Here is a 209786-nt window from a genome sequence, read left to right as displayed (position 1 = left end):
TTAAGTTAATCTAACAATTTAAATTATTTCATGGACCTTAAAAATGCAAAGTGTGTTATTGTTACACTGTGAACTATATAAACTGCTCACCGTGACAAGTAATTGTTGAGCATTTCAGTCATGCTAAGAGCCACTCAACAATAACATACAATAAATCTAAATTTGTATTCTTTAAGTTATGTCACATTTTGAAGTGTGAATAATAGTGTGATTAATTCTTAACAATTTACTGTAGAATATCTTGCTTGAGATATACAATTTGGCATCAACATTATACCTGCCTGTTTACCAGCCATTTTAAGAGTAAATATTGGGCTTTGCCTGCATGCGCAGCATTTCAAATCACAGACAGACGAACGCTTGAACAGACACTATAATTCGCAAAATATATACAATATTGCAGAAACTAACAAATTCATGGTCCTATAGGAAATTTGATGCATAAATGATTTGACTTAATATATTGAAAAAAACATTGTCTCTTTAAAAAAAAAAAAAACACTACAGAATTAACATGCAGAAGTTGTAAGCCTTCAACATTATAACTTTACACGTAGAGGCAAATCAAATATATACAGTCACGTGAAAAAGTTAGGACACCCTATGAAAGCCTGTGTATTTGTGTAACACTCTTGGATATATAGATGTTTAATCTCAATTTCAACAATACTGAGAGATTATAGGAATATAACTAAACAATTAAAACTGAAGAAAAGACTTTTCAAGATCTTTTTTAAATATAATTCTACAAAAAATGCATATTCCAACTGAGGAAAAGTTATGATACACTACTCCCTAATGGCTAGTGTTACCCCCTTTGGCTGAAGTATCTGCAGTGAGACGCTTCTTGTAGCCATCTACCAGTCTCTGACATCGGTTTGAAGAAAGTTTGCCCCACTCCTCAATGCAGAATTCTTTTAGCTGTGAGATGTTTGAGGGGTTTCTTGTATGTCAACCCGTTTCAAGTCACCCCACAGCATTTCAATGGGATTAAGATCTGGGCTTTGACTCGGTCATTCCAGGACTCTCCATTTCTTAGTTTTCAACCAGTCCTTGGTAGATTTACTGGTATGTTTTGGGTCATTGTCGTGTTGCAGGGTCTAGTTCCGTTTCAGCTTTAATTTTCTTACAAACGGACTCACATGTTCTTCAAGCACCCTCTGATACACAGTAGGATGCATGGTGGATTCTATGATTGTGAGCTTTACAGGTCCTGCTACAGCAAAGCAGCCCCAAACCATGACACTTCCACCTCCATGCTTCACAGTTGATATGAAGTTCTTTTCCTGGAATGCTGCACTTGGTTTACGCCAAACATGCCCTATGTTCTGGTGTCCAAATAATTCACATTTGGACTGATCTGTCCAAAGAATATTATTCCAGAAGTCCTAGTCTTTGTCTACATTCTCTGTGGCAAAGATCAGTTTAGCCTTGATGTTTCTTTTAGAGAGCAAAGGTTTCCTCCTTGCACACCTCCCATGCAAGTTACACGTGTGCAGTCTCTTTTTGATTGTAGATGCATGCACCTTCACATCAACAATAGCTAGAGCCTGCTGTAGGTCCCGTGATGACATGTTAGGGTGTTTGGAGACCTCTTTTAGCATCTTGCGGTCTGCTCTCGGGGTTAAATTGCTTGGACGACCAGACCTGGGAATGTTGGCAGTTGTTTTGAAAGCCCTCCACTTGTTGACTATTTTTCGGACAGTGAAATGGCTGATTTCAAAATCTTTTGGGAACTTTTTAAATCCCTTACCAGACTCATAAGCTGCTACAATTTTCTTTCTGAAGGCCTCAGACAGCTGTTTTGCTCTCACTCTCACTTCAACGGTCAGGAGCACACCAAACTAAATGTCTAAGGTTTAAATTGGGCAAGCCTCATTCAAAATGATGAGTAACGATCTTCAAATCATGTGCACCTGGTGTGATACACCTGTGTGTGAGTTGAGCCATTTTAAGTGGGAATAAATGTGGGGGTGTCCTAACTTTTTCCTCAGTTAGAATATGCATTTTTGTAGAATTACATTTACAGAAGATCTTGAAGAGTCTTTTCTTCAGTATTAATTGTTTAGTTATATTCATATAATCTCTCAGTTGTTAAAATTGAGATTAAATATCTATATATCCAAAAGTGTTACAAAAATACACAGGCTTTCATAGGCTGTCCTAATTTTTTCACATGACTGTATATTATCTTATGTTAAGTTGTTAAAATTTCGGTTTGTTCTGACGGATTAAGGTGTTCGACTCCTCAGCTGAGGGTCGCGGGTTCGAATCCCCATCGCGCCAAACATTTTCGCCCTTTCAGTCGTGGAGGCATTATAACGTGACAATCAATCGAACTATTCGTTGGTAAAATAGTAGCCCTAGATTTGGCGGTGGGTGGTGATGACAAGCTGCCTTTCCTCTACTCTTACACTCCTGAATTATGGACGGCTAGCGCAGATAGTCCTCATGTAGCTTTGCGCGAAATTCAAAATCATTTTGTTCTGTATAGTTGCATTATTTAAACACAAAGCCATCTCTGACGCGGAAGCTCGCTTAATTTACTTTTATATGTTTGGCAGAATTGTTTTTGTTTGTTGAGAAGCTCCATGATGATCTACCTGCCACAACGGATATCGAATCTCGTTTTTAAAGACTGTAGGTTAAAGACATGCCGCTGTGCTACTGGAAGGCTAGGATAAGTGAAGAGTTAAATATATGTTTATAAAAAAATTATTAAACTAATTAATTTTTCATGTTATATTTTCTTTACGGTATTACAAGTTTTAAATTTTTATTTTGTAAACGGCGATATAACGTAAATAGTTGTATAAAACCTGGTGTAGCAAATCGTCTGATAAGAGGTTTAATTCATATTCTTAAGCTGAAAACCGCAAGTGAGCAACTGTAAATACACTTACATTGAAAATAGGCTGAAAAAAGATATGTATAACTAAACCTAACCAATACATATAAAAAGAAACTTGTCTATCTATGTGGCCAAAGATTCTCACTGTAATAGAAAGCGGATTTAACAGCCAAACCAGCAAGGAACAAAAACATTTCCAGTCTCCTAGAATAGTGGAAAACACGTTGAAAGAAACAACAATAGAACAATTGAAAAGAAACTGGAGGACGCATTTGGATTTTCAATACAACAGAACACGAAAAGCAACAAGACTCCAAACGCAGACACCGGGAGAAAAATAACAAACATCTAACGGACAAAAACGTTGACAAATTGTTTGTTTGCTTTGGAATTTCGCACAAAGCTACTCGAGGGCTATCTGCGCTAGCCGTCCCTAATTTAGTAGTGTAAGACTAGAGGGAAGGCAGCTAGTCATCATCACCCACCGCCAACTCTTTTACTCTTTTACCAACGAATAGTGGGATTGTCCGTCACATTATAACGCCCCCACGACTGAAAGGGCAAGCATGTTTGGCGCGACGGGGATTCAAACCCGCGACCCACCGATTACGAGTCGAACGCCTTAACCCACCTGGTCATGCAGGGCCGGAATTGGACTTTTAGATTGAGTTATTTATTCTGTAAATAAAACTTTGCTTCCACTTTTGAAAGAATTACAATTTCCAATCTATTTATATTCAAGTTATATATATATATATAAGTATGTAATCCAAAATATTTTTTCAACCACTGAAAGCCCTGCATGGCCAGATGATTGGGGCGCTCGTATTGTAATTCGTGGATTCGCATTTTTCTCACACTAAACATATCCACCTATTCGTTGGTAAAAGTGTAGCCCAAGAGTTGGCGGTGGATAATGATGATTTGCTGCCTTTCCTCTGGTCTTAAACTGTTAAATTATGGAAGGCTAGCAGAGATAGCCCTTATGTTGTTTTGCGCAAAATTAAAAGAAAACAAACAGTTAAACAACCAAACGAATATCATTTAATAAAATCTCACTTTTGCTTGCTTTCACTCAGAATTGAAGGTCTTATATTTATATAAATACATATAAATTATTTTTTTGCCTAAGTCTGTCATATATATATATATATACACATGTACATATATAATTTAAGTTGTAAAGTAATAATGTTATATGTATTTTGTACAGTGGGTCAGTGGTAAGTTCGAACTTACAGCCTTAAACTCCGCAGTTGGATTCCCTGTGGTAAACAGAACATAAAGGCTGCTATTGTGGTATTAAAAATGATGGAAACATATATGACGATGTTGATAAAACAAGTAATTTCTTTTTATAGATGAACTATTAAAAGTTGCCGTTAAAGACAAGTAAAAAAAGATATTTCCAGTAATGTATAAAGGGTACGTTATCGCTTTGAGAATAAAGTGAGATTGAACGTATAAATTCATTTTAATGTCGTTACATTATCCATCAGAACAAAAAACATGATTATACAGAACGATTAGTTTGATTTATCTGTTCTGAAAAAAACCTCTATAAATTAAAATGTTGGTTTTTCTTTTTATTGGGCTACAAATAATGTACAGTGAAAACTGCACAACAAAACTGAAAAATATACTTAGTGTAAAATAAATCCTTACCAACATACTCTAAATTTGAAGAAACTGAAAGTAAGAAATTAGCAAAGAAGATGATTTTGCATATTTTGTTCAATGCTTTTATAAAGTTCTGAAAACAATATATTAAATGTAAAAATAATTTGTAATATATCAAGTATACATTATAAGAGAGAACTCGAACAGTTTTTAACCCAAAGAATTCATCATCAGCTTTATGAATTTAAAAAGATACATTGATTGCTCATAATTTGAAAGGATGGAAAAAATAACTTCAATTACTAAGAAAACACAACAACAAAGAAACTAAAACGCATTACATATGAAGTTTGGAAACATAAGGGTCGAGTGTGGATCATTATTTATTTCCCGAATTGTGAAGTTTGTAACCCATTACTGCAAAATATACTCTTCGAACTTTGGAACTCTGTTACGGTATAAGAGGAAGGTTTAACATGGTTAGACAAAGATAGCTCTAGAAATAGCAACGTGTGCTGTTGAACAGTTGCTTTCCTTTGGTTTATCATGTCAAAATTAGGGATGTTTATGTTCACGTAGCTCTTTGAATCTTGAACAAATCAGTCGAAAATTGTTATATTTTTATATTAAATTCATTTCGTCTTGTTAGAGAGTTGAAACTTTTAGTGCATGTTAATCAGTGAAAGTTATGAGTTTCTAATAATAATAGCCTAAAACAAGTGAAACTTGTGGACCGCCGAATACACTCTTTTCCATGTAAAACATTTTTTTTTATAAATGTTATTAACCATACGTTATACGAGAAAAAATCTCCAACACAGAAAATATTAGTATTTTGAAGAACTGTATTTACGTTCTGTTCTTAGCAGGTCTTGTAGCCACAGGTTTTTCTACACACACTTCTTTCATGAGTGTTTCCCAGATATTCAATAAGTTATTTATTAGCTATTTACTCAAGTTACTTGGCACATCATATTTTAGTTAGAAGTGTGATGATAACGCTATGAGCTATATGCTGCCATGCTATATACAAGTACCGATCAAAATGACAGCGCAAGTTTATTCAACATTCAATATCAAAAGTCATAAAATAAAATTAAATTATCGAAAACGAAAAATGTGAGATCGTGTTTCAGTCTTTTAAGATATACAATGTATTAAAATGTCACTAAATATCTGACGTTTATATGGAGTTCACTATTATGGAAAGAGACAAATTTATCTATAATTTGTCAAAATCGGCTTAATCAAAATGAACCATAATGGATGGACATTATATTTTGAAAAATGTCGTTTTTGTTAATCTGACTTCGGCACTGACTATGAAATACATTACGCTATTTCAACTCTTTTTGTAGTTCACGTAAGACAAGACGTATTTAGAATCGTAATAACGCTTCTATTTCGATAGTTCTATTTCGAGGAGTTCGATTTTCCTCAATGGCTAGAGAATTAGATCCATCAGTTATTTACGTCAAATGGCTATATAGAAAATACACTAATAATCTTATTTGGTGAAAAACACTTTTAGTAAATTTCCATAACAGTTGCCTCAAAATATAACCGCGCAATTGTTTGGATCACTGTTCCTCGGGTGGGACAGTGGTACCTATACAGAGTTACAACGCTAAAGTCCGGGCTCGATCTCACGGTGTACACAGCAGATAAATTAATGTGGTTTTGCTCTAAAATCAACAACATTCACTAAATAAAGTCCATAAAAATACAGTTTTATTCTTACTACTGTCGATAGGCTTAACATTCAGTATAGAAATATAAGGTAATATACACTTAGTGGTCACTATATTGGGTACACCTATCTAGTACTAGGTAGCATCCCCTTTTACCTCCAGAACAGTCTGAATTTTTCTCGGCATGGATTCAACGAGGTGCTAGGAACATTCCTTATGGATCTGGGTCCATGCTGATTCCATAACAGCACGTAGTTCCTGCAAATTTGTCAGCCACATTTTCACGCTGCGAACCTCGCGTTTCACGTCATCCCAAAGGTACTTATTGGATTGAGATCTGAGGACCGTAGAGGCCAGTGGATTACACTGAAGTCGCTGTCACGTTAGTGGAACCAGCTTGAGATGATGCGTGCATTGTGACATAGCGCATCATCTTGCTGGAAGTAGCCATTGGGAAACGGGTAGACTGTGGCCATAAAGGAATGCACATGGTCAGAAACAATGCTCAGGTACGCTGTAGCATTCAACTAATGCACAATTGGTATTAAGGGGCATAATATATGCCAAGAAAACATTCCCCACACCACTATACCATCAGCAGCAGTCTGTAATGTTGATACAAGGCAAGATAGAGCTATGGATGCATGCTGTTTACGTCAAATTCTGACCCTACCATCTGCACGTCGCAGCAGAAATCGAGATTTGTCATACCAGGCGACGTTTTTCCGATTTTTATTCTTAATATTTTCGAAAGACTAGGCTTAACACATTCAATATAGAAATATAATGTAATATATTTATATGTTGATAGCTGGTGAAGTATATATAAAGGTTATTCTTTTGGTCTTACATAAGGGAATGGATTTTAAATTCATTTGTGTGTAAAGTTCCTAAACATTTACTTTGCTGATCTATAAGGAGTGCGTAAGGAGTGCACCGTTGGTTTGTTTTTTGAAGTTCGCGCAATGCTACACGAGGGCTATCTGCGCCAGCTGTCCTTAATTTAGCAGCTTCTCCTCATCACACACGCCAACTCTTGGACTACTATATTACCAATGAATAGTGGGAGTGACTGTCACATAATTGCCCCCAAGGCTGAAAGGGCGAACATGTTTGGTATGGCGAGGGATTCGAACTCGCGGCCTTCAAATTACGAGTCGAGCGTCATAATCAATTTGCCATGCCTGTCCTGTACACTGTTGGGGCGCCACAAATATGTAACAGGATAAAGAATAATATCATTTTAAGTTCTCTGAGTGCCATATTCAGAATATTTAAAATATCTCATAATTAAGACATGAATACTAAACGCTTTTCTCAATTTTTTTTTTAAATACTTAACCAACAAACAGGTCAAATAACCCTCTTCCTGGAAGAGGTGGGTTTGTCAATTAAAACTATTCAAGCATTCATACCATTTATGAGTAGCCTTTTCACTAGCGTAACTGGGGCCAATGAGAGCCAATACTTCTCGAAATTACAATTTTTATGTGGTTTAGTGTAACTGTTAATACCTATTGGAAGCTTGTATCGTTTACTTGCTCATACAATACTTTATTCTCTTGTACTGTTAAGGAGCCATAGAGAAAGTACTTAAATCTCATAAATATCCTTGCCATAGCTAAATGTAAGTTTATTTAAATTAACTTGTCCGTATTGAACGCGATTTATTATATTTTCTATTTCTCAGTTCGTTTATAAAACCGACAATCATAAGAAAAATAATTCTTCCGTTTTCCAATTAAATAAAAAATTGCGGCAAACTTTGAATGTTATTTCAGTCGAGAACTTCACTGTTAGGAGAGCTCATTACCTCAGTGACATCCAAGAAACGGTGGGAAGCTAATTGAAAATAAAATATTCAACACGTACGATAAAGGTGTAACAAATGTATATGTGCCACCTTCAGATAAATTGGCGAAATCGCTTCTTGTACTCTAAAAAAATGTTATAGTGATTGATTTACATGTAGAAACAATGAAAATTTACTATTTTTCATTTTGATTTCGTAACCAAATCATACTGTCTCTGTCAGACTTATTGCTCAGACTATTATGAAGCTATAGAGAATGTCGGATTACCATTGTTGTGTATTTGTTGTTTAGAAAAGGACATTGTTTAAAATAATATTTCAATTGTATTATTTACATTCCTAAATAGACACAATATATGTGTACGCATGTTTAGGTTACTTGATGAAATATCGCTATGATATCGCCCGTTACAAACAAACAAACAAAAATGCTCTTTTTTTCATCAAAAATTTCAGGATTTTTTAAGATTTCAAAGTATAAAGAAATTTGACAGAAAGGAAAACATCTTTGTTTGTTTCAGAATTTCGCGTAAAGCTACAAATGTGCAAATGTGTCTATCTTTAATTAAAACTGACAAATCATGAGAAAAGCAGATATTCAATTGTTCCCAAGGTGAATTCTTGTCACAAACAGAGGAGTTTTACTGTCACTTTTAGAGCGTACCCACAGCCCCACAGGTGTGGTTTGTGTTTTCTTTGAAACAATCTCAGGTATTAAGTTAGTTTGGACGGAACGTTGACTAAAAAATATCATTTTTTTTAAATAATTTTTACCAGTTCAATGTATTTTACGATTTTTATTGTGCTATTATTTCATTTGAGTAAACCTTTAAAATGAAATTATAAAATACTGTTATGATTTATTGTCACACCATGAGTAGAACAGAAGATAAACTAATTTTTCTTCATTTAGAATAATGTACATATATCTACGATAATTTATAGACTTTCCTTATGTATTTATGAGTATATTGTTATTTGGATGTTAAAAATGTCACTAGATAGCACTGTAGTCATTCTACAGATTGTTGTAGCAGTATTGATTCAGACATCTAACATAACTTCTGCATAGGGGGCGTAAGAGACTTTTCTCGTTGATTAGTATTTATTCTGGACATCGCGAATCGGTTTCGTCACAAAGGTGGATTAGGAGGTTCCTTTACCAACCTGCTAGTTTAATATCCCGTCAAACTATGAGTCAGAACGATTGAACTGTTTCTTTTTCTTGCAGTTGAGTATGGAATTTAAAGACAACTGGTATAGCTGGAGAAAACAGAGAGGACTTTTAAGGTAGGATTAAGACACGTGCTTATGATAAACGGTTAAGATCAGTTTTAATCATCTCACACAAAACGTGAAACGTTTCGGACAAACGCATGCGAAAATTTCTTATATAAGTTGTTCGAGGCATGAATAAAATTATAGCGTATAACTTCGTTATATTATTATTCTACAATGTTGTCATTATTAGTACGTTTGTATTCAGTATTTAAATCATAAAGTTTAGGGAGTTACTTGGAAAGATTGTTTCGGAAAGATCCCTCAGAAAACTGACGAGTACAATATAAAATAACTGGAGCATCAGTTAGAACTGATATCATATTACTGCAGCAAATTCTATTGCGTAGCGTGAAATGTAGCTGTGTATAAACTTAAGCATCAAATATTACAAAAGCTTTCACAACTCAATCTGCTCAGGAAACTCACTGTCCTAATCAATTACTGCATATTCTTTCTTGTTAACATTAAAATTTTAATAATATCTACCAAAGTTGCAGTAAAAGTAATAATAGAAACAACTTACTGGGGAAAACAATCACATGTGCATGCATAATTAAAAAATATAAAACTTTTATGAAAAAGTTAGAGAAAAAGACAATCTTATTGAACGAAAAAGAATTTTGGAAGCACACTAGTAGTTTAGGTGTTCCGGCAAAGCCATCATATATGTTTTAAGCAATCTGTAAATGATAAAGCAACTAAACAGTTAACTCCACAGAAATACATATATGTAAAAACGGCTGGTACGGGTTGAGAAAATTTTTTATGTAGAGGAGCGAACAACGTTTCGACCTACTTCGGTCATCGTCAGGTTCACAAAGAAAGAAAGAGGTAACTGACCACATGTTTCAAAGGGGTTGTGTAACTGAGTGTAGGAATGCAGAGGGCGTGCTTAGATGTTGATTATATTTATTAATATAGGTATAAAGGTGTTCCTTTGCATTGGTTTATTTTGGGCTTGAATTGTTATATAAGTAAGGTGTCTTTAATTTTGCGTTTGTTTCTGTTTGTTTCTTTATTTAGAATTCGGGTGTTTTCTATGGTTATGTTGTGTTTATTTGATTTAAAGTGTTCGAAAACGTGTGAAAGAGACTTTTTGTGTTCTTTGAATCTGGTTTCCATTTTTTTATTTATTCTTCCAATATAGAAGTCGTGACAGTTAATACATTGTATTTTATAAATAATGCTGGTGTGGTGTTTGTCAGTTTAGTTAGATTTAGTATTAACAGGAATGTCATATTTTGTTACTAGTTTTTGCCAAATGTTTGTTATTTTTCTGATGTCGGGAATATATGGTATGCAGCAGTATATGGTTTCGTGATTTTTTAATTCGTGGGATATATTTACTTTTGTTAGTTGATTTTTCTTTCTATCTAGGTGTGTGTAATGTTTTCTACAGTTTGTGGAGAAAACTTGTTGATGTCGATGAAGTATTGTCGAATTCGTCGTTAGTTTTATGTGGTGAGCATAGTTTTATGGCTGTGCTTATTTGGTTTCTTAGCATGTTGAGTGTTTTATTTCATGTACTGATTCCTAAGGAATGTATAGTCCAGTATGGGTGAATTTTTCGGTGGGTTTCTGTTTTAAATTGTACATCGGTTCTTGTAATTTTAATATTCCTAATCTTTAGATAAAAATTATCTAACCAATATTTTAACTTTGATATTACTCTACTTTTGATAACACACAATGTTTTTAAATAATATTAGTTTTTGTTGGAAAAATTTGGATTACAGAAGTAATACACTGCACAAAATTACCAAAGGATACTTGGAAATTATAACGGGTTAACTAAGAAATAGCAAGACCACTGTTATAAATAATTTAGCATACATCAGCTCAGGTTTATGCAAATAATGCTTCTGAAGATTTGCCATGTGATCTGAAACGCAGTGATTGGCCATTTGACATACGCACGTAAATTAATATATGGTACAGGTAGATTTGCATTTGTGCAGTTCATGACTTTTAATTCAACAAAGGGTATAATTATAACGAATAGCAAGATTAGCCTGGCATTACTGTTGCATGTTTAAAATCGTAGTTTTTATAAGTTCCTTAAGTGGCTGGAACAGTCAGTTTTCAGAAAAACTAAAGCATTTGTTAGAGCATCTTTAATCTGGAGTTGCGTGGCGGGATGTAACCAGTTTCTTCAGAGAGTCCCACCCATATTGCGGTGGGTTTAGGGCATTATATCCATTAAGCTGAAATAAAGGCCAATTATATCGATATATGGTAGTATAAAGGGTCGTAGGATGTAGTCCCTATAAAATGCGGAGTTAATGGTATTTTTCCACAAGATGTAGACAGAAGCTGTTCGTTCACCAGTACTTATTCCTGGTTACACCATAAATGTGCCATTGCCACGTGTGCTACGTTTCTGTATTGAAAATGAGGTAGGGTTTTTTATTTGAATGCACATAAAAGGCAACTTATGCATAAAAATATATATTTTTGCATGCCAATGGACTACTGAACGTATTCTTGCCAATATTACAAGAAACCTATTTTATGTCTTGTTATGAGCAGACCGTATCTTACTGAGCATCTGTTTTATTATTCTCGGTACAATAACTAAAGGCCACGTGCAGCTACGAACTTCTGCTCCAGCTTTGGACAAGCAATCTATGATCGTGGCGAACTAGAAGAATCAACAGATAGAAGTTATATGTTTGTGTTGTGGATGGAAGTCTAAGTTATTCAGGTATCGAAGCAACTTAACCGTTGGTATGGAAACAGTTTCACATTGCACTTTGAGACCTTGAAAAACTCCACAACATTCTACTGTCATTGCATGAGTTCCATTTGTTGATATTTCATTTATCTGTACGAAACAACAACGTCATATGTCTTGTTTTTTAGACTTAGCCGTGCGTCACGAATAATTAAGAAGACTATATCCTGTGATGAACTTGAAAGAAGAATATTTGGTGAGATCACTATATAAAGTACAACTTAAGTAACAAATAATTTGCATTTCGAATATATATACCTAATTTACATAAAGGAACTAATGGAGGTGAAAATTTTTGACAACATATTATAATTAAACTGCTTTGTTTAAGCTACAATAATTCATATTCTGATTAGTTTTTGCACAGTTTATCATTAAGATTGTCTTAACTTATTATGTCTAAAAAGCAAAACATAAAACTATCTTAAAATTTCGCTGAGTAGGGTATGCCTAAAATTTACATCACCTTTACGAAACCAAAAACTACTAAAAACAACAGGCAAATAGGTGTATTATTAAGGAATTTTCAAGTATAGCACTGAGTTTTAAAGTAGTTGTAAACAGTTCTTAGTAGAAAAATATTATATTTTCTTTTACTGTTATTAAACAAGATTGCATACAGAGATGTTAGTAACAAGTAAAAGAAGTTAACTTTATTTTTGCCCCTCGCTAGTACAGCGATAAGTCTACGGATTTACAACGCTAAAATCAGGGGTTCGATTCTCCTCGGTGGGCTCAACAGATTTTCCATGTGGCTTTACTATAAGAAAAAATACAAATACACCCTTGTGCAAATTAATTGAAACAAGACGGAAAAATACGATTTTTTTCATTTTTTTGCGTTTTATTTCTGAGAATCCAAAAATTACTCACAAATTAATACATAATATGACCGCCTTTATTTTTCAGAAGATCATTAATCCGATTTGGCATCGAGTCCACAAGTTAACTGCAATCTTTACTAATTTTTGGATCGCGGTACTACACCTCAATTATGGCCTCAGTTAGCTTATCTTTCGTAATACAGTCTTTTCCCCGAAGTCTTTCTTTACAAATCGCCCAAAGATTTTCAATAGAATTTAAGTCCGGAAAGTTTCCAGGCCAGTCCAGCACCTTTATTTGCGTTGTAGTCATAAAATTCTTCACAAGTTTCGATGTGTGGCACGGAACCAGATCTTGCTGAAAAATGCCAGATTCATCTGGAAATTTCTTTTTCAATTCTGGAACGACTCTTCTCTGCAAAACTTCGATGTGCTGTGGTCCTCGCATCATACCTTCTACTATATGTAAGCCTCCGACACCGTAATAGCTGAAAAAGCCCCAAAACATCTTCTTCAATGGATGTTTTACGAACTGATTGATGTGAGATTTTTGAAGTTTCTCATCTGGAGATCTGCGAACATGCAGACTTCTTTGACCATGCACTAAGAAATGAGTCTCGTTACTGAATAACACCTTCCTCCGTTGTTCTTGTGTCCAGTTCTTGTATTTCAGACCCCATTGATACCGTTTTTTCTTCATTGAGTTGGTAAGAAGTTGTTTTTTTGACTGGTCTCCTTGCCCTTCTAGCACAATTTCGAATTTCGTAATATTCATCAAAATTTCGTCATATATCCCAAAAATAGATCGATTGTACTGAAAAAACTCAGCTAATGACACCGTCTGTTTGAAAAAAATGACTATTAAAGGAAATCAACGGGTCGAGCGAGCCTACACCGGCCGCCATGCTGAAAATATTGTAAAATGACCATTTGTTTCAATTAATCTGCACAAGGGTGTACAACTTTATAATATTTTTCAGTGGAACACCTAAATATTTTATTACCTACACAAAATATGTAAATAAAAATATGTTTGTTACACATGACCATCTTTAAACAATTGTACGTCTTTGAAAAGCCCGTTTTGTGCGCTACTATTTGTCGGTCGGCAAACAACTACCAAGCGTTTTACAAACCTTTGCTGGTGTTTTGACAGCCTGTGTTTACGAATCAATATTGTTTGATTGTACAAATAACACTGTTTTCACTGGCTAAGTCTAAATATTTGAGAAGACAGCCTTATATATGACCTGAACATTACTGTACATTCATATCTTCAGTACACAATATACATATTTGAATTTATTGGTGTGAATGAGAGTTATTGTTATTCAAACTATTTCTCTTTCTACCACGAGGAGTGCGTGAATAACAAATGTCACATTCGTGTAAATTGCAAAAAAAAAGAAAACTATGTGTCTATTTCAGAAATGCGTGGCACCATTTTGAACATTAAAACTCGTCTACTTTTGTTATTCTGAAAATGTTTTTTTAAATTAATTTTTCTAAATTTTTATCTTTCTATCTACCTTACTGCTCCCCCATGGTGGCTCTTTAGTAAGTCTGAGGGCTTACAATACTAAAGGTTCAGTGTCGAAAGTTATGGTGGGCAGAACACAAATAGCCCGTTGTGCAACTTTGCGCTTAACAACAAATATATGTATCTATCTAATTCTGATCGCTTTTTTACGCTTGTTTGTAATTGAGAACAAAGCTAATTAATGGGCTATTTGTCTACTTCGGATATTGAAACCTTGTTTCAAGCGTTGTAAGCCTACAGACATGATGCTTTGCTACTGGTACCTTCTGATCGCACTTATAACCTATATAATAGAATTATGGTTTTTCACGACGATATATAGGGTGTAAGAGAAGAGTACGACAAAGGAATCGAGGTTTGTAGGTTTTTACTGTGTATGTATTACAGTGAAGTGTCTGGTGCAGTTATATGTTTCGATGACTCATATGTGACATTACATGCTACACTTTGTAACACAATTTTTGTTCCTGGATAGTACGTGCTATTTCTTAGTTGCTTATGTTGTAAAGATACAGAAAATGGCTATTATTCCCTGCAAACTTTGCTTTTGTCACCTGGATAATGAAATTTAGAAATTAACTTATTTTCTATATAAAAACGGGCAAATTTGCACATTTTCATTTACATAAGGTCTAAATACAACAACATATTAATCAAGATTTTCATGTATTTACACTTAAGTTATACAAAAAAGTTTAGAAGTGAGTAGTTTTTCGAGATTGCGACTGTAATGTAAATCACTTTCCCGTATCAGACCCCAAATATAGTCTGCCATCATGTTTTCGTTATACGCTCCTTGGTGGCGGCGTTCAAAGTCCAGTATATATTGGTGGAAGCGCTCGCCTTGCTCCTCTGAGTATACTCCCATGTTCTCCTTGAATTTATGAGATGAACGTCAAGAATATGGAGTTTCAGGGACATCTTGCAGCCCATTTTGCCGTAGTTCTTTACCAGAGTCTCAACCAGTTCCACATAATTTTCGGCCTTGTGATTGCCTAAGAAGCCTTGAATAACTGCGACAAAACTGCCCCAAGCTTTTTTTTTCCCTTCCTACTGAGCTTCTTGGAAATTTTGTGCACTCCAGGATCTTCTTTATTTGTGGTCCAACGAAGATACCAGCTTTGACTTTTGTCTCAGACAGCTTAGGGAAGAAGTCTGGAAGGTACTTGAAGGCTGCAGACTCCTTATCAAGAGCTGTGACAAATTGTTTCATAAGATCCAATTTTATGTGCAATGATGGGAAAAACACCTTCTTAAGGTTCACTAGTGGATCACACTTGACATTGTGCCTCCCCACAGAGAACTCAGTCCGTTGTGGCCAGTGCTTCCTGTTGTAGTGAGCTGCGGTGTCTCTGCTGTCACAAAGGCAAAGATAACAGGGAAAATTGGTAAAGCCTCCTTGGAGACCCATCAGGAATGGCACCGTTTTGAAGTCTCCGATAACCTCCCAGCCCTACTCATCATACGTCAAGGCTTCTAGCAAGGTCTTCAAGCTGTTGTATTTCTCTTTGAGGTGCACCGAAGGATATTTAAATTTTAAAAGGTTTAAAATTTCTATAATATAAAATCTTACTATTCAAGCAAGCAAAAATTTTCCGTCTTACCTTCTGAAGTTTTTTTGCAGTGCTCGCAGGTAAAATGAAGTGCCTTGAGTTTGTCTTGATTCCCGACAGGCATGCCGAAATATGCCTTGTAGGCTTCACACATTTTAGCAGATGCTGTCACAGAGTACTTTTTCGCTCTTGTCTTGATAAATTAGCCACATATATAGCAGAATGCGTCTGGAAAATGCTTGCAGCTTCTTAATGCCATCTCTGATAAAATTAGATAGTTCTATGCATTCACTGGTGAAGTGGTGAGTGGTGAGCCCCTGTATATATACATATTAGTATGGAAAGTTCTAGATAATGATAGAAGGTTCTTGAAAATTCTCATAAGTTATACAACAATCTAGAAAGTTCTTGAAAATTCTTGTAAGTTTGAGAAAATTCTCTATCAGCTACTCTACCTGGAATGTTTAGGAAAATGGATCAATTTGAAAATTTCATTACACGGGTCACAAAAGCAAAGCTTAAAGAGAAAAATAGGTCTTTCCTATTTATTTTAGGCATAAACAATTGGGAAATAACACTTTACGCCGAGGAAGAAGAAAAAGTAAAAAATTTGTTTCATAGTGTTCTTATTATTATTATAATATTTTCATTTTCAGTTTGCTTCTGTTATCGTTGAGGACGACTATTCTTTGATCGAACGCTTGATGTAAAGCTGTTTTTTTGGCTAAATTATTTTTAAGGCTAGTGTACAGGTTACCTTCTGCTGTACTAGCATGTAGCATAGTGTATATTGTTATGGTCATTGTGCCAACTATCGATATAAACTCTGAACAGACTAAACCATTACTTTCTGTCACGTTGATTGACACGTTATCATATGTTAATGAAACCATTATTATTGTTTAATTAAAGTAAGGTTTGGATACTAATTACTTACTGTCTAGGGTACGTGTGGGAGACTATAATGAGTGTTAATCTCACTTTATATGGACGATTTATATTTGCAAGTATACAGTCATGTGAAAAAGTTAGGACACCCTATGAAAGCCTGTGTATTTGTGTAATACTTTTGGATATATAGATATTAATCTCAATTTCAACAATACTGAGATATTATAAGAATATAACTAAACAATTAAAACTGAAGAAAAGACTTTTCAAGATCTTTTTTAAATATAATTCTACAAAAAATGCATATTTTAACTGAGGAAAAGTTATGACACACTACTCCCTAATGGCTAGTGTTACCCCCTTTGGCTGAAATATCTGCAGTGAGACGCTTCTTGTAGCCATTTACCAGTCTCTGACATCGGCTTGTAGAAAGTTTGCCCCACTCCTCAATGCAGAATTCTTTTAGCTGTGAGATGTTTGAGGGTTTTTTTGTATGTCAGCCCGTTTTAAGTCACCTCACAGCATCTCAATGGGATTACGATCTGGGCTTTGACTCGGTCATTCCAGGACTCTCCATTTCATAGTTTTCAGCCAGTCCTTGGTGGATTTACTGGTATGTTTTGGGTCATTGTCGTGTTGCAGGGTCCAGTTCCACTTCAGCTTTAATTTTCTTACAGATGGACTCATATGTTCCTCAAGCACCCTCTGATACACAGTAGGATGCATGGTGGATTCTATGATTGTGAGCTCTCCAGGTCCTGCTACAGCAAAGCAGCCCCAAACCATGACACTTCCATCTCCATGCTGTACAGTTGGTATGAAGTTCTTTTCCTGGAATGCTGTATTTGGTTTATGCCAAACATGTCCTCTGTTTTGGTGCCCAAATAATTCAATTTTGGACATTATTCCAGAAGTCCTGGTCTTTGTCTACATTCTCTCTGGCAAAGATCATTTTAGCCTTGATGTTTCTCTTAGAGAGCAAAGGTTTCCTCCTTGAACACCTCCCATGCAAGTTAAACTTGTGCAGTCTCTTTCTGATTGTAGATGCATGCACTTTTACATCAACAGTAGCCAGAGCCTGCTGAAGGTCCCGTGATGACATGTTAGGGTGTTTGGAGACCTCTTTTAGCATCTTGCGGTATGCTCTCGGGGTGAAATTGCTTGGACGACCAGACCTGGGCATGTTGGCAGTTGCTTGGAAAGCCCTCCACTTGTTGACTATTTTCCGGACAATGGAATGACTGATTTTAAAATCTTTTGGGATCTTTTTAAATCCCTTACCAGACTCATAAGCTGCTACAATTTTCTTTCTGAAGGCCTCAGACAGCTGTTTTGATCTCACCACGGTGCTCACTCTCACTTCAACAGTCAGGAGCACACCAAACTAAATGTCTAAGGTTTAAATTGGGCAAGCCTCATTCAAAATGATGAGTATCGATCTTCAAATCATGTGCACCTGGTGTGATACACCTGTGTGTGAGTTGAGCCATTTTAAGTGGGAATAAATGTGGTGTCCTAACTTTTTCCTCAGTTAGAATATGCATTTTTGTAGAATCACATTTACAGAAGATCTTGAAAAGTCTTTTCTTAAGTTTCGATTATTTAGTAATATCCCTATAATATCTCAGTATTGTTAAAATTTAGATTAAATATCTATATATTTCCAAAAGTGTTACAAAAATACACAGGCTTTCATAAGATGTCTTAACTATTTCACATTACTGCAGATGCATGTCGTCATAGATGCGAGCCATGTCGCTATATACTTTATTCAAAGGCGAATTCCCGTCCATTCACCAGTGCAATGCTGCCAGGGTAGTTATGTCTGGAAAGACTGTTGAAAGCCTTTTCCGGGAAAGAATATTCATACAAAGAGACTGATAAATAAGATATTGCCAAAGGACAGAGCATTTTGAAAAGGTTTTTAATGCTGATAATGGAAACTGAGAAACTTTCATGGTAGAGCACCAATGACAGCAACAGGCTTCGAAACCACAGTCCAAGGCCATTTGGAGTAAAGTATTTATAAAGTAATCATAGCTGCTATAAAAAAGGACATTCTGACTCAAAGTTATTGCTCTGAAGCTGGTTGTATCTTCTGATATCGATAATAGAAATAATGAACAAAGATTTGAGGTTGAAACAAGCCTAAAAGACAAAAATTGGAAAGCTAGCTGTTTTCATGAGAAAGAGGGTTGAAAATTTGGAATCTCACCAGTCAGTCCCATTCAACAACATTCCTGTAAGACGTTCTGTCCCATTCAATCATGTGTAAAACTTGTTGATGCAGCTCCAATATCTATCTACTCAAATACGATCTTGAAGTTGAGATCCAAAGTAGAGTACAAGGTTTATAGAAGGTTTGTCAAGATATAAATGATTTAAGTTCTACTTTGTTTACATTTGTAGAAGTCTGTTTCAAAGAAAATTGTGGTTTTGGGTAATAATGCATTTTTAATAATATTCATTGGATTAATTATTGTTGTTAGATAACAATGCATGCGTAATCATATCCATCGATTGAGCTAGGTTGTTGAGTAACAATGTAAGCATAATCATATCCATCTCACTGAGCACGGTCGTTGGGTAATAATGCATGCGTAATTATATCCATCGGATTGAATACGGCTGTTGGGCAATGATACATGCGTAGTTTGTTTTTTGAATTTCGCGCAAAGCTACTGGAGGGCTATCTGAGCTAGCCATCCCTAATTTAGCAGTGTAAAACCAGAGGGAAGGCAGCTAGTCATCACCACTCACCGCCAACTCTTGGGCTACCATTTTACCAACGAATAGTGGGATTGATTGTAACGTTATAACGCCCCCACGACTGAAGGGGCGAGCATGTTTGGTGGGACGGGGATTCAAACCCGTGACCTTCGGATTACGAGTCGAGTGCCTTATCTACCTGGTCATGCCGGGTCTTAAATGTGTAGTTATAACCACGAATGCAAGCAGATTAATACACGCAACTATTTCAGTTCCTCGATTTTAATTCGTACTGCAGCTTTATACTACGTAAATAAAATCTCCCGCAGAGAAACTTGAAAAAAAAGAGTTTCGCGTGTTTTATCTTACACATTGTACGCCTTCTTTTACTGTTCAAATGTCGACATAAGGCAATCCGTATTACCTATCAATACACACGAAAAAACGTACTGTTTTAGGTTGGATCAAAATCTCTTAATTTTGTCTTTCCAGAAAAACCAAAAACGAAAGAGTATAGCCAAAGAGTGTGGGACTAGTCACCAGTGCTAGATTAAAAATGTCACGAAAGTAATTACTTGCACCTTGCGCAAGGCAGCCAGTCTTTACATTAACTGTCAACAAAACTTCTGCTATTGTGATGTAGTATTCAAATTAACTCTGTGTATGAGGATCCATATATAAATAAAGCAGATATATAATATATTCCGGTAAAGCAATAGAGACCCACACAACATTTTACCTGTAACATTTTGTGCGTATTGCTTTAAAAATATAATTTAATATTACTAACCAGGGTTAAGAAAAAACTGGGAAGCTTAAAAAAAACTATAAAGCTCCTGGACCAGACAAAATTTCCTCAAGGGTATTGAAAAAGGTTAAATACTGGATATGTGAGCCACTTACTACTATTTTTTTTGTCAGTACTTGAATAATGGGCAGGTACCAGAGGATTGAAAGTTAGCTAATGCCACTCCTCATTTCAAGAAGTGTGATAAAAATTGTCCCAGTAATTATAGATCCATTAGTTTTACATCAAATGTGGGAAATGTTTAGGAAATTATTTTGAAAGGTGCTTTGGGAAGTCGTTTAGCAATATTTAGAATTTTATTGGAGGGTCAAGATGGTTTGTCTTTCAAATCTTTTGACATTTTTTGAAAAGGTTTCTGCTTATGTAGATGAGGGCAAGGTTATAGATTTGGTGTATCCGGAGTTTCAGAAAGCATTTGACAAGGTTCCATGTAAAAGGCTTGTAAAACATATTGCCTCTATAGTTGTGGAGTTAGTATATTGTATGGAAGAGTGGTTGGATAGAATAAAGCGGATGGCTGTTACGAATGGAGTTCACTCAAACTGGATTAATGTCACAAATGATGTACCGCAGGGCTTAGTCTTAGGGCCTTTCCTTTTTTTGACTTACATCAACGACAGAGATGAAGTAATAGTCAATAAACTACTTAAGTTTTCAGATGATATTAAGGTCTTGGATTATGCAAGCTGTGAAGAGGATGCTATTGATTCACTAAATTATCTAAATCCTTTTGTAAAACCAATCTGTCATTTATTTGCCCATGATAAATGCAAGATAATGCGTGTGGATTAACATAATTTGGGTTATGAATTGAAATAATCTTAATATTGTCATGCAACAAATAAATATTGATGTAATAGTCGATTAGTCTGTAAAGTCACTGAAGCAGTATGCTGTTGCTAGTGGTAGGGCAAATAGAAATTTAGGTTGTATCTACAGAAATATTGAACACAAGTCTATATATTTTATAATTTCATTGTACATGCCACTGGTTAGGCTACATTTGTAATATTATGTTCACTCTTGTGTTCTTTACGTTAGAAAAGACAGAACTGTTAGAAAAGGTTTATAGAAGGGTTGTAACGTGAAGAGAGGTTGAAATCTCTCAAACTGTTTTCTCTTCGAAAGAGAAAAGTTTGTGCGGATTTGATTGAGGTGTTTCAGATTGTAAAAGGAACTGATGCATTATATATGTATATTTTCATTTTTAACAGTGATAATAGTAGGACTAGGGATGCAAGTATAAATTTTGACAGAGTAAGAATAATCTTCAGTTAAAACATTTTTACTTTTTTTAACAAGTGGTTGGTCTTTGAAGTGAGTTGCTTTCCGATGTTGTAGAGACAGCAAAGTTAAGTGAGTTTAAGAGAAAAGCTTGATAACTACACGAATGATAAGGGCTAGCTTTAAGTTTTTTTTAAGTTAATTTGGTTTAGAGTGTAGAATAGCTAAGATGGACCAGTAAGCCCCATGTTGTCCCAAAGGTTTATGTTATAAAGTCGCTTTGTTTGTAATCTTTCTAACTCGTGCAATTCTCATTAATTTATTTTATATCGCAAACACTTTTGCTTTTATTTGAAATGTTATCTTTGAGTTATATTTTAAATTTTACTTTCACACACTATCACAAGAGCTTCAGTACTGTAAAGTGTTTTGCATATCTCATCTACTCATCTTGATCTTAAAGCGCCTAACTTATTTCAGTTGACATTGTGTTGAATGAGTATATAATCATTGAAAGGATAATCATAACAAACTTACTTTTATTTTGTAGTCGTTTCAGTTTTCATAAACCAGATAGTTAGTCTATCACCAAGCAAACACAATATATTGGAAATGTTAACTAGTCAGCAAGTTGGAAATGTACGAGAAATATGCATACCGCACTTCGGTTGTTTTTGTGTATCGACCAATATTTAATACATAAATTAGAATAAAATAAAAGTTATTTCTTTGTAATTTTGCTTTACATGGATGGATGACTTTAAAATGGCTGTGAAAGTGTTGGAAATTAGAACATTTATAAAGTAACGGGTCTCAGAATTCTTCTGCGTGGTATTAAATTACCTATGAAAGTTTAACTGTAATCATAGGTCGAAAAGTTAATAATTTGACCATTCGGGAAACAAAATTTTTATCATAAGTATATGTATGTATCTATGTTAGAATATTTTCTAAAAAACAAAAATAAAACAATAAAACGCCACACAAATTAAACGTTTTAACGCGGGTGAACACCTTATCGCATATAAACGCTTCTTTAGAGTCTGAAAATTCGGTCACAGCATACAGGGTTGGAGTATACTAGTTAGTTTCGATAACTGGTTAGAACCCTTTATGCACCTTTACACTAGTATAATTTGTATACTGGGCTACTATTTAGTGCCTTAACACTATAATTGGGTCTGGAATTCCAACTTCTGGGGGTAAGTTTATATTATTTACCCCCCAGTAGTAGCACCTTATTATTATTGCTTCTTTTTTTTTTCTTTTTTACTTTGGAGAACAGTTACTTTTCCACAATTTTCTACATGGAATAAGAGGTCATAATAACATTGGACGTTATGGATCTCTCTATCCTAATTTCTATTTCTTTTGATGATTTTATTATTATTATTATTCATGAATGTTTTCATGTGAGACTGGCGAATAGAGGTTAAGACTGACAAACAGTGTATTCCTACTACAATGTGGGTCCTACTTTTTCAGTCACCTCCAAAACATAGGTAACATTTTATATCCCACGTTATATCCAGTACCCTGGGGATCCTTTTCATTTGTGCAGCGTTTCTGATTTTTGTTTAAGTTTGAGTTTGTTTATTAGAATATATTATTAGCCAGATATTTGGATTTGGTGTATTTAACGCAGTACTTCCTATTGATTTTGTTTCATTTAACTGTTGAGTATCAATATTCTCTATATATGGAAGAATATATGTACTTCGAAGGTTTACTGAGCTCGTAAATTGTACTGTATTGTTTCTAGCATGCTTGTAAACTTTTATTGTCGTGTATGCGCCCTTACACTGCTATAAACCAAGTTTCGATACCTGTGGTGGGCGGAGCACAGATAACCCATTGTATAGCTTTGTGCTTAATTCCAAGTAATCAAAAAATGAATAATCAATAGTATACAGGACCATCTTTTGTAGTGTTAAAGATTTTAAGTTATCGGGAACAACAAGGTTGCGCCCTCAGATCAAGCATCAACCACGAGGATTTCATTCTGAATCTGACTCGTGTTTATGTTTTTCATCAACTGCCATGATGTGAAAGCTCGTCCTTAAAGATATTAAGTTACTTTGTATCCAAACCACCATGTTCCATATTTCAGTTACGTGATTTAAATTTGACTTTAATGAAATATATTGTTGTATCTTCATTGTTATACACAACGGTTACATTTTGTAGGCCCGGCATGGCCAAGCGTGTTAAGGCGTGCGACTCGTAATCTGAAGGTCGCGGGTTCGCATCCCCGTCGCGCCAAACATGCTCGCCCTTTCAGCCGTGGGGGCGTTATAATGTGACGGTCAATCCCACTATTTGTTGGCAAAAGAGTAGCCCAAGAGTTGGCGGTGGTGGTGATGACTAGCTGCCTTCCCTCTAATCGTACAATGCTAAATTAGGGACGACTAGCACAGATAGCCCTCGAGTAGCTTTGTGCAAAATTAAAAAAAAACAAACATCTTGACTGGTACTTGAAAGTTACAGCGATGACTTGAAACGTTGTGTCTCTCAGCTTGTTTCTTTTTAGCTGCTATTTTAAGATGTCGAATATCTCAGTTTTGTTTACTGGTTAATAAACAAGTCTTTTTCTGTTTCAAAAGTTCCTTTATGGTACCCTTGAGGCTTATAACACTAAAGTTTGAGGTTCGATCCATTCGGTACGTACACCGAAAATAGCTCATAGTTCAGTTTTGTTCTCAAATAAACAAACAGTTAACAAAAATATTTTCGAATTTACAATTTATAGTTAGCGCGTAAAAGTAGTTTTTAATTGTTAATAATAATAGAAGTGAATTTTCACTCTTTCCAATGTGTAAAAAATCAGTCCTTGTTGTGTAATAATGGGACGAGTGAATTTTCAGTTGTCGCTAATGTTTAATATCATAGCCCTTTTCTCGTGTAATAATTTTAAATAATTTTTTAGTAACAGGGAATAATACTGTGCTTCTCGTGGATTATAAAGAGCATGTCAAACAATCAACATATATAGATGAGTTCAAACATAGTACTTGAAACTAATTTATTGTTTATAGTGAAAAAAATGTATAGAACACACACTCCATGCTACAGTACCAGAGCTAATGTGGGCAACTTGATTAAAAATTAAAATATTAATATAATCAAGTCAATTGAAACGCTTTTTTGTACGAGTTTTTTTCAAATAAATTTGTTTTTTATGATGCCTCATCACATTACATTCTAAAGGCGACAGCCATATTTCAGCAACTCTCATCTCATGTAAGTTTTGTTTGCTTCTCTTATAGCAAAACTACAGCTACACTGCATTATATGTTTTTCCACCGGACAGAAACGAGCTTCGGATTTTAATGTTGTGAGTCAGTAAACATATCGCTGTAATACCGAGAGACCTCATGTGAATACACGCAATGTAATTTTGTTATTAAAGTCGTATGTGTTGGATAATCAAGTTTACCGTCATAAACTCTAGTGTTGGACTTAAATGCTCGAAAATCATACGAGTTTTGACGTTATGGAAAGAGTACATTTTTTTTGACACGACAGAGAAGTACAACATTACCTTTCTCAGTCTCTCACTTTAGTCCTTTCCGTATTTTTAAGACTCCTGGTTTTTATTATAGTTTGTATCATACCTTGTACGTTTGGGATAACTAACATGTATTTGTTATCAGCAAAAAAATGAAGTTTAAAAATTACTTACGAACCATTAATAAAAAGTTAAATAAACCTCTGTTTTGTAGCTAATGTATAAATACATCGTCGAGAAAGTAAATTATGGATTTAAGAGATAATGTCATCGTCAAAGAAGATTAGACAAATGCCTAACAACGACAATTATTAGTGCAGCAACATATCCACTCACACAAGTATAGGGACGAAAGAATGGAAATATTAAAAGGATAAAACTATTGATTAACATTGGCTTTGTTTATACACCATTGTTTAAAATTAATTGTTCGTTACAAATAGATTTATTATAGTAAAGTACTGCATTGTTTTAGGGATAATGCTCTTCACTGAATGGTAATAATTCAAATGATATCAGCCTCTAACTTTTCCTATCAATATAACGCCTATAACAAATTTACTGATATCAAGTATAAATATACCAATGAAATGGTTCCTGCCAGGTCAGCTAGAATAATGATTTTCTTTGAAGTACAATTGTATTATGCCCGGCATAGCCAGATGGTTAAGGCACTTGACTCGTAATTTGCGGGTTCGAATCCCCCGTCACACCAAACATTCTCGCCATTTCAGTCATGGGGGCATTATAATGTAACGGTCAATCCCACTATTCATTGGTAAAAGAGCAGCCCAAGAGTTGGTGGTGGGTGATGATGACTAGATGCCTTCCATCTAGTCTTACGCTGCTAAATTAGGGACGGCTAGCACAGATAGCCCTCGAGTAGCTTTGTGCGAAATTCCCAAACAAGCAAACCGATATAGAATATCTAAAAGTTTTAAAGCTATTTTACAATCTAATAGGTTTATTTTATTGATGTTGATTGTTTTGTTTGCTTTTTAGATTTTGCGCAAACCTACTCGAGGGCTATCTGCGCTAGCCGCCCCTAATTTAGCAGTGTAAGACTAGAGGGAAGGCAGCTAGTCATCATCACCCCAACTTTTGGGCTACTCTTTTACCAACGAATAGTGGGATTGACCGTCACCTTATAACGTCCCCACGACTGAAAAGGTGAGCATGTTTGGTGCAACTGGGATGCGAACCCGCGACTCTCAGGTTACGAGTCGCAAGCCTTAACCCACCTAGCCACGCCGGGCCATATTGATGTTGAAGTGTCTAACAAAACAGCTACTTACTCTCAGATTTGGGGAAAAAAACCCATCGAAAGTTATAGTCGTTTTTATAATATAGAGCAAATGTTAAATGTTGTTAAAATCATTTTATAAAGATGTCTGGAATCGGTACTTAGATCGAGGATGTTAATAGGAAACCTTGAGTGTACACACAGTGCTACATTGCGTTATTTGAAATGTTTAAATGAACACAAAACGAGTGTGTTGAAGGATGAATCTAGTGCTTACGCACAGTGTTACATTGTATTATTCAATATGATTCTTTCGAGAACATATTGAAAACTTTAGCTTATTTTAATCGTTTTGTTGATAGACCTATTTGACTTGAATGTGACTTAGCCCAGAATTTTGGAACTTTCATAACCTTCTGCATATTAGAAACGTTGCTGAGGGGGTAATTTATCATATTTCTGTATTTAATGAAAAGTTCGAAATCTACCGTTTGTACTTTCAAATTTGATAAAAGTAATTTAAGGTAACAAGGTATGAATTCAAAATGTATGTAAAATATTTAATAGGTGTCCATTGTTTCATAAAAAAATCTAAGTTTCTACTTTCTAGAAAATACTTGCATTTTCATATATTATGCGTGGAGAGAGAAAATAAATATAAAGTCCTTTACTAATTCTTGCTGTTATGGAGTCGCAGTTGGTGTGTTTTCAACGCTAATGTATTTAATTTTCATATTTTTCTATTACACTAATAATGAACACAATCAACGTACTTACTTGCGCGTGCATATTTGATGTTGTCTGAAATTACATTAGTTCTAGTTCTAGATAAGCGTGATCTGTCTTTAAGTTTGTTTTATTGTTCATATTTTTTCAAAGTTATGCAATGGTTACATGCGCTAACCGTTTTTAATTTTGAAGTAATACAGTAAAAGGAAAGCAGCTAGGGAAGCTCTCACTACCAATCCTTTTGTTGCTCTAATCGAATAATGGGATTTGATTGACACTCTTTTAACTCACCAATTTCCCATTCGTTCCTCGTACATATAGCGATTAGCTTTACATGCGTAAAGATATGATTCGTAGAACAAGACATGTTTCTTTAAATCTTTCTTTTTCTCCAGTAAAGCATGTTCATGATAAATTTATTAAAATTAAATATAAAATATATAACACCACTGTGCAAAGCGTCTTTCTTGAAAAAAAAAGAAAAACAAAGCATAATTTCCTTAATATGTAAATTTGATCATATACAAATCACTTAAGCAATAAGTTATTTGGATTTATTATGGATCGACAAGTTGTTAAAAATTAAGTACCCACTTTGTAGTAAAAATTATTATGTATATGTTTTATTCAGTATGAACTTAGCCCATTTGAAACATTTATTATAAATTGTAATTAAAGACGCTATTTAAAAGCTTAATTTTTTTAAAAAATGTGATTGTAACCAATAGGCTGCTATGTTCCAATTGTTAATCCGAGGGCTTATAATTCGTGTTCTATTGAGTAAAATAGCGATCCACACGTTGTTGTCATTAAAAGGGTGACTGAAGGTCCAATCCCACTACTTTAGTCCAAAAGTTGGCGGTGAGTGCTGATGGCTATCTGCTTTCTATTTAGCCTATCAGTTCAAAATTAGAGAGCCTTTGTGTAGCTTAGCGTGGAAATTCTAAATACAAATTAGCATATACTATATTCACATCTAAAGTAAACATTATTTGGTTTTAAAATTCCCACGCAAAACTACACAAAGGCTCCCTAATTTTGAACTGATAAGTTAAACAACCGTACCTATCGCAGGTACCTAAACCCGTATCTGATTTTAACACTACGCTGTCAAAATACTTAGAACATTTTTTAGGGCTGTTCTAAATGTGATAAGTACGGTTATCTCACTGTGCAGTTTTGCACAACAACAAATCAATAAACAAAGAAATATTGTTTACCTAAACCTAGTCTCCTGCTAGTACAGCGCTATGCCTACGGTTTGACAACGCTAAAATGAGGGATTCGATTTCCCTCTGTGGGCTAAGCAGATAGCCCGATGTGGCTTAGCTATAAGAAAAAAACACATACATACCTAAACCTACATTACATTTTTAGCGCCCTCTTGACCATTAACACAATTCTTCAAACCTTACCCGAAGAGCTTACAAAACATGTTTCCAGTATTTCATACACCCGGACCAAAATTTTTATTCAAAACAATAGTTTTGTTTTTCTTACTCGCTGCTGTTTCTCAAATATTTAGTTCTCGTTTAAAATTGACCTGATTCATTAATTTAACATTTCTCCAGTCTGTAAAGTGAGATGTTATCGATACATATTCTTCTAAAGCCGATTCATTCACTATACAAATGTTTACATCGTTGCTACTTCTTTGGTATTAAATTTTATGTTTATGCTTTTGTACAATATAAACCAAATCATAGAAACAAAGAATTTCTTTGCAAGTGTCATATATATTAACTTGTTCTCTTTTATCTTTTACACCAGTGAAAATTATTTCCTGACTATTCTAGTCCTGTAAGTAGTGATGTGATTCAATGCGACACTCAATCCCACTATTCGTTGGTAAAGAGTAGCCCAAGAGTTGGTGGTGAGTAATTTTTATTAGCTACCTTCCCTCTAGTCTATCATTTTCAAATTAGGCTAGTGCAGATAGCCAGTCAAGATTTGTACAGAATTCGACAAACAGAGAGAGATAAATATTTAACATGTATCGCGAAAAGTTAGACGTATAACCTACATGAAATACATGTATATTTGTTATTTTACCTATTCTGGTTGAAATACATCGAACATATGACAAGCAAACCATGACTTTAACTTTATCATTTGCTTGTAACCTGTACATAGTGACAAATTTAATTTATTGGTATAGTTATTACATAACCTTTCCCAATTTTTAATAAAGTTAAATTTATGGCGGAACAGTTTAACGTTGTTTGTTTCTTTTAAATGTCTAATGTGCAAACAAGTGACGTTTATTTATTCCATTGTCATTATCTTCCATTATTCACAACTGTATTTTTTTCTTTAATATAAACTAATCCGGTTTCATAATCTCAAGGTCTCAATAAAATTAAGTATATAATGGTTTGTTTGTTTAAGTTTCACACAAAGCTACACGAGGGCTATCTGCTCTACCCATCCCTTATTTTGCAGTGTAAGATTAGAGGAAAGGCAACTAGTCATTACTATCCACCGCCAACTCTTGGGTTATTCTTTTACCAACGAATAGTGGAATTGATCAAACATTATAACGCACTCTCTGCTGAAAGGGGGCGCATGTTTGGTGTGATGGGTATTCGAAGCCGCGACCTTTGGATTACGAATCGAGTGCCTTAACCACCTGACTGTGCTGGACCAAAGTATAGAAAACAAATATTACTAAAGGTAAAAAGTATCAATCCTTCACTTATGTTTGAAACCTTAAATAAGTTCCAAGTGTATAAATGTAAAATAAAAGGAAATCAGACATGATAAAATGAATATATATAACTTGTAAATAATATTAACACCATGAAACACAGACAAGACCATTGCTTTAATACACATGAAAACATTTTCTAATAATTAATAAGCAAAATTAACAACACAAAAATTAATACTTACGAATAGGTGTTTTATCATAAAGTATTACTTATAAAAGCATTTTTTCTCGTATATCTCCTTATAGTTTGCTGTAAACAAATGCACATGGGCAGGTGTTTGTTTGATTGAAGAACACTAACTTTCTCGAGACTCAGTGCTAGATATTAATTATTCATGATTCAATGACACTGAAACTCTGTCAATTGAATATGTTTCTAAAATTAACAAGAATATGAAAATCGTTCAAAAATGGCTTTTTTAAGCTGTTAACACTTTCTAACGTTAGGAAAGTATATGCTTGTAGTATATACTATTTTGAGGATTTCCAATATGATACTTAGCAAAATGTTTTCGTAATCTGAAATTATTAGTTTTGTCAACGTATAGACTTCCACAATCAGTTCATTCAAGAACGTAAGTCACATTATAAATATTATAATTAAAATGACTATCAATATTAAATATAAGTTCACCTCTAGTAATTATAACAGCATTACTATTACACTGACTCTCCGGTGGATCAGCAGTGAGTAAGAATTTATGAAGCTGAAAATCCGGGTTTGATAACCCATTGAGCAGCTTTACGTTTAGCAACAAACTATTTTACAGTAATTAGTATTATACATCGAACAATTTTTCCTATTACAGAGAAATATACCTGTCTATATGATTGCTCTTTATTTCTTGTAATTGTAATTAAATTAGAATTCTTTATAAAGTTGAAAGTTGTCTCCTATCCCAGATTGTTTCAAAAGTTGAAGAAAACAGCTTTTAATGTACTTTAAATAGGATAATAAGGCTGCTAATAAATGTAAATAACGTGTGTTCTAACTAGCGTAATAATATCTTTATTATTTGAATTTTTTTGCGATCTTTGCTCCTTGATTTGCTCATGATAATTGACTATAAATTCTTTAAATTCTTCGAAACATTTATATCTCAATTCAGAGTCTAATACAAAGAAGTATATAAAATGTGAGCTAAACAAAAAGATTACTTAATTTTTCAGGTTTGGGATCATTACCAAAACTATAAATACCTATGTTAACTTGTCGGGTTATAAAATAAGTCATTACAAATTCAAAAGTTACCCTTTCTAATATTTAATAAAGTCAAGAGTTTTCATTGTACTCGATAAATTTAAAACTCTCTCTTATTTTAACTTGAAACATGTGTGCCATAATCACTATTACAAATTTAAAAAGTTAATCAAAGATAGTTTCGTCGAAATGTTTAAATAGTCTACCCATTTACTATTAAATTTAGAGTTTAAACCCACTATTAATGTTGGGAGAAACTAATTCCAAAGACTTTCCAAAACGTTGGTGGTATATTTCATTTTGGGGACTAAAAACTAAAATAGTTAATTACAATATGAGACGAACCGTATAAAATAATTTCATTATTAAATATTTCTATACATACCGATTTTTTTGTTATTGTTATTAAACAATAACCAAATTGAAAACAGAAGTAGACCGATATAATATCAAAATATATATAGTCTCCCGCTGTTACAGCGGTAAGTCTACGGATTTACAATGCTAAATTCAGCGGTTCGATCCCCCTCAGTGGGCTCACTATATAGCCCGATGTGGCTTTACTATAAGAAAACATACACTCACCAAAATATAATAAAGGAAAATTTGTTTTTATATTCTGTGGCAAATGTTGAATAAATTTCGCGTTGGCTCTAATATTATTTACTTCTTTACACACAAAAGATTCAAAGTAGTATCTAAAAGATTAGTTAAAGGTTAAGTGGTTTTATTTATACCAATACTACTAGTTGGCACGAATTTCTAGGATATTTGGAAGACATGGTTACTCAGTTCAATTTCTTTTCAAATAATCATTTAGGTATTTATACTTGTAGCCCGGGTTGGCCAGGTGGGTTAAGGAGTTCGACTCGTAATCTGACGGTCGCGGGTTTGAATCCCCGTCGCCCCAAACATATTAGCCCTTTTAGGCGTGAGGGCGTTATAATGTGACGGTCAATTCTACTATTTGTTGGTAAGAGTAGCTCAAGAGTTGACGGTGGATGTTGATAATTAGTTGCCTTACCTCTAGTATTACACTGCTAAATTAGGGACGGTTAGTGCAGATAGCCTTTGAGTAACTTTGCGCGAAATTCAAAAAACAAACGCTTTATATTTGTGTAACAAGTTTCAAAACAGTTTTGACTTAGACGATATTGTACTTCTTTTTCATTGAAGACATCTATAGAGTGAATTGTGAAAATAATTAGTTTTCCTTTTACTTTATTAATATGACAGTCCTTATCGGCATTAACTATTTTTATTCAATTAGTTTTGCTTAAATCTTTTAAAACTATATTACTGTAATATCCTAATTCATAACAACCATAACATTATATTAATCACTTTTTTGAAATGTTCTGTCATAATTTTTCGATTTTTAGGGCATTTTTCACTTCTCTAGAATTATACTTAACCTTTTATAAATTAAACTTCAGCAGGTACCCCGATGCAATAAGAAAAAACAACAACAACATACACACACATAAATTAAACTTTTGTTAATCATATATGTAAAATTTTATTTTTACTCTATCCGTTCAATACGTTACATTTTGGTGTCAGCAAGTTTTGAACATCAGTTGAAAAATGATTAGATGTTTGCATCACTAAACGTTGGTCTACTGTTAAATGGTCACCCAGTGCCACAGCGGAATGAGTGCGGACTTACAACGGAAGAAACCGTGTTGTGATACACAGATAACTCTTTGTATAGTTTTGTGATTAACTACGATAAAACTATTGTTAAATGATTTAGAGTAAGGCGAATAATTATGGAACCTAGATCTTCGATTAGGAGCCTTCGAAATTTATTTTATTTTGATCTCAATAACACCAAATTGATTAAAACTTTTCTTCCAAATTAAAATAACTAGAAATAACACTGCACAACACTGTTGGGTGTTCCTTATAGATTTTTGGCTTCTGATCACAAAAATCACATCCATATTTGCCCATCACGTACCGTTTCATCGAAATATTCAGTTTTGTTATGTTTTTTCTTATATTTGTGTCCAAAATGTTTCGTTTCTCTAAGAGACCTATGAACAATATTTCGTGCAGTCTGGGCATGTCCAGGCATGAAATCAGGCCAGGTTGGAAGCTGTTCTGTGGAAGTATGCAGCCCGGACATGCCTGGGCAGGCCGGAGCCAGCTTGACACTGTATCAGCAGGTTATAAAAGTGGCTTTCATACACAGATGCTGCTCATTGGATTAATATAAACCTTATAGTGTGTACGTATTGTTTCAGAATATAGCATTGCCTCAGTAGCACTGTAACAAGTAAGTTAGATGTTATAGACGTTTCACAGGACGATTGTTGTGAGTCAATATGTCTCGTCAATGTCGTAACAGCCGCGATATATTCTACTATATTTGTGGCGAGTATACGCTTGTTCATCAGAGACGCTCAATGACTGCTCTTGTGAAGAAAGCATATCATCTGTACTTCGGCTGGAAAATTGGTGATCAAGACCAGGAATGGGGACCTCATATTTGTTGTGCGACATCTGCTGTCTGTCTGAAAGCTTGGCTCAGAGGCACTCGAAAGACAATGCCGTTTGCTGTCCCGATGATATGGCGAGAACAGAAAGACCATGTGACGGATTGTTACTTCTGTTTGACTAATGTGTCTGGTTTGTTTGCCAAAAACAAGAAGTCAATTGAATACCCTAATCTGCCTTCAGCAATGAGACCCGTGCCACATGACGACAGTCTTCCAATTCCGAAACCACCAGAAGAATGAACTTTAGACGAACCAGATGAAGAAACTGCAATGCAAGGAACTAGCAATGACATTGATCCGGATTTTGAACCGTGCTCCTCAGGCGATCCACATCTCATAACACAGTCAGAATTAAACGATCTGGTCAGAGATTTTGGTCTATCAAAAGCAAATGCCGAATTGCTGGGTTCGAGACTGCAGGAATGGTGTTTGCTGTCACCAGGTACGAAAATTTATGTTTTTCGAAGCCGCCAAGATGATATAACCGAATTATTTGCAAAAGTTGACAGTCTCTGTTTTTGTGTTGACATCGAAGGATTGTTCTCTGCCTTGGGTTGTGACCATGACCCGCAAGTGTGGCGTCTCTTTATTGATTCATCAATGTTAAGCCTCAAAACTGTTTTGTTAAACAATGACAACGTTCACCCTTCAATACCTGTCGGCTATGCAGCACACATGAAAGAAACCTACGAGAACATGAAAATGTTGCTGAAGCACATCCAGTACAACAAGTACAGCTAGAATATCTGTGGAGATCTGAAAGTTGTTGCTCTGTTACTGGGACTGCAGCTCGGCTATACAAAGTACTGTTGTTTCATCTGTGAATGGGACAGTCGTGCCAAAGAGTCATATTATTCTAGATAGAGCTGGCCACTCCATAAAAAGTTAGTTCCAGGACAGAAAAATGTGGCACATAAACCGCTTGTCGACCCGGCAAAGATTTCTTTGCCTCCTCTTCACATAAAATTGGGACTTATGAAGAATTTCGTGAAAGCAATGAACAAAGAAGGGAAAGGTTTTTGTTATTTAAGACAAATGTTCCCAAGAATAACTGAGGCCAAGATCAAAGAAGGCATTTTTGTTGGCCCTCAGATCAGACATATTATGAGTGACAAGCAGTTCGAAGATCTGTTAGTTGGGCCGGAAAAGATTGCCTGGAAAGCCTTCAAAGACGTTGTTAACAATTTTCTTGGCAATTACAGAGCTCCACATTACATTCATCTGGTAGACAAACTTCTCAAAGCATACAAAACAATGAAGTGCAACATGTCACTCAAGATTCACTTCCTCCACTCACACTTGGACTTTTTCCTCCGTGAATCTCGGTGCTGTCAGTGACGAACACGGTAAAAGGTTTCACCAGGACGTTGCAACAATTGAAAAACGATATTAGGGCAACTGGAATCCGTCAATGCTTGCTAACTACTGTTGGACACTGGAACATGATGCAACGGACATTGAATACAAACGAAAATCAGGGGCAAAACACTTTTAATTATGTTGAACTTAATAGCGTATTAAAAACATAAACGCAATTAAATACGTTATTGCCGGTAAACAGTTAACTGTCTATTTCTCAGAGTTCCTACGTGATGAAGCAAAACCAAAACTATATTTGTGCATACCCACCATGTACCTGTCACAATAAGCAAAAACTTTTCAGGAAGCAAAACTTTTCATAAAATTGTTGTGCAGTGTAATTTAATGAATGGGTATTTTGGTATTCAAAAGAAAAGTATAAGCAGAATGGTCCTTTGCCTGCAATTCCTACTATCTTATAGATTGAAGTTCATGCTAATTAGCTGGCTTAAGAAGAAATTGTTGAAATTAGCGAATCACAAAATAGAAAAAACAAGCTACTTGAGACAAGTTTACTGTTTTTTTTTAGATTAATTTTTCAAAGATGTTTCTTGAATTATTTAGTTTACATTAGGTATAATCTCGGGACTTCAAAATATATTTACAACCCAGAACAACAAAAAAAGAAAGATGTAGAAAAAGAAGAGAGAAATGTTTTTTGTTGATTAATGTGCGAATTGCACATCAACAAAGCTTTCAAAGTAGTTGGAAAATGGATGTTTCTTTTAAAAACTATTATATTATTACTTACGCAAAAGTAGTGTAATGCGAAGGTTTGGTCGGTTGAAATTTTCTTAGTTTTAATCTCAATGACATTTTGTGATGCTTATTTCATTTTCATTGTATGCAAACGCATTATTTATAAATAAAAAGGAGAGAAGAAAGATTGCTTAAGGTTATAAGAGGCTGTTTTTAAGTATATATAGTGGAATAGTTTTACGTGTGTTTTCTTATAACAAAACCACATCGGGCTATCTGCTGAGTCTACCGAAGGGAACTGAACTCCTGATTTTAGCGTCGTAAATCTGCAAACTTAACGCTGTACCAGCGGGGGACAAGTAGTTATAATAGTAAAACATAATTTATTTGACATTGATGTAAGATTGTCATAAATGTAGGTAAAAATACATTGACCACAAAAAAAAGGAATATGATTTCACTTCATGTTCCATATCATTATACTTTTGAGACATAAATAGATAAGATAAGCGCTTCATTAACACATTTAAGAAATTAATACTTGTATTTTAAGCATCTTCTTAATACCATGCTAAATCTGTTTCTATTGTCATTTTTATTCTTATTGCAGTTGCACTGATCATCTTAAAATAATTACAATATGAAAGATAAATCTTACGTAGTTAATGTTTTTATACTGTGTTTACGTATATATATATATATACACATATTTCTGTGGAAAAGACATTTGTTGAAGGGTTTTCAAACGCGATAACTTAAACATATATAAATATAGAAACTTCATATTATGAAACCTAAAGCAGTTGCACGTAAATCTCCTGAATTTCGCGAAACAATAGGCAAGCTGCATTAAATTAACTCAACAGTTTCAAGTTTAAAATCCAGCAGTTAAAAAGACAGTGACTCGGGTACTTAGTAATTAGAATTAATTACTATTTCTTCTTTTTAAATGCTGTTGTTTTGTTCAGCTTTCTAAGTAAGATATTCAGATAAATTCACTATGGAAGTTGCATTCGGAAGTGTTATTATTACGTGCTGTTAAAGCTGTGCGGCAAATCATATCATTCCCGTGTAATCTCTCTTTCTCTTTCATCCATACAATCATGCTATTTAAATCGATATCGAAGTTTTCTTTCAAAGGAAATGTAATTTTAAACATCCTAAGGAAATACAGTTGAAATTCTTTACATTATACGTAGAGAATGTAAACACAATATATGGTTAAGTCTATAATTATTCCTGAGAAAATAGTAGAATACGTGTTTTTAATGTTGTTCCATATCATTTCCATATTTGTTCGTTGCATAAATAATAAGTGATCAACATTACTTGCATCTGCGTGTGTACTTTACGTTGCTGAAATTACCATTGCTTGTTTTCTCGACTGAATATTATCATGTGTAGATATTTAGTACGTTTTAAATGTATATAAAATAAATATAGAATTTTTTGAAAGAAAAAGAAAATATCTATGTGAAATTCAAATTTATTTCGAACTGCTTTATCGGACATATCTATCACTAGATATGTTTAAATGAGAATGAACAATCGCTATAAAAATAATGTAGATTTACAGCTTGAAAATTCCTTGAGAATCTAAATAAAGCTAATCTGAGTCATTCGAATGAATGTATATCTTATATTATTTCTGCAAACAGCTTGAACGCTTAAAGGACTGACGAAATCATTGATTAAGAGTTAGTTTCAGAATTAGTATTCAAATAGCATTTGATTGGCATATATAGAAAAAAAGGAACTTTTTACTGCAAATTTTAGTTATTGGGGTTAACAAAAAAGAGACCTAGTTTGGTGAAGATTCTGCTGTGTGTAAGAGATATTATTTAAATTAATCATACGAATAACAGTTGCAATCTTGGATAAATTATATGATGGTTTCTAGTTGAAAATACGTGTTATCATAATAATTTCTTCCCTGTTGTGCTCAAATTTCATGTTTTCTCATATTGCAGCACATGCTTCTTTGTACTTCAGAATTACATATCCTATCATTTTGTCTTAATGTTGTCTTTGTTGGAATAAAATGAAATCAAAAGTATCAAAATCCGTTAAATGTAATGAATATGTGTATTCTATAAACTCAAGCATGTTGATTTGCATTATCTATCTTTAGGTATTATTCTTATTTGCATGAAGTTGAAGTGTAATTGTGGGATTACAGCATAGTCAAGTAGTTTTGGCGCTAAACTCGTAATAGGAGAATTGTGGGTTCGAATCCCCCATTACATTAGACATGTTCGTTATTTCAGTTGTGAGACATTATAATGTGACGGTAAAATAACAGCCCAAGAGTTGGCGGTGGGTGGTGATGACTAGTTGCCTTCCATCTAGTCTTACAATTAAGGATGGTATGGCTATTCCAAATAGCCCGCGTGTAGCTTTGAGCAAATTCTAAACAAACTTTTTAACATGTGAAGCAGGGACTTTTTAATTGTCATTGAAAATATATATGTTTTAGTATAGAACAGAGATTCAAGAGACTGAACGTTTATTAGTTATTATACTGTTTTGTATCATCTTTACGTATCACCTTGCTTTTTAGATCTTTGTTTCTACTATTTGTATAAACATAAAGTTTCATAATATAGATCATGTCTGGAAGTATAATAATGATCCAGTATGTCGAATCTCTTTCTGACTCACACGTTAGGACTAACAATGACACTGTGCAGGTAATATGAAGAAATAAAATGTCGTTTTTTAATATAATATGTTTTTCACCCATTTCTCTCTTTTGTTTCGCACACATTTTAATGTTTACAAATCTGTTATGTGTAATACCCGCTAAACAATTATGCTTTAGTGATACAATTTTATAATATTAAACAAACCCAGACGTGTAATGTTGTAAGTCTTTTTTATTTAAATCTGGATCAAAAAATCAAAAGTAATTGACCTGTAAAAAACAACAAAATAAACTTTTATAATACAAACTAAAACACATTAAGAACATACTGAAAAAGTGAAGGCATTCCCCCACAATTATATGATATATCTAAATAAATATGGAGTAAACTGAGGTATAAAAAGACTCATTAATATTAACTTTTGAAGCAATTTTTGAAACATTTATCATTTATGCTGTCAGATACTGACTTTAGGTATCTCCGCAGACAAACTTGAAGTTGACGTTCTAGCAGTATATCGCTATCTTGAATGTTGGTCTGCTTCGACCCAAGAACGCAGATCACGGTTTTTAAAAACGTTGGCTACATCAAGCAGATGTAGCGCCCTCTGGTGATATTTCAGATGATAACAGATTCTAATTTTTCATTGAGTTATTGATAAGTCTTCCAAGATTTAATGCCTTAGGTTAAATAGTAAAATTTCTGTTGTTCGAGCTTGCTAGTTTCATAGTTGGCCAACGGTAAATTCATGAACTTAAAATGCTAAAAATTTGGGCTAGATTTTCTGCGATGGACAGAGGACAGACAATCCACCTGCAACAACAATCGAACACTTTAAGAAACTTTATAAGGACTCTATTATATACAATGATATTTTACTTAAGAAACTTTAATATTATTAACAGGTATATTCTATTGCAACAAATATTAGCGTTGGAGTTCAGCATTTCACTTTTAAAGTAACTTTTCATGTGTCTGCTTTACATGAATGTCACATTAGTAAAACTTTTGGGTATCAGTGATTTGAACACTTATATGTATTATGTGTGTGAACGATACGTATATGAAGAAAGAAAAATCCACTTATTAACGAACCCTTATGTCCCTATAGAGGTAGCAGAAAACAGGAGCGTCATGTCACAGGAGTAGGTACGAGCCTCCTTTACTGATTATTAATACTAAACTTAACGTGTAATTAGCTTTAGTTTGTAGCATTATTTAGCCAGTTAGTGTATACGAGAATATTCATAACTTTGAGACTGTAATATCATCAGAGAAATGAATTAGTTATTCCATCAAATCAAGTCCTGAAGGTCTGGCTGATAACCATTCGATTGGTTTCAGGTACTATCATCATAAGTGTACACCTGGCTTTAACTACTATATACAAAATGACTCACAATTCTTGCTAGCTAATGTTTACCACTGCTTTATAAGATGATCACGCAGTCTATCTGGTTAATATACAGCATACATTAGTTACTCATTATAAGACGACCTATAATAAGCGGATATCTTATAGCTATTATTTAGGTATTTTTCTCTGTTATAAAATACTGTATGAGGATATTTTTCTGTTAAAAACCTGTTCAAACTTTCAAACTATGGATTTGTCTTTATGGAAAATTTTTAGGGAGTTTTGATGTATTTTAATAACATTCATTGGTAAAATATTTCATTTGGTTTCAGAACTAATACTGTAAACATAGCAATATTTAGTTGTTTTTTTAGTATCAAAAACTTTGGTTAGCGCTTACCGCCTCTTTAGTTATTAATATCATAAGGTGCCCTTAAGGTCTACCGACTGAAAATTACTACTACATTAGTTACTATTTTTTTAAAATGATATTACGGTCCACCTTTTGGTGATTACTACTACATTAATTACTAGAATTATAAGGTGACCTCAAAAACCTCACATTCTATTACTGTTGACTTAACCTGCAATTGGCTTCAGTTTGGAGTGTTACGTATTATAATTAATTTTGGACGATTGTTTTTAGTTGGAATTAAGCACGAATCTACACAATGGGCTTTCTGTGCTCTGCCTACCACGGGTATCGAAACCTGGTTTCTAGCGGTGGTAGTCCACAGACATACTGCTGTGCCGCTGGGAGGCTATTTCGGACAAATCTCCGATTTATTATATAACGTACGTTACGTATTACAATATCAAATAACCGGAAATTTGTATTGAATTTAGCAGCTCATTAAATGTTAATAAGTATGTGTGAGTGTTTTTTCTTATAATAAAGTCACATCGGGTTATCTACTGAGTCCACCAATAGGAATCGAACCGCTGATTTTAACGTTGTAAGTCCGTAGACTTACCGCTGTACCAGCGGGGGACGTATTAATAAGTATTAAATGTATGGTATTTTCTAACAAAATTGATACACACAATTTTATGTTTAAACACAAATATATTTTGATATACAAACAAAAAACAAACAAACAATACACTTTATAATAACGGTTATTACTAATAGTTATTACAAATAATGATTTATGTACAAGAGTTTTACAAACTTAAAAAGTATACTGAGTGTTCTATCTGTTCTAAACCTAAATCTCTTATCGACGTTCGCAAAGAGCAAATTAGTTCTTTGTTAATGCACATGTACATTTCTTTTGACAGCTAGCTAGCTAGCTTGGAGCATACGTACACTTTCGTCAACAACAATGTCTAATATCCTCGTAGAAGTACTGACGTCCGAAGTTATTCACTAAAGTTGAACAGTTTATAATATTCGAAATCTATAAACGGTCAGCTGCTATAGTTTTCCGATTAATAAGTGTTAACCACTACTATTGCTTCCAAGATTTATATATGAGGCTTCCAAGAGGCCTCATAATCACATATATTACATACAAAGCAAGTACAAAAATCAAATACACAGTTATATACAATTGAATGCACCTAATACTATCTGTTATTGCTCATATCAAAGGACACACAATAATGTAACATTGTGAACAAGGACGAACAAGTTTAGAATAAAATTGAAAGAAAGAATTGACATCATTACGAATAACATACCTGGAATAATCAAAACTTATTTTCTTTCTTAACTGACCCTTATAAAATGACAAGAGATTTAAATGGATATTTTTGGCTAAACAAATTTTCTTAACAGTTATAATACAATATCTGGCTAATGTAATCAAAAACTTACACTGTAGGCTGTCATCTTTTCTTAACCCTTCTAGGAAGCTCTGTCCAAGAATTCGCCGTTTATGACTCATTGGTACTGATTTTTGAATGATAAAGGAAATAGTGTCGAATACTAATGTCCATAAGGGTTGAACCATTGGATTCAGACAATATACATGTCTCACTGTTTCAGTGTCTTTACCACAAAGTGTACATAAACCAGTATCATGTTTTTGCATCTGAACAAGTTTATTGTTCGTCATTAAAGCATTGTGATAAAATAAATAATCCACATCAGCAAAGATAAAGCCTTTAAATGGGTGATAAGTATATTTATGTATTTTTTTCCAGTTAGTATCTCTTAAAATATCTTTCCATGCAGTAATTTCTTCAGTAAGGGGGATAGAGTTCTGGTATATTAACTTAATCAGTTTTTAAACAGGAAGATAATTCAATTGGATAACATTTTCGCCATATGAATCACACATCTCAAAAATAAATTTTGTCGTACCTGTAACTGGGGGAATATCTCTTTCCAAGATTTATATTATACTGACTGTAGCTAACTAATAATATTTTGTCTCTTGGCTCGTCGGCTTATATAATTCAAGGCGAGTTTCTCGAATGTTCAGGAATATTCGAAAGCACACTAGCGTTTTCGTAAAACAAATATTATTTGATACCTACTCTTAAGAATATTTTATAAGGCGGGACTTGCGCAATACACATCCAACAGTATACGTCATATGCTTCAAACTGAAACACACGTAGGTATTAAAATAAACCTATAACGGTAAACCCGTTATAATATACTGAATGTTTAAGCAGACTTCTAGTTCTTGTTAAATCTTAGGATGTAAGCTACATTTACATATTTCAGTGTTTTATTTATAGGTTAAATACGTACTTAAGTCTTGTAAATGCGACAACAATGATATTTTTAAAATTATAAATTTATCGTAATACAAGCAAAATCCCTGCACTTTCATTATTTTCAATTTTCCATTTGTGACACAATAAAATTTCTAGCGCCAGATCGCCATGGTGACTAAAATTTCATAATGGTGCCTAGTATTTTTTCCCAATTTATTCGTGCGTAGCGCTATGCGAAATATAACTCGAATCTAGAATAGTTGTAGACTATTGGAAGTCCGAAACTACTTTCACGTTCTTTGAGTCCTAAATCAAACTTTGTTTCTACGATTTTAATGCCAGATTCATTCACTTCATGTTTTTCAGGAATATTTATTTGGTTTGAATTTCGCACATCGCTACACGAGGAGCTATCAACCCTAGCCGTCCCTAATTTAGCACGGTGAAGCAGGCAGCTAGTCATCACCATCTAAAGCCAACTCTTGGGCTACTCTTTACCAACAAATAGTGGTAATGAACGTCACATTATAACGCCCTCACGACTGAAAGGGAGAATTTGTTTAGTGTGACGGGGATTCGAACCATCGACCCTTATATTACGAGTCGAGTGCCTTAAGTACCTGGCCATGCAGGGCCTTGTCAGGTAAAGCGCAATTCTTGCGCAACACACCACTAACTTCGTTCCATTTTTTTTTCCTTTTTCTCTCAATTCAACCTAGGCCCGGCATGGCCAAGCGCGTTAAGGCGTGCGACTCGTAATCCGAGGGTCGTGGGTTCGCATCCCCGTCGCGCCAAACATGCTCGCCCTTTCAGCCGTGGGGGCGTTATAATGTGACGGTCAATCCCACTATTCGTTGGTAAAAGAGTAGCCCAAGAGTTGGCGGTGGGTGGTGATGACTAGCTGCCTTCCCTCTAGTCTTACATTGAAAAATTAGGGACGGCTAGCACAGATAGCCCTCGAGTAGCTTTGTGCGAAATTCAAAAACATAAAAAAAACTCAATTCAACCAATCAGTTTAATGTCGGACTAGATCAAAGGCAGTTAGTTCAGACAATGCCATCAAGTGGTTGTTGATACCACTTGTAGTCATGAAAATAAATAAATATGCACTGTGCTTCGATTGTCCCGCACTGGCCCGAAAAAGCAAACAATCGCTAAGAACAGAAACAATGGACAATCGAGACACTAGTGTATCTCACTACTCAGCCCACTGTTTAACGTAAGTAAAAAATTTAAGTTCCTTGTTTTAAATTATGATCTTATTATTACCGTCTGTTTAAATTATCATGAAAAACTATAAAAGTCGTCACAGTCATAACCATAAATAACAGTTGTTAGTCAGCCGGTCACGCTCAATTTCTCTGAATTTTGTTAGATACACGGGTACAATTCCTCCTTTTCTTTTATTATAGTTTCTTTTTTTTACTGCTTATTCCGGTTTTAGTTCGGCACTTTTTCTGTTATGGACATGAAAGAGCATTTGCACCCATCAACGCGTGTCAAAACTAAGTAAAAAAATTACCGCAAGTCTATGTTGGGAATTATTACGAAAAAGCCTTTGTTAAATCAGTCTGAAAATACAAACTGTCTATAGGAAGGCAGTGTGTAACTGGGCGACACCCCACCACAACCTAAACACGCATTTGTGTTTAAAGCACGCCCCCTGGGCAGCATAAAACAGTAGACGAAAAGTGAAGTTAAGTGAAATCTTTAAGAATTCTCAGCGTGTATTGTATATGTTTTGGTATAATATATTTTTAATCACTATTCAATTCATGTTAACCAAACTACAAAATATGTTTATTCCTGTCTTAGCAGGTAAAAATAAGAGGCAAGGCTTGAACCAATAAACTTACAACTTGAATGCACGTGAACATCTCGGATATCACGTAACACTTACTCTTTGCAATCAAAATTTCAATTTGTGAGCGACAGTTTATCTAAAACATGTAAATTATCGTCTACAATACTAATGACACAAATGTATTCAGAAAATGTGGGGAAACGAAAAACCTTGGATAATCAAAGCACTAGTGTAGCCCTCATTTCCCTGTAGACACACCTGAGTTTCTGGGATGGTTCCTTGATCTAAAAACAAAAAAGTTAAAGAAAAAATTTTATAACTGGAGATGTTTGCTTCAGTAAACACGAGTAACTTAAATCCAAAGCAACATTTTTAGGGAAGGCAGCTAGTCATCACCACTCACCGCCAACTCTTGGGCTACTCTTTTGGGGTAAGTGAAATAAGTCATTAATTAACTGTAACAGAATATAATGTTTTTTTTCTGTTAAAATCATTTTAGAAACTGCAAAAAACATCGAAAATAATTTCGAAAACACAAACCTTAATTAACAACTGAGTTATAGAACAGATAAACAAAAATATTGAACAAAAGGAAAGGCAAATTAAAAAAAAAATCAAAGAAATGTCTCTAATGAGCGACTTGAAAGATAGAGGAAAATATTAAAGGTTAGTAATATAATTAAAATGAAAAGGCTGCCAGAAACCGGTCATGGCCTGGTGATTAACATGCTAATATGTGAATGTGAGGCTTTAAACTTTTCTTTTCGTCGCTGTAACATTGTGTCCTGAGCTGTGAGGTTGTCGTTGTGTTACAAGATGGACTTTCAAATCCTATTATTCGATTAGAGTAGCCTAAGAGTTGGAAGTAGATGTTATTGTCTAGCTGCCTTTTCTCATGTCTATTAATTGAAAATCAAAAATAGATATAGGAGACAGCTCTTGTGTAGTTTTACACGAATTTTCGTAATGAATAAAGAAACGAAACCTTCACCACCGTTCCCTGCTGGTACAACGGTAAGTCTACGGATTTATAACGCTAAAATTAGTGGCTCGATTCCCCTCGATGCATTCAGCAGATACTCCCATATGGCTTTGCTATAACAAAACATACACCTTTAACGTTACTGTGACTTAAGACACCATGGGGCTATTTTTTTTTTTAAATCAAGGTGTAATGCATATTCATAGGGTAACAATAATTCGAGAAGATAATATGAGTTCGGACAGAGATTAAAACATTTTGTGTTACATGTGTATGAAGGTTAACATTTTATACCTGTAATAGAAGTTACTGAGATTTAGTGCAGTATTTTTTATTGTACTGGTTTAAATTAAAAATGCCCATTAGTATCGTTAAGTACGGTCAAAATGACACTACTTGGATGTGTTGGTTGATTGGGTATCTATTGAGAACAATAAAATTGCGAAATAGAACAAACACATCACAATAAATTAATATCTAAGTAGCGAACAGGATCAGTTTAACGAATCGACAGATGGTATGACCAACCAGTTTGCCTTCGTGGCAAGACAGCTCAAGTCCGACAATGAGGACATTTAAAACTTACTCATTTGTAATAGTTGTCCAGTTAATGTGATTGTATCAAGTAAAAGAGATATATAAAGGTGAACTTGGAAAAATGGTGATTTTAATAGCTAAGAAACTTTGAATTTATGTTGACATTTTTAACGGTGCATATAACAGTAGAAATACGTTCACATTTTAATTTTGAGACGTAAATCATTATCAGTGTTTTTGTTTATGCATTGTTGTAAAAAAATATCAGAATATGCATTCAAAATAGTCCATAAACTCTGATTAAATATTCATATGAAAAACAACTCATTAAACATCGGAGACGAACAATAATGTTTATTTCTTTAACTCTTAAATTACAAATATTTACATTTAAATGGGAAGTTTGACGTTTCTATGGAAACTGATAATAGGCTTGCATGGTAAATTAATGTGTGATTCTGAAGTCAGTAATTCCCCCGAGATATATATTCATCTTTTGATGACTATTGAAATGAACCAAATAGATGATAACATTTATACAACTATTTATGTTATGGAAGTGGTTGGTATATTTCTTGGTTACAGTGATCCCTATTGTAATGGCTACAAACTTGTATATACGTATCAATAATCTAGGATCAGTTACCTTTGTTATTTTTTGCAAGTTATTAAAGATAATAATGATAATATTGCTTCATGAAATAAACATTCTCATTAAAATATTTATAGGAAAAGTTTGGAGATTTGTTTAGCTTGAAATATAAATTGTTTGTTTTTGTTTTCCTGTAAAGAAGAAAATATGTTTGTCTGTACCATTTCTTTTGTTCATTTCTTCGTCTTCAAAAATTAATAATGTCGCAAAGTTGTATATGGCGTATAATTTTCTTGTGTTAATTGCTAATTGTTTAACATTTCATTTTGGCATTGAAGATTAACATTTATCTAAACTACGTGAGACCAATCAGTCACTAACAATCGACAATCCGTTATAAATATTTCTGTTATGTTTTATAACAAGATAAGGTAGTTAATCGAACATGTTTGATTTCTAAATTGTTGTTTTTGAGATTATCTTTTTATGACTGGTTGAATATAACTCTTTGTATTGAGTTCGATTTTTTGCTTTTATATGTAAAAAAGAGAATTATCTTTTGATTCTACTAGAAAGATTTAATCAAATGAAACGTTAAACAAGAAGAACAAAGATAGAAAATATTCCAGGGTTTAATGGGAAATATATTAACCAACATTCGAAAAACGTTTTCAGACAGTTATAGAATATGATTTTTCCTAGGATAAACGAAGAGCGCTAATGTCTCTTCAATGTATACATTTTTACTTAGTTTTGAGCTAAATTCAGTTTCCAATTGAAACCTAAAACTCGTATTTTAATACAATCCGTTTTTAACGTTCTGTTAAACTTGAAGCGGTAACAAAATGTAACAACAATCCAACGTAGTTCATGGAATGTATTGCGTCTTTTGATTAAATCGACTTTGAATGAATGAAAGTTAAGATGATTTTGAAACCTTTTTGAAAGATGACAATAACAGCATGAAGAAATATTTTCTTTTAGTATATTAAATATCCTCTAAACTAATAATACATTACTCACCTGAAACTACTTTAAACTGACAACAAAACGATGTTTTGTACACTTGAAATACAAATATATGTATAAAAAATATCTTCAGAAGAAAGTCATTTAAAACGTGGTTCACAGAATCAACTATGCGTTCAAAAACAGTATTTTAGATTTAAGGTAAAAAGGGGTTTAGTTGTAGAGAATGGTTTAAGAATTGTAAAACGTGCGTGATGATGAATGAAAATACATTGTAAGTTATATGGAAATGAATCTAGGTATGATTATTAATTAAAATATAAAAAAATAATAATTATTAACCTCTCTCCAATGACTGGGTGGTACACTATAGGATCTTTAAGGTCAAAATTAAATATATTGTTATGTAGCGTTGCACTTATAAAAAAAAACGAAAACACAGAAAAAGAACAAAGGTCTCGCAAAAAGAGTTGTAAGTGTACGTGTAACTTTTCTCATTTTTACTACATACTGATTATATTTTAATAATCTATTTAGTAACTATAATTTTAGTTTCTTTACTGATTTAAATGCATTATTAAAATAACTTAATTTATTGATGTACCTCTGACAATATTAAACTAACAACTACCTAAAGTTATACACATTCTAAAAGCCTGTTGTATTACTAGAGAATAAGGTTTTTAAATGGCAGCTGATTTTGAGATAAATTGGCTATAATTACGCTGAAGTATCTCTTCTCTCTATAACAGACGCAACGACGCAATGTTGTAAAAAAGATTATTTGTTGTATAGTTGTAGCAATACTGCCATCTTACTCTCATTATATTCTGATCTACAAACTTTGTTGGAATAACTCATTATCTTTCAGTGTCCAGTCATGGAAAAGTGTTACTTATTAACCATGAGGCAAAAGTCACGTTGTGGGAAATATACATAGTTTTCTGCTATACAAGTACTGAATTTATACTTAGTTGGAGATTTTATTTTGCACGTAAATGACAAAATATATTATTGATTTTAAATACTGCACATACGCATGAAATACAGATCTGTTAGAGCAGCCCCGTATAAATGATATAAGCACCTCCACGGTAATATATATGTTACAGTGACTCGTGTATAGGTTATAAAGCAACCACTATTTAATCAAATGAAACTGCAAATATGAAGAACAAAGATAGAAAATATCACAATTTTAATAGAAAATATATCAACGAAATGTTTAATATAAAATTCGAAAAAGTTTCAGAGACTCCTAGAAATTGATTTTGCCTGTGGTAAACGACTAAAGGCAATGTATCTTCAACGTGTAAAATTTTACTTAGTTTTAAGCTGAATCCAGTTTTCAACTGAAAGTTAAAACTTTTATTTTTATGTAATCCGTTTCTAATGTTAAACTTCAGCAATAGTAACAGAATGTAACAAAGGGACATATTGCAGTAGCTTACATATATGCATTACCACCATGATAATACAGCTCTGTTATCTGTACAGTAGTCCATGTACATGTTTTAAAGTAACCACTATGGCAGTTGAAGTGTCATCACTCTGTTGTCAGTCTGCTTACGTTACCAACCCAGTTTTAAACTGTTAAAATAAGCTTTGGCATAAAGGTAATTAATAATTTACTCACTGGTGATTTCAGCATCAGCTCTGTAACTAATAAAAGTACAATTTTTAGAGCATTACCTAGCAGTAAACGAGTTAAAGGTCTTTGATTGAACCTTCATACACACAAAATTATTTGTAGTTTAGATAGTTGAACATTTAAATGTCTTGAAACAAATCACACTTAATTACTGTAACAGTCATATTTTCCTATTTTGGTTAAAAAGTGATTAAAACCGTATAATGGGATCAAAGAGTCGTCTGTACTTAATAGGAGAGGTGATTTAAATAAATGAAATCCTCTTGAAACGTTTACAGTAATGCGTTAATCGAACGATATTAATTTAGATATCTCTAAGTTTATCTACTAATAAATGATTTATTCGTTTCTTTGAAAATGTGCAATTCTTTTGAAGGTACAGTATTATAGTAAAACTATATTTATTAAGTTAAAGACGAGTATATGTTATGAAAGCAAACTATTCGTGTGCATATCTTAAATTTCATCATTTCATGTCCTTATGATAAAACCAATGTGCACTTGTTAAGTTTCTTTAGCGGGCCAAACGATTTATTATTTTCATTTACAGACGTATAAAGTCCACTTCTAATTAAGTTGGTGAAAACCCCTCATTTTGTGTGTTCCAATCCTATTTGGTACAGAACATTTTTTTACGTTTAATACCTAGCTTTAAAAATTAATGAGCTAATTTTTTTTCAAATTACTGTGAGCTGATTCGAAGAAAAATTATTTATTTATGCTTGATGTTATAGTAATAACATTGCAAGTGGCAGAAGACTGTCCACCGCTATGGAACTATATCGAACATACTAGTTCATGCATGCGTAGGACACATGAGAAGACAGTCACGAGCTATCTACACGCGATGCGAACGTTTTCTTTACATGGACTGTACAGGAGAGATCCGAATTACACGGGTCGATGCTGATACCAGCTCTACGCTAGGATAACAGTATAGAGGGGTGGGGCTGAAAGGTTGAATTTAAGCGGGTTATCTGCACTATTGGACTCTTGTGAATTTATAGCTGAATAATATAGATATGAATGGATACATAGATACGCTACTACTAGAGATATTTTATCTGTGTTTTATAACCGTCTGTACGTGCTTTTATTTTATGAAATGAGATCTACTTCTAGGGTCATATATGAAAATAATTAATTTTAAAAATTAGTACATTTCTGATTGCTCATTAAACTGGAAACGAAATAAGATATCTATGTATATAAGGTATAAATGTATCTATGCAACTTATGATATTTAATATTAAAATAACAGAATCTACTCACAACGTTAAGAGAAGCAGTATTGCTCTCTTTTATATATGTAAAAACAGCTCGTTTGGGTTGAGAAATATTTTACGTAGAGGAGCGAACAACGTTTCGACCTTCTTCGGCCATCGTCAGGTTCACAAAGAAAGAAAGAGGTAACTGACCGGAAGCTGACCACATGTTTGAAAAGGGCGGTGTTAGATGTTTGAATATATAATTTTATATTATTTATTATATTATTTTTAATATAGGTATAAAGGTGTTCCTATGTATTGGTTTATTTTGGGTTTAAGTTGTTGTATAAGTAAGGCTTCTTTAATTTTGCGTTTGTTTCTTTATTTAGTATTTGAGTGTTTTCTATGGTTATGTTGTGTTTATTTGAAAACGTGTGAAGGTGACTTTTTATGTTCTTTGAATCTGGTTTCCATTTTTCTACATGTTTCTCCAATATAGAAGTCGTGGCAATTATCACATTGTATTTTATAAATAATGTTGGTGTGGTGTTTGTCAGTGTAGTTTTTACGTAGTATATACCTTAGTTTTGTACCTGGTTTTTGAATAAATTTGTTATTAACTGGAATGTCATATTTTGTTACTAGTTTTTGCACAATGTTGGTTATTTTTCTGCTGATGTCGGGAATATATGGTATGCAGCAGTATATGGTTTCGTGATTTTTTGATTCGTGAGGTATATTTACTTTTGTTGGTTGATTTTGCTTTATGTCTTGTTGTATGCGTATAATGTTTTCTACGGTTTGTGGAGGAAACTTATTGATGTTGATAAAGTATTGTTTTATTTTGTCTAATTCATCGTTAATTTTATCTGGTGAGCATAGTTTTACGGCTGTGTTTATTTGGTTTCTCAGTATGTTGAGTTTTTGTTTTGTTTCATGTGCTGAGTCCCAAGGAATGTATTGTCCAGTATGGGTGATTTTTTGGTGGATTTCTGCTTTAAATTGTGTGTCGGTTCTTGTAATTTTGAGGTTAAGAAATGATATTTGATTGCTTTTTTCCTGTTTACATGTGAAGTTAATGTTGGGATGTATAGAGTTAATGTGATTGAAAAAAATAAGTGTGTATTCCGTAGATTTGAATCCCGCAACCGTGTCATCTACATATCTGTACCAGTATAGTGGTGGATGTAATGCTGTGTTAATTGCTTGTGTTTCAACTTGTGTCATAAAAATATTGGCTAGAACTGGTGATACTGGGTTGCCCATGCTTAAGCCATTTGTTTGTATATAGTTGTGGTTGTTGAACATGAAGTTTGTCTTCATCGTGGTGAATTCTATGAGGGTTGCTAATTGATTGCTGGGAATGTCTATAGATGGGTTAGGGTCTCAGATATAGAGTTCGCTCTTCTACGTAAAATATTTTCTCAACCCAAAACGAGCCGTTTTTACATATATATTTTTCTCTGCAAGTTGGTTTTATCGACATCACTGATTGCTCTCTTATGCTGGTTTTTGTTTAGACGAATATAAATAGTTTTTGCCGCATAAATGAAGAAGTAAATATTCCAATTTCATAATATATAATCAACTTATTGGTAATTTTACCAGTATTAGCATCAGACAAGTGTTGGTCTCTCTACCCTTAAGGTTTCATGTGTTACATGTTTCATTAGTAACAACGTTTTCATATGTGGGTTAATGCTTACCGTACGAGGAGCTAGCTTCATCCATGCATGGGCAGCCCAATGACACAAATACGTTTCGTTTATAAGTCTAGTGTGACTTTATTTCTTACTTTTAAAGCTCTTAATTCTAAGAATATTAAGTCTTTTGATATTAAAGTCCTTAAGCTCCAACATTAAATGGTTTGTATATTCCTGTAGAATAAAGTACTCCTAGCGAACATAACAATGTGCTATGTATTGTATCAGTGGCACAACTATACGACATGAAGCCCGTGAAGCAAGATGATGTGGGAAGGATTTTAAGCTCTTAACAAGGACCTATGTACACTTGAACCAGGAATATCGATAACTGTACCCGTGGCCAGGTGGGTTAAGGCGTTCAATTCACAATCCGAGGGTCGCGGGTTTGAATCCCCGTCACTCCAACCATGCTCGCCCTTTCACCCGTAGAGGCGTTGTTTATGTGACGGTTAATCCCACTATTAGAGGGCGGTGGGTGGTGATGACTAGCTTCCTTCCATTTAAACTACTAAATTAGGGACGGCTAGCGTAGATAGCCCTCCTGTAGCGTTGCGCGAAAATTCAAAAAAAAAAAAGAAGCTGTAATCGTGACTGTACGGTACATATTAACAAAATATAACACAATGTACAGTTGAGAGTTCTATCATTATCAGTATAGATTAACAATAACTATGGATTCGAGAGAGCCTGATAACTGTCAAATTAAGTCTGATCCTAAACCAATAAACTTGCGAACTACCCTTTTTCCTTACATTTTAAACCAGTTCAAATTTTAACACTTTCTTTAAACATATTTTAACGGTATATACATCTAAATTCTGTTGTTAAGGAGGAATATATATATATGAAAGAACATCTATATATTTATTAAGATATGGTCGGCTTAACTAATGACGTTCAAGTACAATCCGTGGGAACGATAAAATGAATTTATTTGAATTGTTCTATTTGAACCGGAATAGAGTCAGACTTTTACTTTTTAAATTTTGCACAAAAATTAAAGCACCAGAAATAACAGTAATCCTGATTTTAGCTTTCACTTGAAAATGTGTGGTGTTCTCAGTTGCATTGATTCCTTACAGTTGAGACTAGTGCCACAATAATGAGCGATAGGCAAAAAAAAAAAAAATGTATTACTGAGTACTTTTCAATTCCTGACTTATCTGAATTGTAGGAGAGAACAACTAGAAACAAAGGAAACAGGATGAAAAGTCAGACTTTAAACTCTTCATAATACGTGCACAATTAAGAACAGGGCGATTCCACAAGAACCTCAGACTACTCCCTGAATAGAGAGAATTATTATTAAGACTGAAAGGACTACAACTATATAATTTTATTATTGTGTGTTTGCTTTTTACAAGCCGGCAAAGAATGATTACAATTATTAATTAGTATTAGGCCTACTACGTTTTTAAACAGTATCTTCTTTATGTAGTTGCTTTGGAATTATCATAGCTAGAAGAATATATAATAATAGTATACCATATGCAAATAGTGTTTCAACAACTTCTATGTTTGTTGTATTCCAACTGGTCTGAATTGCTTTGAGTTAAGAAGGTGCGTCACCGACAATGGTTATAACAAATATAGTGTGGTTCACGTATTATTGTTATACAATATTCTAATTTTTGAAAATCCATAAGGGACTAGATAAAGGACGTAGTGCTTGAAACTGTAATAATTCTAATATTAACATCTTATGAGAAGTAAACAGATATATAGCTATACACTTTTAGACTAGGGTTAAAGCTATCAGGATGTACTATGCACTTATCTCACACAACCAGTGCAATAGGATGCTGTTTAACATTGAAAGAAGGAGGGGGAAAAACAGTGTTCTGGTGTGACAAGTTGACTTGTTTGTCAAACTTTTAGCAGTATGCATGCGTTTATGTTATTTGAGCCGAAAATGTGACATTTACGGAACAATACATTCTTGGTAGTCTAAGAAACAAAAAAGCATTTTTCTACCATATTTTTATGTAATTTATCTAAATATAAATGCATCATACCGTCGTACATCTCAGTTTTGAATAAAATCTAATTTTTGAAACAGTGGAAGAGGGGCAAAGTATATTTGTCCTCAAACATTATTGGTGGTTTGTTCATACTTTACTGACGTCAGTTGGTGTTTTTATAAGAAAAAAATTGTGAGGAAGTATCCTTTAGGTGTTTCTAAACCTGTAAATGACCAATGCTGCTAGAGAACACTGTAGTGCAAGACTGCAGGATTATCCAGCAACACCATCCATGACAAAAGTCAATAACATTGTGGGGAATGACATATGGCAATGCGTAACTAAACCGATACACCATACTTCCTTTGATTTTGTGGCAAATGAAGTTTATATCTTTGTATAGTGATTCGATTTCAGCCAAAATCAGAGGTTCATGGATTTAGTATACAGAATGACAGGTGTAGTGACAAAACACTTTATTTTCTGCCTTGTAAAAGGACTGTTGCAGAATGTTGAACATACAAAGTAGATTATTTATTTGGAAATTGATTTAGTTTTGAGTGAAACTAATTGACTAAAGAAAACTGAAAGCTGAAGAAGATAATGAACCAAGAATCTGTTAAGATCCGAAAAACATCTGATCTAAAACCACCAAAATTGTATTCACAACATACACTCTCTCGTTGTAGCTGACAAATAAGAAAAACATGACACCAGGATGTGGAAATATCTCTGCTCCGTGTGACAGTCGCAGTGTATTCCCCAAAGAATGTTCTATAAGAAATATATACTATAAATGAGGCGGATATCTTGTATTTGCACAACACCACTGCATTCTGAACAGCATACTGATGAACTAAAACTGTTCATTTTTTCAAACTAAAAGAAAAGGATGTTGCTTTTCCAAATTCTCCAAGTCTTTGTATGTGTTTTGTAATATATCAAACAGTTTAATTATCTGATGGCCAAGATTGTTTCAAGATTATTATTTTAAATGAAACTTTTCAAATGTTTGAAGCAGCCTAAATTCATTCTTCTTGTATTTACTGCTGGTAATGTTTTGAATAACTCAAAATCATAGTCCAAATATTCGTTTAGCTATTGTATTATCCAGAATAGAATATTTGAGTCTGTTTCTTAACCAGACGAAGGAGATTATTTATTAGGTTATCGAATAAATGAAGCCATATTTCTGAAAAGAAAAGTAAAACGTTTTGTTGTTGATATATTATAGGGATTTCCATTTATGAATACCGGGAACAAAAAAACCTTTGACTGCAACGTTTCATTTGAACTCACAATATTTATCATTCTCCCTGTTACCTAAGTGTAAAATAAAACTGATACATATACTTGTATTTAATTATTTGAATCTAGTACGTTCAGTTATTCTGTACAGAATACGTTGTGAAGTAAAACTGTCGAAAGAAAGGTTTGGAATTATGTTTGTTAGAACAGTAACTATCTATATATAATGGGTTGAGGAATAATTCGTGAGCGTTTTTTCAAGTTAAAAAAATATATTCATAAATGAAACGCTTTCGCAAATTATTTCATGTCATTTGGTAGATAATTTTTTGCTCTAATAGATGGTGTGTTTGATTTTCATATGTCTTTAATTTTTGCTTTCATTTTCAGCTCATTAAATGGAATGTCAAGTGGACAAAATCGAGCATTTTCGACACCATCTGCTTTTCGCATTTAATTTCTTGCAATTTCGTTTAAAACAATGCATACTATATACCTAGGTATTACATGAAATAAAGTATCATAATAAATGTTTTGGGTGTAATGTGTTCATGCATTGAAGTATTGTATAGTCTTGCATGTAATGCTTGAATGAAATTATTTAAAAACGCTCACGAATTATTCCTCAACCTAATATATATGTCTTTCACGAAATAATATTGTTGCTGAAGGGATTTCTTAAATAAACTAAACAAGTTCTTTGGAAATTAACTTGTCCGTAGAGTAATGCTGATACGCGAATCAAAATGTTTTTACTTTAGTTCTTAAATTTACTAAAGCACGTGAATACAGTTTTGATTACTCTGTTACCAGATTTGACATCGATACAGTGGGCAGCTGCCATTTCCAGGTTGAATTGAAACTGTTCCGTAGATTGATAGTTTCTCTGCGGGGAAATGGAAACGAAACACAAAACGCTTTTTTCTGTGTTGTAATGGGATTGTTTCTTTCAGTATTTTTACCGACGATGTTTGTCTAACGTTAAGTATTATGAACGCTCATCCGAAAAGAGTCATTTATCTTAGCTTCACATAGCGAACTGCGTAAAGATGAAATCTATAAAACACTCACTATGTTTTAGTCCATTTTTCTGACAGAGGAAGGAAACGAAGTGCCGTGAGTTCCGGGAATTGGTAAGTGGGACTACGCGTCACACCAATGAGTTTGATGGTTAACAAAAACATAAACTTACAAAACTTAGAGTTTTAAGCATAATTTTCCTTCCGAATATCGTGCGGATCATTGGATCAGATCTATCTTAAGTTTCCTGGACCAATGATCACGAAACTCAAGTAAGTTAATTTCAAGCAGAAAATGGTAAAGATGAAAACATAAAGTGAACGATAATTCATCAGAATTTTTAGAACAAACAGTTCAGATAGTATTATATTAATTTAAATGTAGCTCATTAATTTTTATGGTTTATTATTATTATAATTTCTATGTTATTTATTTATTTAATATTATTTACTGACTAAGTTGCACTCTTTTAATGACAACTGGACATTTGCTGATTCTAAGATAACTAATTGATTCAGTTGTTTAATTAAGAAGAACATTGTTTTTAAAATTGATTTTTTTTATCTTTTGAAATATCTGAATACAAGATGTTGGATATCGTATGTTTTTTAATTAATAAGTTTTTAGAGAAACACCCAACAAACTAATATTAATACAACCAAACACGTACGAGACCAGTTATTGTTCATTTTGTAAAAGTCATCTTATCTTCTCTCCGAAAAGCATGGCCAAGCGTTTATTGTAAAGATTATAGACCCAAGGTTCCATGAAAGGTCCTCTGTTATCGCCGAAAAAATAAACACACTCCGTACTTCGGAACGCGAGTGCGTAGTATTAGTGACACGGAGACAAATCTCATTAATCCATTACTGTTGCCAAGTAGTTGATGATAAGTGATAACAAATTCCAGGTAACCCACTGTGTAGTTGTGTGGTTAAACACGAACAAGCAATGGTCTATCCAATTAATAAACGAGTGAGAATACGCAGCTTATCACATTAATTTTGATTCTGAAATTTACATGTGACAAATGTAAATGAAACGTAGAAGACTAATATAGGTATACTATTTCATGTGGCCAGGAGGATCGGACATGACGTGGTAGTTATAGTTTGTTTTAGAATTTCGCACAAAGCTACTTGAGGGCTATCTGTGCTAGCCGTCCCTAATTTAGCAGTGTAGGGCTAGAGGGAAGGCAGCTAGTCATCACCACCCACCGCCAACTCTTGGGCTACTCTTCTACCAACGAATAGTGGGATTGACTGTCACATTATAACGCCCCCACGGCTGAAAGGGCGAGCATGTTTGGTGATCTAATAGAAGATCTAATGGCGCGACCGGGATGCGAACCCGCGCCCCTCAGATTACGAGTCGCACGCCTTAACACACTTGGCCATGCCGGGCCGGTAGTTATAGAACCAAATTACAAATCTGAGTGTTCATGTCTCGTTATCTCCAAATAGCACGCCACCTTTGCAAGCCCTTGAAGCGTTATGACAGTGACAATTAAGTATCATTAATGATGTTTTCAGTTAGCATTTGCAGTTAAGTTAAAATTGTTTCTACTTGTTTCTTTTTAACAATATATTTCGATCAATTTATTGTTAAATCTTCACCTTAAGACTTATATCAAATTCAAAGTTTTAGAGTTTCCACTAACCACTTGAAATATTCATGTTGTCTTATTGTGTCACTTTTTCTAACTGGATACTAACGTTATAATCTGTTAAGTTTTTGTATTCTTAAGGCCATTTTCCATAAGCTGAATAAATATCTGTACTTTTAAAAAATACGTTCACAATATTCATACTGCAAAATCGAAACAGTACAGAACGGTCTTACGTCCTTCACTCAAATAAGCAAGAAAAGTAATCTTAATATTTCAGTTTTATAGCTAACATTTGGGATACCCAGTGTGGGTATGTTTTAAAATTTTGTCTTAAAATATTAATTTAATAATTCTACTGCCCCTATCTGTTATACAATGCTATCACAGCCAAAATAACAGGCATATAGTGCAACCACACATGAACTAATGCTAAAACTGACTCTGTAGATTTTATGGTTATGTTTTAAAATGTTGTATAATAATTTCTACGCTCAAATTAAATACTGCGCATTATGTTTTTTAATAATTGTATATGCGTATTACTTATGTTCATTTTTACAATACCCAAGTCACGTATGCTACACTCTATATACATAAATGGAACTAACTGTTATGGCGTCCTCGGACGGGAGTGTTTCATGTGCATAAGATAAGGTAGACCTGGTTATTCTACACATTTTACTGTGTCATTTCCTTGCGTTCATTATATTTAATGAGTCATACACACATTTTTTTATTTAACTAAATGAAACGTTTCAGAAGCTATCAACCAACAAAGTAACAAACATATTTTAGTTACAAAGAAGATGAACAATTTCTGCGTATTGATATTATTTAGAAACAATGAAACAAGAGCAAAAAACACAATGTTTACATAGTTTTTATGTTTGTTTATTCTAAGTATAATAAAAAATTCAGGAAGTAAAACTTCTTGTACAATAGTCGTGTACGTTATATCAAAATGACCGTACATATTGGCAATAGCTCTGCAACACAGTCTCCGTTGCAACTGGTTCCTTTGCCCCTCCCCCCCGCGTCGCTAAACGGCATGTCTACGAACTTACAACGCTAAAAACCGGGTTTTGTACGCGTGGTGTGTAGCTTTGTGCTTAATTCAAAATAACGTTGTTACGTTCAAAGCACACCTCTCCGTTCATGCATTTTTTCATAATCCATTTGATGTACTAATACAACAGAAATCCATAGGTACAATGTCCGACGATATCACCGATATCGTTTCTTATGAAATACTATGAATACCTAATTAATTCTCCAGTTGTTTGAGGTAAGTGCCAGTTGACCAGATATATCGTGAAAGGTTGACTTGTGTGTACATGATTTGTGTGCCTTTCTTAGACAGAGCTGTTCGTGTTATGTTAAGTACTGTCGTTTAGGACGCGTGGACAGTTTTTTCTACTAATCCTATTGTTTGTGGATTCTTTGCCTACTGATGCTTGGGTACGACTTGTTTCTACTATCTTTCTGTATCATTCTGATGCTCCAAGTTTTTTCAATATTCCTCTGTTTTGAATGCCTTTCAGTAGAAGGGATATCCTAATCTGAAATATTCTAAATCTTCGATTTATCAAACCTTCATGAATCTAGTGTATAAATATTTTATTTAAAAAAAAAAAAATCCGCTACATACCTTGCTCAATATAATTCAATTTTCAGTGGTATCATACTACTTAGAAAACGTCACACAATGTCAAAATGTAGTTGTTATGCATACCGTTCCTTGGTTTTATTAATTTGACTGTTAATTTATTTTTTCTCACGAAGGTTTTGGTGGAAATTGTTTTGAAATACATTATTTGTATTAAATACAAGCTTACTGTTTGTTGCAAAAGTGATATCTGATTGTAGACATTTTCACATATGTCTTTACTTGTTCATTCGAACGTGCGTAAAAATATATTTTTCTGTCGCCAGTATACTAACCAGAGGAGCCATAATTTCAATACTAGTGCATATTCCTAATTGAAATCTGTAATCGAAACGATAAGATTTTTTTTTTAAACTCCGCAAAGTAACAAGTATTTGTATTTAAAACATTAGGTTTATTTAATTTCAATGCCTTCAGTATTCAAACAACAACCTTAAAAGTTTTATGGGTGCATTCAGGTATTTTTGACTTCTTACCTTAATGTTCATGTATAGTCTCTCCTTGTTACCGTAACGGTTTTACAAGTTCGTTGACAGGTAAAAAGGACAATAATCATTTGTGTTCATGTAATTATTGTTATCATTATCTTATTACTAGATATAATATATTTGGCTGTTGTGTTTTGTGCTTATGGTGAATCTATTTCATCTTAAGTAAACAATAGGAATAAGCAGGATTGTAGTTAGAAACATGAAAGGGTGCTTTACTACCTACTATACATACCCGTTGAAAAAAGCGTGAACTCGTTTATGTTCAAAATGGTCCAAAATGTTTTCATTTGAGGTAAATTTCAGATGTTATTTTTATAAATTAAGAAAATATATATTTTTTTAAAACAATCGCTGTTACATTATCAGATTTTATTTCAGAGGGTATTTCAAACCCCTGCTGACCAATTCTACGTTTTACGTGGCTTTCAAAATTGCGGAAATTAACAAGAAATAATGGTTACTCTTGATAAAATATAAGAAATCACAACTCAGTTTTGATACAAACAACGAACTTGAAGTTCCTCCATTCCAGTCGCTAAATAAGGTATTCCACGAGCAGTGGAAAAGTCACGTTTTACGCTTCTTAGTTACCTCTGATACATTTGAGATATTGGAATAAAAGATCAAGATATTGAAGATATCTTGTTGAAAGAGGTTCAGTGATTATTTATTGATATTGTCTATGAAGTTCTTCTCGTTTTAGTTTTTGAGAACCTACAGCTGCCTTTTGAACAAAAGCTAAGAATAAAGAATATATTTATATATATATTATCAATATACTTGTAACATTTCCCTGTATTGACCCTTTCTCTAGCAATAGCAATGCGTAAAGCTAACCATTCTGTTGAGTGCTAAAATAATAGTACTTACACAGTTTGAACTCCTAAATTTCATTCTATTCTTCTATGGCTTTGCTGTAAGAAAAACACACACACACACTCGCTCTGTTCTTCTAGACCCCGTACCTGTTGTTACGATTACACAGTTTTCAAAGGAAATTTTAAGAGTAATTTTTCAGTCTTTTTCCATTGAAGTCAATTGATGCATATAGGATTTTATGACTGAGCTTTTGTTACTAAAACTGTATAACAACTACAATATTTGAAGGCCAATGTGCTTAACTAAAATATTGTAATTTCGTAGAACTTACATAATGACGTTTTCTTATTAAAAAAAGAAAATATTTGGCTTCTGAGTTGTTACAAGCATAAACAATGATACGCTGATTCTGTTTCTCCAACCTTTTGTTCAATACAATATTTTAACTCTTTGATGATTTTTTAGCGTATGATACTTTTACATCACAAAGCCACATCTGGCTTTCTGCTGTGTTCACTGATGGATATTGAAATCCTGATTTTAGTTTTGTAAATCTGTAGGCTTACCGCTGCCCCAAGGGGATACTTTATTTTTCTGAACTGTTGATAATAGTTTTTCAGCATTTGGTTATTCGAGCATTTGAAAATCTGTTTTCTACTAAAAAATAATAACTTCTCTTTTATAAATAAAATGTCCGCCTATTTGTCTCTTGGACAAATTGGAATTCAATTTGGTAAGCATTGTGGTTCTCAATTTTATAATTATACTTTTGAGAGTGGGTTTATGTTTTATAAAAGTACTCGTACAATATTTCGAAATTTAACAAAATATAAAGATTTGGGGTATTTCATGGAATTCTTATTATTATCGAACCACAGATTATCTAATATTTCACTACTAAGAAATATTCTTTTCAAAAACTGTTTTAACAGTATAAGCCATATCTGGCGATACTAAGACCATGAGCACCTACAACACCTTCAAAAGTTTAAATAAATCATCCAAGTTTTTATATTTGTTAAATAGAACTCAAAAATTGCTAAAAACCGATTTCAATACCCGTGGTGGGCAACGCACAGATAGTCTATTGTGTAACTTCATTTTAAACAAAATATAAAAAATAACATTTTTATTAGAATAAAGCGATATAAACAGCACTCTGAAAATATGTTTTAATATATCATATTAACGCTGAAGGATTACATAGAAATTATGATTTAAAAGTTTTGCTGTAGTGACAGCTTTTTTTAATTTTAACAACACGTTTACACAGAAATTAATATGCATGCGTCCATAATAGTCTATTTTAATAGGCCTAATACCTATACATGTAATTGGTTTTTTGCATATATTTTTTTTATTTCATTTATGTTCATATGTAATGGACGGATATAAATCTATTTTCCCAAATGATATTATTATTCTGGTAGAACGCAGCTAAGTTCGACAAAACGTGTATAGTTGCGATGAGCCACGATATAAAAGTAAGAACTATCGAATTCACACTAAAACAAAACAAAAAAAAACATTTTAAAACGTTCTAACTAATCAAATGACCGTAACCTGGATAAAGCTGTATGAGAAAAAAATTGGCTTAGCAAGTGCAACATCTAACGAATGAACATTATTATTCCTAAATTATGTTATTTTAGAAGTAACAAAGGTACCCGTGTTACGTTCGACATTAAACCTCTTTTATCATTGGAACCGACTTCAGCTCATTTTTACCGATCTCGTCGCTTACATGAGCCCATTCGAGGCATTAAGACAGTAAAATAAAAATATCTATGAAACTTGCTATATTGCCTATCCATTTAAACTCAATGTTTGGGACGGATGACAAATTTCATTGAAAATTGTTGAGCTAGTTCCTCAAAACTTGCGACAGTCAGACTGACAGCTTTAATATATGAAAATATTTTTGTGCGTCCTAGTCTGCCTCTGAAAAAGAAATGTTCACTTTTCAAAAGTTTGTTTATTGATTTTTAAATTTGCGCAAAGCGACACTAGGGCTATCTGCGCTAGCCACCCCTAATTTAGTAGTGTAAGACTAGAAAGAAGGCAGCTAGTCATCACCACCCACCGCCAACTCTTGAACTAGTCATTTACCAAAGAGTAGTGGAACAGTCACGTAATAACGCCAAGACGGCTGAAATGGCGAGCATATTTGGTGTGACAGAACCACCTTTCAAAGCGCTGGGATTATAGGATATTTATTTCATTTCTATTAACTATCTACTCCTCTTACTTCAACTTACTGTAACTTATTTTATTCAAGTTTAATTAAGTGTGAGCTAATTAGAACTTGTCTTCTTGTAGTCACGTTTCAATTGGACACTGTGACTGAAAACAATGCCTATTAAAGTGTCAAAAATGAAGTATACTTTTGGAAATTTGCAAGCGCTCTACTAGCATTGTGAACTGTGTGAATTTTCATATATATACATAGCTGTATCTCATAGGATTCTAACGTTTTGAAAAGCAAAATTTATGTAGTAAGAAAGTAACGTGATTGAGTGTAAGGACAGGTCTGTGACTCGAACGTCTAGAAAAACACATCGTGAGTTTTAGTACATATTTTATATTGCATATTCTGGGTTTAAGTGCCTGTTTTTGTAAGAAATATTTTACACATATCTTGATATTGAAAGTTACATGATGATAAAACTTTTGCATTGCTATATGTTTATGTGTTTTCTTATAGCAAAGCCGCATCGGGCTATATGCTGTGTCCACCGAGGGGAATCGAACCTCCTTATTTTAGCATTGCAACTCTGAAGACTTACCACTGTCCCAGCGGGGGGACATGTTGCTAGAAGAGAAGTATCTATATCACTTATCTGACAAGAATAGGTAAACTTAATCCTTTGTCGTCACATCGAACCTGAACAGTTCCCCGTTGGTACAGCGGTGTGTCTACGGATTGACAACGCTGAAATCAGGGGTTCGATTCCTCTGGGTGGACTCAGCAGATAGCCTGATGTGGCTTTGCTATAAGAAAAACACCCACACAGAACCTGAACAAGCATCGTCAGGTCATAAAATGTAACTTAAAAAGCATCGGCATATCATATACAACATTGAAATTGATAAACATTGGTAGATCATAACAGAAATTAAATTTTGGATTGTTTAATGTAGCTGTTTACGGTTAAAGTGTCTAGTTTTTAAATCTTAAAAGTGAGACCTATTTTTTTTTCATGAAAATTATAAACAAAAATATTTGTATAAATATTAATTACTGTTTAATGATATATTTAATAATATTATTAATTCTTGAGATATCTCTCTCACTGTAGTTATTTTTCGAGCAACTTTTTATTGATCAGAAGTTTGTCATAAGATTCTGAGCAACTGTTATTCGTATTACCTTCAAATTACTATAAATAAATCATTCAAAAACGGAGTCCTGTAGGCGTCCTAAGAGAAACTATTGTTATACCAGGACAACACTCTAAAACTAGCTACCTCTCCTTTAGTCTACCAATCCAACTTTGCGCGAACTACCGCAAAAAATAAAAAAACAGGTAAAGTTTAAAGTTTAGTTTTTGTGTTTTATAGTAAATCCACATTAGGTTATGTGCTGTGCCTACTGAAGAGAATCGAACCCCTTATTCTAGTGTTGTAAATCTGAAGACTTATCGCTGTCTCACCGTGAGACTAAAGTTGAGTGTCACACAGTTTCAGATTGAAAAGATTAATTCGAAAATCTGGGTATAGGGCAGGTAACTGATTGAGGAGCTTTGAATTTAAAGACATGAAAAAACTACATCTAGTTTATAATAATTTGTCTTAATACTGATTTACTAGTTTAATAGTTATAAACAGATAAACGTATTATGTAGCTTTTTTTCCACCAGTGGTGGATATACCACATAATTCAATGTGACTAGGCTCCAGAAACAAACAAACCCTAGTGCATGTCTGTCTTGTATTTGTAACAGGGTGTTGTATCCTGGGAACGAGAGAGCATAGTTTGGGGCGGAAATATACCAGTTGTAACAGACGATTGAAAAACACAGTATATGCAGTCTCAAGTGGTTACACAAATCAACCAACTCTAGGAAATTTACAAGAAAAGCAAGGAATATATTATACTGAGTCGAACTCTATATCAAAACCTGTATGTTTAATTGACTTATAATGAATGAAAATCAATAATATTGATTACATAAAAGTTTACACTTTCAGTAACTTATATTAGTTCAATAATATTTCTAACGCTATCAACAAAATTATATAACTTTATCGATTCTTGTATTATACATCATATTTACATCTGGCAGTATTATTGGCGAAAAGAAAGTACCAATTTTAACTTATATAGAGTTAGTGTAGTACAAGTCTTGCACGTACAGATAAACTGCAATCCTCTGTCCGTATGTCTCAGGAACTTAGCTAAAAGAACCAGAGCAACTGGAAAATCTAAAACCCTCTGAGCAACTTCGAGTCTAGAACACTCTGTTATCAGAAATAGCCAACTACTTATGGTCCATAAAAACATCAGTTTTTATGTGGTGTTGTAACATAATCCATTCTGACTAATGGTGATAAACTTTGAGTTGAGTAGTTCATGAATGTCTTTTTAAGTGATTGGTGCCCAATGACCTTGAACTGGACACCAAATGACGTAAAACGTTATCTGTGTGTACAGTTTCAAATCCTGTCTAGTCTGTCTTGTATGAACATCTTTCCGACCGGACGACATTCGTTGCTACATTGTTGGTACTTTGTAGATACTTTCACATCCAAGAACCAATTCGTTTGACTTACAAAATAGTTTAGGTAGAATCATCTTACGTGAGAATCTTCTTTCTTCTCATTGATATGTAGACTAAGTTTAATACAGTGTGAGGTGTTCTTGACAGGTGTGTTAAACGTTCTCCTTTCGTTAGCATTTCACAACTAATATTTTGCAACACGTCCGCAAGTCTATAACATAGGTAAGTCATAAAAACTGAGTTAAAGCATGTGTTTATTTTAAAGTGGTAGTTTAGCTCGTGAGAAAGCTCAGTTGAAACATTTGTTTAATATTTCGCCATACGAAGGCCCGGCATGGCCAAGCGTGTTAAGGCGTGCGACTCGTAATATGTGGGTCGCGGGTTCGCATCTCCGTCGCGCCAAACATGCTCGCCCTTTCAGCCGTGGGGGCGTTATAATGTGACGGTCAATCCCACTATTCGTTGGTAAAAGAGTAGCCCAAGAGTTGGCTGTGGGTTGTGATGATTAGCTGCCTTCACTCTAGTCTTAAACTGCTAAATTAGGGACGGCTAGCACAGATAGCCCTCGAGTAGCTTTGTGCGAAATTCAAAAACAACCAACTTCGCCACACGGCCATATAAGTCTGTTGTTGGCTCGTGTGAAAGTGTAATTGTGAAACACTTGTTTATTTTAGGCATAATAAACAAGTTATTATGCAACTGCCGTAGTTGTTTTATGGTTTAATATTCAGTATGCAGAGATGACACACTAGTAATTAAAGGAATAAATGATGTAACAATAATAACAAAGTCTGGAAAGATAAAATATAGTTAACTGCAACGAAAAAATTAGACAAAAGAAGAATCAAAATGTCACTATTAATTATGGACGACGACAACACACTTTGTAATGAAACTTTTGTGAAAAATCCAATGAGATGATAACTGAAAATAGGCTCGCCTTAAGTTATTTCAGAGAATTTTGACAACTAAAAATCACCACGACGCATATTTTGTAGACAATTTTTAAGCTGATCGCTAAGGTGTTTCTTAACTAATGTTTGAATAGTCAAAGTAATAATTATTATTTTATTTGAAACACTTCATAATGGAATGTTGTATTCATAAGTCAAAATAGTTTGAAGACAAACTACTCCATATATATAACAAAGGAACATAAAATATATCTAATTGTAGTATTGAATGTCAGTTTTATATGAAATAAGCGGAAGACTGGACTTTCTTTCGATATTAACAAAATAATTAAAACTTGCATTTTGTTTTTTTTTTGTTTATTTTTGAATTTCGTGCAAAGCTACACGGGGGTTGTCTGCGCTATCCGTCCCTAATTTAGCACTGTAAAACTAGAGGGAAGACAGCTAGTCAGCACCACTACCGCCGACTCTTGGACTACTCTTTTACCAACGAATAGTGGGATTGACCGAAAATTATAACGCCCCCACGGCTGAAAAGGCGAGCATGTTTGGTGTGCTTTTCGTTTCTAATTACCATCTTTTAAAGTCCAACACGCCGATGAACAATTGCGTAAAATAATGTAGTATCCAAAAAACTAGAAGAACTGATGTTTCGGGGAAATCCAGACGATTAAAAAAAAAAAAGGTTAAAAGTTACCAATACATTTACTGTGTTGTAGAAAGACTGTACTTCAGGATATACAAGGTTGACATGAAACGATTTAAGTGTACATACTCGGAAGCATGTCATTGAGGATAGTTAAAATGATGAAAAACTAGAGCCATGAAAGTTTAGTGCTCATAACATACTAATGCACTTACCATGTAAACTTAAACGAAATCGCCCAGAATTGCGTGTGCATTTAGGAAAAGATATTGTATTTGCAGTGAAGAATAAATTGACGCTACTTAATTATAGGATAAGTATCTGGAAGTAAATGTACCATTCAATACAACAGTAAGTATAGGATGTGATTTTAACCACCATTAAGTAACTGCTTTTTTTCTTTTGGTGATATCTAGTTGAATAATACTTTTTTTCTTTACGGTTGGTGACAAAGACACGCTGAAATCCTCTCAGTTTCTTTATAAGTTGGTGATTTAGAGTCAAATACACTTCTTTGTGATTCAGTGATTAATAATTAACTTGATAGCTTATATACGCATCAGGCAACTTAAAATTTCTAACAGCTAACATTTTTTTTACATAGAATAGACGAGCGGAAATTAAAAGTATATGTATTTTCTTTACAGAAAAATCTTTCTATTTATACTACTAACATGACCACCGTATTTTATAATTTTTTTAATAACAGTATAGGACGTTGTATACCGAAGAATTAATGAAGCTTATCGGGGCATTATAAGTAATTCACTCTACACATGTCCTCTATGTAATCTTCCTCTGTCATTGTAATAGTTAAAACGACAAGTAATCCATGGCTACTTCCACTACAGTGGAAATTGGTGCGTAGAGAAATAATCGTAAACATTGTTTCCGTGTTTGATGTAGGAACACGTATTAAGTTGAAACTTCGTTTGAAAAACAAATGAGAAGGAGCCTTAATGTAGCTGACAATACATCGTCTTTACACGTTTATCTCTGATATTTTGCTTTGAAACAGTTAAAAACACCGATATTCTGAAGACTATGTTCGAATCCCCGACACATTAAGATTATTCGCGCTTTCAGCCGTGAGTGCATTATAACGTGACGATTAATCCCACTATTCTAAAAAGTAGCCCAAGAGTTAGCGGTGGGTGTTGATGACTAGGTGTCTTATCTCTAGTCTTATACTGAAAAATTGGGGACGGCTAGCGCAGGTAACCCTCATGTAGCTTTCCGTGAAATTCAAAAAAATATTTTTGGTAAAATTATTATTTTTCTTGGAAAATTAGTAATTTATATATTAATAACTCGACTTCACATATAATTATGGTTTGAAAAAATCTTTAATGTATTTCATGTTTTAAGGGCAGAATTCAACAAACATTTGTTTTCTTCTGCTACTTGTGTCAAAGTTGTTATACATGAGAAATAATAACAGTCATTTCTTACAGAGGTATACAGAAAGAACGCGAGCAAAGTGTTGACTTGTTTAAATACATAGCCTTAAAGAACAGAAAGAGACATCTATAGGAATCGAACATGAATTCATAACCAGAACAAAGTAGTTGAAAAACTTTGTGTGAATAGGAATATCACAGAAAAGAACAAAAATAGACGCGAAATGGAAATGTATCTTGTTCATCAAAAATTAACACTTGTTTCCTCACGCAAACACGAATATTTCAACATGTGAAACGACGAGCTATAAGATCCTTTTAGTAAGAAGGATCGTACTCCCGTTACAGTTAAATTCCTATCGATTCTTTAAGTTCAAATAATGATTCAGAAAATAGATTTGGCCTTCTCTCTTCATGACAAGACATTGATCGTTGTTTCTTGAATACATCCAGGACAAGCAACATTCCGGAACCCGTACTCGAGCATGATAAAAGAAGTAGGAATCGCTTAAGTGTAGGCCTGAAAAAACCTTGAACAGACTAACAGAACTGAAAATTTAACGCAAAGTATGAAGGTATCTTCGATATAATAGCATAGCTGACAACTTTGCATGGTTGAGCTTTGTAGTCGACTGCTTGTATGTCGTTTGTTGGATGGAACGATGTTTCGTGCTCTATTCTGAGGTCTTCACGTAATTGTATCACACATTACAGAGAATTTCTGTCGTCAAACTTTTGAGAAGAAGTGAGTTTAGGCATAGAAGGTTTCTTTCAGTCACTGCTAAAATTAATATCATAAACGTTTAAGTTTCTGTTTTTATGAACAAACGATAGTAAGGTATATGTCATAACTTTCAACAGAGAGAAACACTGAATAATACAATATGTAAAACGCCTTTTTTTTAACATATTAATTAAATAACACTGTAATTAAAACTTATAAAAATGCTTTTAGATACTTGTCTTGACAGAATTTGTACCCAAAGCGCAAACGGTCTAAAAAGCTTAATCTTGCCCAAATATTTAATATTTGTTATTAGCTGAAGTTAGATGTACAGAACTGTTGTTATTAGCTGAAGTTAGATGTACAGAACTGTTGTTATTAGCTGAAGTTAGCTGTACACAACTGTTGTTATTAGCTGAAGCTAGATGTACAGAACTATTGTTATTAGTTGAAGTTAGCTGTACATAACTGTTGTTATTAGCTGAAGTTAGCTGTACATAACTGTTGTTATTGGCTGAAGTTAGATGTACAGAACTGTTGTTATTAGCTGAAGTTAGCTGTACATAACTGTTGTTATTAGCTGAAGTTAGCTGTACATAACTGTTGTTATTAGCTGAAGTTAGATGTACAGAACTGTTGTTATTAGCTGAAGTTAGATGTACAGAACTATTGTTATTAGCTGAAGTTAGATGTACAGAACTGTTGTTATTAGCTGAAGTTAGATGTACAGAAATTTGATTGTTTAACAAATATCTGGTAAAGAAAAAAACTCAAATTTTTGCAATTAGGAGTAACGATAAAAGTATGTTTAGAGATCTTGGTTTTTAGAACACAACCTGATGTTTTCAGAACACAAACCTGATGCGGCGAAATTCTTTTATTTCCCAACAAAACAACACTATAGCTTAAAAATCGTGTACGTTGTGATTTCATGATAATCTTTGAAATGTTAATTTTTTGGGGATAATTATCAATTTAAAAATTCTAAATAAAAATATTAACAACGCTACCTTTTTAAAACTTTTTTACATTTATGTTCGTTAAATGTCATGTATATAATGAATCTTGTTAATATTTTAATCGCAAGTGTACTTACTTAATACATTATTTGCATATATATATACACAAGTAAATTGATAAATTTATATTTTATATCTATTAGATTGATGCTACAATTTAATTTCATAATTACGCCAAAATAACATCGTTAAAACATGAAGCGAGGAACATAATCTGGAAACAACTTATTGAACATTTACATAGAATTAATTTCGTGTTTAAGACAAACATTTTATTGAGCAAACAAGCTTGGATTAAAGCATTTGACTATATGTAAAAACTTTACAAGGTGGACCGGCATGGCCAAGCGTGTTAAGGCGCACGACACCTAATCTGAGGGTCGCTGGTTCGCATCCCCGTTGCGCCAAACATGCTCGCCCTTTCAGCCGTGGGAACGTTATAATGTGACGGTCAATCCTACTATTCGTTGGTTATAGAGTAGCCCAAGAGTTGGCGGTGGGTGGTGATGACTAGCTGCCTTCCCTCTAGTCTTACACTGCTAAATGAGGGACGGCTAGCAGAGTTAGCCCGCGAGGAGCTTTGTGCGAAATTCAAAAAAAAAAAAAAAAAAAAATTTACGAGGTAAATTAGTAAAAGATAAATTTAATACTTTGGTGCTCATTAGTTGGATTTATTCTCAACCAACCACCAGAAAACTTCAATTAAAAACTAGTTGATTTGATGTCAGGAACACTACCGTCCACATTCGTCTTTGTACTGTTTAAACGTTTAAAGACTAGATAAAATTACGAAGCAATTAGTTTGAGTTAAAACAAATGACAAAATCTATGAATTTTTATTGTTTATATTAAGCCTAATGGTCTAACTCCGTAAGAATAACGATATCTAATCACGTTATTAGGCCTTACGAACAGTTGCATCGATTCGCTGACAATGATATTTGTCGTTTAAGTACACATAAACAACATAGGAAATAAAGGTATATTATATCGAACCATATTACACGTGTACTTATACGTATGTAGATAAGCAATCATTTATAAACTTGATTTATTGTTGACAGTCAAATAATCTTGTAAGATTATAATTATTGGTACTAAAACTTAATAATGAATATTAACAAAGTAGAATATACATTGAAGCAGCTAACTCAATCTATTGCAAACTCTTGCGTGGACTATTCCTGTCCGATAAAATAGCAGAATTTGCTTGTTATTCTTATAGCATGTCCACGGTCCTAAGTTACTGTGTGCATTTTCAAATACATTTTTACATATATGTATATAAATTTTTAAGATATCTTTTAAATGCATTATGAAAATAATTAAATGTTGATAAGTTTGAAGGAAATATATATAGTTGTGTAATGGATTTACTAATACATATTCATTTTAATATCAGTGTTTGTTTAAATATATATTTAGAAATACATGTAACATATATTGTTGAACGTGTATTGCTAAAGTCCTGCATATTTTCTAAATTGGTAGAAGATTCTCTTGTGTAACAATTGACAATATATGTTTTACGAAACTAGTAGCGTATCATCGAGTATTGTTGCCAATTGAACTTTCAAGAACCTCGCTCTAATGTTTATAAACCGATGCGTCAAGAGACAGTTTTATATCTTTGGTTTCCTACAACTACCATGCTACAAATCTCGGAAGCTATAACTGTTGTAAATGCTTATTAATCGAAAACAACAGATGTTTGACCAGAAAAGTTTATAGATTTCAAACATTACAAATCGTTTAACTTCAGTGCATTAACTTCGAATGTTAGTATTTTTAGAAAGGCATAGCTTAACTTCAGCAGAAAATCTCACGTGTGAAGAGATAGTTAGCTGCCCATCAAATGTACTATGATGACATCACTTGGAAAATAATTCACTCATCGTAAACTGTCAATAAAATATTCAGTTCCAGAACAGATAAAAGACTCAATACTGTTAGTAAGTTTGTGGAACTTTTATATATAAATCGTTATTTGTAAAAACCGTTATCATAAGTTAAATTTTATTATTGTTTGTATATTAAAATATATTTGTGTTAAGAAGAAAACTTCTGTATATCAATCCAGTTGAAAAATATTATAGATTTGTTACACATTGATATTAACTTCTAAATTAAAATGAAAATTTCCAGCAATTTCAAATCATAATATGTAACATAATAAATCGGAGACTTAACCGAGATAAATTATAATACGTTACAGCTGGTATCTACTCCATGGAATCTTATACTTAATTTACTTATCAAAATGTTTACCGAGTTGGAACTTTAAGTAAAAAGGTTTGATCCAAATGTTTCTTTGACGTAAAATGCTTGCCAGGCTTTCTATATGAATTATTATATTCACAGTGTATGGACTTTCTTACTCCATCCGATGGCTTATAACGCTAAAACGCGAGATTAGATTTCTGTAATGACACAAGTATCTATTGTGTTTGTTTGTTTGTTTTTGTTTTTGAATTTTGCACAAAGCTACTCGAGGGCTATCTGTGCTAGCCGTCCCTAATTTAGCAGTGTAAGACTAGAGGGAAGGCAACTAGTCATCACCACCCACCGCCAACTCTTGGGCTGCTCTTTTACCAACGAATAGTGGGATTGACCGTCACATTATAACGCCCCCACGGCTGAAAGGGCGAGCATGTTTAGTGCGACGGGGATGCGAACTCGCGACCCTCAGATTACGAGTCGCACGCCTTAACACGCTTAGCCATACCTGGCCTTAGTATCCATTGTGCATCTTTATAATGAAAAAAAAATACCTTATATAAATAGGAAAGATTAGACAGAGTCTGCTTTTACACCATTTAACAAGTTAGCAAATATAGAGGAAAATGTTCATAGATTAATCAGATATTTAACTTCACCAACCGACAATGTTTCATACCTTTATTCGGTTTTTTGTTCTTGAAAGAGATTTTCATGCCAATTTCACATTTTAATAGAGCTACAAGAACCAAATCTTTATTAATTGCTGTATCACTACATTGTACACATAAAAGCATTAGACACCCTTGATTAATTCAAAGTAATATGACTCTTGTAATCATAAAGTTATTACTTGAAACAATGAGAGCCAAAATATAAATATTCAGTTATTAGTTTCAGATCAATGCTAGTTCTATTTAGAAAGAGACCGGCGGTCGGTAAGTTCGAAAGAAAAAAGTTGTTATAGATCCAAAGAACAGACGTAAGTGGACAAGCATGATTACAATTACATCTTACTTGGTCTAGCAACAAATAACAAGATGATAAGAGTATTAGATATAATTAGTGCTATAACGTTCAACGTTTTCCTGGCTAATGAAGTTCTTGAACGACGTGTCAATTTCATATATGGTTATCAACTACGAACACGAAGAGACATGCGTACTTTTTTCTCCTTCTGAACGTAACCATCACATACTCATCTTACATGTATGTTATTATAATTTGATTACATAGAATTTAATGGATGAAGATAACTCAGAACGTGAGACGATAATGGAAAAGAATTGCATTCTGTCTCGCTCACTTTCATGCTGTGCCATATACTAACTATATAAAACGATGTGTTTATTCATCATACATGGAAAGATAACCCAAAACTTTAGAGGGTTTGCCAATTACAAGCATTTGCAGAGTTAAGCCGATAGAAATAAATTTAAAAAATGGGATTTTTTGAGAAAAATGTGATTTGTTAAAAAATTAGGGTAATATAACTCTTAGATTATTTAATAAGTGAAGGCGCAGGTTAACCCTTTGGTGCCTTGCACCACCAGGTGGTTAGGGCGTTCGATTCGCAACCTGAAGGTCGCGGGCTTGAATTCCAATCTTACCACACATGATCGCTTTTTCAGTCATGGAGGTATGATAATGTGATGCTTAATCTCACTATTCGTTTGTAAAAGAGGAGGTCAAATGTTAACGGTGGGTGATGATGGCTAATTATCTTCCTTCTAGTCTTTCACTGCTAAATGAAGGTCGGCTAGCGCTCATAGCCCTCATGTCGCTTTTCGCGAAACTCTAAACAAACTAACTAAACCTTCTGATTTCGAAGCTGGTGAACTGTGCTCAAAATCATGCGAGATTATAAAATATTATCTGCACTTTAAGCTGTGAGCGCTTTATAAGAATAACAGCAAACTCCTCTATCATAAGTTATGGGTTGTAAAGTGATGTTGTGTAGTTGTTTTTTTTTCTGTTTAGTAACTCAAAATTAGATACGGCCTGAGATACACTTAGCAGTTGAAAACTACAAGAAGAAAAGTATGTAAGTTTGAATAAGGTAAAAGAAATCTGACGTAAGTACACATTATAGCGTACTATTTGTTTCATACACATGTTTCCAAAATATGTTTATTAAGTTTTGGCTCCACACAGATCATTGTAAAAGCAAAGGTTTTTATAAAGGTAACTTAGTTTTACAAACTCCCTGTTAAGCGCGGATCGGACGTTGCTTAATGGTTAATGTACAAACTGTATATCCAAGGTTTGAGGCGTGATATGTAATTAAAGAAACTCTTTATTTCTACGGCACTATATTACAATAATCAATGTTGCTAATTCATTAAAAGCAGTTTCATAGGCTGCGAGCGCTACTCACAGTTTTAAATAAGGGATGGCTAGGTCTGAGGGCCACCTCCAGGGGTTGCTTGTTCCGACTGTGGATTCCAGGTTTTATCATTCATAAAAGCTCTTCGCATTTTGATGTCATTGGGCATAATAGAAAACACGGTCAAATCTCATTATTCAATCATACAAGAGTAGCCCACGAGTTGCCGATGGCTGTTGTTGACTTTTTTCTAGTCCATTAGCTCATAAATAAAGACTGCTATAGGCAGACAGTAACCCTTGTATTTGCTTTTTGCGAAAATTATAAAGTAAACAAATAGACTGTACTTGAACCACAGGGTTCTCTGTTGATCGTTTAATTTATGTGTCACATAAGGTGTCATTTGGGTTCAAAATATCTAAAACCATGTAAAATTAAAAAAAAAAACATCCATAATTTTTAAAACTACAAATCTGCAATCCCATTGTAATTATATTGGAAGAATAAATTGTAAATGATGAGTGTAAATACACATCATTGTAATGCAAATAAGATGTTAGATTTGTATATATATATATACAATTTATCTGCAGGTTTTTGTAGGCGAGTTATGTCAGGTAAGTGGATGTGATCGCAATTGTTATTTAAAGACGATAAAATACTTTTCTGTTCACAATGAATAACAACTATTTAACTGAATAGTCACGATAATATTTAAAGAACAAAATAACATATTTGTTTTGGAATATAAAATAACCTTATTTTCCAAGACATCTGTGAAGTTAGGCGTATGTTAATTTTGAAGAGAACTTCTAAATGAATTATTTTTGTTCAAGGGTAAAGTACGCAACGGGCTATATGAGCTGTGCCATCCAAGGAATCGAACCCCAAATTTTATTGTTAAAGCCTCAAGCATATCGCTGGGCCACGAGGATTTAATGAATAAATAAAAGGTTTGCTACATTAAGACAAGATTATCGCAATTAAAACAACGTAATTAATACATGTCAGGGAGTAGGATTTAACCAAAAATTTAGATATATTCTAGATGGTGATAAAAGTCAGCGTAGGATTTGACAAATCAATAAACATAACTAAATAAAACAATTTTGTGCAACAGATACTAGGAATGGAGATTAATCATTCCACCAGAAAGTTTCGCTTTACGTTTCTTTTAACACAAATAATATGTAGATGTATATTTACTCATGCACGTTTTAAATCTTAAGTACAGAGAATCTTGTTTATTATATTAATACACACTGGAAGCCGGACAATATTTTCCCTGCTTTATTAAGTGATGTAGACAATAAAATGGTAAACGTTTAGCACAAAATATCTTCTAGTCTTCCCTTTTAATAAAAAGAGTATTCTTTACATTCCAGTTATTACTATAATAAATGATGAAACTAACTTGTACTTCCAGCTTTTGTTATTGTTATTAGAGTACCACTTAGAAACATGTAGGTTATGATGGATTTAATAATATATATGTATCCTAATATCTACATATATTTTAGTTTAACATATCTTTAGAAACGCCTGTAACTTATATTGATAAATGTATATTGCGAAAGTCCCGTCTGTTCTCCAAATTTGTAGAAGATTCTCGAGCGTAAAAATCAATTTACATATGTATATGTAAATACTATTATTGTTTGGCCAACTGAACATTCTAGAACTTTGCTTTACGTTTATGAAACACAAAACTTGGGGAGACAGTTCAGTATTGTTGAGTTGTTATAATCGGTATATTATAAGGGTCGGAATCTATAACTGTGACAAATGCTTATTAATCGGAAAACTACAGATATTTGACCAGGAACGTTTATAGATTTTGAACATTATATACTTCAGTGAGTTAACTTCGGACGTTAGTATTTCTACGGGAGCATTAGATGTTTTCGTCGGGGAATAAAAAAACTCACATGTGAAGAATAGACTCAGTTACATTGTTGTCAAGTGAAGTGTATGTGTGTATCAACATAAAAATAAATTGCGCGTCGGGAACCGTCAATAAAGTATTCAGCTCCAGAGCGGATAAAGAACTTAATATTGTTTGTAAGTTTGTAACATTTTGCATATAAGTTGGAAATAATTCGATCTCCATTAAACGTCGATAAAATATTCAGTTCCAGACAAGAGATAAGACTCAATATTTCTTGTAAGTTTTTGTAAAATGTTTGTACATAAATTATCATTCACAATAATCGTTACTATAACCTGTATTGTTGCCTATGTATTAAAATATATTTATGTTAATAAAGAAAATCAGACCTGTTGGCAAATATCATAAATTGAATACATATCGACACTTAATTAATTTCTAAATTAAAATTAAAATTTCTGGCTATTTGAAATTGTAATACGTAACGTGCGTAACATAATAAATGGGAGACTCGTCCGAGAAAAAAATATTATTCGTAACATAATTAATATCTACTTACATTTAGTTCTCATACTTATTAGTTGCACATTTTCAACATCAAGAACTGTGTTTTTATTTTCGACAATGTGCCTACTATTTCATTATTCAAAATCATGAATATTTTAAAAGCTTTATGCGCGTTAAAGGAGAAACACTTTTCTCTCAAACTGTTATAAATTGCTTAACTTTCTCTTCATGTTTACATTTTCTCTTAAATGTTTTTATTTCTGTGCAGAAATATTTGGTTTGTGATTTAAGAACAAAATTTTATTTTTTCAAAGGTCAAAATCACAGTACGTCAGAGAATATCAATCCTATAATTTATAAGAATTGTCTAGAAAGTATCTGCGTTACTTTGGGCACATAGAGAATATTACAAATCAGATATCACTGAATATCACTCATATTTTTCTCACTTATGAACAGTACACGAATATTCCTTTAGTAACCGTGAACTACATACGTAATTGTATGTGTATGTATATGTGTACAGTCTTAACAGAATTCAATACTCGATGTACTGCGTACCTTGCAGCGTCACCTATTTGAGCAATGACATAATATAAATGTACGTGTATTCAAGATATTAAAGAAACACATGGGTTCAATAAGTATTGATAGCAATAGAATGGAAACTCTAATACCCGGGTTATAGGTTTTTTGTTTCATTTATATGTATGTATACATATATATATATACTTTACATGTAGGTTTCTGTAGGTAAGTCATGTCAACTAAGTGGATATCCACTAGATACGTGTGATAATTTATCTTAGATGTAATTACATAGAAATAAATTAGTTCATCTCTATATCGGTTGCAAATATGTCTTCACTAGAAGAGATAAGCTTCCTGTATACTACATATATATTATTTAAAAGCTGTATGTTAGACGTACGATGCTAGATGACGAACTAAAAGACGTTTACCCCGCTTACATCGACCAAGCGTTAAAGAAAGAAAACGTAGAAATAGCAACAAAACCAGCTGTCAATATATATATATGTGTGTGTATATAAAATAACTGATAGTGTTTACACTCATTATGATAAATAAACTAGCTCTGATATTGTTTGCTAGCGAGCAAGCCATGATTGTTCTTACAAACATGCTTCACGGGAATCCATTATTGAGCTCCATATACGTGTAATTACAAATAAATCACTATCGTTGTGTTACAGCCACTAGAAGTTCGGCAATATGTCTGAAAGCTTATAATGCTACAAACCAGGCTTCGATACCCCTGGTGGGTACAGCATAGGTAGTCCATTGTGTAGCTTTGTGCTTAACAACAAACAAAGAAATATTATGCTAGTATTGCAAGATTTTTCATTTCTTTTAGAAGTAAAGCAATGCTCCAGCAGGTCTGATGTTCGAAACATTAAATATTAGTTCTGTTTAGTAGTTCACACTAGAAACAGCAATATATTTTTACCTATTAATAACGCAAACTTTTCGCTTTTAATTGGATTTACAGTATTTGTTTGTTTGTTTGTTTTTAAATTTCTCGCAAAGCTACTCGAGGGCTATCTGCGTTAGCCGTCCCTAATTTTGCAGTGTAACACCAGAAGGAAGGCAGCTAGTCATCACCACCCACGCCAACTCTTGGGTTACTCTTTTACCAACGAATAGTGAGATTGATCGTTATATTATAACGCCCCCACGGCTGAAAGGGCAAGCATGTTTGGTGCGACGAGGATTCGAACCCGCGACTCTCAAATTACGAGTCAGACAGGATTTACAATAATAGATATATAATGGTGAATCTATATCTCATTCTTAAAAGAAATAATTACCTTTTTATCTATAATTGTTAAAACAGCTTTCATATAGTTAAAGTTTCAATGATGTTTTATGTTCTTAACAAGAAGGTTAAATACGTTTTTGTTAGGAAAAAATAAATACAAATACGCAATTCGTAATATATTAGAAAGGCAAAATTAAATTTACACACTAGGAAAACTGAAAAACATTCTTGAAATTGTATCAATTTTTGATAACAATTATACAGTGAATTATCTTAGTAATGCTATCTCACTCTACGTTGTAGTTATTGCAGTTGGGTCACTATAATTTTACAAACATAACATAATACAAATATACATACAATTCTTTTGTTCATTATTTCAAAACGTATATTTTAATTTTTTTTATCCACTACAATGTAAATAATGTTTTGCAAAATTAAATTCCTTCGAAAAATATCTTTGTAATAGCAGCACTTTATAATTTAAAACTTACACTGTAGTGTTAAGATGGTATGGTTTGATTTGAGTTTCGTGGAAACTTACATAAGGGCTATTTCAATAAAGCACTGTAAGACTAGAGGGAAGTAAGCTAATCATCACCCCCAGCCGTCAATGAACAATGGGATTGATTGTATATTATAACACCTCCACCGGTGAAAGGGTGAGCGTGTTTGTTGGGACGGGATTCGAACCCACGGCTCTCAGATTGTAATTCAAGTACCCTAACCACCTGGCCATGTTTTACTAGTTTCGACATTGCGAAGTGAGGACAAAAAGTATCTTTTAAATACCTTGCTTTAAATCAGAATCGCCACAACCATATTTCAAAAATAAAATCATCACTAGAATTTATAAAAAAAAGAATAACTCTAGATTACTTCATAGCCTTCCCTACTTGTTCTTTAGAAAAGATTAAAAAAACCCTCAAAAAACATAAAAATATGTCTCTTTGTTTTGTTGTTATGCTCGGTGCACTACAAGTATTAAAACCACACACATACTACTATGCTCCTGGAGAGCATAAAAATGTTTCATTCAATCTGGAAAAAATAAACAAAAACATGCACTTGTAACAATTGTTTTTAATATAATTTATTTATATTCTAACCCTAATTTCTCCTTCCATCTCGCGACATGTTTACCGATTATTGGTTAAACTTTTCTTCGATATTATGGAGCTATTAATCGCAATAAATATATATATTTACATATTACAGGCAAGATTTAGATGTATATGAAGAGTGGACAAACAGACTTAATCCTACATACCAAACGATCATTTTTCTGTTTTATTTCTGGCTTGTCTGACAAACTTTGTTACACTTTTAGCTTTAACAAATAAAATTCTGAAGTCTTAAAGTGTGCTAAAATTCAATGTGTTCGATTGAATTCTATAACTGATTGTCACGTTTTTACTCTAACAAAACATTTTTCAAATATATTAAATATTATTCAGTTGACAAGAATAATTTTATTAGTGAGTAATCTGTTTTGAGAATTAAGAGTACTTTATAATTTAAAGCTATATTTAGGTTCTGATATGAATCAAAACAGAGAATATCTCTGAATATCTTTTTTTCCTGCCTCGATTTTTCCACTGTTCACTGTTTCTAAAATAATCAGAATTGTTTTTTAAGAAAGTAATTTTATAGTATGCTATTCATGAGTAATAAATAACCAATAATTTGTTTTCCGTTGTCTTTTAACCCACAGTATAGTGGCAAATATGAAGCTGCCAGAAATAATTTTAAAGGGAAATTCTACCTTCTCAATAAAAAAAAATCCTCTAGTATCACCAAGAAAACTTTTTATAAATTAGCTTAAACATGTCAGTTATATATATTTTAACTATCTTTTGGATAAATGTGTTTTAGAACTGTAATAAATCTTTAACAGCTTCAATGGCGTAACCATTTAAACAGTTTTCAACGTCCTAATGAATTAATTCATTGTACAAAAAATAAATTTTAGAAAATTATTATTTTTTAAGTTGTTATGTGCACATAAAAATATATTGAATATATTAAAAACGATATATTTATCCAAAAATAATTTAAACCCGCAAATATTCTTCTGTTTGTAATAAAGCTGATTATATCATACTAATTTAAATTAAAACCTTTTCACTTAATTTGGCAATTTAGTGTCTCAAATTGAAAACTAACATCTATCCATTCTAAAGTTTTGAAAACAACAACAACAAAGTAAGAGTAATAATTTGTAGAATATTGAACGTTTTGTTACCTTTGTATATTAGAATACCCCAAATCTTATTGGATATAGGAAGTAACTGTTTTAGATACTTTTGTGTGTGGGAATACCCAGATCATAATTGATATAGGAAGTAACTGTTGTATAATTATTACAATGAAATGAAGGACGATTTACTTCGCCCCACGCAAGTACAGTGGTATGTCTACGGATTTATACGCTAAAATCACGGGTTTGTATCTCCTCGGTGGGCTCAGTAGATAGCCCGTTAAGGCTTTGCTATAAGAAACCATACACACACGATTTACTTTAATTCTTTAAGAACGCTTATCTTAATGATCGTTCTGCACATAGAATTAGCATTATACTTAAAGTGAAGTTTTTCAAGGCTGAACTTTGCTAATTAATTATAAAAGTCTTGTTATTTATGGACACGTGACGCAACTGTGTAGAAACCTTGGTATATGGAATGGTCTAGTTTTTATGATTCTCAGATGATGATACGCCGAGATATTAAATTTAATTCTACATGTAAAAAAAGATGTTAAAGTGTGGGAGTATGTAGTAATTTATAAAATTTTTAAAGATTTACAGTATTTTAAAAATTAGTCGCAAAAACTGAAGTCACAAGGTAGCTGTGCGCCAGTCGCTATCAGGGAATTTCACAGCTGTTACGCTGCTTATAGTAAGTAACTATAGTAAGTTGTTTGCAATTTGAAAGTGTTTGCTTTCAAGAGTACTTAACTGCTTTAGATAAAGCTAAAAGCTGCCAAGTAAAATCTTGCAAACAAGTTAGAAATCCACTAGTGAACATGCCTTATTTAACTTCTTTAAATTGACAGCCCTAATATAATAACGTTTCATCAAGTATAGAAACGTATCTAATGGCCTTAGTTTATGCAAATGGAAAATGTTTTATGAAATCTTCTGGAAAAATAACTTATAAGGTAAAGAATTTTATGCTACTATGTTATTGTTTTTATAAAACGGTAAATATTAAAAAGATAATACTAGTGCAATTACTTACACAAAGCTATTTAACATATCGTAAATTTCACAATATAATAAAATGAGTTCTTCGGGAATCGTCCATGTAATCATTAAATGTAAGTTTCTTATCCTGAACATTATATAAAAATGATTATTTATGAGCTTAAGCTCCCCGCTAGTACAGCGGTAAGTCTACGGATTTATAACGCTAAAATCAGGGGTTCGATTTCCCTCGGTGGGCTTAGTAGATAGCCTAATGTGGCTTTACTATAAGAAAAATACAAACACTTATGAGCTTAAATATTAGTTTTATGATACTTGTTTGGAAAGTTAACAATGAAAAGTGAAATCAGAAGGTGATTAAACCCCTAAATTAGGGCAATCATTGTTGGTAGTAATCCTCCATTACCGACTAATTACTCTATATCTTCTGCAAGTACTTGCAGTCAAGAAAACACGAGAATTACAAATGAAAAGGACGACCAGACTTTAATTATGAAGCAACATTTCTTTAATTGGAATAAATTATCTTTCTGAATTCAAAGCCAATCCACAATACAACCGTAAAGGAACGAATGATGTCATCCACAACTTGTGGAAGATAAACTTTAATTTTTCTGTATCAGTCTATCTCTTTCTGTTTTCTTTTTGTATAGATAATGAGAATCTGGATTATTTAAATTCATTTATTTTGCAAGATCTTGCCTTTTCATTAATTTTATTTATAGTACTTTGTTACTTGATTTGTCTCTCCGTAGATTAGCTTTACGTTTATGTAATTACAACCCTAAAACCCGTGGATCAGTTCCTTGTGATGGATAGATAGACTGTTGTGTCGTTTTTGTGCTAAAACATCACGAGTTTGATATTTCTTTCCTTATCAAAACGAGTTTGTTTTTGCTACGAATATAGTAATAACAGTCATTGTAAGTGAAAAATTAAAGGAACTTTAGAAATACACAAAAGCTATTGCAGTATGTGTCTGTAGGTAATTTTGTCAGGTGAGCTCTGGTTGTTTTTTCTAACTACGTTAGTTGATTATATATCTGTAATATTGCATCGCAGTAAGACCGATAATAATTTAAGTCACATATTTCTTGACTGACCCACTGGAGGTGTTCAATAAAATAGGGTTATAATAGCATTTTCACTTCACTTTAGTTGAATGGAAAAACCTGAGCGTCAAAAGTGACACGCTATGTATGGTAACTCAAGGGAAACTACTTGAGTGCATGTACAAATCTGGAAAATCTTATGCTTTATAAGTTATACGTCAACAAAGTAATATATATATACAGCGATACATATAGAATAAACACCAGCTATATTTGTATCAGTATAGAATAAACATCAGCTACACTTTTATCAGAGTAAAATAAACATCTGCCATATTTATATCAGTATAAAATAAACATCAGCTACATTTGTATCAGTATAGAATAAACATCGATCATACTGATACATATAAAATAAACATCGATTACACTGATACATGTAGAATAAACATCAACTACACTGATATATATAGAATAAACATCAACTACATTGATACATATAGAATAAAGGTCAGTTAAACTTGTATCGGTATAGATATTCGTTCGATTGCCAGTTTTTGCTTGTTGGTAAACTAATTCTGATAGTATGAGAACATGAAAATTAGATGACGTATGATAGAAGATGGCCGTTGCGCAGATTTTTAATCCTCATCTTGTTGTTATATGCTGCTACCAACAAGGTCTTTCGCTCAAACCATTAGATCCGTTGAATGTAGCTGAAATCCTACAATGTACGTTTTACTGAAAACTTGCATTGTAACAGAAGAGGATGTTATTTTTAAAATTTTAGTTTTTATTGAGGTGTAGCATAAAACATGTATTACCTGTTAAAAGGACTAGACTTAACCAGCTTAGCTTTGTATGCAGTAAAACTACTTTCGTAGAAATTCAACTCCTCAGTTTCAAATATTTTATTGTTCGATACTGGGACAAAGACAAAGGAAGATAGTAATCGAAATGTCTCAAAGTCAATAGCGAGCAAGCTGATTAGTGACTAAAGAAACAGTTAGTGGTGTTTCAAAGTTACGTAATCTCCACATTATTCATAGCGAACCATTTTGTAGCGTCATTTTAGGCAGAAACTGTTTGAATATACCCTGATCATTTTGTCAAATATTATTTAAAAGTTAACTGTAACGCATTTTCAATATAGGTTACTAAAATACTCTTGAAAAAATATTTCTTTGCCAGATTATTGAAACAAGTGTGTGTGTTTGTGTTTGTGTTTTTCTTATAGCAAAGCCACATCGGGCTATCTGCTCAGCCCACCGAGGGGAATCGAACCCCTGATTTTAACGTTGTAATTAATGAAACAAAAATTCAGTTTAAAGTAGGGTATCTCTTTACAATCTAATAAAAAAGATATCAACCTGTAAAAATAAAATAAATGTATGTATGTATATATAAATATAGTAGTTTATAATTTATAATTAGAGGTTGTCTTCTATCAAGCCGAAGTATAAAACTAGAAATAGCTTCGTGAATTAGAATTCAATTTTGTGAAAGAATGATATATTCAGGTAGATATTACACGCGTAGTGTAATTATTAAACCTTTACTGTCAAACGTACAGAGTCTGTAAAATGTAAAATGCGAGCAATGTGTTATGGAGTTTTGACGGATTTGCGTGACATCAGTAGATATGACGTCAGCTGGAAAGTAAAAAAATACTGTTATCAATGTGGAGTTGAAATATTATTAATCCTCACGTGATTTATATACGTATGGATAGGTTAGTTCAAACTGGATGGAAAACAAAGTGTCAGGACAATTCATTAATTGTTAGTTATGGTTTGTTCATACAGCATGAGAGTCAAACAGCGCTTATGACCACCACAGACTTTACACTTATTACATCGTACACTTGTTAATTGAAAAAAACCGACTGTCATAAATTAAGAATTTCTTTTAAAAAGTATTGTATTTCCACGAGCGTGTTCTTACTTTTTGTATATGGACTACTAATAATACTGACAGTAACCTACCCGTTGAGATTGTTTGTTTATATTAGTTTTGCGCAGAGCTACACGAGTGCATAGCGATCCCTAATTTTGAAATGCAGGAATGCAGATAATCATTAGCACCTACCACCAATTAATGTGCTACTTTTTTCTGATCGAATTGTAGGATTTGACCATCATTTTTATAGTGCATCTGTGACACCAATGTGCGGAGTGTGTTTTTACGGCAAATGGTTGCGAAACACGATCCTTCGAATTCAGTCTAAGCACGTTGATCAGTTGGAAACGTCTGGTGAGTTGTGGGTTGTTTGTTTGTTCACCTGCATCATACTTTATGCTTACAAACGTACAAGTCAGACTTCTATTATTCAGGCATAGCCATTTTTAATTTTGATTTACAAACCAGAGGAAAATCAGTTAGTCGACAGTATTCGTTCTGTGAAAAGGCCACTTTTAGAACAGAATAGCAAAATTAAGTAACGTTTTTATAACGGTTACAGAGCGTGTTTGGTAGCGCTACGCTTCACACCCAAGACCTTCGTAATGTAAATCCAATACGCTAATCCTGTTGAGATATTGAAACAAATTTAACAAACGGTTTACTTGTGGTTACTATTGTAAATATATTCGACTTCTATCATACCCTAATACATTATGTACCCATAACGTCCTGTTAACACGTTTCTACTCAACGAAATAAATCTTCAGTAGCATATAGAATTTCTTAAATTGTGGTGCTTAATGTACCATAAAAGAAACATAATAGATTTTTTTGTTGTGATTTAGTAGACACACTTTCCTCAGACACACTGAGGAAAAACGCGTTTTTTTCTACGATAATTGCACTTACAACTTATGCTCATGTAAAAAAATACAAAGTGCTAATTATAAACACATTTGATTTTACATAGATTAAAACAAATGTAGTATTACAGTTAGATATACAAATGGATATATTGTTGATAACTCAGCTTGTAACATAAATTTCAAGTAGAAAGAATCCAAGTAACTAAAAGACAAATTTTGTGTACCAGTTAAACGAACGATTTGATACACGGCTATGAAGGATGAATGCTATAACTCCGACCCTCAAACCATTTTGTAACTCGACTTAAATTAGTTACTGAAAGTTTGTAACTGAATCTAATGAATTGTTCACAGAATACAAAGAAAGCTTTTTTGTTGAAATACAGCATTTCTTAGACAAAGATAAGCACAAAATATTAACAATAGATTTTATAACCAATACCCTACACAAACAATAAAGGACGCTATTTTACATTATGCTGAAGTATCCTCGACAAATCTCACTTACCTTTCGAAGTTTCTTAATTTTGAAGAACACTTGAGAAAGATTTGACATGTCTGAAGATTTAATGGTTTTGCTGCTGTTATTGATTACAGAAAATATCCAGGAATTAGAGATAAGTAACAACTATATTTAATTATATAACTTACGTCTGCAAACGTTTCTTGAGTAATCTTTAATTCATTTATATATTAAGTCATGACCTGATTTGTTTACAGAATCAAAAGAATGTATGTATTGTGTAATGTAAATATCCATAACATCTTCAGCAATAGCAATAAATCTAACGATAATTGATTAATTTCTGGCATAATTGCGGAACCAAAGCATATTTGTTTTGTTTTTGTTTTTTTAATTTCGCACAAAGCTACTCGTGGGCTATCTGTGCTAGCCGTCCCTAATTTAGCAGTGTAAGACTAGAGGGAAGGCTGCTAGTCATCACCACCCATCGCCAACTCTTAAGCTACTCTTTTACCAATGAATAGTGGTATTGACCGTAACTTTATAACGCCCCCATGACTGAAAGGGCGAGCATGTTTGGCGCGACGGGGATGCGAACCCGCGACCCTCAGATTACGAGTCGCACGCCTTAACGCGCTTGGCCATGCCGGGTTCCCCAAAGCATATCTTCACAGAAAAGTTGAAAAGTGTTTCATATTATTTCCGGTAGAAAGCCTTGAGGAATGTACGTAGCCAGTTAAGATAAGTTTGTAATGTATAGCTTTTATTGCTTAGTAATCATGTAATTTCCCAAGCAGAGTTTTTTCTCTTTTTTAATACGACAAATAATCAAGCAGAGAGTAAAGTATTTAGAGTATTTAAAGTAATACACTGTATTTGTCACCCGTTCTGTGGATGTGAATTAACATACTTAATAGTTTTTATATGAAATCTCCACTATCTTTTCTGAATTTAGAAGTGATAACTACAGGGAAGACAGCAGGAAGGTCGAAACGTTGTTTTTTCCTTACCAATAAAAGTGTTAACACCCATATCAGCTGTTCTGAGATACATTTTTATTTCAAGCGGGTTTCTCGTCATCAAGAATAAGATAAGTTAGGTTTATATCCTATATACGCTAGGGTCTGGAAAAGCTTTGTGGTTAAGGGGAACAACTCAGAGTCTGCGGGTTGCGGATTTGAATCTCGTCATCGAAAATGCTCGACCTTTCGGATGTGGAGGCATTATAATGTGAAGACTAATCTAACTTATTATCTGTAAAAAGTAGCCTAATAATTGTTGGTGGGTGGTGCTTTAAATATTCTGAATACTTTACTCTCTGCTTGATTATTTGTCGTATTACAAAAGAGAAAAAACTCTGCTTGGGAAATTACATGATTACTAAGCAATAAAAGCTAGTCGCTCAACGATATTTTAACTTATAGTCGATTGTAAAGAATAACAATAATTAATGTAACATGCATACATTATTGTTGAAATGTGCCCATTCAAGCTTCTATTGGAAATTTCTTAAGCCAAGGTTTCTTTGGTTTATTACCTAGAAATGGTACCATCGTAAATATAAGGTTAAGATAGCAGGAAGTTTTTATCCTTCAGTGAAAACCTATCAAACGGCTTCATAAATGTTTGTAATTTACATCTTCGAACTTCAGTTCGATTGAACATTGATGTCTTCTGCAACTTGAAGAGGATTGGCACAAGGATAATGAGTCGCATTTGTCTGTGTGTGGGTACGTAACAATATTGAAGGTTGTGTATATCATATTAAAATTATTCTCGAACCCTATCATTTTGTTTTAGTGCAGTTCGTCATGTTTTGTAATGCTCTGTTTCATAACCGTACATCTTGTTTATGGATCTATAGTGTTGTTATAATTACTAATGGCTTTGTCGTAATCTCCAAAGCGCATTATTCCTACTTACATGCTTTCCATGCAGTTTACGAGGATGACAGTATCTTAGCGTTCATTTGAACAGTCTGATCGTAAATAAAACTACAGCTATTGTGATCGATAGGTTGATCAGTATATTTCAATATGATATTTTATGAACACTCATTTCATTCTCCAACCATTTGAGGTATACGACGGTTAGACCTGGAGATATGATTGGAAGATTTATCTCGGTGAACTAATATTCTGCTGATTTTGTTTCCGGACGTTAATCCTTCGTGATTATGTTGCATACTGTTGCCTCGGACACATGGACAACTTTTACCACTGGTCTTTGTGTTCGAGGGTTTTCACCCGTTACAAGACAGTACATTTTACGTTCCACATCTAGGATTCGACTAGTTGCAGATATCCTTGTGGATAATCCTGATATTTCCTTTATTTTTAATATCATTAAATGCAAGGGGTATTCTCACCTTGGAAATTCCAAACCATGTTTTAAACACATCCTTATGATCTTATTGCATGATTGCTGGCATTACGTACTGAGATTTCTATCTGCTAAGCCAACCGAGGGGAATCGAACCCCTTATTCTAGCGTTATAAATCTGTAGACTTACCGCTGTACTAGCGGGGACTCTGAGACTTCTTTATCGGCTGTGATTATCACGTTATATTTTAATATAACGCACTAAGCCATGTAGAATAAAAACTTTGTGCTTTTACCCATTGAAAGTGTTTTGTGGTGAATTAGTATTATGTGATATCTTAAACGGTTACTTTTAGTAACTTATAAAACAGGAAAATTATTTTAACTCGTATAGAAAGTAACTCTTGCCCAACAGTCTTATCTTTTAACTTTTTAACTCTCTGAATATGTTTTCTTACTTTCATATGTTAAAAACCGGTTAAAATTCTCGTTACATACATTTCTTGTTTCTAATAATTAAGATTTTATTAAGATACTTATTGTAAGAATAAGTAATCTTCTGCTTCATAGTTTTTGTGTACACCCGCAATATCAGTTTGTGTCCGTCGGCATTTTTATGTTACGAAAAGAAAAATCTGAAATTTATCATTAAGGTGTTAGTTTTTATTTGTCGAGTTAAGAAATACTGAAATGACCAAATAAAGTTTAAAATAACAACAAATTAAAATCACTATTTATTTCTTTAAGTTAAGATATTAATACTATTTTTTATTTCGAAGAATACAAATAAATAACAATAAACTAATGAGCACTCCATTACCTTGCCCCATCTAGTGACAGGAAGTTAGTTAAGCAATACTCAAGACAAACTTTTTTGGGTTAATTAAGAAACAAATACACTACAATTCAAGAAACTTGATAACTCAAATATTTTCGGAAGGAAATCTTCCTTCTTCAAGAGTGGAGTGGGTTGAAGAATGTTACAAATACTGTATGACAATTGTTGATATGATTATAAATTTTGTTTTGTGAAATTTATGACTGTCGTAAAGTTTATCGCTTTATGCAATTTATTGAATTTTACAGCGTTAATGGAGATTTCTTATCGAATGGTGAACGCTACAACAAGGACATAGATTGACGTTCAAGCAGCAACTCTAGCGGAATACCATGTTTTATGTTTAATCAAGAGTCATCAAACCTAACAAACCTGAATTTTTTAAAGAGTTTGTTATTTAATTTATGACTACGGTTAACGCTTTTTTGAGGAGCTCGTACATTGGATAGTACATTGCTTAAGAGTTCTAAGAGTTAACAATCAGGTAAACAATTAGGTCTGTACACAGAATGTTCGAAAGAGGCATCTTATGTGTAGACAGAAAATCGAGATACTGAGTGAAACACAATCAGTAAAAAGCACTTAGCTTCATCAGAAGATTGTACACTCTATATAATACGTTGAATTTCATAAGCAACTGGTACAACTATATAAGCATAATTTTGTTAAACATACAAAAATAGAAGGTTCTTCTCGACCTCCTCGAATTTCTTCTGTGTACGTGGGTAATAATAGGTAATAATATATAGGAAAATAACTATTTACAAGCATAAGTGTGATTGAAGTGCTTATCATATACACAAGTACATACGCATAAGACCACACATAAATACAAGTTATATAAAATCAGAATAATTATGAAACAGCTTTAAAGGTTTTAGAGAACAGAATCTACCTAATATTCTACAGTTGAGTATCTTCACGTTTAATAATATTTTCATCCGTAAAACCAGAAGTACCTCACGAACTTGTGTTAGGTTCAAATTATTACACAAATCGCCAATGACTGTATATTAAAGCTAAAAGTACTGACAGAAACAATGGAAACTACTGGCATCTTAACGTAGAAAAACAAGAAAAGTACTATAGCTTGTGTTGCCAAGCTACAACAGGTTGTTTGGATGGTATCTAAGTGTTTAGAGTCGAGTAAAGTCCAATACAGCTATTTACTTCTGAATTGGACATGGAACTAAAATCTATCTATTTGTTATCTATTTGTAAGTTTATTGAATGTCCCACTAATACAAATCCATCTCTGGAATAAATATGCTATTCATTTCTTGTTATGGTTCAATAAATTATGTGACTGATTATTATTGATTTCTCAATGTAGAAATGGACAAGAGAAAGATGTATGAATGATTACAAAATCTGCGTCAAAACGATGAACACCACACTATATTTTTTCTTAATGAGTAATATGGGTTATCATAATCAAGTTTTATGTTCACAGACGTCCTTAGTAATCTTTCAAAATTTTGATTTAAAGCTTTCCAAGTCATTTCGACTCACCTTTGATTGCACAGAATTATGTACGGAACATTCGTGATGACGAGAGACCCACTTGAAGTTAAAATGTATTCTCAAGACGGCTGGTATGGATATTAAAACTTTAATTAAAATAATGTGCAGAACAACGTTTTGCTCTTTTTAGATCATCTTTGTGTTAACAGTTGAAAATTCTCTTTTGACCTGAAGATGACCTAAGAAGGTCGAAACGTTGTTCTATACTTTATTTTAATGCACTGTCGATGAATTGGTTGGAACCTCATATAAGTGTGTATATTTTTCTTTCATATTGAATAACGTTTGGCACATGTGTCTTCCTAGATTAAATAAAAGCAAAATGTTCAACTTAAAAACTACCTATGACACCCAATTTGGTTTGCTGTGTTACATTTTTTTTTTTCTAATGCTCACCTACATTTTGATACGAATTTATGAAGCCTATAACTACAGTTTTACTACATCATCAGTTACACTTCTAAAATGTCTGAAAATGTGTAGTCATTTTTTAAAAACAATTCTACAGAAAATGTTTTAAACGTGGAGGGATAATTCTTTTTTCGTTTCCTTTATAATGTGTGTGGTTTACATCTTTAAAATAATATTTACTGAATTGTTCATTGACAGTAAACTTTATTTTGTGTGTTTTTCAGATTTTTAAATTTTAAAATCGATTGAATTTACGAATAAAATGTATTGCATTGTAGTTTAGTTGTCAAACTTCCCAAACAGCAGGATATGTATAAACGCTATCTTCATTTGATCCAGAACTTTACATGTTTATACATACTCGTATCCATGTTATTTTAACAATGCGACTACTGAAATAAATCAAATTTTAAAATTCAAAATAAGTCCGTTCTCTTACTAAAGGTAGATTTTTTTTAAAAAAAAGCTCATAAAATTACGTTTAAGTACCGGTTTCTCATAAATTTTAGTCGAAAGAATAAAACTTTTTCTTATGTTCAAAACCGAATATACTATTTGCTCCATAAAAAATTAAAACTCAATCTCTGTATTTTAAAGAATATGATATTAGTTATTTGTTTAATGTTTTCTTAGCTTAAAAGTTTTTCTTTTCTCGGTACTTTACAAATTGAGCCTTCCACGCGTCGGCGACTATAAAAAAAAGTCGCTTTATGTACAGTCGCAGTTCTCTATTATAGCTCTGTCAGAGCATGAAGTTAATATGATTGATGAGTTTTTCCAAGACATTGTGGTTATTACATGATTACACAAACACATGGCCCGTGGCTCATCTGCCAGGATATAATTAGGTACTCTACTCTTAAGATGCTTTTAAGATAAGGTGCACTTACTGTTCTATCTGCAAGTATGGCAGACACGAAGTGAGAGCCTTTAAAATATGAGTTGTTTTCAGGTGAGCGTAGTAAATAATATGACCTTATGAAACGAACCATTCATACTATTCCCTTAAAAAAGTCATTACTTAAAAGGTTCTAAAATACTTCACAAGAAGATCGGCATTTATTTGAAAAAAAAAGAAAAAGTGAAATACTCTATGTATAGCTTGTTAAACCGAATTTAGAAAAGTTTCAACCACTCAGTCATAAATCTCTTCGAACTCCATAAACAAAATATCTGTTATATTTGTTCAATCTACTTCACAAATTTGAACTATATGCTTCCACATAATTTGTTACTCATGTCTATCTATCTATCATCGTGACGCGACAGGTAAACTTTGTTTAATATTTTACGGAATTTTCGTACAGTCGATTTAAAAGTTTGTCTTTCACTTGAGAAGTTTGGCCTAACGTGAGAAATGCAGTGAATAAGTTAGATTTTCTTCAAGACACAGCTTAGAAGTTACCTGATATTTAGTGTAATATAAAGATATATGATAAGGTGAGAACAGTACAATAATCAGTTGTCTGAAACTAATATATTTACTGATTTATCTGTCAGTGATATTTTAAAAAACATAACTAAAAGTGTGTGTGCTTATGTTTTACAGTATTTCTCTTGTTACACTTTTTCATGCAATATAAGACCATTATTCATAAAATAAATGCAACCCTGAGTGTTTACAATTTAAAGTTGGTTGAAATTATTTTCAGGCTTATTTTTTAAATAAGTGAAACGACTGGTATACTACAAATTACAAACATTACTCACATGCTATTTATTGCTGTGTCTGTTAACTACCACAATTTCAAACTATTTAAAGAAACGGTGTGGAAAACGCTGAATTTCTTTTTCCCAAAGTCGGTTTTAAAACCATTATGTAATAATTAATAAAACACGATAACTGCATCAAAAATTCTATTATTCACCGAATACGTTAAATATTAATCCTTGGCCAAATATCATTATTAAAATTTTAAATATCTGGAATTGTGGTGTTAAGACGATGTTATTTTCCGATAAAAACAAGGTGGCAAATAATATTTTCGTAGAGGGCACTGCAAAGGATTTACTGTTATACATTTGTTTTGACATCTGTGTTCTCTAACTTTGTAGAAGATACTCGAGAGTAAGAATCAACAATATATGTTTTACGAAAACATTCGCGTGTCTTCGAATATTGTTGAACTTTCGAGAATTTCGCCTTAAAGTCTATGAATTGACGTGCCAAGAGAGAGTAATAGAATATTATTTAGTCGTTACACTCAGTATAGTACAGGCCTCGAAAGCTATAATTGTGACAAACGCTTATTAATCAGATATTTGACTAGGAACGCTTATAGATTTCAAAAATCACAAAGTTTAGTGAATTAGCTTTGTACTTTAGTATTTCTACGAAAAAATTAGATATTGTTATCCCTGAAAAACTTCCGTTTGCTTCAAGCTAGCTAATTTCCAAGAGAAGCGAACCTAACCTATTTATCAACATAGAATTAATTTGCTTGTTTTGGTTTCGTTTGTTTCGAATTTCGCGCAAAGCTACACGAGAGCTATCTGCGTTAACCGTCCCTAATTTTGCCGTGTGAAACTAGAGGGAAGGCAGCTAGTCCCAACCGCTAACTCTTGGGCTACTCTTTTACCAACGAATAGTGGGATTGACCGTACCATAATGACTCCCGCCACGACTGAAGGGGCGAGCATGTTTGGTGGGACGGGGATTCAAACCCGTGACCCTCGGATTACGAGTCGAGTGCCTTAACTACCTGGTCATGCCGGGCCGCACGTTTTGGACCTGGACCGTTGATAAAATATTCAGTTCCATGCCAGATAGAAGATTCAGTATAGTTTGTAAGCTTGTGACATTCTTGTATATAAAATAATATTTTTAATAGCTATTTGCAATAACCGTTATTATAAATTGTTTTTGTTGTTTGTATAGTAAAATATACTTGTGTTGAGAAAGAAAATTGTGTGTATCAATGTCATTGGCAAATATACTTAATTTGCTACATATTGGGATTGAATTAACGTCTAAATATAAATAAATAATTTCCGTCTGTTTAAAATCTTAACTCGTTATGCATGTAACAAAGTAAATGTCAGGTAATATCGTCACCTAGGCATTCATGAAAATCGCCAAATAAATAATAACACATTTATTTTCATGAAATTCAAAGAGAAAGCTAAATGTATAGAAATAATGTTATAATTTACTTCAAAATGAAAGCTACGTCATTTACAGAGGTAAGCGTAGTGATCTAGTCACAAATATGAATAGATTATTTTAAAATGATGTAGTTTATAAACCAGAGAGGGTGTATATGATAGAGAACGAGGTGGCCAGGGAGGTATGGATGTTGGAGGATAGCCAGATCCAAAGGAGGGTGGCACAGCACATCGGTGTGTCACCAAGCGTCGTCAATCGATTTTGGCGACTCTACCAGGAGATGAACTCTTATGACAGGAGACCAGGTCAAGGCCGTCATCGCTGCACAACAGCCAGAAAGGACCGCTACATCGTAACTACCGCTCTACGGGACAGGTTAGCTACGGCTCGGTCGCTGCAAAATGACCTTCAACATTCCACTAGAACCCGTGTGTCGACCCAAACAGTTCGCAATCGTCTGCACAAAGGACGCCTTAGGGCCAGACGGCCTGCAAGAGACGTTATTCTGATAGCGTGACTTTGCAGCCAGGTTATTTGTCAACACTTGGACTGAGAACTTTGTCAATGGGCCACTGTGTTGTGGACAGACGAGAGCAGGTTCAGTGTCTTGTGACGATAAACGTGCGAGAGTGTGGAGACGCTGAGGAGAGCGATTTTCTTCCTGTAACATTCTGCAAGTCGCCATTTATGGAGGAGGTTCTGTAATGGTCTGGGTAGACGTATGCTTGAGTGGCCGCACGGACTTACTAATACTCAACCGGGGTGCTCTGAATGCACGACGATATAGAGACAAGATTGTGGAACCTATTGTGAGGCCTTTTGCTAGTGCTATCGGCGATGGGTTTATTCTCATGCAGGTTAACGCGCGAGCCCACGTCGCCAAACTGTGTATGGACTTCCTTGACGAGGAAGAAATAGAGACTTCTGAGTGGCCCACCAGATCTACAGATTTAAATCCGATTGAACATTGTTGGGGTGTGTGTTAGTGAACGCCAGCACCCTCCTTAGAATGTACAGGAACTCTGACAAGTCCTGGTAGAGGAATTAGCTGCTATACCTAAAGATAACATTGATAGACTTATTCGAAGTGTGCCAAATTGGTGTCAGAAGTGTGTCACAGGCATTGGAAGTCATATTGAATGTTTCAAAGATTTCTTGAATAAACGCATGTAAACTGTTTAAGGTATTGTTTCATATGGGATACTAGTTTTAGTGATATTGGTCATTTTTTAAAATTTTATTTCTCCATATTTTACCCTTCATCACACATTAAAAAATGAATACAGATTGAACTGAACTGAGGCAAATTATCTAAAAAAATAAAAATATTATCACATTTTCAACACTGAAATAAATTATATAAGAAAACGTACTTGTTCCTTTAATTTTTTTGAGCAGTTAATATTGTTTTTCATCGACCTACCAGAGAACAGTAAAGGTTTTATTCTTTATACAGTCTATAATTTTGAGTATAAATGTCTACATTTTCTTTACTTTATGTTTTCAATACTCATTGTAATAAGTAGAGTTTCTCTTTATTAAGTCTCTTAATTTTAACTGTTATGTGTACATTTTTTTATATTAAGTTTCGAATTTTAGCTGTAATGGGTACATTTTCTTTTATATTAAACCTCCAATTTTGACTGTAATGCTTACAATCTTAGTAGAAGTTTGCATTTACTTTGTCATCTAAAATATTTTGTTTACCTTAAAGTTTCATGCATTAGTTGTAGTTACAATATATATTCAACTTAAACAAATGATATTTGAGGATAACTTGGTGATTTAAGTTATTTAATTTTGGTTTGTTTGTTGGTAAGCGCAAAGAATGGAATACCTGTGCTTTGCCTTCCACGGGTATCGAAATTTGTCTTTTAGCCTTTAAGCTCTCACACTTTCCGTTGAGTCATCAGGGAGCAAGCTAAAGTTATTTAATCTAGCCACAATTTAAATTATAATCACAATCCGACAACATAGTTTTGACAATAGTCAGTGGCATATAAAAATGATTTGGGTTATTTTTAGTTGTCTAGGTATAACACGTGAAAACAAGGGACAATCTGGTCTTTTAAGATATATCCTTCACACCCACCTTTGAGAACAGTTAGAACTTAATCTCGTTCTTCATTTTTGACGAAATTATCGAATCATTTTGAACTCTTGTTTAGAGTTTGCTTTCATTACTGCTACAACAATTCATTCCATAAACGATAACTCTGATGGAAAAAATAAAACTCTTTTAACTGCAGTTTACTCTGTTTCTTTGCTGTTTTTTTTAAATCCAAACCCGTTTTTTCTCGATCTGTTAGCGTTTGAAATGTACCACAAAATAATCAGAAACCTTTATCCTGCCGATCATTCGAATGATCTTTTGAATTCCAATAAGCTCTTTTCTTACTCTTCTTTTTTCCAAAGAAAGTACCTTAGGAGATCATAAGATAACGTTTTCATCTCCCACAACCATCCTAGTAAGCTCTCCTCTGATCCCCTCTCTATTATTCAATATGCTTTAGTAAATAAGGAGACTAAACTTAAAAAAAACAACAATTTCCAGGTAATACCTATCATATAAAGAGATGTTTATCTATATTAGCTTTTAATCATTATGTTCATAAATACACCATAAATTCTATTAGCTCTACCACCAGGAACAAAGCACTGTCTCAATGGCTTCAGTGATTTATCTACCACCATTCCACCTTAACGAGCGTGTTCCTTTCTATATTAAATGTGTGATTCAAATTAAATTCAGATGCACTAATATAATATTTCACTTGCTATAACTAAACTTTATTTGTCAAATATTTGACTAACTAAAAAACTGTTTAAAGTAGTTCTGTAGCACTTCAACATCCTCAACATTTCTAGAAGTGTCCAATAGTTTAATGTCAATCGCAAACTTTACTAAATTAATAATTTAGATTTTATGAATAGTAAGGTACACTCTGTTATTTTTTCTTACCACATTTTTTGAAAGTATTTGTTAGAACTTTAAATATATCACATTTTATTTCTTTTCCATTTTATGTTGAATTTAGTTTTGATCTAAATAGTTAGCTTATTTTGATCTGAAGTTAATACTAACCTCTTGAACTCTTGCAACTACGTCCTAATTGGTGGTGAATAATAAATATAAAATTATATATTCCCTAGGTAGCTCTCTGATCATTTCTAACAGAAAACCATATTGGATCACTTTAAGAAACATTTATTCATTACTACTTGACTCTATGCAATCCCAACATGTGTATCTTAAAATTAAACTATCCCATATTTATTACATCAAATCTTTACTACTGATAGCCTTGATCTCATTATACGATTTTTCTTTGACATCGTTTTTCTGCGAAAGTGCCATTTATATTATTTCTACCAGTGAAACTCCATACAGATTCAACCTTGTGAACCGCTACCTTTCTCGCCATTCAAAATCACTATTAACTAACTTATAACCTGAAATTAAAAAAAAAATTCCTGTAGTCAACGTTCTCCAAATCCACCTAGTTTCAATATTTACCTCGTTATATCACAGTCCTCTATTCGAACTTGGGCCACTAACTCATTTATTTATTCCTGATATGTAGGAGTAATAGCAACTAAGATTAGTTGTAAGTTTGACAGAGTTATGCTTAAGAAATAATTTTTCTCAACCTCCTTGTTGCTTAGCTATCCTACCAAGCTCTTTACTACTCTATGAGTTTTGTTTGAACTGTGTTTATTGAATATCTTTAGAGTTGTCCCGAAAATCTTATTACATAACATATTTAAATGGAGTTTTTCTCTAGCATAACATTCATTTGTACTCTAGAAACTAACTTCACCACATTTTCAGATAAGAATCTTGGAACATACTTAGATTTTTATATATTAGAACTGGGACCACCTTCTTTGCAGTGAAAATTATACTTGACCAGTTTCCCTAATAGTAAGAAATATTCTTAATTAAAAATGATATTTCTACAATAGTGATGCTTCATATTTCTTTCCCATGAGTGAAATTTTCCATGCAGCTTCTTGTTGGTAAGGAAATAAAAATTCTATGCACCTGCCATCCATGTTTATCATTGAATAACTTAAAATAAATTTTTACTACTTCAGAAGCAAACAATAGCTGTAAACAACATGTGCTATTTAAATTCGACTGTCTTTGTTTTGCGTATACACAGTCACGTGCTCAATGAGTGCTTCACTTTGACTTATCCAATAGTGACATTGTATCGTTTTCTGTAATCTGCTTAAAGCTAACTTCAGGAAAAGTTTCAAAGTCTATGCTGAGTTATTCTGAACCTTGTGATAGTTTCTCTACTGAGTTAAGTTAAGCTCAAGTCATTTTAGCCCAAAGCTGCATTTTAGGGTAACTGCACTCTCTACTCCACGGGTAATCAATCTCCTGTAAGTCCATAAACTTAATACTTAGCTTACTGTGGGATATTATTTTCATGGTTAAGCTGTTATGAAGTTAGAGGCAAGGTAACGTTTTAAGAACGTAAGGCTGAGATGAGAAAGCGCATGACATTTAGTCAGTATTTAAGGAATTAGGTTTGTTTGTTTGTTTTGGAATTTCGCACAAAGCTACTCGAGGGCTATCTGTGCTAGCCGTCCCTAATTTAGCAGTGTAAGACTAGAGGGAAGGCAGCTAGTCATCACCACCCACCACCAACTCTTGGGCTACTCTTTTACCAACGAATAGTGGGATTGACCGTCACATTATACACCCCCACGGCTGGGAGGGCGAGCATGTTTAGCGCGACGCGGGCGCGAACCCGCGACCCTCGGATTACGAGTCGCACGCCTTACGCGCTTGGCCATGCCAGGCCGAGGAATTAGGAGATTACAGAACATTAGAAAATTATTTTAATAAGCGGCTGCCTTTCTAAATTCAACAAATTGGAAACTATAATATTCCCTATGGTTATGAAACATCATAATTAGATATACGGGAAGAAGGTGCATAATCAGAAAGAAAGAGGTCGGTTCTGCGTTGGCTTAAGAAATGGATATAAAACACGGGAGTTCAACGAAAAGAAACAAAAGACAGAAAGATGTGAAAAAGAATGAATAAATCGAGAGAAGCGAAAGAAGAAATACTATGCTACCAATAATAAATAACAATTTATTATAATTACATTGGTAGAAGCCAACTCCTGATGGTAATAAGTACAACCTGAATAAAGTTTGTGGGCATAAGACGGAAAAGTGAAAAGTGAATATAGCAAAATTCGTAGCTTAAGCTAAATAGATCTTTACTTAAAATGCTCAATTATTAAGATTTCAAGTAGTCTGAAACCGAGCTAAAATATAATTTAAATTTAGTAGTTAATTAAATATACAGATGTATAAAATTTAGGATGTTTTCTAACAAGATTGATACACTCGGTATTCTTTTTTAATACAATATATTTTAATATAGAAACAATATTGCAACTTATAATAACAGTTATTACAAACAACGATCTATATTCAAAAGTTTTACAAACAAGCAATATTGAGTCTCCTATCCGATTTGGAACTTTGTTGAAAACGTATCAATGGTTCGTGACGAGCGGTTTAATTTCGAGCTGTTGTAGGTACAATTCACTTAATGGGGAGTTAGCTAGCTGCTAAGCTGAGCAGAAGAAAGTTTTCCCCAACAAAAATATATAATGTCTTTGTAGGATTACTAACGTTCGAAATTAATATGATGAAGTTAGACTGTTTGTAATGTTCTAAATCTATAAACGTTTCTAGTCAAATGTCTGTAGTTTCTCAGTTAATAATTGTTAATCACAGTTATAGCTTCCAAGGTTTGTAGTATATTAACTGTAGCAAACCAACAATATGGACTGTCTCTCTTGAGGCTTCGCGTTGGTTACGTTTTATAAGCTTGAGAGGAGAATTTCTAGAAATTTCAGCTAAGAGAACAATACTGATGATACGCCAGTGTTTTTGTAAAAACATATATATTGTTGATGTTTACAATCGAAAATCTTCTACAAACTAAGTGACAAGGCGGAAATTTTGCAATAAACATTTAACAGCACATACTACATGCGTTTCTAATTATAGATCTAACTGAAGCAAAACTTTAATAATAAAACAAATATACAATAGTAAATCGGTCACATAGGATACTACCATTATTATATATTAATAAAAAATTAACACAAATCAGCTAAATAAGAGGAAAATGTATCCTATCCTTACATTTCCATGACCCCTGTACGTTACCTAAACTCTCTCATAATAAACTTTCGTTCGCATGACAGTTTTTTTCATTGAACGCGTTCTTTACCTTCTTAATTGCCCAGTAGTTCAGTTATAAGGCTAAGGATTAGAACTAAAAATCGGGTTCACATACCCGTGATGGGGCAAATAACAGGTAGCACGCTGTGTAGTTTTGTGTTTAACAATAAACTAAACATTTTCTTAATTACCATCTCTATCATTTGTTATATCAACCCTTTCCTATTTTGCCATATTTGTTGTTTTTAGATTCATTTATTTATTTTGTTACAATCTTTATTCATCTTTTTTGTAATTTCCTCACCTATGTATTTTTTTTTATCAGAAGGACTCCTCAGATACTCAAGAATTGATTATATTTAATGCATTTAATATTATGAAAGTCAAGTTTAATACAACTACTCTTTGGAAGTCTAAGCATAAATTATTTTTGATCTTTCTTAACATACATACATATTTATTTTTTAATCGATCTAAATTTAAATTTTAATAGAAAAGCGAATTTTACTGAATATTGTTTGTTTGGTTTTGAAATTCGCGAAAAGCTACACGAGGGCTATCTGCGTTAGCCGTTCCTAATTTAGCTGTGAAGGACCAGAGAAAAGGCAGCTAGTCATCACCATCCACCGCTAACTCTTGGGCCACTCTCTTATCAACAAGTAGTGGAATTGACTGAAACGGTGTAATGCCACCACGGCTGAAAGGGCGAGCATGTTTCGTATAACGGAGACTCAAACCCACGACACTTTGATCACTAGTCGAGTGCCTTAACTACCTGATTATGCCGGGCTTTATTTCAGGAATGAAGACAATAATGTTTTACTTCGTACGATACTCATGAAAAATAATGTTTTATATTTGTTTCCAAACAAACATTTAAAAAAATCCCGGAGCGAGAGTATAATTGATAATACTCATTTAACCTCTCCGCTCTGCAGAGTCAGGTAGTTAAGGCGCTCGAGTTGTAATCTGAGGGTCGTGGATTCGAATCCCCCTCGCATCAAACATGCTCGCCCCTTCAGCCGTGGGGGCGTTATAATGTGACGGTCAACCCCACTATTCAGTGATGTCGAGAAAACCCACGTGTAGAGAAATATATATGTAAAAACGGCTCGTTTGGGTTGAGAAAATATTTTACGTAGAGGAGCGAACAACGTTTCGACCTTCTTCAGTCATCGTCAGGTTCACGTTGTTCGCTCCTCTACGTAAAATATTTTCTCAACCCAAACGAGCCGTTTTTACATATATATAATCCCACTATTCTTTGGTAAAAGAGTAGCCCAAGAGTTGGCGGTGGGTGGTAATGACTAGCTGCCTTCCCTCTAGTCTTACACTGCTAAATTAGGGACGGCTAGCGAAGATAGCTCTCGTGTAACTTTGCGCGAAATTCACAAACAAACATTTATCTTTTCCTTTTCCCCACCATTCTCAGTCACCGTGATTCTGATCTCATTAGCTCCTTGCCCCCCGCTAGTACAGCGGTATTTCTACGGATTTACAACGCTAAAATCTGGGGTTCGATTCCCCTTGGTGGGCTCAGCAGATAGCCCGATGTGGCTTTGCTCTAAGAAAACATACACACACGCTCCTTGGTGAACCATTCACCCAAGTTGAGAAGCACTGCTTTTAGTAATAACAGTACATTTGAGAATTTCTCTAGGAAATATATTTTGGTAAGTTATAAATGGGTGCTTTACCTGGAAGTAGAATTATGGAATTGGAGAAGCAACAACACTAATTTCATGGTTTATTTAAATTGTTACGTGAAGGCACAATTAAACAATTACATAAATGACGTACTTGTAGGTTTATTAAGCAACAAATACAGATTTATTATTCTTAACTTTGTTTCAAGCAAGCTGAAGTTTATTTCGAGACATTTCTATAAACATTATTAACTCAAATATTTTGCTATTACAGCTTCATTAGAAGCTATAGATGTGTTACAAGTTCACTAATCCAGGTAAATCCATCTTGGAACACTGTCATTGGAACATTAATACACGTGTTTAGAATGTACGTATTATATTATAATAATATTCAATATTGTTGAATTTATATTGTTAAGACAAATAAAACACAATGCAAATTAAATATCGTGTAAATCAATTAGTTTGCTATTGAAATTACTGGATTTAAAATAGAACATGTTGTGTATCTAACATATTTATTGATATTTATAATGGTACGTATTTTTCAAACTTAGTACATCAATAGATACATAAAACAATATTTGAACATATATTTCAACCCTTATAACTGTGTATAGAGACTTAGTCAAATTTCAGTGTATTAAAATCTTCATACCATCTTCATTAAGGTCTTCATACCAAAGACTAATTTTTGTATTTGTTCAATTTAGATTTATTTTTCTTGGTTAAAATAGATTCTTTAATTTTTCTTTTCAGAAAATTATGACCTTTAGATAAGTTCTAGACATTCGATAAGAGGTAATCCGCTTGTGGTAGGATATGTTTTGTCCATGATGTTCTGCAATAGCATTGTTAGTATTAGGCATTTGAATGTTACGCACAAGTTCAAATATTATATCACCTCAGGGTCGTCAAGTTTTTACGATGTAAGTACTAGAGCATCTACCACAAATTATTTAATAAACACGTTTTTATCCTAACATCTATCATGTAGTTTATATTTATAAGCTTTACAGTTATATTTCATACATCTTGTTTCTTTCTTGTATGCTGAGCTTGTTATTAATGAGATGCTAGGTTTTTGTATCATTTTAGAGGTATGGAATCACTCAAGTAGCTTGAACTTTAAAAAAAAATTCTTTATTTATACAGATTAAAATATTTTCTTGTCACAATTTTTCTTTTGTTTGTTTGTTCTTGCATTTCGCGCAAAGCTTCACGAGTTCTATCGGCGTTAGCCGTTTCTAATTTAGTAATGTGAGACTAGAGAGAAGGCAGCTAGTCATCAACACCTATCGCCAAATCTTGGGATACCCTTTTACCAACGAATATTCTGAGTAACGGGTAACATTATAACACCCAAAAGGCTGAAAGGGTTAACACGTTTGGCGGAATGGGAATTCGAACCCGTGGTCCTCAGATTACGAATAGAGTGCCCTAAACACCTGGCCATGCCGAGCCTCAAAATTTCTTATCTTGTTTTACCTAAATTCCTGTGGATAGGAATTATTCCTTAAAAAGAGTCATTAGGTTCTTCCAACCTCCTCCCACATTTCTTTGTTATTATAAACTTTATCAATCCTATGGAGATTGCCAATAATTTTAGTTTCTTTTGCAGCATGATGAGAGTAGAAATACAAACAAAGATTTTTGGTTTGTTTGTTCTGAATTTCGCGCAAAGCTAAATGAGGGCTATCTGCGCTAGCCGTCCCTAATTTAGCTGTGTAAGACTAGAGGGAAGTTAGCTAGTCATCACCATCCACTGCCAACTCTTGGGCTACTTTTTTTATCAACAAATAGTGGGATTGACCGTCACATAATGACTCCCCCCACGGCTGAAAGGGCGAGCATATATACATAAAAACGGCTGGTATGGGTTGAGAAAATATTTTATATAGAGGAGTGAAAAACCTTCGATTATCGTCAGGTTCACAAAGAAAGAAAGAGGTAACTAACCGATAGCTGACCACATGTTTGAAGGGGGTTGTGTAATTGAGTGTAGGAATGTAGAGGGCGTGCTTAGACGTTTGATTATATTTATTAATACAGGTATAAAGTTGTTACTTTGTATTGATTTATTTTGGGCTTGAGTTGTTGTTTAAGTAAGGCTTCTTTAATTTTTGCGTGTGTTTATGTTTGTTTCTTTATTTAGTATTTGGGTGTTTTCTATGGTTATATAGTGTTTATTTGATTTTCAGTTTTCGAAAACGTGTGAAAGTGACTTTTTGTGTTCTTTGGATCTGGTTTCCATTTTCTACTTATTTCTGCAACATAGAAGTCGTGGCAGTTATCACATTGTATTTTATAAATAATGTTGGTGTAGTGTGTGTCAGTGTAGTTTTTACATACTATAGACCTTAGTTTTGTGCCTGGTTTTCGTGTATATTTGGTATTAACTGGAATGTCATATTTTGTTACTAGGTTTTGCGAAATGTTGGTTATTTTTCTGTTGATGTCAGGAATATATGGTATGCAGCGTATATGGTTTCGTGACTTTTTTAATTCGTGGGATATATTTACTTTTGTTAGTTGATTTTGCTTTTTGTCTAGGTGTGTGCGTATAATGCTTTCTGCAGTTTGTGGAGGAAACTTGTTGATGTTGGTGAAGTGCTATTTTATTTTGTCTAATTCATCGTTAATTTTATCTGGTGAGCATAGTTTTATGGCTGTGTTTATTTAGTTTTTTAGCATGTTGAGTTTTTATTTTGTTTCATGTGCTGAGTCACAAGGAATGTATTGTGCAGTATGGGTGATTTTTCGGGGAATTTCTGTTTTAACTTTTGTATCGGTTCTTGTAATTTTGAGGTTAAAAATGATATTTGATTGCTTTTTTCTTGTTCACATGTGAAGTTGGTGTTGGGATATATAGAGTTAATGTGATTGAAAAAATTAAGTGTGTGTGCTGTAGATCTGAATCCCACAATTGTGTCGTCTACATATCTGTACCAGTATAGTGGTGAATGTAATGCTGTGTTAATTGCTTTTGTTTCAACTTATGTCATAAAAATATTGGCTAGAACTGGTGATACTGGGTTGCCCATGCATAGGCCATTTGTTTGTTATAGTTGTGGTTCTTGAACATGAAGTTTGTCTTCATCGTGGTGAATTCTATGAGGGTTGCTAACTGGTTACTGGAAATTTCTATAGTTGGGTTAGAGTCTCGGATATAGAGTTCTAAGGCTATCTTGCAGGCTTCAGTGGTTGGAACTTCTGTAAAGAGGGATATAACATCAAAACTAGCCATTAAGGCTTTATGATTAAGTTGATTAAGATTAGACTTGAAATTAAAAGAGTCTTTGATGAGTGTGCTGGCTGATGTTACATATTTGGAGAATGCCCATGCTATGTAGTTACCAATATTGTAATTAAACAATTCATATGTAGACATTATTGGTCGTAATGGACAACCCGGTTTATGAGGTTTGGGGATGCCGTATATTTGTGGTGTGCGTGAGTCGGTTTTGCGCAGGTAGGAATAAAGTGTTTGTGAAATTGTGTTGGCTTTTTTTAATTTTTAGTAGTAATTTGCTTAGTTGCGTTTCGTGTGTCTTTGTTGGATTTGTGTGTATTGGTTTAAATTTGTTTGTGTCTGATAGGATGTTCTTCATTTTTTGGATGTATTCATTCGTGTTCATTATGACTAGCGTTTCCTTTATCTGCTTTTAGAATTTTTATGTTTTTGTCTTATTTTAGGTTTTTAATGGAATTAATGTCTTTTTTTGTAAGTTTGTTTTTTAGCCTTTTGTTTTGTGAAATTATATTGATGGTTTTGTGAGAAAATTCTTTGAAAAAATCGTTTAAGATGTTTTTAGGTGTTTCTGTAAAATATACATTTTTAATTTTTTTCTAGGAAGATTGGCTGTTGGATGTCAATAAAATTTTCGAAATTGTTCTTGTTTTTGTTTTTTGTGGAAAGTATTACAAGTCTCCTGGCTAGGTGTTCTAAAAATGTTTTAATTTCTAAAGTTGAAATGTACCTAGGTGCTATTGCGAGGTTGAGTCCTTTGTTAAGTAGATGTATCTCGTCTGTGTTTAATTGTCGGTCGGATCTGTTAATTATGAGGTTAGTCAGCGGTTTGTCGTGTTGGTGTATTTTCTGTTGTTTGCATTTTAGTTTTTTGTTGTGGCAGATCTTTTTGTCCCTGTCAATCCTAGTATTGATTTAGTTTATGCTTCGTTCTATAAGTCCGTAAATCTCTGGTTTAATGCAGTATGCCACTTGAGGGTCTAGATTCATTTTTGTTTCTGTAAGTCATGTAATTCTTTGTATTTCGTGTTCATCATGGCTTTAAATATTTTTTTCTGTAAATTTTGGATAATGTTTGTGCATTGACTACAATTTTTGATAGTTTTACCGTTACAAAGTTAGGGATTAGATGTTCCTTTCTACTTTGTTGAATGAAACGTCTAAGCACGCCCTCTACATTCCTACACTCAATTACACAACCCCCTTCAAATATGTGTTCAGCTATGGTCAGTTACCTCTTTCTTTCTTTGTGAACCTGACGATGTTCGAAGAAGGTCGAAACGTTGTTCGTTCCTCTACAAAAAATATTTTCCTCAACCCATACTAGCCGTTTTTACATATATATTTTTTCTTTATAAGGGTTTTTCTCGCCATCACGAAAGGTCGAGCATGTTTGTTGCGACAGGGATTCGAACTCGCGACCCTCAGATTACTAGTCGAACGCCTTAATCCACCTCGCCATGTCGGGCCTGCCATCTTTGGTAGATGACTCGCTAAAAATACCAGTAAGAATTTTTTTCCTGATGAGCTCTGCATGGCCAGGTAGATAGGGCGCTTGACTCATGATCTAAGAATCACGGGTTCGAATTCTTGTCACAGAAAACATGCTCGTCCTTACAGTTGTGGGGACGTTACAATGTAACGGTCACATTATAACTTCTCCATATCTGAAAGGAAGTTATAACGTGACAGTTAATCTTACTATTCGTTGGCAGTGGGTGGTGAAGACTAACTGTCTTCCCTTTAGTGTTACATTAGGGACGGCTAGGGTAGATAGCCCTCGCTGCGCGAAATTCAGCAAAGGAACAAATTAACCATTCCTGAAAGCGAATTTAATATTAAAAAAAAGAATTTTTTTACATTGTATGCCAGAAACAAATGTAAATTTTATGAATGGGTAAACGATATTCAAGAACTCATTGAAACTAAAAAGAGGCTCTAAATTAGTGTTCCACACTTCAAAAACATCATCTGTGGATCTGTACAAGATCAATGGGCCAAACTTTCTTCCTGTTTTCTAAGAATTAAATGCTTTCAGTTCAAGTATATGAATAATTGTTATAGCTAAGATTACTGCCACCCTATTACCCATAGCTATTCCTCTCATTTTTATATTCCCTGTTAAATCTTATGTACAAGTTAGTTGACACAAACATTAGAGCTCGTTCTGACCAATCTCGTGAAATATTTAAAATCAGTAACTTATTTCAGTTTTCTCCAATCTTAGTCTATCTCTTTTTCAAGTGGGAGATTAGGGCATAATCGAATAATGTCAATGTTAAACAAAACAGAATTATCATTAAAAAGGTACGAGTCATTACATAATTGTTCAAGAAATTGATGCAGTTTGTTTATATAAACATGGGCTAAGTTCAATAAACGTAAATCAAATCACTTTCTTCGTCACCAGACTGTACCTTTATTAGCTTAATATTTCGTGGGTTTTAGAGAGACTGCTGCACCCGTTATTTGTTCAACATAAAATGTTTCTTATAATGAACAAAGTTAACAATACTAATTTATTTGGGGTGGACCTGCTTCATTCTAACGCATCTATCGTTTTCTTACAGCATTCGTTAAAACATAGTAGGACTAAATCACAGATAGGTTTCCTCCTTAATTCTAGGAGATTAGTTAGTAAATACTCATAAAGTTATATCAATGAAGCTAAACTGGAGGAATGTGAATCTCCCATATAAAGAAATATAATCGTAGAAAATGACATTAGACTGGAATGTGCAACTAAATCATTACTCGAATTAAAATTCCAACTAGGTTAGATGATGATAAAAATTTAATTATTTTATCATCGTTACAGCAAAAGTTTTTTAAATATGACAATGAGAAAAGTAACCCCTACAAAATCAATGGAAGTAGTAGAAATTTACCAGAACAAAAAGAAGAATATTAACCTTCTGTTAACCTACTTTGAAACCCACCGTTTCAGCATTCTAAGACACAAGCAGTGAAAGGACAGAATATAGCAGAAAATGTCATGGTAAAACTGTCAAAAAAGTGCCGATGATATCAGGAAAATTTGATAATCACACAATGAAACTTAATTTATCTTTTCAAGAGACGATTGTTTGTTTGTTTTAAATTTTCGCGCAAAGCTAAACAAGGGCTATCTGAGCTAGCTGTTCCTAATTTAGTATTGTAAAGCTAGAGGAAAGACAGCTGGTTATCATCACCAATCGCCATCTCTTGGGCTACTCTTTTACTAACAAATAGTGGGATTCACCGTAACATTACAACGTTTCGACGAGCATATTTGGTGTGAGAGGGTCAAAACCCACGACCCTCACATTACAAGACGAGCGCCCTAACCACCTGGCCATGTCAGCCCACCAAGAGACGAAAGATTTATATAAACTAAAATGTAATACCGATATTATAGTTAAAAGATCTGATAAAGTAAAGGATTTGTGACTTTAGCGAAGGATAGTTATGAGTGAACGATTTATAGTCATTTATTAAATGAAGATAAATAATTAAAATTAAACAAAAGTCCTACTGAAACACTTGAAAGTAAAAGTAAATTATTTTAAATGAATTAATAAATGATACTCAGTGTAACTTCCCAACTAATGAACAGTCTAAAACCATATAATAGTACATGGATCTACCGTCGTTCTAAATATCATAAGTCTGGTTTACCCCTTAACCCCTAGCACCTGCTAGATAAGGTTTACCCCTTATCTCCAACAAAAAGTATATTGTGGGTTTAAGGTGGACTGCTTTACTTGTTATTGGACTTTGTCCCTGCTCATGTCAACAGTACACACATTTTCTTGAACAGTTACGTAATGACTTACATCTCCTTGATGACAATTCTATTCTGTTTACGATAAACGTCGTTCAATTAGCTCTTAGAATTCCAAATGAAGAAGAGATAGCTTGTGTTATAATTATGATTAGAGAAAACTGAGATAACTTAGTACTTTTAAATATTTCAACAGACTGTTCAGAACGTACTCGGAAGTTTCTGTTAAATAAAGGATACATATGATTTAACAGAGAATATAAACAAATGAGAGAAATAGCTATGGGTAATAAGGTGGCAGTAGTCTTAGCTATAACAATTATGCATATTCTTGAACTGAAAGCATTTACTTCTTGGAAACAGGAAGAAAGTTTGGCTTATCGATGTTGTACAGATTCACAGATGATGTTTTAGAAGTGTGGAACACTAATTTAAGAGCCTCTTTTTAGTTTCAATGAGTTCGTAAATATTGTTCACTCATTCCTAATATTTACACTTATTCCATACCAAGTAGAAATTTACTGTTTCTATATACTACATATCATGTCAGGATTGTAGAAAGTATTTTCAGCAAGTCATCAACTAAAGCTCTTTGTTTGCATTTCCACCCTCACCCTCCTCCTGTTGTAAAAAGGATTTGTAGTTATTGGCTACCTCCATAGGACTGATAAAGTGTTTAATAACAAATAACTGTGGTAGGAGGTTAAGAAAAACCTGATGACTTTAAAAAAATTAAGTCTTTGATAGGCAAAAAGAAAATAGGCATGCTCTTTTGAACTTATAAAAAAAACATGTTTAAAAGTCAGGCTTCTTGGTTGATTCCATACATAAGTGTTAATATCCCAACAGGACTAAAGAAAGTAATTAGAGCATCAAAGTTACCTACTAAATTAATACAAAAACTAGACAACTCCATTAAATCATTAATGTGCATTAATCATGCATCATTATTATTACAAGATCAAATTTAATTTGATCTACCCGAAATACCAGTAATTTTAATCTATCGTCGATCGGTGGAAGAAGTATATAATACAGTCACTGCGATGTATTTTCTAGATAATGATGTCGGCTAAATAAGGAGAATCTACTGCAATTACGATTTAGAATTTTTGTTCGTAAGCACTAGTTTGTTGTTATTAAATGTTTAGCAAATATAGAATTAGCAATTAGTTAAGAGTAACTTAGACGTATATAGGTCTAGTTGCAAAGCTAATAATAAAGAGTTTTAGCTTTATTGTTATCTAAAATTTAATTTCTAAACTGTTAAATGGCATAATTTTATATAATCTAGAAATATTGAGTGACTCAGTTGATAATACTATTAATGAAGACTTAACATTAGCATAACTTTAAGATGGTTAGAAATAGTTGAGAGAAAATTGTTGTGAATTGTGTTGGAGTTCAGGTTCCAGGACAAGGCTATGTTTGAGAAGTAGACAATTTTCAGGTTTGGTTTGGTTTGTTTTGAATTTCGCGCAAAGCTACATGAGAGCTATATGTACTAGCCGTTTCTAATTTAGCAGTGTAAGAAGAGATGGAAGGCAGCTAGTCATCACCACCCACCGCCAACTCTTGAGCAATTTTTTATCAACGAATAGTGGGATTGACCGTCACATTATGACGCTCTCCACGGCTGAAAGGGCGAGCATATATACGTAAAAACGGCTGGTATGGGTTGAGAAAATATTTTATATAGAGGAGTGAACAACGTTTCGACCTTCTTCGATCATCCTAGGGTCGCGGGTTTAAATCCCGATCGCGCCAAACATGCTCGCTCTTTCACGCCGTGGGGGCGTTATTATGTTACGGTCAATCCCACTATTCGTTTGTAAAAGAGTAGTCTAAGAGTTGGCGGTGGGTGATGATGACTAGTTGCCTTACCTCTAGTCTTACACTACAAAATTAGGGGCGGCTAACGCAAATAGCCCTCGAGTAGCTTTGCACGAAATTCAAACAAAACTTGAAGCTAATTTTGAGGTAGTTATTACAGGGTGTAGGGAAATAATAGTTTGTTTGTTTGAAATTTCACGCAAACCTACACGAGAGCTATCTGTGCTCGCTGACCCTAATTTAGCAGTGCAAGACTAAAGGGAAGGCAGCTAGTCATCATCATCCACCGTTACCTCTTGGGCCACTCTTTTATTAACAAATAGGTGGATTCACTGTCATATTGCAACGCCCCCACTGCTGATAGGGCGAGTATGTTTAGTATTATTGAACCTATGACTCTCAGATTACGAGTCGAGCGCCCTATTCACCTGGCCATGCCGGGCTGGAAATAAATGAATAAAACAAAACACTATAAATATCCAGTTAGGATATAGGCTGTATTTTTTTTTTTGAGGGGTGAAAGAGGGGTGATGAGTGACAGATATATAAGACCATGTAAAAGTAAAAAACATTATGGCTATAGAGTCAAGTTAATGTAGCCTTCAGTTGCTAGTTTTTAGAAGTTTGAACCTTTCACTGCATGCAGTGAGGAAGGAAATCAGCAAGAGGTGTACATAGTGGTTGACACTCATTAAATATACTAATAGTTTTTTTCGTAGAAAAAGTAGGAATATAAATTTTTTGTTAGGTGTTGAATTAGAGAAACAACCTGTGAAGTCCATACAGATTCGAATAATGGTGAAAGCTGTAAAGTTGATTACTAAGTATATAGAACTTCAGATCTTCATACATAAACGTAGATGTGGGGTCCTGGGGATAGAAAGTTAGGATTTGCTTAGAGATACACGTGTCCAGATTGTACCTGTAAGATAAGAGAAACTTAGCTGTTTGGACGTGACAGTTACAGCCTTTGAAATGTTATATTAATGTTCCGATAGATCTTTTTAAGTCAACAGACTGCACAGATATTAATACAATATATTTTTATTCAGCACTCTGTGTCTCTGAAAACTGTGAATCAACAGATACAGGCGTTTGTAATATTTGAGGAGTTTTCAGCAGCTTTTACTATTTTTCTTATTGTTGTTATATCGGACAAAATTATTTTGTTTGAAACAAATTCTACGAATACATTTTCTCTCTCACAAAAACTGTAGTAGGGAAAATAATCAATGCCCTAAGGGTTTAAAAATCGAATGCGAATTTTGTTAAGCTGTATCTAATTACATTGCGGCGCTATATAATTAACAATGACTAACTGCGTCCTTTAGTTGCTGTAGGTAAAGTCGAGTTTGAAGTTGGGTTTCTTAAATTAGGTTTTCGAAAACCACTTTAGTCAGATATGTTTATTCGTCATGATTGACTTTGCAATCTAAATTCTTTAAGGTTGTTATCATGGGAAAGAGAATGCAAAACGGCAAGTGCCAAGGTTAATTATCACAAGTAACCATATAGACTATATGATATTGTTTTACAGGAATATTAAATATTTCACTACTGTCTAAAGGTTAGTAAATATCACCGGCTTCTTAGATACTTACTGGGATTTCTTTTAAAATCAGTAGCATCTTTTGCATTTCTTACTTAGTAGAATTCTTTACAATTGGTAATATATATCTTTTTGTGACTTAGCTATTCTGTTGTATTATTTTATACAACCAATGTGGATATTCTTTTACCTGGCTTGAAATACATACTGAGTTAAGACAGTTGTGTACTATAGCTGTCTGTGACATCCTAAACAGTAAAATTTATTATCTCTGTTTATAAACAAATACTATAGTATTAACAATCCATACCGAGACTTTGAGATGTCAATGACAGATTTAGCTATACATTTTACTCGTGTATCTTGTAACTAGAATATATATATTGACCTTGTAGAATTACAAAAAAGTTGTTAATTTTATAAAGCTTATCTTCCAATATATATTATAAATATGAGTTTTTCACAAATTCATTGAAACAACTTTGTTAAATCATAAAACCGTAAGATTCTGTGTATTTTTGTGGTTGTTTTTTTGTTTTACAAAGTTAATATTCATTTTAATTTGCAGAAAATAAAAGCTTTTTCGATTTATAACACTTATAATAAAAATGACTTTTTGTTATTAACACTTAGTGAAGCTGGTATATTATTAATATTTTTAATTTATTCTTTTCAAGACTAACCAGATCTTATGGCGGGTGTACTAGTTACCACTTTTAAAAGTTTCACAGGAAGCAAAATAAAAAATAAAAGTGCAGTCTTCATAAGCTTTGATCGGTGATTATTACTTAGTGCCGATGAATACAAAATTAATAAAATATGATTGTATGGAACAATGATTTAAAATGTAAAAACAATGTTTAATTGCTAAGGGAGTGGATATAAAAAATTAATATAGTAAAAATAAGTTTAGATCATACATTGGTTGAAAATAAGAAGAGTTTTAAGAGAATGAGTCTTCTAGTTTGATTACAGGCTTTCATTTATTCCATTTAGAATTATATAGGTAAGAAATAATTGACTGTTTGTACCTATTACATTATAAACGTACATATGGTAGAATAGGAAATGAAACGTTCCATGTGGTAAATCTATTTTAACCAAGAAATATTTCTAAGATTTCAAATTACATTTGTTTATAATGCTTCGAAAACAAAAACAAGTGATTCAGTTTTAAGATAATAGATATGAGAAAACCTAAAACTGGACATTTTATGAAAAACGGCAATAATAATTATTGTTGTTTTTTCTCACGCTAGATTGCAGTGAAGCCTTAAGTAACTATATCAAATAAAAGGTATACTGTTTGTGAAATGTTAATGAATACGAATAAGTACACGACTTAGCTTATTAGCAATTATTACCAAACGTCAAACAGAATTTCATTAAATCGTAAGCTTTTGGTGCTGTGTCGTTGAACGCTGTCATTGAAGCTGGTTTCCAAATAGTCACTGCTATAAAAGGCTTAATCTCTCTGTAAAACAGAAGGAGAATGACTTGCTAAAAGCGAGCGAACACCGTGTGTGATTACTAGACGTATATGTCATGCAACCTTACGTGCTGTTAAACCATACAAACAGTGAAACTTTCTAAAGCACGTGTGTGGTATACAGTCTGCTATTCCATGATAAATGCCAATATTTAACCCCATAAAGCAGTGGTTGGAAGTGTGTGGCTTTGGCTTTCAGAACAGAAAAAAAGCACGTCTATCACTTGCAGGCACAAGTTTAATATATGTTTTTATGTGCATGCGATGGAACTTCTAAATTGGAAATGTATTTATGGAACTACATTCTCACTACTCGCCTAGCAACTATTATAATTTTACTTGGACGATGTAAAGTGCTTTAGATAATTTTATTTTCCTATAAAGCATTTTCCCTTGTATTTATCTTTTCAGCTATATACACTGCTGGCCAAAATCTTAAAGCCAATGAATATAAAGAAAATATATGCATTTTGCGTTGTTAGACTCAACCACTTATTTAAGTAGAGCTTCGAAAGATGAAAATAAGAAAAGGGAAAATAAAAAAGTAAAAAAAACAAAACAAACTCTTTTAGCATTTAATAGGGAAAATGTGAACATTATGAAATTAGCCTAAATACTAACTGGTCAAAAGTTTAAGATCATACCAAAAAGAGGTCCTAAACAGGGTAGGAAATGTCCAACAAGAGGTCTCAGCAGTAAGTTGCACGGTCGTCATTGCGAATAACTTCAAACATTCGCTTTGGCATGGTCGATATAAGCGTTTGCAGAAAGCTGGCTGGAATGTTATTCCAAATGGTGAAGATGGCTTTACGAATATCATGCACTGTTTGGAATTGACGTCCATTTCTATAAACTTCTCTTGCCATCCATCCCCAAACATTTTCAATGGGGTTCAGTTCGGGCGAGCACGCTGGATGGTCCAAATGTCTCCGGTAAAATATTCTTATCGTGCCAGTAACGTTGGAAGCCATCTGGACCATCCTGGTTAATTTTTTTCTCATCAGAAAACAAAACCTTCGTCGACGTTTCTACGTCCCATGTTTGGTGATTCTCAGCAAAGTTTAACCGAGCTGTTTCGTGGTGTGGAAGGAGGCGTGGCCTTTGAAGACGTTTACGGTTTTTAAAGTCTTTCATTCGCAGATGCCGTCTTATTGTTCTTGAGCTGCATTCTGCGTCCGTAAGGGCCTTAATCTGGTTTGATGATCGGCTGGTATCTTGCCGGTCAATCCATCGAATCCTCCTGCTCAACGCCGGCGAAATTTTCTTGGGCCGACCACTTGAAATTCTCGTTCCGTATCCCTCATGCTCTTTTGAGAAATTTGTAACAGCAGTTTTACTACGCCCAAGCTCACCAGCGATGGCACGTTGAGAGAGACCTTGCTTTTGCAACTCGACAATTCTGCCACGCTTAAACTCTGTCAACTTTTTAGCTCTTGCCATGTTTTTACACAATGTAACACAGGAGATGCCAGTGGGAGATGTTGACAACGCTAATGTTTGAATACAAATGATTAAATTTCGTTACGTGTTTACTGATTAACGCTTCGTTTGATTATGGCCTTAAACTTTTGAGCAGCTAGTATTTAGACTAATTTCATGGTGTTCACATTTTCCCTATTATATGTTAAAAAGTTTTATTTTATTCTATTCTCGCTTTTTTTATCTTTCAAAGCTCTACTCAAATTAGTGGTTGAGTCTAACAATGCAAAATGCATATTTTTTCTTTATGTTCATTAGCCTTAAGGTTTTGGCCAGCAGTGTACATGTCAATTTAAATTGGAAATGAAGAGAACTAAAACCGTTGTTGAAGAGTGCAACCACCTAAGTCAGCTCTTTTGGTGTTTTGAGGTTGTTATCACAGCAGGAATCAAGAGCGCTTTTCATAAAACTATTGTCTTTAAGACTTTTCAAATTGGACTTTAAATAATATGATATGTTTTACTGGAGTTTTTAAACCATCTTTACGATGGTTAAAATTAGGCTTTTGAATGAGGTGGAATTTCATTTTGTGATCCACTTTGATATTCTTCTCAGAAGACTAGGAACGCTAATGGCATGAATCCTCTTGCACACATCTTTCTATATTTGTAACAACAGATGTAATATCAAAAAATAACGATCTTCATTAAAGCATTGTGGATACGAACTTATGTGAAACTTGGCGTTGATAGTTCAGATCTTAGCATAAGCATTTGTTATTCGAGATGCTTACTTGTAAAGTGTACATATACTTTATGCCTCTGCATTTCGATAAGTGTATTTGGAAGATATATTAATAGATTACACAAACATATGTGTATGTATATATATATATAATTTGTTATTTTAACTCAAAAACAAGCTGAAACAAAAACAAAAACGCTGCTTCAACTGAAAAGATACCAGGATACAAGCTAAAATGTGGGATAATAAAATGTACTCAGGGTTTTGGAGGTGACTCAGGTAGTACAACCCACATAGTGGTGGGGATACACCCTCTATCAGTCTTAGCCTCCATTCGTCAGTCTCACGTAAGAAATAAAGAATAGCAATAGATATATACTTAGAAATAGAAGTTAGGAGAGCCAGATGTGGGTGCTCAAGCCCAGAACGTCCCACATCTATATCACCCTTCACTGTGGGAAGGTGACTGCTCTCTCAAATAAATAATTAATTGAAATAAAAGAATAGGTGTTACCTCTTGATGTTACCATTCCAGCCTCCAATATGGTAGAAAGGCACCAATTGACAGTACAGCAAATAAATTATACTTGATTTGTTTTTGAGTTAAAATAACAAATTATATAATTAGTCAGAGGTTTCCATTTGCTGTTTTTAACGCAGTTCTTCCTTATGAGTTTACTTATTTAACTTCATTAAAATGTCATTATTTTCACTAATATATATATATATATAATATGAAATTTAATAAATGCTTATCATTTGCAAACAGAAATGTATCAGAAATTAAAACTTATTAATTTTTTGAATAGTGCTACGTGTTCAAAGTTATTCCTCATTGCTTTCAGACCTATGAATTTATTTTTAATTGGAGCTACGTTTTAAAATGAGGTTAGCTTACATTTAATATTCACCATATAAGTTTTTAAATAGTTTTGTATTCTCACTAGGTGAAGATAATCTGTTTGAAAGTTTATTCCCATTCTCATTCGCTGATGATAAAAAAATTCGTCACATAGAAGCGGCACGCCTACTCACCAGGCTCACTTGGAATTTCCGGCATGGAACTTTGGAGGTGGTTTAACATTAGGAATCGATTCGCCACTTCGCTGGAGTATACTTTCATTATAACGTTATTAATGAGTGGTTAGTATTTAATAAAATGTTTGTTTATATGGTATTATATACTTTAAAATAAACATAAGTACGGGAATTAGTTTCTTCACATATTCATCCAAAATATTAACCCTGAATTTTTTGAAGAAAGTATCAATTTTACTTGAAATGGATTGAATGACATCAGTGAACAAATATTTGTGTCGCCATCTATTGGTGTAATAAGACAATCATGAACAAGTTATAAAATATTCCATTGTAAGGTTTATGTGTAGACTCAAAGAACTCTAGTTCAGGACTTCCATAAGCATTGAATTGTTTTCGAGGTCTTTAAGATTTCAGACTTTACTGTTAATTTAATAATATTTATACAACATAATTACATTTGTGTAAAAGCATTTAGAGTGACTTGGTAAATGACATGTTTATAGAAATATATATTTTAATATAAATTAATAAAATCGTAATTTCCAGTGTGGAAATGAGATATCATTTTAAATGTTTGAGGAAGTATCTTATTCACGAAAAACATATTATAACTCACCATAGTTCTTTGAATAATAAACGTAGCATTTTTGTTAAATCCACTACAAAAATAAAATTCTCTTATAAAGTTTCCTTAAGCCCCCGCGTCCATCGAGTCAGTAGCATGTCTGCGGATTATACTGCTATAAACCGGCTTTCGATACTCATGGTGGGCACAGCACAGATAGCCCGTTGTTTAGCTTTGTGTTTAACTACAAATAAACAACTTTTGGGACAAATGTTACATGTTTTGTTGTGATAGATACACAATTACATTTGTTTGTTTGTTAAATTTTATGGAAAGCTATACAAGGTATATCAATGTTATCCGTCCATAAGTATGAAGTTATAGACTAGAGGAAAGGCAGCTAGTCAACACCAGCTACTTTTAACTGTGGAACTACTCTTTCACCAACGAATAATGTTATTGACTATCCCATTACAACGCTCCTGCAGCTTTAAGGACGAGCATGATCGAGTATTGGACTCCAATCGAGATTCATAGGTCACTAGTCTAGTGCCCTAATAACCAGGTCATTCAAGGCCCTATAATTATGATACTAGATCGCGAGATTTAAGATAAAAAACATTGACGTCAGACCATGATAATAACGTATATATTGATAATGTATGTTATGTTTAGTGCCGTTAATATTAACAATTATTCATGGTATATTTAAAACTATTTGTAGTTGCGTTTTATGTTTCTATATTTTACACGCCTGGTAAAACATAAGAATGATATCAGCGATTTTGATTTATGCAACTCCACTAACTCTGATAGGACTGATATATTTTTTATTTGAAGTTTGTGTATGGCAAGAGATAAGGTATTGCATTAGCCAGATGTTCTGCATGATACACACATACCAAAGCTTAAAAAGTAAAATATTTATAGCTTAAAAAGAACCATCCTTCCAACTACCCAATTTCTGAGGTAAAATCATAATCAGTGTAGTTTAAAACTCGTAAAAATTTTACTCTATCAGATGAAGGTAGGTATTCTTGAAACTATAATATTAATGTCACCTGCCCTATTACAGAGCGGGTGATAAAAACCTTTTATTAGATAACTTTACGAGCTAACTCCCACTTTGTAGTCAAATCGACGCAACATATTAAGTTTATGAGTTGGATTAGTTTAGGTAGGTTTATATGTTCTTATTACTTAATGTTTGGTGTATACAGAATTAGTCTTGGTAATTAATTTCTGTAACAAACAAATTACATGGATACTGTTTACCTAAACTCTTCATAATGATAAATATTACTTGATTCATCACATAGATACCTTAACCTTTCAGAAATATTACCAAAAAAAACACAAAACATTTGATACTGGAAATGCAAGAGATATTTTTTTAGCTTTGATTACTAATTAATGAATGTTTATTGAATGTATTGAGTCTGATTTCTTGTTATATATTGTAAAGTTAAGGCTAGATATAATCCATAGCATCCATAACAGCTGTACTAAATAATATTGAGTAGCCACCATACTGGCTGTTATAAATCTCATCTTTTAATAATTTTTATAATGTTATTTGTGCCGCCAAACTGCCAATAGATGATTTTATGGTTTTACATTTATCATTAATTTTTTAATAAGGAAGTTGAGTTGGTAAAAACATTCCATCAGAAATATAATTTTGCATCTAATAGGTACGACGTAATTGGCATAACATTTATTATCGGGCGCAGGTGTAGTGAACCCAACTTAGTTCCATGCAATGCCACAAAATATTTCTCGCATTTTAAGTTGTAGTTGCGTTACAGGAGTTATCTTAGTGGTAGCGTTAAAGTGCTACTGAGTGGCTGTCTGCCCTGTGGTCAGTAGTTCAAAATTAGAAGTAGTGGCAGACAGTGTCATTTAGCGTTGTCATAAATACAAAACAAAAATTCAGCATTTATGAAATTGAACTTTTATTTGAAGTGCAACATTGTTTTTGTAAAGACGGACATAAAACATTGCGCTATTTATTTTTTTATAATTGGTTTTTGACTTGCTTTCTACGTATTGTGCTGAAATAACTGTAAGCAATAAAAAACCAAACAAGAAAATTGGGAAATTCAACATTTAATAAACCTAAAATGATAAAGTCAGCCGATATAATAAAAAAATTAGAGGCAACAGGAAACAACAATACTCACAAAACAACATGTCATGAGACATTGGCGTCAGCGCACGAAACTAAACTAAAAAACAAAGGTAAAGTATACTTTGTGAGAATAAGATAAAATACAAGGGTGACTTTACCACCCAGTCAAGGTTAGATTTTCTCTATCTTTCATGCAAGGGCTTTGATATGGCAATAAAATATTTTACTATTTGTAGAATAAATCAGATTGAAAGGACAGGCCTATCGGTTTATTAATTAATAATTGTTTAATAAATTTTCCATAAATGTCAAATTAGTGTATAAGTATTTTAATATTGGAATAAGTGAAGCAATGCAGCAGTGTATAAATTAAACACTATTTTTTTTTAATTTTCGTAAAAAAAATGTCAAGAGTTCTCCTTTATCTTAGGTTTGGTAGTTTAATAATATCACAATGTGTTAGTTAACTTATATGTTTAAACCACGTCTATCTAAGAGCATGTTAATGTATCTCAAAACGGCTGGTATGGGTATTAACACTTACTGATAAGGAGAGAACAACGTTTCAAATAATCTAAAATTTTAATTTAGAAGTTATTGAATGTCGATACGCATTACATTTATGATATTTGCTAACAAGGTTGATACAGATAAATTTAATTCGCCCGGCATAGCCTGGTGGTTAGGGCGATCGACTCGCACGCTGGGAGTCGTGGGTTTGAATCCTCGTCGCACCAAACATGCTTGACCTTTCAGCTATGGGGTGTTATAAAACCGCACAATATTTAACTTCTCTTCGCATTGCGTTGGTTACCTTTTATAAGCTTGAGAGAAAATTTTCTAGAAATTTCAGCTAAGGCAACAATACAGGTATTTTGTATACACACATAGTAGGTTGTTAAATATTACACTCGAGAAGCTTCTATATATTTAGATAATAGGCGGGAATTTCGCAATACGTATTTAACAGTATAATTTATATACATTTTTAAATATTAATTTGACAAAAACAAATATTGATATAAAAACAAATACATAATTGTAAATCTGCTACAACAGGTTTCTCAAAAGTCCGATTTATTACATTAATTTTATTCATAACCTTAGCTACTTTTCTAATTTAGTAAAAATACACCCAAAAAACGTACTTTACCTGAAGTAATTTGAATTGTAAAAACAAATTATCATCCATGAAGTTAAAATACATTTTTTTCTTTTATTGTATAATTATAATTGGTTAACGAAGGTTTAATGTTTATTGTCTATTATAATTGTTAAAGTAAAAGCCTTTTACAAATGTCATAAAATTTTTACTGTAATTTGTAAGCATTTCAGTAATTGAAAAATCCACTTCATTGAAAGGTTTCGGGAGAAGCACACTACTAGACACTAATACTTATTGTTTTAACTTTAAATATTTTATTTGAATTATTAATGTATGAAAATCTTTAAATAAAATAGAAAAACCTCAACTAAACTATTCTACCAGTAATAAAGTATTATGCAGTAGATAAGGATAAATTGTTTTTTTCAAATCTTTATGTATAAAGAGAATTAAAATAGTCCTTTAAAACAAATCATATTTATTTTTCAATAGTTTTAGGATAATAACTATATTGGCCTAGCATGGCCAGCAGGTTAAGACACTCGACTCGTAATCTGACTCCCCGTCACACCAAACATACTCGCCCTTTCAGCTGTAGGAGCATTATAATATGTCGGTCATTCCACAATATTGACTGGTAAAAGAGTAGTCCAAGAGTTGGCGGTGGGTGGCGATGATTCGCTGCCTTCCTTCTGGTAAATTAGGGACGGCTGACGCAGATAGCACTCGTATAATTTTGGGCGGAATTAAGAAAATAAAACAAACTAACAATATCGTACACAGTTACGACAGAAAATGTTCGTATCCCTGCGTCGTGAGGAGTTTTTTTCTTTATAACTTAAAAAGTATCATGATCAGGATAATTAACGTATGGTATATTACAAATATTATACTAACACACATCTAAATAAAATTTTATGTAAATTTAACGACAAGTAAACTGTTTATAAACAAATAACCAAACATAGGAGGGGCAGAAAGTGTTCGTGCGTCCACTTTAATGGTCAGTTGTGTAGCCTTTCAGGTGAATTACTTGGCGCAATCTCTCCACATAGCCCTCCAAGATCGTTTGACAGTACTCGACTGGTATTTTCTTCCATTCTTCTTCACAGAACACCTCCAACTTTTGCAAGTTTATCGGATGATGCTGATGAACCCTGGTCTTAAACTCATGCCAAACGTTTTCAATTGGGTTGAGATCGGGTGACTGCGATGGCTACTCCAGAACGCTTATATGGTTCCTCTGCAACCAGGATTGCACATATTTCGATGTATGCTTAGGGTCATTGTCGTGCTGGAAGATCCAACGACGCCCAAGCCGCAAGTTTCGAGCATCATTCTTGATATAAGTGCCTAATATATCAACGTACTCTTCTTTTTTCATGATTCCGTTGACGCGGTGCAGGCTGCCTGCACCAGAAGAACTGAAGGAACCCCATAGCATGATCGAGCTACTCCATGTTTAATTGTAGGGACGGTGTTCCTTGGAATATTTCGTTCTCCCTTCTTACTTAAAATATAGCGAACATCATTGTGGCCGAAAAGCTCGATTTTAGTCTCGTCTGACCAACGAATACTCTTCCAATAGGTAAAGAGTTTATCTACATGCTTTCTTGCATACCACAATCGTGCTTCTAAATGAACAGGCTTTAAATATGGAGTTCTACGAGGACGGCATGCTTTGATCCCAGAAGAGCGTAACATGTTCGTAACTGTAGAGGTGCTTACTTCAACCCCAGTTTCCGTTACTAGTTTCTATATGTCATTACGTGTTAAACGAGGGTTCCTACTAACTTCTCTGAGAACCTTCCTCTTGGTTCTCTCTGGAATTTTGGTGGGGCGTCTGGAACGAGGGAGGTTAGTAGTTGATCCTGTAAGCTTGAAGTTGGCAATTATGCTTTGAACAGTAGATTTCGGCACATTAAGTTGTGTAGCAATACCGGAAAGAGACACCCAAGACTTGTATTTTACAATAATTCGGTTTTTTAAATCACTGGACAGTTGTTTCCTGTTCGTCATGATGACCAAGCAGATAATGACGGAGACGGCGCTAAATTGCCGGAAGTACATTTTTTGCTGGCTAATTCCAATAATTATTACCCCAGTGTTTAGTTCTGGCATGGTATAATATAGTTTATTTGCCAAACTAAACAAATTTTTACGGTAATATCAGTTTTTTCACACGTTCTGAACTGTACGAACACTTTCTGCTCCTCCTATTTTTGGTTATTTGTTTATAAACAGTTTATTTGTCGTTTAATTTACATAAAAATTCATGTAGATGTGTGTTAGCATAATATTTATTACATACCATACTTTTATTATCCTATTCGTGATACTTTTTTAAGTTATAAGGAAAAAACTACTCACGACGCAGGGGTACGAACACTTTCTGTCGTAACTGTATCACTTTTATATTTTTATATTTATATTTGGGTAAAAATTGTAAATCACCATGAATGTTAAGTATAATTAGTAATAGTAGTTTTTATATTTTAAATTCTACAATCATGATGAAATGAAACATTGGTGTAATTTAAACAAAATCATAGTTGTGTGACGATTAATGTGGTTGTATAACATTTTACAGTAAAATTATATTCAGTTTTTTCATATTTAACTTCTTTAATCATTTCAGTTCCACTTTGAAAACAGCCTTTATTCAGGTTCTATTACAAATTAGTATAAGATTATATGCATTGAATTAAAATATGTGATTATAGCTTACATTTTAACGATAGTTCATTCTTCATTAAGAAAATTTCTGAATAGATTGTATAAACCTATAATAAAGGAAGTAATTAAATGTTAATCTATAACAGTATTTGAAGGTTCCTTATGGTCAATGAAAAGCTGGAGGACTTATAACGCTTAAACAGGGTATTACATCTCTGCTCACAATCTGGTGGTTAAGGCGTTAGATGTTTGTTAAATTGCTCGTCTCTTTTAGTCATAACAACGTTAGGTTTTGAGGTCACTATCACTATTCGTTGAGAAGGTGTAACAAGAGTTGACACTAGTTGTAGTTGACTTGCTGCCTTTCTTCTTGTCTGTAGTTTTAAAATTAGGGAATGGTTTGCACAGCAAACCTTAGATTAGCTTTAAGAAGAATTCAACAAATAAACATTCGACATCTGTTGTCAACATAGCTCATTGTGTATTTTGATTATTAATAACAAAATAAGGAAAGAAAATCATTTGGCTTCGTGCATATCTACACGACTTACAAATATTGAAAGGTAATGAATTCGTTAAAATTTGTGTATTTTTAGGTAACCAATGTTTTTGAAACTTATCATGCGTGTTGTAGAGAATTACATTAATCCTATCTAAGGCCTGCAAATTTATGCACTAATGATTCCTTATGTAATAGGCCTGCAGTGCTAAAGCGATTTGTCTGCGGACTCACACTTTTAGAAACCGGGTTTCGATCCCCGTGGTGGGCCAAGCACAGATAGCTTTGTGCTTAATTCCAAACAAATACTGTGTAATAGACCTTTATTAGAAATAAACCGAATTTTGTCAAGCGAAAGACTGAATTTTAAATGATTAAGCAACGTGTTATCTGTTAATGCAATGTTATGTTTATGGATATATTTGTTGGTTTTGACTTCTGTAAAGAGCGTGCAAACTGTTAGAAACCAGTTAACTGAAACTGAAGTTTACAAAGCTGTCACGCTCTGATAGAAAGGCAGAATCCAGACTGAAGTGGCGCAGGTCATGAGATGTCATAATTAGTGGTTATTATATTGAGTCACAGGATGGTTAGAGATGTAGTAGACGACCGATACCTACTGAACTTAAACCTTAGAAACAGCAATAGAAATGCTAGGGGTGTCAGGAATGAGAGTCAGTAAAATAGAGTTAGTAACGTGATGAAACATACCAATGTGTGATACTCACTCATAGTATGAAATGTTGAATCGATTATGAGTCTATTTTCTTGACTGTATTAGCCTAAGGTACGAAAAACTGCAGACAACAAACTTGTGAAATTAAATATCACTAAAACTAGCTTGTAAGACCTATCAAACAAGAATATTGTTTCGTCAGTTTGTTTTCTATATCATGAACTTTTGTTATTTATATTATTATTATAGTTAAGTACTTTCATATGTTTATGAACATTTTCAAATTATCTGTAACATGAGCTAAAGTACTGTACATACTGATTTCTGTATGGCTATATGTAGTTACAAAATGCTATTTATTCAAACACAAATTACATTAACCACTAAACAAGATTTCTCACAATTAGATTAAAAGTAAACAAACAGTTTTTAATTTGATAATAGGATTACGTATATTTGTTTGCGATTGAATGCTGTTTTGGTTTAACGTATTGCAACAGAAAATCGAAAACTCAAAATATGTGAAGGATAGTAAGAAAAATCCGAGCTGTTCCTAATAATCAATTTTTTTGTGATTTGATGAAATGTGCAATATGTATAAAAGGCAAATTATAATCAGTGATGACGAGAAAACCCACATGTAGAGAATATATATGTAAAAACGGCTGGTTTGGGTTGAGAAATTTTTATGTAGAGGAGCGAACAACATTTCGACCTTCTTCGGTCATCGTAAGGTTCACAAAGAAAGAAAGAGGTAACTGACCGATAGCTGACCACATGTTTGAAGGGGGTTCTGCAACTGGGTATAGGAATGCAGAGAGCGTGCTTAGATGTTTGATTATATTTATTAATATAGCTATAAAGGTTTTCCTTTGTATTGGTTTATTTTGGGCTTGAGTTGTTGTATAAGTAAGGCGTCTTTAATTTTGCGTTTGTTTATGTTTGTTTCTTTATTTAGTATTTGGGTGTTTTCTATAGTTATATAGTGTTTATTTGATTTTCAGTGTTCGAAAACGTGTGAAGGTGACTTTTTGTGTTCTTTAAATCTGGTTTCCATTTTTCTACTTGTTTCTCCAATATAGAAGTCGTGGCAGTTATCACATTGTATTTTATAAATAACGTTGGTTGGGTGTTTGTCAGTGTAGTTTTTATATAGTATAAACATTAGTTTTGTGCCTGGTTTTTGAATAAATTTAGTATTAACTGGAATGTCATATTTTGTTACTAATTTTTGCCAAATGTTGGTTATTTTTCGTGATTTTTTAATTCGTGGGAAAAGACTCCAACACGACAAACCGTTGTCTAACCTCATAATTAACAGATCCGACTGACTATTAAACACAGACGAGATATATCTACTTAACAAAGGACTCAACTTTCCAATAGCACCTAGGTACATTCCAACCTTAGAAATTAAAACATTTTTAGAACACCTAGCCAGGAGACTTGTAATACTTTCCACAGAAAATAAAAACAAGAAAACAACCAAGAGAAAGATGACAACTTCGAAAATTTTATTGACATCCAACAACCAAACTTCCCAGAAGAAATTAAAAATGTATATTTTTCAGAAATACCTAAAAACAACATCTTAAACGAATTTTTCAAAGAATTTTCTCACAAAACCATCAACATAATTTCACAAAACATAAAGCAAAAAAACAACAACAATCTTACAAAAAAGACATTAATTCCATTAAAGACCTAAAATAAGACAAAAACATAAAAATTCTAAAAGCAGGTAAAGGAAACGCTGCCATAATGGACACGAATGAATACATCCAAAAAATGAAGAACATTCTATCCAACAGAGATGCACGAAACGCAACTAAACAAAATAATACTAAAAATGAAAAAACCAACACAATTTCAAAAACACTTTCTTCCTATCTACGCAAGACCGACTCACGCACACTACAAATGTACAGCATCCTCAAACCTCATAAACCAGATTGTCCATTACGACCAATAATGTCGTAATTCATCAAAGACTCTTTTAATTTCAAGTCTAATCTTAATCAACTTAATCATAAAGCCTTAATGGCTAGTTTCGATGTTATATCCCTCTTTACAGAAGTTCCAACCACTGAAGCCTGCAAGATAGCCTAAGAACTCTATATCCGAGACCTTAACCCATCAATAGACATACCCAGCAAACAATTAGCAACCCTCATAGAATTCACCTTCATGTTCAAGAACCACAACTATAACAAACAAATGGCCTATGCATGGGCAACCCAGTATCACCAGTTCTAGCCAATATTTTTATGACATAAGTTGAAACAAAAGCAATTAACACAGCATTACATTAACCACTATACTGGTACAGATATGTAGATGACACAATTGTGGGATTCAGATCTACCGAACACACACTTAATTTTTTCAATTACATTAACTCTATACATCCCAACATCAACTTCACATGTGAACAGGAAGAAAGCAATCAAATATCCTCTCTTAACCTCAAAATTACAAGAACCGATACACAATTTAAAACAGAAATCTACCGAAAAATCACCCATACTGGACTATACATTCCTTGGGACTCAGCACATGAAACAAAACAAAAACTCAACATACTAAGAAACCAAATAAACACAGCCATAAAACTATGCTCACCAGATAAAATTAACGACGAATTAGACAAAATAAAACAATACTTTATTAAGATCAACAAGTTTCCTCCTCAAACCGTAGGAAACATTATACACACACACCTAGACAAAAAGCAAAATCTACTAACAAAAGTAAATATATCCCACGAATTAAAAAATCACAAAACCATATACTGCTGCATACCATATATTCCCGACATCAGTAGAAAAATAACTAACATTTGGCAAAACCTAGTAACAAAATATGACATTCCAGTTAATACCAAATTTATTCAAAAACCAGGCCCAAAAGTAAGGTCTATATTATCTAAAAACTACACTGAAAAACACCACACCAACATTATTTATAAAATACAATGTGATAACTGCCACGACTTCTATATTGGAGAAACAAGTAGAAAAATGGAAACCAGATTCAAAGAACCCAAAAAGTCACTTTCACACGTTTTCGAACACTGAAAATCAAATAAACACTATATAACTATAGAAAACACCCAAATACTAAATAAAGAAACAAACATAAACAAACGCAAAATTAAAGAAACCTTACTTAAACAACAACTGAAGCCCAAAATAAATCAATACAAAGGAATACCTTTATACGTGTATTAATAAATATATCCAACATCTAAGCACGCCCTCTACATTGTTACACTCAATTACACAACTGCCTTCAAACATGTGGTCAGCTATCGGTCAGTTACCTCTTTCTTTCTTTGTGAACCTGACGATGACCGAAGAAGGTCGAAATGCTGTTCGCTCTTCTACATAAAAATTTCTCAATCCATATCAGCCGTTTTTACATATATAAGGCAAATTATGTAACTTTTTTAATGTACAGTTTGATGAAGTTCATAAGAGAAACGTATGTTCACTTTAATATATATATATACTGTGTAGTAAGCAAGGATGTTGCATTTTCTGTCATTTATCTTTTTTTTTTTCTGAGAATCTAAAGTGACATTATTCTGTTTATAATCTTACTGAATAATGGAACTGTATGAAACCGAAAAACAAATTAATACGATTATATATCTGATTATGAGTATGTTGATTCGAAACGAGCAATATGTTTTATAATGCAACACTGAATATATTAATTGTTTTGGAACACAGCGATAAGCTCAATGACTAAAATTTCTATACTCAAATCATCTATATTTATCTTGTTCATTTTGAATAGTGATATAGAATAAAAATAATCGTAACACCAGACAGACCCTATTGCTCCTCAATGGCACAGCAGTACGTCTATGAATTCGCACCGTTAGAAACCAGGTTTCGATATTCATAGTGTGCAGAGCACAGATAGCCAATTGTTATAATTTTGTACTAAATTTTAAATAATCAATCAATCAAACCACATCGTACGTTACGGGTGACGTGACTGTTTGAAGTGCACACAGGTCTCAATTGTACAAGTGTCGCGTTTTATTAAAATTTTAATAAAAGATGTGTCATCAATATCTAGATAGTTTTAGCATCTCTTGGAAACTTGAACAATAAATAGAGTTCCTCAGGTGTATATAATTTATGATAAATATATATATGAAGACTACGATTTTTCTTTCATTAAGTATCACATTGTACAAGTAAATAAAACCTATTTTTACTATATGTTGCGAAAATCTTTTTATATTTTCAGTGCACACAAATAAAATATTGAATCTAAATTGAATTTATTTACTTATATATTTACTTATTTACTTATATTTATATTTCTTGCAAATGCAAAACTACATTACTGATGACACTGAATAGTTTCTGAGTTAATTATTATTCTGTACTTGCTTCCTTAAAATAACATTGTCTGATTATTATGTAATTTTCATAGAATTTGCTTCCTTGCAGATTAGTTTTGTTTAATGGAAACACAATACTTCTAGTACCAGCATCTTGTCCTGTGCTGTGTTCTAGTTCTGTTTTTTTCAGGAAGTATAATAATGGATAATGCAAACATTACTCAGTAACAATTTCAAAACATCTAACTTACCTATCATATCAGTCGTGCTTCTAAATAGCGTTTGTTCTCTAAAAGTGTTTTTAAAGAGGACCGACTTCATATCTAAGGCTAAGAATATTAACTGTTTGTCACTTTGTTTTGTTTTTTATACTATTGTTCCGTTTGTCTTATCATTTTGTTTGTCGAATGAGTTATGAAAATACATCCGTATCTGTTTGTTTGCTTTCAAAGCAGAATCATATTGGGCTGTTTGCTCTGTTCACTTCGGGGAATGGAAACCTGATTTTAGCGTTGTAAAGCAGTAAATTTTACCTTGTCCCACCGGGAGATATGCATCTTCATTAATTTTACTTCTCGATGTATATTTACTTCTATAAATTCTTTTAAAAATAAATAACATAATGTTTAAGGACAACAAGGCTCCTGTTGGTGCATCTCGGCTACCACTCAAATTACTGTCTACAGAACATCCGAAGGCAACCTATTCCATAGATCAACTACGAAATTTCAAAAATAAAATTGTCTTAGCTGAAGACGGTCTCTACCTTGCCTAAATCTATATTTATGTCCCCTAGTTTTATAATTTCCGCTGTTCAGTATGAAAAATGTTGATGCATCAACATTATCAATTCCTTTTACAATCTTACACACTTTTTTTTTCAAGAGAAAACAATTTTAAGGATCTTAATCTCTCCTCATATGACAACCCCTTCATCCCAGGTGCTATTTTAGTAACTCTTCTCTGAACCGCAAAAATGTATCTCAAAACGGCTGGTATGGGTATTAAAACTTTTATCAAAATAAAGTGACATATACAATGAAACCATACCCACTTTAGACTTGCATTCATTATTTCTGTAGATATATTTTAAAACCTTATTTGCCCTGCCACTAACAACAGTACACTGCTTATATGACCTTATAGGCTGATCGGCTTTTACACCAGGATCCCTTCCCTTTATAACACTATTAAGGTTATTCCCATCCAAATTATACTTATAATTAAAATTATGATAACTCACATGCAATATCTTGCATTTATCGTAATTAAGATCAATCTTTCATTTATTTGCCCAACTCACTAAATGATCTAAACCCTTTTGTAAATTAACAGTATCGTCTTCACATTCAACAACACCCAAGATCTCGATATTATCAGCAAATTATCATCTGTGTCATTAATGTAACTCAAAAAGAGCAATAGTCCTAAGGCTGAGTCCTGAGGTACACAATTTGCAACATTAAACCAGTTTGAATAAACACCATTTATATCAACTCTCTGCTTTCTTCCAACAAGATACTCTTCTATACAATTAGTTAACGTATCCCCCACACCTAAAAGAGATAAGTTTTTACAAATCTTTTACATTACACTTTATTAAATCCTTTTTGAAAATCAAGATATGACAGAACCGCACCTTTATTCTCGTCCAGATATGTAGTAACATTTTTGAAGCATGCCAGAAGGTTTGTAAAGCAAGATTTTCCCTTATTGAAACCATGACTATCCGATGAAATAGTAATCTCTAGCAAATGACTTTAAACAGTATTTGTTATAAGATTTGCCAAACCTTTTCCCACAACTGATGTAAGACTTATAGGACTATAATTACTGAGGCAATTTCTATTACCTTACTTGAAGATAGGAGTCACTTAGTAAGCTAATTTCCAATATGTTGGTATTTGTCCTAATTTAGCAGTGTAAGACTAGAGGGAAGGCAGCTAGTCATCACCACCCACCGCCAACTCTTGGGCTACTCTTTTACCAACGAATAGTGGGATTGACCGTCACATTATAACGCCCCCACGGCTGGGAGGGCGAGCATGTTTGGCGCGACTCGGGCGCGAACCCGCGACCCTCAGATTACGAAGCGCACGCCTTAACGCGCTAGGCCATGCCAGGCCCCCAACAGAAGATTTCTGTATATAGAAGTTTTCTCTCGACGATTCATTCAACGGGTTTCATTCTCAATATATATGAATGAACTCAGAAATTGTGTTCAACTTATCACTTATAATTTCCTCACAAGACCGTATTCTCACCTTCTGCCATACATTAAGCAGCGCATATGTGATGTAACTAAATAATATTTACTCAAAGAGGCTTCTGATTTGGCTTGTTTGGGATATTCGCGCCAAGCTACACAAAGGCTACTATTGTGGACTGATAAACTAGTAAGAATATAAGTAACCAACAAACACCTACGCCAATATCTTAATTAATCAGTTGGTCTTGACAGTTACTCATATAACATACCCACAATCATAAGGTTCGAAACAGGGGACGGCTAGCGCAGATAACCCTGGTGTTACTTTGCGGGAATATCTTAAAGAAAGAAGAAAATAATATCAATAATCTGGGACTTTGAGCTACATTTTACAGCCCAAAAAACATTCACGAGTGTTATGTAAATACATATACTTTGTTCTGCCATGCCACACAAATTACATCTACAAAATATTTGAATTTTTCTTGAGATATAATAAATTTGGTTGGGGTTATGTGCTAAATTTAGCTATACATGTAGTAGGATCCAATCATATAAGTTACCTACTGTTTCCTGGGATATGTGTACAGTGTTAACGTATGTACAGAGGATTGCCGGACGACTGTTGCATAGAACAGGATATTATCGTATTGTTCTTATTCAATTTTTCAGTAAAATCCGATTTAGCGTTCTTAAACAGATCTGTTTGGGATACTGAGAATAAAAAAGTTCTGCAAAGTTATGGCTTCTACCAGCACGTGCAGATCATGTATTGTGGTTTCAATGAAGTTTAATTTTATTTATATTTTGATAAACTAATTTAAGCTTTATTTACGTAAATACAGTTTCATTTCATTATTCATCTTACATTTTAACCTTTAATATTTTGCAAAAGGCCTTTTATCTGGTTAAGCATCAATTTTCGTTTTTGTTCGGTAAACAGTAAAGTGATTTAATTGTCTCTTTCATTCCACCAACAACAAATGACTATATCTGTCCTTTCACAGACACACACAAGTTCTCGAACCTCTTTTGTTAAAAGATAAGGTAACTGTGTGATAAGTGTTCTTCCTTATTCGTCTATCGTTGAGTGTTTCTCTCTCGTTGCTTCAAGTAATATCTTATCACTCAATCTTTTACTTATTATATAAAGTAACAAGTTGAGACAGAGACATTTCAAAGAAAAAGTTTTTTTAATTTTTATTTAAACCAGTAAAAGTGGAAAATATTTCAAAATAAATCAACCAATTTACTATTTTGACTCTTAAACATTATTTTGTTCCACAAAATTCGATGATGAATTAACTCTTCGTGTCAGCCAAAAGCAAGTACACGTAAAAAAGGCTGGCATATAATCGATTTTCTTTAGCGACCACGTGTGCACAAACCTCTCTTACCAGCGCCTACTCAAATTCGCTTTGCTCTTTTTTATAACTGTTTGTTTTTATCCATATCGTAACTCTGTATGCCTGTTCTCTTCCATGTTGTTTTTTACTAAATGAAAAAAATAACTTGGTTTTTGAAGTTTAAAGTAATCATCCAACGAATCAAATAATTTGTGATTTTTTTACAAAGTTAAATTACCAATGTACGTATTTTTTGCATGTATGTTTTATTTTATGTATAAAAACACACAGTGCTGAAAAGTATCTAATCAAAATAAACTTTGTTACAAAACTGTGTGAAACTAATTATGCCACAAGGAAAGGTTTGTGTATCGTATTTAAACTATATCTTTGGCTTCAATGTAAATGAATTGCAATTGCAGTTGTGGATTGAGACTGAGCTCTTGTGATATATACAATAAATAATACCAAACAATTACTGTCATGATAAAAGGAATGAGGTGACAGTCATGAATATATTAATAAAGAGGATTAATTTCAGTTGTAGACAAAAGCATCTGTAGGTAATGTCTTGCATTTCAAACAATGCGCTTTCTATATACGCCAATTGTCTGTTTGTTGTTAAGCTCAAAGCAAAAAAATGGACTATCTATGCTGCGCCCACCAATGGTGTTGATAACAATTCTTAAAATTACGAGTCTTCATCCTTTACGTCCAGCTACTGTAAACTTGTTAGTTTGATTGTTTCGAATTTTCGTGCAAAATTACTCAGAACTAGATATTTTACTATAGCCTCATAAGTTTTGAACTTGTGGATTAGAGGGAAAACAGTTATAGTTGAAAACACCCATCACAAAGTCTTGAGTTACTTTTGTATGACTGAATCGTGAGAGTATGAATTCTTGATGAGCATTCATGTTAACTGAATCTTGTTAGAAATCTTTTATATAACTGATATTGAAAATTCAATAACTGGAATGGTTGCTTTATTTCGCAAAAATATATGTACAGAAAAGCAGAAGTAAAAATTGCTTTTGACGTACAGAAAAACCATAAAATAAATTATGAATTAAATTTTGAATGTGAAAGAAAAGGGAAAATAGGATGGGACTCAGTGTGAGACATTCTAGTAAAAATATAGTAATTCTTAAACCCGTTTTTTAACCAATGAATGTTAAGAGTCCAGACTGTTTTTGACATGTTATTAATGTAATGTAATTTAAATCACGGTGGTTTTAACGAATGTTATACAGGATGTTCGAAAAGTCTGGAACCATAGGCACTTCTTGCTTTGACAGCGCTATAATCAGCATTTCATATCTGAAATTGAGAATAGCTGCAAATCGCCTATGGTTACACACTGCACTTAATATCGTGAAACAAATTGTTGTTTTGCATTAAAATTTCTATCACCAGCAATACTCAAGGTAAAGGCCCGGCATGGCCAAGCGTGTTAAGACGTGCGACTCGTAATCTGAAGGTCACCGGTTCGCACCCCTGTCGCGCCAAATATGCTTGCCCTTTCAGCCGTGGGGGCGTTATAATGTGACGGTCAATCCCATTTGTTGGTAAAAGAATAGCCCAAGAGTTGGCGGTGGGTAGTGATGACTAGCTGCCTTCCCTCTAGTCTTACACTGCTAAATTAGGGACGGCTAGCACAGATAGCCCTCGAGTAGCTTTGTGCGAAATTCAAAAAACAAAACAAACTCAAGGTAAAATCTTGTTTTGCTATCGTATCTGCTCTTTAGATTACGGGAAAACCAAACGAGTACTTTTAATTTTAAGAAGCTTGTTTGTCTTGTGATGTTATAATAACGTTAATGTTGATAAATTATGGTTGGAATAAGAATGCAAATGTAAATAAGGCAGTGTGTTAACAACAGATCTACACTAAACAAGGTAGTGTATTAACAACAGACCTACACTAAACAAGGTAGTGTATTAACAACAGACCTACACTGAATAAGGAAGTGTATAAACAACAGACCTACACTGAATAAGGCAGTGTATTAACAACAGACCTACACTGAATAAGGCAGTGTATTAACAACAGACCTACACTCAATAAGACAGTGTATTAATCACAGACCTACACTGAATAAGGTAGTGTATTTACAACAGACCTACACTGAATAAGGCAGTGTATTAACAACAGACCGACACTGAATAAAGCAGTGTATTAACAACAACCTACACTGAATAAGGTAGTGTATTAACAACAGATCTACATTGAATAAGGTAGTGTATTAATAACAGACCTATACTGAATAAGGTAGTGTATTTACAACAGACCTACACTGAATAAGGTAGTGTATTAACAACAGACCTACACTGAATAAGGTAGTGTATTAACAACAGACCGACACTGAATAAGGCAGTGTATTAACAACAGACTTACACTGAATAAGGTAGTGTATTAACAACAGGCCTACACTGAATAAGGCAGTGTATTTACAACAGACCTACACTGAATAAGGTAGTGTATTTACAACAGACCTACACTGAATAAGGCAATGTATTTACAACAGACCTACACTGAATAAGGTAGTGTATTAACAACAGAGCTACACTGAATAAGATAGTGTATTAACAACAGACCGACACTGAATAAGGCAGCGTATTAACAACAGACCTACATTGAATAAGGTAGTGTATTAATAACAGACCTACACTGAATAAGGTAGTGTATTTACAACATACCTACACTGAATAAGGTAGTGTATTTACAACAGACCTACACTGAATAAGGCAGTGCATTTACAACAGACCTATATTGAATAAGGTAGTGTATTTACAACAGACCTACACTGAATAAGGCAATGTATTTACAACAGACTTACACTTAATAAGGTAGTGTATTAACAACAGACCTACCCTGAATAAGGCAGTGTATTTACAACAGACCTACACTGAATAAGGTAGTGTATTAACAACAGACCGACACTGAATAAGGTAATGTATTAACAACAGACCGACACTGAATAAAGCAGTGTATTAACAACAGACCGACACTGAATAAAGCAGTGTATTAACAAGAGACCTACACTGAATAAGGTAGTGTATTAACAACAGACCTACACTAATAAGGTAGTGTATTAACAACAGATTTACAACGAATAACGCAGTGTATTAACAACAGACCTACACTAATACGGTAGTGTATTAATAACATGGAAAATATCATATTTGTAAAATGAAAATAAATTCACATTATTACAAAAAATATCGAATACGAGCCCAATTTCTACCACATATCTCTTGGTCAGGTGGTTAAGGCGTTCGACTAGTAATTTAAAGGTCGTGGGTTCGAATCACGGTCGCACCAAATGTGCTTGACTATTCAGCCATGGGGGCGTTATAAATGTAACGGTCAATCTCAGCATTGGTGGTGGATAGTAATGACTAGATGTCTTCCCTCTAGTCTCTCACTGCTAAATTAGGGACGGCTAGCGCAGAGAGCTGACGTGTATCTTTGCGCAAAATTAAAATCAAACAATCCACGTATCTCCACAATATAGGAACTCCTTTGGCTACCAGTCAGCGCCACAGGTGATTTCGGAAATCCTCAGATAAGTTTAACTTTTTTAACCTGTGATAAATTATAACTAGATTGACTTAGCCACACTAAATTCACAAATGGATATAAATTAGATTGCAAATGCGAAGAGCTACCCCGTGTTCATTTATTCAAATTATTTTTGTTACAGGACCTGCACTACATGGCCAAAATTTTGTGGACACTCGAATATCACACTCATATGTGCTTGTTGAACATCTCATTCCAAAACCATAGGCATTAATATGAAATTGTACCCCCATGTTTTGCTAGAAAAGCCTCCACTCTTCTGGGAAGGCTTTTCACTTGATTATGGAACATGGCTGTAGGGATTCTCTCCAACACAGCAACAAGAGCATTAGTGAAATCGGGCCCTGATGTCGGAAGAGAAGGCGTGCCTCACAGTCGGCTTTCTAATTCATTCCAAATATGTTCGATGGGGTTGAGGTCAAGGCTCTGTGCAGGTCAGTCAAGTTTTTCCACACCAACCATGTCTTTATGGACCTCACTTTGTGCACGGAGGCATTTTCATGCTGAAACAAAAAAGGGCCTTCCCCAAACTGTTGCCACAAAGCTGGAATCACATAATTCCCTAGAATGTCATTATATGCTACAGTATTAAGATTTCCCTTCACTGCAACTAAAACGCCTAGCCCAAACCAAGAAAAACAGACCCAGGCCATTATTCCTTCTCCATAGAACTTTACATTCATCACTATGCGTGCAAGTAGGTAGCGTTATCCTGGCTTCTGCCAAACTCAGATTCGTTCGTAAGACTGCCAGATAGTGAAGCGTGATCCATCACTCCAGAGAACGTGTTTTTACTGCTCCAGAGTCCAATGATTGTGTGCTTTACATCACTTTAGCTGACGCTTGGCATTGCACATGGTGATCTGAGGCTATGTGCAGCTGGTTGGCCATGGAAATCCATTTCATGAAGCTCTAGATGAACAGTTCTTGTGCTGACTTGCTTCCAGAGGCAGTTTGGAACTCGGTAGTGAGTGTTGCAACTGTAGACAGACGATTGTTAACGCGCTACGCGCTTCAGCACTCGGCCGTCCCCGTTTTGTGAGCTTGTGTGGCTTACCGCTTCGTGGCTGAACTGTTGTTGTTGCTAGACGTTTCCACTTCACAATAATAGCACTTACAGTTGACCGGGGCAGCTCTAGCAGGGCAGAAATGTGACGAACTGATTTGTTGGAAAGGTGGCATTCTATGACAGTACCACGTTGAAAGTCACTAAGCTCTTCAGTACAGGCCCGGCATGGTCAAGCGTGTATCATGCGACTCGTAATCTGAGGGTCGCGGGTTCGCATTCCCGTTGTGCCCAACATGCTCGCCCTTTCAGCCGTGGGGGCGTTATAATGTTACACTCAATCCCACTATTCGTTGGTAAAAGAGTAGCCCAAGAGTTGGCGGTGGGTGGTGATGACTAGCTGCCTTCCCTCTAGTCTTACACTGCTAAATTAGGGACAGCTAGCACAGATAACCCTCGAGTAGCTTTGTGCGAAATTCAAAAACAATAAACAAACAAACAATCTTCAGTACGACCCATTTTACTGCCAATATTTGTCTATGGAAAGTGCATGGTTGTATGCTTGAGTTTATGCACCTGTTAGCAATAGGTATGGCTGAAATAGCCGAACTTACTAATTAGAAGGGATGTCCACATACTTTTGGTCATGTAGTGTATCTAATCAATACGTATGGGTAGAGAGTTGTTTTTCATTTTGTTTTCACAAGTTTTTGAGAATACTTGGCTGATTTTATTTGAATAAATCTGATATAGGGGCCTAGGTTGGTCTCGCCCCTTCTCCAATAAAAAACGTTTGACAGCCATTTAAATTTTACCGCCTTAATGTTGTAAACTGATCCCAAAGGACGGTCAAAATACGTAAAGCCGACGCCACACGAAAGTGAATTTAAAAGACGGCAGATTCAAAGCTGAAAAATTATGAATAAAGTTTGGAAACGGCTTGAATGATATTAAGAAACTTTACTTAAGGTATAACAGAGTAAAAAATGCAAACATTTCGACATTATAGTGGAAAAAATATCTTTCTTATTACGTTAAACTTGTTACCATTCAAGCCGTTTCCAATCTTCATTAATCTCAAAGTAGGTTTCTAATAAAACGGTATTGTTAATTTGTGGCATTACTAACTTATGTTTTGAGACGATCCTTTTCAATTTTATATATTATGTAAAGTTAGTGTCCGCTTCTAGGCAAGTGTTTGTTTTTGAATTTTGCGCAAAGCTACACGAGTGCTATCTGCGCTACTAGATAGGTGTAAAATACTTGAGAATGAATTCTATTGTCACTTCAGGCCTTGGTTTAAAAACCAACACTGCTATATATATTTGATAGTCTGTTAAAAATATAAACTCATTCAGTTCTAAAATTACTCACATATAAACAAATATATCAGGAAATGTATAATTCGCTATTTTTGTACATACAGAACATATATCAGTATATGAGTTGTTAAAAATAATCAATGTAGCTAATTTTGCATGTAACAAATCTTTAACTAGGAAAATATTCGAGACAGTCTGGACTTGCAATTGTAAATTTCTTAAACTTAACAAGTACTTTTTTGAGATGTTCTTTTTCTTGGCCTTGCATATTTCCCTTCTTATAGCCATAGTATGTAACTGCTTTAAGGAAATATTTGGTATTTGCAGTAGTTTTGTCCTTCAAACGTTAGAATATGTATTTACCTTATAATGACACACACACACATATATATACAAACATTTGTAACCAAACCTTAAAAAAAATTATGCATTCATATTAATTAATATCTAGCATATGACTATGATTTTCACCATATGTTTTAGAAAGAATCGAAGGTTGAAGAACATTTGACATTTGTTTTTAATATTATTACCAGCCATTTCCTTAACAACCTCTCTACGATTGGTGATGTTGGACGTTCCGTCGCCAACTGTTGTAGGCCAAGAGGTAGAACTCACTTGTAGCTTTGACCTGAACGGTGATGTTCTGTACTCAGTGAAGTGGTACAAGGATGACGTAGAATTCTACCGTTATGTTCCTAACGACTGGCCTCCTGGACAGTTTCTTCCACTTAGTGGAGTCAGAGTGGATGTAAGTATTATATAAAAAGGCGCATATTTGAAAGTCCTTATAGATTTATTAACAACGATAAATAGCAAACTGATATAATGTCTAATAATAACATTAATTAGGATGTACATAATTCACATGTAGCCACGTTAAAAGTTTCACAAGTTGTGGAAAATACATTATCATGAAAGCATTAACAATCACAACTCTTCACATCAACATGCAGGACGGACTAGTTTCTAAGAGGAAGGAGATCGAAAATATCATACAACGAATTGAAGCAGATATTGTATTTATACTGATCAAAAACGACTCTCTTAGGAATCGTGGATATCAATCATACAAAGGTATAAACAAAAGATAAACTCACCATAAAGGAGCATAATAGCATTAAACAAAATTAGTCATCTGTGCATCTACAAAAATTACAATCTCAAACAGAAAGTATAGCACATAACAGTAGTGGAAGTCTACTGCGCATCAGGCATTCCCATAGACTCAAACTTCACTGATAATATTCAATCACACAATAAAAGATAAATTGTAATAGACAAATTCAATAGGAATTGTACCATTTGTAACACAAGTTACACTTTAAACTTGTATACGTGCTTTACAAATGTTATAATTCTTCATCTCATTCAATATCAGCGAAGATGCTGACGGAGATCTTCTATTTATTCTCTCTTCAAATTTAAATAATAAAATTTACTCTAAAACACTTAACCGTGAAAATGATTTTTGGAAATTATACTCTGGACATCTGAATGAATACTTATCAAAAGATTTAGTAAGAGAAGCAAAGACTAGAAGAGAAATTGATACAAAATTAGTTAGTTCGATAATCTCAGAGCGCATAATCATATTTGTTTACAAAGCCATTTCAGAAATTACAAAAACAACAAATTCTAGACGCGGAAACCGTATACACAAATAATAAACACAATAAAAGAAAGAAAATTTAAAAAAACACAACACGAAAACAAGACATCAGGAAATTAAAAACAAAATAAGCAAACTCAGAAATAAAATTAGAAATAAGATCAAGACGCTCAAATGACAAAACCGTGACAATTTCGCTACACAACTAAATACTAAAACCGACGTACGAGAATTTTGGTCACACTTAAGGACTCACAGCAACTATTCGAACAGTTATAATTATCCAATACCAAAAGAGAACAATATATCAGCTTTTACCATTATACACCTAAATTTAAATAATAATAATATAGAAATAAATAAACATGAAAAAACTGTAAGGTTTTTATAGGGCCGGATTCTTTACAGCAGGTGTCTGTTGTTGGCGATAATTTGAACACAATACACTCGTTTAAGACAATATAGTAAAAAACAAATGAGAAGTATGTATAAAAATGCATTACAGAGGGTAGGCACGGCATGAACAGGCGGGTTAAGGCGTTCGACTCGTATTCTTAGGGTCGCGGGTTCGATTCCTCGTCCCACTAAAATGCTCGCTCTCTCAGCCATGGGGGTATTGTAATGTGATGGATAATCCCATTATTTGTTGGTAAAAGAGAAACCCAAGACTTGACGATAGGTAGTGATAACTAGCCGCTCTTCCTGTATTCTTACACTCCTAAAGTAGAAACAGATAGCTTTCGTGAGATTTACGTGAAATTCAAAATAAACACTGTTGGTTACTATAGTTGTATTCACAACTTTACACAAGTACCTCTTTTTTATTTTTTTTTGTCAAGGTCTACAGAGGCGGGTTCATTTAATTTAGAACTCCATTTTAGAAAAGAAATTATTTTCTTCCATTCTGTTATCATTACCGTTAGTGATAAATTTATTAACCGTACCCTGTGAGTTAACAAAATTGTATACAGAACTTTATATATATATATATAATTATCTTTTTTCGCCAGACGTCCACAAAGTTTGGTTCAATTACTTCAGAACCCAACTAATAATATGAATTATTTCTCTCCATTATGTTTATTACAATAAAATCTGTGATTATAACACTAAAAGTCTCCATTGTACGCTCTTTACGGCTAAACATACAAACACGGTCTAAATCTGTATCTCCCACTAACTTAACTTGTTCTCTGTATCTACACGCATTTGTAGTACGTGACAGAAAGATCTAGAAATATCTAGCCTTCTACTAAGAACAATACTAAATATAGCAAGACTCTTGTAAGCTTGAGTGAGATTACGTCAACAATATTACAAAAGCCTAGTACAACAACTAAACTACATACACAACTTACGGGCCGTACAGAATTACTATTGTTTTTAAAATAACTTTTAACATTCTTGTTACAAAAACTAGATAATCATTAAATATTAAATCGCAAAATTAATTAAGTAATAACTCTTAACCAATCCAACAGTTTTATACATCCTATTACTACATCAGAGGTACAGAACAATATAAAATATCTCAAAAGCAAGCACCAGGAACGGTAAGATACATATTGCTACAGAAACGGCCTCCAAGGTTGTACGAGCATTCGACAGCAATATTTAATCTCTCACTAAAATAAGGTCATATTCCAGCAACTTGGAAACAGGCAGACATTCTTATGTTTCCAAAAGAAGGCAAACCAGCAAATAATCATGAAAATTATAGACCCATAAATTTAAAAATGTTGTTAGGAAATTTATTAGAAAACATTATAATAGTAGATTATTGAATTCTTAGAAAACACATCTAAACCACCCGAGTCCAAAATGGATTTCAAAAATTCTGACGAGCAACGGATTACCTAATTAGGCTCAGTGAAGAAATCATAAATAGCTTCAGTAAGAAATATGGGCTAGGCTTTCTTAAATGTTCATTTTTCAATGTTGAAAATATCTTCTCCAATTAGAATGATTTATACAGTTCTCGAAAACATAACTACTTAAAAAAAATTGTTGTGTCAAACATCTAGTAATCTTGATACATTCTGTTATATATTTTACCTTGATGAAGATGACTACTGTTTTTCACGTGTTCTCATTTACCAGATTATATTTACCTAGAATAAAAAGGCAAAATTCAAACAAATTATAAGAAGGTTTTCCTTCTACATTTTTGCTGTGATAATATTTCAACTACTGACTTTGTTTACCATCCATTCTAAAAATACAAATATGAAATCTATCATCAAAATGCATACCATTTCTGTATATTAGCATATATAGGTATAGAAATTAACGTGATCCCCTTTGCATTTTTACAATAAATTCAGCTATAGCAAGCTAATAATAATAGTTATTTTGTTTTAGACTACTTTCGCATATCATAAACTTAAGATTTTATTATAGTGTGGCATTACACATTACACTAAGAAGTACAAGGCAGGAGTTGAATTAAAATGGATATTTCCTTTACCCATTCCCATGCATTTCACCATGTCTCCAATCATATGTTTTTTCTAAATAGACCACTAATTATCGCCCATAGATTTAGTTTTGTAATTTATCAGCCATTTAAACCTAAAACTACTACCATTTACTTCCTTTGAATGTTAGTTATACAGTTAAAGAGATACACACCTGTTATTTAATTCCACTTTTAATGACTTTTCTTGCAGCAAAATAATAAAAAAAGTTGATTTGTGATTAATACATTTCAGATCCAATTACTATAATCATCTGCATATGGTAGATAATAAATATGGCAGGAAAAGAATTCAACACTATATTTTCCTTTCCGAAGCAAAACTGAAGTAAAGGAGAGCAAATAAAGGAATTCACTCAATTTTATGTTCAGTGATTTTTATTGAAATCTGTAATTTACTCTTATCCTTTTAGTTATTGATAATAACAAATATCTTGGTTGTTGTGTATAACTATAAAACAAAATGACTAAATTTGAGTATCTACAGGAAATGTATACGTAAAGGAGATCATGTGCTTAAAAGAACTAATGTTGTTACAAGCTCCAAATGGAAATTATATTTTTTCTGCTGGCGACATGCTACTTTTTAACACTTAGCCATTGTTTATTTCCTGGAGTTGCTGGAAAAACTGAATATAAACTCAACATATTATATCTGTTTGGAAAGCTCTGTTCATCTTCTAGCGTTTATAAATTATTATATGTTTCTGTAGTGTACGTACTTAGAGAAATTTGTCCCAGAACACTGGCGATATAAAACTCGACACTTATGAAAGACTGGCCCGTGTTGCACTGTCACATGCTTTGTAGATATAGAGAATGAATTCGACAAAGTTCGGAATAACGGCTTTCGGTATCAAATGTCCAAAACAGGATTCTCTAACGAAAATTTTCGTAGGTTATTAAAAAATTATGGATCACATCAAAGAGGAAAGAATCTACTTGGTGTAATTTACTGAGGAAGCAGAAGTCACATAAATGTGGGTAATTGGTCCTACACTGAACGTTAGCACAATGTTTCGAAATGACTATAGCCTCTGTTTATTCTCACAGTTCACAGAAGATGTTGTCCTCCAGAGTAGTGCTCCAAGTCCAACAACTTTTAAATGAAATGGAACTATTTTCTAACAAGCCCGGCATGGCCAAGCGTGTTAAGGCGTGCGACTCGTAATCTGAGGTTCGCGGATTCGCATCCCCGTCGCGCCAAACATGCTCGCCCTTTCAGCCGTGGGGGCGTTATAATGTGACAGTCAATCCCACTATTCGTTGGTAAAAGAGCAGCCCAAAGGTTGGCGGTGGGTGGTGATGACTAGCTGCCTTCCCTCTAGTCTTACACTGCTAAATTAGGGACGGCTAGCACAGATAGCCCTCGAGTAGCTTTGTGCGAAATTCAAAAACAAACAAAACAAACAATTTTCTAACAAACGGAAAATTGAGATTAATGTACACAAAACATATGTAATAATCTTCACAAAGTCAACTACAATTGCCAGATGAGTGAAAAAGAGGATGACGCTTTGGCTTCTATACTAAGGCCCTTTTCCAGGTCATTGCAGAAAAGTCAATAATAGAGTATACCCGTCCATTACGGATAAACGTCCCTAAAACACACGTAACTAAATTACTAAAAATACAAAACTATGTATTAACCAAAGTTTACAGAGTATCACACAGAACTAACATGACATTTAAACATAACTATTTAAACACCTAACTATTGTCAGGCAGAGTATGAACAACAAAAACAAGGATAAAAATAAAAACACACAGATGAAAAACTTAAGAAAGATACTTTATACATGATGAAACTAGTCCAAAGTACAATTCTATCCTGAATATAATAAGTAATTATATTAAAAAGATATTTTAATTATGTTTTTTATGTGCTAAAAATAAAACTATTTATGTAAGTGCAATAACACTATATTGAGTGCATTTTGATCATAGGACATTATGTGTACAGTATAGTAGGCGAGTGTGTGTGTGACTGCACAAGTTAATGGTGATACATAAATTGAAGATGACCATTACTGAAACAATTCCGTATAAAAATTCTTAATAACACTCTTGAAACGAGCCATTAAACGACTTCTGTGGTATAAATGAACAGCCGTTGAAGGAGCAACATCAAAATAAAACACACAAGTCAGCTTACTGAGGGAATGGAGAGTTCCACAGGGCACTTATTCCTCCCAGGTCCAATTTTGAGGATTGAAAATACGATTCAGAATTTCAGTTGTTGGTATTTTGTGATCTCGCAATGATCAAGTAAAGTTTAAGCATGTTATTATTTACACATAATAATAATAATAATTAATACCTTTTATTAAAGGCATTTTGTGTTCACATTTAAGGTAATTTTCTTAAGGTTTATTTTGCGAAAAAGGAAAGTTTTAAACATGAAGATCAAAGAAGTGTACATTTTAAAATCGAAAATTCTGCAGTTAACATAGGTGTTTCTGAAGTTTTGAATTATAACATAATTTTCCCTTCTTTCGTGCACGGAATCATTGAAATTGTGGGGTTATTATTTTTGATTCTTTAAAATAAGATTAAAGCTGTATTATTATGCCATCAGTTTTACGGTTCAACTCAGTTTCGTTTCGTTACCGTATTATACCTTAAAGTAAAATTATTTGAACGTTACTTCAAGAAAAGAATCGATGAAAACTGTGTGATACGTAGTATGAAAATTGGAATCATACAAAGATCTGGAATAAACAAAAAAAAAGCAATTGTCACATGACACTATTCAGCTCTGGCAGTTTTCTACTTCAGATGACGTAATTCTGTTATTAAGACTCAAAATCAGCTGTATATTAATAATTATAAGTCAATGCCACTTGAAGTATTCATTGTAAGCAATTATAAATATACAGTTGTCGCTTGATGCTAGACATAACTTTACCACATTTCATAAAAATATACTCGTGCAGCTTGCCAGATGTTTAGTTTCCGAAATAACGGTTTTAAAAATTTGTTTTAGTGCTGTTCAAGCTATTTTGTAATTTGTTTATATTTGGAAATCTCTGATTAAGAGAAGAGCAATTTCATTCAGGAAATTTACAATAACTGATTGATATGTAATTTCATAACTAATTAAATTTTAGACAGTTTTAACTCGTACACCTTAGGTAACCTCTTCAGATTCAGTTGATGTGTAGCACATCTATTCTACTTTGTGATTATCAGATAGTAACAGAAGTAAATGCGGCTGTACAGAATCTGTCACCAAGTGAACGTAGCAGTATGCTGCATGCAGGTATGATGGTGTGTTTCTTTTTTAAAAGTTAATGGTCGAACTGACTCTTCCAGCGTAAATAAAATAACGTGCTTATTTCGTTACATGCCAGAACAGACATTAATATTAGATGTACTTTAACAGTAGTTTTGGAAAACAAAAGTGAGCAATATCTGTACATTATCAAGAATATTTTATTTATCGTATCTAAGTAAACTTTGTAGTAATAATCTGAATTGGTAGATCCACACATCATAGAGTACTGAACTATTTTTAATATTTTGTTTTATTTATAAATTATGAACTGATTTTAAATTGGAAACTTTTACATATATTCTCGAGACTAAAAAGGCCTGACTATTCAGAATTTTGGTTTCAAAGATATGAATATATTGCATTTGTGGCAGTTTCAAGGAAACTGAATTCCTAACAAATATCAGATAGTTAGATTCACTAATAACAATTGATTCGAAATCCGATAGTTTGTGCAATAATCTGTTTTTGAAGACGTGATTGAATGTTCTTGTATATATCAAATATTAAAGCTGAATTAAGCTGAATAAATAGGACACTATATTTATTATTAAACAAAAAGAAAACAGCATATGTACTTGCGCACACAAAATCACGATCGCTCCTCTTGAATTGTGCTTAGGTCATCAGCTTTCTTTAACTTAGGATAGAACTACTCAGAACTAAAACACGTTGATCTAAAAGTACGGTCTTTACTTGAAGAATTCCCAGTAGAGCTGAAACAAGAAAATATGCTTTGATTCTAACAGCAAACACGATCCTTGTTTTCTTGCAGCACTGGCCAGTTGTAACATACAGACATTGTCAATTTGGTCAGCGAAGAATATCACAAGCATCATATGTTACTACAATATCAACATAGAGGACAGAGAATATAGCGCAAATTATACAAGGTAACATCATTATATTTGTAAAAATGGCTCGTTTGGGTTGAGAAAATTTTTTGCGTAGAGGAGTGAACAACGTTTCGACCTTCTTCGGTCATCGTCAGGTTCACAAAGAAAGAAAGAGGTAACTGACCGGAAGCTGACCACATGTTTGATGGGGTTGTGTTACTGAATGTCGGAATGTAGAGGGCGGGTATAGATGTTTGAATATATAATTTTATATTATTATTTTATTATTTATTATATTATTTTTTAATATAGATATAAAGGTGTTCCTTTGTATTGTTTTATTTTGGGCTTAAGTTGTTGTAAAAGTAAGGCTTCTTTAATTTTGCGTTTGTTTATGTTTGTTTCTTTATTTAGTATTTGAGTGTTTACTATGGTTATGTTGTGTTTATTTGACTTGCAGTGTTCGAAAACGTGTGAAACTAACTTTTTATGTTCTTTATCTGGTTTCCATTTTTCTAGGGCCTGGCATGGCCTAGCGCGTTAAGGCGTGCGCTTTGTAATTTGAGGGTCGCGGGTTCGCGCCCGAGTCGTGCCAAACATGCTCGCCCTCCCAACCGTGGGGGCGTTATGATGTTACGGTAAAAGAGTAGCCCAAGAGTTGGCGGTGGGTGGTGATGACTAGCTGCCTTCCCTCTAGTCTTACACTGCTAAATTAGGGACGGCTAGCACAGATAGCCCTCGAGTAGCTTTGTGCGAAATTCCAAAAACAAACAAACAAACCATTTTTCTACTTGTTCCTCCACTATAGAAGTCGTGGCAGTTATCACATTGTATTTCATAAATAGTGTTGGTGTGATGTTTGTCAGTATAGTTTTTACATAGTATAGACCTCAGTTTTGGGCCTGGTTTTTGAATAAATGTGGTATTAACTGGAATGTCATATTTTGTTACTAGTTTTTGCCAAATGTTGGTTATTTTTCTGCTGATGTCGGGAATATATGGTATGCAGCAGTATATGGTTTCGTGATTTTTTGATCCGTGAGATATATTTACTTTTGTTGGTTGATTTTGCTTTATGTCTAGGTGTGTGCGTATAATGTTTTCTACGGTTTGTGGAGGAAACTTATTGATGTTTATGAGTATTGTTTTATTGCGTCTAATTCATCGTGAATTTTATCTGGTAAGCATAGTTTTATGGCTGTGTTTATTTGTTTTCTTACTATGTTGAGTTTTTGTTTTGTTTCATGTGCTGAGTCCCAAGTAATGTATAGTCCAGTATGGGTGATTTTTCGATGGATTTCTGTTTTAAATTTTGTATCGGTTCCTGTAATTTTGAGGTTAAGAAATGATATTTGATTGCTTTCTTCTTGTTCACATGTGAAGTTGATGTTGGGATGTATAGAGTTAATGTGATTGAAAAAATTAAGTGTGTGTTCTGTAGATCTGAATCCCACAATTGTGTCGTCTACATATCTGTATCAGTATAGTGGTGGATGTAATGCTGTGTTAATTGCTTTTGTTTCAACTTGTGTCATAAAACAATTGGCTAGAACTGGTGATACTGGGTTGCCCATGCTTAGGCCATTTGTTTGTATATAGTTGTGGTTGTTGAACATGAAGTTTGTCTTTATCGTGGTGAATTCTATGAGGGTTGCTAATTGGTTGCTGGGAATGTCTATTGATGGGTTAGGGTCTCGGATATAGAGTTCTAAGGCTATCTTGCAGGTTTCAGTGGTGGGACTTCTGTAAAGAGGGATATAACATTGAAACTAGCCATTAAGGCTTTATGATTAAGTTGATTTAGATTAGATTTGAAATTAAAAGAGTCTTTGATGAATGAGCTGGCTGATGTTACATATTTGGAGAATGCCCATGCTAGGTATTTACCAAGATTGTAATTAAACGATTCATGTGTGTAAATTATTGGTCGTAATGGACAATCTGGTTTATGAGGTTTGGGAATGCCGTATATTTGTGGTGTGCGTGAGTCGGTTTTGCGTAGGTAAGAATATAGTGTTTGTGAAATTGTGTTGGCTTTTTTAATTTTTAGTAGTATTTTGTTTAGTTGCGTTTCGTGTGTCTTTGTTGGATTTGTGTGTATTGGTTTAAATTTGTTAGTGTCTGATAGGATGTTCTTCATTTTTTGGATGTATTCATTCCTATTCATTATGACTATAGCGTTTCCTTCATCTGCTTTTAGAAGTCCGTAAATCTCTGGTTTGATGCACCATACCAGTTGATGGTCTAGGTTCATTTTTGGTTTTTGTAAGTCATGTAGTTCGTTGTATTTCGTGTTCAACGTGACATAATACTTGTTTTGTTCGTTTAAGGCAACGACAGAAACTACACAATAGACTATCTGCACTCTGCCCGTCACGTGTATCAAAACCTGGTTTCTAGGGTTGTATGAACGTACACATACCTCTGTGCCACTAGAGGATCAGGAATTTTGACATTAATGTATCATTTAGTTAAAAAATGATTTATATTATTCAAAACAAATTAAATCCACGTACCTGCTTATTTTACTTCCATGTTACATTCCATGTGTCCGAGGGTTGCGGGTTCGAATCACCCTCACACCAAACATGCTCGCCTTTTCAGCCGTAAGAGTGTTATAATGGGACGGTCAATCCCAATATTCGTTGGTAAGTGAGTATCCCAAGAGTTGGCGGTGGGTGGTGATGACTAGCTGCCTTCCCTCTAGTCTTACACTGCTAAATTAGGGACGACTAGCGCAAATAGCCCTCGTGTAGTTTGCCCGAAATTCAAAAAACAAAACAATACATTCCAGGTGAAAATCTACTATATTTGCAAGCTCTGATCACTCTTAGAAAGTATTTAATTGTAAGCCCTTTTCAACAAACACGTAAACTTGGTGAGATAGTGGAAACAATTTGTCTCACCTGTTTAGAAGTATAAATAAGCTTTTGCATTCATGTCTTTCTTATATTAAAGTTTTAAGAATTTATTTTCCAGTTGTTCTTGTTCTACAATTCTTTACAACGTTCTGAAAATTTAACTATCGTGCAACATGTGTGACACTTTTGAATCGTGGGTGACTTTTAATTAGTGTTTCCTTTTAAAACTTCTGTCAGACTGGAACTCTAAGAAGGGATACGACAGCAAAACTAAATATATTTTGCTAATAAAGTGTTTTAAGAGTGTCAAATGAACCTGTGAGATTTGCATCTGAACAATAAATTAAACCAAGAAATTCCTTCCGTCAAAGTCTGAATTAGGTCTCGCAATGCTAGATAGGGCTACAACTAAATCCATTCACGAATTTACAAGTTCATTGAGTTTTATATTTTGGTTATTAAATGTCACACATGAATCCAAAAATTGACATGCAATGACAAAGAAACTCAAATTTATAATTTCGTATGATTAAATCACACTCCTTTACAATGTGAAAATACCAAAATAACAACAACAAAAACTGAGATTTGATCTATTGTCGTGCTGCATTGGTTGAATCAGCAATTTATTTGAGAAAAATTTGATAATTCTGGAACTCGTGATACATCTTTTGTCAGTTCATTATACTGAAGAAGAGTTTGCTTATTGCCATTGACATCATTACAATCAGTAATATCATATCCCATTTTTGAGCTGTGCATTTAATTGCTGATTATATTTGTACAATTACATCACACAAAACTACATAATAATTGAGGAATCTGTCTTATGCTAACTCATTTTCTTATGATTCAGCTTCAGTATAAGCTATTGTACCTTAATGCTTGCAATGCAAAACTTCTGGTATCTCACTGCTTTTCTACTGAGACGTTTGCTCTCCCGTCTGGTGTCCGGAAGAGGTTTGCAAGTGACATTAGCGAAGGACTTTAGAATAGTCCATTCGCTAGTTGATGCATAGTATACATTATTTCAAGAAATCAAAAATTCGTTTTTGACATTTACAAGAATTTGAAATACTATACACGGTTCAACGTTTAAAAATCACCAGGAACGAAAAATGTCATTTTATGTAATTTCAATTACCGAAACTGTACATTTTTGTTGGTATATAATACTCGCGTCGGCACCTCGACAATATTCAAATGGTATTTTGCAATAAGGTAGAGCGTGTGATCTGCTCGGTTTTAATGAAGGATTTTTTTCAAAGTTCGTTACACATTACCTTTAAGACGTACATAAACGTTACAGTCCAACATTATATTAGTTCTGCATAAGAACACTCGTGTCAGCACATGCCTAATTTACTACAATATTCAAACAATAACTACTTTATTTATTGTTAATGAACCTACGGACGTCTCTATTTCTTATGAATCACACTTAGACATCAATTCGATCTGAGCTGCAACTTTCCCGTAACCGAACATGCTCGCCCTTTCAGCCGTTTGGACGTTTTAAGTAACGATCAATCACATTTTTAGTAAAATCGTAGTCCAAGAGTTGGGGGAGGGTGTGTTAGTTCCCTTTGATATATACCTGCTAAATTAGGGACTGCTTGCATAGATAGCCCTCAAATAACTGCACTAAATTAAAAATGAACTAAATAAGTGAAATTCAGAACAAACTAAACCAATGCAGTTATTTTATCAATTATCCCTGTTAAATGCTACTACTGAACTTTAGGTAAAGTTTGAGCTGCACTATCTACTGTTACAATTTTTGAGATTGTGGAGTTTAGTGGGTACATTGTCAAAAATGAAAACCTTAATCAATCAGCTGCATTCTTGTGGAAAAAAAACAACAACAATAACAACATCAACCATAAACGTGGCACTTCTTCCATATTTTTCATTTTCCTAAAACTAGGTATTTGAAAATCGTCTTCCGACTAACTTTTCGTTTGATACGAAAATTATGAATTAATTTATACTGGCATGGTTTACTAAGGGAACTTTTATTTAGTGGTTTATATTTTGTAGCCATGAACCTATATGGGAAATGCCGAGTTCCAGTAATTTGTCATCTTTTTCGTTGATTATTTCTTTGAAATATTGAAAACTTCCTTTTGTTTCTTCAATGCTGGGTGTTACATTATTTTACTGTCAAATGTTGCTTCTGCTATTATATCAGAAGTATATAAGAAAAGTATATCGAGTATGTCGTTTCGCCATTTCTGGGCTTCCTCTGATTGAACTATCTTTTTATTTACCTGCACCAGACTTATACTTTATTAGTCTTTCACTCATTTTATAAATGAGTGTAAAATACTGCATTTCTGTTTTATTAAAACATTAATTTTCTACACTTTTATTTTATGTTCATTTAAGCTAAAACATTAATTTTCTACACTTTTATTTTATGTTCATTTAAGATTTGCTTTTCTCTTGTGGCTTAGCGCTAGGCTCGAGGACCTTTTCTCCGCGACAGACGCAATATTTGTTTGCTAAAAAACAATATTAAATATACTCAGAATGAAAATGGCACTTTACAACACAGAATTATAAAAATATTTCTAATCTTGTGCCCTTTTAGTTTTGAATTTCTCGAAACTACAAGAGGGCTATCTGCGCTAGTCGTCCCTAATTTAGCAGTGTAAGACTAGAGGGAAGACAGGTAGTCATCACCACCCACCGCCAACTTTTGGGCTATTCTTTTACCAACGAATTATGGGATTGATCGTCACGTTATAATGTCTCCACGACTGAAAGGGTGTGCATGTTTGGTGTGATGGGGATTCGAACCCGCGACCCTTAGATTACGAGTCGAGTCCCTTAACCAGCTGGTCATGCCAGGCCGTGTGAACTTTTATGCTTTACAATGGATTTGCACAATTTATTTTGCACCAAGTTTTATTATCGTTCGCATCTTCGTAATTTATTGAAGGCCTTATATCACATATTTTTTGCACAGTTCGAACGATATTATTTTTTTTTATGAAAAGGTACATTTTATGATTTAACTGATAATTGGAGACAGTTGCGCTTTTCTATACTAAGTTTTAGAATTGTTGATTACTTCGTGAACAAATTTAGTTTTGTTAGCTCATTGACTGATATATCGTAAGAATTTTAGCTCAAAGATAAATATTATTTTTGTTTATATTCTTACATGTCTCAAAAAAAAAGCACAAATCTTACAAGAAATGTAAGTTAAAGATTTTCATCATAGTTGTGGTAAAACGTAAAATAATTTAATTTCTCTAAGTGTTTGAAGCAATTAAGCACGCATTTATTGTTCTGAGATAGATTATTGTTGACCTAAGTTTACTGTAGACCTGGGGCGAAATTTATTTATATTTAGAACTCACGTATAAAATTTTTACAACTTAGAAGTACCATATTACTTATCTACCCCCGCGGGACGACAGTTTGTTTACAGACTTACAACCCTAAAATGTTGCTTTTAATACCTTTTGTGATTAATTTCAATAACACTAAAATCAAGGGTTCGATTCCCTTCGTTGGGCTCAGCAGATAGCCCCATGTGGCTTTGCTATAAGAAAAAACACATACACACATTAATTTCAATAAATACTTACATATTGTGAAATAAAAAAATCTAATTTTTTAAAAAGTTTGGGACCGTAAAAAATTAAATTCTAATATCGAAAGAATAGTAAAGGGTTAATCAGAAAACCGTTAATACTCTAACGATCTGGTTAGAGATATTACAAAATACTAAAGTGTTATAGAAAACAAAGGAGTACATGTGGTTTAATCTTCAATAGAAGCCTAGCTATTTAGATACATTAAAACTTTTTGTGTAGTAATTCAACTATTGCTAATGAGCGAAATAAACATTTTAATAAAAAAAAAGAGAAGAAAGTTGCAGAGGTATCCTACCCCGAAAAACATTTATCTCTGGTATGGTTTTCTAGGTTTTATTTCTTAGTTATGGTAGTTTTAGTTGTATCATTAAAATGTAAAATAAATTAGACTCCTTTTTATTACCAAAAAGTAATATTATTTTTTTTTCCTTTAAGAATCATAATTTCTACACTTTTTGTTTTACGTTTAGGTTGTTTATGTTAGTCGCAACTGTTACAAAATATTCAACTAGATCAACCGTTCCTATACCAAGGTTTTAGAGAGAAGAGAACATTAAGCAAGCTGGAAAGTTTGAGGGTTTTCTCTTAGGTGATAAAAACATGTACAATGTTACTGGTATTTTGAATTTTGCTTAGAAAGAGATAAAGAAGAGTTATTATACTGTAAGCATATATTTTTTTGAAGTCGAACTAATCAAAGTCAGCGATCGAAGACACATGATTTTGCTTTATTTAAGGTAAACACAAGAAAACTGTAATTGGACATTAACCATATCAGTGCACATTTACGTCCCGGTTCACAGAAAAATTGAATTTCCCGAAAGCACTTCCCAGGTTTGAGTTTTACGTTGCAAGCTATCACCCAACTAGGGTGACAGAACCATCTGTCTGCCTGCCAAGTACTTACACCATAATTGCAGATTTCTTGATGAGTTCATTTCTTGTGTTATTCAGCCTTAGATATTTCACTGCCCTTCTCAAAGTTTAGCCACATCAGAATAGGTAGTCACTTAATATCTCAAATGTATATTTAATATAATCTTCCAGCTTTAGCATGACTTAGTAAAAGAAAGAGAAGAGAATTAAGTTACTTAATATTCTTTTTGATTGAAAAATAGATAGAAACAATTTCTATATTTTTTATTTCAACTAAAATAAACACTTTAAAATTTAAAAAGAACGCTGATAAGGTTTTTGTTACTTCTTTTAGATCAACGCTGATAAAGTTTTTGTCTCTTCTATTTAAGGGCGACCAAACATGCTCGCCCTTTCAGCCGTGGGGGCGTTATAATGTGATGGTAAATCCCACTATTCGTTGGTAAAAGAGTAGCCCAAGAGTTGGCGATGGGTGGTGATGACTAGCTGCCTTCCCTCTAGTCTTGCACTGCTAAATTAGGGACGGCTAGCGCAGATAGCCCTCGAGTAGCTTTGCGCGAAATTCAAAACAAACAAATCTATTAGATAAACTCTAATAAGGTTTTTGTCACTTCTATTAAATCAACGCTGACAAAGTTTTTGTCTCTTCTATTAGATCAACGTTGATAACGTTTTGCCTCTTCTATTAGATCAACGCTGCCAAGGTTTTGTCTCTTCTATTAGATCAAATGCAGTTTTATGATTTATTGTAGTTCACTTTAAACCATACAATGTGGAATATGTATTAGTGATAGTTTGTATCGTTTTCTGCATTTTGTCTATAATTATAATTTAAAGTGAAGAAAAATATTGACTCTACTAATAATTCACTTGTACACCTCCGGGACAGCGGTAAGTCTACGGATCTATAACGTTAAAATCAGGGATTCAACCTCCCTCAGTGAACATAGCACATAGTTCGGTGTGGCTTTGCTATGAGAAAAACAAACACTCACAATAATATAATTATTTTTAAGGTTTATCGATATCTACTCGTGGTATTTTACGTTGTGTATCATATTTCGTTTTAAGTGTCAAATATTAAGATAAATATTTAAATTGAAAATAAAAATAAAAATGAACTACTTAAAAAATAAAAGGTTATCGGTAAAGTAACTGTCCATTTAATTACATTTAAACATTGAAGACAGGTACCGTAACTTTTTATCCTATCGACAGGTGGACGATGAAAAGTTTGTGAAAGTAAACAAATCATGTGTAATTTGTACACAATTCATTTATTTGTTTTATAATAGTTACAACATTAATGTCTTACCAGTTATGAATATAAGAAGATTCTGTCTTCGTCCTAAATGTTCTAGTAACGATTGAAAGTAAATAGAGTGAATGTATATCTCATGTAATGAAAGAAGAAATTATAGCTAGAAGGCAAACAAGCACACATATATATAGACCAAAATATTGGTTCATTACTACATGATTGTCCCTGTGATAGAACTATGAAGTATCGAATTTGGCCAGCAGGATTCGAATCCATGCGATATTACAAAATTCCCCAAACCCACTTTAAGTCATTCCCTTAGTGCAGGTGTAAGAGTGTTACTGTTCCCTATCATTTGTACTTCAAAATTAGGGACGGCGGCAGGTAACTTTAGTAGCCTTGCCCCAGGTCTAAGAACATTAATTTTATATTTTTTCAGTGAGATAGGTAAAGACAGGCCTCATTCTTTCCATGTAATGCCTGATACAACCTACAATTAAGATATAGTGAAAGAAGAAAGTTGTCCGAGTCAGTAAGATATATCGAATCTTTTTGTATTTGAGGCTTAAAATAAACCTTAAAATAAACGCTTTTGATAAAAACGAAGATATTGCTTTGGTAAGTTTGAGCATTAACTACTACTAAGGATTCGAACACCATTATTATGATATTATGTTAGTAAGAATATAATGTTTAAAATCAGTATGTAAGTGATTATGTATGTGTATTGTATCATAATTTTTGTTTAGACAAATTCTGGATGGAAATTGTTTGAAACAAATTTTCCTAGTCAAAGTTAGATGAGAATGATCAAATGTGTACATGGTATTAATACTTGTAAACAAAACTTTTAAAATATTGTTTTTGATCATAAAGCTTTACAATCTGGATTGTCTGTGCTGTTGCCACTAGGAGGGCTGAACCACAAATTCTAGTGTTACAAGCTGTCAAGCTTATTGCTGAGTCGCTAGGAGGAAAATTATGAAAGAAATTCGCAATTTTCAAGAGAGAATAGTGAAAAGCAAACAATTCATTAAGTGAATTTAAGGGTCTACTGGAGTTGAGAGAGATTTAATAGTGAGTACCTCGCTGGTACAGCAATAAGTCTACGGATTTACAATGCTAAAATCAGGGATTTGATTCCTCTCGGTGGAAAACACATATACACACTCCAATAGTAAATAAGTTAGTAATTATATTTTAGCAGAAATGATACGACTAAGTAACAATCAGTGATGACTAAGTATCAACTGATTTTTATTTGAGTTTTAAAGTTTTTGTATATTTCCATGTTTCGGGAACACACCTTTAGAGATAATGGACTAAAACCACGTGTGAATTCTGTACGTACAGCTTGATGAGAGAAATGAACTTGTTGAACTAAGGTACAACCTGCTTGGAGTGGTTTCCATTACATATTGAGAAAAAGATGGGGAATTTGAACGTCGTCAATCAAATTCACTTCAGACATTTCTGTCAAAGTGTGATCCTTCATTTCTCAGTGGCTGTTCTTGTACGTTATATTAAGGGTATGTTGGATAAGTAGTGTGGAGCGCAGAATTCGTGTACTTAAAGTCAAAAAAACTTGATAATTTATATTAGTTTTAAAATCCAAATGTCTCGCTTAAAACAAGTTTATCAAAAGTTGACATAAATTACCATTTTCATTTTTATTTCAATGATATAACTTAATTTCGTAAATTATGATTTAGCATAATGTGCTCTCATATTATCACTAGTTGACGCTAACAGAATTAAATCCTTGTAGATCGGGAATCTATAAGAGATGAAATTTCCCCACTCTTTGAATTTATTTAATTACATTGTATTCAACGTTGTTTCACAATTTTTGAATACCACAAAATTGATAAAAGAAAATTTCACGAATGTTCTCACCCAACCTTCAGTCATTTGTTAATTCATCAGAAATGTCATCGATAACTTTTGTAGTACCATGAACACCTTCTAGGATAAAAAGCTGATCTTATAAACCCTTTTTCCTGGTGGCGTTTAAGTCTCGAAAATTCTGGAACTAGAAGTGATTCGTATCTTGTTTTTGTTTTTTTTTATTTCACATACGTGACTAAGTGCTGTCAAAGTATGAAAAGGTCAAATTAATTCTGTTGTTATTCGAAACTCGTTTGGAATCACAATGACAGCATATAGTAAATTTTGTTTAAATATCTATGGTTCCAAACGTTTCGGACACACTGTACGTTACTGGTGCTGTGTATGTGCCTCACTACAATTGCGTCTAGGTGACATAACCAATATCACACTGGTATAGATAGGTTACGTTAAATACAGAGAGAGTACATTTCCCTTTAAACATAATAGGACTAAATCTTTAAACTAAAAAGACCACTTCTTCACTAATTGTATACACACGAAACAGAAAATCAGTTTATGTACTCTATTGTCAGTGTTGGCACATATTTTTCAGAAAATTGTGGAAACTTTTCAGGTGCATACACAGAATACTACCACGGGTATCGAAAACCGGCTAATAGCGTCCTAATTCCGCAGTCGTACGACTGTGCCACTTGTGGGTTTGTTATAAGAAGTGTGTAATACATTTTCTTAATCTAATGCATATTACAGATTGATAATTTAAATATTATATAATTCCTAATTAAGAAAATTCTACTGTATACATAAGTAGAGGAGTTCTGATAAATTAATCTTAATTAATGAAATAGGGACGGCAGCTAGTCATCGCAACCACCGCCAACTCTTGGGCTACTCTTTTATCAACAAATAGGGGGATTGATCGTCACATTATAACACTTTCACGGCTAAAAGGGCGAGCATGTTTGGCGTGACGGGGAATCGAACCTGCGACCCTCGGATTTCGAGTCGAATGCCTTAACCACCTGGACATGCCGAGTCTGTAGGAGGAAAGGTCTTTAAACAATTTCTATCAGTGGCGTAGCAAAGGCTACGGATTTCTTTTTCCATTAAAAGAATTTAGAGATTTTAAAGTTATATTATACAAAAATGCAATTAACGTTTTATTGTTTTGCTGTAATAATAACAGTTTAAAGCATTAGGATAAACAAATACTTTATGTAATTGTAAACGCTTCGTATGATTTTCGAGTTTAAGCCTTTTTACTGTTTAGATTTAATAAAGAATTTCTGACCCAACAGCAACAGAAATGATGAGGCACGTTTTAGGAATCACATCCCGCATCTAATAATTGTTGTTAAAATTTGTTGGATATCTTATTATTTTATGAGGAACTCAGAGTTGTATGCTAATCTATAATTGGATAAAATCCAAAGAAATTATGATTGGTTTCTGTCAGTAGAGTTGAGTGTCTTTTTTGCTCTACCTCAAACAATGTTGTAGTGCATTATCTATAAAACAGTCTCCATTGATAGAGTTTTTTGTGAAACTTTTGAGTAACTACTAAGACAATAAGACAAAATCTCATAGTGTTTGTTATTGTTGAGATGGAAATGAAGTCAGATTTAATACTAACCTGCAAATGTAAAGTAGCTAAATGTCTAAGATGTGTAAATGTAGTAGGTGTGGTTATAATAACGGCAGCTCACCAGTTACTCAAAACTTAAGAGATGATATCCATAAGGGAGGTTATGTAAGCTTTAGCGGAGGAGGTGCTGTAAAGCGTCCTAAGAAAAGTACGATTACGTAGAGTTGTGGTAAACTTATGGAAGTATGCAACAACTTGCCCTCAAACGACTCTGAGAGCTGAAAGAGAAGAATGATTCAAAATCAGGTAATGAACGGAGAATAGAAGTTTGTTTCTGAGATAAATGCAAAAATATTACAAGGATAATAGGAGAGAGGAGCAACATGACTGTAGTATGGGGTTGGCTAACTTTGATCAAAATATCTTAACGACCGAGGAAACAATACAACAAAATGACCCTTGAATCATGCCTTACACAGACATAAAAACATTACGACAAGATGATCCTTGCATCATGCCTTACACAGACATAAAAACAGTACGACAAGATGATCCTTGCATCATACCTTACAAAGTCATAAAAACAGTACGACAAGATGATCCTTGCATCACGCCTTACACAGACATAAAAACAATACAAAAAAATGATCCTTGCATCATGCCTTACACAGACACAAAAACAGTACGACAAGATGATTCTTGCACCATGCCTTACACAGACATAAAAACAATACAACAAAATGATCCTTGAATCATGGCTTACACAGACATACAAACAGTACAGTAAAATTATCCTTGAATCATGCTTTACACAGACATATATCTTACTCTTAGACTTTTCGATACCGAAATTGTTATGTTTTCAGCCGTTGAGTCAGAAATTGCTTATCAGGAGTCATTAAAAACTAATAATTTGACACCTACTAGATGAAAATTAATAGAAGTGTCTGCTAATCCTCATTTGGCCTTTCGTTTAAATTTTGGTCCTAATAAGACAGATATCGGAATAGATATTTCATGGTGTTTGGTTCTGGTAATTTAGTGTTTCAGTGTATTATCTCGATTCTTTACAACACTTGACTAACAATTAATCGAAGTTGCTTACTAGGAGTGAGTTAATGGGTATTTCGCCTAACTGTAAATATGAAAGTCCATGTTCGTGTACTGTTCTAACAAGAATTCACTCCACAATTTGGGGCTGTGGGTACGTTATAAGAATGATGCGAATTTCAGAAAGAAACACACAAATTCATATTGAGACACACTTAAGAGTTAGTTGAACTTCCTCGTTTTGTCATCATCTTATACATAATACGGTTGATTTCTGAATAGGCAATATAAAAGACAATCGATAAATGTTTTTGCTGATTAGGCAATATCCAAGCTAAACATTTATAATGTAGGTATATCTGATGGTAAATTAGCAGTTTCGTGTCAAATGTCATAAAATTTCATTAAAATGTATGAAAAAATAGAATTTATATTTATATATTAAAATACCGAGTATTTTCTATCTCAAGTAAACAAGATATTTAGGTGCGTACTTGTTGAGCATTAAAATTGTATTCTCAGTTTTCAGATTTTTAAATCTGGGTGATGTCAATTTCAATTTAGGTGCAATAGGAGTTTTATTGACTGGGTTTTCATACAGTTTTTAATTTGATAATATGTACTTTTAGGATGACAATATTTGGAATAAGGTGCTCAATTAAGAATAATATAATCATAATTTTGATGATATCTATATAAGAAATGTAAACAATAATCAAAATAAATCCAAACAGTGGCTTATAATCGTGAAATGCACAGTGCTTTTTCAAATATCCATACTTATTGGACGAAAAAGAATTGATAATTTAAGTGTATTGAATGTAAGTATAACTCACTGTATTACATGATGACACAACAAACCCGCAGTCGTGTCGTTATTCGTCGACTACTATTTTGAAACTATTCTGTAATTCACATGCTAACAATTTCTGCAGTTACTTTGGTCGTATTATCACTATGTATTCTCTTCTTTGAATGGGCATTAACGTAGAGCATGAATGCGTAAGTTAGACATTTTTAGGCAGGTTTTGCAAGTCATAAACTACAAAGTAACAGCATAATCAAGTGACAAAATACTGAACAATTTCATCTTTAATTGAACAGGCCTTGGCCTCTCTGATGATCTTCTTTGTCGAAAATATAAACTAGTTCTAAGCTTGCCATTCAAAATATCTAACCAAAAGATTTGTAAAGTAACAATGACTATTATTGTCATCTGTTTCTCTGTGATTGATGTGCTTGGAAATCATATGAAATAAAGCTTGTCTCTAACAGAAAGGAAAAACGGCATACAAAATAAACAGAAGCTGAAGGTAAAATATGATTTTTTACTCTCATTACATTTCACTTTTACTTTGGTCCTATAGTTGTCACAAGCATCATAAGACAATCCTATAGTTGTCATAAGACAGTTCACTGCTTCCGAAGTTCATGTAAACCAATAAATATCTTGTTTTACCTTTAGTTGTATTTGAAAATTTATTGTTGAAGGCGTCCCAGTGAGGCGTTTATTGATTTATGTTGCAAAAATTGTGAATATTGGCAGATAATAAATCTTGGAGTTGTTGTCTAAAGTTTATATTTTTTTCAATAATTCTTTATTTGGAACCTCATGGAACCTGCTTCAGGACATTTTCTATAGCTGACACCTATATTAAACTAGACACTAAATGTTTCACAGTATTATAGTATCTTAGTCAAATAAACAAGCTTAGCTGTTATCACTATTTGATTAAATAATTTAGATGGATTATGTTGGAAGTATTTAGTCGTAAAATATTTTTTATCATTTGTCTTGAACATCTAATGATACCAAACTTCATATTTTATATTCTTGCATACGTTTTCTTAGAATAATTTAAAACTATCTCCAGTATATGATTATTATTGATTGAAATATCCTAAAGTAGCTTGTATGAAACACGTTTAGATGACTGGTTGGGATCCTTTATACAAGTTTAATTTGAGTACTCGACTACTAATTACTGCATTACCACCATAATGAAGGGCTGGAATGATAATACCTTATTATTATTTTGTTTTCTTCTTTATTTTGGAGAGCAGTCACCTTCCCACAACCGTCTGCATGCAGTGATATAGAAGTGAAAGGTTATGGGCTTGAGAACCCACATCCAGCTCTTCTCATTTTTATTTCTATAACTTTAGTTTTAAAGTTTATTTATATTATATTATTTAATTATTCTTCATGTGAGACTGACGAACGGAAATTAAAACTGATAGACTGTGTATCCTTATCGCAATATGAGTTCCACTTCTTGATTCTTAATGACGAGAAACCTACTTGAAATAAAACTGTATCTCAGAACGGCTGTTGTGGGTATTAACACTTTTATTAACAAGGAGAGAACAACGTTCTGACCTTCCTAGGTCATCTTCAGGTTAAGGTCAGGGTCCTACTTCTCTAGTCATCTCCAAGACCTAGGGTACCATTTATATCCCACATTATAACATGTACCATGAGGATCCTTTAAGTTAGTGTAGTGTTTTTTATTTTTGTTTGGATTTGTTTTTGTTTGTAACAAATTGTCAGAGGTTTGGACTCACTATTTTTATCGCAGTCCTTCCTTTTGATTTGATTTGATTTTACTTGACTGTACAGTATTAATATTCTCTATGTTTATATATGTGTGTGTGTTTATATTTCCCGATCACGCAGTGACCGTCTTTTACAAATTATTCCTATGCACAAGTGACTTAGTACTGTGTATCATAATTAAATACGTGATGGTTTTGTGCCCATCACTTTCAGAAAAGGAGATCACTACACACTCGCATCATTTCCTTTCGTATAAAGTAATATATAGCTGGAAAGTAAAACTTAGCTGGTGTGAGCTGATGGTATTAGAAGTGTCAGCTGGCGTAGAGACATCATCCATAATACATTAGCTTTCCGATTGGATGTAAACTGTACGTTTGGTAACTTTCCTAGACAGGATTGTACTGATAACGATCTGCAAAGACTAGAGAAATTATGTTATTCATATAAACAGTTTCAGCCTCATAACATGACGAATGTTCAGTGTCTCTGCATTGCATCCGTTGAGGAGGCTAACATTCAATGTAATATGCAGCTTAAGAGAGAAAAAAAAAAAGGTGTATTCCATACAATAACGCAAGGGACTTTCTTGTGGAGAAATTTAAATACAATCACTTAGTCTGTAGGCTATATTAATTTTACAGATTGTTGATATACTCGGACTTTGCTTGCAAATGTTAATATTCTGTACCTTACGCGGAGAGCTGTCGTAGCATTATAGACTGTGACAGATTTACTATCATATATCTATTTTAATATGAATGTTTGTTTGAGTTAAATTTATAAATAGAAATGTACATAACTGTTAAATTTATATCACCAAATTCCCGTCTATTTACTAAATTTATAGAAGATTTTAAAATGTCAAAATCAACAATATATATATGCACACTTAAGCATTAATTTATAGTCTATATTGTTGTGCAGGTTAAATTTCTAGAAACTCTCCTCACATTTATAACTAACGCGACACACCAAGAGACGGTATATATTGTTGGTTTGCTACAGTTGGTATACTACAAACATCAGAATTTATAACTGTGATAAACATTTATTAATTTGGAACATCAGAAATTTGACAAGGAACGTTTATAAATTTCGAATATTACAAACCTTTTAACTTCAGAGGATTCACATTGGATATTATTATTTTTATAAAAACATTATATAACTTTAACGGTGAAAAACTTAACATGTGACCAACAAAGAACACAGAGCGAGCAAGCTGCCCATTAAGAGAATTGTACCTAGATCAACTCATAATTAATACCCTCATAATGAAAACTCGATGAGATATCAGGTACGTTTCAAACCAAAAACAAAAACTCGATACTGTTTATAAGTTTGTAAAAACTTTGCACATGGATCATTACTTGTAATAACTGCGGTTGTAAAGTTATTATTATTGTATAATAAAATACATTTGTATTAAGAAAAGGAAACTGTGTATCAATCATGTTGGTAAGTATCATAAATTGGATACATATTGATATTTATTGACTCAGTTTTAGGCTATATAGAATTGTAATACGAAACGATATCAATAGGCTTATAATTTATGATGTAAATCAAGTGAATCGTTGACGGTTTTTCGAAATTCTTCTTCATTTTGGACATTCTGTTTTTAAAAGTAGTGGCATGTAAGAATAATGTTTCGGACCTGTCACGATATTCGAATTAGTCAGGCGGTCTGAACAGTAGGAGATAAAATTATTTATATAAGCTGTATAATACTGTTTATTTGTTGAATTTCGTGCAAAGCTACTCGAGGGAAGGCAGCTACATAACATCATCCATAGCCTTCTTTTGCAATAATTTTTATCAACAAATAGTTTCATTAACCAGTTATTTACTAACGCCCACTAGGCTGCTGGACTAGCATGTTCGGTGGTGAGATTCGAGCTCAAGACTCTAGCGCATATGCTGTAAGAGGCGAAGCATTTTAATTCACTAGGCCTAAAACTTGTGACAAAATCACTTTAAATGCTGATGTGTCTTTTTTATTAACACATGTAATTGAGTTCCAGTTAATTTTATTTTACATGTATTGTTCAATTTATGATGCTTGAACGTCGGTAAAGAACATTTATACTTAAAACAGTTTGTTTCAAGTTACTCAAAATTGAACTAACTCATTTCTTTTATTACAATCATTTACAGAATTAAGAATAAACGACTTGGTATTGTTCACTTTGTTTGAAATATTTATCCCTAATACTTCCCTCATGCATTAATTCGGCAAAACGATTTAAGTAGAAGATAACTTTAAAGTTCTCGTAAAAGCGAAAGTGATTGAGAATTACCTATAAAGGAAAGTCTGTCTCATTTGTGTACTTCAAGGGAAGTTAAATGAACAAAATCACACAACTTTATTGGTGATATGTATCTTGTAGCTGCAAGTCTTTCAATTAATGATATTATGTTCTAGTGTACTAGTTGGGAACACTTATTACTATTTTGTTTGCTTGGTACATGATAAATCTTCCCAGTACTTAAAATGTTTACGTTTTTCAAAATAATTACGGCTTTTGCTAAGCCTGTGTCACAGAATATATTCAGTAGTTCTTTCAGTTTTTACTTTATATAATTGTTCTTCATTTTGGTTTGGTTTGTTTTGAATTTCGCGCAAAGCTACTTGAGGGCTTTCTGCGCTAGCCGTCCCTGATTTAGCAGTGTAAGACTAGACAGCTAGCCATTACCATTTACCATCAACTCTTGGGCTACTCTTTTATCAGCGAATAATGGGATTGACCGTCACATATCAACGCCTCCGCGGCTAAAAGGGTAAGCATGTTTGGTGTGATGGGGATTCAAACCCGCGACCCTCAGATTACGACACTAGTACCTTAACATCTGGCTATGCGGGGCCAATCTTCATTCTGGTTAATAGTAAAATGTAGTATTTTCAGTGTTTTTTTTTATAATTGGAAAAACTCAGTTTTCTATTCAGGCATATTGGTACAGTTCAGAAGTGAATGCTGATTATTATAAAGTTTAATTTGTACTTATTAACTAATACCTTACCTTCAAAATCAGATACAAATTTAATTTGCTTTTATAATATTTACATGACTAAAAGAAAAAAAATGAAGAGTTAATCATCAGCGTACAAACCTCCATTTGATTACTTTTCAATTCGTCCCAATTTAAAACATGTCCGCAGACTTTCGTTGCTTAATTATAAACAACAACCACCTCTGAATTTCATATATATATATATATGCCAATTTTTATCTAAGACAAGCATTCTCAAATGTTTACCATAACTAGTGTTATATAAGAGAGTTTGAGATGTGCTAAGGAACACGCTTCACACTTCTAGTTTTGGGGCCGTTATAAGTGTGACAGTGAATACCGCATTGACAACGAGGGCTAATGACTGGTTGTCCTACATTTGGTACAGAGTACTAAGTTAGGGACGGCTGTGCTTGAACTTGGGCGTTTTCTCCATATATTACCTAAGGACTAAATACCAGGGTTTATATCAAAATACCAAATATTAAATACTATTACACCAACACACAGACCGTTAATTATGTTTCTCACACAATATTCCTTGTTATTTGGAAGAAAAATAATTTTACACTATTTCCATAACCAGCAAGTATAGACATGTCACTGTACATTATTAAACTTTTCTCTTAACTCTAAAATAGAAATTGAAACATATACAGGATTTCTTCAGAGGTTATCTATCTAAAGTTGTTTAAAATAAATGTTTCAAATTTCTACATCATTTAATTACAAAATGGAAACAAATCAGTACATATTTTAATAGAGTTTAGAAACTTTGTTATTTTAATTTCGGTTAGTAATATAAATTGGGCCCCCACACAAACGTTCTATATCTATTATACCCCGTATAATGTGTCTATTTTAAGATTTTCGTTAAAAACGGTAATAATGATAAGCATTGGTAGAGTTCGATTTATTTTTTGTTGTGTTATATACTGAGTTATTACCTGTTCATTTAGACCAAACATCTGCACAACTACTTTTTAAAGTATAAGTTTAAGTACTTAAAACACTGAACAACCATTTATCAATTCTGATAAAATCGATTCAGAGTTAAATTTTAAAAATATTTTAGATAGAAAAGGTCAATATCATTAGAGCATCAGTCTAGATTTGGTAAATATTAATTTTATAGACGTTATATCTATTACAAAAGTAACTTTTCATTAGAGAAAGTATGACCATGTTACGTTACCTGAAGACTGTTTGCACATAAAATATATGTACGATTCACAAAATAATTAAAGAACAATTGGAACTGAACTGAGAGGAGTGAGTAGCCTTACTTTACAACAATGTCATGACATCTTATAAACATTACAGATTCCAATCATTCTCTGTATCGTATAATTCATGCCTGTATTTAATACACTTCCAACAAAGCAAATGTCGCCCTTTAGATTAAAATCGTTATTTAATTTTAAAAATAATAACAGCATTTTTTACAGTAGACAAATTCTGGTTTTAATGGTTACAAAGTTATCACCTATAATTTCGAGTTATTATCACGTAAGAGTTTTATTTTATCTAGTCGTCATCAGATGAGAGGTCTTTTTTTACCACATGTTAGGTTTAATATGTTCCTCACTAATTATTAACATTGTTATTTGTTTAATGATTGTCAAATTTGTTTTATTTTTTAATGCCGTACAAAAACGTTGTTAACATTAACTGCAAAATTTAATTTTTTTATATATACCGTAAAATTGAAATAATCATAAACATTTCTAGTGTTGTTTAAAATAATCTTATGAATGTCCTACTTTCTGGAATTGTCAAAATTATCAAGTCACGCCAAGTAATATGAAGTATCTATGGGAGAGGTGTAGAATAGGAATGTTCCTTTAATATTTGATTTAGTGCTAAAAACTAGCCAAAACATTGGTAGAAACTGAGAACACGTGTTAATGAAGTTTTGAAACGTTATTATTAAAACATATAACATTTTTTATTAGAATACTAATTAGCCTGGATTAAGTAAAGTTTCAGCTGAAGAGGAAAATTAAATTTTGGAAGTCATACAGTAATCTGTGTGTTTTTATAAAGTTTATGTATATAATAAAAATACTGAGTTTAATATCGAGATATGTTGTTTGTGTTGCATCATTTTAGTACATTTTTTGATATGTACACTATTTGAAACAAGTTTTGAAAAAAAGGGGAACGCTAGATATGACACTAACTCGTGAAGTGTGTGTTGTATTGAGAGAAAATTACGTACTTGGTGATACGTCCATGAATTGGTGTTATAAGTTTCTTATTTCAAATTTGATGAGAGAGCAAAAATAAGTATTTGATGAGCAGAAATGATTTCATTAGCACAAGAAACTTTTACAGAAAACTACGACGCTAGGCCTAATAGAATGTAATTATATATATATATATATAAAGACCTACATAATACATTTTCGCGCAACCAAACTAATTAAAACATATAGCAACATATAAAAAATCACTCCTTTGAAAAATGAAATACAAAAAAGTGAAAAACATGTCTGTATAATTTTATATTTACTTTATTATTAAAAGTCTATAATCCGCATATGATTCAAATTCCCTTTAACTTTCTTATTAATCCACAGCTATCTAAATCTAAAGAACAATCAGTGTACATTCGGAACGTTGCCTTGGAAACTGCTGGAATTTATAAGTGCGAAGTGTCGACTGAAGCGCCTGTATTTGACACTGTATCAGCCAAGAAGGAGATGAAGGTATACGGTACGTTGTTTTTCCATACTGTTATCTCTTCATAGTTAACAGCTAGATAATGTGGAAATTTAGGTAATAAAAAGCGTACTGCCATAGACACAACAAACTGAAATTAAAAGTATAAACTTATTATAAGGAACAAGAGATTCGAAGTTTTTTTTTATATTGGAAATTGTAGTTTTCTAAAAAAAACATTTTATGAAACATTTTCTTTGTTATACGAAGAATTCAATGGTTCTCAACAATCAAAAAGCTGAAAAAAACTTCAAAAGATAAATTAATTTTCAATAGTTTTTACTAACCTTTGTATAAGGTCGTGGAGTTGTTGTAATAAATAGCTATGAAGCAACCGTCAGGAACTACATGGTCAACAAGCATATTTTCTTTCAAGATTGAAGGACACATTTCAAAAGCGTCAGGTTCTGCAGTTTACTTGCAAGCTAAGGTAAAAACTGCTTTTGGCATCAGATGTGGGTCATGACACGATATCAGTTGCAGAAAGCAAACCATAAAAGAGTTCAGAGAAGAAGCTCCGCTGCTGTATATAAAAGTACAAGAATTTATTCTTGGACAGAATTGCAGGTTCACCCTTTCAGCTGTGGGAAATTATAATAGGACGTCCAATCCCATTATTCGTAGGTTAAAGAGTAGTCCAAGAGTTGGCGGTGGGTGATGATGACTAGCGGCCTTTCCTCTAGTCTTACACTGCTAAATTAGGGAAGGTTAGTGCAGATAACCTTCGTGTATCTTTGCGAGAATTTCAAATCAATCCATCTTAACTTTTTATCAGTTTATAAGCCTAAATGTAACATTTTCAGTTTGAAATAATTTAAAATTATTATTATTCATACGCCTTATGTTATGAATATACGACTTGAAATTTTCTTCACTTATAGTATTTTTTTTTAAGTCCAAAATATATTTTGTTTTATTTATATCAATGCGTCAGTCTTAAATCTAGGGATAATTCCAGGTGCAGAAATGCAAGCATATAAACTGTAAAGTAGGAAATGAAAACAAACTTTTAATGTCTGTTTTTGAAAATTTACGACTAATAAAAATCAACTTTAACTTTTTTTCAGATAAACTGATTGCTTAGTACCATGGACATGATACTAAGTTCTCTGGATACAGATTAACAAGTAGAATAAAAGTAGTTAGTTATCAGTTGCTATATTTTCTTTGTTTATCTTATTGTTTCATAAAACATCATGTCTAATCCCTGAATTTAAAAACATTGCATCTCTGTTGAGCAAGAACACGTTTCCTGAAATGGAAATTCAAAGAAAAGAGAAATGTGTATTAATAATTTTAAAGTTTAAAAATTAAATAATATAAATAAGTCATGACGTAACATATAAAGCTTGACGCTAGTATCTGCAGTAAAATCAATAACTCAAAAATGAATACATTTTTATTATAGTTTTAATTAGCAATAAGAAATCAGAATCTTAGCCAAGACATCACAGTGTTACACTACTTATAAAAATGCAATCCATTTGACATAAAAATATGTCTTTTCAATCTTATAAAAAACTAGCTGGAGTACCCCTAAGTTAAACGAGTGAAATAAAAACTCATTTCTAACAGAGGATAGAAAAATGTGCTTCTATCTTTCTCTCCAAATAATATACAACAAAGTAAAAAAAATACATGAAATTGCCAATATTGAAAAGAAATGTATACTGTTTACAAGAATTCTGTCAATATGAAATTAGATGGAGGAATCCAACCCCTATTATGACACCCTGTATCATTGTGTCAAGTTTTGCTGATTTGGTAGTTTTCCAAAATTAAATATGAATTAGATATGAGGGCTCACCTCAACCATCTTTATGATCTTACTTATGTCGTCCTGTATCACAATGTCAAGTTTGATATTGATTGATCAAGAAATGTGGACACTTGTAACGAACAGAAGACTGAAAGGTACGAACAAAAAGACACAAACATCTAGCTTCATATATTAGATAATAAAGCATTTATAGAGAGACATAATTTTTAAACAGATTTTATTATAAAAACAACATTGATAAATCAGAAGCGTTTAACACAATTACAATGAAAACTATTTAAATACAAACGTTTGTTTTTTTATATAATATAGAAGTTCCTAATTACAACCTCACACTAATCATCATTTCAAATTTCAATTCTTCAGGAAATATTCAAATGAGAATCTGTCTCTTTTCATAGGCAACGAATTTTGAAGGTGTTCTTTTTATATAATAGAATCTTGAGGTTTAATTTAACGTGTGAAATATTGAGCTATGTGAGGAGAGGTATTTCCGATCGTGTTAAACAAGAAGTCTACTTTATAGCCATAATCTGCAAATATTTCTGAAACTAAGTTTTTCTTTGTTTTTGCCATAACTCTTCCTGAATCTGAAATAAAAATAAACCAATAGAATAAATGTTTAAGCAAATTAACTCTATCAGGACATACAATATACAGTGCATACAATAAATTGTAAGGAAAAACTACATAAGCATTACATTATATTTGACACATAATCGATAGGAATTTGAATAATGAAACAAAAAAAATTGAAATGGACATATAGAAGCAAGAAAATTTGTATTATGTTTCAAAACTTGTAGCGTGTACAGTGGGGTTTTCATATTTTGATAAAACGAACTTTACACTCCAACTATGAATATATATATATATATGTCAAAAATAATTTTTAAACCAACGTTTTGCCTTTGGGGGTTCATCAATATTAATATACACAACTGTTTACATAATAATATTGTGTTATGTAATATTTCATGCCTTTTCCTTTGGTCATTGTAAGGCCATTCACGGTTTCGCAGCAACCAACCAGATTTCTTCCAAGAGCTACATTCTGCATATTATATATAAAAGGACGTATTTATTAAGCATTATAAATTGATTATATTAATATACTGCCCCCCCACTTTTCATGTCTTCCACTATAACGACCCTAAACTCAGGTATACCGTAGCTGTTGCACAATTTATCTGAAACTAAATGTTTTCTAAATAAATAATAGCTACAATATTTCTGCCTCAATTTCTCCATCGATTCTTTTCCTCCTTATCGTCAGCTTCAAGGATAGCTATTATATATGCAGGATACGCAATGTTGGCTATAGTTCAATACTTACCATTAGCCATCACCGCGTTTCTGATCCAGTGCTTGAAACTGAGGTTCATACTATCTTTCAAACTACGACTTAAATATTCTGTTGGGGGTAACAACCTAGACGTTTGTGTAACATGAACTAGCTACACCATTTGTACATCTCTGAGTACCTCAATCTATTTTCGCAAATTAAAAATACGATAAAATAACAAAAACAGTAATATAATTACAATTATATAAATTAATTCTTATTAAACTTTTTACTGATTTCTCTTATGAAGATTAACACTGATCATATAAATTACCTGACTTATAATTATATAGACATATAAAAAACCAGGAATTAAAAGTTATTTGAATAGTGCGAATTTAGCGTAATTATTGATAAAGTAATATCTTCATCATTCTCTATTTTTCAAGTGTTCACTCGAAAACTTGGAGGATTTTCAAGTTTAAGATGAGAAAATCAAATTAAAAATTCCTTTTACACGATTTTTTTCGTTTTCAACATTGTATGCCTTATCACACTTTTTTGTAAAAATATAAAACTAAATGTCACAGCATACCAGTTGGTGCAATGCCTCACAAATTAATAAAGTCTTATTAACTAGACTAAGGTTTATAGCGTACAATGGTTTAGTCATAATTAACAGTAAGTGACCGAAACAACCAGTTTTATTGCTTTGCAGAAACGTTCCGGAGAAAAAAAATTGTCTAATTGTAATTTGGTGTGATGTGCATTAACTTAAAGTTAGTTTTTTGAACTTCGCGCACAGCGACTCTAGTACTATTTGCGCTACTCTTTCACCAACAAATAGTGGATTGGCCGTACATTATAACGTCCCCACAGATAAAAGGGCGAGCATGTTTGGTGTGACGGGGATTCAAACTCGCGAACCTCAGATTACGACTCGAGTGTCTTAACCGCCTGGCCGTGCCGGGCTACATTAACTTAAAAAAAATATTGTTTGTGTTATAGTGGTTTAATGGATTTTTAAAGGTAAATTCTGAGTTTCATCCCTGTCGTGAACACAATACAGCTTTGCTTTAAATAGCAAATAGAAACGTAACTATGAAATTGTTTATACTGTTTAATTTTCAGTTCCATTTAACACTGTTCAATTCTTTAATTCTTCGAAAAGTTATATAATGTTTTAATTTGGTATTCGATAAAAAATGTCAGAAAACTCTGTATATCAGAAATATGATTGATTTAATCTCATCTTAACATTTATTATATGAAATAAGGCTAATTTGATTAAAATGGCATGTGATATAGTGTGTGAGATATGTTAGGATAATTCGTAACGTGTTCTAAGTTACTTTCTGATTGTTGAGGCTGTGACTCAGGTTTAGATTTAAAATTGTAATTTTTAAAGAGTTTAATATGAGCGCGTGCTCCTAGCACTCTGTTTTTTGCTCACTTGCTTGTGTCTGGTAAATAGTTATGGCGCTCTACTTCACAGTCTGCGGATTATGGTCTCAAATCCTATCACTAAAAATGCTTATACTTTCAGCCGTGGAAGGTGTTAAATGTAACAGTCAGTACAACTTTTCGTTGGTAAGTAATTTTTGACCAGATGTCTCTCACATCAAATTATGGACAGCAAATGCAGATATCTCTAGAGTAGCTTTGTGCGAAATTCAGCAAACTTTTGGTGTTAATATGAAGCGTTGAATTGACTTCTAACGTCTTCTCAAGGGCTAAGAAAATAACCTATCATAATTTTCAATATTACTTCTTAGCCACTCAAAAGATGCTAATTTCTTAATTAGCAAAAATTGCGTAGTATTCTGAACAAACAGATTAGTTAATTATTGCTCATCGCATCTGAAAAATATTAAATATGTATTCTATTTAATACAAAATTAATTATATTTAAATACTGTGAAGATTCAATTGACTTTGAGATTATGAACCAGAATTAGATATTAATTTGTCTTAAGCAAGTTTTTGGTTCTCAGCTACGGTAAACATCAGAGCGATGCCAATAAATTCTAAGAAAAAGCTAGTGTTAGTTTCTGCGTGTTTTGTTCGTGCCAAGCGTATAATGGTTTAGCTGTAATATGACTATTTCAGGAATTAAATTCTAAAATTCTAGTTTTTGTAACAATGATAATTAACTTTGTGCAAAAGAAATTTATTTTTGTACAAAGAATTAAAGGTACAGAATATTCTAAATTATATGGTAAGGTATTTATATTTTTATCAATCTGTTTTTATATTGCATTTTATCAACTACTAGTGCTACCGACAGAGGGCCCAAAAATTACAGGAAGACACTTAAAGTACCGGGTAGGAGATAGCATAACAGTGAATTGTACCTCAGCTAAATCAAAGCCAGCAGCTACACTCAACTGGTACATAAATGACGAACCGGTAAGAATTCTTACGAATGAAAACATCACAAACTTGAAGTTATGTAAAACCATAACATTGTATGGAACTTAGCTGACATTACAATATTTGATATTACTTGTGTGAGGGTGAAATACCTTTTACTTTTCTTAATGTATCATTTACAAAATCTGTATCAGGTCAGATGTATGGAAAAATTATCTTCTGTACGTATAATTCACATATGGAACGCATATGTAATAGACAGGATTTATATCACTATATAAAAATATTTTAATGTGAAACACCAATATTTAATTTTTTTGTGTAATATTGTGTATATTTTTTATCTAAATATCTTTATTTGTTATTGTGGAGGCCTATTGTTTATTATGATTTTGTTTCATAAAGTATTGTTTTTGTTGTTGAATTAAATACAGAGCTCCACAGTGAGCTATCTGTGCTTTGCCCATCCGGTTTTTACCGTTGTAAATTCGCAGACATGCCGCTGAGCCACTGGGGGCCATAAAGTATTTAAAATCTGGTTATTTTGTCCGGTCAACACCAGGGTATCTGAAATGTTTTCAAATAAAACATGAAAAAATGTGTTGTTGTTTTTACATTAAATTGGGTTTGTAAAAAGAATAGTAAATTTTCATGTAGCATACACATATACATATAGAATTTTAAATAGATAAATAGTTTATGCAACAACGTCTGTCACTCATCGGCGTGAAACGTGACAATTATCCTTAATTTTTTTACGTTTTTGTTTATGTGTTACATAGTAATACTACAAGACCTTCACGTCATGTTTATGCAGATGTGAAAATTCTCTGTTGTGATTTCTGGTTGTCTTACGCTATTGCTGGTGTAATGATAACACAAACATAAAAATAGCTTATGAACTATATCAACGTTCATACACGTGACTTTAGAAATGTTCTTTTCTAGTTATTAAGAGAGTAACTTTTGTTACGAACAACATAATTATCAGTTAGTTGTAATACTACAAAACAATAACCATAACTTCATTTTATAAGCAATAGATAATAATTTTTTAAAAAAGAAACCTTCATCGTCAGTAAGTTATTTAGTGTATATGACCATAATAGCAGCACGTGTGAAGCAAATCAAGTTACTGTTTAAAAGTTTCTATTACTCCGACTTAAAAGATGACGACATTGCGTTTGACTTAACAACACGTTTACAATAAGTAGCTGCCAAGGTATAAATTATGGTGATATGTGACAAATGTGTCTGTACTGGGCCATCACCTAGACCACCTAAAGATTATTGTCGATTGACCCATGTGGGATATGTCTGCAGTAGAATCAGCAAACACCGAGTAACAGTTGGATGTTTTGATTCCCCGTATAATGGCGTTAATAATTTATTCGTGTTTTCTTTGGTTTATAAATTCGTCAAAAACAACTAAGATTAACTATGAAAAATTACAATTTTCCTTATTTGCGCTTTTTCTTTAATGTATTCAGCAAGAAATGTATCATATTTAGTCAATACCTTTAATATTTCTAGGTAACAAACATTATGCATGAAACAACTACTTCATTGCTTCCTCTTAATGAGCCCGGCATGACCAGGTGATTAAGGCACTGTCTCGCAATCCGAGGATCGCACGTTCGAATCCCCGTCACACCTAACATGCCTGCCCTTTCAGCCGTGGGGGGGGGGGTTATAATGTACGGTCAATCCCTCTATTTGTTGGTAAAAGAGTAGCTTAAGAGTTGGCGGTGGGTGGTGATGACTAGCTGCCTTCTTTTTAGTCTTATACTGCTAAATTAAGGATGGATAACGCAGATAGCCCTCGTGTAGCTTTGCGCCAAATTCAAAACAAACTAAACCAAATCCTCTTAATGCTAGGCCTCTGGAGGATAGAAACTTTATGACTTAGAGAATGCGCTCTAGAACTTGGTACCATTTTTTTTTCTGACTCTGTCTGCTTTTTTTAATTATTGTCGATTCGTATGCTTTTGGTTTTATGAATAATAAATTTGCAAATTTCTGGTCAATTTCCTAAATATTTTCCTACCGCTTCAAAATTTGCCAAACTCTGTTAGAGGAGTGAAGAGAAACAATAGTTTTTGAGAGTATACTGGATACTTCTCAGACTCCGATGAGGCCTGAAATATTTTAAACTGTAGTAACTCTCAGTAAAAGATTAGGCTAGGTACGTAATTTTGATGCAACAAGCTTTTTCTGTACTAACTATCGTCCTTTTAGCATGTTTGCATCCCCGTCTCGCCAGACATGCTCGCCCTTATATTCTATACACTACAGTTAACAACGCTTATCTAGTTGTCAACGAATTATTTATAGATGATAAGTGGGCCAATGTAAGTTAACAAATTATTATGGATTATTACGCGATAGCAATTTGTAAATTCTGTTCGAGAACTACAAACATTTGATACTATACATATATATTCTAAAATACCGTCACTTACCTCGTCATCTATGGTCGAAATCTCTTCTTGAACAAAATTTGATGCCTTTAAAAAAAAAAAAAAAGAATCGAAAGAGATAGATGTCTTCAATCTAGCCTAGTCTTATATCTGGTCATATTCTAGGGTTACTGTCCGATCATATGATAAGAATCGGCATACTGGGCAAAAGAAAAAGTGTGGTGTGAAGAGATGTTGGTTGGTGCAAGGTCTATCATTTGATTAGTGTGACAAGGTCTAGCCTCGCTTAGACCTAGAATATTTGCATTAAAAACTGTATGTAGATGTGCTAAGTCAGAGCAGGCCTGCACTTAGTGATATCATTCGGAAGCAAGCCACTTAGATCTCTGCTCGCTATACCACAGTTAGTCCTGCTCGCGTCACACACATCTCTCTATCTTTTTTCATTTATTTATCTTCATCTCTCTCTTTAAAAATAAGTAGACTTTGTCGATTGATATTTATTGGGCATTTTCTTAAAAAAATGAAGACAGGATCTTTCTTGACCATAATCCTTCCCTGATATCCATGTAGTTTTAATTCCTTTACTGTTTAAGTAATTACAATGTACTTATTAGTTAGCTGTAAAACCTTTTAAATCAGAAATTTAATTGGTGATAGTAACAACTGATGGTAGATGAATGTGTGTAATATTTAAAATTGTTGTTGCTAAGTTCTAAAGCTGAAAGGATGAAGTCGACTTTAGATAAATTCATGTGTAGGCTGTGTAATATAAATTTTCTTTTTCTCAGACTAGAACTGTTAGAAACACAAGTTATAAAGTACTAAAGCAGACTCCTGTATGTATCATTTTGACAGAACTGTACGAGTGCTTTCGAAACAATACATGAGCCATAACTTTGCTCTTGTATATGTGTATATATTTCTAGAGCGCATAGTTTTCCATCTGTTATTTGTATTTCCATTTTTATTTTGATGTACTGATGCTAACTTATAGGCCTGGTAGTTAAGGTATTCGATTCACTACCTGTAGGTTGCGGATTCGGCTCCATTCATTGAATATGTTCAGCCATAGGACGTTGAAGTGTAACGATAAATCTGACATTTAATTGGTTGACCGAAGAGTTAGCCTTATATGGTGTTGACTAGCTGCTTTCTCTCTTGTTTATTACTTCTAAGTAAGGAATGGCTAGAATGGATAGCCCTCAGATAGCTTTGCGCGATATTCAATAGAACGAAGAAAACTCAGTGACGACGAGAAAATCCACTTGTAGAGAAAAATATATATACGCCCTCTACATTCCTACATTCAGTTACACAACCACCTTTAAACATGTGGTCAGCTATCGGTCAGTTACCTCTTTCTTTCTTTGTGAACCTGATGATGACCGAAGAAAGTCGTAACGTTGTTCGCTTCTCTATATCCTTTTTTCTCAACCCAAACCAGCCGTTTTTACATATATATAGAACAAACAAAAACTATATTTTGTTATCCCTTATTTACTAATCATGCAAAATTCGTGCATTGTTTATACATGTAAAGAGCTTTTAACAAACATTAGTTGTATAAATGTAAGATGACCATATTATTTACTAGTTTATCCTAGAAAACGTAGTCACAAACTACTTTACCTCCTGTGCAGTATTCTTTACCCTCGTTATTGAAGCTTTGATATGAGCAGTATGGCATTAATTGTGAGAAGCTATGGTAACAATCTAAATAAATTGGCTTTAATGAATCGGAAACAATGAAATAAATTGAGTCACGTTTGCAAAATTAGGTGGACATTTATTTGATCTCACACACTGACACCTAGTTAAGTTTATCAGCTCTAAAGAATCAACACGACAAGGAAATGGATAAACTGATAATTTGTTAAACTCTTTTTCCTTATTTTTGTGTTTGATACTTTGATCACAATAAAATGTTGTAGCAATTATTGCATTTATCTTAAAGTGTACAGTATATAAGAATTACACTGGATAATCAAGTTTGGCATTCATTTCAGAAAGGTTCATATGATTACATATGTTGATGAATTTCGTTACTACGAACAGATTAATGTCTGGATACATTTTTAGAACACCTATAATTCTAATACTTTAGAACTGTTGTCTAGTCGAGCTAGATAATAAACGTTGACCTGAGATTGCTATTAGTCTGTCTAATGTACTCACTATTTACACCCAAATGGAAGAAGTGCCTGATTTATATCAATGACATCTTGTTGTTTGAAAACAATGGTATTCTAGTGGATACAAAGGGTAGGTTTGATATTAAAACCTAGATAAAATGTACATTTCCAGACACACATTGGTAAATCGATTTTTTTTAGAAATATTATGTGTAGAAAAGAAATCTTCATGGATCCTACTAAAACATCAGTAATGTGAGATATTTGCGCTCTCCCAGTGGCACAACAGCATGTTTTTGGAGTCTCACTGCTAGAAACTGGGTTTCGATGACTGTGGTGGGAAGAGCACAGATAACCCATTGTATTGTTTTGTGATTAATTATAAACAAACGAAACATCAGTTTTGTTTTAGTGAAAGCACCTATGTTGATATATATAACACACGATTGTGAATTTCTTTAAACAACAATTCCAGTGATAAAGGAATTGTATCAGTGTTATAACAGCTGTCGGACAGATTAGATAATGTAATCGCATACCTTAGTCATAAACTCAATTCTCCTGAACACAGGTATCATACAACAAATAAAAAACATTTGTTGTTATAATAATCATAAAATACATTTGCCACTACTTTTATGATAAAACATGTACTGTTTGAGTAGACTATGGTTTACTGAAATGGTTGATGAGCTTTAAAATCCCTAAAATAGCATTGAAGTAGAATGATTTATTGGATTTACTTATACATTATCACTTTAGCCCCAATACAAAATCACTGATGTACTGTCTCGTAAGATGGCGAGACTTAGTCTATTTCTTGTATGTTTGGATCCTGAACATCACATTGGATTAAAACGGTTTCATTTATAAAGATTACTAGACATACAACACGAGATTTTAATGGTGAATGGAAGCCTTGAGTAATGTCTGTGTGTGTGTGTTTTCTTATTGCAAAGTCACATCGGACTATGTACTGAGTCCACCGAGGGGAATCAAGCCCCTGATTCCCGTTGTAAATCCGTAGACTTACCGCTGTTCTAGCGGGGAATTAATAATATCTTGGGATCTCCTTGAAGAATAAGTGAAGGATCCATTTCAGTGTGGGCATACCTTGCCTTGCACCACCTTGTATCCAACTCAGATTGAAGAACATAGCCCCGGTACATCATAACCTATGGTGCTTGTAATATCAGTTATGAGTGAAGAGAGGTTAATTGTGCACAGTAAAGCAGTGTTACAACTACTAATTTCCATGACTTTGAAGCATGAAATTTTCCCGATCTTGATTAAGATAAAGACTGTAAGTCAAATGGTTTTTCTTGCTGGATTTTAGCGAAGACGTTCAATGGTGATATTGATACTATATGATGAGCGCCATCCAGAGAATAATAGCAAACTATATAACTGAACATAAATCCACATATATTTTGTTGAATATGTTAATGTTTGTACAAAATTTCTCACTTCCTGTAGACGTGATGTAAAGCCACTGATATGGAGTGGACGTCTCACAGCGTTCCCGAAAATATGTGTTATGCTTAAGATCCATTTAAATTGATAGTATGGCATCTAAACAGTTAGGAAAGGTCGTTATATGTCATTGATATGATGAGTTGCCCCATTAATGTATAAGTTATAGTAGCTGAGGGAGACAATCATGTAATACGCATTAGCCATTTGCCTTTGTACATAAACAATGAACCTCTGACGAGTTTGTTGATCAAGAGTCAGAAGAGGAGGTAGTCAGTTGGATAGAGATGAAACAACTGTCTTATATTATTCTGAAACCGAACATGAGGAGGAAAGCGCTATTTGTTTGTTGTTAATCGCAGTACTACAAAATGAACTATTTTTACTATGCCCACCAATACTAAATCGAAATTCATTTAGTATTATAAATCTTCAGACTTACCATTGAGCTACTTGGGGGAGGGGAAGCAGAAAAGAGCTGATAGTGTTTATGTTGCTATTCAGAATGAGTCAAATGGGGAAGCGCAATTCCAACGGTCCAGTTGAACCAACTAGAATAGTCATGTGGTTGATAAACTGCGGAATGAAATGGTTTTAGGACACCTTACCTTTTCAACGTCTGAGTGATGATATTGGATACTGTGTTTGTGTTACATTTTCCAGTCACTACTGATATAGCAGCTAGGACAATCATTATGTCAAGTACCCAATTAATAGGAAGTGGTAATCTTTGTCAGAGCGACGTGTTTGTGTGTCAAACAAAACTATACCGTGTTTCTTTTCCTGTATTGTGCAGTTCTATTCAATATTTGCTTAATACTCCTGCATACGCATTTTGCGGATATTCTTTTAGCTCTTGTGTTGGATATCACTGAACTTTAACGTCACACTCATATAAAAAAATTCACATTACGTTATAGAATATGTGCAATGAATGACCTTGACTGTGGATATTCGTCAATTTTGCACAAATATGAAAATTTTTACTTTTTCATGATTTAAAAAATGTTATAATATTTTACATGATAAAATAAAACTAGTAGTATACCATCGGATGGAAAATTAAAGTGCGTTCATACAAATATATACGCATAGTCGCTCAACGGTATGCCTGCGGACTTAACAGCGTTAAAAGTAAGGATTAGATACCTGAGGTTGGCAGAACCCAGAAAACCCATTGTGTAGCTTTGAGCTTGGTTAATTAAAAACAATCAAACATAGTTAATTAATTTTCTCTGCATATATTGTATTGTTTTTAAAACCACACATTTATTTTTCTATGATTGAAGTTCATATTGTAAAGATAATTTATATTTTTGTTATTTGTTTATCATTCCTATTTCGGTTAAATGATAATTCTGATGAAAAATATTGTAAGTATTTGACGTTTTTATGTGAAAATGTAATAATTTTGAAAACAACAACAAAAGTCTATTTACTCTAAGCAACAACCAATAGAAGTTCCTTGATTGTACTTGGCTTAAAAGTAACTGAAGCTTTTGCACACAATAGAGTAATGTGTGAGTTCGATTTTAAACAGAAGGAAATATAGCTCATAGATGAAGTATGATTAGGGTCATGTGCAGGCTATTTTCGATCTTGTAGAAGAAAGCTTCCGGCTAGCGATAGTTGCAAATATGTACTGTTTATCACAATATCGACAAAAATAGAAAATACATGAGAAAATGAACATAGTTATAGATCTTTCTGATGTAATTCAAGTATTTTACCACATTGATGGTAGAAATGTGGCTTTTACGTGCCACACGAACTCAGAGTGCTGGTCTAGTGAAGTCGAGATATATCTGTACTGGAACTTTGGGTGACTCGCTCAGTAAGCTAGTTTTATCAGAAAAACCTAATGGTCACCCTCTGTGGAACCAGAAACTTTGCTGGTTCCACAACTGAGTTTAATTAGTCATAAGATAATCTAAAAAAGTATATCTTAACGTGGCCGTATTTCGGGCTTGGATAATAATATGTAAAATTCTGTGACAGGTTTCACGCAAATTCTTCATTTATTATTATTGGTCATTGCCATCAAACCCTTCAGTCTAGGTCAAAGAGTAAAGGTTTTGCAGAGGATACATACAGACATAGTCTGGTTCCTTGATGGACATGGTCACGCAACGTTTAAAGTAAAATGTTGAATATTCAAAAAATCGGCAGATCATACGGTATTTAGTTGCAAATCTAAAAAATTGTTGTTGTTTCAGATTTTAATGTTTAAATGATTGCATGATTAAATCACATGCAATGACTTATGTACCTGCATAATGCTGTAACTTCGTGATCTCAATCGCAAGAAATATAATAGAGATGTAAGATATGTTTTTAGTGCATATGAACTTAGCCATTAAGACGTATGTAGTTATTTGATGGTTGTACGTTTTATTCTAATTATGACATTTTGTGGACATTTTTGTGACACGAATCTTGGTAATAATATGAAGACAGTTTCACTCTATCAAATGATGATAAAATTATGTTTACTACATGTAGTAGGTAAGCGCCATGCCTGTTGAAGAAATATGGTAATGAACGGAAATAAGAAATATCGGTATTGGCTATTCGATTTTTTCTTTACTTTGGGCGCTCTGAATAGCTGAAAAGCGACCTATACACCAGAGAAAGATCGAATATGCCAGGTAGCTCTCCATATCTAGCTTCTGACAACCTGATGATAAGAAAATTCAGATTAATTTTGTATTGTTTTCATACGGGCATGCATGCCATATCTAAATAGAGTGTTAGAGCACTTTCCGATATTTTTCAGTAGAAAATAATTACATTTTCATAATGCTCGCCTGTGGCACGGTAGATTGTTGCGCTTAACTACAGTAAAGAGTGTCATAGGATTTGTAACTTGAACGTTTTTCGTATAAACTTCATATTATATAATAAGTCTATATTTTAATTTGAAAATTGTTTTATTACCACCTTCACTAACGTAAACGTTAATAATATGTTATAAAAATAACAAAATATCGTTGTCACTCGTACTTTTTAAATTACATATATCATTGAACTCTTGCGTTTTAACGTTACTCAAGCCTTTTTAACTTAATTGTTTATGACATTTTAAAAGAGCTATTGTTTTTAGATAAAATATATTTATGTATTAAAAGTGCATAGCTCACGGTCGTATCTAAATTGAATTTCGACACGTATACATATAAGTATTTATACCAACCCTAACTTTCAGGAACGAAATTAATAAGTTCTATTAAATATATCTTAATGTATAGGATACAAAATACATTGCTATCTCTGCAGAAGGGCTTAATTTGTATCAGGGTAGAGTTTCAGCCCATCTTCTCATGCTGAGTCATAATCTTGGCTCATATTTCTTTATAAAAGGCCCCCTACCAGTACAAAGGTAAGTCTACGGATTTACAACGCTAAAATTAGGGGTTCGATTCCCTTCGGTTGGCTTAGTTGATAGCCCGATGTGGCTTTGCTATACGAAAACACACCTTTATAAAAGTTAAATAATTCAGACTGTATTTGCATTCAAATGCAGTCTGAGTTGTCAGAATACATCGAGTTTTATTTTTAAAATTCTCTGTTGTTTGTGGAGACTAGGACTAGTTCTTTGTCTTGTTATTGAGTTAACTTTTAATATTTTAATAATCACAAATATTGTATAATTATCAACAGGTACTCGTAGTTCCAGTTATTTCATCAACTTAAATATCTATAAACTGGAATTATCTTCTTTAATGTCTACTTTAGTTAGTTCACTAAAGATTAAAAGTAGCAGCCTAAATAGCGGTAATAACATTTGCATTTACAATTTCACAAATAATTCTAAAATCTCATGCCCCCCCTCACCCATAATGTCCTTATACTGAAAGTCACAAATGAATTATTTGGCCTCCGTAATTAGTTCATGTAGCGACATCTGCAACTGTTAAAGCACAATCATACTGCACTGATGTTCATGGCAGCATTTGACAGGTAGTCGAGAAGTAAACTTGATACTGTATTTCTGTATTTAGAGTAAGTGTATCGTTTCGCACATAATGTGAAGTTGACGAATGTAAATTTGCAGCACTAGCAAATACTCTTCTAAAGAAACTTGTAATTCTAAACGTGTGACTGTTAAGAACGGTGTTATTGTTAGTATTTGAGTCTCAATACCTTGGTTTTCACAAGTAGTTATCTCGCTACCACTGTTTCGAGGTAGGTGTTTTTGTAGGTGTCGCATTTGCCATTTCTATAGGCTTAATCAATATTAAACTTATGTATTATAATGTTTCATTAAATTAGACTTTAAACTTTTCAGGGAATTATCAAAGTAAAAAACAATATTATCACTAAATACTACACAAATGGCAAAATATTTGCCAATAACTACGAAGCAGTACAAATATGTATTGAACTTATTTTTTAAGTAAGCCATTCCACAGGTTTACAAATGTAGATTTTATACTTCGATGGAATGATAGGTTTTTCAGTTTTATATTTGTACTTTTTTATTCACTGTATGTAATCTCAAAGCTATTGAAAATAAAGTTTTCACAAAATAAGCATGAGAAGTGCACTAAATGTCAGCCTACAGTGAGCCTTAGAATCGTTTAGAAGTTACAAAAGTGCTTTACTATTTGTGATTGTTACATATAATAGATTACGTAGTTATTAATTTTGGTTAATCTAGACAGCAATTAACGCTAAACTACATATATGTACGTGTGAGTCTGTTTCTATTAAGCGATGTATATAATTACAATTTTGTTTTAGTAAATATTTTCTGTTCTTCTCTTAAAAAGTATTTACTAAATATTACCGTGTAACAAGGTATTATATACAAAATATGTTAAATTGTAATTAATGTAAAAACAAACAAAATATTTTTCCCATAGAGAAAATAGTTGCAACACAATATTATTTAAATTTTTAAAATAAAATAAAAATACAAATATACCAACGTTGTGTTATTTATAAATGAATATTGTAATTAAATATTTATTTATTATAATGTTACTTCCTAATTATTTTTTCACAAATGCCAACTGATAAAATGTTTACCGTATTTCAATTTGTTTTTATGACACCCAAAGTTTATTTTGAGTACAGACAAGTTATCTATTGGTCTCTCTCAGACGTTTGTATTTTTCAAAAATGAACTACTTAGTAAAACAAAGTTTGTTAATTATATACACCTTCACAAGAAAGGCAATGTTTTATTTGTGTATTATAATAAATGTTAAATTAAATTTTAGCTAATGTAATAAGAAACTAATAAACAGGCGAGAGTTTGAGAGGCTTAACTAATAGGATAATTTATCAATTTAATACATACAATCACAGAAATACCAGTGGATTCCTCGTCAAACATTTAAACATATGTTTCTAAAGTATCTAAGCACCAAGTTGCTTGTGGGTGTATGAACTTCTTGGTCACTGGGTCTCTAATAATATTTGAGTCTCACAAATACATTTTATCCAGAAATGTCATAAAATGATTCAATATAATATCCACATGTGAAGAAATCTGTAACTTGAAGGTACCGTCAATATTTTACAGTACTTACGGTGTGATAGAAGTGTTCTCTAATATACCACTACTATTGGTACTTGAGTTGTGATTTTCTTTTGGAGAGAAATTATGATAATAGATCAACAAAACTATGAAGTTCAGTGTTATGGTGTTAAAGCAGCGGGACCTTCAGTCAGACCTGTGAATTATCGGATGATCTCCGGTGCATATAATTTGTTTAAAAATAACTTAGAGAGTTATTTATTTTCCTAATCAAGTAAACCAAAATTCAACGGTGAGTCAGTAATACACGAGCGTAGAGTGATGGCAAGTGAAATGCGTTGAAACTTCACTGAGACTACCGTACAAATATGAGGCATAAATTTTGTTTTTTTAGTGTTTTTCAAAAGTTCTCGCTTACATCATGTTGGGAACCACTGCACTAAACCACCCACTGGGAGTTTGTATATGTACAGGCAAGAGAAGAAGTGAATTTTAATATTCAGTTTTTCTTTACAACTGGAATAACATTCGCAGTTTATAGTCTGATTATTGGGTAAAAAAACAGAAAACACGTACACTTACAACAAACAACCACTAATACTTTTAATTTGTCTTTTAAGTTAGACAGTATAGACTGTGAGAGTTCAGATGCGTATTATTAAAACTCTATGAGTTGATCGCTGAACTTTTAATCATAGACTTGGTGGACGTAGTTCCAAGTATCTGCAACACCATCTTCAATCATATTCAAAACTTCTTTCGCTTTCTTTGAGTTAATAAATCATTTAAATTTTACAAACGAAAAACGAAAACCAGAAATCAAAAATTATTCCATTAATCTAAGGAAAATACTATAAACCTCTCGGGTATTCTACTTCGGCGATCTTATTGATAAACTGAGAGGAAGCATAAGTAGTTCACCCTACACAATTGGAGGAAAGGATAGGGGGCGATGACGTCAACGATCATTACGTCATAGTTCCTAAAGTTTCTACTAGAAGGATCGTCGTTGGGGATGCGTTGCCAGGCCGTCGTTATAAATGATTACGTAATACAAAGTGGAAAACGTACTTTTAGGCTGCAATGACAGGCGGCCATGACTCATACAATACGTCTCATCATGTTGATAATTAAGCATTAATTAATTGAATAGTTCTTGAAAAAATACTTAACTCTAATTCATTAAATCATTCATAATTGATTCGTCTTAAAAGGAAGCTTAACACTAATTTATTAGATAATCCTAAAAATGACGAACAATAATTAAAACTTATTGTTTAAAGATCTTCAGCACTAAATTATCAGTTGATTAATAAATTATAATTAATTAATCCTATAAAGGATTAGAATGACTGGCTATCTAGTTCAAGGAACGTAAATTATAAATCAAATGATAAAAGTTTTTGGTAACGAGAGTTATACAATACAGATTTTATCATATATTATTATACATACTAAACATTAGTTACTATGATAACTATACAAAATTAATATTAATATCTCTATAAAAGATTAATATTCACATCTGCAGATCAATAAAGGTATTTATTATATCATACTTGTTTTTGGCATGGTCAGGTGGTTAGGGCGTTCGACTTGTAATATGAGTCGCGAGTTCGAATGCCCGTTATACCAAACATGTTCGCCTTTTCAGCCGTGTTGTTGTTAGAATGTGACAGTGAATCCCAGTATTCGTTGCTAAAAATGTAGCCCAAGAGTTATTGGGGGATGGTATTGACTAGTTGCCTTCCCTTTAGTCTTACACTGCCAAATTAGGGACGGCTAGCGCAGATAGCTCTAGTGTAACTTTGCGCGAAATTCAAATAAACAAACTAGACCATAATTATAATCCTTATATTTGAAAACTAAATACGCTGTGCACTTTGCTTACATCTTATTGTAGTTGTTGTTTCTTCTTAAGCACTAAACTATACAAAGGGCTTGCTGTGCTTTTCCCACCATGAGTATCTAAACAAAGTTGCTGCAGTCATACTAATGTGCCACAGAGCGACATTACACCTTACAATCTGATTTTCAATACACAGGTAAAGTCTTGTAAAGTTTCTCACCATACTTGGAGTAAATACCCATACGATTATTTGACAATACTACATAGTTAGTCCATAAAGCAAATTATTAAAGTTTTGATAATAATTTAGTTTTGTGATAAAAAAAACATTAGTTGCTTTAATAATTTTATAATAAAAACTCTAATTAATATTCACTTTACACAAGTGATCAAAGTTTTCTTTATTTTAGAAATTATACTAATCAATTGAAAATCAAATCAGTCATGCACTTTATTTACAATTTAAAACTGATCAGTGATGTCGAGAAAACCCTCTTGTAGAGAAATATATATGTAAAAGTGACTTTCAATATACGAATCAAGATTTTTAAAGTGTCACAGATAGTCAAATACTAGAGATCATTTATTATTTCTTCATATGACGGTGAAAATAAAACTAATCTATTAGACAAATAGACAGGAGACCTGCCAAAAACAACAAGTACTTCGATCATTTGTATACAACGGACAAACAACCTGGAAATATTATTTCAGTATCTTTTAAGTTTCTTCTGGCAAAGGATAGCACATACCTTAGTTTTTACGTTTAGTAAATACAGTATTTTTACAATCGAAATAAGTTGTTGCGTGCGTTGTACTAAGTTTCGATCAAGAATTCGCATATTTGTCATTTAAATATAACACACAAAGTTAGATACATAGTCTTAACTTCTTGAAGATATAATCATTTAATAATGTAAATAAATATCAATAGCTTACAGTTTTTATTTTTTATCTGACACAATAATATCCTGAAATATGCATCGATTAGTTTAGTTTTCTCGCAAGTTAATGTACACTCTTTGTTATACTGCTGTGGTTACTTAGTAATATCAGTTATAAAATAAAATGAAAGTTATACTTAAAGGTGTGGCATTTATAGTATATTTACTAAAAACCTTTAATTGAATAAAATTTAATTATAACACGTTATTGCTATCTATGAATTTACAATATATGGAGTATTTATGGAAAACTTTTATTAAAACACAGTCCGTACCTATGTTTTCACAGTGTATTTAAGGTACGTATTTCATCTAGCAAAAATGAAAATATATAGTAATTTAAAACAATTTTTAATTTTTGATTCTTGGATTAGCTAACCAGTCATTCTAATCCAACGTTTTTTTCTAATTTTGTATATATTTCTTAATCAAGACAGTTGGTGGCCTTGAATATCAAACAGTTGGTGACCTTTGTAAATTTTAAAAGTCCGGATCCAGGTTGTTTGCATTTGAAGTAAATCTGATGATCTGACGATTTTTCTGAACTTCTATATTTCTTAACCAAGATGCTCAGCGTCAGTGACTCAGACTTAGTAAACTGTATAGTTGGTAACATCAATATTTAAGATGTGTTGCAGAAGAAAGATTTACATTTGTTCAGGTGTTGTCACATTAACTATCTATATGTGTATTCTAGCTTAACACGAGATATGGGTTTGTTAATCATATAGATATTTAACAGAAACGACATGTAAAAATGTGTATGTATATTTCTTGATAGTGACAAGTCTGAAAGTTGTGTTACTTTTAATATTAATAATCAGTATCTCGTTCATTTGAGATATTTAATTGTAGGGCGATTATTGGTTATAATATGAGTGATTTGTGAAACATTAAGTGTCCTACAGAACATTAAAAGAAGTTATATTTTCCATACTTTCACAAGTTTGGTGTATATTTTGATGGGAACAATGGTTAATTATAAACTGGATTGATACAGTAAGTCAATCATTTATTATTTTGTTATTACAGATGTAAAATTTAACATAATTAAGTTTAGACGTTGGTGATTTGAGGTAGTTCTGTCACAATATATTTGTTAAAAACTTATGGTAATAGCAATAATTATATATATATATATATATGCATGAAATGTCTGTCTTTATAAAACATGTGTAAATTATATTTTTGTGTAAAATCAAATTAGTAAAAATGTTATTACATAATAAACGTTTTATTGGTGATTTAAAATATTGTTTAAAATCGAAGTATAAGTTTGAATTATTGCATGATATCATCTTTTTAGGGCAAGTTAAACTTAAAGACATGTCTTGTGTATGGGAAAAATGTGTAAAATTTTGATCATGTTATATAAAGACAATTGCTTTAAAATTAAAAAGAGTGAATTTTAACCAAGATATTGTCTTTTTGAGACACATAAATGGTAAAGAACTATGAATTAGCATAAAATATATTTTTTATGATGATTTGATTAACTAATGAATTAGTGTTAAGCATCCTTTTTAGGATTTAATGAATTAGAGTTAAGCATTGTTTTAGGAATGATCTAATTAATTAATCGTATGAGTAATAGTGGACTAGAAATGTGTTTTCTACTTTTTGTACAATCATGTAATCATTCTATAAGGCAGCCTAACAACGTGTCCCTAACGCTGCGCTCTTTGGTAACGTCTTTTAAACTATGATATTTTGATCTTTGATGACATTAACCTGTTTTTCATTTTCTTGAGGCTGACAATCAGCGTGAGACGACATCCTTTAAACACTAAAGTGCGGGTCGTAGAACCAGCAAGGGCCGGGCTTATTAGTCGAATATAAGATATTTTAATTGTATAGTTTTTTTATTATTATATAACAAGCACACAGAATGTATCTTGCATGTTCTGCTGTTTCATACAGTTTCTACATTTTATATCTTACGTTTAATGTTACGTTTCTATAAAATGTTATTCTTAATGTACATTTTAACCTGTCGCTCAAATGTTTGTGATTTCGTAGTCTCATAGCTAGTGTATATTTTGAAAATAACAGAAGTTTAAGTTGTTACATTATAATACTCGTATTAAATTTAACAATGAAACGGTTGCATTCCAATTGTCAAATAATGCTTCTCAATTTGAAGTCGTTGATAAAGAAATTATTAGATAGTGAAAACTTAGTTTTTCAAGTAATAAAACCAAAAACCGCTAAGTGGCTCAATGGTATGTTTGATGTTTTATAATGCTAAACGTTGAATTTTAACTATGGGAGCACAGATAACTTTGTGATTACAAACAAGCAATTTAAAAACACTTTAAAATAGAAGTAGAAGGAAATGATAAGTATAAATATAAAGTTTCCATTCTAAGAAAGATTACCTCAAGAAAGATTACCTCAAGAAAGATTACCTCTGGGATGAAAAGTTATTTGATGTTAGGCAGAGCTACAAAATGAGCTATCTATGATGTGCCACCCACATGTGCGAAAACCGTTTTTTGGCGCTACATTTCTTGCGACTTACAACTGAGCCACGAGGAAAGGCAGAAATGATAATATTAATGTCTAAAGACAGGTAATAATCAATGGTGCTATACATTCCTGTATTTACAGTGTATAGATAAAAAAACAACAACATCGACACGTTAACGTCGAAATTGGTGTATCTTTGACAATAACGTTTAATTTTTTTTACTATCATTATCCCCTTCAACTTCAAAATACACATTTAGATCTATCTTATCCTTTGAAAGATTAATATAACTGTGTTCTTCACATCCTAATTTGTTAAACTATTTGAGATCCATTTGTGTGATAAGCCCGTTCAATCTTATGAGATTGTTGTGATTTATCACAAGCAAGAAAACAGGCCCGGCATGGCCAAGCGTGTTAAGGCGTGCGACTCGTAATCTGAGGGTCGCGGGTTCGCATCCCCGTCGCGCCAAACATGGTCGCCCTCCCAGCCGTGGGGTCGTTATAATGTGACGGTCAATCCCACTATTCGTTGGTAAAATAGTAGCCCAAGAGTTGGCGGTGGGTGGTGATGACTAGCTGCCTGCTCTCTAGCCTTACACTGCTAAATTAGGGACGGCTAGCGCAGATAACTCTCGAGTAGCTTTGTGCGAAAATTCAGAACAAACAAGAAATAAAACAACATATTGCACTTTAAAATTAAATTACAATTTTTAATTAATATTAATTAAAACATCATTTCAGAATCCTTAAAATGATCTGTTATAGTTGATGATAAAATTAAGAAAGTATACAACAATAAATTTCAATTTTATTTATTTGTTATCTTTTGTATAAGACAAACAATATGGCGTAATAGCATTATTATAATAACAAAAAAATGTCTGTGTTCAATGAGTATTCTGGAAAAATGCAGAACTTGTTATTCTGAAATATAGCTGTTATAATAGTATTAAATACGTAGCAGTGAAACAACTGCTGTAATAGTGTAATAAAAGAAAGTATATAATAAAGGAATTTATGTTAAGTTTTAAGTATGTATTTTTATTACTAAATGCTAACCTTTGACTTTCTCTTTGTTACTTCTGTGTTTTCGACACTATGATAAAGTCAGTCAGTATATACATCATGGATGATATTTGGTTATAAAATGTGAAGACAACATTTAAATTTCGGAGAGTAACTTTGTAAATAGACGTGGTGGAAAGATCCTTAACAAATCGAAACGGTTTACATACAGACGCATAACTCTTCATTCGGATGCACTGGCTGTATAAACTTTATTTTGATTTTACAATTTTTTTCGTTACTTATATTCATATTCGTGACCGTAGGTTGGACCAGAGTATGAAACTATTTACTCAACTATCCTGCATGACGATGGTCTGGAAGTATCCTGTTTAAGTCTTCGGTTCCTGATAAACCACAATCAATTTACGAACGGAAATATGAGATTAAAGTGCGAGGCCAGCATCCCGCGTGTGAGATACACGATGAGTGATGAAACACTTGTGTTGAGCGACCAGCTTCAGTATGTTTCAGGACTCCGGATTCGAGAGAACTTGAGTAAAGGTCAGTGAGGCTGCTTCAAAGCATTCACTCTTCAACGTCAAGAGTGTTGGAGTAAAAAATTGTATCAGAAGTATATATTCAAATAGATTTAAAATGTATTTCAGAGAATTTTATTAATTATAACTTATGAAATACCTAACTAAGGAGTCAATGAAAAGTGAATATCGAATTTTCAGTGAAATTTGAGCAAGATTACTTTTTTTTGTTGTTTGAAAATGTCCGGAAGGGTGTAACAGTTTGGATCTTTAATGTATTTTCGGATGCTTCTAATAAGAAGTCATTCATAATAATTAATGCTATCGATTGGTTGTGTTTTACATAATGTGGTATTAAATAAAATTAACGGTCCCACGTAGAATTTAGCTAGGATATTATAATTTCTATTGCTAATTATTAGTTGTTTGGTATTGAAATTCCGTTGGATGAAATAAAGGAAAATAGTAATATTGCTCATAAGGCAATTTGTAGCTTTATAAAAATAAAACCAAAAAAATATATATACAAATTCCATGAAATAACATTTTCTGGAACAAAGAACAAACCTTTCAAATTAATACTTTTTATTTCACTCATTACTGATACCCACACATTTTATTTCGTGATTTAAATAAGATTCTTTCTATTTCTATGAAAGGTCCCCGAAGCAAATATTTCAGTGCATCAGATTCAATGATGTAAAATACATCTATTGGTGGAATTTGCAAAGTAAATTGCCTTTTAAATTTCATTTAAGGATAGGTTTGTTTGTTTTTGAATTTCGCACAAAGCTACTCGAAGGCTATCTGCGCTAGCCGTCCCTAATTTAGTAGTGTAAGACTAGAGAGAAGGCAGCTAGTCATCACCACCCATCGCCAACTCTTGGGCTACTCTTTTACCACCGAATAGTGGGATTGACTGTCACATTATAACGCCCTCACGGCTGAAAGGGGCGAGCATGTTTGGCGCGACGGGATGCGAACCCGCGACCCTCAGATTACGAGCCGCACGCCTTAACACGCTTGGTCATGCCAGGCCTCTCAAGGATAGGAGTCGATTTTAAATAAAACAGTTTGTTAGTTCCGTAACGTAACAAAATAAAAAATAATATTGTCAAAAGGGAAGACACATGTTGTGTGAATTAAATCAGAGGCAGATGATTTAACAAATAGAATAAATTGTTATAAAATAGTAAGGATTTTAGATTATAAATGCCAAAGAAATGCTAAAAAATTGAAAACTTGAACACGTGCGATGTGGTCAATTCCAGCTTAACAGTGACATCTTGTGCAACAAAGAACGGTTTATACTCTGACCGCTTTATTACCGGAATTTCGTTTCTTTACTTGCGTTAAGCGTTCTTCAGAGAAAATGTTTCTACCAAAAAAAAAAAAAAATCTATATACTGTAGCTTCAAAACAGAATTTTACTTGATAAGTAGTTTGAATAAATGTTTTAGCTATACGCACTGTTTGGTAAAATATTTTTATCAGTTACATGTAAAATAGATTTTTTTACATAGTTCATATCTAAAAAAACTTAGGTTTTTCAATTAATTTTAAAATTAAGTTGATTTATCGTACTTGGTAAGTTTAAAACAGCATTTAGTTATGTAATGTTCCTATTATAAATGGCGCGTGTAGCTTTACGTGTGCTACAAAAGTCCATAAAAGGATCAACCACAAAGATATATGCAACGTCAATAACTACGCAATGTAGGTTTATATTTTTTTTGGTGTTTTTCTTTGTCTTTTTCTTCTCACATATCTTCTTTATCTTTATGTTGATATTGAGAATCTCCATTGAGTGAAACAAATAACTTTTCACACTTTTTTTATAAACAATGATTGAATAAAATGAGATTGCTGGGTTATGTTAAAACTTAATTGTATAACGTCATAATATTTTATTTATTACGTTTTAGAGAAACGTAAAAGTAAACGCTGTATAATTGTGTCTGCATCGTTGCTTTCTTACTTTACTTTTTCAATTCAAAATGTCTAATTATCCATTGTTAGAATTAAGTATGATAACGCGAAGGTGATACACTGTAGGAGTCATAAACAATGAACAATGTCGATTAAGCCTTTAATTTATTAATGGTACCAAACATTTTTACTGAAAGTGTAAAAACAAAAGCCAATTAATCTAAGAAATGTACTCTTATTCTGTGTGAGAACTCTTTGTTTTTATACTAAGTTAAAATTAAATAAAGATATATATATGCTTGACGACTGTTTCAACCTTTGATTTAATTTTGATATTTTCGTCATCTATGCGGGTTCAAATACATGTGTTTTTATGCTGTCATACACTTTCTTAATGTATAATTGTGGTATATTCCTCTAAATGCCTGTATTGTTCCTAACAATACAGTCAAGCTCTTAAGTCTCCTTTCTACCTGAGTCTTTATACAGCGTCAAGAAAATGAATATTAGGACAACGTGCAAACTTGGGAATGGCTATGAGCGTTCCAACAGCCTCTATACCGTCCAGACAACCTTACACCACATTTCCGGTATGTTTGGGATAATTTGTTGTTGGAAGGTGAATCCCTCACGCGAGTATAGCTCGTGGCAGAGATTTCGATTTGAATTTATCTAACCCTAAACCGAAGTTTAGGGGCAGATATAACCGAGGCGCTCAGAAATTTTCTTTGTGTTCGCCCCAGCTTGATGTCTCGTGTTCCTGTTTTGTGTGGTTTTACTGACAGAGACTATTAGCTAAGACATGGAGTTTTATTAACAGGTGCCATTAGAAAAGATATGGAGTTTTATTAACATGTGCCATTAGATAAGATATGTAGTTTTACTGACAGAGACTATTAGATAAGATATGGAGTTTTATTAACAGGTGCCATTAGATAAAATATGTAGTTTTATTAACAGGTGCCGTTAGATAAGATATGTAGTTTTACTGACAGGTACCATAAGATAAGACATGGAGTTTTATTAACAGGTGCCATTAGATAAGATATGTAGTTTTATTAACAGGTGTCATTAGATAAGATATGGAATTTTATTAACATGTGCCATTAGATAAGATATGTAGTTTTACTGACAGAGACTATCAGATAAGATATGGAGTTTTATTAACAGGTGCCATTAGATAAGATGTATAGTTTTATTAACAGGTACCATTAGATAAGATGTGTAGTTTTATTAACAGGTGCCATTAGATAAGATATGTAGTTTTACTGGCAGGAACCATTAGATAAGATATGGAGTTTTTTAACAGGTGCCATTAGATAAGATGTGTAGTTTTATTAACCGGTGCCATTATATAAGATATGTAGTTTTATTGACAGGTACCATTAGATAAGATATGTAGTTTTATTGACAGATACCATTAGATAAGATGTAGCTCTAAACGTCTCTTGATTTCAGCTTTGCTTCATTGTGATTCTTGTATATTAACTGTGATATGTTTCCTCTCTCTTGAAACAAACTGTTGTTGATTGTTGCCGAACAATCTGGCTTATGATTCACGTGTAAAGAGCACAGGTTTCCATATTTTCTCTTTCTAGTAGTTGTGGTCTTATATCCGTTGTATATATATAATTATAAATATATGTGTACAGCCTAATTTCTGAAGATATTCAGAAGTTTGCTAACTTTTTGGTTGTGGTTTTTATGTACTACACGTCGACTGAGACCAGTACTTTTCTCTTATACCCTGATTCCTCAACGTTTCCATAACAACTCCAAATAGTGTATATCAAATCAATAAAACACAAAAACATGCATGATCCTTAAAGCAGATCAAGTAATCATTCATATGCGCACAGGAAATTCTTAGCAGTAGAAATTGCCATACAACAAAACAACAAAAACTTAATATTTGTATAAAATATTTTCAAGTCAGCTGTTCGGGAATATGTGGTTATTTTGTGACGCAGACTGCTAGATAGGAAAAGGTAACATCTTAATACATATATGAATACATTCAAAGGTTTGGGGAAAATATAAATGTAAAGAGTCTGTTATCAATGATACTGAGTTTTGGGGTTTAATACACAATATTACACGTTTATTGTGATAAGTAAATGACATGCAGGTACATTATAAAAACAGTTAACATATTTTGCTTTAGTATCGGAGCGTTAAAGTCAATACATAGTCTTTGCAAGTAAGGATTAAAACTATTTACACAATGTACTTTAAAAATGAATTAAGCACGCTCAAAGATATTAACCATTAGGCAGCCAGGTTTCATGTTTTAAACTTTAAAACCATAGGCGTGTGTAGCTAATATTGTCTTGACACAAACGTCTAAATAATATGGAATAAATAGCAAAGAATTATCGTCTAGATTTAAAAATGAAAAGATAATAGAGTTTCAGTTTGCCTCCAATAACTGTAATTTTGACAAGTAAAATGTTGTTTTTTCAGTCGATACATTACGAACAAATGATGCGGTAAATACATCAAAAATACACTTCTTCATATCAGATTTTCACTTTAGATGTTATAATAAAATGTAGTTTAGCACAAGTTTGTACCTGTTTCAACTGCATAAAAATATAGCAGATGTTTAAAACATTTCGAAAAAACAAAAGGATTAAACGTATTCAGTGTTTTTTGTATGTCTGATAACTAATTATTAAATAATATTAAGCTGTTGATACCTTTCTTGAATTGCACCTAACATTTGCAGTTTTTATAAGGAATGAGCCATACTTCAAAATATCTAAAAATTAATATAACTTAATAAATATTTAATGACGTTTAAGTATCTTGTTTATTATTATTAACATGTATATATCATGTTTATTATTATTATGATCTGTTTATTTTTGGAATGTATTAAGATTAAACGGTGAAACTTTAAATCTGTTTGTTATATTTAACTTTAGTATTAAAGTGTTTAATTCATTAAATGTATAAAATTGGTATTGTTTCATAATAAGTTACATTTTAAATATTATTTCAATTTTACGTTTTCATGGAATGATTTTTAGTACAGAAATATTACGGAATCCTCAGAACTTATTATAATACAGTACAATTAAATAGTTATACATGTTCTTTTGAGATAAAAGTACTTATAGATTCATAAATATCGCATTTTCCCTCAAATTAGAATAACGAAAATATTCAGTTGAAACATAACAATGAATAATGTAAATGGTAGACGAGTCAATAAAATGACTTACACGCACTAAAGAAGAGTTCAACTCTTACGAATAAATTATACAACATTTTATATGTTTTTATGATAAACGTGAGTGAACATTTATGAGAATTTGGATTTTATTATGAGTGCTAGTTTGTCAGTTGAATGTACCAGCTCGCACAAGAATTGGTGATTGTTACTAGGATGGTATGGTGGATTTAATGCTAGTGGAAAAACATGATATATCTGTATTATTGCCAACAGTTAAAGTGAAAGTTCAAGGTTTAAAGATGAATGAGATATAAGTTAGAATTCTGAGTAATGAGTATCTAATGAGAAAATCCTTGTTTTTTGTGAATGTATGGGTTTATATATACTATTATGCTGGAATTACGATTCCTGAAACAATTGCTTTTTTAACTATTAATGTTTATTGAAATGTTTAATCATTGTGTTCTAACATAAAGAAATAGATAAAACTAATAGGTAAAAATAATGAAACTGTAAAATTGACTTATATAAATATAGTAAGAAATATTCCAGTAGTGAAGAATTATTCAAGTTTGTAATTCCTTCTCTTATTCGGTAGTTCGTGACACTGCTGCAATAGTGGCGACCCCTGTCCGGTGGACACACCATCTCCTTTCAGTGCTGACCCTGGTGTATAACTGTTTGTTTTTTTCGTATATGAACTGAAGATATTTGCAGAGAATTTGGTGGGTCAATGAATGGTTTGTGATGAAAAGACTTCTCATATATGAACGTTATTCAATATATGTAGTTCCATACAAATCTTTTAAATGAGTTTCTTTATAGTTAACCATAGCAACCTTGAAGAAGATTACTGCATGTAACCTTCTGTAATATATATGTAGAATGTTTTCAAACGTTCTGTTTTCTAAATGTTTCGTGATAATGTTCAAATTTGAAGAAAGTTACAAAACAGCTTGTAGAAAGGTTGTGCTTTGCAACTAACGAAAAATGCATTGTTATTTATGTGTAGACATTCACAAATCATGCCCATGTATACATTCATTCTGTGCATAAAAAAGTGGGAAAACGATTTAGCAAATACACACAAGGATAAGCGTTCATTATTAAGGATTACTTTATTTAACCTAGCGTAACGAGAGAGATTTGTCACACATCTGATGTAGTGTTCGGAGGAAAGCTTTGGATATATGCAGACAGAATGAATAATATTGTTTGTATGAGTTTAGAAACTAAAAATAACTGTGTTAAAAGTTCTTAGCTGATTAGCAAATGTCATCTTTTTAAGTTTGAAATAAACTACAAAATAGGCACGAGATATTTGACTGCTTAGACTTTGCTTCTGTTGACAGAAAGATTACAAGTCTGTAGAGAATTATATTATTGAGAAAAACTCAAAGGTGTTTTAAACAAAAGTTAAACTTTTCGTTATAATTCAATATTAATAATTTAATAAAGTTCACCTGTTTATCTTAATTGTTGTATCTTGAGTTATTAATCTTATTTTTTAAATTATAAACTCAAGTTATTAAACCTTGTGGAATTACATATTTATCAATTTAATTAATTACTTTATTATAATGTAACAACCGAAATGTTTTGTGGTATGAAGATAACGACATATTGGTAGAGTTGAGAAACAAAAGTATAAAAATAGAGATATATACATGAAGCAGCTGTTTTTTCTTCTCTTGTAGCAAGAATATTCGCAGTTACCAATACTGCTCCTTCATTTATGTAGCATGCACCCATGTATGCATTCACACAGACACACAGAAGAAATTATTAGACTAATCGGTTTGGTACTGCCCCACAGTTACAGCGAGCAAAATCTATCTCCGGTAGGGCTATCTCATAAATCACAAATTTATAAAACTAAAACACAGGTACGAGTATCAAATTCCTTTCCCAACATTCGAGTACAATCCAAGATCCTTAAGTTGTATTACATTTAAGTACAAGCCAAGATCCCCATGTTGTATTCTTTGTTTAATGTGTATGACTTTTTGTGTGAACATTTTCGTAATTAAATATAATCCAACCTTTCTGGTAAAAAATAACCCACAAACATACACAAAGTTCACACATGCTATTAATATAATCGTTTCTCAGTACGTCCATCTCTTGTCTTCTGCACCAATAATTATCGAAACCCTCATTACAAACACTAAACAATACTCAATGAAACATAGTTATGTTTAATGTGAAGAGTGGAGTTCCAAACAAACATTCTACGTGTAAAGTATAAAAATGCTTTAAAGTCTGACCTCCAAACTGTTTCCAAACACTTTTTCTTTAAATGTTTGTCTTCTGATGACTTAGAAGTAAATTTCAGGGCTTATAATGTTAAATATCACTGCGATGTCAGCGCCGATAGGTTATTGTGCAGCTTTTCTCCAAAACAAACACAGCCACCCTAATTAATATGTATGCGGGCTTACAACGCTAGAAATATGGTTTGGAAACCTATGGCGGATACGGCACAGATAGCCCATAGTGTAGCTTTGTGCTTAATTCCAAACATGAAAAAACACGAAAAATATTAGTTGAATACAGCGCTCTCTCTCTTACTTGGAATTAAAAATATCATTCTTGTATTATTGAAATCAAAAATAAAATGTAATTTGTACATTTATTTAAAATATCTTATTTTATGAAACACTAGTTTTAGAATAAGGTTATTCGTCATAAATGTAAGGAATTGTTTATAGAAGTATACATCGACTCTCTCAGTTGTTACTGTACGAAAGTTAATTTTAAATATTGCTATAACATAGTTACCTATAAAGTTTAATATCAATCGAATAGGTAGTTGGCTTTGCTTTTTCGTAATTTTAAGTAAAATGTACTTTAGAACTGTTAAATTTCCAAATATTTAATGATAAGCTCAAATATATGAGAACTTAATGAGGTATATCTATAAAAGATTCCTCCAGAAGTGTAAAACTTGTGTAGAATTTCTATAAAAGATGTCCACCGTACTACATGACACGCTTTTTATTGGTGCTTATAAATGTTTGTAAAGTTAAGAAATTGATACCGGTTGATGGCGGGAAGCACAGTGTCAATGGGTGTCTTGTCTCTGAGTTTCGGAAGAAATTCAAATAATGCAGTACCTTAACTGGTATATAAAATAGTAAGCTAGATAGAATAGTTATTTAATAAATATAAAACCTGAAAACTTGGAACAAATCTGTTAATTCAGATAAGTGATCATTTAGAAGTGTGCTATCACGAAACTCTCTCTTAATATGATTCACTGCCATTTTAAATAATAGCAAGAGACTGTTCAATACAAGTAAAGAATGATAATAGTTTGCTAAAATATATGGGTATGATTGCCATTACATAATACTGTTCTTTCTTCAGTATACCGAATCAAAATTAAGAGTAATTTAGTGATTGAATTACGTGAGTAATGACATGAGATTGATAAGATGTGTTCCTACTTTATCTAAATGCTAGTAGGAACATTAATAATCTGGGACTTGACTAGATGAGCTTTCTAATTGACAACAATTCTTATGGTAAAAAACTGTATTTTTTCTAGTTCAATAAACAATTTGTTTTTGTTGTTGATTTGAAAAAACATCGACAAAATCCTCCCAAGACACTTCTCAGATTGTTATACATATATATATTTATATACACACCACATAACTGACCGTCAAACATTACTGGCTAAAGAAAAACATTTACACCACGAGGTAGAACAGAACACACACACATAATTATCGTGACACAATAAGAAATTAGAAAATATTCAAAGGGAAACATTAATTACAAAAACTGATATTTTTTAATTAATTCGACAATGGAATTACGGTCTTGATAAAAAACAACTTACATTGATCTGTAGGTTTATAAGAAAGTTAGGTAATTAATCAAATATAATTTGTCTTGGAACACGTTATTCTGAGTTCTTAATATGAAGTGTTTCAACGCTATGGTAATATAAGTAACTATATATTTTAATTAGTATTTTGTGTAGTATTACAAACAAAATTAGTGTTTCAGAATCTATATACTGACGTTACGATTACATCTGTAATCAGGTATAGAGTTGGGAAATATTTTATGATGTTGATGTTGCAGCTGTTTACACAATTCACACAGTGGATATCTGTTTTGTATTTATAAAACAAAAATGACGTTTGTGAAGCTTGAAGTTTAATATGGCTTTAACCTTCATATTATAACCTTATTGTTATTATTTGTTATTTTAGAGTACAAGTTCATATGTACACTTAGATATTTGCGTTTTCTTGATCATATCTATAATGTGTGCATGTGAATGGTTTTTAAAGAATTCTGTTTTAATGTTTAATAATACAAGTTAATGAAATATATGTTTTCTATGATGCTTGCTTGTAAATATGTCATACTAGATTGTTGCAAAGTCAAATAAAGAGACCGAATACAAAAGTGTTGCTTTTTAAAATATTAAAGTGTAAATGCAGGCCGAAATCGGAGAGTTTTATATTAATCTTAAGAAATTGGGTATGGATACTTGTTACTTTCAATAACCTCTATTCTATGTTGGGCTGGTCGTGGCTTATTAATTAGCGTGCCGGACTGTGAAATCGGGGTTCTTTATTATGCAAAATCGTATTCATCACTTTAGATCAAAGGTGCGTTATAACAGTGAGAGGCAGATCCAACTAGTCCATGAGCTAGCAGTTGATACATTTAACTGTATAGCTGTCTGCTCTCTCGTATATTAATTAAAATTTAGTGACGGCTAAATCGTATATCTGAAACAAACTAGTTACGCAAGCTCACTTACGAATACTTATATTTTCATTACGTCACTGATGATTTATTTTGCATTGAATGAATGTTTGTCACTTTATTTCTCCAGATAGTTTTGTTTTATTTTTTTATTTGTGAATAAGCTTATATTTATTGTAGCAACTACATTAAACATATATATATAGCATTTAGTTTTTCAACCGTCTATAATATTCAGAAACGGATCAGAGGGAAGGCATCCAGATAGTAGCACCTGTCGCAACAAGAAAATTTTCAGGCCTTGTGTACCTTAGAGCTTAGTGCGCCACGGTGAGAATCCATGATTCTATTCACGTGCTATTGCCGCATGAAATATACTCTACACTTTGGGTCCTTAGATGCACTATAAGAATGAAAGTAAAATCCCACTATTCGATTAAAGTAGTCCAAGAGTTGGCGGTAGGTGTTGATAAGTAGCTACTGTACATCTTGTCTATCAGTTTAAAATTAAGAGTGGTTTGCGCGTATTGCTTTGCTCGAATTTCTGAAATACAGTGTAAACTGTTGTCCTACGCTGAACCGAATAGCAGAGTGAATATCATTCTTATGATACATCAACAACAAAAAGCTTGGATCTTCCACAACGCAGCCCATTACGCTAATCATCAACTTACAAAAGGCCTGTTAACTTTGTTAAGTTGGGCAAAGTAATAATGAGATTGTACCATTATTCCAAAAGTCATACAATTTTAAAATTTTGTCGTCTATCAAAGGTTCTACTATTGATTTAATATTAGTTAGAATTATTTACTCATTATTTGAGAATAGAAATATTTTATTATCTGATGTCAATATTTTGGTGATTATAAAGAAAGTTTCGCCATTCAACACGTCGTATCTTACAGACAGTCTGGGACGTAAAAGTGAAATTACACAGAAGTTTTTACTGTATCATAAGGATGCAAGTGCCACAGTCGTCACATGTTGCACTATGGCATTAATATGCTCAGTCACAGTTACTGTTCAAAATGTGCTCCTCAGGAATGTAATGACGTTACAATGTCTATTAGAACAGCAACGCACATCTCGTCTATATGCTAGACAATTCGTGAAAAACTGCATCCTTTAGGTACAGAATTGTAGGACGCTTCCCACTGTACACAGGTGACTTCAGGTATCCCCACCACCAGAAATAGGTTTATGTTATGTTCGGGTAACAAGTTCGCTGGTGGAGTATGATTCATTGGTGCATAAGATGTTGTTAGGACACTGGTGAAATATAATTCAATAATCCATAAGACAGTGACAAGACACTGGTGAAACGGTGAAAAGTGTGATTCATTTATCTATAAGATATTGATAGAACACAACTTCCAGTCTTACCAGAACTACAAAGCAAAATCGACACGTCAAGTTAAATCCCCTTCCTTCAGTGCATAAGTACGATGCAGCTTGTAAGGAAAAATTCACAGTTTGATCGTATAGTCTTGTAAACAGTTGAAAGTGGAAAATCTAGATGTCGGACGATGTAATATACACTGCTTCACCAATGTGTATTTGTTGTTGTTCAACTCTCATAACATAGTAAAACAATATGTAGAAATATTGTATTTTCAAGGTATGAACCAGTAAGTAAATATTTTATGAAGTAATTTGTAAGAGGATTTACCATCAATAATAATAACTGCTTCAACTTTTGTTGTAATGTGAATGATTTCCAAGCTGGCCAAGTGTGATTATAATTAATTATACTTGACATAAGGCATTAGAATTAGGTTTATTATATTTTGAATATTATACTCTTTGTGTAGTCCCTTTGGTATTGTCAAGAGTTGCAAGAGTATATATTAATAGTACTTTTACCACACTATGTTCGTCATACCTCATACCGACGATGAATATTGAGCTAAACGCATCAAATTAATTGTACATTTTTACACTCCCTATTAGTCACGAAACAGCTGTCTGGAATAATTGATGATAAGCTGTTTGTTACAATGAAGACAAAACGTATCTCTGTATTTCTTCTACGCATACCAATTTCAAATGTGTGTTGTTAAATATTTATATCATATATAGCTACGTGTTTCAAAACTGACAAAAATTATTTTATTTCGTATTTGTATGTATTTTCCTGCAGATTTTAAACAAAAAAAAACCACACAAAGTATACAGCTAAGTGGTACAACCTGATATTTAAGCTTATATACAATGTTTCTTACTGGAGTTTTGCAATGTTTCTACTTTTGTGCTGAGACATAATAAACTTTATGAAAGACCCAATACAGAAACATTTCTAATTCATAAATTCCTGACAGATAAAACTGATATTAGATTTAGCGCCAGTATACAGTATATTCTAAACTAACACTTTGGAGATTGCTTTAGGTCTGGCCTGCCATGACCGATGGGTGGTGATGACTATTAGCCTTTCCTCTAGATTATTATTGTTAAAATAGGAACGGCTAGCACAGATAGCTTCTGAGTAACTATGCACGAAATACAAAAGAAATAATAATTATATTTAATCTCTTTCTTTTGTTTATATCACAGTCAGAAATACGTTTCAGATCAGTTGTGATATTTCTGCTGTTGAACCTATTGTCTATGGTTACAGTTTTACCCAGTAAGTTAAATTAAATGAACCTGAAAATATCACATAAATAGATGTAAGTGATATATACATTTAAATTTTAAAATGTTATATATACAGATAAACAAATGTGAGGTAAGATCAGTAATAAAAAAACTAGTACTGGTTTAAACCGGTTTAATTTGTTTGATTAAAAATCTTTGCTTTTCTTAAATGTATCATCATCGCTGATGCTCTTTCGATTACAGGTATGAGCACCGTCTAACCCAACGTGCACATTGTAAGATTTTCAGCATTTATCCATATACATTTGTACATGGGATTCTTAATGGAAGATGAAAGCAGTGCAGGTCTGAACGATTTTGTAGTTTTTTTTATTGTATGATGGTTTGTTTAAGTATAAATTATGCAATAAGTTATTTCTATTTTGCTCACCATAGGGAATTGAGTTCTGTATTTTAGTGTTGTAAATCATGGCTTTTTTTTTTTTGTATATCCTGAAGTCCGGCAAAAGTTTGCAATTAGTTATGTTTGTTTGTTTGTTTTAAATTTTGCGCAAAGTTACTCAAGGGATATCTGCGCTAGTTGTCCCTAATTTAACAATGTAAAACTAGAGGTAAAGCAGCTAGTTATCACCACCTATCGCCAACTTTTGGGCTACTCTTTTACTAATGAATAGTGCCATGGACCGTCATATTATAACGTCCCCACGGCTGAAATGGTGAGCATGTTTGGTGTGACGGGGATTTAAACCCGCAACCCTCAGATTACGAGTCGAGTGCCTTAACCGCTTTGTCATGCGGTGCCAATTAGTTATGCCAACGGAAGAAAAACGAAATGAGGAGTGGGGGAAGTGAGTCTTGAATTTATGTCTAAGTAATCGAGAAGACCGAACTCGAGGTTAAATAAAGTATGTGACAGCACCTTTAATGTTTCTCATAGAACTGTGAATGTCAATACTTTAGGTAAATTGGAAAGCCGTGTTTGTGACATTTTGTGGGTTAACAAAAGATAAAAAAAAACTGTCGTTATTGTTTTTAGTGTACTGTCTACAGGAATTGTAATCAGTAAGATCTCTACCATACTGTATTGCTACTTATTCCTTGTTTAATAGGTTCTTGCTCAAATTTGTATTATTTATCATTGCTTCTGATGCAATCTAAGAATTATCTGTAGAGCTAAGAAATGCATAAAATACAACCAGTTGGACTGATAGTTAGTTGGCACATCACTTGAAAGACGAGAACAACTTACGTTTGCCTAATACTTCGAGGTCAGCCTGTTAGCGAATTTAAACACATAACCCTTTCTCAATGTTCTTTATATGGGCATTTTCTATAAAGCCAACTATTCGTCAAATTTGTGTCTTACGTACTATAGACTTTCATGAAATACATTAGCTTTGACTTTATATAATGTCCTACGTGTGGCATAAACATTAATATTAAATCCAAGTAGGATACTAGTTTATGTTCATTTTCTGAAGTAGCAATGATTATCCTAGGAATATTAAGTTATTTTAATATGTTTAAAACACATGAGTTTTAGACAAGGATGATAACATTGCTAAGTAGTCTCTAAAAATCTAAAAAAAATGTAACTTTAGTTTAAAACTAACGATAAGAAATTAATTTTAATATGATCTTTCCTTCTGTTTTATAATGCACATAAACCACCAATCCTTGATATGGTTCTACAAATTTTATTGCATTATGTATGAGATCATGCCAGCTGTTAGCAGTTATTTGTAACTTAATATTATGATATTATATAGAGCTTGTTTTAGAAACCAGAAAATCAAGGACGTTTGTGATTTTTATTAAAATTAGCTACGATGAAAGACTACATATGAGACGAATTCCTTCAGGTGTTAAGACTTTCTTTCAGTTTTACAAAAAAGTGTTGTAGCCAATTTTCCAAATTAAAACCTTTTAAGGTGATAAACCATCTAGAAGGAACAATGGCAGTTCAAAGAGATATTTTAACTGAAACGTATCTGTAAATTTTCCAGTTCTTGCACCTCAAAGTAGCTTCTAAAGCTCTAGGTTAGTTTAAGCTTAAGAAACGTGAGAAAATTAGCTCGATTAATTGTGAAAAAATTGCAGAGAAGAATTAAGTATGAGTGTCCTTAAAATTGTAAGACGTAGTCGACTTTCATAGATGGCTAACTCATTGTCTTACCATTTTCCAGATTTGTTGCTATTAGGTGAAACCTATGAAACATCAGTGATTAAATTTTAGTAATGCTATTTAAAGCATTTACTTCAGTAATTAAAGGGCGCTTGCATCTAGAAGAAAAATAATTTTCCCTTTTTAAACGTCATGATTTTTCATATTTGGATAAAAAAGGTTGGAGTGGTAAGAAATAAGTTAATGAAGTTTGAATTAGCAATATGTCTTTATTAGGATTTTCTTTTGCTCAGTAAAGTTATTTACGAAAAAATACAATTAGGGATATAGTTCTTCGATGGAAATAATAAACATCTGTAAATTTGGTTTCTGTAAAGTTGTGAGCTACGAGTTTTATAAATAAAAAACCTGCAGCTAGAAGGAATACTTAGTATGCGTCAAACCTTATATAATGCCAGAAAAGAATTTGAGAATTTCGTTGATAATTTATATACATAACTAGGGATAAGTACTAATTCTTCTTCTTTTGTATGTTCGAATGACAAATATGGAGATAAACGTATTCCTGATCAAGCAGAAAAAATATATGAGAAAAATAAAAATCCTGTTTGATGTACATGCTTGCTATGCTATCATGTCATATTACTAAAATGTCCTGAGTTTCTTCGTTGTTTTAATTCAGTATTATTGCATCATAATACAGTAGTGTATGAAACGTTCTAGACCTCGTCAAGGTATAAATACCCGTCAAAAATGTAGTTTGAGAGATAGATCTAGGCTGCTTCATACACTATAAAGAGCGTATAGTCGCGATTTTTAAAGAGAAATTATCACATTTTATATTGTAACAACAGAGTACAGAATAATAATTTGTATTGGCAATTATTTTTGAAAATGACTGAACCAGCCTCTTTGAACGTTTATGATAAAGAGAGAGTTATGTAAAGCTCTGGATGCAATTGTAATAGTCATTTATAATGTAACTTACATTTGTATATACATTCGACTTATTTTAATACATTATTTTAAAACAAGTGGTCTGTCTAATACTGTTTTTATTTATTGCTGAAATCTATTACCAACAAATCACAGACAATTACTATAAAAATCTGGCTCGTACATAACACCTGACATTGCTATTGGCATTTGAATTGTTATAATGAAGATAATAATCGACGTCATTATTCTGATGTTAGGGAAATTGTGTAGCATTGTAAAGGAGATGATTTTGTATACAGCATACAAATCAAATTATATGTAAGTGATTTTTTTTAGTGTATATATGTTGTTGCTGTCAGGCTGATAAGTTGAATGGCGACACTCTTTCTGCTATCTTGATGAATAACATATTATGCCTATTTATGAGATAGATTTTGTTTGTAATTTTATCCTCTGGTGATTTATTAGTAATCTCTCGTTTATTGGAAAACAAAAAAAGTCTCAGAAAAACAGACTTCTTTTTCATTCGTGATGTAACAGAAAAATTACATATTTCAGCGTAATGCGTAATAAATACTTACATTTGAAAAGTATTCACAAAACTACTTTCAATCACCTACAGCAATAGCTAACTTACTTATTAATTTCGGTCCCAAGTGAACACAAGCGTAGCATTTTTATAAAGGCAGACAATCCAAACGTACAACAGAACTTTTTGCAAAATCAGTCATTCTGTTCTTCTCTAAATTATTCCGGTTCCAAATGCTAAGTCCCTCACGGGTAGAGATATTGTTATCAAAAAATCATCATTTCTAACGTTTTATTAATAACTGAAAGTTTTATTTCATTTAGTAATACAGAAAGACGTAGGATCTTATGCAACTTACAGAAGTAAACATCACGTCTATATGTGGCTTAATAGGAAGGTATCAGTGATAAATATGGTGTAAAAAATAAATAATGTTTTGCTATATTCGGAACGCAAAACCTCTACGTGCCACTTTTATCCAAGCTATATTTTTTATTTATTAATAATACTATTGTCTTAAAATGTTATGTAGTGGTAAACGCATGTAAAGTAAATATCAAGACAATCACGAACATCACAAGAACACTAAAGCTGCCTTTTGAAAGTAAATATTATATAGTTTGATCAGGGTATTATAAGTGGATTTAAAAGTCATGAAATTTCAGGGGATTATTGGTTGGAGGAAGAAATAGCACATCTTGTTTCCATACGTACCTGTTGGGAATAAAGGAGTGATTTTAACTTTAATCTTTAAATTTTTATGTAATTCTGACGTGTTAAACGTTTTTTCTCTCTGAATGTTATCACTATGAAAAAAGACAATACATTATGTTAAACAATTATTTCAAAATGCTTTCAGGCCAACGAACAGAGGTAACAAGCAAATTAATTCCCATGTGTTTCGTTTGGACCGATCTTGTAATTTTCTGATAATAAAATAGCTAACTTAATGAGATATAAAGATATTTTATAATTTCAAACTTTGAATTATATTGCAAGGTACATTATTTAAAAATATCCCTTCTTTATTTGATGTTCGTCAAATTGACCAAATTATTTTCAACCGTATTAGTAAACTAAAGGTATCATTAACCGTTACTTGGTGCTGGATTTATATTATTTTTAATTCTCACCACTCTATACGACTAAATGTACTTCACAACAGCATAATATGTAATATATGTAAAATAAAGGCATTAATGCACAAAGTGAAGAAAGAGTTAGAAGGTGAAAGAGAAGTAAATCAAACCAACTGCTTTAATCTAAATTCATAGCTTTAACCATATGCCCTCATTCATTTGATTATCCAAATTTCTTGAGTGAAAGGTAATGAAACGCCAACGTCGAACGATAAAATAGGAGAAAAACACTCGTAATTTTTTTGCTCAATGAATATTTTGAATAGTGCCATTGCCATCTCTAAAAATCCTATGAAATCTGAAATGCAAACCTGCAAATTTTAACCACTTCTTGAAACAGCTTGAAGGTTCAAACCACTACCGAAATAAAAAGGTATAGTTTATTTTAAGAAAGTTAATGAAGTTAAGAAATAGAGAAATAAAATAGGATTTTCAAAGAAATTCAATAATGCTAATAAATGAACAGTCTTATTCATATCAAATAAACAATTTATTTAGTATTTGTTCTATTGTTCAATTTTTGAAATAATTTTCAGTAAATGTGTCCAAATGATAAGTACTAACAATTTCTACCAGA

At 33.0% G+C, this 209786-nt stretch overlaps 2 protein-coding genes across 4 annotated transcripts; both read left to right on the top strand.

The window, feature by feature from the left end:
- The first annotated feature begins 9080 nt into the window (after positions 1–9080).
- Positions 9081–200723, top strand: LOC143222556 (uncharacterized). Of its 3 annotated transcripts, none has more exons than XM_076449194.1 (7): positions 9081–9265; positions 117121–117316; positions 139232–139446; positions 168140–168275; positions 173622–173755; positions 191829–192066; positions 197747–200723. In XM_076449194.1, exons 2-7 carry the CDS (start codon positions 117232–117234, stop codon positions 197851–197853), a joined length of 915 nt encoding a protein of 304 aa, XP_076305309.1. In that variant the 5' UTR covers positions 9081–9265; positions 117121–117231; the 3' UTR covers positions 197854–200723. The 3 variants fall into 3 exon arrangements, with proteins under 3 accessions (XP_076305309.1, XP_076305310.1, XP_076305311.1); XM_076449195.1 differs by lacking the exon at positions 9081–9265 and adding an exon at positions 65120–65367; XM_076449196.1 differs by lacking the exon at positions 9081–9265 and adding an exon at positions 81613–81725.
- On the top strand, positions 94410–94772 carry LOC143223918 (uncharacterized). Its single transcript, XM_076452392.1, has one exon. It carries the CDS (start codon positions 94410–94412, stop codon positions 94770–94772), a length of 363 nt encoding a protein of 120 aa, XP_076308507.1.
- Positions 200724–209786: the final 9063 nt, after the last annotated feature.

The sequence above is a fragment of the Tachypleus tridentatus genome, chromosome 8 (genome assembly GCF_004210375.1).
Source record: "Tachypleus tridentatus isolate NWPU-2018 chromosome 8, ASM421037v1, whole genome shotgun sequence".
Classification (NCBI taxonomy): domain Eukaryota; kingdom Metazoa; phylum Arthropoda; class Merostomata; order Xiphosura; family Limulidae; genus Tachypleus; species Tachypleus tridentatus.
This window is presented reverse-complemented; position numbering and strand designations above follow the sequence as displayed.

What these genes read in the sequence shown, in the direction of transcription:
- LOC143223918 (XM_076452392.1), top strand. Translation starts at nt 94,410, where the DNA reads ATGATAGAGAACGAGGTGGCCAGGGAGGTATGGATGTTGGAGGATAGC.
- LOC143222556 (XM_076449194.1), top strand. Translation starts at nt 117,232, where the DNA reads ATGGAACTTTGGAGGTGGTTTAACATTAGGAATCGATTCGCCACTTCG. An exon ending in GGTACATAAATGACGAACCG is followed by an intron (nt 173,756 to 191,828) that starts GTAAGAATTCTT and finishes TCGTGACCGTAG; the next exon opens with GTTGGACCAGAGTATGAAAC. An exon ending in TCGAGAGAACTTGAGTAAAG is followed by an intron (nt 192,067 to 197,746) that starts GTCAGTGAGGCT and finishes CTTATTCGGTAG; the next exon opens with TTCGTGACACTGCTGCAATA.